The sequence below is a fragment of the Aulostomus chinensis genome, chromosome 18, assembly GCF_037954235.1.
Source record: "Aulostomus chinensis isolate RoL2024-O1b breed Wild chromosome 18, RoL_Achi_v1.0, whole genome shotgun sequence".
Classification (NCBI taxonomy): Eukaryota; Metazoa; Chordata; class Actinopteri; order Syngnathiformes; family Aulostomidae; genus Aulostomus; species Aulostomus chinensis.
This window is the reverse complement of record NC_141337.1, coordinates 16,279,084-16,517,823: the sequence shown is the minus strand read 5'-3', so window position 1 is coordinate 16,517,823 and position 238,740 is coordinate 16,279,084. Positions and strand designations below refer to the sequence as shown.

Below are 238,740 nucleotides of genomic sequence, written 5' to 3'. Positions count from 1 at the left end.
TTTCAGAGAGGGAAAAAATGTCCTCCAATCCATTAAATCACACTGTAATCCAATCCTTTGCTGCTGTGTTGTTGGGTTCCTGCAATTGACTTTGGAGTAATAACTTACCAGAGCTTGACAGAGAAAGAAAAGGAGAGTTGGTTTTGTGAGATCTGGAGACAAAAATGGAATCGGGCAACATTGTGGTCAACAAAGAAATGGAGCGGCTGGTGATGACAGGATGTTTAGAGAGAGGGCGAGGAGAAGATTGGCCTTTGGGTAAATGCACTCAAGGACGAAAGGATGGAGAAAAAAGAGCCGGGAAGAAAAAGATGGAAGGCTGAATGCAAGATTATGATATTGTGGAAACCCACTGAGCTGTCATGTGCCTTTCACAAACTTTACACACGGTCATGTATAGCGCTAGTGTGACTGAATACATGTGACCTAAAAGCACAAAACATGAGTGGTGTTGAATTGTGTGGGTTCTCTTTCTGGACGTGTTAGTGTCTCTTTGGTGAAAAAAATGTGCAGCTTTGAAATACCTTCTGGATATGGTTTGGAATAAAGGTACTGATCTCATATTACAGGTCGAGTCCCATTCATCACTGTAGAACCTGGGGGCCAGTGATAATACAGATGTGATGTATTTTCGGCGAACAAAGTCCCTCTTTGTATTCGGTGTCAGAGGTCTGGGTCGGCTGCAGTACTCTAGAGCTGACGAGGATTCTTTCTCTCAAGGTGAGGATTCAAGGACGAGCCACAGCAGAGCTAAAGCCCGGGACTTCTTGTCCCCCAGTTTAACAATGCTTTAAAAAAAAAAAAAATCTGATACGCCCTAAGGATGACTCTAATGTGTTGCTTTCCTCCTGCTGTGACACTCAGGCAAATCCATAATGTGTGAGTGTTGTACTCATGTTGACAATTTGTATCTCCAGCAAAAGTAATGTGAAGCCCGGGATAAAGGAACCGAGTTGTTTACTGTCAGAACAAGAGAAGACGCCTTAAACCATTCAGACACACAGTTCTCATCTCGTGTATCTTCATTTCAGGCGCTGAACTCTGGGAGGAAGTTTCCCAAGAAGTGTTTTCTTGTATAAAACAAGGCAGAAGCCGGGAGTAAATATAGGGGGGCATATCAGCCAGCTTGTACACCAAGAGCAGAATGATTATTATACCCAGAATCATTGACGCACTGCTTACACTACCGTACACACTTATGTTATCTTGTCCGCTCACAGCTGCCTCCCCCCGTGGTGAAAGCAGGCAAGTATATATCGAGCAAAGATCATACATAGAATTACATGTAATGTGCTTTTAAATATACATATCTATACATAATGCAAAACGTAATTATTAAAAGATTAAAAAGAAAGGATCAAAATAGAATTAAAACCATGTTTTCCATCCATCCATCCATTTTCTATACCGCTTATCCGTTTCAGGTCACGGGAGGGCTGGAGCCTATCCCAGCTGACATTGGGTGAGAGGCGGGGTTCACCCTGGACGGGTCGCCAGTTCATCGCAAGGCCATCAGGAGCAACTAGGGGTTCAGTGTCTTGCTCAAGGATACTTCAAAGTGGGCACTGGGGGAAGTGAGGATCGAACCAGCGACCCTTCGGTTGCTAGACAGCCTCTCTACCTCAGAGCCAAGCTGCCCCCAAAACCACAATTTGAAAAAAATAAATATCCAAAATAAAGAGCTAGTTCTATGGCTTCGTCACAGACACGGAGGGGACAGGGACACGGCACATCTAAGATCTTGTAACTACTGTAAATGTGAAGGTTAGAGATGGTTAATCAAATGCTTGATACACTTTACCAAGAAACCTTTTTTTTGTGTTTAATTTAGGCGCAGCACATATCATTAACTTTCCAAATAATCTAGCTGACGCCTACATCACATTTAACATCAACATTAGCGATATTTGGAGAGCTAAAAGATACCTGTTTTCTACCATTAGCTGTGAGCTACTAATGGATACCATTTATCAGTTCCTTTCACCTTGCTGAAAACATAAATATAGACAGTGACAACTACTGTTGTTATGAAAATGACATTAACATTATTTTAGGTTCCCTGTTTTCTAAATCACACAAGGACTCAAACACATTAGCTAGCCAGCGACATTTCCCCCTCTGTGACTTACTTCAATGAGCTTACAGAGATCAGAATGGGAGTTTTTTTTTTTAAGTAACTGTTAAATTTTGGGGATTTTGGTATAAAACATGGTTAAATATGACCACGGATTGTTGCTGGAAAATTCTTTTTGTTATGGTTCAGCCAGCATCATAGTGATTCGCTGTCACACTTCAAGCAGGGGTTGCTTATTCTTGCAGGCAGATAGCTGACAACTATATCTGCCCTCTAGATGCCCCTCAGGTCCCCTACTGCATCCAGATCAGGCTAGACAGCGAACAGCTGATAACTGGCTCAAAAACATAGTGACTGATGCAAAATAAAACAGATTGATATGAAAAATGTTAATTTATTTAAAGAAAAACTACTTTTTTATTGTCCATTTTCTTCCATCCATTTTCTACCACTTATCCTGTTAAGGGTCGTGGGGGGTGGAGCCTATCCCAGCAGCCTTCAGGCGAGAGGTGGGGTTCACCCTGGACGGGTCACCAGTCCATCACAGGACCAGCACATAGAGACAAACAACCATTCACACTCACAGTCACACCTACGGTCAATTTAGAGTATCAGTCAGCCTCGTCCTCTCTTGATGTCTTTGGACTGTGGGAGGAAGCTGGAGTACCAGAGAGAACCCACGCAGGAACAGGGAGGAACATGGAGACTCACACAGAAAGATCCAGTGATGGAGCCGGGACTCGAATTCGGAACCTTCTTGCTGTGAGCCGACAGCACTGACCACTGCACCACCGTGCAGCCCACTTTGTTATTACTTACATGAATTATCAGTAACAACTCATTTTACTCAGTTGATGGTGAACAGCTGTGTCAATGGCAAAACGCTGCCACTGCAAACTGAGAATAGATTTCCATTAGAAAGGGAGTCAGTGATCCAAGCTGCCATTTTCTTTACCGCTGAACCCTCGATCCAGAGACAGTGGAGAGTTTGACGCGGTAATCATTCACCACTTGGACAAACCACACGCAAAAGTGAAGTACAGTGAAAAACTGAGTGTAATGGCAATGGAACTATCTAGAGATTATAATAATTATGATGATGATTATGATTCCATCTCCTAAGATTATTTCACTGCGACAGGCTGGCAACCCGTCCAGGGTCAGGGTCAGCTGATATCAGCTCCAGCCCCCCGCCATCCTTAATGGATGAGCGGTGCAGGAAATGGATGGAGATTATTTCAGAGGTTGCTTGCCATGGGACAGATGTTTTTATATTTGTGGGGCATTTTGAGCCTATTTGGATCGCGGGGGGAGGAGACCCCATGAAGATTATACCTTTTTTGATTCTTTTGTTCGCGTAAGAAAAAAAAACTTAAGCACAATTTTAAAATGCGTTTTTTTTATGTTTTGAGCATTTCGGGTTTTATTTTATGTTTTATGCATGTGTGGTGTAACATAATTGATACATGTGGGGTTATCTAATCACGGTAGTTCCATGCATTTTTTGGAGGGGGGGGGGGGGCGGGTAGATTTACAAGCAAAACCTGGACAACAAAAAAAAGCCCACTTTCTTATTTCTTATTAGTAAAAGAGATAAACAGCAAGTGAGAGAGCAAGAAATACTGTTGCACCTCCAGCTTTGAGGGATTTCAGCATGCAAACCGCATTTCTGTCAACTCGAGCTGCTGCCTCGACTGCCCAGATCAGACTCTAGCTGCCAGGCCTGCACACGCACCACTGGCAGTAAAAGAGGATGTGAATTCTCCGAAGTAAAACCAGAGGAGTTATTGGAAATCATTGCTCGGACATCTAGACTTTCCTTAAAGCTATGAGAAGAGGAAGAGACGCGGGATTATTATTATCGCAGGCTGTTACGTGCTGTGTCGAATGAACGCGTGTGTGAGGGCACGTGTCACTTCAGTGACCACGGGCTCCACAACGAACGCGGTATCGTTTCCTCTCAATGTTATGGAGTAAAACTGAGCTGTGACTGTCCGTGTCAAGTGTGGGTTCCAAGCGATAGAGAGACTCAAAATGAATGAGACAGGATAAAGAGAGCGAGGCACGTGTGCTGCAACTGTTTATCGGCCCGGAGCACCCTGCAGGTTGCTCATATGAAACCACTTCATATTTACTATAAACTCTGTTCTTATTGGAAAACTGCCTTTCTTAATAAAATGTCCAATAATTGACTCTCTCTCAGTTTCTCCCGCCTCACCTCTCTCTCACTCGCAGTATTGATCCCATTAATTTAGATTACTTTTTCATTAACCCTTAAAGAGTGTTTCATTTAACCAGGCAGCAGTGAATGCAGCACTCACAGTCAACAACAGATTGATGGGTCAATCACAGCCTGCTGTAATAAAAGAAAAGAAAAAAAAAAGCTATTAATCTTGTGTTGAGTGTTTCCATTTGTCCTTTTTTGTCAAAGTTACAGGAATCTTACACAAAATATTTCAACAACTCAGCTGCTGTTTCATTTTACGACTTAAATTCCTGAAAATGTCCATTTCACCTTCAGGACACGTATAATTTATATACAATGTATTTTCCAAAAAATTCACATTGACGTAACAGTTAGACTTTTTTTTTTCTTTTCTTTTGTGTCTTTTGTTTTTGAAAGATTAAATATGCAGCTCCTATTTAGACAATTAGATATTTTTTTCCCGAATTCCATAAGTTTATTCATATTTTTGACAGTTCATTAACACTCAGTCAGGTACAGCAGTGTATTCATGTGTATCCTACAACATTATAGAAAAATGTTACCATAAATGCATGTTTTGTCATTTTACATGCTTTTTTGTTGATACGCAGGCATTTTGCTGTTACGAATCCCACTTATTTCATCTTCTAGTTCTCCCTCGAGCTACGCTCCGCGTTATTTCTTAGCTCTTGCGCTACAAACAATTGCTCAATATATTCAAAGTCATTCATACTCCTGTATAAAATGCAGCGTTGGTCAATTTGTGAGGTTGTAGCTGTTATCAAGAGATCAGCATGTAGATTGGTTTAGTTCCCCATTATTTCTGAGAACCAGAAGAAGGAGGGGTCTTTGTTGTTGTTGTTGTTTCTTTTTAAGTGCAAAGAGACGGACCAGGAATGACACCGACAGGCCCGGGGTGGCCGGTGTTAGATATCTGCTGTAATGGAGGGATTTCCATGGGGTTGGGCCTCCGTGAGATCCAAGAATAGGTTTTAGAGGAGCAGAGAATTTGTTGTGTCTTTTTAAATAGCAACTCTTCAAAAGTATGAACTTTAACAGTTGTACATCAAGGGAGCAGCTTTTACAATCACAATATAAAGGAGGAGTGCAAGTGTGAATGATCTCAGTAGATCAGTGACAGTTCAGCTGAAATGACGGATTGGTTGCAACATACTGTACCTTCGCTTCTCATCAGAGATGGTCAGACTGAGGCGTGAAAGATATTTGGTAACAGGAAGTCAGAGGGCCGTTGACTGTGTAGATTACTATAGAATGGTACAGAACCGTGTAGAGTGGCGCAACACTGCAGCTGACGAGGCCCCAGCATACCAACGCTGATCTCTCCGCTCTGTTTTCTTGATCTTAGACAAACTCTTCAGCGAGTGTACGGATACGATGATTTCTGACATCTGGTCATAAAATGCCGTCCGTGCATGTTTCAAGCTTTTCCTGTAGGGCCTTAAAACGTCCTTTACTTTTTTCCATTGGGCTCTTTGTCAGGTTGCTGCTTTTTCTTCGTGGTGACTCATGATCAACCACTGGAACTGTCCGACCACATGGACTGGAAGGATGAAGTTAACATCATATTGTTATGAAAAGTGCAACTATAACATAAATGTGATATAATAACATGCAGCAGGACTCTGGCAGGGCTGGGGAAGACACACGTCCTCCAGCATGGCACTGAGCCTGAGAGAGAACGTTTGTTGTTGGGAAATTGAAAATGATTTACTGTCACCGAGAGTATGTTTCGGTTAAAAAGGCACAAAAGAGAAACGACAGCGCAACAACCGCACAATACTCTTTGCATTTTATCAATTATCTACCTGTACTTGGTATGTGTGGGGTGTGTAGAAGTAACAGATTCAGTTCACTTCAGCCTATTTCTGTCATTTTCAAACAGCCTCCGAACACAATCAGGAATTAAATGATCGTGTGCTTTGTTCATTGTCGGTACAATTTTGTAATCAAGTGAACTGAGAAAAACAGAAAGTATACAAATGAGTAAAAATGCCTTGGTTACTTTAAAATAATCCGACTGATTTATATAATTTGTATAGCTACAGTATCTCCTGAATTCGTTTTATATGTGTTTCCTCATACAGAAGGTAATTTACGGAACCATGAGAGATCCGTACTGTATCTACAGAGTGAATTTTGATTCAGATTATCTTCAGTTTGGATTTGTACTGCAGTGGTTTTGGACATTATTAATGTGTGGTTTCCAACATAATTTGGGATGGATTATTACTCCAAGAAATTTGTTTTGATACTGTCTCTGAATTTCAACCTCATTTATGTTCAGTTACATAAAGTTTGTTCCTGTATGCTTGAATTCATTAGTAACTTGCTAATATCAAACCATTTCTGTAAGACTTTGTTTTCCCTTTCCACTGTGAGGCCACTCCAAAATTTGTCCTAGAGTAGTACAAAGTGGTCATCAGCATATAAAATATATATATATATATATATATATATATATATATATATATATATATATATATATATATATATATTAATGAATTACACACAAATAAAACTGATGTACTGTAGTAACAAATAGGGGCCTAAAACGGAACCTTGTTGGACCCCACATGTAACCCTCAACATGTCTGATTTGACTTCTTTTATTTGTACATCTTGATTCATTTTTAACTATGTGTGTGCTGTCACTCTGACACTATTACCGTACACTCTATGTTCCTAGCAAGCTAACCAACATCTGTTTAGTGGAGAACTAAATGGTAGCATATTGGCTGTAATATATTTCAATTTGTTTTTATAGTTGTGTGTTGCATTGTGAGGCAGTTTGAAGTCACAATGGTTGAAGGTTCAGGGTCATAACAGAGAGTTATGATGAACCCCTGATATGAGTATTTAGTCAGCATACCTTGATCAGACAGTGATGTGAAACCAAAATCCATGTGACACCAGACCAGCCTCAGTTCACCCTTAAAGAGGCCCTATTATTATTATTATTATTATTATTATTATTATTATTATTATTATGCTCATTTCAGGGGCTTTAATACGGTGTGGGACCCCAGTGGGGCGTGATCAAAAGATTCAATCAGTAAAAAAAATACCTCCATAAGTAGTGCATATCGCAGTCTGTGTACTCCTCTATTCTGCCTCTTCTGTTTCCCTCTGAAATGCTAGGATTCAGCACCCCCCCCCCCCACACACACACACACCTTCTCCACCCCGTCAACATATTGAGGGGCGTGCTCCCCCCCCCCCCCTGCATAGAAACACGCCTCCTCTCACATGCAAAGAAGTCATCTCACCCGATCACCTGCTTGTTTACAATTTTAGCATTTAAAAATGTTGACTTCATCGCTACAACCATAGTCTTGTTTTTACAGTGCGGCAAAAAAGTATTCAGTCAGCCACCAATTGTGAAAGTTCTCCCACTTAAAAAGATGAGAGAGGCCTGTTATTTTCATCATAGGTACGCTTCAACTATGAGAGACAGAATGAGAAAAAAAAATCCAGAAAATCACATTGTCTGATTTTCAACGAATTTGTAAATTATGGTGGACAATAAGTATTTGGTCAATGACAAAAGTTCATCTCAATCCCTTGTTATATACCCTTTGTTGGCAATGACAGAAGTCTAATGTTCTCTGGAAGTCTTCACACACTGTTGCTGGGATTTTGGCTTATTCCTCCACGCAGATCTCCTCTGGAGAGTGATGTTTTGGGGCTGTTGCTGGGCAACACCGACTTTAAACTCCCTCCAAAGATTTGCTATGGGGTTGAGATCTGGAGACTGGCTAGGCCCCTCCAGGACCTTGAAATGCTTCTTATGAGGCCGCTCCTTCGTTGCCCGGGCGGTGTGTTTGGGATCATTGTCATGCTGAAAGACCCAGCCACGTTTCATCTTCAATGCCCTTGCTGATGGAAGGAGGTTTTCATTCAAAATCTCACGATACACGGCCCCATTCATTCTGTCCGTTACACGGATCAGTCGTCCTGGTCCCTTTGCAGAAAAACAGCACCAAAGCCTGATGTTTCCGCCCCATGCTTCACAGTTGGTACTGTGTGGTGTTCTTTGGATGCAACTCAGAATTCTTTCTCCCAGATCGATGGAGATTATCAGCGGTCTTGTATGTCTTCCATTTTCTAATAATTGCTCCCACAGTTGATTTCTTCACACCAAACTGCTTACTTATTGCAGATTCAGTCTTCCCAGCCTGGTGCAGGTCTACAATTTTATTTCTGGTGTCCTTTGACAGCTCTTTGGTCTTGGCCAAAGTGGAGTTTGGAGTGTGATTGTTTGAGGTTGTGGACTGGTGTCTTTTATACTGATAACAAGTTCAAACAGGTGCCATTAATCCAGGTAACGAGTGGAGGACAGAGGAGCCTCTTCAAGAAGAAGTTACAAGTCGGTGAAAGCCAGAAATCTTGCTTGTTTGTAGGTGACTAAAAACTTATTTTACCAAAGAATTTACCAATTAATTCATTAAAAATCCTACAATGTGATTTCCTGGATTCTTTCCCCCCATTCTGTCTCTCATAGTTGAAGCGTACCTATGATGAAAATTACAGGCCTCTCTCATCTTGTTACGTGGGAGAACTGGCACAAGTGGTGGCTGACTGAATACTTTTTTGCCCCACTGTACACTGAGAGCAATTCTTTCACCGCAGTTCAGAGCTAAAAACAGACAAGTGATTTGTTATGGGTCCTCCTCATAACCACGTAAAGACGGGACAAATCCAGTGTCGAACTGAGGTTCGAAAGCAAAGGAGCGGCGAAGACGGAGAGTTACTTGCTCCCCAAAACCCAAAAAAAATCTTACCATTGCCGCCTTAATTTGTCCATAACACTCTCTATTAGCCATTTCAACGACAACACCGTAGCGCTGCAGTCTGCACTGCACCCTTCCGTGGCAGAGCGGGGTGGGCGGCAACACCACTGGGCACTGAGACCAGAGCCAGGTGAGTTGCCATATATGGAGCTTCCCCTGATGTTGTGATGTAACAAAATGAGACTTTTGAAAGAACTCACCAAATAAAAAGCGTTTTTCAGCAGTGCAGAGCTGCCTGAAACTGCACCCGGGGATTACCTTAATACCCGCCTACCTCACGATACGACACTTCCGCCTCCCCTAGAACAAACATGTTTGAAACTGAAACATATTTATAAGTCTGCAAAGCTGGAAAAGCACCATAGGTCACATACATTTAAATCAATATATTGTGATGAGCAAATATCTAAAATCTCCCCACCATTGGAGCCTGCGGGTGAATCCCAGGGTGATGGGAAGGGTGACAGACAGAGGAAGAGATGGGAAGTTCCTGTAGATTAAATCAACCAAAGGAAAAATCGCAGTTTTTAATTAAAGTTGAGCGTCTGAACTAGCGCCACTTCATTTATTGTCAACCTTTTCAAGAAAAACAGCTGATCAAGCATTTAAAAGAAACTCTCATTATGTGTCAACAATGACAAAAAGGGGAACTCCTCAAAGATGAAACTCCCTCTAAGTTCTTGGCAGTGTGTGATGAGACGGTGCAGTGGTGACAGACGCACAAACCAGCTTCTTGATGTACGGTAGGTGATCTCATTACATGATCCTGAAAAATAAAGCGGTAACTTGTACAATTTAAACAAGCTATCAAGTCGCATCAGGCAAATCTGAAACTCTCTACCGAGTATCTGAAGGGTACAAGTCAATGCGACTCATATCATCTCAGAAGTTTCAAAAGTAAAAATTTTCCTTACATATCCTTCCTATTTCGTATTTCTTTGAATATTTGTATATGCTATGTTTTGTGCTGCGTTTTTGTTGTCACTCAGCATTCATGTCCACATTATAACTCAAGAACTATACCAAATTCGGATATTGACACAGGAATGAGTCCTAAATCCCTTTTTTTTTTACAAAATTTAGTATTGTTGAACATCCTTTTCCTGTTCTACAAGTCAGTTGATATTTTTTGAATGTTTTTAGGTTAAAGTTTGTGGTCAACACTGGCTTCAGACTGTCTTTTTTTTTCTTCCACAGCAGGAAATATTTTAGAAAATACCACACTTGTGAATTTAGAAACATATTAGGAGTCATAAAAACAGCAGTTGCTAACAAGTCCGAGACCAGAGGCTGTTGTTGATAGTAAATGTAGTCACTGGAAAACAGAAGAAGAGCAAAGCTTGCCATTTCTAATTCTGACTTGGAGTTGGACTTCTCCCGTTCTCTACGTTCTGGTGGCTCTAACCGGGACAGCTACAAGGCGCCACAGCAAAGTGATACTTAGCAAGTCTTATTTTTGAGACATCCACGACCGTTCTATTACCTGCTTGTACGTTGGAGGTTGTTACAGTGGAATGTGCGGTAGTTTGTTCCCAGCATACAGTAACATTGGCTTTGTACTTCTAATAATCAAAAATTATTAAAAAAAAATCTTTTTTGGGGGAAGATTAACTTATGAAATCAAACAGTTCACATCTAGGTTTTCATGGTTTGTTTTCGACAATCAACAAAAATCCAACGTAAAAATCCAACTGACTTTTGGTCGAGGGAATCCATGGCAATGCTAACTTCTGAATTAGCCTTGATGTGTCTTGATGGATATTTTAGTCAATCTTTCAACAAAATAATGCGTTTCCTTTGAGAAATGTATGGTAAATCACCACTTCCTGAGGCGGTCATATTGTATCGTGGATTTTTAGGAAATCCTTCATATCTTTAACATGTCGTGATTGATTTGTTCGTACAATGTCACAGTTTCCTTGCTGAGCAGGGAGGAGTTGTCGAATGATGGCGTAAGGATGTTATTCGTCATTGATGAAAGGGTCTTACACACAAGTCTGTTCAACAACAAGAATGTTCTAGAGCTCAGTTTAGTCTTGCAGACTTGATCATCCCAGCCTGATGGCTGTATCTGCTTACTTGCCTCTGACATCCGTACATACAAGTAACTCCCGTGTCAATCAACCAGGCTGGGAAAGACTTTTACGTTCATACGTCACACAGTCATGATTAACAAGACTACATCAACAACAGGAAAAAGGAATAGAAAAGGGGCTGACATTAATGGAGGACCAATAGTAGGGGCCCCTAGAGGGTAACAAACATATGTCCCAACATTTGCATGAGGCTGATTCCCACTCCTCACTGGGGTTTCCCCGCCCTCTGACAGTAGTCAATAAATAGTCATTTGCTATGCCTGAACTGACTTTTCAGTTTTCCCCTCAAGTGTATGTTCCATGTCACTGCACGGAAATAATCACAACAATTTTAATGAGGAACTCATTGTTCGAAAATAAAGACCTCATCATGACCCGCATTTCCAAGATTCAATAAAAGCTTCGCAGATTTCATACCAAACTAGAAATAATTCATCAATCCATTTTAGTACAGATTGTAGTTGAGAGAAGCTCATTGACACGCAGGAAACGTTTCAATATTTGTAGTGTAAATTAAATCATCAATTTGCGTTACATGTATTGACCACTATGCTGACTTTTGGATGCTACAAAAGAACGTCTCTAAGTGACTTGTAACATCCTGAGGTTTTGCTTTTTATTTTAGTCAAGGTTATAGGGGCATTACACAAAAAGGCAATTACTATTGTTTGTGATGCATAAATTGGGTTTTTTTTCCAGGTCTGCGTCAACAATCTCATGACGTAGTTCGAGGATCGCATGATCTGCAAAAGACAAAAAAAAAAAAAAAATGGAATTTTCTCAGAAATGCTGCAGTTGTAACATTTTAAACAACAATGCATTTTAACAGTTATTAAACACTCATCTGTGTCAAGAGTTTTCGTTGCTTTATTTGAATGTGAATGGGAAGTCCTCTTTTACCAGAGCCGATCACATGTGTTAGAGAGAGATACCAGAGGTGAACGGATGTGTGGTTTCACACCACAACAAGCAGGGAAACAAAGCAGAAGAGAGGCCAGGCAGAGTGGTCATGACTCATGTTGACTTTCTTTCTTGTAAATGAACTCTTCCTCTGTTTCTCACACTTTTTTTACTCTCCTCTAATCGACAGTCTTCTTCGCAATATGAGTGCAGGCTACTTGAGAGTTTGAGATTTTCCTGAGAGCGAGTTAGAAAAAAGGGGGGGAGTGTCCGACTCCCCACCTCTCCGCAGGGATGATGCCTTGCTTCTGGGTGACGCTTTGGTCAATGCTCTTTCTGGTGGCACTCTCCTCTTGTCCAGATGATCGTGCGAAACCCAGCTCACAGGACGGTGAGTCGCTGCTGTATATCAACATGATTTGGAACGACATTGTTTTCATTGAATTTTGTAGAGTATTTACACTCTAGATGTTTTAAGATGTTAGGCAGATGTTAGATGTTAGGTGGTGCAGAGGTCAGCACTGTCCCCTCACAGCAAGAAGGTTCCAGGTTTGAGTCCCGGCTCCAGCACAGGATCTTTCTGTGTGGAACAAAACAGGAAGAAAAAAAAAGCACTGGTATTACGCTTGTCACATTATTACTTTAAACATCAGTGTTGATTTTGATTGTGTCCCTTTTACTGTCTGTGTACAGTCTGCCAACATACGTCAGACTCACTTGCTTGGAAGCTGCAAGCGTCCACTCATTGATGGGTCCAGTGTCATATGCTGCATGCACACATGGCATGCAATGATAATAATAATCATAAGAAATCTTTATTTCTGGTAGGAGAGACCTACCAGAGGATCTCAGGTTGTGTTGTGGTTCATAGGGGATCAGAAAGTCAGTGATGTAATCTGGCACTAACACGCTCCCCCCCCCCCCCCCCCCCCCACGAAACTAGCTAGAAAAGTGATCATTCGAAGTTTGAAATCCACTCTTAAACGAGAACGCCTGCACCATTTTGATCGGTTTGCTGAGGTTTGGAGCGAGACGTGAAAAACCGATCAACGAGCGACGGCATCCGAACGAGAATGAAATGAACACCGTCTTTAAAACAGAACATCTAAAAAAAAATCCCCAAAAAAATCATTGAAGTCAGTTACATTTCTGTCGTTTTTTATTGTTCCACGTGGTGAGCATGAATGCCGAATTAGTATTTCATCATTGTCAGCGAAAACAATCAAGTCAAAGGAGGCGCCGATGTGAAGGGTCCATCCACAAGCCACAGAATGATCGTAGCAAGTCTCAAAGACACAATATTTTCCATTTTTATAAGAAATATTCTTGGAACATTTTACCGATATGAAAGAAAATATGAATAAAGCACGTGTCCCTCTCCCACATAGCGTCTTCATTGCTGGAGTCCTTGCATTGCCACAATGACTATGAGTCGTACGTCCAGTGCGAGTGGAGGGAAGACCCACACCTGCACACACCGCTGCAGCTCTGGTTCCAGAGAGGAAAAAACAGGTAACGGACAATACAAGAGGAGAACAGGGGCGGAGCAAAAGTGAATTATGTTCCACAGCTCTGCATTCATGTTCTCGCAGAGAACCATGTGTGCCACACAGTGCTCCAGTCCAAGATGGAGATGAACTCAGGATCAGCCAGTGTCAATATAAAACAAATTCCTTCCGCATCAGCACAAAACACACCGTCCTCTTCCTTAAGAACCAAACAGTCAGCTCATCAAAGCTTCTGGATCTTTCTCAGCACTGTGAGTTTCTATCAACAGCCTAATGGTTCCACACATTCGAGGAAAACAACTTGTTAAAAAGTATGTGGTGTATTTGTGTCTTTACAGTGAGAGCGCGCCCACCAGTGGGTTTTTCCTCACACGCCACAGGTGATGAAGGTCGGCTGCTCACATGGTCCAGCCCGTATCCCTCCTCTTCCTCCCTGAACCTCATGTACAGCCTCAGCTACAGGGCAGAAAGACAGGACAACTGGACCGTAAGCATTATTCAGGTTTTCAGAGCCCTTAAGATGGACTACAGCCTCCATCTGTTGTGCAATGTAAAAAAAATGACTTTTTTTGGTTTTGTTTCCTTTTTGTCCAAGCTAACAGGAAGACAGTTGCATCTGAGCAGGCACTTGCTCAATATCAGTTCCGAGCACACACAATGAGTGATGTTTGAACAGCTTGTGATATTTCTTCTCACAGGAAACCTGTGCACGCTCAGGACTCATGGGATTTTCTATTTGCATGTTCGTTATATATAGTTCAAGACGCGTATTTGCCGACATTTAGCTTCCCTCTAATTCAGTTTAATGCACATACTTCATAAATTCCACACTGAAAGCAGAAGTGAAATTGTATTCTACGGAATATTCCTCTCCTGTTCTCCATGCAGATTAAAGAAGTCATAAGCACTGCCGTGAAACTAGAGAAGCGACTGTTGCTCCCGGGTGTCAGGTACGAAGCCAGGGTGAGGGGCCGCACCAGGGTGGGCCAGTGGAGCGACTGGAGTCCTGTGGTGACCTGGAGGACGGAAGAAGGTGAGTCCACAAAAAGACAAAACATAGTTTGCCTTTTAAATGTGATAAAATATGAAATTTTACCAAGTGTGCTATGATTGTATAGTATATGAACGAGTGGATAGCTTGCATTTTGAATCTGTTGGATCTTTGATTCTTTTCTTTGTCTTTGGAGTCGCGTGTGTCTGCAGACATGAAAGCTGTAGTGCTAGAGCCACAGTCCAAGGGCCACAATTCTAGGGACCTTGTCTTTGCGAAAGCGCCTCCTAAAACGCCAACAATTCAATTCAACTGAAACATAACATATTGTCCAAGGACTTTAAGGGACATTTTACTCAAAAATGAAAAGCCTGTTATTGACTGTATTTGTATGCACATCATATTCCTGTACTAATTGGAATAGTACAATACTATTGGATAATGAGTCTTCTGAACACCTGCCATGTGTATGAATGTTTGGATGAAAATTTGGAAACCAAAAAAACACTTCTGGAGTTTGTTAGTAAAAGGCATTGAGGTAAACCTCGTGGGCAGCACGGTGGTGCAGTGGTCAGCACTGTCCCCTCACAGCAAGAAGGTTCCGGGTTGTTGTCCCTGTTCCTGCGTGGGTTCTCTCTGGTACTCCAGCTTCCTCCCACAGTCCAAAGACATCAAGAGAGGACGAGGCTGATTGATACTCTAAATTGACTGTAGGTGTGACTGTGAGTGTGAATGGTTGTCTGTCGCTATGTCTTGGTCCTGTGATGGAAATGTGAACCCCGCCTCTCACCGGAAGGCTGCTTGGATAGGCTCCAACCCCGACAACATGGACGTCGTTGAGTCGAACGTCAGCGTTGTCCTTACGTGCATGGCAATGTTGTCTCTTTTGCAAAGCATACAAACTCGGCACGGATTGGAAAATGTCCGAGCGCTAATGCAGCGAAGGAGGATGGAGTTTTAGGCTCATCTGGAAGGGAGCTGAAGAAGCTACAGGTGAAGCCTGACAGGCGCACAGTGACAAATCAGGATGCGACAGGAAGGTCGCGTGAAACCTGAGACGACGCGGGTTGCCTTTTTCACACTGCAGGCGAGCCGAGCCGAGCTGAGCCGAGCCGCGAAATCTACCAATCGGGAACCCGAACGTGAACTGCGCAATCGGGACCGTGTTTATAAACAACTTGTACAGCGATCTTGCACATCTTGTTTTATCCATCGTGGCAGCGCCTTGGCAAGATCGTGAAGTCCGCGATCTGTTCGCCATCTGCGGTGAAGAGGAGATCCGGGGGCAGATTTCTGGAACCGTACGGTACACTGTGATTCATGAGAACATCACCGGCATTTTGAGACACAGCGCACTTCTATGTGCAGACATTAGAGGGTACAAAAACCTGCGTTGACACGCATTTTTCAGTGTAATAGGGCTATAATTGAGAAGTTGAAGAGGGCAAAACACAGGAAAGACTCAAGTCAGATTCTTCTTTGTTATTGATTGTGTATTGATTATTTTAGAGTGCAACATAGGATTAAGACAGCACAAATTTAATTTTACAACTGATATCCAACATTTTATCCTGTTTTCTCCAGTTACGTGTTCTGCAGTGAAAATATACATACTCAAGCAGTACAAAAAAGGTGGGATTATACTGTACCTTTATCATCCACTTCACTAGGAGGTATTGAAAAACTTGGGTCCCAGAACTTCAGGTCTGCACATCCAGAAAATTGCCTTTCTCTTTCTTTCTAACAGAGACTCTCCATCTTCTTCCGTCACATTTGTAATTTTCCCCTTGCATTCATATTTGTCGGCACCTAGGAAAGGTCTGGAGCTCCTCATCTGTTTATTTCATCTCTCACTCCCTCTTTCTCTGTGGGCCTAGACAGCAGGCAGGGTCCCAGTTTACACTGTGTTGTGGATGGAGAGAAGGAGGTGGTGTGTAGCTGGGAGGTGAGCAGAGAGCTAGATCACTTCATTACCTACCAGCTGGCCTGTCAACACTACCAGGCTGGACGGTGAGTCTTGTGATGCTGTGTGTGTGTTTGTGTATAGAGGTCATCCTTCTGGTGAGGAGCTGTTCTTGACAGCACCACCTGGTTGAGACTGACCTCACTCTATAATCATCATCACCATCATGTGATCATTCCCTCCTCGCCTTCCGCTTAATTCCCTCCTCTCCTCTTCTCCCAAATCTGGTATAATCCCTGCCTCCAGGTCTGAGAGATGCTGCGTGAACTACGTTGTCGATTCTGACCCCAGTGGGATGGTGATGAGGTACAGCTGCTCCCTGACTGCTTCAGACCCTGCACATCTGCTGCTGGAGCTCCTACCAACACACAGAACCAGGACGTTTATGGCCAGCAAACACAGTGAGTAGACATGAGACCAGGGGCACAACATTCTCACAGAGTGATTGGATCCGGGCTGAAAGGAACAGAGTTTACGGCATAACAGTGGTGTGAGTGAAGGTCTCCACCTAGTGTTTGAATGGCATAACTGCATGTAGGAAAACTGATTCCCTGCATGACTAATCTCTTATTTCTTGGTGTGTGCTGTAGTCCGTCCCAACCCTCCACATCAGGTGAAAGTGAGAAAGGAAGGCAACAGCTGGATTGTGGAATGGACTAAACCAAGCACAGCTGTCACATTATATTACCAGGTCTGCTACTGTAGGACAAAGGATCAGGTGAGGGACCCTTTACACCAACACTGAAATGTGAACTTTATTTTATCTGAATCAAAGTTCCATCCATCCATTTTCTACTGCTTACCCTGCTAAGGTTGCGTGGGGGGGGGGGGGGGGGGGGGCTGAAGCCTATCCCAGCAGCCTTTGGGCGAGAGGCGGGGTTCACCCTGGATGGGTCACCAGTCCATCACAGGACCAACACATAGAGACAAACAACCATTCACACTCACAGTCACACCTACGGTCAATTTAGAGTATCAGTCAGCCTCGTCCTCTCTTGATGTCTTTGGACTGTGGGAGGAAGCTGGAGTACCAGAGAGAACCCACACAGGAACAGGGAGAACATGGAGACTCCACACAGAAAGATCCTGTGCTGGAGCCGGGACTCGAATTCGGAACCTTCTTGCTGTGGGGGGACAGTGCTGACCACTGCACCACCGTGCCACCCCTGAATCAAAGTTATCACAGTTTACTCCTACATAATTAAGTTAAATAATAAATCCCATAAAATGTTGAATCATGACAATATTTTGAATAAAATTTACTAAATCTCTTCCCTAAAAACGCACATAAAGTGGCAAAGTTTGACACATTTACTCTTCTGTTAGGGGTCTTCTGTGCTGTTGAACATTCCTGAGGGCGTCATGTCTCTGTCCATTCCTAACACAAACCTGACCCCGTCCCAGTACCACCAGGTGAGAGTCAGGTCTCTGGTTGTCCCTGGAGAAGGTTCACTCTACGAAGGAACCCCCTCTGATTGGACCGTTCCTGTGTTCTGGAAATCAGATCCGGGTAAATTATCGAGCAATATTAGTTTCCCTGTTTACTGTGAGAATAATTCTTTTGTGCCCTTTTTATCTTCATGTTCTTTTTTTTTTTGTTTCAATGCAAAAATTGCTATTCCATCATTGTATTTTTTTCCACGTGTGTTCTGCCCTAAAATTCACACCTTCCATGAAATAAGAAAATCATCATCATTCATTCAATCACCTGTCCAATGACAGCCACGTGGTCCATCTCCGGCGTGAGCTATTTTGTGGTCAGTGCCTTCGTGACTTTCGTCTTCTTATTTACACTCTACTGCGCTATACCAGCTTGCCAAAGGTAATTTGCTCAATCTCAGATTGTTCATTTATACGTTCTTGATCTGTGAATTGACATCTGTATCCGTGACCTTTTTAACAGGAGAGTGGTGCTGTGGAAGGATTCTGTTCCTTCGCCAGGCAAAAGCAAAATCCTCTCCGATTTCAAGGTGAGACTGTTGAATTCTTTCCCCTCACTTCAGGTATAGCTGGTGTCTTTCTGACATAAAAACAATATGCTTCTCTATAATCCAGTATACTTCCAACCAGACCTCGATCCAGAGGGAGCAAACTTCCATCTGCAAAGTGCAGAAATTTGACAGCTTCTCTACATGGTAAAAGCTTTCCAAGACAGATGACAGTTACTTCTACCGCTCATCAAGAGAATGCTTTCATCACGGCTAAGTGGAGGAAGTCAAATTGACTCCTGATGATACTCTTGGTCTTTTTGCTTCCTGCAGCTCCTCAAGCACTCCACTGTGGCTGAATGAGGACACTGAAAAAAAAGCTTCGGAGCAGGACAAGAGCTGCTGGGATTGTAATAACCCTCCGTCCCCTGTTGAGAGGGTTAATGGCTCTGACCCTCCAGCGGACTTCAGCGGACCATATTTCTTCCTCCAGGTCGGTTATTCAGTTGCAACCACTGGTTTTTGTCAAGCATGCAGGTGCTGAGAGTTTCTAGGGCATAAATAAAATGATAGCAGTGAACGTGTTCAGTTTTCTGTCCGAGAGCCAATGCACATAAACTAACTTCATAGAAATTGAATAAATCTACTGTATATTGTGGCAGGGGCACTCGAATAAACTGGAGACAAGAAAAACCAGTCAAAGGAATTATTCTAATTGTATCAAACATTTCTATCCAACAGTCATCAAACCCAATCTTACAATCAGTGGACTACAAATGTGAAGAGAGCGACACAAAGGAAGAAGAAACCCCGGCGGATGTCTGTGCGTCTCCTTCCTCGGTCAAGTTTGTCCTGTACGGACAAGGTTATGTGTGTCTCCCCAACGGCAGCATCTTCAGGTCCACACGGGACACAAGCACACACAGTGCTGAGCAAGTCCAGCAGCATCAAGATAACACACTGTGCCCTGATAAGCCAGACCTCCAGCCAAGCCCCAGCGAGCCCACCAGGAGTCCCCACCCTTCAGCATACACCTCAGCACCTTCCACCCCCTGGCCTACCGTGAACCCTTCTGGGTATTATCTTCTCCCTACAGTCCTCACAGAAGCGGCAAACTGAGATATTTGGAATTCCTCACAAAATATAGTGACATATTTTCATCAGCGGGGTTGTAAGAAAGAGCTGTTTTTACTCTGACCTCATGCCTGGTTGATGTCTGGCCAGTAGAGGGCAGTAGTAAGCTAGTCTCACAAGGACAAGGAGAGGGGCACTGCACTTGTAACAGTCAATTCTGCAGTGAATTCCTGACTTGTACTAGGATTCAACAACAGAATCACTCAGTCTGGGAGGGTCATGTGTATTTTACCACGTAGGCTAAGGTGTGGTGGTGTTTTCTTGCTGCTCCCTCTCACAGCTGAGGTACAAGGCCAATGTTTGTGACTATATTTCATGGGAAAGCATGCACACTTGCTAACTGCCATGTTGGCTGTGGTCAGGTGTGCCTGTTTGCAGGAGGGTGTGTGAGTTTAGACCTTGTTGCCAATGTTGTAGACTAAGTGTTGCCGAATGTATTCATACTGTGCAATATGTTATCAACTTTGTGATGATACTCATACTGTCGTGTTAACAAACCCAGTGACTGAGACATTTTAGCTAAAAGTGAGGTCTTACTCCATGTTTGTTTTAGCTTGAAGAACAGACATTTGCATAAAACACGCAGAAATTTGCAGAGTTTTCTTCATGTAAACAATGCGCTACTTCATGAGAGACTGATGTCTATCAGGTCGTATGATGGACATCGCTTGTACTGATTAGATTGATTGGTGTTTCCCTTTTCCTTCCACAGCTACATGTAGCTAGCCGTCAAGCTTCCTGTGTTTTCTGCTCGCTACCTTTCAAACTTGTAGAGTTTGCCCTTTGATGAGCATTTTTACTCTGTCCAAGGTGTCGTTTGGATCTGGTAAGTTTCCATTTCGCATCGTAATTATGCAAGGACACAAAAACTGTATAACATACCCACTGTATGTGCTATGATCATCACCTGCATGGGCTGCATCTACCTGTCCTTGACAATGATTGGTTGATAGATAGGCCTGTGTGTTTTTAAACGGTTCAAAAATGTGAAGGACGGGTTCAATCATTCATTCATCTCTTACTCTGTCACCGTTGTTTTTCTTCTTCTGTTGTTCAATGGGTGACTATAGCCTTCCTCACTTTCCTGTAATTAGTCCAAATCATCCCAAAAAAGTGTTTTCACTGAGGAAGCCCATCAAGGATGTGTTCGAACCAGACCGAGACCGCCAACCTTTACGCTGGACCAATTTTTCATCCTTATGCCCCCTTATGATCTCCCTGCCTCCCCTTCCAGAAGCTTCCTTCTTCAGCTGTTATTAACATTTCCGTGTTTCCCACATTCTGTATTGTAAACTGTTTTCTTGTCTGTAACAACATCTACTGCACGTCTGTCCCTCCTGGGTGAGGGATCCCTCCTCTGTTGCTCACCCTGAGGTTTCTCAGATTTTTCCCTGTTAAAAGGGTTTTCTATGGAGTTTTTCCTCAGTTGATCTGAGGGTCTAAGGGCAGAGGATGTTGTTATGATGCCATGTGAAGCCCTTTGAGACAAACTGTTGGTGAAAACGGGCCATACAAATAAAATTGCCTTGCCTTGCCTTGCCTTGCGCCTCGTTAAATACCCCAGTTTTCACCACGTGTTCATGTAGACAGCTGGCTGTGTTGTGAGTGTTCTCGTTCATACACGTGCCGGTGTGTTCCGTGTTACTGGAGGATCCTGCCAGAGGGCGCGGTAGACTTTAAACATCAGGAATTGGATTTTTTCTCAACCCCTAAGTAGGAGAAAGACATGAAAATATGGAGATGCGTCTCAGCTAGGAGATGGTGGATTTGTTTCCATGTAGTTTTGGAGGTTTTCATGTCACCTTTTAAACTAATCCTTATCTCACACCAGTTATTCAGACAAGCGTATTTGTCACTGTGCAGCGGCATTATGGTCACACACACTGCCTCCACACTGCCTGTGTTTCAATTGAATGCAGGAGACATGAGGCAGCCGTCATGCCGACGCAAACACACATTTAAAAGCAAGTTTATCTACCACCATAGGCCTAGACTTGGCTGCTATGGTTGGGTCCCTCGGTTTTGCCCTCAAGGTAATTTTTCTCCTCAGTGTTTGTGTTCGTAAAGAAAGAAACCCGTTGCTGTTGCCAAGCTGGTTTTGTTTCGGAGCCAGTTCAGTGAGTGGTATCAGCTTAGCTCACAGATGAACAAACTGCGGAATGCAACGATGACACCAAGCTACCAGTGGAGCCTCTTGGGTTTCCTTTCACAAAATTGATTTGTATCCCTTGCAGAAAGCCACAATATGGAACTAACACTCTCATTTTTTTAATCCATCGTCATTCTGTCAAGATTTATTACACAAACTCATGATTTGCAAGCCAACAAGTGTAGATGGAGGCCCAGTCAAAGGTTGTTTTTTGTTTTTTTGGAGAGGGGGTGTTCTCCTACAGGGAGATAGACTTGTGTGTGCTGGGTGTGACATGTTTAGTCCTACGCATTCATGTTGACACATTTTTGTCTGTGTTTGTTAGCAGGTGCAAGATTACGTTAAACATTTACACACATTAATTTACAGCTCAGTGCCAGAATAACTCAGCTGTTGCAGAAGTATGTATATCTTTCTAATACACACACACACACACACACACACATACTAACAAGCATACATTCAGTTTTCTAATTTATTGCTCTGTTTATCTGCACATCTGTCTGGCATGACTGGACTGTAAAAGGTGTTTTTGTGTGTGTGTGTGTGTGTGTGTGTGTGTGTGTGTGTGTGTGTGTGTGTGTGTGTGTGCGTGCATGCATATCTGTATGAGGTTAGATCATAAGTATGTCACAGTGAAACAATATCTACTATAAGTCTCGTTTTTTGTGAAGAAAACACAAAGCTGGAATTCCAGGCATGCTGATATCAACTTCCTGTGTTTGCAGCCCATCGCTAGGTGCAACTTCCTGTCTGAGGAGGTTGAGGAGCAGTTTGACACACAACAACCGAGTCACGGTGCCCGATAAGACACAAACCCTCTCATTTCTTGGCCTTGACCATCGTGACAAAAGGGACAGACGGCGATTTGATGTGTTTTCTCAGCATACCAGACATTTTCAGATGTTCAGCCCCGAAATAAAGTCACATTCCTCAGTCACCGTCCTGCTATTGTTCCCTGGTAGAGGAGGCTGCTTCAGTGCAGTGACTGACTGAGTCCACACTCATCAATGAGGTTGAACTTTAGGGAATCAGGAAGGACAACGATGGGCGGTGATGGAAAGACCTGTGTTAGTGGGTGTTCGCTTGATGACGGTTGGTTGTCTGCGTACAGCACGTCCAGCATGTCCTTTGCCGTACATAAAAACAGGAAAATAAAAGCGCTGGAAGGTGTAGGGAGTGCGTGGCGCCGCACGGATGCTTGTGTAACCTCCTGTTCAAAGGCCTCCTGTTTCCTCAGGACTGTACCACGGAGAATCAGGGAAACCCACAAGCTTAGAGCCAAGGTGTCGTCTTCAGTGCAGATGAATTATGTGAAGGTGAAATAACAACATCTGGATGTTTGCTTTCTGCCCTTTTTGTTTTTTTGCATATATTTTGATGTAATTTCACACCTCTGATGATATGTACTCACAAGTTAGTCCACACGCACTTGGCTTGATAGGGTTAACTTTTGATGTCTTAACTTCCGATGCAGTACCAATCCAAAGTGTTAAGTGCGGCAGTCGTGTACCAGTACACACTATCACCACTTATACTTTACCATACTATCCTACCACTACAACGGCTGTTGTGAGATGGCTCAGCTGGAATCAGCGAGGAAAACAGGTTTGCATCGTTGAGGACACCCTCTTAACTCATGGAATAAACAATTGCTGGGTTTTTTTTTTTAGCTTTTTCCATGTGACAAAGTGATTTTCTGTGTCTCCAGTTTTCTTCACTTAAGAGGAAATTTGTAGGAGAACATCAGATCTGTCGGACACACTGGCGTTCAGAGATCTACAGTATCCGGTATCATAAAAGTATTCACCGTAGACCAGATGAGAAATTAAATGGGATCATACTCCTTATTGTCACGTAATGGTCATTTCAAATTGACATTGGACACATTTTAAACTCAATGATCAATTTGTAAAACTCTTTGGTAACACAGGGAGATGAAGCTGCTCCTCTTCTGATGCGCTTTCACACAACTCCTCCACGAATACCTGGTGGAGGTCTAAGAGTTCTGCTTCGTAGCTTCACGCACTAGACATCAACGAGAATTAATACAGCAGGTAGCTGGTTTGATAGACGATCACATAAGGACAGAAACGCACACTCACAGCGAGGAAACTGTATGCATGTTTTGGAGCAGGTGGACGTAACATCCACGTTCTACACAGAAGTTCTCGATGTTTGCGCAACTCACCATTTTGAAGACTTGAGTGTGGCATTTTAGCCATCGTCATTTTTACCATTTTCCTCTCATGCTGGTTGATTCATATGGCTATTTTTATAGATCTGCCAAGGGACCGCAGGATATTCAGAATGTCGCTGTATCCTGGTGCAATGCATCTTCTCTCATTTTTTTAAAAATGAGATTACTTTTCTTGTACATTGTAACTGAATGAATAAACTTAAGTGTGGAAGGCTGAGAACCTGTCGTATGAACTTGAGAAACAAAGTCATCCAGCAGCATACCCGTCTCGATCATCAATTTTACACGAAGGGACTATAATTTAAGAAAAAACAACATCATGCTGTGTTGAAAAAGGACTTCAAACTAGTGACTGAGGCCATAAACCCATTAGGAGATTGTTTACCGATGAAACTAGAGACCATCAAGTCCAACGACGTCGATTTTCAAACATTTCCTTCATCTTTATCATGACTATACACCCGTAAATTTCCGCTCTGTCTTGCACAGTTTTTGCACAATAATGGTGACAAAACCAAAATTAAAACACCTGCTAAAAACTATCTCAGGACCACACGCAGAAATTCTCAAGTTCAAAACAATATCAGCCCCGCACCGTTGAGGCAATAAATTAACTGAGACATGGTGTTTTCCTGCAGGCAGTTGAGTCGCCCCCTGCTGGACAAAGAATGCAAGTTTAAAGTACTTTACTGCCTTCAGATTTGCATCAAGAACCATTGTGCCATTACAAACGCCATGAAGACATGAACAAGCAATTAATGAGCTTTATACCTGTTCAGCAAACCAATCAAATATTGAGTTTTAATCAAATTTACAGTAGTCGATGCAGCATATTATTGGATTATGGTTCTCCATTGCTTTTTTCTCTTAATCTCTCATCAAGCCTTGTTCATGATTGGTCATTATATTTTTCCAGTGGTTGCTGGTTAGGTAATAGTGTTGTTGTGACCCAACAAACCATGTCATCCTTTAAGGTCAGTCAGTCAGCTTTGACTCATCTCACATCTTTAGTCACAGTCCCTCAGAGACACGCCCACGCTGTCATAGCGGTTGACCCCTGTGTGTGTGTCTGAATGAGCTTCTGCCTGACATGTGTGTGTTTCTCACAGTCAACAAGCCTCCACGCACATGTCTTTGTGTTCGGGGTGGGGGTTGGGGTGGTGGGGTTTGGGGGGGTGGAGCTACACGGACAACCAAGACAAGCTGACTTCCCACCTCAGTGATGAATTTGGAGATGGTCTACTGTTTAGAAGTCGTACATGTGTGTGAGATTGACAGTAGGGCAGTCGGGAAGTAATACTGCATGACCTGAATATACGTAGAGTTCAAGAAGTCACATACACGGGCGGGTGATGCAAAGACCAAGAACGAGGCAGGTATATTAAAGAAATTATGGTTTTAATTGACAAGCTTATAATTTAGAAGATGATGACCCCTTGGCTTAGTAATTAGCTCACATCGCCATGCAGCTGTATGCTGAGTCAGGCTTCTGGCAGCCAAGAGTCAAGTGAAGTGTGATTGTGAACCACAGAGAGAGTGTGTGCCAGAGTTCGCCTACAATACATCAACCCCTACCTTTTTGTCTTGTGACAGATTGAGCAAACCTCATCGTGCATCACTCAGAGCAAAACCTACTGCATTCATAAGAGCTTCAGAAGTCAAAGTGAAGGTCTCTGAAGATGCACTGTGGCTACATAAAATGCCAAAAAAGCTCTCTAAATAAATCAACCTGTGCTCAAGAGGGGGTGAAAAATTCCATGTTGTAATTTCTCATTTGCTGATTGTACGCATCTCAAAGCATCTTTGTCCCTGAAAGGCCCATTTGTTTGTCTAGTGGGATTTCTCCGTAAAACTGCCCAAGCCACGGTTTGCTTTCTTGTCCTTCAGCCCGGTACATTTGAACAGCATAAGGACAGAGGACAATCAAAGGGATCAATAGAAGTGGCACAATACTGTCATGAAGCCTAACTCAGGCTTCGGACGACCAGAGCACTGAGTAGCGCTAGCCTGCTAGCTGTTACTGACAGCTATACAGGGATACAGACTTGTCACCTTTTGGCCCAGCGTGAGTTATGCGCAGCTCAGTTATGATGTCACCACTCTCAGGGCAGGGCAGACCCTCGTGCAGGCCAGCAGGGGGGCGAAAACCATGTTTAAATATGGTAAAAGCACTCAGGTCGGGTATGAATGAACCCTAAGTTGCTGGACGCAGTCAAACCAGCCAATCATTGCTGGTCATGTTAATGTAAATTCCATATTTCAATTCAAAACTTTGGCATTTAAGATGAAAAAAATGTGCATATGGAAGGAAAATTTGTGGAATGAAATAAAAACAAGACAAAACAGTGCATTTTTAAGCACATCAGCTTCTTAAACCCATATGAAAATAGCATTAGACTTTTTTGCCATCATAACTCATAATAACACCAGACAAAATAAGTAACAGTTGTAAGTTGGCAAGAAGAATGTACATAGTTTTTCAATAACTTAAAATGTTTGACGGACTATGAATTATTGGACACAGAATAGAATCATCAGAGTTTCTGCTAAAATAAAAATAAAGGAGACAAAAATAATTAATTTCGTCAATTTACTCAGACCCTTTTCCCTTGCCTGTAAATGTCAGGAAGGTCAGAAATAAAAAGTTGTATATTAACAAAATCAACACAACACATAAATATAAAGTATAGATGTTTCTTTCTCTCTGGCGTTTGAAAGGAATGAAGGAATGTGATTTCTTCAACCACAAAGAGACATCTCTATCATACTAAATGCGTGACGAACAAACAAACACACACACTTTTTGAACGCAAAAATGTAACACTGCTTGATACTGAGACAACTAGCCACACGGAATCGCGGTTACATACCTACACCACATCTCGTTTTCAGTATTTGTGAAGAAGGTTAATCCACAGTAGAGATAAATAAATAGGTCACGGGTGTAATGCCTTCACATCTTATCCTGAACACTCCTATTTCTGCAGCACCTGTTTTCCACTTCTGCTTTAATTCCTTATCACATCTGTGTAATTCCAGTGTTTGCATTGAGTTAAATAGAATTAAATATGATTAAAGATTGTTTTAATTAGCTAAGAAATGATATCAAGCCTTGGAAATACTGCTCATTTTGGTCAATATTTCTCGCCGTCTCCTGTTGATTGTCTCTAAAATGATCCAATTACAACACATCGGATTCTTCAGAAGGGTGTCCATTTATCCCAACGTGTAATAGCTGTAATGAGTCCACGGTGTCTGAGCGCTTACACCCCATATTTAGACTTGGTTCTGTCGTCTTTTAAGTGCAATTCCTCTCTGTTGATATCAAAACAGGGTCCCAAGTAGAGTTCTGTAGTTGCACTATTTTCTCATGTCCGATAGTTCTGCAGGATCATTCCCCCTCACATGTAGCGCGCAGGTTGTCAGTCTTTGGGTGCCACTTGTTCATACCAGCAAATGTCATTGTAAAGACAAGTGTTCTCTTGGAAAGACCCACCTCTTATTGATATTCCATGCTCCTCTCATCCTCCCTCCTTGTTCCATCCAGGTGTAGTTACAGGTTCATCAGAGAGTCATTAGTAGTGTTACTGAGGAGGTCTCACAGGACGAGCAGGTTACTGACAAGTGCTTAAATACTTATATGAAGGGAGTCACTGCATCACTGCTGGATAATCCACACAAGTACTCCAAATCCGCTTTATGTCCCTGAGAATATAAGAATAGCATGCTTTAAACGTCATACACAGATAGAAACACTGGATTAGATTGAAACTGCATGAATACTTTGCAATACTTTTCCTTCATTTTCATTTTATTATCAAAATATTCTTTAAACGTACCTGGGTTTGGTTTAGTTCTACATCAGCATCGCTCTCATAGCTGCCTTGCTGATTCGTCTGCGATTCTTTCTCATCCTTCTTCTTGGACGGACAGGAGCCCTGGGACTTGCTGGAGCTGCTGGTTGCCGTGTGGTCATTGTGGATGTTGTCTCTGTAAGAACAGGCAGGACATGATTTATAGAAAATGAAACCAAAATCTTTTATTGAGAGTAATATCAAAGGAACACCCTTGCTTTTCAGGACCTGTTAATTTGCTGTGACCTCATAGCCAGACTACAACACCCTTCTCTGCATATGCGGGGACCCACAGAGAGCAGCTAAGTGCTAGTTAGCTTAGCACAGTGATTGGTAGTAATGTTAGTCTGGGTTTCCAGAAATCACACCCACATAGCCTGCATCTCCCCACCGGTGATCTAAAACTGAAGAAGGTTTTTTGCATTAGAGGCCAAACATCAAGGAAACTGCAACAGTCCAGTTGACTACGACACAGCACTTAAGAGCTACCATGACTTGGATAACTGAGGACAAGTCTTTACCTGCATTAATAACTTGGGTTGCACTTATCATTCGCTTGACTTAAGCTAACTAACAGCCAGCTGGTCTCTGGGGTCTCAGCTCCCAAAAGGAGATAAGGGTGTCTATCTTCTTGTCTCACTCTGGGGACACCAATAAATAAGTGAACTTCCCAAAAACTTGGTGTGTGCCTTTATGTAATTTCCATTACCTGGTTTCTGTGTTGTTACTGTTTGCAGATGATGATGATGTTTTCTGTGTGGATGGTGTAGACTTTCTGTCTCCTTTTCATTCTGCCACTCCGCCTCCTCTTCTCGCTTCTTTTGCTGCTGTCTCAGTGTCTCCTTCTCTTGGTCCAACCTCTTATGCAGGAGTAGCAGCTCTTTTCTTTCCTCCTCCAGTTTTTCCTCAGCAATCTGTAAAATCCTCTCCTCCGGAGTCTCATTCCCTCTCCGTCTCGCCTGTTCCCGAGGTTCTGGGTTTGGCTCTTTGGTGGGTCTGAACCTGATCCCAACCCTCTCAATGGTTGTGTCAATGGGACTAAGCTTGGCTTGGGGATTCTGTGTTACAGCCTTTGAAAGTTTGTCGTCTTGCCATGATGGGCGGTGTGTTTGCGTGCCTTCGTGCCTGCCCCTGTTCCCCTCAGTGATGTTGAGCAGCAGCCCTTCCCCACCTTCGACACCAACATTATCCACTGAGGATAGAGTCTTGTTGCCCTCTGAGATCCTGATATTCTTCTTCTCTATGTTCTCCTGTTTCTCAGTTTGGCCTTTAGCCCCAGTGAGCCCCGTGGAGTTATGAGCCCAGTGCGGCGCATACAGAACAGTATCCCCTGACCGAGATGGGTCCTCCCCAGCCAGGCTGTACCCTTCTCCATGCTGGGTGAAGGTGTCCCCTCTGGGGCTCCAGTGCTGCTCCAAGAGATCCTCCAGCTGAGACGCCTGATTCTGCTTCAGCTCATCCCACTGATGGAGCTCATCTTTGGAGTGCACCTTGACCTTGACAGTAAAAGGGAACAGCTGAGTCTTACTGAGTACTTTTTATTGCTGTTCATTTCATTATCACTCAATTGATGTTGCCTTCATTCAGTGTCCAAGTAAAAAAAAACAAAATAAAACCTGGAGATGATGATCAACAGGTGGATGAAATGTTTACTATAAATTCAAGTTTGAATTACTTTCATAGCTTTGGACATAGATTATTGTGCCATAGAGAACTACTTCTTATTGTAAACTGGTAGAAGAAAGAAAATCTTATATTTGACACAAAATGTGCCAATTTCAATTTTGACGTACAAAAAACAGAGATGTCATGACATCATTTTGTGTAGCAGATAATTTTCTCTTGTATTTATGGTTGAGAGGAGGGAGCAGAAATTGCACCTCATCATTTTAAAGCTTCAATAATATGAAGAGTAATGTGCTGATCAGTATTCCCACTGTACCTGTCCATGTCCTTGGCTGAGCGTCTGGTTGCGGTGCTGGTCCTTGTTGTGGCCGTGCTGTCTGCGAGATGCTTTTCTCTTCAGCACCGGGGGCCGCGGAGCAGGCTGGCATCGACATTCCACGTGATCCACCACTGACACCACTGCTTTAGCGTAGGTGGGCCTTTTATTGATGTACTCAATCTTCATGACCTGGAGAGGTAGAGATGACGATGGCATCGTGGCGAATGATATGATGACAGATGTGTGTGCTCCAGTCTGCGTGGTTGCTTACCTGCAAGTATCTGGTGTGTGTGACAACTGGGACACACTGCAGGCTTTTGGTGTTGCAGCAGCCAGAGCAGCGCTGCACCTCAACACAAGGTGGCCATAGCAGGAAGTTAGCATTGCTGCGGTCTAACATCGCCCTGGTGACCTCAACCACCTCAGTACGAACTTTACACAGAGCCTGCTGGGCTGGCTGAGCATCTGAAGGAGGAGATACGGCAGAGTGTCACTGCGCATTCAACTTATACTGCAGTCCAAAATGATTTTTTTAGCCCAATTTTTTTTGTACCTGCCTCTTCCATACCAAGCAGTTATCAGGAAATGAGGCCACTACTTTAAAACGATCGCATTTTCATATAAATGAACGCCTCTTGAGTTCAATTCACACAACGCTCATTAAGCTCATCTCTCCCGGTCACAGCATAGTTTGTTTATGTACCAACATTCTCATGCTACCAGGAAGACACACACAAGTCCTGCTCTATGGCATGCTACTTCGGGTTAGCACTCTGCAAATTTTAAAGTGGATAGTTTATGTAATAGCGCAACTCTTCTATATTTTATAAATGTTATCGTACAAAATGGATCAAATTCTGATATTGAAGCTACTTATTTTACAGGGGTCAAGTGCCAGCAAAAGCAATCTTCTGCTCTAAATCAGAGTCATGTAATGTGAATAAGTAATTTAGTATTAAGTTGTACCAAATTTCCAAATATTATCATGTGCAATGCAGCTACTTTTTATAGTAAAACCAGTCATTTGTGGGGGATTGTGATGCTCAGTGTTTAGCCACCATTTTACAGCTAACACGGTAACAAATGAGGAGGCTACAGTGCAGCCTATGATGCCACATTCCGTACTGTGGCTTTAAATCATATCTGGCCGTTTCATTCAGTGACAACGCATATTCCTGGAGGAGTAGGATCGTTTATTCTTCAAGGGCTTTAACACACACAGCTCACCTGACATCAACCAGCATTTATCATCCACTGTGGCAGCAAATATTATTGGATTGCACCGATCTGAATAATCTGAATGTAACTTTGCTTTCCAAATGTTTGTTTTTAGTTGGGATTCCAAAATGATCCAACATGGTTACACATAGATTAATAGTGAGGGAATCATTCGTGTGACCGACGCTGTTGTTGATTAATGCTTTGTGATGCCAACATCTGCTTTATCGTGATAGCGGGAAAGGCAGGTTAATGGGGTGGACTTTACCGTGTCACTAAAACCACATTGGTCACATTAATCAACTCCCCAGACAGCAGACTAATGAGGATGCTCATGAGGAAAATCAGGAATCTTTCATGCCAGCACTACCTTCTACTAGCATTATTCTGGAAGAATTTGTACATTTATCATGAGAAAGTAAAAATATATACATTGTCAGCCATGCCATAATTGAAAGGAGCTGCATTAGAGAAGGGACACTTTCATGACACACAATATATTCCAATGTTGACAGCTTAAGGGAAGGTAGGTGTGTGTGTGTGTGTTTGTGTGTGTGTGTTTGTGTGTGTTTGTGTGTGTGTGTTTGTGGGGGGGGGGGGGTGGCTCACCAAGGCTCCTTGGTAGTCTGTGACCTCCATTCGCTGCTAAATTTTCCTCATCATCATCTGAGACAAAACAATAAATACCATTTAACGATTGTAAATATGGCAGCTGGTTATACATTTGGTCTTCAAAGACATTCTCATGAAGCATGGCCGTCTAGCAACCAAAGGGTCGCTGGTTCGATCCCCACTTCCCTTGAGCAGGATACTGAACCCCTAATTGCTCCTGATGGCCCTGTAACGGACCGTCCAGGGTGAACCCCGCCTTTTGCCAAAGTCACCTGGGATAGACTTTTCATGACACATTTTTCTGGACCTGCTTGATAAATTTGGATAAAATTAGTCTATGATAAATGTTTGAAAGAAAAAAAATTCAGCTCCTGGATATCATCTGAAAAACATTTTGGCTTCCAGATAAATCTGAAAATGTTTGTTCTATTAATTATTGCTATCGGACATGCAGATCTATCTTTTTTATGACGTTCGTATTTGTGTTCTGGATCCCTTATCTTGAAGATATTATGTTCACGTTCCACAGCTTCTACACTCAAAAGATGCTATTGAGGATGAATCTTCCAGATTGTAACATTTACTGATAAAATCAATGTTTTAATGTTAAGCTTCGAATAGTTGTTAGGGTAGAATTTTACCCATGAACGGATGTATTCAAACGATCTTTTCTTTACCTACGGAGTCAGAGAGCAGCAGCAGCTGGAGGTCCTCGATGGAGGAGATGGGACTGTTTCTAACCAGCTCCACCAGGGCTGCAGGCAGAGGGTCCCCCTGAAACACATAACACATATACATATATTCTACAATTCTACAATTCTACAATTTCATTTAGCAGACGCTTTTGTCCAAAGCGACGTACAACACAAGCAAGAATTCAGACTTAAGGAAAAACCCATAGTAGCGTTAAAGTGCTTCAGTTGTGATTTGGTCACAGGTACTGCCATCTAGTGGCAGAAGAAGTGTCGCCCCCCCCCTTTTTTTTTTTTTTTTGGACAAACATATAACATCACACAACACAGTTGGTGCTACATAATCACTAAGTGCTGGGTCTTGGACCCTCTGACTTATTCTACCCCAAAGAGGAGAAGAGTCAGGTTCAGTGCCTCGGTGCTCTCTGAACAATTGAGTCTTCAATTGTCTCTTAAAAGTAGAAAGGGACTCAGCAGAACGCACAGAGTTCGGTAGTTCGTTCCACCATTTGGGAACAACAGAAGAGAAGAGTCTGGCTAGAGATTTGGAGCAGCGCTGGGCTGGAAGCACCAGGCGTCTTTGGCATGCAGAGCGTAGTGGGCGAGAAGGAGAGTAGACCTGGATCAGGGATTCCAGGTAGGCTGGAGCCGTTCTTGTGATTGTTTTGTGAGCCAAGAGAAGTGCCTTGAATTTGATTCTGGCTGCCACTGGAAGCCAGTGAAGAGAAACCAGCAGCGGGGTGACATGTGCCCTTTTGGGCTGGTTGAAGACCAGACGTGCTGCTGCATTCTGGATCATCTGCAGAGGCTTGAATGAGCCTGCAGGGAGGCCTGCCAGAAGAGAGTTGCAGTAGTCAATGCGTGAGATGAGAGCCTGAACCAGAATCTGTGTGGTCTGTTGGGTCATGTATGAAATATATATATATATATATATATATATATATAGATATAGATATATATATATATATATATATATATATATATATATAGATATAGATATAGATATAGATATATATAATATATATGTTAAATATGTATAAAATATACATATATATATAAATGTGTGTATACTGTTTTGATATATATATTTTACTGGATATGGTGCTAAGTGTTTGGACATTATTTCCTATGTTGATTTTAAAGTAATGCAAGAATATACGATGCAGCCATGATAAGTTGTAATATTTTATTTAAAAGGAATAAACACCAGATTCCATTTCACCACACCAAAAACCACGCAAAGCTCCATTCTGTCATCATATGAAGTGACTGTGGGTTTAACCCCCCTGGTCATTATGGCGGGGGGGGGGGGTGTATTAACCCAAGCAGACACACAATGGTCACTAAGAGCTGGCTGAATGACTATTGGTGTTGTGTCTTCTCATCTGCTAACATTTAGGGGTCAAAGGAGCCAGGAAGGAGTCAGGAAGTGGGGGAAGGAGTGATCTAGAGAGAAGAGGAGGGAGGTGCATCTGACAAAAAAAGAGAGGTATAATAGATGAATAAAAGACGGTTTGAGGCGGACAGGGATCAGACGTGGGTCGAGACACTCGCATCAGCTGAAATGCAGTGCTTTGTTCAAAGGAGCTAATGCAGTTTCATCTGTCCTGATTTAAAAACTTGTTTCAACTTGTTTAACTTTAATGAGAAATGTTGATCCTTTTTTCATTTTTGTCATTTGTGTCCATGTGATTCCCTCCACTATGAGGAGAGTTTAAAGGATCCCAGTAGGAGGCAGGTTTCCCCAAAGGAAACAGCCATCCATGCATGATTAGAGATTCTCACCACAGTTCACTACTGTACGCCATTGACTTTCCTCCATTGTTGGTTGGCTTTTCAGAGAGTCCAATAATACAGCAGGGAAATGCCTGCCGTATGACACTCACATCTCTGTTGCAGAGCTTCACAAGCCCCTGAGGAGTCATCATTATTTCCTCTCTTCACCAGCGGAGCAAAGCTGCCTGCTTGGTTAATTGTTTCTGATGTTAATTATAGGATGTGTGCTTTTGTTCAGAGTTGTGCCTGCTGCTGTCATGACGATTTTGAATAAACACGTAGGTTCTGATAAACAAACCCAATGTTTACGGTTCACTGACTGAATCTTTGAATACATGCTAATCTATGAGACACTTTTACAGATTCCATACATCAAATTACCAAATTCACTGAATGAGGTGACTGGCAGTGATCAAGAGCTATAAGCAGGATATTGCTGTGGTGGTGCTGAAGCAGCACGTCGAGAACGACTGTAGGGGATTTCACATGAAGAAGGATTGAAAGGCGGGACAGTAAGTTGGGAGAAATTTGATTGGAAAGTGGGCATCTACAGAGCGTATACAGAGCGTATACAGAGCGTATACAGAGCGTATAAAGAGCGTATACAGAGCGTATACAGAGCCTATACAGAGCCTATACAGAGCGTATACAGAGCCTATACAGAGCGTATAAAGAGCGTATACAGAGCGTATACAGAGCCTATACAGAGCCTATACAGAGCGTATACAGAGCGTATACAGAGCGTATACAGAGCGTATAAAGAGTGTATACAGAGCGTATACAGAGCGTATAAAGAGCGTATACAGAGTGTATACAGAGCGTATACAGAGCGTATAAAGAGCGTATACAGAGCGTATAAAGAGCGTATACAGAGCGTATAAAGAGTGTATACAGAGCGTATACAGAGCGTATACAGAGCGTATAAAGAGTGTATACAGAGCGTATAAAGAGCGTATACAGAGCGTATAAAGAGCGTATACAGAGCGTATACAGAGCGTATACAGAGCGTATAAAGAGCGTATACAGAGCGTATAAAGAGCGTATACAGAGCGTATACAGAGCGTATAAAGAGCGTATACAGAGCGTATAAAGAGCGTATACAGAGCGTATACAGAGCGTATACAGAGCGTATACAGAGCGTATAAAGAGCGTATACAGAGCGTATAAAGAGCGTATACAGAGCGTATACAGAGCGTATAAAGAGCGTATACAGAGCGTATAAAGAGCGTATACAGAGTGTATAAAGAGCGTATACAGAGTGTATACAGAGCGTATAAAGAGCGTATACAGAGCGTATACAGAGCGTATACAGAGCGTATATAGAGCGTATATAGAGCGTATACAGAGCGTATACAGAGCGTATACAGAGCATATATAGAGCGTATACAGAGCATATATAGAGCGTATACAGAGCATATATAGAGCGTATACAGAGCATATATAGAGCGTATACAGAGCGTATACAGGACGCGCCGTGATTCAACGTGAGGCCCGACAGTATACGACATAGTAGTATCAATCAGGAAGAGACAGGAAGGATCTTATGTACTGCGTATATGCAGTACATAAGGTTAAGGACTGGGCCACAACCCCAGTCATATTAATACAGTGTGCGTGGGAATTTAGTTACTTTTGACTCAGGTATGCTAACACTTCCCATCCACTACCATTCACTGTGCTAAGTTAATTAGCATCAACAATTCTGTGAGGGTCTCAGCTCCCCGGAGTAGCACAGAGACAGGGTTTCTAACTTCTTGTCTGACTCTGGAGATGAGGGACAATAAATTCCAAAATCTTGGCATGTTCCTTTAATTCTTATCTCCCAATGTTAATCTTGCTCTGCATGGCAACGCCTTGGATGGAAACAGAGGATACATTGCTCATAAGTTTATCCCTTGTCAAGGGGGATAAGTTGGTGAGACTAATATAAATATTCCCCACTGCACATCCAGCTGCATCTGGAGCATTTTCAAGCTGCGACTGGTGAATTAGGGACAACAGCAGCTGTTAGCCTGGGCGTTCCTCATCTACAGCTACACACAAGGATTTCTTTTTTTCCATACAGCGTCATATAAACTGCCCTCAAAAACAGGTGCAGTGACGTACAGTAACCCTCGCTCTTCTGACATCATGAGAAGAACCAAAAAGAACAGAAACCCCAAATGTGACATAATCCATCTCACATCCCACAACAGCCCCCCCCACCCCACCCCCCACCAGAAGGCCTGTTGGACATCTTGAGGAATGCCAGGTACAAGCAGCAGCTGTAGCAGCAGGGGAAGGAGACAAACATCTAATCGTATATAATTAGGGGGTCCGGTTTGCTGCCGGCACCGAGGCAGCGGCCCACATGTGAGGTTACACACCTCACTGAAGTATCCCTACACGTGCGCAACACAAGTGTGAATAAACGTGGCCCTAATTAATTCATTTCTCATCATTTATCTCGGAACTGGAGAAGGCAAAGAATGAAATTAAGAGAACGATGTTTGTGATTTAGCGATGATCCCGACTGGCGGTCGTTCATTGAATAATGTCCATACTCCTTCATACAAAGTGGCACTTCATATATTCAGAGTTGGTTAAATGATCGTTCAAAGGCTCTCTGACTCTCAAGGCTCTGCTTGGAGAAGTTTCAAATGAGACACGGGGAATTCCTGCTTGTATACCTCAAAGCCTTTTTTTTTAAATCTTTTTCCCTCTAAAACACTTAGCCTGTCAGATTGAAGTTTTCTCTTACATCTGCTGCCTGAGAAGCCATAAAAGTGAGTGATTAATAACAGGAATTCTAAACCATCCATCACGTGTCACTCCTAATTTACCTTTATAAGTGAAGTAGTCATGGTGATGGTCCACTAAAGATGACAATTTATGGCTAAAGTGAGAAAAAGGAAGAATGGGTCCATTGGTTCTGATGTTTTATAATTCAGAAGCTGTATTATTGTAGGTGTTAAGTTACCGGCTCAGCTGCAGCAAGTCCTTTTAGGCTGCTTTTAAAAATCTTTTTTACTGAAACTGAAGATGTGTAGATGAGACTGGAATCAAGCCGTACAGCCCCCCCCCCCCCCCCCCCCGATTTATGAGGCAGAGAGCTGCAACGGTTTGACTTGTTCAAGTTGTTTTTTCACCTCATTTACATTTACAGCTGAACTGATCGTGGAGATGCAGTGTTCAGAAAAACATGAGAGCCCTCAGAGAGTACATGGCTGTATCAGTGATTCTATGCGTAAAATACACTGAAATAAATTCTCTAAATCGATATCATGGTTTGACTTTTCTAAAATTTGCTCACAGAGATATCGTTGTATCAAAAATAGCTCTGGATCACAATTCAGCATATGTACCAAAACCTTCTTTCAAACAGTTCTCATGGAATTTGATAGAAATGTGTCCAGATGTCCAGAACAATAATGCGAACAGCTTTATCCTTCCAGTGGCCCACAACAGTCCTCAGGATCCAGGAACTACAATTTGATCAAGATCAGCTCCAAAGTTACAAACCTTCCTAATTTCCTTTCACCAAATTTCATCTAAATTTGTCAAGTAGTTTTTGGTTTTTTTTAGATGTCCTGCTAAGATACATGCTGCATGCTGGTGCAGGTCAAACTAAATGAGACCAGTAACATTCATAAAAGGAGATCCAGTTTGTATTTGTGTAGACCAGCACTGTCCCCCAATAGACTGCCACTATGGCGTGGGAGGCACATGTGCTAGCAAAAAGGCTAAAACCCATGGGTGCTAGAGTCAGTCGCCTCACTTCCCTTAAGGTTGTCACTGGTTGACGCAGCATTCGCAGCACAAAATTATTATATTTTTTTTTCTGAAATGAACATATCAGTAATATCTGACATCAGTTAGCCATGTCTGGATTCTCCGTTAACTTTTGTCCTCTTGTTTGTCCTTAGCAGAGGGTTTGTCCATAATCCATAATGCTTGCTTCATGTTTAAACTTTAAATTGATCAGTAGGATCGTACGATGACACGGCAGCGAGAAGTCCACGTCTAGAGGACAGAAACCACCAACAACAATGGCGGTCACCATGTCAAGGACAGCAAAATAATTATCCTAAACTCTTCATTTGCATTGTTTTTATCATATATTTCAAAACCACATATTTCAAACTGTCAGTGTCTGGTATCAAAGTTACTGTAAGAGAGGTGTCTCCGTGTGCCGCCTTTCAAACATGTGGCCTGCAAATCATGAGGCTGCAGCAGCACCACACTCCTTCTCAACATCTGGAACATGCAGCATCCTCTTAACCACGTGCAGCATCCAGCTGTAAAAAGAACCGTACCATGGCAGCTTGTGCTTCCTGCCTACCCCTGGGCATCCATTCATAAAGACAGTTAATGGAGGACTAACAGTTATTCTGTGAGAGGAACCCCCCCCCCCCCCCCAGGCCATGAAGGAAAACTTTCATTATGAGACTGAAGCAGGTGCAGTTAAAAAAAAAGAAGAAGAAGAAAGAATCCCTGCATTTAAGGATCACATCTGATGTTTGTGAGGTTGTGCGTAAAAATACAGACTGCAATATGATAGTCAAGTAGTCAGGATCGTTTAATGAAGGGTTCTTCAGAGTCCAAATGAAACTCGTGTAACTTTAATGTCTCTTGTACTAAAAACGTCTTGACTGAGTCAACAAAATTAGTGTTGAGAGTTCGTGTTCATCATTCCAACTCACCTCGGCGACGCCAAACCGCAGACACGCCGCCAGCAGCACGAGCAGCAGCTGTACCCACGAGCTCATCTTGCTGCCCAGCCTCGAGCCTCTTCGACGGACCGGGCATTTATGGAAGCGCGAGAGGCCCTCGCTCCTCAGCACTGCGCGCGTCGGGGACAGCGGCTCGCCCTGCGGTCGGTACTGCGCGCACAATCTTATCTCTCCACACAGTGGCACCCAAATGTTTAGTCCCTCACAAAATCCACAGCTTACATAAAAGCTTACACAAAAACTTCAAGATCTTCTCTATTTAGCGCACTGACGTCGCAGATGGAGCGTGACGGTTGTTAGTGGAAATTTAAATGACATTTCCAAGTCTCTGAGTTGCATCCACGCTGCGAAAAAAGTAAATTGAATTATCCAAAGTATAATTTGACGAAAGTACATCCACATCACCAGTCGTCCTCCTCTCTGTTTCTTTTAAATGCGTCCCAAATTCATGTGAAATGAAGTCCTCCTCTGTCCAGGGGTCTTATCAATCAGCAGGGCGCTGTGTGGCTCGGTGCGCCTCAGTCCTGGAGCGGCCTGATTACGCAGCGCTACTGCTGCTGCTGCTGCTCCTGCCGCTGGTGCTGGTCATGGTGTTGGTGGTGCTGCCGGGGGAGGTGGAGGTGGAGGTGGTGTGAGGGGAAGAGCAGATTTCCAAGAGTCCGCTGCTGTTGGTGAACTCAACAGTATCTCTCTCCCGCCCCCTGTCTGAAGAATGGTTGATAATCTGTGTACAAAGAGCCGACTCTTAGTCCACAAACAACCGCCTCACAGCAGCAACTCAGAGCAATAGTGCCTCTGTCCTGACGCTGGGCCAGGTCTGCTGGGGATTTTTTTCTTTACTGAAGATATAAAGGGAGTTGAATGATCTCAACACAAAAAAAAACAAAAAATATTCGTAGTATCGAGTTTGAGAGATCATAAAATATTATCAAACATGTTGAGAGCGAGAATTTCCACATTTATTTTAAACTTTTCCACTGGCAGTGAAGGACATCAGTAGCAAAAGCCATAACAGATATTTTCAAAGTGAAAAATAATCTCTCCAAAATATTTTAAATTATTTTCATGAATTATTTTTGTCGTGTTTTGCTTACGGTATATGGAGACAAGTGGGAGCTTTTAAAATCAAAAGTGTCACTTATAAGCTGTTCGCTCACTCCCCACGAGCTGTGCATTAAACGATGATGATCTTTTTAGTACAGTGGAACAACATATAGAGACTCCAGGATTTTATAGCCTCCATATTATAACTCTGACACAGGGGAATTCCTGGTTGTATACCTCAAAGCCTTTTTAACATCCTTACTCTTAAATATTTGACAGTCAAATGTGGGTTTTCTTTTACGTGTGGTGCCTACAGAAGCTATAAGATGATGAAAAGCGTTACTAATGACAGGAATTTTGAGTTATTCATTACGTTTCTCAAAATGTACCTTTATGTGAGGTCGTCCTGGTGTCGGTCGACTACACACATCGACGACAAAGTGTTCAGGTTCAGTGAATGACAGAGGGAGTGGAGAGAACGATACCCATGTTTTCATAATCAGATATTCACTTACAAGGATTAACATTTGCAGACACTCTTTTTTGATGTTTTTTTTTTTTTTTAATCGAAACCTACAACTACAAGTTACCAATAAACACTGAAGATACTCAGGCTTGGTGGCAAACCTCACAACTCCTATGGGGAAGCTGTTAGGGTCAGACAGACTGAATCCACATTGTTGAAACAAGCGTACAGTACATGAGTGAAGAGGTGGAACAATTCACACTCCAGAGCTGAGGGTGGCGCTGATAGGCTGGATGCTGACGTCACTTACGTTCTGTTGAGTCAAACAATGGAGGATGGGCTGATGGTAGCTTGTTCTAGTGTTTGTGCTGTCCAGCTGATGTGATTCACCACTACAGAGTCCTCCAAGTTAGCGGTAGATTTCAGGATGGCGTGGGTCCAACCTTGGCCACCCTGCCTTGGGGCCTGTCTACCGGGATTGTGAGTGTTGACTGTTCAGTGTGCAGGAGCTAGAAGTGGATGTAGCACGCTAGCAATCTCTGCTGGCTGGGAGGGTGAGTCTTGTTTCAGTCTCCACGTGGTGAATCATGTGCAGGTTTACCACCGGCTCCAGTGTCTCAACATCAGATGTTGTCAGAGATGTGAGCTCCAGTGAGCAGCTAAGCTAACTAGCTGGCCTCGGCACTCGCCTACAGCTGTGACCGTTCAGACCGCACTGTTGATGGACAACCGCTTCACGTAAACTTGGTAAACCGTAAGAGTCGTCAAGATAAAACTACCATAAATTACGTGTTAAAAGAAACAGAGCACAGCTGTTACTCACTTGCTGGAAGTAATGACGGCTTAATTAGACATCTTAACTCTTTAATCAATCCAGTCATTTTCGTCAACTGTATTCAGTTCCATTATGTTGTTATTCATACGAATGTTTTCTTTCAGAGGTTTCACACTGTCCCCATATTCCAGCCAGCACGTATCTGGTCCAGCTCTGTCTAGACTGACCTAGTCTGGGTTGTCTAATGATCTGAATGATGAACGATAAGAGACACCGCAAAAATCACCAGTATTATTAAAGTGATTGTTCTCTTAAGAAAATGCAATTTGCCTTGCAATGATTCTCCATTGGTTGTTGTGAACTCACAAAGATGACCCCCGGTGTGACTTCTCAGTCACTCCAGAATTCAGAAAATGCTTTCCACATACTTTTAGCTTGTAGCTAATGGAGCTAGACAGTGAGCAACAGCAAAACGGATGAAAACGACTCTCAAACGCGTCGTTCAGGATAGTCCTCGTTTTATTTATCCAGTCGTGCGCTCGATAATCCAAAAGCACTTTGATCTGAGCTAAAAACCAACAGGTCATGTGTTCAGTTGAACTTGTTTATGCTCAGTCGCAGTCGTGCTTTTGAAAACTGGAAGTGCTGTCGTTTGTAAACCGACAGTTTGAAAAGATCTGCTGTTAGTAGTTGGTCTCCATTAGCTTCAAGCTAATGATATATTACTGATGTTGTCTGTCTTCTGGAGTCAAAAGGTCACAAAAGGAGGAAGAAACATTGAAACACCTTTGTGAGTTACAGATTCCAAGCGATTAATCATTGAAAGAAAAATAACACTCTTTGGTTGAAATATCACTTTAAGTTTGAGGGGAGTTTTGAGTGCACACACACGATAACACCTCGTTTATCAGAAACTAATTCTGCTTGTGAGTACAGAAAAACTTTTGGGCTTTTAAAACTGAAGCTCGGCGACGCTTCTACGCGTGATCAACTTGAATTAACATTTACTCTCATTTTAGAGACGTGTTTTAAAGTTAAAAGGCTTTAAGGAAAGTCAGCACTCATGAATACCCATGAGCCTAAATCCAGCCTCTTGCATAATAGGCATTTATGCATCTTCTATTGCTGGTGAGGCCACACCAAGAGCCATGCCAAGGGACTATTCTTACTACCTCAGCATCACCGCTAGCGAGGCTATCAGGAAACTCAAGGTGTTTCTAAATGTCACAGCAGTTATTCTCAGAGTCCTGACCTTTGATGGCCTCTCACGTTTAGGGGACATTTTTTGAACAATGGCTGATTGGTGACTGTGCATGTTCAAATCAGTCGAGCCAGGCCTCAAAATAGAATGTCAGCCAGCCAAGCTCGTAAATGACTTACAATAACGAAAGAAAGTTTAAAAAAAGAAGGTTTTTTTTTTTTTTAAAGGAAAATATAGTTGAAAGATAACGCTCATAAAAGAACAAAAATGTAAAAAAAAAAAGAAAGAAAAAAAAGAAGGATCATCGACTCGATTACTGCTTCTGACCCTCTGAAACAGCACAATGCATATGAAGAATGTCAACGTCCTTAGAGTTCGACAAGTCTTTTCTTCCAGTTCAATCATGCCTGGGTGAATAATAGGATGCCATTGTTTGTCTAACAAGAGTCATTGGAGGAAACTGCATGAGCTATGGCGCTATATTTACACCGTGTTTCAAATTCACACGTTTGGCCAAGGCCACAGGCACTATGGGCTAACAATTGTGACGAATGGTACCAGAATAATGCTGCACAGGTTCAAACAAACTGATATATGATGCCATTTTTCCATTTGAGGTTCCAACAATTCTCCCTTTTCCGTGCTCTTACTTTTAAATTGTTAACTTTTACACTTTTTTTTTCTTAGAGTGAATCAAGTCCACCTTGTGTCAGCTGAGAAAATAAAAGACGCACAAGTATGAACTCTTCCCACCTGTACAGTGCGATTTATAAACTGTCTACATGGATTGATATGATGCACTTGTAGATTTGCGATCCATCCCCACCTTTTTGTTGTACATGCCCCTACATGGTTATGGATTTGTAATCTGTGACCACATTCTTGCACAATACATGTCCATGCATGTCCCTGTTCAAAGTTATAGTGCATCAAAATTTCACAAGTACGTAAATGAACGTCCTTAAATTACAACCCTGAGCAAATTTCTCTCATTGCTGGTTAAACTCATCACTGCCAGGTAAATCTGGATTTCAGTTTGGGAGACTGAGCCTACGGCGACGTTCCTGTGCTGTCAGGAGGGTGCATGCTGTGTGAACGAAGTCAGGAACTTCCACTTAGCCCTCTGCCAACATGAATTTTGAATAAATAATTTCTAATAAGGGGCGGCACGGTGGTGCACTGGTCAGCACTGTCGCCTCACAGCAAGAAGGTTCCGGGTTTGAATCCTGGTTTGGGCACGGGATCTTTCTGTGTGGAGTCTCCATGTTCTCCCTGTTCCTGTGTGGGTTCTCTCTGGTACTCCAGCTTCCTCCCACAGTCCAAAGACATCAAGAGGGGACGAGGCTGATTGATACTCTAAATTGACCGTAGGTGTGACTGTGAGTGTGAATGGTTGTCTGTCTCTATGTGCTGGTCCTGTGATGGACTGGTGACCTGTCCAGGGTGAACCCCACCTCTCGCCCAAAGGCTGCTGGGATAGGCTCCACCCCCCCAACAGGAATAAGCGGAAGAAAATGGATGGATGGAATTTGTAATCAGACTTTTCAAATGTTATCAGGCCAAATGGATCAAAACTTCTGATAGTGAAACCAGTCTTTTTACAGTGAAGGTCTGACCAATTAATTCAGATTTTACAGACACAAGAGAAACGCTGGGGCGGAACTTTAGAAGTCACTACTCTGTATAACGCACTATCACTTCAACAATCAAGGAATGATTTTTACGGTAGAACGGCAACTGTATCTGCTAAATTATTATTATTTTTTTTTAGATTTAAGTGTAGATTTAACGTGTTCCGGTGTTTTGCATCAGAGGTTTCATACAGTCGTTTTCTGTGTAAATTACAGAATGCAAAACGAGGTGCATGGTTTACAGTATGGAGGGCATAGGTGGCAAATTCCTGCCTCATCATGTTTGTGTTTGCTGCTCACACAGATTTGTATGTCCCTTTTTTTTAGTTCTGTTGGATCTTAATCACAGGTGAGTGTCACTTTCAGGTAGAAACTTCACTCTGGAAATGAAAAATGTGTGTCATTCTCTGTCTCTTGCTATCAGTGTTTTGTTTTGTTTTTTTAATTTTGCATGTTGAAACATATTTTATGTTATGCTCTGGTAGCAGCTTCTGGAACACGAGTGGGCGGTGTGTTTCAAAGAGAAAAGGAAAAGGAGGAGGAGGAGGAGGAGGAGGAAGGAGCAGGTTCTTGACTGAAGGTAGGGATTTTCCCACCAGGACCTGCATTCATATCACTCTATAGCTGACATTCTCTCTCTCACACACACCTGTGACACCTCACCACAATCCCCATATGAAAGAAGCACATCCATCATTCTCAACAGAGACGACAACTTAATAAGAAACACTCGTAAAAATGGATGTACCCATAGCTTACTGTACACGCAGTGCTTTCTACACACACACACACACACACACACACACACACACACACACACACACGTGATCACACAAAGACTCGATGAAAGTGCGCACGATGAGCTGTTGTGTGTAATAGTTCAACCCCACATAACACTCACACACACACTGTCCCAAGCTGACAACCACTTTTGCTGTGAGTGGAGGACAGAGGGCCTTCTATGCTTAACAACAGAGTGAGAAATGACAGCACTCGCTCAAATATTTAAGAGCTTTTCAGAAGATCCGGAGAAGGTCACAGCACCCTGAACGAATCTTCAATTGAACAATGATGCCATTTGATTTCATGCGTTTTTCCGTTGTTGGCTGAAAGGCTTCAGTGGTTAATTTGACACAGTAATCACATAGTTGAGCCCCCCCCCCCCCCCATGAAAAACAGGAATCTACTGTATTTGCATTGTACAGAGAACTCTGGGTTTGTGTATGTGGACACGTGTGTTTGTGTGTGTGTGTGTGTGTGTTCATAGGTGAACTTTTGCTGCCGTCGCATGCATGAGAGGGGAGATAGTTGACCCTTGATTAGTCGTAGGGATCAGCTGTCCTCAGCGCGTGTCTCAGACATAATTGGGGATCATGTAGTCCAAATGGACAAATGGGAAGTCATTAGTTGGCCCCTCCAGTACGACCACTCAGCCCCCCCCCCCCCCCCCCCCCCCGCCGCCCCGCATCTCAGGTTTCCCCATTCCACAAGTTGGAATGTGGCTGCATGGGATCAAAATACAAGACAAGGGTGGTTTCAAGGTATTTCTTTGTATTTTGGTCTATTTGTAACAACAACATGAGCACATAAATATATGTCACCCCTCCTTCATCAAAAAATGATGATGTTTGCTTCTATTGTGTCACATTCTGTGTCATGAACACGCTGGAATACAGGAGCAGACAGGTCGAATTTGTGGCCATCATAAGGACACCTATTGCAGGCCGAGAAAAAAAATGGGGGAGCTGTGCAGAGTTCCGGCGCTCATAGAGATTCTAATGGGAATTAATTTACGTCCGTCTGCCTTGCATACACACACAGAGCTACGAGGAAACAAGGCAGAACGGTCAATATAAATGTTTCAATGTAAAGTTAATTCTCTGCATTGAACAAATAAGTCACACAACAATTTGAATCATCAGTAGCTGAATTGCAGATGGACATCATTTGCAATTCTGAAAATGTAAATGTGAGTATTTTCCTGTGGGTGTCTGCTGACACTGCGGAACTCTTCAAGCAACCTTACTTATAACACGTACCAAACACGCACACATCAGTGTACCAGCTCCAAATACTTTCTCTTTACATTTCCATCAATCCAACAACAGTAAAAGTACAGCTGGTGTCTAACTGAACCTGATTCTTGAGCCTTTTTCTTTTCTTGTACTCTCGACCCAGCTGGAATGAGCTGAGTGAGGCTGTGACCTGTTGGACAGTCACGACAGCTCGAGGATCTGTCAACACACCTAACGAATGAGTCTGAGTGAGCGAGACTGACAGAGAAGAATTGCTGGAATGCGCACAATGGAGACATCAGCAGAGAAACTGCAAAATACAGACAAAACAGAGAGAAATATATATATATGTAGAGAGATATATAGATATAGATATAGATATAGATATATACTGTAAAAATAAATAAATAAAAACAACAAATCGTAGCAAAAAGATAGTGGAGTTCAAGTGCTCAAGCTTGAACTTAATACAGTCTGTGCCTCACAAGCATGGTGTTTTACAAAATACTTCTCTCTTCATTGTACTCGTACATTCAAGTACATGCAAGTGAAAGGAGGAAAAACTTTTTATGAATTACAAAGGGGACATCTAAACATTACTCCTTCAATTTAACCTGTGCTTTAAGTTAATGACACGCCAAAGGACCTCTATCTCTGTGGAGTTTAGTGTTGGACAGCGATTATTTCTTTTATAGCAAAATCCCATTATCAAATAGCAGCGTGTTCCAGAAAGCGTGCACCAACTTTATCAGGCGTCAAGACTTGGCTAAACATTAGCATTCACTGGGAGTTGTTTTCTGGCTTCGCTGATAAAGAAAAACCAATTTACATTTGTCAGTAGTGTGGCCTGAAGGGAAGGGTATTTTGGTTATTGCAAAAGAACTAGAGCCTCATTACTATTGCTGGTATATTAATGAGACGTCACCTGTGCTTTATGTGGGGATGTTTTAAACAACGTTGAGCAACGTATTTGCCCTTCAGCCACAAACCAATTGAAATTCAGTCTACGGCCTTGGTAGCTAGCTGCTCCCCCAGATGACACACAGAAGTCTTTGAGCTGAAGCCTGTTATCGTGTTAACAAGCTCACAGTGGTCGAGCTACAAGCAGATGAGCTTTCAGCATGAGCTCAGCATGTTAGCATGCTAACGTGTGACAATGAGCACTGCTCTCGAAGGGGAGGCCGCGGTAAATCTGATTCGTTGCTCATGTTTTCATTCACAAACAAAGCTATGATTAAAATGGGTCCTCATCGTGTTCACCTTGAGGAAAGTTGTGTCTGCAGGTCTTCGTCGTGAGCGTTATAACAATAGTTATAATATACGTTATAATAATAGTTTTTGAGGAATTTAGGTCACGTTAGCACTGGAGCAATGTCGGGACGACACGTTGTACAAGCGATAGTGACGTGATAATGGAGCAGCCACGGACTAGCCTGCTGAGACGGTCCATATTTCAAGACATCAGAAGTTTAGCCCTGCGACCACAATCCATCCAATCTAGAACCACTATGAGAAATTAGCTGCTCCTCTGGCACGCAACAGTTAGCTGTTACTTCCTGATTGAAACCAAACACGCAGAGAGGTTAACATTAGCAGAATTAACACTGCCGTAGGTGCAGATATTTAGACTCAATGACAGTAATTAAACAAAAACAGGGGGATGTGCTGATGGAGTTTCTTGGCAGAAAAGACATTTTCACCCGTCCTCTGGATTTGGCATACAATGGCTGCACATGTATTGTTATTCTTATTGGCTAATGAGCTCAATGCAAGAACTTCGCCCTTTGAAATGACAAAAAATTCATGTGAACCAAAATGTGTCTCTACAAACCATGTGGGAATATTCCCTTCTTTTATAGGTCAGACGTGCTTAAGAGAGGAGAAAGACAGGAAATGAAGAAGAAGAAGAAGAAGAAGAAGAAGAAGAAGAAGACTGTGCGTCCTGGACAAGGTCAACTTCAGACTGCTCTTTTTCTATCTACCTGGTTTATTTTCTACGACACAAACTGCTACACCATTTCAACAGCTCTCACTCCAGTTGTTTTGGTGCACACTTGCTGTGTTCACATCACTGCACAGTTTGATTCAAACAAAGTCAATATGTAAGTACCTTAAGTCACCACTTTTGCAGAAGTCATGGGGATTCATCTTCTGGGAACCGCAGGCTAATACAAATTGTTCTACACTACAATTGTTGATCAATTCTATCAACAATTGTAGTGTAGAACAATTGCTGATCAATTCTATCCAGCATACCAACATGGTGGACGGACCAGCATCGCCACCTCTAGAAACGAACTTAGAAAAGATAGGAAACAGTAAACAGAAATGCTGCCATTTGTGATCTTGCCTTTGTCATCGGAAAAAAGAATAATTCTTTAATCTTTGCAAAAAGTGGTTGCATGGAAGTCTATCTTTTCCACAAGTTTCACCACAAAGGGGAGAATTCCCTTCTCACCCTGTGCTTTTCTTTCTATATTCTCCGTTGGAGGAGCTGACAATGACATTTTGAAGTCACTAAGTGAACCAGCGAGGGTGGGCCACACCACACAGCAGATTATAAACACCTCCATGAGGAATGCCTGCTTTGGTTTGGTTCAGCTCTGGGAGGCTGCAGCATTCCTCTGCCAGCCTCCCCTCCCTATCCTGGCTCAAGGGGACTTCCCCACTCTCTACTGTACTAGGAGTACTCTAATGAATTCCATGTAGGCCTGTACTGCATGGATGATCATTATCACAGTGCACAAAGTGTTAATGAATTAGTATCGTGAATGGGGAATTTACATCATTCAAGTATGCACAAGTCTGAGCGTTTGTTGTATCAATCCAGTCACTCTCAGCCAAGCGAGCGGCTGTATCACACTTTTATCTACTTAAGCTAGTCACTTGTTATTCTTTCTAATTAAAAGATGAAATTCATGCTCTTATCTCTTCAGTTTCTCTAATTATTTAAAGGTATCAAGCGTTTTACACCACTTATCTCCTGGGGTTCTCTTTATATTTTCCCATAAGGACGCAGGCCGCCTCAAAGTCTCAGGCTAGTCTCACTTACAGTTGCAGGTATAATTTTAGCATTTGGTAGATTAGTTCAGTTGGAATTCCGCACACTGCCATTTTCAAAGTCCCTCTTGCTAAATGAAACAACACTCAGAGCTAGCAAGCTGGTAGAAACCTTCACACTAACAAATGACAACTTTGGACACACATATTGACTGTAAAATACAGCAGATCTGTTGGTTAGCTCAGTCATAGATGTATAGGTTTGCAACAAATAAGAACATTCAGAATTAAAGTTACCTGAATAGAACGTGATGTACCTTTGACATTATTTTACAAGGCCTTGGCTTAGCTCCCCCCATATTTCCTCTTACAGCAGATCAATAACACGTTGAACCGGATGTTTTTGTTCTGTTGGTTCAACATGACGGAGGACATGCAGCTTGTTGTAGCAGTTGGTACGCTAGCTGAGACGTGCAAACCCGCTGCAATTTAAGGAGGACAAACACACGCAGAGAACCCCAGCAAATTAAAAAAGCCACCGTGTGAGTTTTCCAAGACACTAGGGGCAGCGTTTAGCTGAAGTTTAAGAACCAAGACCAAGACCAGACTGGACGACAGAGTTGGATTTTGAAAGCAGAAAGACAAATATTAGCAAAGATGTAAATAAAGTCAAACAGAGAGACAGATGCATCTCTCTCACCTTGTGTGTTGCCTCTGTCTGGATTCATAAATTCCCGCTCAGCGCAATCGTGTATTTAGTTGTGCTGTACATATTTGCTGCGTGTTTCCTTTTTGCTGCACATGCATTTTAAAAACGATGAAACTGTTCTCTTCATTTGCTGGCGTTCTCTCTCCTAAAGTGCGCGTGTTGATGCTGTAAGTTGGTACCCTGAAAGCAACTGTCCTTTTGAGGGATTGTGAACCAAATACACAGTAAAGATGTGACCCGCATTTGAGTGAATGGCACTCGTGATGTAATTCCGGGGTCCAAATCATGACCAGACATCCTTGCTCTCAATTGGTGACTACAGAGGCTTATCCTATGACTATAGTTAGACGGGGGGGGGGGGGGGGGGGGGGGGGGTAGGACTTCAGGTGTATTTGTAGCCGTCATTCTAAAAATTCCTCCATGAACTACTGTTCCCTCTTTGTTTTCTCGCCTCCTCCCAGTCGTTCCTGTTTACAAGGCTGCTTCCTGATGACGTTGACCTGAGTGTGTCATCTGGTATTCCCGTACACATTTTGTGATTTTATGAGTCGAACCTCACTCCACTGAATCTATTCATGTACCGTTCACATACACACGTGGATTCAGTTTCCTTCTGGCTGTCAGATTTAGTGACAATCAAGCACAGCCAGAACAGAAATGCTCATGCTGGTGGGAAAGCGTATGTCTGTGAACACCAGAAGTCCAAACAAAACTCTAATGAAATTGGAACGAAGAAGCAAAATGAGCTGGTGAAGAACACATACAGTAAACACACAGCAGTACATCTCTGAGGACATCATGTGTGCAAGCTTACAAGCCTGCAAAGTAAACATCTTGTTGCTCTGTGCAAAGACTGTTTTCCCCTCAAGACAAATGAGAGTAAAAGGAAATGTTGTACTTGCGTGTGAGATAAATATGGGAACACTTCCACAACCTAGGTTACTACCAGCAAACTATGAGTTAAAGACAATAAACTGAAAGCCAAAAATGATATTGAACCATAGAGACATTTGCTGCAAAATGTATATTCTGTTACAGTTAAGTAGAATATGAATCTGATACCCTTTTCATTCTGAAAAACACGTGTGTCAACGCGGGTTTTTGGACCTGCGTTTGCTCAGCATTAGGACGCATTCAAGCTTCCAGAAGACCCGGGTCTGAACTCCCGCTGTGAGGCTGCATGCCTGTGTTTTTTTTCTCTCTCGTACATCATCACGCTGACGACATCATCATTTCACATAAATGTGCGCTGGAACACTGAGAGGTAAACAACCGACAACATGGACGTCGTCGAGTCGAACGTCAGCGTTGTCCTTACGTGCATGGCAATGTTGTCTCTTTTGCAAAGCATACAAACTCGGCACGGATTGGAAAATGTCCGAGCGCTAATGCAGCGAAGGAGGATGGAGTTTTTGGCTCATCTGGAAGGGAGCTGAAGAAGCTACAGGTGAAGCCTGACAGGCGCACAGTGACAAATCAGGATGCGACAGGAAGGTCGCGTGAAACCTGAGACGATGCGGGTTGCCTTTTTCACACTGCAGGCGAGCCGAGCCGAGCCGCAAAACACCGGAGTCGCTTGGCGAGTTGGGTGACACGGGTCGAAATGCAGAGTTCAGAGTGCCGAAAACCCGTGTTGACCCGCGATTTTGGTGCAGTGTGAAAGGGGCTTAATTCAGGGAGACAATCATAATTGACCTTTATATTTAATTCCTGGCAGGAATGTGGATCATTTTTGTTGTTGAGAGACTGGGTCAACTTGGATCGTAAATAAATCACTGGATTATTTTGTCATTTAATCTCTAACATATTTGCCTGACAACACCAATATTTCTATCTACTATAAACTTACATGTGACATAATCGCAGTCTATTAGCAGCCCTCGCCATAAGGGTAGTCACTGGTCAGTTTGCTTACTGGGCGGACACGCAGCAACACTGGTTTGGGGTGTGTAGTCTGGTTTACCAGAGCACCATTCCTGGTGTAAGGATGATACTGAGTGATTATTCAGTGGGTATTCTTCACTCCCTCCAGTCTGCATGCTGCCGTTAGTCCCTCCTGCTACATAAAATAACAATTAACTCAGAGCTTTATAGCAAAAATAGATTGACGAGGATTATGATCATAAAATATTGCCGGGCTCCTTATTTTTTGGTGAATAGTTAAGATATTAAACAGAGTCTTCTGAATAGAAGATGTTTTTTTGCCAATGTTATTTTTTTAAGGATACCCTTACTGCATCCGGGGCTTTGCCCCGCCCACGTTGATTATGATTGGCTTGCAATAAGTACAAACAAGACAAAGCAACTGTAGCAGACACGGTTACTAAATACCTCGAAATAATCAGCGAGCTGCACCATTATGTCTTGATTTCTATTTGGTTGGCAGTGCAGTGCTGTGATGAGCTGATACCCATTTCTTGCTGCCTTTACGGGTCCATGTATGTATTTGTTATTATCACACCTTCATGACGGCCTGAAAAACAGACTGTGGTGAGTGACGGTTTCTGTGTTTGTATTCAGTTTGAGTTTTTGAAACATGTTTAAATCACTAATTTGTTAAATTTGCAACGTATCAGAAGGTCAGGGAGCACTGCCCCTTTTCCATTAAACACCTGCTTCTTTAGAAGTTTGCACCCCGTCCCACAGATGTTCACCTCAGAGTGCCGTATGACTCCGTGTTAGGTCTATTAAGAATACAATCAAGATGTATACTTTTAAAGTCATAAAATCAGGAGTGAGTTATGTGGCACACCTGGGCTTTCCCTTTGTTGCATTGCCATGCAGCTGTTCAGAGAAAGTTGTGCGCTATAAATCACACAGATGTCGAATCCTCCTCAGGTTCTTGGAAGGATTTTATACATAGAGAGAGAGAGAGAGAGAGTTCACCTGCGTTTCCAGCGACACGTACACGCATGTCCTCCACAAACATGCATGTGCAGACGTACACATATACACTGTCAATGCACCTGTCTCACACCACGAGAAACGCACACATTTTTGCTATGGAGTATCTCACACATATGCAGTATGATGGCCGAGCTGAGGACCCTGTAATCAGAGTGATTAGGCAGGTCCAGGCAGCGCTCCTCTGGTGCAGAGGGGCTGGGGAAGAGTCTGTCAGTGTTACCCACTTAATACACGCTGAGATGCATGCGGGGATGGGGAAGGTCGAACCATTCAAAACTGAGATATGTGAGTGCAAGTTAAAGCGGCATCAGATAACAGCAACCACTCCACACTGGGTCCAACTTGTCACTCAATTTAGCGAATTTTGGAACCCATATTTTTCTCCAAAAACTGCACCCATCGGTAACCCATCCATTTTTTGGGAGTATGAAAGAAGTTAGGGGGATTTTGTATCGACAGCGATAATGCTGAGTGAATCCTGTAGCACTTTCCCTGCTAGGTAACCAGGGAAGGGCAGGTTATTAACATGGATCGGTAATGAAAACTGCAAGGCTCGTTGGGAATTACCAAAAGTGCATTAGTAAAAATAAATAAATAAATGAAAAAGTGCAAATTTCGTTGCTGCGTTATACCCTACTGTATTACATTTGCAACTGTGTGGCACAAAGATTCTACATGGATAAATTAGACTTCCTCATATTCTTTGCTTTATATGCTTAAGGACATACAAATGAAAGTAGTGAGGACCTTCTCTAATTATTTACAGAATTGGAGCAACTTTCATCATGGCTGGAACACTAATAATGGATCATTTCACAAGGTTAGGAAACTTCCTTAGCAAAAAGGAGTATTTGAACACAAGACGAATCTTAAATTTGTTGCAAGCGACAAATGACCGAATCACAGGTGGGCACATGGGAAAGGAGGAGGAGGGAGCTTGTTGAATAAAAGGACATAATGGTTTAACAGGAGAGGAGAGGAAATGAGAGGAGTGGCGCTAAATGACAGGGTGAGAGCGAGGCGTTAGCTGTTAAAGAGGTAGGGAGAGTGGAAACGGGGAAATCCAGGCTTTACCTCCCAGAAGACAGGGATGGGGGGGGGCAAGAAGACCGACTGCCTCTGAGTCGCTGCTTTTGAGGGTCGTGGAGTACAAGCTAGCTTGGCGACTGCTGCAGCAGTGATTTCCCCCTCCTTCTCTAGATACAATGAAAATTGTGTCTGAAAACAATGCCATCTGCAGAGACAGAGTGGGAAGAAACTTTGGAGTGGCCCAGTTCAGCTGCATGGCAGCCAGGGAACTGCGTCGAGGATGTGATGTCTGGACGACTACAACAGCTTCTATGTGCACAGCAGCTTTGTTTCTTAGGAGGGGCCAGTCTGGGTTACTCTGTGATTCCTTGTTTAAAAATCAGATAGTTTTATCAACAGTCAATCAATTGCTATTCATTTTCTCTTAGACTGAAACACTTTTTTTTCCTGTCTCAAAACAACTGGACGTAAAGGCATTCATCTGATACGACACAGTGCACCTCCATCTTAACTCACACTGGACAATTCTGCACCCTTGTCAACAGTCTGACAAGACCCCTGACTCAAATTACCATCCAAAGCAAACAGATTTTAGCCCAGACTCTCTAATATGACCCATAAGCGCATTTCCCTAGTGCACTCACCCATGGCGGCAGATATACATGATATTGCGGAATTCCACAACTCCAAAAACCAACAGCAGTCTCCCACTTCAACATCTGACAAAAACACACCCGTCAAAAATATTCTTGGTTCCCCCCTGTCAACGGGAACAGAACATCCATCTCATACTGAACGTCTAACATTTGTTTTATGCTTTCAGCTCCCAAACATATCTTTAAAGGAACATTTGCACTTTTTTCTTTTAAGATGTGCTTATTTTCCATCCTCCTCCGAGAAGAAGTTGGATAACCTGCATGTGTGTTAAGGAGCTGAGACCAACAGAGACCGGCTAGTAAGCTTGGCACAATGAATAGAAGTGCGTGGGACGTGTCAGCATATCTCCATCAAAAGTTGAAATAAAATAAACTGGGATCTTAGTTCACAAACCTTTCTTGACCCGATCTCACACACACACACACACACACACACACACACACACACACACACACACACACACACACACACACAAAAGTTTCATTTAGAGTTGAGACCAGAAACAAGGGAAGCCGTTAGCTCTGCAACGATATGTTGTGAACATTAAATCTACTTATTCATTCACAAACCAACAAACTCTTTGGTAGTTAAGTCACAATGATGCTACACCAATGTATAGACCGGAACTCTCTCTTCCCTGGACCTTCTTCCTGGACCCCACATGGATTCTTAAGCTGCTGGTTTCTCTCTCTCTCTCTCTCTCTGTTTAATTCCCCTCCTCATCCTGCCTCTCCTCTCCCTCTTCCTCCTCTTCCCTCCTCTGGGTTTGTTTGTTCTCCCTCAGCTCCCAGGTGTTTTCCGGCTAGGCGAACTTCTCTTCCGTTCTGACTCAGGTACAGAAGCGCTTGCTTCCCCTGGACACATCCCTCCACACGCTCATCAATATGCACACTGTGACACACTTAAACACAGACAAAACTCCACTCCACACACACACACACACACACACACACACACACACACACACACACACACACACACACACACACTGGCTTATTCCAGTTCTCTCACTCTTTCTCCTTCATCCAACAATAACACAACAAACCTTACTTCCTGAGTGTGGGGGAACAATGGTAGGATAGCTTTGATGGCCAGAGGTAGTTTGTTGTAGATACTCACTTATCAGTCCCAGCATCACCAGATCGGCAGTAGATCCGACTGGAAGGGAAAGCTTTTCCCTCGACCAGTGTCAGGATGTCAGCCTGAAACTGCCTGGGTGGGAAATCCACAGGAGAGGAATAAAAAGCGATATTGTTACAAATATGTCAGTTGCACTTTTAAATTCTGAGGCGACAGTCACACAGTCTGTGCGACTGTTGCCTTCTGACATTTACATTTCTAATCGAACTCTGGAAGTTTAGCGTGTGTGTGGGGGGTTTTCTTTTAAGAGCTTGCGATACACGTGTTGACCTTCTCATTTATGATCTCTTCACAACATAACCGGCCTGCGTTTGTGTTGATGCTGACTATTAGTACAGTTAAACTGTATCTTTCATCCTGAACTAGGAATTTTTGAAGGAGTTACCTTCAAATCAAGGTCTAAATTTGGTTCCAGGAGTCCAACCTTGGGAAGAAGTATTTTATGAAGTTCACAAGCCTTTCTCCTTCTCTGATTGGTTTAGTACTCATTGCATTCTGTTTCAGTGCCACATTTATAAAAGTGCAAGAAGCTGAATACCTCCTGGAGCAGAATAACATAATCCAGCAGGAATCAGACACAGTGACCCAGAGAAAATTCTTTTTCATTTCAGTGGAGTAATTTGCCTTAATGTACACAGAGGAAAAGCAGTGGGCAGAGGGAACCTTTTTAGTTCCAGGTCAAATAGTTCCTAGAGCAGGTCCCGAAAACGTTGTAACCTCCGAGGCTGGGAACTCACTGAGCGTCTGTGATAAAGTGATGTTGAGAGCTTAGAGCATTCAGTTTGACGTCACCTGACAAGGCAGCGTTTGCTGAGAGGGATTAGAAATGTCCTCAAGTCCTCAGGTCTGTTCCTTCGTGCAGGTGATTGTGACATCAAGCGATCACCACCATACAGCAGTAGGATGTAATACAAGCATAAAACAGCACGATCGAACTGTCACTGACCACCGAATACAGACCACTGGAGCTTCCTTTCATGACGTGGATGATGAAGATGTTTCAGACTTTTCTTACAGCAGAAATAAAGCTGATTATTTGTTCTTGTTAACACTTTCTTCTGGGAAGTGATTATCGAAATGGAAATTTTGCGTTCAACAGCTGCATAAACATTGTAACAACAGGAAAAACTGTACAAATTTTCTCTGCAAAGCAGTTTTAGCTTCTTTCTTTTTTTTTTTTGCTAGTTGGTTTGGATTTACACACTGGAGTGAACTCTTGAGTTGATATAGTTCACGGGCGCTTTTTGGACACAAACTAAATCTAGACTCCAACAGGTCAAAGGTTAATAGCAAACAACAGAAGGGTACCCTGGGAAAAATGCGGTAAATCCCTGTTATGATTCATTTAGTTCACTTCATCTCACATACACACACACACACACACACAAATTCTACAAACTTGTGTGCACACAGGATTAAAGAACATCTGCATATAACACCGAGTTTCAGCAGACTCATCAGTCACAAGTAGCAACAGTAAAACCGACTAACATTTGTACACACAGCTGTACACAAGGCACACAAACTCAGCATTCAATCCCACACAAACATACACACACACACACACACACACACACACACACACACACACAGTCCATCTCTTATTTCTTTCTGTTGTCTCACTCGCTCCATCTGTATCAATACTGCCATTGATTCAATAAGCCGCTGGCTTTACTGGGGTCAGAGCTGTGTTGGAATATCAGTTGCCCCCGGCAACATTTCCATCCGTCCACCCCCACATCCTACATGCAGCCCCTGTCCTTTTGGTCCATGTAGTGCACTGTAAACCCAATGATGTGTTTTTGTGTGTGTCTGTGCATCACTATGGAGCTCGGCCTGACAGCAGCTGCGCCAGGCTGTTTAATGTGCGTCAGTGTGTATGGATGCGTGTGTGTCCTGTGTGGGAGAAAGGAGGCGATGAGTCATAGCACACATACCACTAGGACACAACAGCTCCCCCTGTTGCCGGGGCAGGGGAAGCCCCGGTGGTGTGGGTGTATTGTCTGGAAGGCCAGAGCTAAGCATGACATCATAGGACATCTCTCTCCTACACCAGCGAGTGGAGGGGAGAGGGGCAACAGGTGGAGGGTGGTGGCTCACTCTCTGTCTTTGAGTTGTGCGTACAGATTAGTGTTGAATTGTGAAACACGACGACAAAAGGGGCTACCACTAGCTGTTAGCTTTTATGAATGAGAAGCCTGTAAGTTTTACATTTTAAAAGCAACATGCAATTCTACACCTTCTTGACGATGGTGAACTATGAGTGTTCCTGTGCAAGAAACATCTCATTTAATTACCTGACTAGAGAACCCTGAGCTAGCTTGTCAACAGGTAAACCTTTGGTCCATATACATGTGGGGACATGTATATGTATATGGACAACACAGGGGCTATCCAGTGTGTGTGTGTATGTGTGTGTGTGTGTGTGTGTGTGTGTGTGTGTGTGTGTGTGCGTGCGCGCGCATGTGTGTGAACCAGCATGTGTGAAAGTCTAAGCGTCCATACCTTTGTAGTACGCCCGGTTCACTAAAACACACACACACACACACACACACACACACAAGGACAGGACACACGCACATGTAACAACTCATACGCTCACTCTGGCACATGCACATGTGCACTCACACAGCAGGGAGAGGAAACTGCAACACAATGATAAGGTCTGAGAACACAATGGGCCCAGCAGTGCACAGACAGAAGCCAGGACCAGTTTAGCTCTGAAAGGTCAACAAGCCTCTCCAGGCTTTCATTCAGTTCCCCCAGTTATTATTGTTCAACATTATAATGATTACTCTGATGGCCTTTATTTTGCAAATGTAGGAGCCATCCGGAAATACCAGTGAAATATGAATATGCGGGCCAGACCGGAGAGGAGAGGGGAAAAAAGGTTACTTATTCTGGAGGGCGAACTTCGTTGACGTCAAGTTTCCCATGGCCAGGCCCATCCTTGGACTGAGGCTGCAGCTTCATCAGAGAACGCTTGTGAGGTGCCACTGGCACGGACACAGGTTCGTGTCCTCATGATGGGAAATGTGAAAATCATCTCCAGTTTGGAAATGCATGGTTATTTTCATGTTTAGTTTCACAATACAGAAGAAATCATGGTAAACTGATGAATGGATAGTACCAATGACCATCCTTACCACCCTAGTTTCCCCCAAAATCTGCTTTTTACTTTTTGTTGCTTCTTATTTTTACTTTTTCCCCCTTATGAGCGGGACATATCCAGACACTCTTATGAGCGGGACATATACAGACACTCTTATGAGCGGGACATATACAGGCACTCTTATGAGCGGGACATATACAGACACTCTTATGAGCGGGACATATCCAGACACTCTTATGAGCGGGACATATCCAGACACTCTTATGAGCGGGACATATCCAGACACTCTTATGAGCGGGACATATACAGACACTCTTATGAGCGGGACATATCCAGACACTCTTATGAGCGGGACATATCCAGACACTCTTATGAGCGGGACATATCCAGACACTCTTATGAGCGGGACATATCCAGACACTCTTATGAGCGGGACATATACGGGCACTCTTATGAGCGGGACATATCCAGACACTCTTATGAGCGGGACATATCCAGACACTCTTATGAGCGGGACATATACAGGCACTCTTATGAGCGGGACATATACAGGCACTCTTATGAGCGGGACATATCCAGACACTCTTATGAGCGGGACACATACAGACACTCTTTGGTTGTTAGGAGCTGTGCTGGAAGGTAAAATGAAAGCAGTATTTAACTTCATTAAAGAGTAACAGCTTTATCCTTTCCACGACTAAGGAAAAGGAACAAAGAGAAGAGATATTTTTGGGCCAAGCAACGGACATGAGACCAGTAGAAATCTGGGCTTTAGTCTGATGAGACCAAATTTGAGATCCTGGTTCCACCTGCCATGTTGTTGTGTGACACAGAAAAGGTGAAGGGATGGTCTCTACATGCATGGTTCCACTGTGAAGCATGAAGGAGGAGCTGTGATGGTGTGGGGGGACCATCATTGATTTTTCAACAGGACAATGACCCCAAACACACCTCCAGGCTGTGTACAGGCTACTTGACCAAGAAGGAGAGTGATGGAGTGCTGCACCACATGACCTGGCCTCTACAGTCACCTGACCTTAACCCAGTCGAGACGGTTCGGGTTGAGATGGACCGCAGAGTGAAGGCCAAAGGGCCAACGAGTGCTCAGCATCTCTGGGAACTCCTTCAAGACCGCTGGAAAACCATTTCAGGTGACGAAGCTCATCAAGAACCAGTAACCACCTCAATGACAGACATCCAAGACAGAGTGTCAAAGATGAAAAGCTGGACAACGGGTCCCAATATGATCCACACATACTGGCTGAAGAAGCGAAGTGCACTCCATGAACGCCATACAGCATAGATGAACAAGCTGCTAAGGTAGGGGACGAACCCCGAGTAGCTAACCCAGATCAGACAGTCATATATATGTGTGCATGTGTATATATACATACAGTATATACACATATATATATATGAGCAGTACCCAGTACACACACACACACACACACACACTAACCCAGAGCAGACAGTCATATATATGTGTGTGTATATGCATATATGTACATATACACATATGTATGTATGTGTGTGTGTGTGTGTGTGTGTGTGTGTATGTATCTTCTCCTTTTACACAGAATGTTAGCTGGTAGCATCTCATGAGCCTGGTTTCTATTCAATGTGTGTGAATGTTTCCCCCACAAAAGGAGAAATGTGAGAATGTGAAATGTGAAAATCAGTTGCGCTTCCATCAAGTGGTTTGAGCAGATAAACTAGTTTTGTTCGATGGTTGTGTAGGCTACATATGCTAACATGGCTGTAATACAATGTGGAAGAAGCAGTAGAGGTTACAAAATGGAAACAAAAATAATTGCAGTGGCAATGTACACATTATTATGCATGTTTTTTTCAGGGATGAGACCGAGGAACATTTCATTCCCGTCGGTTCATTTGTATCCGTTGTTGTAGTTACCAGCCATGTGGTTGGAGGTTATTGGGAAAGCAGGGAGACTCTGTCAGCAGAAAAGGCTGCAAGTAGGTTCAATGTTTGCTATGTCAGAACTTGTGCAGAAAATGTTTCCATCTCCCAGTTGGAGCATTGCTCTCGCCTATAGCTGCTGGGATAGGCTCCAGCCTCCCCGCGACCCTTAGCAGGAATAAGCGGAAGAAAATGGATGGATGGATGGAGTTTGAGCATTGGCTCTGTTTGCCAAAAGTCAAAAAACACCTCAAGCGAGTATAAACATTTTTTTTTGAATATTAAAGGATTTTAGTTTAAATTTTGCAGTTAATATCATCCCCCCTCTTCAGACGCAATACTTCAAGATGTGCTTAAACCAGGGGGATGGAAACCCAGACAGTGTTTTAGAGAGACAAACTCGTGCTTTTTACTCTTTCTGTTGGGTGCAATGTGGCCATCTTCTTTCTTTACTCTTCATCCAGGATGGTTATGAATGCATTTCCAATTTGCTACAGAAGGGATTATCTCACACTGAAGATATCTTGACCCCATGACAAGCCCTTCTACTGTAACTCCACTGATGCTGCTGATCAAGACATCAGCCCAGCCCAGGAGTGGCGCCGACCTCGGGGACCCGTCTGTCTGATCCTCGGGAGCAGAGCGGGTCACGGCTCGGCCCAAAAGGTCACAGCTCTTACATAATCCCTTGATGTATTTTCTGTCTCAGCAGCTATACCCTCTCCCTGTTCTGGAGTCCTCCCCATAAAGGTCAAGGCGGTGGAAATGACTAGAGCGTGGTCCGGGCTAGCATGCATTGCATCATGGGGTGCTAACCTTGAATTTTGGACAATCGGAGTCTGTCACACCGTGTGACTCACTGCCATAGCAAAGTGATGAATACGTCAACTGAGGCATTTCATACTGAGTCTATCATCATCAAAGGTTACACAAGACCGCGTATGTGAATTTGATCAGTGGAATCAAAAACTTGCTTTGAAAAGTCCATTTCATTTTATTTTGACTCTGTATTCCATGCCAATAAACCTGACCTCTGCTCAATTACTTCTTTTCCCTCTGAAAAATGTTTACCAAGGCTCCAAAGCAAACCTCTGGGGACCAACTAAACTGAAGAGTTTGTTGCCAACATCTAAAAGCAGCATGATTAAAAACAGAGAACATTTTCTATTTCGACCGCAGTTTCTCACCATCTCAAAAACGTCCAAAGGCCAAATATAGTTTTGTTGCAGAGGGTTACACGTGAATATGTCCTCCAAGCTGGATGAGAATCTATAATTGAAATGTTTTGATTGTGTTGCTATGGCAGCGATACTTTATACTGTAAGAAGGTGCATTTTCCATATGCTCAAAGGCAGTAATTTCACCAAAGACACACACACATGCACATCTCAAGCGTTAATGACTGTTTTCTGATTTTACAGGCAAAGCTGCAGTTAGGAGAAACAAAGAGATTCTTTACACTTTCTCACTTTGCCTCAGTGTGTGTATGCGTGTGTGTGTGTGAGTGAGTGTGTGTGTGTGTGTGTGTGTGTGTGTGTGTGTGTGAGTGTGTGTGTGTGTGTGTGTGTGTGTACTGGGTACTGCTCATGTTACAGGTATATAAAACCGTCACGCTGACATTGTGGCGGCCCACTGTGGTATAAATAATCTCATTTTAGAAGACGGACTTGGTTTATCCAACAGATGATGATGAGACGTGATTGTGGGTCAGAATGTCCTTGGAGTGATGTGGACAAGACGCCACTGAGGCATTTAAACACAATGAAAGTAGTTTATCAAAGGGCAACATGTATTTCACAATTTCACATCTTTTTTACTTTGTCTTGAACACTAGAGTCAAAACACACACACACACACATATATGTGTGTGTGTGTGTGTGTGTGTGTGTGTGTGTTGTGACATTGGCTAGGTTGAAACATATGGCAATTGTTCCCAACTGTTTCAAAACTAAATCCTGGATGAGCTCCCGTTGTGTTACAAACCTCCAACCCATCCCCTGGCAAACTAAATTCTTTCGGTGTATTAAAGGGCTTCATTAGTCCTTTGTGCTAGTTAAAGGAACATGCTGCAGATTTGCTGAGCAGCGGCACCCTCTGATGGCACGAGCAGCGACATAAAGGACACTGGAGCGTTTAAACGCGTTGAGGCATCTTTGAAGTGCTGCATGCTTCTAATTGATGTCGCATGACTCATCACAGTTCCTAATGGAACCCTTACGTTGACTAGCAGGGCGTAAGGACTTTATTTTTCTCCTTCAGCTTCTTCCATGAGCGTCTGTGGATGTCATTTCATCTGTTTTATGATTTCTTTATGGAGACTACCACAAGTGACCCGCAAGTCCAGACTGTTGTGCCAGAGGCTGAGTGAATGCAGGTGAATATTAGTTATGGTAGGTCAATGAAGCTAAATATTTGATTGCTGATTTGTATGCTGAACAGATACATTGGTCTGGGAGAAATCTGAACTCTTTTACCCACTCTTTAAGAGTCAAAACCGCTAAACAGATTGTTTTCATGTATTTCCCTTTTTTTATTTTTTTTTCATTTATTTCCCTTTAAGTACTGAGTGGCGATCCAATACCAGGGTGCCCTGAATGTGTTTCTCACCTCATCCTGGAACCTGGCTTCTATGTCAGCAGTGTGGTTCACACTCTGGTATCATTGCCACATCTGCAGATTAGAGCAGCCGGTGTTAGGCGCTGTGTTCTTCCTCATCGGGCTCCTCAGCTCTTGTCAGGTAAGGTTTACCAACTACTTGTCTATGATGGTCAGACTGTATTTGGCATGACATCTGCTTCCACCTGGGCTTCCTCGAGGTCAGCTGGCTCCATCTAACTCTGTGCGCACCACCAACCGACTTCAGTTTTATAAAATGTAAGGTTTTCTGTTTATTTTAAAAGAATTCCCAAGCTTGTGCAACTGTGTGAAACAGCTGAAATGATTGGTCGTCCCTTTGTTGTAGGCTATTGCTAATGCTAACCCACCTTCCTTCCAGTTTCTTATTAGCTGTCAGTGCTGTGTGATTTAGTGCAGGACCGTGCGCCTGGGGTTTGCCTGATACTCTTGAAGAACAAGAGTGAGAAGTGTGTACTAGTGTGTCAATAAGCATCCAGAGATTCGGCTGCAGTGCATAGACATGAAAGTGGCAGGGGAACCACGCTTCATCGTCCATGTGCTGCTCACTCGTTTCTTAAAAGCTCATTTCTCTCCCCGCCATCTCCAGTGCCCCCCCCCCATCACCACCTCCTCCTCCTTCCACCCCTCCTTCTTCCCCTGGCTTTCTTTCTTGTGCAATCAACAATAGTCTATTCTGTGCTGTCCCGTGCGAGTGGAGACACACCCTAAGCCAAGGCCATGATGCGAGGGGAGATTATTGGATGGTGGCCAACTGACAGGGACACTGGCTCGATTCTCGTCTGGGAACGTTGATGCCGCCTTGACAAGAGGGCAGAGGTGGTCTTTATCTTTTTGATTATCCTCTGCATGATTCAATGTAGTGGTATGGGTGAGCTCTCTTTTTAAATATACTTTCGTCTGGTTGTCGAAGCCCCCACGAAGTCCCCCTCCTTTACCAAAACACACATACGTACAAAGGCTTGACCACAATGCAGGCCCTGATTTCCAAAGGCTGAAGGTCATTCTATCAAGCCGTTATTCTCCATCATCTCTTCATAAGTACCACAGCTGGAGCCCCCCACACACTCTCCTGCCTCCTCTAAAAGGCCAGACTCCCTTCATTGTCTGATAACATAAATCTGACACACCAACACACAATCTGAGGGTCCCTGTCTGCACCAGCCGGCCTAATTATATAATTATCCCTTGTCTGATTGCGCCTGTGCAGCTGAGACGAGGGAGGGCCTTTGTGTGGATGGTGGAATGTGGTGCGCTTGGCATTTTTCTGCAAAAGGGCAGCTTTCTGGAAGGCATTGCCAATAGAGAGGAGGGGAAGATCACGGCTGCTAGTGCCCACTCTTCTTGTTCTCCTCCCTGACTCTATCACCCGCTCCATCATTCTGTCCAGTCCATCATTTTTCTGTGTCTGTTGGTCTCTCTATCGGTCTCGCCATCTAATGCTCTCACTTCTGGACAATCCAATCTGTCTTCCGTGGTGGTTGCACTGCCCCCCCCCCCCCCCCCGCCCCGCAAACCATTCTCCCCCAATTCCCCATCTTCTCTAAGCCTTCAATTTGGCAGAAAAGCTTGAAGATAAAGTGGCCTTTCTGGGTGGAATGCACAGGATTTGGCTCTCTGATGATAAGAGGTGGCAGGTTGCGGTGTTACAGTGAAGCCGAGTAGATGAGGGCTACCGCTCTGACGCCTGATAGGGGACTTGAAGGCGACGGCTTCGCTGCACGATACGAGAGCACTGCTTTTGTTTCTGGTGGAGAGCTTTGGAGGGGATACAAGAGACTTCAGCACGAGCAGGTGTTAGGAGAGATTACACCATAGGCATGGAAGGCATGTCTACTATTACCTCCTTTCTGAATCAAAGTCAAAAGCAACAAGGCAGGCGTCGCATGCTTGCCCACACTCTAATAGAGGATCCAGACCTTTTTCTGACATTTATATCAAGTGCCTCAAAGTCTTTTGACATTGCTAGCGGTGATTTTATGAGTTTTTATAACCTTATCAGAAGCCTTTTATACTCACTAATGAAAACAGCAGGGTAAGGAGTATTTGGGCGCCAAACGGCTCCCTCTGAATTCCTGTGTATCAGCTGCTGGACAATTCAAGAATGTTTGGTCATTTTAACAGACCTCGCTATTTCAGAATGATCTAAAATACAGCCACAATCTAAGAGGAAGTCTGGAATACTCCTGGCTAAACTTGCAAAGACGGGACAAACTGATTGAAACTTGACAACAAACTTGATTTAATCAAAGTGTAAGTAGAAAATCTGCATGCAGTTAGCAGCAGAACACTGGTAACTAACACAGAAATTCCCATAGAATTTGGAGCTGATCCCTGGGCCCGCTTGTCAAAGCCCCCCTTTAGAGATCACACAGCTTAGACTATGTGAAAGAATGCTGTCAGGACATAGCAAGACACTGGGGGCCTAGTCTTCCCATCTCAAGCTTCTCTCCGTGCCCCAAGTGATTTTTTAAATCAATACAAGATACAAACAAAAGTGAAAATTTAAATCACACAGTGCTTCTGGAGGCAGTGCCAGCAGACCCCGACATGATATGTTGAAATAAACAGAGAAAGGTTGGAGAGCCAAGAGTAGGACCTCTCCCACTATCAACTTGTAAGAGCTCCATTGTGTTGTCAGTCTTAAATAGGCCTGACAAATTGCTCTGAATGTAGAACCTCTGTTTAAATTAGAGGCATCTTCCAAAAACATGCTGGCACAGAACCAGAGCAGTTTTCCCATCATTGAAATGACCATCGGCTACGCTCCACAGCGCCCCTACTGGTCGGTCTGAGAGGTACAGATACATTGGGGTTTTTTTGTGATCTATTGTGAATTGTTCAAGAATATAATAGTGATAAGATTTAAATCTCAGTGATTGCATAAATTAATCTTCAAAAAAGTCTTTTTGGCTCTATTATGTAAGTTGAGAAGCAGTTCTCATTATGTCACACGGAAACATTTTTCCACTTCTTCTATTGTATTATGCAGCTGACAGGTGGTGTGAAGGGAGAACCAGACCAGACTTTTCCTGGTATTCACCGTCTATGCACTAATCACAAGCTCATGTCGCTTTGAACATACAAAGACTGTGTTAAAGAGAATAAAATGGGATGCTGAGAGAGGGATAAAGGGTTATATTTGGAAATATCAAAGGAAGAAATCCTTAAATGATGTCTGAAGTACGTCACATTAATCGTTGGAGCTGCAGGATCTAAAGGGCTGTCTTGATGGAATTCACCACACTGCAGCGTGAATGATGGTTAAACGGTGCCACCGTGTGTTTGTGTGCATTTATGCCCCATAAACTAAGGGCACAGATGGCAGTTTTTTTTTTCAATCAAAAACTGGAAAAACACTTTTTCGAAAAAATTTTAAACATTATCATTGGCTTCTTGAGGGCTGGCAAACATGAGGAATTAAATGGCATTGTCTTGGTTTTTTGTTAAATAGTGAGGATTATAATTCAGATCCTCCAAATATTTTGTAATGAGAATATAATCCTGTTATTTTCTTTATTCATTTGCAATAAATAAAAAACACTGTTCTTTATTCTCCTCTTACGTCCTACAAATACACAAAAGTACAGCACAATGTTCAAAAATGTCCATCCATCCATCCATTTTCAATGGTCACGGGGGGGCTGGAGCCTATCCCAGCAGCCTTCAGGTGAGAGGCGGGGTTCACCCTGGACAGGTCACCAGTCCATCATAGGACCAACACATAGAGACAGACAACCATTCACACTCACAGTCACACCTACAGTCAATTTAGAGTATCAATCAGCCTCGTCCCCTCTTGATGTCTTTGGACTGTGGGAGGAAGCTGGAGTACCCGTTCTGAAATGTTACATGTATTATTTCTGTTATTTGTTACAGAGCGTGAGTTCAAAGCTTTCACTCTAACCCGTTTTTATTTTATCCTTCAAAAAGGAAAACAAAAGAACCTGTATGATGGCATATATTATTTGATACCTGAGATTCTCATGTCACATTATAAACAGTGATAAGAGAAGCTGTTAGGCGACTTAAGGGTTTAACAAACGGTGGCCCTGATGCATGAAACCCAAGAGAGCACCACATCTTTGTGTTCTCTGAAATGTTGCGTTGTCTGGAATGTTGGGATTTGCCTTTCAGGGCCACCGTCAAGTAACTTTTCCGCATCGTTCAGTCAAAAAGCTACTATAATAAATGTTTCTAACAGTGATCTAAATCTGGACTTCCCTTTAAGACGATGGCGTTTATGCCCGTCAGTGGCATCACAACCCTTCAGTGGAGTTGAAAAAACATACGAACTCGTCTATGAACATCATTTCCACCTGATAATGACACTGTATTTCATGACACCATCAAACTACCTGCTAGGTGGCGTAGCGGTGCCCCGCTGGACTGCAGCTGCACTGAGCTTTTGATATCTTACAGGCAATAGTGCAATGTTATGTATCATCTTATCACTCTTTTTCTGACATTTTTTTTAAACCTATTTACTCCATCATACTTAAGCTATTATGGAATTACGGAACCTTTTGAATTAAATTTGTTATTGTTTGATTCACAATAGTCCGTCTCACTCTCGATAGATCGATTTATCTATCTTTTTTATCCATCTCTTTGGTGTTTATTTGATTAATTGGTGGCAGAAATTACACAATGAATAACACTAAGACAGCAATATGGTCTTCAGCTCTGAATCTACACAGATCTACATTTATGAATCCAGGGCGCATCTTTAAAGCTGCATTCATGCCAATATAGAGACGGTAGCTACATCCCAAGAGAGATGATCGTGAACCATGTGCACCTGCAGGAATTGTGTGTGTGTGTGTGTGTGTGTGTGTTCAGTTTAGTGTGTTTGCCACATGACCATTTATTTCTATAGTGGCGGGGCTGCAGTCATTCCTCAGAACGCGTGTCTGGACGATGAGGTGGTGACAGTCCACGTGTCGGAACTCAGCCGCAAAAAGTCCGAACAGGCAGAAGTACAACATGACCACGGCCCATTCACATGTTGCAGCCCCCGATGGATAGCCGATATTGTGGAGAATGGACACTGGAGAAGAAGCAAGCAGTCAAGGTGAAAAACACCAAAATGCACGATGGAAACAACCAAACAGTAGATGATGGATATACATTTTCTGTTCATAGCAAATGGAATCTTACAGTCTTTCAAGTCACGTGAGATATTTTACTCCAGTTGCATTGTTAACCACTTTGTCTGGCAGTTCCCTGTTGGTGTACTTGTGAGTCCAGATGTCAGTCACCCTAGATACTGCGTGTGTGAGGCTGTTGTGGTAGTGTCGTGCAATTCCTCAGAAGCAGAATCTGGATCATCACATTTAAGCAAAGGAAGCGACACCAGGTGTGAAATACGTCATTAATGTTTCAGAATGATTTCAATTGATCGGTGTGAATGTTTAAAAATCACATATTGTGTGAATTATTGCGTGACGTCACCAGTCAAATATGGCACGTTTGTCAGTTCAGTCAATGACATACGTCACACCAACACTCATAGAAGAAGGGATTCTCAACCAATTACTTGCTGTACTTAAGAAAAAAGTCAAAGTACCTATACTTTAATTGAGTATTTAAAATTAAGAGGACTTCGTACTTTTACTCAGTAAATATTGTTCCATCTGAACCCATCGGTTATTTCTTACTTTGAAGATTTTCCACAGTAATCCTGTCAAAACCTGAAGAAAGCCATCAAACTGAGGCCCGTCAACTTCAGCACTACTTTTCTCTATTTTTCCTGATGTAAAATTTGGAATGGAGACGCTTACTTTCACCTGAGTACTACTTTATCTGAGTATTTCTACTTTTAATTAAGTCAAGTAACCATGTGTGTCCTCTGTCATTGGCTTCACCACGTGTTCAAAACATAAAGAGTGAATTAACAACTGCAGAAGCAGATAGGGTGAAACAACGGCGAAGAGTATGAGGGCTAATTAGGGTTTTTATTTCATTTTGTGTATCCGATTCAATTTGGTGTGTTGAAACTTAAGTTGACATGTGAACGACTAAGTCAAAATACCACGGCAACATTGTTACAACAAGTTACATAAAAGTTATGGTGATGGAAGCTCCCAATGGACATTCCCAGCGTCAAGGTCAAATAGAGTATCAGTACACTCATTAATGTGGTTTGTGGCGCTGAACAACATCCAAACAGCTCAAATAAACACTTTTGAAAAACGAATGTTTGTGTGGATGAAGAGGGTTTTTTTTTTCTCTTCCATTTAATATTCTTGATATTTACCATTCACTTTTACCTACGCCATGGAAACGATGACTTCCTGGTCCATTTAACATAGTGTTATTTATTTATATATATAAATGTTGTTGTTTTTTTTTATTTAATTTTTTTTTTAACTTTTATTATTGTGTATGCCAGCTCTTGCTGCATACAGCTAGGAAGGATACTAATAATGACCAGGATGGTACAGAGGATGCAGCAGAGGGCTCTCGCCGGCCCCGCCCAACATCGGTCCTCAGACGGCTCTGCCCGATACGTTAGAAAGAGCTGAACCCAGAAGTAGCCCAGGCCGAGGAAAAACGCCAGGAACGCTCCCAAAAGGTGAACTCCCATCAAGATGGATTGCTACAGGGAACAGACAGATGAGATAATGAGGACAAAGAGGGTTTTAAAAAGAAAGTGAGTGAATAAACTCAAAGGGGACAACAGAATTCAAGAAATGGAACCGTGGCAACAAGGCTGACTTCAAAGCGCTATGTGTTAAATCGCTCGTCCCATTGATACCACATTCTAAGAAACCAGTGAGCCACTGCATGATAGTGACGCGGCGACTTCATAACAATTTCAGATTCTTTGCACCAGAACTGCTGACTTTTAAAACTAAAGTGCGTGAATTTTTTTTAAAAAAGCAAGTAACTGCTCACCCTGAAGAACCTGACTGATTTGGCATTAATTTATGCGATCGCAGGGTCGCAGTTTTCTGGGTGGACTTGAACTCTGCCGATCAATTTCAGTGACCCTCAGTCAGCTTGTACATGCAGGGGCGTGACCCCAGTGACCCTGCGTTTGCCCCTGTCCATTTTGTCCAACTCTCCAGAGCTATTAAAAGGAACAGCATATACATTGTTTTGAGAGAGAACTCTGCCGGTTAATGTCATTATTGGTAAGGAGCAAAGTAGCAAATAAGACTCAACTTCAAAAAAATCTGAATGATCCCTTTTTTATGGACGCAAAGATAGCATTTCCTAATGACAGCCAAGGACCCTCCTACTCTCTGGATTTACACAGATGATGTGTAGTAGTATTTTTGCAAATGGTATCTTTTATGTGAACTGTTACCTGGAAATTGCCAGTGACAGAGATTCCCACTGAGGAAATGAATCCTAAAACTATGCTTGCAATATTGGCCCTCCCATGATGGCCATAGTCCCTGACCTGCTGGAACCGGATCACCACAATCCACAGGGCTGAGAAACAGAGAGAGGAGACATGAAATAATAAGAAATAGCAAATATAAGTTTGGGACCAACTTGAACTTAGTTAGCAACTGGTTTTCGGATGGCGAAGCTGCGAGCACTTAAAGAATTACAGCTGAAGTGCAAATACAAAGGAAGACAGAAACGTCTAAAAACGTCTAACACTCCAATTACATAACGTTTCTCAATACAATCCCTTTGTGTGTATGACGGAGAAAATGAACTACACATTAATAAGAACTACATTCTTAAAAGACCTCAGTCCAAGGTGGGATAAATGGGGCGTGAATAATTACCTAAAACCGAGCAGATGTTGCAGATCTGGGAGAAGAGGCAGCTTTGAGGGTTGAACGTCCCACATTCACTGAAGGGCGCACGGGGCAACAGAAAGAAGGATTCTTTAGTTTAGCTGAAGTATTTTCAGGTTTTGTCTCGAATCAGCAGAGAAAGGAACTCACCTGATGTAAGGAACACCTTCCGTTAGGTTGACCGATCCATTTGTTACAGCGATAGCAAATCTAGTTTAGAGAGATTGACGGGATTGAACATTTAGTTGCATATCTGCATTTTTTTCACACGTGTATGGAAACACTGACGACTGTGTGATTAATAGCCAAGCAGACTTTTAGCGGAAGAGAACAGCCATTTGTCGAGTCCCCTTTATTATTTTCTTTGTTGTGTACTACAATATCAACTTTATCGTCACACATTTATTCCCAGCTGTATCATGTCAGACCATTAACAAACCAGTCTCTAGTAGCCGGGGGATCTTTCAGAAGAAATTTAATGCAATACTCATTTTTATGTGTATATAATTCCCTAAAAAAAAAAATTATCATACATGAAAAACTGACGTGAGGAGACGGGGGACGTGAGGGGCTGCCTGGCCCAAATTCATCTAACGCTTGTTGACAGTAAATCCTTCGCACTGCACCTTTAATTGGCTGGGTCTCCAGTAATTAGCACGATGCACTTGTTCCTTTTCCACTGTTTTTGCATCCTCATAACTCGCTAGATTATTCTGAAGCGAAGCATTCTCTCACCGTTTCTCTCACAATTTAATCACTCAGTAAAAAGACAGAAATGATAAAAGTTTAGATTTGTAGCATCATGTTATCCCCTGAAAACATCCCAATAGGAAATTTAAATTTTACATTTACAAGCCTCAATGTGGTGCGCAGCCGTCCCCAGCTGTGGAAATAACTTGATAAAAGTAGAAACATGTCATCATCTACATCAACAGCTGTTACTAAAACAGGCTGAGGTGTTAACGAGCAATAAACGGTGTGGGACTTCTTAACTATTTACAATGGTCTGTAATCAAGAATCTGCTCTTCTTTGTTTTGTTAATCACATGTCATTACTTATTTAAGGTATTCATTAAACTAATGTTCACGTGATGGAGGAAAATGTTCGAGGCCACTTTGTGCTGTTAGGGTTTCAGGTTAGTCTTAGACTTCAGGCTGTAAATGTTATTGTATTATGTATGTATCGCATTTTCAAAAGATTTTAAAAATATGTTTTATCGTCCAGAGTAGCTCTCGGGTAGCTTATCCGGCTGCCCCGTTTCACACACACGAAAGTGATCTGTCATTGTTCTTAAATTTAACAAACAAAAAAAACAATGCCAGGACTGTGTTTGAATAATTGTAATATGTTATCATGTAATTAATGGAACTACAGGGCGTGTGTGTGTGTGTCTGTGTGAGTGTGTTGACTTCAGACCACAGGTCCAGGGGAAAGTGTATTGCCATGGACACTATCAACATCTAAAGACAGACTCAGTTGCCATGCACCTGCTACTCCTGATAACGGTACATTATTCACGGTGCAGTGGGTCCCCCCCCCCCCCATTTTGGAGTACAGCAGGGGAATCTTAAGAAATGCGATCTCTGGCTTGTTGCGATATCACTATACCCCCCCCCCCCCCCCCGATACAATAACAAAATATGTAGGGATATCGTGATGCGTATCATACCAGTGTGTCCTGCTAGTACTCAGCCCTACTGGTTCATTTAGCAGTCAGTTATGTTTTACTAGTGTGTTGCTCCAACCCTGTAGGGTACCTCTACCCGGGTTCTAGTTAATCAATCTCCTCTCAGCACTGAGCACACTGGTGACAATGACTTGGGGGGGGGGGGGGGTTGCTCTAACCACACATCTGGAAGGACACACAGGAAAACCTTGCAGTTCATGACAAAAACCACCAAATGGTTGATGGGGGGATGATTTGTGTGTGTGTGTGTGTGTGTGTGTGTGTGTGTGTGTGTGTGTGTGTGTGTTGTGCTTAATCTGAATCTTCTTGCGTCCCTACACTGTTTCACATTAATGACAAAGAATACAACCACAAAAAAGAACAAGAAAAATTTACATTAAACATGAAATACAAATGGCTGTAGTGAGTCTGAGTTGAGACCAAACATTTTCAATATCTTACTTGCCATTAAAGTTAGATTTTAATTGTATTAATATACTTTTTATCTGTAGTTCCTTGTTCATTCCATCCTTCTTCTTTTTTTTTTTAGTTAAACTGTATTTATAAAACTATTGACGGCCAAACTGGGAACAAAAGCAACCATTTATGTAGCCTACACTGTAACACCAGAGTAATAATATTGTCAGTGCCTTCAGATAACAGGCAGCATTCCCTGCATTAACAGAATATGTGAGGGTAAACACTCACACAGTCCAAATCCCCACAGTGCCAAAGACAGCCAGGCAGACAGGAAGCAGAGCCCACATCCACATGTTCCAGTGCAGTCGCTTCATCCAGGGATAAGCGCGCAGCAGCGTTCCTGAGCAAACATACGGAGGAAGGAGAATTTAAACATATAATTTCCTCAGTAACGGTGAATCTGTAAAAAAAAAAAGAAGAAAAAAAAGACAATATTCTGAATTTAAAGATTCACTTACAAAAGCTTGAAAACACTGACGTCCTGGGAGTTTTAGAGCACGCTAATACTTACTGTCCTTATGAAAGGGAGCAGGTTTCGAGGTAATTCTCTACTTTATTCAAACTAGCCAACTTGAGCTTCACTTTTACCGTAATTACCCTACCGTAGTCTTATCGGATGGAGGAGGTGACCAAAGTAGAGCACTGAGATTTCCACATTTCTCACAATTAATGATGTGTGAGAAGGTGAGATTTTCAACTGCCTATCAAACTTCAAAGCTAAAAAGCAAATATCTTCTTTCTCTCCAGTTTTATAGGAAATGCGCAGCTATACTATAAAGTACGGTAGTTTCTATTTCTCGAGCCGGGGTGGACCTTGTGCCAGTGGTTTTAGAAGATTTACGACCACTTCAACTTGATCCTTGCAGCTCTAAAGTACAGTAAAGTACTCTATAGATTACAATTTCCTTTCCTTTAAACTAAAAACAAAACCTGTAAGTCTAAATTTTGGAGAGGCGCGGCAACATATGCCAGCTCAGTGTCCATACACAGGCTTTAGAATAATAAAGATTAAATGACGAATCAATAAAGTGACATCGTTAAAGGGAGAGTTAATGGTTGGCTTAACTTTTTATGACAAGCAAACATGTTTTTAAAACCCTTGAGGTGTATATGACCTTTGGCTCCTGTTAATAACAGATAGAAAGACAAATTATCACATCAGTATTAATCATCTTTGGTTAGTTTTGTTCCATTTCATGTAAAAAAAACCAGCACATCTTATGGTTTTGAATAGGAACTCTTCAGTTACACACTCCTCATTCTGATCTTACAGAGGTGGGCAGAAACGACGCTACTATAAAGAGGAATTCATTCAATCATTGTTTTTTATTGATACAACGTAGCATGACAGCTGCTCTCTACACAAGTCAGTGTGTGTGGGTGTGTGTGTGGGTGGGTGGGTGTGTATCCAGACGGCTGACAAATTAAAGGAAAACCAAGAAAAGGCGGGCCATCAGGCATTGGCTGTTTTTTTTGTGTTTTTTTTAACTGAGGTTTGTCCTTTAATTCATTATGCTTCTGTAAGTGTGTGTGTGAGAGACTATGTGTGAGTGTGTGTCAGAGCTCGAGCTCAATCTTGATGTCCATTTTAGCCTTGTAGGGCTCCAGTAGAGGGTGCACTTCCTCAGACAGGAATCTGGCCACCTGAGACAAACAAAAACAACAGAGGACGATGTCACACATCAGTTTGTCTAAAACTGAAGGCTTAAATCGACATTTTAGACGAGTCATCAAACACACAGCTAAAATGCGTGCTTCTGTGACTGAATGTCACATTCCACACGTCAACAGTACAAGTATAATCAAATATCTTTACATTTTATTAAAACAGACTTTGAAATGTTTCAAACATTTGCAGTTTAACACTTCCAGTTCAGTGTTCTTGCCTTCAAAATAAAAGCCGCCATTTTTTTTATTATAAAAGTTTTGTCAGAGCTGGCTTTAAGAGCCCTATTCTGAAAATTTCTGACATGAAGTCAAATCCCTGTTAGCTTCATTGCTCTGTGCTGTACACTTACACTACTTCACCCCCTTAAGATTTCAGTAAAGCTAGGTTAAGGTTTTTGGAATGCTAAGTTACACACACGCACGCTACAATCTAGCGTACCTGCTGTGGAGCACGTCCAATGAAGGTCTTGGGGTCTAGTAGAGCATCCAACTGCCCCAAGATGGGTGCAAAGTAGGGATCAGCCTGGACTCTGGCCAGCAGGTCATTATCACCACCTTCCTGTTTGACCACAGCCGCGGCCTCCTGGGATAAGACACGGATCTTCTCGTGGCAGTCCTGAAACAAGAGACCCATGTCGATCGGTTTAGGGTTTGTCACTCTTATTCGTTTATTTATAATCAGCCTAACTGAAATGACGTCTGCACCAACAGAAAACATTTCAAATGGGGTTCAGAAACCGCCTGAACTGTGGATCTTTCTGGATGGGACTAACATATACTATCTAAATTAAAGGTACTCTAGACTCCTCTTATTTGTCAGGCTGTTGCACCTGTCGGTTTCCTCCTGCCTTGACCATGGCCATGATGATGTTCTCCGTGGCCATGAAGGGTAGCTCATGACGGATGTGTCTCTCAATGACTTTGGGGTAGACCACCAGTCCCTCTGTGATGTTCTGCAGGGTGCTGAGGATGATGTCTGCAGTCAGGAAGGACTCAGGCAGGGAGATCCTCCTACATTAGGGAGAAGGACTTAAAGAGGAATGGAGGGACAGAACCACCTGAAGTACAATGGATATGTTGACTGAAACTAGCACTTCCGTGATGTGACTTCTATCTCTCGTGCGCCTGACCTGTTGGCGCTGTCATCCAGCGTCCTCTCCAGCCACTGAACTGAGGCCGTCTGCAGCGGGTCAGCCATTAGCGCCACCAGATGTCGGGCCAAACTACAGCAACGCTCTGACCGCATGGGGTTCCTCTTGTAGGGCATAGCGCTGGACCCTGAAGGGGGGAGGAGGACCTAATTGCTGAACTCTGTACTTTCAAGGTTACAAACACAGTGACATCAGTGCTGCAGTCACCTAAAATCAATCTGTGCTAAATTTGATGCCTGAGGGTTTGTTTGGGTGAGACGGTTACTAAGGCTTGCTCAGGTCACAATATGTCAGAACAACGGCTGGACAAAGCGCAGACAACACTCGCTGCAGGATTTGTGTGACTGAATGACAGCCTGAAAGCTAAGACCCTGTAGCAGCCACAGCTAACAATGGCAAACCAGGGTCAGCCAGAGTCAAAAAATTTGAACTTAACATGGTTAATGAAACTCTAAAAGGTAATTAATCAAATCATTGGGTAAGTGGTTGGTGGGGAGAACTGTGCTTTTTTCTGTCTTATTCCCCATTCTTATTAGCATTAGTAGCAAATTGTTTCAGTAGCGTTGGATAATGTTCCCAATGCTAAATAGAAGATATAAAGTAAATGGTACCCAGCACCGTTCTGCTACCATTAAATAATAATGTGCTTTTAAGTTGAAAATGCCCCTATTAAAGTAGCTATACAGAACAAGTAATATGATCATGCCTATCTGTTCTTTCTCGAAAGGCTCCTCGATCTCCTTCAGGTTGGCAAGCAGGCGGATGTCGGTACAGATCTACACCGGCAAGAAAAAGATACCGAAGAAGCATGTTAAACTGTAGTCAAAATGAGAGCTGGTTTCTACTCTGTGCTCTCAAATTACCCTGCATGTCCCTTTAACCACCACTAGGTGGTGACATGTCTCCATTTGTCCTCATCTCCAGCAGCTTACCTTGTGAACAGTAGCTCCCAAACTGGCCAGAGTGGACAGACAGTCGATGTCCACCTTACGGCTGTAGGTCTGTCCAGTCACCAGGTAGGCTCTGTGTACAACAGGGACAAACACGCCAGCGCTACAGAAGCATGTTTCTACAACAAATGACCTTCAACAGAATTCTACCACCATCCTTCCTTGTCTTAGATTATTGAGAGGCAGATAGTGATCCAGCGTACTTTTGGAAGCCAGACATCTCTGTCACCAGCCTGTCCAGCTCTTCCACCTGGTGGAAGGAAGATAATTCATTATAATTGACAGAATTCTTTTTTTTTTTTTAACTTTTATTTTCAGAATTAACAATGAACAACACAGTAACAGTGAGTGCCCTGAGACTGGGCACTCGCACTCACACAAATAATTACAATACCGAGACAGAGGGGGAAATAAGATGTAAAATAATAATAATAATAATAATAATAATGTGTATACATATCTATACACATATACACACACAAAAGCCCAGGCATTAGCATCCTCTCCGAAAAGGCACAAAACTGGTCTCCATCTTCTTTCAATGACGGGAGCCTTCAGCTGTTGTTGTGCTGTCAACTTTTCCATTAAATACACTTGTCTGATTTTTTTTTTTGTATCCACTGTGCAACTGTAGGTGGTTCAGGTTTCAACCAGCAAATTGTTATCATTAGAAGGAGATGTAGCAAAAATTCCTGATCGTGGGACGGACCATCAGGGAGTACGTCCAGTAAGAAAATGAAAGGGTCCAGGGAGAGGTTCCCTTCAAGTAGATTTTCTAATATGCCTTTAACATCAGTCACGATTGACAGAATTAACGCACCAGAATACAAAATGTCTATTTAATTCCTTTTACCTTGTCATGGTCTCCCTGAAACAGCTGCAAGAAACTGGCCTGAGTGCCAGTGGTCCCCTTCACCCCCCGAAAACGCAGGTCATCACGTGCTCGCTGAAGGTTGCGCATGTCCATGGTCAAGTCCTGCAGCCACAGACATGCTCGCTTCCCTACCGTGGTCAACTGGGCGGGTCTGGAGGAGGACAAAGAGAGAGAAAATACTGTATGTTCTTCATCAGAAGTATCAGGCAGAGATGGAGATCAACCACATGACAGCACGAAAACACTGGAGGGAAGGCTGCATCCCACTAGAGAGAAGCAGCTGACTCACTGGTAGTGCGTGAAGCCCAGCGTGGGGAGGTCGGAGTATTTCTCGGCAAACTTCGCCAGTCTGTCGATGACTCTGGCCAGCTGCAATCACCAGAGCGAAGACAGTCATATCGACACAGTGACACCGACACACACTCGCACAGAAGCCGAGGTGGCTGCTTCTTCATTGTCACCGAAGCGGCTGAGGCTCCAATCATCTTTCATTTCCACTGATTTCACAGACGCACCGCTGGCTGGATGTGCATGTTAGTGGCACACAGCTGAGCCTCACCTTAGGCAGCAGAATGTCAAATCCATCACGCAGCATAATCAGATCCTGAGGAAAGAAGAGGAAACAACTGAGAGGTCTTGGACACTTTAAGGACAGCCGAGAGCGCGCAAAGTCATAAGTCTTGACACGCTATGTTAAATTAGTCTTATTGTCAAGAACACACAGGGCTAGTGCTGAGTGGGAGGACCACTACTTTGTAATTACAGTTCCCCAATCAATGATTCTACTGCACGGTTTGCAATACCAAAATTATTGAAAAATTAATAAAAGGGTGGAATATTTACAAATATTTATAATTACATGCTTGGCCGCATAAAATGATTTAAAAAAAAAAGATATCCTCTTTTGAAAACTCGCGCTCATACTTTTATGGAACTTGTAATGTGACTGAAGAATACAGTATTGACAGATGTATTCATCTCAAAAGGGAGTAAGCAAAAGAAAATGAACTTTGTCATTTTAATCAGCCTCTCTGGCCCTCAGGGTTTGTACTTCTGAGTCTGAGAGGTGCAGCTGAATGCAGGGTGAAGTCTTGCTATATCCTAACATGGAGTTGTGTTCACAGACAGGTCATTTATACAATGGTAAGGATTACAGTGTTGTCTCCCACGTAGCAGGACGTGGCACCCAGGTGGATGATGGGGGCAGCAGTGGGGCAGTAGTGAGCAAAGGTGTGGACATGGGCCATGACGTCATGCCTGAGTTTACGCTCTTCTTCTGCTGCCATGGTGAAGTCGATGTCCTCCGCGTGACTCTCCATCTCCAGGATCTGCGCGTCTGTGATGGGCAGGCCCAACGCCTGAGGATGATGAGGAGAGACGCAGTGAGGAAGAGGAGGAGGAAGGCCGGACGTGGAATTGCTTACTTGTACGTGCATTTTTTTCCACAACTCTTACTCAAAGTTGTTTTCTTAAAAGAATCCCATATCACTATCGAGATGATTGAACAGAGAGCTCTCTTTCCGCCGATGCCTCGCTCATCTTTCCCTCCATCTCTTCAGCGACACGTGCTGGTCTTGTGAGGAGACATTACCCTGATTAGATTTGACAATTCTGTTGGACAGAGCAGCCATGTGATGGGACTCTAAACTGATTAAGAGAGGATCTGGACCCCACCTTTTAACTCTTCCTCCTTTGACAAGACAACACAGTTCAAGACATGACTGCATCAAAACCTGATTGGCTGTATTCAATAACAATGGGCCAAATTCGTGGGATGTTCTCACACATAAATGGGCTCCTACTCACTTTGGGACTTATGCAACTCCAACTTGGTCCTGCAGACAGGAGGCCAAGCCGGACGACTGATTTAGGAACATGCTTGATGCAGGGAAGCGATGAAAACCTTTATCTGTGAAAACCCTGTTGCTAGGTACAAAATGTTATCCAATCAATGACGTGTACTCCAGAATCCTGACTTATTGTTCGTGATAAACCTCCCTGTTGAATATACAAATGAAAAGTAGCCAACAAAATGAGGCTGACAGGTACAGAAAGGCAGAGGGGATCCGTTGAAAGAATCCCCTGCTTACCAAGTATTTTCTCAAGCAGAAACACTACTCTATATTCGCTAGGAACGATTCAATAGTTCTTTCAGGGCAGGAAAAATAAGCCAGTCTCGCGTGTGAGAGTTGACAAAGATAGACAATCTTTTTTTTTTTTTGTTTCCCTGTGGAACCAAGAAGTTGCACTTCATATGCGTATTGGACAGTTCAGTGTGGCATTCCTATTATTCACCGTTGAGAAATTAATCCAACTGCACCATAATGAGACGCTAACATTCATCCCAGCATGATGTGGTGAGTAGTGTCTCAGTGACACACTGACATTCAGCTCTAGGAGATTCTTATCCTGCTTCTTTGACCTTCCTCCATTTTCCTCTATGCTTAAGTAACACTTAAGCCTCTTAAAAACACCTCGTCCCCGAGACTTTTTCACATCGGCATGAAAGACTAAAATGAGGTAATGAATAACTCATCTTACCAAGATCTCATCTTAACGATAAGAGGAGATTCTGAGGAAAAAAATGTCATATTTTTATTTTATAAAAATGTCAACTCTCTGTAAAAGGAGGGAAGCTTTGTGAATCTGAAAGGTTAAAGGTCAGGTTGCAGCCCAAGTCATCATCACGCAAACAGCAATTAGTGTTTAGTGAACCCGGTGAGAGCGTTGCGCTGGTAGCATCATCATGCCGGGGAAAATGCTGCCTCTTAAAGGGCTGCACGTCTCCTGTTACTGGCACATTCTCTATATGCTATTTTGACACAGAGGTGGGGAGGTGGGGGTGGGGCACGAGACTCACCAGCTCTTAACCCGCCGAGGAACACGTCAAAAGTCGAACCCCTCGGCTGCGATGAGCGTGCGTGCAGCCGCTCATGTGAGACGGTCTCTCGCGACTGATACGCTTTCATGTGACAAACTGAAAAGTTATTCTGACCAATTCGATTTTCGGTGTCTCCACAGCTTTCTGAAGAAAAAAAAACATCACTTCTGCAGTCTGCTAAGGATTTCTAATCTTGAGTGTTTGGTGTCCATTTCCAGATGCGAGCACATTGGTTCATCACAATAAATCCTTGCGCAACCCTTTTTTTTTTCTTCAAAAGTTTCCTTAAATACAGTGGGATTTTTTTTATAATGCAAGACATGAACTTGAGAAGATGTTTTCAGTTAAAAACAAATTCCTGTATACTGTTGTTTAAAATGGAGACGCTATTTAAAACAAGTGTGTGCTGGCTCATTAGCAGATGAGTGTGCTCAACCTCAAGGAGGGGACCCCAGCAGATTGCTTTGGGCCTTCAATGTTAAATGTACTACCGTGTTACCAGGCGGTTTTTGTTTTTCTCATAACCAGTTAAGAAGTAGTGCTTTTATGCCATTTAAAAAAAAAATCCTGCTCCTCAAACCTCCTAAAAAAGGGAGAGCATTTATAACGTATATGACATGTGGCCTATTTCAGGGTGCTCGTGGTTCAGCCATGATCAAGAAAGAGGGGGGCTGCAGCTGCGATGGACTGAGAAACTCTCGGCCAGTTGGTAAAAAAAAAAAAAAATCTACAAAATGTTGACGCACTATTTCGAGTAAAAATGGTTTTAAAAATTCCCCTTGAACGTTTTCTGCAAGACGATAGTTTTCTGACAGAAGTAGGACACATTACTGATTAGTGACTTTGAGAGTGAGTGGTAAAATGACGTTTCATGAGGCAAATGTTTTCGGTTACGTTTAGCATTTTTTTTTTATCGAAGATGTTGCTTTCTTGTAATGAACAAATCTGACATTCAAATATTTAAAGGAATGTGTTGCGTGCGATTCATATATAAAAACAGATTTTTATTTTTTTTCTTCTTTTGGTTTTAAAATGTTGCACTCAGTCTGAGTCCCTGCTAGCCTCTCAATTATCTCTATGCTGTGCTGGACTGTGTCTCCAGGAGTCCTCAATGGCTGGTTCAGGACCTGCCCTCCCCAAAACTATATTTAGAGCAGGAAACTTGATATATGGCTCTATGAAGGTCGGAGACATTACTTCATGAGATTTATACGCCTTAACAAAAGCGTTAAAACAATAGCAACGGGCACAGTGCTACGATCTGGCTAACCTTCTCAGCCTTGGCAAGGTAGATCCACAGCTTTCTCCAGATGGTGAATTTCTTCCTGTCGCTAAAGTTGTAGGCCATTTCCTTGCTGGCATACCTCGACACCAGCGGGGAGCGATACTTCATGAACTCGTCCGCTCCTGCCATCATTGTCAGAGAAGTTGGTGTCCGCTAGAACACCGGGGTCTAACCTGCACCTTCACCCTCACCCTCACACATACACACACACACACACACTACTAGCTTGTCACCTAGCCACCACGCGCGCTGAGAGTTCATTGTCACGTGACAAGAGGGTTTTACGACACTGTCAGTCGACGTACGGTGTGAGGGGATTTCTACGACAGAGTGATTTAAACGTGCTTTATTACGCTAAGTGTTTATTTCAATCCGCTTGACTGCACTTTAATACATCGTAGTGCGTCTAAAAAAAACACACACATTATGTAATGCACCAACAACGCCTTCGTAAGAGCGCTTGTATACATTTGAACCTCTCTGTTTTACGGGATTTCCCGTTTGTCCCTGAATGTACCTCGCATCATAACGCAAATGTTTAACCTATCAAGGAGCTACGGATAAGCTAAGACATTTTCTGCTATAAATAATACAATTGTGATGCTTCCCTTACAAATTATTCACACTAAGGGGACGGCGCTTTGGATTCAGTCATTTGCTATTTATAGGACCTTTTCTGTGTTATGTAAGATGTGGCTGTATATGAATATTTGAATTTATTCATGCAGTATGTATCCCTTTCCTGCGTCACAATAGTCTGCGGGCATCATCTAAACAGTTGTGTTTGTGCATGATGCAGCAGCTGGGGAATAGCAGCTGTTAACAGAGCTCTCTCTCTTTTTCTGTCTCTCCATCTCTCCCTCTCTGTCTATCCTTCTTTCTATCTGTCCCCCTGACTGCAGTCTGCATACAGTGCTACACTGCTGCTGCCGCTGCTGCTGCCGAGGAGCACGTTTTCTCTGTTTTGCCTCAGAAAAAATGAGGAGACATCATCCTGAAACTGCTGCTGCAGGGGTGGATTTGGCTCCCAGTCTCCTGCATTGCACAATCTTTCCCCTCTGCTTGGACAGATAAACAAGACAGAAGAAGGAGCACTGGAGGACGAGAAGAAGGTACAGAGGAGAGGACCAAATAGAGAAATAGTGGGGTTGAAGGGGTGTGGAAGATAATAGATTGCAAAAAAGAGGGGGAGAGATTGAATGGCAGAAGAGGAGAGGAAGGGGTGGATACGGGGAGCAGACGTTAGAGTGAGTTACACTGCAGTAGAATGAGGGTCAGCGTGAAAGAGAGAGCCAAGAAGCATTCGAACTGCCAGACGTTCACACACCGCTCAGCATCCGTCACCGTTCGCTCCTCTTTCTGAGGAGGCAACGAGAGGAATTCACCGTGGAGACAAGAAGGAGAAGGAGGAGGGGGGCTGAGGAGGAGGAAGCCAGAGGTTCTACCCACAAGATGGCTGCTGTGTCCTCTGCCTCTGACTCTGGTAAGTGGATTTTCATCCTTTGCCGCACACCTCCAGTTCATTCAGTTGCAGCATCCGGGAGGAAACACTGCAGGTCATCCAGAATCCCTAGAAACTGTTGCTTGAGTCAACTTCCTGTGTTGAGAAGCTCACATGGATTGTAACAGCAGCAGTGAGTAACCTAAACCTTCCTCTCCTCTCCATATTCTCCCTTCCTGCCATCCTTGTAGGGCGGGCATGGGATGCCATCTACTGAATATTCATATTCCTCAGCAGTGCCATTTCATTAAAGGATTGATCCTCTCCTCTTAACTTTTTTCAAAGTAGAACATTCTGTCCACATGATGTTCTCCTGGGTTGGTGGCAAAGTTGACCAAAACATCTTTTACATCATAAGGGAGGGGAAGAGGAGGTTTCAGGTAGAAAAGTGCTTGGATAAAATGGGCCCACAGGAGAAAACTGAAAGTCAGGACTGAAGTTTTGGGACAAAATGTAAGAGAAAGAACGAGAGATATGACAGAATTAATTATCTCTGAGAGGTAGAATAAAGTGCCAAACACAACCTTTCTGTGTTCAATAGGGGACGCCAGGGCCCGGCACCCTCCAGAGCGCAGACTCTTGATCCTTGGAGGGCCAAAATCTGGCAAGACCTCCACCGCCAACAGCATTCTGGGGGATGAGGTCTTTGATGCTGGGACGGAGACTACTCACAGCAACGTGGGTCAGACAGAGATCTATGGCCGACGGGTGACTGTGGTTGACACACCGCCATGGAATATTCCCAGTGACCCGGACGACGACACGGACGCAGACAACAATGACAACACTGGTGCAGAGTCAGAAACCCCACCCCGGCCCCCGCCTAGCTTGGACAGCGAGGGGCCGTGCATGGGAGCAATTCTGTGCCCTCCTGGACCCCACGCAATCTTGCTGGTAGTGTCTGTCACCCAGCCTTTTACCGACATCCAGAGGAGGGCTGCAGAGGAGCAGCTGGGGGCCCTGGGTGGGGGGACCTGGAGGTACTCAATGGTACTCTTTACTGGGGTGGACAAGTTGCAGAAAGGTGTCTTCATTGAGGAGCATATCGCAAACACTGGAGAGGCGCTTCAGTGGCTGGTGGAGAGATGTGGAAGCAGGTATGTTTACGGAGAAGAATCAGAAATAACATGGTGGCAGCAGTTAAGTGGACTTCCCTTTCTACCTGCAGGTACCACGCTTTTGACAACAATCGGAAAGAAACAGAGGACAACACACAGGTACCCGAGCTGATGGAAAAGGTGGAGGAAATGATCACTGACAACCAAGGTTTGTTGATCGTTCCCGCACTAAATACAACCGTTGTGGCACCTGATTTGTTTTAGAGCCGGCTGTTTGCGTGGGTTGATCCTTGTTTCTCTACAGGCTGGTACTTTGAGGTGAATGAGTTGATCTTACTGGAGGAGGAGCAGGCTAGGAGAGCTCTGGAAGAAGAGAGGATGAGGATGGAGGAGCATGCTAGACAGAGGGAGCAGATGATCGGAGGACCTCCCAGAGGTATGAGGGAGCTGACTTGCGTTTGTGCTTACTATGTCATTAACGTTGCCTTTTTTCTTTTGCTATCTTTATTTTTCTGTGAACAGAGTTGAGGTTGCTGCTGTTGGGCTGGAAGGGCGTTGGGAAGAGCTCAGTAGGGAACTCCATCCTGGGCCGTCGGTACTTTGAGTCCGGCCAGGAGACCGAGCTGTGCCTTAGGAGGCAGGCACTCGTATCCGGCCGTCGTGTCACCATAGTTGACACCCCAGGGTGGGACTGGTTTTCAGTGAGGCGAACCCCAAAGCGAATCCGCCAGGAGTCACAACGTGGCGCAGCCCTCCTGCGACCTGGACCCCACACTCTGCTGCTGGTCCTTCCAGTTGTCTCATCCCTCACCGCCAGGAAGAGGCGAACACTTCTGGCTCACATAGAGACTCTGTTTGGCGACAGCGCGTGCCTCCACACTATGGTGCTGTTCAGCTGCGGCGACTGGCTGGGCCGCACACCCATTGAGGAGCACATTCTCAGAGGTGGGCGGGAGCTGCAGAGACTTCTCGAGTACTGTGGAAACTATTACCACGTCCTGGACAGTAAGACTCCAGGCAAGGACCGGAGCGTCTCGGTCCTACTGGATAAGATTGAGGAGATGATTAGGGATAACGGTGACAAGGCCTTCCTCCCCATACAGACCGAGTGGTGTAAGTCACAATATCTTAATTTCACATATAACACAGAAACAGATCCATTTAGCCCAGGCCTAATATGAATGTGTTGTATTTGACAGTGAGCGAGGAGAGCTCATACTCATCTGACAACACCGAACCCGAGGACGACTGTAGAGGATGCCAGCTGCAGTGATGGAGGCAACAGGAACGTGTTCTGGCTTTTATCCTTGTTGTGTGTCTTCAGTAGGGCCAAACGTAACCTCATGTAACCGAAACCTCATCTAGATGTCCCTCTCCACTCCTAGGAGTTTCAGGGAGAGAAATCAAAGGGTTCGTAACAGGAGTTCCCTGTGAGAAAGACCGAATTCACTGACCGGTGTGCAAAGCTCAATCTGGACTGAAGAATTCGCCATTAATTTAAGAGGATTCTGTTTCTGCACCAAGGGGCCAGAGCTTGACTGCTCTTCATGAGCGTGTTCATCAACAGAAATCAACGGCTGTTTGAAACCCTGTTTCATGACTGCAGAGTAAAGAGGTACTCAACAATAGAAAAACTGTATTCAGACTGCACTGATCGCCTTCATATACTGGCCCGAATGCGTGGGTACTGATGAGGCAGCAGAGTGCGTTTCATCACCAACCCATCAAAATCAATCGCTTGAGAAGAGGATATTATCAGGAGCACTCCAATCTTTCAGTAGCACCCGTTTCTGCCAACCCACAGTTCTGTCCTTGTTTGTTATGCACCGTTCATTGTGACTGGATGTTGCAGCACAGTCATCCCCATCTGAATTGCCTGCCTTCTGATTCAGTTGCATCAAAGGATTCAAAGGGAATGCTTTTGTGTGAAAGCAACTCATTGAACAGCAAATCTAAACATTAGCGGTGTGACGATAACGTGCACTGGAATGCGTGCACAGTGGTGTTTATGCAGCGCACCCTTACACAGGAAACAGGCCAGAGTGAGTGGTATTAAATTACCCTCCGGGATTCAGGGTTGAATTGATCCCTCCGGGGTAAAAGCTTGTACATTTGTTGTAAGGCTGAATGCTGATTCTAAAACTGCAGAGCGGTGATACAGAGGGGGGGGAAAAAATGCGGTCACAAGATTAAAAATTTCTCCTGCGACCAATTAATCAAATTCTGAAATAAGTTATGGCTCAAAGCTACAAATGAATTAAAAACAGCAGGAACGACAACCATTTTGGCAACAAATGAATCGATTTCTGAGAATGTTACATCTCGTGGCCACAAATTTATACCGTGGCTGAAAAATCTTGAATATTGCGGTCCAAAATTGTTGAAGCAAGTAACATCTAGTGGCTATGGATTATTGAAGTTGGGTGGGTGGTGGTGGTGGTGGGGGGGGGATATCTCATGGCCGCAAATCAATCAAAGTGTGGGATCAACTTACATTTTATCTTGGGTTCAGTAAACGGTGAATTGGATATGTTCGCTTTGGTTCCTGATTGTAATCATTTGCTTTGGTTCTCTTGTGCTAATGCAATAATTTTCACCCATTAAATGAGGTGAATCATCCGTAGCTCATCTCTGCTGGAGCGTTCAAATTTGGGAAGGCTGTATGGAGGAGCGTGTGCAGTCTCAGATCCCCGTGGAACAGCTTTGTGGTCATGCATCCGGTGCATTTATTGACAAAGTAGATTCAGCTATGTGCCTCAGCATCAAAGCGTGATACTCCAACATCAAGCTTTCGCATGCGACAGAAACCACATAACCTCATGAACCATTCTAGCTCACACAGGGCTACCTGTTAACTTTTTCTACATCACTGCAACATTTGCTCCTGACATTGATCGAGATGTTTTAAATTTTAAAAAAGATATCAATATATTCAGCTCTCTGAGGCATGTTAAGACACCGCATGCAGATAAACGAGTGCCTGAAGAGCAAAATGCACTTCTTATTTCTCTGACTCTTGCCTCAGCAAGTCTGTGTGAATTCCTGCTATGACTTCACATCCTACTACTTTTACAATTGCAAACATGTAATAAAAATAATGGGAAAAAAAATATTTTACACTCTGTAGGGTACGAAATGAGTACACATAAAGCATTTATAAAATGTGACCAATACCACTGCCATGCTTTTATTTTATACAGATGCTGCAGCCTCTAAAGACAACCGTCACCTGCTCTCCTATGCTCGACTGACTCTGTGCTTCATCTAGTGATGTAGGCGACCACGGCACTTAGTGTGGCAAGCATGACTTTACAACTAGATATACGAGGATGTTCCTGGCAGTTCCACTCCACATGTGAATATATTGTAAGCGCAGTGTATATTTACAGTGTAAAATATGTTACATTGTAGCTTTTAGTGAGGCATTTTTGCACTGTGTAACCACTTTACTGTAGCCAGTGACGTTACTTCCCGTGTGGTCCTTCCTAAATGGTGATTGCATCATCAGTACTTTGTTAATTCTCAAACAATAAAAGATATGGATATATTGTTGTGCATTTTTGGTGTGCATCTTATTATTCAAGTGACGTTTTAGTGCGGTTTTTAATAACATGGAGCGACTGCTTCTCTGCAGATGTCGTAGTACTCAGTAATCATCACTAGATGGTGCTGTTTTACAGACATTCCTCTGCTGTTGCACATACTACTTTTTGTGGATGTGCACAAATTATATTATCTTGATTGAATAAGGTTTATTTTAGTATTGTTTATTCCAGGAAGGTGTATTTTGAGTCCTAAGTTGCATGATAAGTTCAAAGGTTTTCAGAGGTTTAAGGCAATTTCATAACGCTATTACAGCTATAACAAGTTACCTTGTGATTTTTCTTACCTAATCCTATTGTCACGGGTACATTTAGTTAGTGCGCTTGCAACTGTTAAATAACATTGGTACTTCAAATCAAATTGTGGTCATAGTATTTTACTTTTGAAAGCAAATACTTCAGTTTGTGGCGTCACTTGTGGAAGGATTTTTTCTCATCTTGGCTGTTACACAATTCATTTTGCCTGTATATTTTCACCCAACAAAACACACTGACGTGTTGTTTTTTCTCTTCTAATACACCATGTATGCTTTTGTGAAATGAGAGCATTTACACACTGAGAGCAGGTCCAGAGGATATTTGTCCTTTTGTGTAAAACTCTGCGCCATCTTTACCTTGAGTGTCTCTAAATTCATCGTTCCTTTTTTTAAATTCGAGGAAGCCTTGGACCAAACATGGCGCACACATACACACACACGGCCAATGTGTCACACTGGAGGTCAACTTTCACCTTCAGCTGATAGAGAAATACTTTCTCCTTTAGTGTCTCCGTAGTTGAACAGGACATCTCAGGTACACTGAGATGCCCATGCGTCCACATCGAGGTGCTGCTCAGGCGTGTTCTATTTATTCTCTGGTAGTTTTTTTTAGGAAGCCTCCATTATCACTGTCACACATTCACACTTGGAGACGAAGCTACACTCCCTGCTATTAGGTTTAAGACTCTTTATTGAGTTATTCAGAATACAGATGATCTGGTTATACTTTCCACACACAGTAAAAATCTAAATATAAACAAATATGTAACTGTGGTCCACAGATATAAAGTTCATACGTTACAAGGAACACCAAGTAATATGCTGAATGGAAAACAATTTCCAGAACACTACTCTTTAACAGTTAATACCAGTGATACATAGTTTAAAACGGAGAGAGTTGTGCATTCCAGACATGCAGTGTGGACAAAACACTAAACTGGCTTTTGCTTGCATCCGTTGAGCCCTCAAACTTCCTGGAACACATGCAACCACATCCAGTTACTATTGGGTCTGACCGCTAGGGGTCAACACCAAGACCTTTTTTGATCATGGCCAGCTGGACCTCCTCCATCAGCTCTTTGAGGTACTTGATCTCCCTCGCAATGGACTCAGCCTTCTCCTTCAGCTCCATGTTCTTCCTCTCAAGCACAGCGTGCGTTGAACTAAGCACTTCCTGCTCCGCCCTCTTCTTCTGCCGGTACCGAGTGGCAGCTGTTTTATTCTGCTCCATTTTCTTGAGTTTCTTGTTCTTCGGTGCCTTCAAAGTAACCTTTTCCTCTCCACTAGCACCTGGGAGGGACCCAACTGTGTTGCTAGGTGAGGGGGTACTGGCTTTATAATTGGGCTCAGGGTAGGGCCTGCTTCTGGAGGACGTCGGCGGAGGAGAGGCGGGCGGAGAGGAGTGAACAACCTCGGGCACTGGGTTAACGTTGGCGATCCCAGCTTTGTCTTTGGGGGCCAGCACGAGCATGATGCGGGTTGGGGAGAGGGAGAATACAAGCCTCTGGACCTGAGGGACCACACTCACTACCACTGGCTTCACCTCACTCGCTGAGACATCAACTTCACTGCCCAGGTCCAGGGTGTCAGCTGGGGAACAGCTGGATTCAACATCAGGGGAGGTTGGCTCAGATTTAATTTCCAACTCCTCTTGCAGCTCAGGGACCTCCGGGGCAGGAGACGGAACCTCCTCGTGGTCAATGCGTACTTCAGGCTCAGGAGCAGAAATGGTAGAGGGGTCTGAACGGGCTGATGGGAGGTTGAGGTCAGGAGTAGTTATAGGAGAAGCAGAGGGGAGACTTGACAGGTCACATGTCGGAAAGGAGTCAAGCACCATGGGGCAATCCAGTGAGGCCAGGAGCTCTTCTGGAGAGCCTGGGGCCTCATCACTTGGACCACAGGAGCCAATCAGAGAATCCAGGTCTAACTTGCTCAGGTCCATCTTTTCAGCCATCCAGTCCAGGTCACTGAACACATCGTCTGTGGGGGACAAATGAGACACATATTGTTTAAGAGCTTTTCCACACCTGACAGACGGCTTCCTGATAGCTCATTTATTCACACCACCATTACCTTTGTTGCCATTTGAGACCATCTTGGCATCTCTCAGCTGACCAGAGTGGCCCATCCAGGGGAAAGAGTGCAGGTCTGACTCAGTCCCGGCTTTGTCCTCGTGGAGGAGGACGGTCAGCGGTGAATGAGGAGGAGAATAGAAGGAAGGAGCAGAGAATGATGAAGACGGAGATGAGGAGTTGAGGGGTGACACTGGTGATGCGGCGCCCTCTAATGAGGCCCGTCCTCCTTTGTATTCTTCTTGGTCATGGTGAAAAAGCAGGGAGCCCATGGGGTCAGCCATGGGAGAGGAAGGCTCCAAGAGAAGGGCCTCCATGTCGTCCAGGCCAAACTGTAAGTTTGTCATCATCATGGTCATAGTGGCTGTTGTTGGTCACAAATGGGGTGTGACACGATGTTAGAAAGGCGTCAAACTCTTTTATGCTGTCGAATGCAGCAGTGCTGAGGGTTTCTACGAAGGACCTGAAAGCACAAAGAGAGGACATTTCAGAAATATGCCATCATCAATATTATGAGTGTGACTACTATGAGTAATTAAATTAAGTTTTGTGGCAAAAAAGGGAAGGAAACATCTAGTATTTAAGGACATATATGATTAAGTGTCATGAAAATGACGGTTCTGGTGTCCAACATTTTGGCACAACACTGCCCCCATCACTGCAGTGCTCCAAATGTAGGTCACATGATTCAGGCAGCCTTGTGACTCTGACGTCACACTATTTCCAAAGGAGGTCACACGGTCCGCCATCCTCGGTCTCAAACAACCACCTTGTTGTAGGGTCTCGCTCGACCGCCATTTTGAAAAGAGACGAAACGAGTCAATTTCACTGCCACGTTGGCATCAAGGAAAACCCGAGAGGCAAACAATGGAGCTCAGAAATTTGGTTTGAAAACAGCTGGATTCCTATGAGCAAAATGGAACCTATTAAACGAGACGACTAGCACCATATTCTGCTGTAAAAGAAAAAAAACATTAATAAAATTCAACTGTATGTTACATAACGCCATCCGTAGTTTAACCTTTATTTCAAAACAAACTTAACAAGTACAGTCGTCTAATACAGAGATTATTATAATACATTTAATTGATCGTATATGATTAAACTGATTAAAAACTCGGTTAATCTTATTTCCCGTCGGCCTCACGTAGGCCCAACAGCTGTCACGTCATTGTCCGGACATTCACCACAAAATAAATAATACTTACGACATTTTGTTGAGTTAGAAGTAACTCAGTGCACTGGCTGGATGCACTGTTTTGTTGGCTGCTGCTGGGTCGCTGCACACTTTTACATTGCCATTTCGGCAAAAAGAGCAATTTCGGACAACTCTTATCAGGTCTGTGGCTTCGAAGAAAATGGCGCAGGTCGAGGCGTGGGGCGTGTATAGATTTCCTCAGAGACTGGAGGTATCCTTCCGCGTAGTGCCCGTATTATCACTCCGCTAGAGTTTGTGCAAGGCATTTCACGCTCACACACGTCCTAAAAGAAAACTACTACACTTGGGATGTGAATACAAGCTTTTTATTATTATTATTTATTATTGTTATTATTATTATTGTTATTACAAGATTGTATGACAAGAGTAATTCAAATTAGTTAAGTTTTTAAGTTTTTGGGTTTTTTTTAGCTGTAACCTTCGCTTAAGTACAGCTTTGACAAGTCAAACATTTCATTTTTTGGTGTTAAAATGATAAATGTTAGTTAAGTAGGCGGAGAAGTGAGCAAGACATTTCAAATATTCTTGAAATATTTGTAAACAAACAGTCTTTTAAAATGCTTTGTTAAATATTAACAGTTTGCATGATGTTCTTTTTGGATGTAGAAAAGATATGAAACAGTTTCAGGATGCTACACCTGAAGGCTACTGATCAAGTGAGGCTGGAGCATTACGAAACAAAAATCCCCATCTTTGTTGTTAAGAAGCAGAAAGATTATACATCTACACATACTGGACTTCACCCAAAAATTATTTTGTCTTTGAAACATTCATTATTATGCGTCTTGGGGTCAGAATTTTTTTTTTGTTTCACTGCTGCATCACTTTCTTTTATCCAAAACAAAGAAAGAGCCAGCCACATATGGTTAGCTTGAAGGTCATACTAACCGAAGCCAACCAACAAAACTGTTCAAAAAAACGTAAGTTGACAAACTCTAAATGTCGTCATTTTGTACTCAACCAAAGTGACTCTTACCCTTCCGGTTTGGTGCTGCCATGAATGAGAGTAAGCAAGTTAATTCAGTGGAGTACAAGTCGGTCAGGCATCGTAACGCCAACAAGGGCTGAACTGGAGTTGTTATAGTTTCAAAGTGTTAATGGAGGACTGGGCATATTGTTGGTTAAAGAATACGGTGGAACAGAATAAAACAAAATAGTACTATAGAGTTGTAGTTGGTGGCCATATCTGCCGTTAGCTTCAAACTAATTAGACGTGCTTTCGTTTGGGGGGGGGGGGGGTGCATTCTTGTGTCACTAAAAGTGGTGCAGCAGTGAAAAAAGTGCTTGAAAGGCAAAGTATACCCTTTTAATGCTATAAGATCTTAAACAGGGTGAGTTTTCCTGGGGGATACCAGAGGCTCTGAATTCCTTTCCTCCTGAGGGCCTCAGATTACTTCAATGATATTCAAATGCAGAGTTTTTTTCATTCAACAAAACATTTCCCACATATAATTCAGATAATCTAGTTCATCCTGTAGATTCTGAGCCAGCAGGTGTACTCTGCTTGAAAACCTGCTCTTCGTGGACTTCCTCAGCCTCTGTATATCTTTCTCTTTGAAATACTGATCCATTTCCTTGTCAAAGGCCCGAATCAGTCTTACTGATGACATCCCACCTGTGGGCACAGCAGAAGTCCTCCCACCATTGTTCATTTCACTCCTCAGCACTGACTGGGACAGATGAGCCACCCTCAGTGCATCCAAGTGGGCCCCTGCCCTCTGTAACCTGGCGAGGTCATGCCTTTGAAGCTCATTCATCCCGCAGAGGATGAAGACTAAACAGTGCTCTATATCAGCTACGTTTGTCTCATAATCTTTGAGTAGTTTCACAACTGTTGTCCGAGTCACAGTCTTCTTGCTGGGCTTGTTAGCGTGAGCGCCCATGCCTCCAGCAGCTGCCACCATGCCAACGCCAACAGCCGTAGCGATCAGTGAGGTGCCCATCGTCACGGGAGCCAGGGCGATGCCCACCACTGCAGTTGCCCCTCCTACAGCACCCGTGGTGCCTCCTGCAATGCCCATGTTTTTGACCCTCTTCTCAAACTTGTCCAGGTTGTTGGACATGGCCGTGATGTTTGCAATGGTGTCCCGCATGCTTTCATTGCGTTTCATCATGAGGAGGTTGTAGAGACGCAGGGCCTGCTTCACTTTTAGGGCTCGCTGATTAAACTCTCTGCAGAGTGACAGAAGAGGCTTTTTAAAAAACAAAAAAACAAACTTCTAAGTACATAGTAAAATGCAGTATTCAAACCAATTTACTTTGACAGTCTCATTATGTAAAAGCTCACGCTCGAACCACGCACCAGATGTGTCGTAATTATGTGCTTTTTTTTTAAAGAAATGTAACAACAAAATTAAGCGCATAAAGAATGCTGCCATTTCCCAAAAAGACTTTCATTCATTTCTCTGTTGTTACCTGATTTCCTGCTCTAGACTGAGGCCATACAGTGACAGAGACATGTGATGAGGTCCTGCAGGGAAAGCAGCACAGGCATTCACTGGACGATGCACATTTTGATCAAGAATTTCTTCGTTAATAAAAGATCAGGTTTTGGTTCTCAGGGTACAGCTTCAATAGCCATCCACCTCTCCTACATTTTCACTCCATCAGCTATGAGTATTCAGTGGATATCCAGGCCAGGGGTCTTGTCTGGCTGTCATAGGTTAGTGTCTAATTAGCAGTTTGAGATGGAACAGTGGAGAACTTATGGGATGGTTTCTATGACAGGGTTGTTACAGCAAACAAATCAGTACAGACAACATTAAAAATGTTTCATCCATCCATTTTCAAAGGTTGGAGCCTATCCCAGCAGCCTTCAGGCGAGAGGCGGGGTTCACCCTGGACGGGTCACCAGTCCATCACAGGACCAGCACATAGAGACAAACAACCATTCACACTCACAGTCACACCTACGGTCAATTTAGAGTATCAATCAGCCTCGTCCTCTCTTGATGTCTTTGGACTGTGGGAGGAAGCTGGAGTACCAGAGAGAACCCACACAGGAACAGGGAGAACATGGAGACTCACACAGAAAGATCCTGTGATGGAGCTGTGAGGTGACAGTGCTGACCACTGCACCACTGTGCCGCCCAAAAAAATGTTTAAATTTTTGCAAATGTATTCAACCTCTCTTCCTGACTGTTAGTCCTAAAGCTTGCTGAAATGTGATTGGTCAGTATTGCTACAATGTACCACAGTGCCTTCATTCACCAAACATCTTAAGGCTAAAACGTCGCTCTTAAATTGCTGATTTAAGGGAAAAAAGAACATCTCATTCCTTTTTTTAGGATTCCTAAATTTCCCATCTGAGAGAATTTAACAAGATTTTTTTCGAGCTAAGAGCAGCTCCTAAACGGAGGAAAGGACCTGGAAGCTAGTTCTCGTATTTCTGGATAAGGGTTGTAGATGGTCTGTTTGTTTTGCTACATTTTTGTGTTATGACCCCTTTTTTTCTCCCCTACTTGAAATAAGGCATGGTACCTCCTCCGATGACGTCTTTATTACTCCTTTGCACATGCTTCACTATGAAAACATTTGAAAGAAAGAATACGGTAACCCACTTAGCGCAGGATTTCTTGCCCTCAGCATTTTTGTGAGTCCTTTCAAAAACTCTTAGCGAGGACGTTATTGAGGAGAACTTCTTGTGATTAAAAACAAATATTTCAGAGGGCGGCATGGCTCAGAGGTCGAGTGGCCATCCAGCAGATGAAGGGTTGCTGGTTCGATCCTCACTTCCCCCAGTGACCATGTCAAAGTATCCTTGAGCAAGATGCTGAACCCCCACCCCCGCAACCCTTGGATGGACGGACAAATAGTTTATTGTTACAGTCCCTTATCTCTTCATATCTCAAAAGTGGGTCACTTGTCGACAGATTCTGCACCTCCATAATGTGTTTGGAGGACATCAGTACCGAACATACTTACTTGACTCTCTTTTCAACCATTTCAGCATCCCATTGATGTCCTGAGAAAAATGAGACAAGACTTCATTCATGCAGGTTTTGTAATGATTCTCTGATTTCAGACTTTCAGGAGTCAGAGAGGATAGACAGACATCTTCAAATGTACTCAATATAAAAGCGGATGAAGGAGTGTGTGAGGTTACCTCTGTGTCCTCTATGGCCGGCTGATGGCCACCTGGGCGGTTTAGTTGGGCCTGAGGAGGCATCATCCATGGTTGAGCAGAAATTAATGAATCCGCAAACACGGTTGCTTAAATCTACCAATTGACAACTTAATAATAAGAATAAGAAAAGAATACTTTATTCAACCCACACTGGGGGGACTTTAATAGTTTCTGCAGCATTTACAGAGATAGGATGAGAAGTTGAGAGAGGAGCTCTAAATCACTCTCCAAGTCTGGATGAATATGTTTGTGACTCTTTGATACACACACCCTGCTAATTAAATACCTTTTAACAACCTCTGTTGCGCCTAATGAAAAAAGTTATTGTGAAATTACATTATTTTGAATGTAAATGTGTGTGTGTGTGTGTGTGTGTGTGTGTGTGTGTGTGTGTGTGTTACCATGTTATGATCATCATTAGGCAGAACTGTAACGTAGTCAGGAATCTCAGTGTAAACTGGTTCTGTTGCTCCATTTATTGAAGGCGGGGCCGGAGGACTGAATGCAGGTGGTGATCTGACCTGTTATAGAAAAAAAGACACTTTTCTAAATACATCTGAATGATTCGATCAGCACGAAACCAAAAGATGTAATGTTGCCTTGCGTTATCAGTTTCCAGAAGTCTCCCTCCAATCAAAATTCTTACTCCAGTCGAACCGGAACTTGGAAGTTTGACCGAATGTTTTTAAATTAATCTGCAGGAGGGATAAATGTCTTCCAAACCAAGTTAAATCTCAATTTGCCTACAAGCACGATTTCTGACATCACATATAGTTTGGGAGCAATGTCAAAAAAATTGTACTTAATTGTGAGAATCTGCTGTTCATGCTGACTTGACAGTCCGACACTGGAAATGCAGGAAACGAGGGTCTTGATGTCAGTTGTTCCCAGAGGGCATGACCAACACCTTTTGTTACTATTGTTGCAGGTTCATCACCTGTCAGCTGTTGGCGGCTCTCATACCTGTAGGGGTGATCCTCCATACAGCGACGCTGAGTTGGTGATGGACGAACGCCTGTACGCAGACGAGCGAGACGGACCTGTAGGTCTGTAAATACCCGTGGGCTGAAAATCAATATTGTTAGCGTTAGAGAGTCATAAAAGATCGTCACAGGTTCCTGAGCATTTGTGCTGTTAATTGCTGGGTTGGACAAACAAAGGTGGAACTCTATAGAAGAATAAAATAGCTTTGAATAATAGGGGGAAAAATGAATATATGAAATAATCGTGTCATTTACCATTTCACCGGGTGTCCCAGAGATGTCAAGAAGCATGTTGGAGTCCACGGAGGAACTCCTCTGATACTGCGTCTCTTCTGTTCGTCTCTAGCCAGGTGACAAAAAAGAAATAAATTCAATATTTGACGCTTTTAAAGCTTTTTTTTTTTTTTTTTAGTGGTTTGGGATTCCGCTAGAAAGAAAATCCCTTTCAGATAAATCTCAAAGAGGGTGGATGATGCGTTCAGGAGTGTTGGCTGGATTTGGAAAAGTGAAACTGTCAGTTGTTACCTCAGGTATTTGTCGCGTGTTGGAAGTTTGCGTATCGTGACAGTTGGAGGGAGGGGGAGGTCGCGGAGGTGGAGGAGGAGGACGTCTTTGCTTGTCGCTATCAGTTTGAGGCTCCTGTGGAAAAATGACGTAAGAAATATTGTGTTGGAAGTATCAGCAAAAGACAAGCAGAGCTAAAACATGCAGTACTTCAAGTTCAACATGATGGTTGATAAGGAAACAATGACAGCAGCTGAGTAGCAGTAGTAAAAGAATGGGCGGAGCTTGGAATGATGACATTGACAATGCTTATGAGTTTGCACTTCGGCTGTTTTCCACAATACTGGAATGTTAAATGATCCTCTTTTATAATTTCATTGAGAATATTACCATTAAAGTGCCCCCCCCCACACACACACACACACACAAACACACCATTTTGATGCTTTGCATAAACACCACGACAATAATACTGCCTCCTAAGAGTGTTTTGTTGCACTCTGGCTGGTTCCGCAAGAGACGTGTGACCAAACACTATGTCCCTTTTGCACAGTCATGGTTAAAATCTCCACTGCCAGTTCAGAGGTGGAACAATCCGCCCCCTCACCCGTCCCTGTGTACCTTTATACAGACAGCAAGGCCCAACAGTGGCGTCATATTAACAGAATCAACAGAAATGCGTCTTTACTTTCACATGCTGGGGTCAACGTCACAACAACTAGGTGATTTTTACTGCTTAGGCACTGCTGAAGAGTGACTCATGACCCAAAAACCGTTGTCGAGCTTATCTTCCAGCTCTCCGTGAGAACGCAAACCAGGGGACTTCCCCAAACCTCAGACTGTTCCTTTCAGATGAGTCTTATTTGTTTTTTGTAATGTTTCACTTACGGTGTTCATTCATGGAGTAAAAATGCACTTATTTGATTGTGAAAAACTCTGATTTACCTTCGCACTTGTGTCAGTATTGGAGGTAAACTGATCATCTCCATTAGGTGAAGGGTTCAAGCAGGTCACATATGTCAGGTTCTGTGGTCGGGTAGGTGGACGAAGAGGGCAAGGGTCCTCAGTATTATGGCAACTCTGAGAAAAAGGCCGGACTATACATTACATCCACACTGGTAATTCCCACATAATGACTTTAGTGACAATATCCTAGTAACTCACCACCGTGCTGCCAGCTTTGTCAGCAGTGTTGTTGTTATTCTTCGACTTTAGAGGATATTTAGACCTGGGCCGAGGTACAGGCTTAACCTTGATGTCTGACTGGTTTCCATTTGTGAGCTCAGGCTGACAAAAAGAAGGCAAAAAAAAAAAAAAAACAGATAAGGGAACAAAGCAGAAAGTTACGGTAAATTTCTAGCGAGACTCTTTACTTCCTCTACAGATGCAAACATTATAATGCTGAACACACAGCTGTCAGGAATTCAGAGATCTACAGTAAACGGGAAAGCCTGCAATGTTTTGTTTGTTTTTTTACCATTGATTCAAGCGGGTCTTCAGACGGTGAACTCTCACAGGTGCTGGTGGCAGATGTCATTGTGTAGTTCGTGCTGGGGGCTGGGGGGGTGGGATCGTGACAGAAATTAGATATACGCGTTGATTTATCAGAGATACATCAGAAATATACTGTAACTTGCGTATGTCATCATTGTCTTCCTAAAATGTTACCATGATGTTTAAGAACCATTCCCCAAATCACAAAGAATCTTGCACGGTTGTTGTTTTGACACTGCGCCCTCCTGACCTTTGTGTCATAAAGACGTCCAGAGCTGCTCGCCCTCACAAACCCCCTAAAGCAAATATTAGATGTGGGGGGGGGGGTTGCTCCGAGTCCACAGTTGGGAATATGACACCCCTCTTACCCCTTTATGTAATACTTATAATAATGGCTAATATAATTAGCCAAGCTAACCTAATAAAGCTTTACATGATGTCAGAGCCACCAATTGCATAACAGCAGTCTCTCCTGAGTAATTCATCAGTTTCTGACTGCTAAAACTACTTGGTCCATATGCTCTCAAGCCTTTATTCCTATGATAACTGATACTGTTTCACCTTTATCCAATGTCTGACATAATAATTAGAATGATTGACAGCTGAATGCATTTAGCTGCTCGGGATCCCGTCCACACTGGTTTACTGTCGTGGTTACGGGGACGTTAATGGAGCATGTAGCTGTTCTTGTTCAGTTCTGAATCGGGTAGTGAAATGTACAATTTAATTAACTGTATAAGTGAGTCAATGTTTTAAAAGAATATTAAACATCCACACTCCTGTTTCGAACACACCGCTGCAAATCAAGACTGCACGACAACACAAGTTGCTTGCTGTTAGCTTCAGTTAGCACAGAAACCGACAAAGCCCCGTTCTTCGAGTGTGTAGAACCATAGGACCGTGTGCACTTGACCGCTCATAAATAACGAAACACCTCACAGCACTCACCAGCATATTTGATTCAACCCAAAGTGTGCATGTGTCTGTGTGCGTATGTTCCTCAGTCATGCCTGAACATAAAGCCTCAGGGATGAGATTTTTTGGAGTAGATACTTACATGACCTCCCCTCATACCAGAAACTCTGCAAGCTTCACCTCCATGGGTGTGATTTTGAAAAGGAAAAAAAAAATGCTTGTACAATAAGAATAGTCAGGATCTCCCCCAAAGTATTTAAAGGCAAAAAAAAGAGAAAGAAATTAAATTAAGTGTTGTTTCCCCCTCTTGCCAATCCCATGTATCCGTGACAGAGGGCATTTCTAGGCTAAAGGGGCAGAAATATTGGACATTTGTACGTTTGTTTTAGCAACCATTAATGCTGAATTCAATTCTCTCCTGGAAATTAGAAGAATACCTTAATACTTTGATCAAATGAAGGGACTTACTGTCATGCTCCGGTTTAAAAGAGGTCACTATAATCCAAAGTATATTCAGTTTTATCTTTTGTGGATCCAGCACAAGAAAGGTAACGCCATTTCTCACAGAGGTTTAAGGTGTTGTCTTGAAGAACCAGATATGCCAAAGATGCCAACTCCTCCCTCTGCTCTGTCTTTACGTCCCTTCATCCCCGTCATCGAGTGTAAGTCTGAAGGTGTTTGACACCCCGTCACAGTCAAAAAGAATGGGTGGATCCTTGTCTTAGTCGTTTAAAATGGAAAGAAGGCTAATATGTCAGCATGGGCGTTCAGAAAAACATGTACGTGTTAACGTTTGACCACACATGTCAGTGTATCCATCTTGATTCCTTCCGTGATCTGAACCTTCACCCAGATGCACTACCTGAACCCTTAACCCTGTCTAGGAGTCTTTAAGTTTGAACAGTTTGTAGGGAGTAGCAACTACTTGAAGTGGATCAGTGAGGGTGACTCTGTGTGTCTCACTTTCTTGAAGCATTTTTTTTTGTCCATGTGTAAATCAGTCAGAAGTATTTGTTGTGGATCTTGTAAGGGATTTCATCTCAAACTTGTTTGACAGGCTCGGTGAGTGCTGAGGGATTTTATCTGCAACTGCATCGAGTCAGAGGAAGAAGCAGTGTTGAACGTCAAGGGTGACCCACCTGGACTTTTTCTTTTCAAATTTGTGAAAGACTAATTCTTATCCAGTGCTGCGTAGAAGTTCTGGGTACTTGTGAAGTGATGCTTTCAATGATAACAGATTAACTTTATAAAAAAAAGTTCAGTTTGATGTGATCAGGTGTGGAGATAGAAGGGTGTCCAGGTTCAGGGGTCCCTGAAAACTGGTTTTGAGATCAGGACTCTGTGTGGTTTGGATAGTCTGCCGCAGGAGAATATCAGGATTATGAAAGGGTTGATGACTCATGGCAGAACACACACTGTTATGCACTGCACAAGTGAACCACTGAACTTGGCTTCCTCACAGCCCAGGGGCTTTCCCTTAAACCAGCTCTGATCAGACATGGTAGAAATATAGTTTCAGTTCACGGCAAACTTTAAAATACATGTAATTATATGTACACGACCAGTCAAACGTCTGGACACACCTTCTCTTTTCATGGTTTTTCTTCATTTTCATTACGTTTACATTGCAGACTCTCACTGAAGGCATCAAAACTATGAATGAACACATGTGGAATTATGAAGTAAACAAACGTGTGAATATTTTTGATTCTTCAAAATGGCCTCCCTTTGCTTTGATTACTGCTTTGCACACTCTTGATGAGCTTCGTCACCTGAAATGGTTTTCCAGCGGTCTTGAAGGAGTTCCCAGAGATGCTGAGCACTCGTTGGCCCTTTGGCCTTCACTCTGCGGTCCATCTCAACCCAAACCGTCTCGACTGGGTTAAGGTCAGGTGACTGTAGAGGCCAGGTCATGTGGTGCAGCACTCCATCACTCTCCTTCTTGGTCAAGTAGCCTGTACACAGCCTGGAGGTGTGTTTGGGGTCACTGTCCTTTTGAAAAATCAATGATGGTCCAACTAAACACAAACCAGGAGGAACCAAAGATCTCAAATTTGGACTCATCAGACCAAAGTCCACATTTCCACTGCTCTCATGTCATTTCTTGAGTTTCTTGGCCCAAACAAATCTCTTCTGCTTGTTCCTTTTCCTTAGTCGTGGTTTCTTAGCAGCTATTCGACCATGAAGGCCTGGTTGGCCCAGTCTCTCTGAACAGTTGATGTAGAGATGTGTCTGCTACTAGAGCTCTGGGTGGCTTTTATCTGGGCTCTGATCTGAGGTGCTGTTAGCTTGTGATTCTGAGGTTGGTGACTGGGATGAACTCATCCTCAGCAGCAGAGGAGACTCTCGTCTTCCTTTCCTGGGCCGGTCCTCATGTGGGCCAGTTTCATCGTAGCTCTTGATGGTTTTTGTGACTGCGCTCAGGGACACATTTAAAGATTTTGCAATTTCCAGACTGACTGACCTTCAGTTCTTAAAGTAACGATGCACCGTTGTTCCTCTTAGCCGACTGGTTCTTAATGTGAGTTCTAACAGTTGTCAAATAGAGCTGTCAGCTGAGTACCAACCTGACTTCTGTACAACACAACTGAGGGTCCCAACCCATCAAGAAGGCAAGACGTTCCTCAAATGAACCCTGACAAGGCAAACCTGAGGAGTGCAAACCATTTCAGGTGATGACATCGTGACGCTCATTGAGAGAAGGCCAAGGGTTTGCAGCGCTGTCAACAAAGTGAAGGGAGGCTACTTTGAGGAATGTAAAATATTAAACAAATTTAGCTCTCTAAGTTTTCTCTCTGCTACATGATTCCATATATCTTGCTTCATATATTTGATGTCTTCAGTATGTATCAACAATGTAGAAAGTAGTACAAATATAAAAATAAAGAAAAAACATTGAATACCATATATATACTGTAATATATATATATATATATATATATATATATATAGATATATAGATATATATATATATATATGTAATGGAAGTAGATAAGCACTAAACAAAAATCAGGGGCCAGTTTAATATTTCAATAATAGTCTGTGTGAATGAAATGAGAGCCATCAATGACCACGACGTCTGGTACATCCTGGCAGGCCTACTGGTATCTGATCTCAATATCCAGTGGAAACTTCCATTTGCAAAGGGGCATCAGCTTGATGCGTCTGTTTCTTGGTTTCTGCAGAGGGTTATAAACAGCACTCCTAAATGCTGAAGGCCTTGAAAGCACCTTGCTGCCATGCTCACCTGTGTGGGCATTTGACAGGTGACTTCCTCAGCAGCCTCATATGTTTGGTTTACGCCAACACCGCTGTTGCATTTTCACCTTGTGATTTTGAATGACAGTATAAATCACGCTGTTGCACTGGGCTACATGCCAGTACAACCCTCATTTAGTTTTACTGCAGAGGGATTTGTTACGATATCAAAAATAACTTTACAAATCTACTGCAAAGAGAATGGAAATACAGTTCCTTTCTCAAAATACATGCAACTCCTTTCATAATTTTTTTTTTTTTTTTTTTTTTGCTTTTGCCAGCTGTCCAAAGTCCAAAAATATTCATTTGGAGTTGAAGACTTTTTGAAACGAATCCAAGAGAAATAAGGTTTTAAAGACGTTAACGCTGACATGACAAAGCACTATGGGAAGTGTAGGCTCGGCGTATTACGTCTTTGTATTCTACAGTATAAGGCGTGTCAACATGTGAAATGTTTTCTCAGCTGTAATATCGAATATAGGGGTTCCGTATGTACTCAATAACTTCTCGTCACTTCACAACTCGTGACTTTTCGACGGTATGATTGACACTCGCCTCCACCAATGACAAATAGCGACGGACCGTTTTCGTCCAATCGGATGACACGCGCAGCGGATAAAACCGAGTAAATACGAGCATTGCCGATCATTTAGCCATCTGCGTCAGTTGTGCTCCGTGCGCCAGTTAGCATCCAGGAAGAAACTAGATTTGACTTCTGCGGAGACAGCAATGATACGGCCGATGATATTGTATTTAACCGGAGCGTTGCTGGTCGCACAAACCCTCGCCGTCGTCAGGTAAACAACATTTCCCAAGTGATGCGCGAATGTCCCACTGGTGGGGACTCAGCCGTGAATTGAATGTGTCGACTTCCTAATTATATCTCTCGCGATACCACGGGGTGTCTTCAATTAGTCTCATTTAATGTCGAGAACAACGTGAAAGTAAACAATGTCCATTCAAGTGTGAATCCCTGCTTCGTTCCATTTTCTGAAAGTCCCACATCAGAATCATCCCGTTAGTCCCCCTCACTGTGTAGAAAAGTTGTGAGAACTGAACAGCTGTGCTCCAGGTGCAATGTAGACGCTTTCTTTTTCTAAAAGGATGTAACCGCACTCTGTATTTTATATTTGTAACCCTTGGCTTTGTTTACTCAGTGTTTTTGTGTGTGTGTCTTGTGTAGACGGTACTGGAGTTAAGGGATAATTACCCACTGACAGCTTTTAGCTAAGACAATAGCGTCATGTCATGATGACAAAAGAACTATCAAATGTACAGACGGCCCTCTCATGGTGGGAATGTCGACATGCGTTCGTCACCCTCACAAAGCTGTTTAGTTACTCGGCGGTGTCCTGGCCATGGTCGGCAAAGCCTCTTTTGTTCACCTCCTGGTTTTACCTCTTTTGACAGTTTGTGTCGTAAAGCTCACTTTCGGTTCACACAACTTGCATTTGATCAACATATTGACTTTAGATAAAACGCTCGTTATGGGTTGTTGTTTTTATTTGCGCTCAAGTTCAGAAGAGCTCTGATTATTTATCTAGAAACTCCACTCATTTAGAAAACAGTATCTTTTTTTTTAATTCACTTTTGTTTGTTTTTTTTGTCATTTCAGAGTTCCTCTTCACAAGACCAGAAGCCTCCGCCGCCTCCTGAGCGACAATGGGATGTCTCTGGAACAAATTCGAGCTTTGGCCAAGTCTAGTGGAGCACCAGACAGCGCTCCCTCCCCCAGAGTCCCTGTAGAGAGACTGACCAACTTCATGGATGTACGCATTTATAAAACTTGATCAATTCACCATTCTTGGTGCTGATATCCGCACGGTGGGTTGGTTTTGAGTGGAATATCGGCGCAGGGAAGAGTTTTGAGGTCTCGCACGCCAGTTTCAAAACTTAGTGTTTCAGTGTTGGCGGTCAGGGAAGGAAGGATTAAATAGAAAGGATTTTCGTTGGAAGTCAGACAAGTTGTGATGTCTAAAAAGTAAACGTAGCTTTGGGTGATGCTGCTAGTCTGCGGTGAAACGGGCGGACGGGAATCCCTGACGCAGATGTGCGACAGATCTTTAATGTTATGAACTGTTTGGTTCTCCAGGCCCAGTACTACGGACTCATCAGTATAGGAACGCCTCCTCAGGACTTCACTGTGCTCTTCGACACCGGCTCGTCTAACCTCTGGGTCCCGTCCATTCACTGCTCCTTCTTTGACGTCGCCTGCTGTGAGTTTCCCTTTCGCTGCTGTACCGTCTGTGATTGTATCTGCTGTTTCCTGAAACTTCAGATTTTGATCTAGTTTGCACACGCTTCAAGAACTCGTGCAAAACTTCCGCTGTGGGTCAAGACGGCACATTCAGCATTCCTGTATCAGTGGAATTGTAGCACATTTTAAATCGGACAAATGATCCCAAAGTGCACTTGGGTAACATCGGTTTCGTGTGAATATTTCAAAGACATAAACCCAAACCAGACTGCAGTCTAAACTATCAACTGGCGTCAGGGCGACATGATGGGAAAGACAAATGCTGACGTTCTACATCTGTCAAACATATGACAGCTGCAGCAGGGCAATGGAACATGGACATCGTGTGGTTCAGGGATGTTCCCGACGGAACCGGCTGTCTTGACAGGAGTACAGAGTGACAAAGATGTTGCGGGCATGTAGAAGGACATGTATACTCTAGAAGGGTGGACTCGTGAGTGGCTAAAAGACGTGTGGGTGCTGGTACTCGTCCCACAGCAGCACCTTCCCGTGCTTCCTGTCGCTGGATCACACCGATCCTGCAGACAGAGGGTGACCTGACAGTCCTCTACAGCAGGTGAGACACTGACTGGACTGACCTGGCGTCATCATAACTGAACTATCCCTTTAGGAGGCGGAGACATCGGCAGCCATCATCAGCCTGCAGCAGACATAAAGGGCTTCACTGTTGTGTTCCTCAGTTAGGCTGAAGGACAAGTTTGTCTCTCCTGTGCCGTAGGCAGCAGCTGTGGGCCTTGTTGCTACAATACCAGCATTCAGCGCTGTACGTCTGGTCGTGCTTAATCTCAGGGAAACTTCTGGTTTCTGTTTGAGTAGCTTTGACCTAAAGCTTTAACTGTATATCTGCTAGCTACACCAGAACTTTGAAATAAGGCTCTTATTCCTAGAGGCTAAGTCATCAGTCATAGCTGATGGGAGACTGCTTCGTGCTAAACTAAACAAAGTTGCGGTCAAACTTGGAAGCATCGCATGTCTGTGCAACAATTTGTCCTGTTAACAACTGACTAGGATCTGTGTGTGCTCATGCCCTGATTGGCCTCTGGCCTCTGTGTGAAGCATGGCCCAGGGTCCGATAGCATGATGTCCACTGCACACCGGGCTTCCACTTAAGCAGGACGCTGCTCATACCTGCAGCAGCAAATGAAAAACTCGGATGCTGACGAGTGGCTCAGGTACGATCACTTGGGAGCTCTGATTGCTCAGCAGTAATCTCGTTTAGTGCTGCTCCTCTGGTCCAGCCAAAAAGTGCACTAAACCCACTTGTGAATCAGTCGAGATACCCCAGTCGATCTGTTCGTTTACTTGAAGCGGCGCTCTTTTCCTCCTTTTTTTTCAGGTATTTTTTCTATTGATAATCAGTCTGAAATATATGACGCAAGGACTTGTTCAGATCGCGTAAAAACCTGTAAAGGTGTGTTCTCATGTTGTCACCAGGGCTTCATCATCGTTACAACTCAAAGAAGTCCAGCACATACGTAAAGAACGGCACCGAGTTCTCCATCCAGTATGGCCGAGGCAGCTTGTCTGGCTTCATCAGTGGAGACACAGTCACTGTGAGTCTCATATTGTCCCCTTTGTTGAACTACATTCCACAGTTTCAGCGGTCACGCTGTTCCTATCATTTCATTAAACTCAACTTTTCTGTGTTTGTGTTGTGGTCTTGCAGATAGCAGGTCTGTCTGTGCCCAGCCAGAAGTTTGGTGAGGCGGTTAAACAGCCTGGCATCACATTTGCCGTTGCACGTTTTGATGGGGTCCTCGGCATGGCGTACCCCTCCATATCAGTGGCTAACGTCACCCCCGTGTTTGACACGGCCATGGCTGCCAAGCTACTGCCCCAAAATATCTTCTCCTTCTACATCAGCAGGTGAGGTTGTTACGGTAACGTTAAGTTCAGACGTCTGTAGGATCCCAGTCACAATGAGGTTCCTGTCCCCAGAGACACAACAGCAGCAGTAGGAGGAGAGCTGATGCTGGGTGGGACAGACCCTCAGTACTACACTGGAGACCTGCACTACGTCAATGTCACACGCAAGGCGTACTGGCAGATTAAGATGAACAGGTGAGAGGGAGCCTCGTGATCGTTATACAAACGAAGTGAACAACAGCGTCCTCGTTCACACACTTTCACATCCATTACTGACAGTTCTTACACTCACAAAGGATCTTATGTCTCGTTGTCCGGCGCTGCTGCTGCATCTCCCCTAACCTTCACCTACAGAGTTGATGTTGGCAACCAGCTGACTCTCTGCAAAGCCGGTTGCCAGGCAGTTGTTGACACGGGAACATCCCTGATGGTAGGCCCCGTGGAGGAAGTGCGAGCACTGCAGAGAGCCATCGGAGCTCTTCCCCTGCTGATGGGAGAGGTACAGTCACTACAAGTTGTATGCACGGGCAGCAAAGGTGCGTGTGGCATGGTAAAGTTGAGCCTCTCATCCTCGTCCTCCCCTAGTACCTGATTGACTGTAAGAAGATTCCAACTCTCCCCATCATCTCCTTCAACATCGGAGGGAAGATGTTCAACCTGACCGGAGACGATTATGTCATGAAGGTATTTGGTTACACTTCCTCACGTGGATGACTTGCATTCTTGAGTTTTGTCATTTCCAGTTTTGGTCCACCAGTTGAAAAGGGAGGCTTCCCATCAGGTTTCTCCAGTTACTTCGTCATTACTCTCAACCCTCCATCAGTACCTCCACTGATATTTAGACATTCTCTGCTTCTGCAGGAGACCCAGATGGGCACATCCATCTGTCTGTCAGGCTTCATGGCCATGGACATCCCTCCTCCTGCGGGGCCTCTGTGGATCTTGGGAGACATTTTCATTGGGAAGTACTACACCGTGTTTGACAGGAATGCTGACCGTGTGGGCTTTGCTCCGGCCAAGTAGTTCCATTCAAGGACTCTTGGCACCTCTGCACTTCTCCAATCACACCAAGCTAGCAACCAAATATTTATGTTGCACCATTTGATTTGCAACCGCCAGAAGCATTTCACAACTGTAGATTACTACATGGACTGGTCTGCCACTTAAATGTCGAATATTTTTATTGAGAGATCAGTGCATCCAGTTTCAAACGGCGATTCCATTGTGACAGGATTGCTGAACAAAGGGACACTTGCACTTCTAGGAATCTGCTGTTTTTGAGCTTTAACATCTTTGGTATTGCAGGATTCAGAACTCTGCGTTTTGTTTGCTGTTGGGGTTTTTTAGTGTTACGTTCAGAGGACGTAACTCTGACCCACGGGTTGTTTTCTAAGAATGAATAGGGAAGCACGATAATATCAGTTCATGTTTTTAATATGCAAATTGGTCCTACAGCTCATAATTGCATCGGCCCTGCAAATAAAGTTTAGTTCCCACATTTTTGCTTATTGTTCACTGTTCTGGAAATAAACTGAATCCTCTTTTCAGTATAAAATGTAAACAGTTTCTGTACAGCTTTCCATCGTATGTAAATAAAATGAGCCGTATCAGTTGTAAAATCTCTCAAAACTCCAGTATCATGAATTCCTTCTAACATCACTAGCATTGCATTTGTGCTCTCATGAAAATGTCAGTTTCCTTTAACATGGCAATGTGAATTTTATTATACCAGAATAAAACTTTGATTTAATTGTGAAATGGACAATTTATTGAGGTTGCTTTTATTGGATTTCTCAAACTGTACATTCCCTGAAAAAGAAATCAAAGATGAGCATACAAAGCCATTTGTAGCATTTAATGAAGTAGAAAGTGCTGCTCTGTTGAAACCAACGAAAAAAAAGAAGCTGAGGTGAAATGCACAGCATGCAACACAGCGTCTGGCTAGTATGAACTCCACAAGGTAGAGGTAGTGGTCTACTTTGGGTTTAGTTTGACATGAACATAAACGTGGCACGGTGACTCCCCTCACTTCAGCACAGTAGTAGGTAGAAGCTTAACTAGGTCTGAAGGGAGACCTGGTGTGCACGCTCACAGATTAAGAATGTAGCTATCGGTACATCCAGAACGAAAGCACTTACTGAAGCACAAGTTGTACTTAACACCTTGAATTATTTCAAATAAATAATCTTTTTGGTTACAAATGTACAATAAATACAAAAATATTCACTTTTCTCCATTATCTGGATCTATTTTTAACTGAACGCACAATGAATCTAAACACCATGAGTTGAGGGGGGACACTTGCTCCTTTTTTTTCTGCATTTTTCCATTCTAAGGCCTAAAGTGAAAGAAAAGCAGTTGTGATTGTTTTGGACAAAGAGAGAGATAAAGTCCATGTGATAGCGTGGCAGCTATTGTCGTCGTCACAGACTCTCACAATGTCGGTCAGCTGATAGGACTCCATGAATTGTGTTGCTAATCTCTGTTGTGTAATCATCAACCTCCATTAAATGGAAGTAAAATCAGCAGCCTGGCTAGCAACACCAGCTAGCGTCTGTTGCTCAGAAGTGGGCCAGAGCTGCTCCTCTTAGGTTAATCACTCTGGGTCATGGGCTGAACTTGTATAAATGAGCTTGAGGAAACTGGCTAGAAGCTGATCGGCAGCTTAATACGGAGTCACATTCAGCAAACCTGCTACTACAGAGTCACGTTTACAACGGGAGGCTGTTGGTAGTAAAGAACTGATGCACTTCTTGAGCTCAGCCGTTAGGACTCATACAACACACACCAAGACCCTCGGAGATTATAGCATGTTTGAGGATGAGGAAATAAGTGGATCTGAGTTGGAATTCAAAGCATTGTTGACAGTTTCCACTGTTATAATTTGGCATCGGAGTCACAAGGAGAAATTCAACAGAAAACGTATCATTTCTGACAAAATCCCATTCTGACAAATAAAATAGATGGAGATTATATGACACTGCCTGTGAAGGGGCCGATGAGGCAGACACGTGCAGGAGAACAGCACATGGGACAGGAGGAGAATCTTTTCTTAACAAAGAGCAGCTCTGTATTAGATTAACATCCAGTCACATGGAAATAGCTTCTGCTCAGTCCAAGATAACGATGATAAAAGACTTCTGTTATTGGTTAATGAATAAAACTGCATAGTTCTGCAAATGGGAGTACATTTTAATTGTGGATGTATGTTGAAATTCAGATTGGCGGCAGACTGGTGTATATTCACCTCACATTGACAGTAGCATGCAGAATGGTTGTTCGTCTGCCAGTGTGTTAAGGAAGATGGCTGATTTTTCCGTGGACAGTCAAAAAAATAGCAGTTTCCATGACGACAGCAAGAAAAGTTCTCTTTAACTAAGGAATGTTGACTCTTCAGATGGATCCATTTATTAATGAATTTATTAGGGTTTTGTGTTTGCTCACACACAAATATGACATTCTATTTCCACACAGTGGCAAAGATCCATCACTGTAACCACGGTAACACACTGGACAAGTTTCAGTTCAACCAGTTCAGAGGACATCAGATTCCACCTTTCAACCCTCCATATATTTGAGCCAACAGCATCCCAAGTGTTACCTTCATTAATACCACAGCTTGAGTGAGAGACGTGAACTTTGGTTTTCACTCTCATCCAAGAGTGAAAGAATATTTGGATAAACGCGCCTCGTATGGGTTGTAAAGAGCCAATCAGATAAGCGACTACACATTGTCTCATTCGTGAAGATGGCGTGTGTCAAGGAGAAATAATGATTCCATGCAACTTTCATCCTCCCCAGCATCTCATTCTGGTTAAAACACTGGCTGATATTCCAGGTGCCACAACTGCTGTAGAGTGACCTTCTTCAGGGAGGGGGAAGCTCTGCTACAGCAGTTCTCAGCAGCCCCTCAGGCTCTGACAGGGCACAGTAGAGCGTGTACCCAAGCTCATCCACCTCCTGTGCAGTCAGCTCACAGAATAAGTTGACCTTTGGGCTGAGGGCACAGGGCAGCCGCCCAGCCTCCAGGTGACCCACTAGCGCCCTTAGCAGCTGAAGGAAGTTGTCGGCGAGGGCTTCTTGGGTCCAGTCACGCTGTTTTTCACTCAGCAGCAAGATGGCATTAGTGAGCTGGCTGGCGTTGAGCCGATTAAGGGCAGGGTTGAGCTTGCACACAGCTTTAGCCACCTTGAGGCAGGCGCATCGGCAGCCTCCGTCGTCCTGATCCAGCGCCCTGAGCCGCGCCGTCTCCGCCACACGGAAGCTCTGCCGCCAAAGGTTTTCATGACGCTCTGCAGCAAGACGATGTGGTTTGGCAATAAGTGAGGTTCCATCTTCCATTACAAGTAATGGCAGGAAGTCCACGTATAGCCTCCGGTCCTTCTCATACTGCACCTCTAGGGTCAGTGTTTCCGAGGGGACCACGGGACGGATGATGTAGTCGAGGACACTCCCTATGGCTGGCCAATTGATAGAGCCTGCCACAAGCTTGTCAAAGACCTCCAGGACCGATTTAGGGGAAAGGTAACCACCAACCATGCACCGGTCCCAGTAGCTGCTGTTCCGTGGGAAATATTCCAAATTCTCCCTGCGGACTAGCCAGAAACCTGGGACATTCATGATTGTGTCCTCCCCGGGGATCGACGACCACAGGTTCTTCTCCAAGATTAGAGGCACCATCAGCTGGGCATGGTCTGCAGTCACCACCTAGGGGACGGAGGATCAGGAAAAACATGCATCAAGTAGAACTAAAACTCCTATCTTAAAAAGGTAGAAGCAGGTGTGACTGCAGGTGACTTCTGACCTGCAGGTCATCATACAGACTGCCACTCAAGTACATCTCTCTAAGTGGCATGTCAGGAAGTTTAGCATGAAGGAACACTCGGAGCTCAGCACAAATGTCCAGCGCCGCCCTCCTGGCTGTAGCCTGCTCATCAGTGGGAATGTTCACATTATTCTGGTAGAACTCCCAGAGGCGCTCCTGCAGGGACAGACGCATCCGGGCGCGTAGCAGATCTGACTGGGTGGGGCCGCTGCCTCCCACTGCAGCCCTACCCACAGCCCTCCGTAGACAGTCTGGAACAAAGTCAGTCAGCAGTTAAAAAACACAACTGAGTTATTTTAGTTTTGGGATGCTCTATCCTCAACCCTTTTAGAGGATTTATTTTGAAGGGGTCAAGTTGTACACACTAAAAAGAAGCGGGTGCTTTCTCAGTATATCCGCATCTAAAAACTGGGGTGTCCTACTGCATATGCGAGATGAGATTAAGTAACTAGATAAATGACATCAATCTAATAAAGAACAGCTAACTACAGTACTGAACACCCACTGTAAAGGAAGAGCAAGAGTCCTCCAATTAGGCTACCTGTCAACAAAACCAAAAAAATCTGTCAACCAAAGATCGGCCTGACAAAAACACGCAGTGACGTTGTAGAACGACACAGAGAACATTTATTCTATCGCTCTGTTTCCCCACCTGGTTCAAAAGAATGTGAGGAGGTGGGCAGTGACTGGAGAGACCTGCTCACTGTGGACTTCATGTCATGATTCAGAACCCGAGGTGACGAACCCATCCAGGTGGGCTCCTCCCAGCTCCTCTTTCCCCCCTGCTCCATCTTGGTGGGGCTGGTGGGAGCGCTAATGGCCCGGTCGTACATCTGCAAGAGCATTGTTTCCCTTATATCACAGGCGTCATGGATTTGTTGGGGATCCACAGATAAAATTCTTCTCACTTACTCTTTTGACTGCTAGCGTTGCAATGCCAAGCATAGCTGCTCCTCCCACTCCCAGCACAAGCTTGGCATTGGAAAGCATGAAGTCAATGGCCGTGCCGAGCCCATTGTCATCTTTCTTCCCTTTACGGTCTCCATTCACCCCTGCCATCCTGCAGCTGCAAACAGAAGGGATCAAGAATGACATTAAGAAGATTAAGTACTGTAGTTGTTTCTTCACTAAGAGACAACACCTTATCCTCTCAGCTCTGATTGTTTACCATGTGAACAGATGGAATATCTTTAATCAGCCAGAGCCCAGACAGTCTTACTCATGGCTTACTGTTTGCCCTGATGTTGACAGTGATATTCACAAAATTACTCTTCATGTATTAGGACCCACCTGGGAGTTACACCTCTTGATGACCTTTACTCCCTTTCAGAACACCCCCCTCCCCCCTACATAAGCCCACCCAGTCGGCTGCTGAGGAAGAACTGGCCCCTCTTCAGCGCCTCCTCCTTCTCCTCAGGTACTGTAAGGGACTGGCAGCGACGAAACTCGCGAGCCACAGCACGACGGTAGAAATCACGGTCAGTGTACTGAAGGTGACGCCCTGCACGGAGCAGCGCCCTGTACAGCTCCAGCACAGCACTGCTAGACCAGGCGCCCATGAGGGACCACACTTAGAGAGGGGGGATACCCTGGTACCTGGGCAGAGGAGAGAAGGCGTTATGTGAAGAACGAACTGAAGTGTATAGAGGGCACATTCACAGCGCTTTATTGACAAGATCAGAAAATTGAGACAACATGAAAACCAGAAGAGTTGGAAATGAGTGGTCAAAGGTCATGATTTGAATTCAGTGTATGCAGTATTGGGTGGGGGAGCAAAGTGACAACTCTAACAACAAAATGTTGAACCTTTTCCTAAATACGGTACTCGTGACGAACATTACCACCCAAATCTTGCTTCTGCAGAGCTACTAATTAGTACTCAAAAGCAGCCATTTTTACCAAGGATGACGTAATATAATATAACATGTGTTAATATCAATAAAAGGAGCCCCCAGCCTTCAAGCCACACAGCTATAAAGAGATCATGCAGTGGGTTCAGAGTCTTACACACATCGACTCACTGGCGGAGGTTCAACCTTTTGGGCTAACGACAGCAACAAGCTAACACGATTGGAGCGTCTATCTAATTTCCAACGACTTTAATGTTCAGGGCGACACCACAGAATGTTAAATATAGGAATGGTAAACTGCCGAGATTAGTTTGTGTCTAGAAAATGGCTGACTCAACGGAAAGTCACATCTCTTGACTTGCTTGTTAGCTCATCACGCTTACTAACGCTAGCCGTTTAGCTAGGCAACCGCTGACCTTACATTTCGCTCCCCGTGCTGGCCAAACGACCGACTGCCATGGCGCAGAGAACAACGTGAACGCATGGCCACAGACACAACAAATAAAACAGGATTACTCACGTTTCAAAAAAGACACCAAGGACTTTGACTCCAGTAGGAGACACAGCCCTCCTCAAGCCTGGGGTCAGAATCATCAACCGGAAACAAATGTTCCACTGCTCACATTCTACATCCGGGTAAATTTTTTTTTTTAATCTATAAAATTAAAAATTGCATTTTTGGTCTCCAATAGAATAGAGAATGCTTGGTGATACCCTAATAGATAAATTCTTTGTCCATAAATGTAAGTGTAGGAATTCTTCCGGATGATATGACAGAGACACTCTGCAATGAGTTTTTTTTTCACAATTTTAATGTTTTTTTTTTCTTCTGTAAAACAGACACTGATTCTTTCTCTCATTTATGCGGCCACTCTCAAAAATTCTGTTGAAGTTGCTTCATTGATTTTTTTTAATCCATTTTGAAAGATTGACATATTCTCCTGTCTTCTTCTGTCATAAATCTACAATTCTACAATTCTACAATTTCATTTAGCAGACGCTTTTGTCCAAAGCGACGTACAACACAGGCAAGAATTCAGACTTAAGGAAAAACCCATAGGAAGCGCAAAAGTGCTTCAGTTGTGATCTACATTGTAACTTGATCTCACACTATAAGTATTAGTGAAACAGGGAAAATATTAAATTATCTAATATCCCTATCAAATCATTTTCTCAGTTGAAACCTGCCTCTCGCTCTCGCCCGAAGGCAGCTGGGATAGTCTACAGCCCCCCCCCCCCCCCCCTGAAAATGGACGGATGGATGGATGGAATTTTTGGGATGATGCAGAGAATATATAAAGAAAAATCCCTCTCCCATTCGTTGGCTGATAGATTGCTTTTTAAAATTTGTTTATTCTTATTTTTTTTTTGGTAAATCTTGCCTCCTACGAAAAACAAACAAACAAAGAGCTCATTTCGAACTTCATGCAGATTAAGGCAGGGGTGCACGCCCCCGTTCAGGTCAACAGGGAGGAGGTTGAGCAAGTCACCAGCTCCTACGTCCACATCTCTGAGGACCTTAGCTGGACACTCAACACCTCATCACTGGTCAAGAAGGCCCACCAGCATCTCTTCTTCCTGAGGCCACTGAAGAAAGCACACCTGTCTCCTCAGATCCTGGTGAACTTTTACCGTTGTGTCATTGAAAGCATCCTTACCAACTGCATCAAACCTCTTTTCATTGTACTATACTTGTGCTGTATAATGACAATAAATTTGAATCTAATCTAATCATTGTCTGTCATGCCACCTTTTGGATTGTAACAGGCTCAGGCACAGTTACACCTCATTATAACCGAACCAATTCAAGAAAAAAGCATTCTCCTCATTGTAACATCAGATCTGCAGAGAAAAATCCTCCCCAGCACCTGAGGAAGGAAAATCTGCCTTTTCTTTTTGTGCTCCACAAGCTGGGAGGAGCTGCAAGATGTATTGAATATCAAATCTTTTCCCTGTTGTGACAATTTCAATAATATGATAAAAATCTGATTTTGACAATGTCTTTTAAAATATGGAGCCAAATCTTTGCACAAGCAAAATTTCTATAGCAGTGCCCATATCATGCACAAAGTTGGACACTTCAGTATGTGTTTACTCCTCACGAGACATTCTTAATATATATTCTTGATCTCTTGATGAAATAAATGCCACACGCCAGGATATTTTTAATGATGTAGGCTTTATAAAAACATCAAAATTGTCATATTTTAAGCTGTGTCAAAAGTCAAGACATATTCATAACTCGGGACATTAAAAATCAGTGACCACTTTGAGCAGGTTTTATTTGCCTTGCCAGCAACAATTCAAACAGCAACGTCCTCTCGTATAGTAAAGAAAACTGATTCATGCAACTTCAAATAAAGTTCGTCACATACCAAAAACATCATGATACAACTAGTTAAAAAAAACAAACACATTATATTATAGGAAAAATATGCTGGAATTACAGGATTAATATAATTTTATTATGAATTTTTACTTTGAATATAATATGAGAGGCCATGAAACAGTATAGGCTGTTTTTAGTCAGAATCACTATTTATATCCTGTAATAAACAAAAAACACATGAAGATACTGAATGAGTGCACATTCATTATACACTGTTTTTCTAGTTTCCCAAAGCAGTAACAAATACTGTAGCTTTGGCACCATCCAGGAAGTCAACTCTTGATGTTGACATTTCAACATTTCAAATGATCTAAAATTAAAATTGCTTCATGCAATGATGTCCAAGTTTGTGATGCACAGCCTAAAAACTTAGTCTTCAAGACATTTTACTTTGAGAGGTGTTGGGTTAAGGAATGATGACAGGTAGAACCATATCTTTATGGAGACATCGGTGATGATTATATGAAGCTAAAATCTGGAAGAAATTCTGAATAATGGAGGAAATGTTAGGATTTAAATCCATATTTCTATTTCTCTTTGGCTTTATGCAAAAATTGCAGCACTGATCAGGGCATGTACTTGATTCCTTTCATTCTAGGAATAATGTGTATATCTCTTATGTCCTCATGCTGAAGCAGCCAGCACAGAAATCTCTCTGACCCCATGCCCCAGCCACTAGTAAGGAGTGGTTTCACATGGCGCATGTTAATGTACCACTTGTAGGACTGCTCTGGCACTGCATGGTGTCTGAGGGCCTCCTGTACCATTGCAGGGGTGGAATGACGTTCACCAAGCCCAACAGTCTCACCCAACCCCAACAGAAGGTCAGCTGCTTTTGCTTTGCTCCGCCCAGTGCCCTCAACATACGCCTGGTAGAAGGGAACTCCTAGATGGTCCATCTCAGTCAGCCAAACAGCTCCACCATATTTCTCTATCAAGACCCGCTCCCCTTTGCGTGTTAGCTTCCTGCCAAACTGGGGCTGACCCTCCTGGACCCACTCCAAGCAATCAGCAGAGGGCATCATGGGAATGGCCTGGTCTAAAGGGACTCTTGGTAGTGGGGTTTTCCCATCCAGCTTACTCAGCATGTCTGTCACATGTGTAAGGGTCCCAGCACTGTTGAGAATAATATCAGAGTGATTCTTCAACATAGACTTGGTAAGATGAGCCACGAATCCCTCTGCTATGGAAATGGCATTGTCCATATCACCCAACAATTCACACTCGATGTGGTAGAATTGATTCAAGTGAGTGGAATCAGGATCTTCTCCTCTAAAGCTGGGGGAAATGTAGTAGGTCCCTGGCAGGTTCTCTTGGAAGCGAAGAAAGTATTCCAGGACAAACTGCATTGAATCAGCCAGGTAGATGTCCTGGCCCAACAGATTAACAGAAACTGGCTCTGAGTCAGATCCCAGACCCATTGGTGAGGAGATGGTGTCTGTGGTCAGAGGGGTCAAAGCATATGAGTATTGGTGGGACTTGTGAAAATATTCCACTGTGCTGTGGAAAAGAGTATTCTGAATCTGGAAGAGGTTGCGGTACCACTGGCTTTTGATGGCAAGTGTGGAGTGGGACTGAGGGTCTTCCCATGAACGTGGTGGTCTGCACTGGGTGATTTTGGAGTGAATCTTTTTCAGGGCTTCAGGGTCGGCAGTTGGGCCATCCAGAGACGACACATACCCAGGATAGCTTTGGAAGTACTCTGGTTGAGGTTCAGTGGGTTTACTGCCATCGGGTGAAGGCAACAGAGGAATCAGCTTGACATGTGCATAGTCAATCTCAAAGCCCTCGAAAATCAGTGCAACACCTTGAGCTTTCATTTCCTGTTCCAGTAGTTGGGCAACTTTGTAAGTGGCCAAGATCAGTCCTTTATAGTCATCTTCCTCTAGTTTGAATATGTCACTAGACAGTGGTTTGCGTGGCACCACAACAGTTATTCCAGGAGTGTTTGGGTAAGGTGTCAGGAATGCAACGTGCTGACTGTCTTCCCAAACTCTCCAGTGTGGCTCCTCTCCACGTACAATACGACCGAACAGGTTTTCATTGGAGAGATCCCCAAAAAAGTCAAAACATGAAGGTGCATTTGGTGTTGGTAGTCCATTTCTAATCTTTGCTTGAACTTCGCCAAGTGATTCATCACTCCAACGTGGACCGCTTTTGGAGGTGCAGTAGCCAGGATGGTAAATGTTGAATTCCTCTTGTTGGGCAAGATGGGGCTGCCACTTTTGTTCTAGGTCATGGAGTGGCAGCAGTCTGATTTGTGCTGGCTGATCAGGGTTTGGACTGCAAACCAAGGCACATCGCTGCACTCCCAATCGTTCACATAAATGTGTTGACACGACTTTTGCTCCTTGCAGCAGCTCTACAAAATCTGGTGCAGCCAAATGGAAGATGCTGCTTGCCCCACTGAGAGTTTTTCGCGTCAGAATAGTTGACCCTGGAGTCCAAGGTTTAGAGTGTAGGTAGGCAACCAGCTCATCTGTTTCCCAGATCACGTCAGAGAAGTTATTTAGGGGCCGTAGGACTTCTACTCTTGATATTCCATTTATCACTGAAGCAACGAACATCACACCCGCATTGGTTTCAATAATGGCATCACCTTTAGCATCCACAGCAATGATTCCTGCTAAAACCCCTTTCAGATCTTCAGTTATTACTTCTCTACATGCCTGTCTGAGGCTGTAACCTTTGTAATGGTAGAGGCTGGCTATTTTCTGTGCAACTGTGTGCCTCAAACACACATCTCCATCTCCAGAGCAGGTAACAGCTAATATGTTGTCTGCATATATTCCTGCCCCAATGACTGCTGTATCACCAACTCGGCCTTTGAGCTTTCCTACTAACCCTCCAGTGGATGATGCGGCAGCCAGCCCATGCCAACGATCCAGTGCCACAGCTCCAACAGTCTGAGGATGATTATTTTTTGAATCTTTGCTCTCACCAAGCTTTGTAGTGAACTCTCTGTGACGTATATCAGTGAAGAAATAATCTGGCCCAACAGATTTCCCCTTCTCCATCCCTTGCAGAAACTCCTCAGCACCGTCTCCCACAATCATCGAGTGTGAGCTTTTCTCCATGACACATCTGGCTGCTTTTATCGGGTTCTTTATGCTTTGAACACAAGCAACAGATCCAGACTTCTTTGTGTTACCATCAACAATTGTTGCCTCCATTTCATTTTTTCCTTCTTTGTTGAATACTGAGCCTTTACCCGCATTGAAGAGGAAGCAGTCCTCCAGAGCTTCCACTGACCTCTGAACTGCATCTACACTCCGGCCACCATGCTGAAGCACTTCAGATCCCAGGGTCAGAGCTGTGTTCAGAGCAAACTCAATAACCCCAATCACAAAGGGATTCAGCATCATTTGCTCTCCAGCACCGCCATGAATCACCAGATTATAGTCTGTATTCATACCTGTGGCTGAGTCAACAGTAGTTTGGGGGTTGTTTCTGCTCTTTGGACAATGATTCAGCTCTACATTTGTTTTCTCTGTTTGATTTTGTTTGAGTAGACACTCCAGGGCTCCCATTTGGCATGCGATAGCATATCTAAGAGCTAGAAGCATAACTAGCTTGAGGTTTACCTTCAAGTTATCTTTAAGCTTTTCCAGAGTCTGAGCAAAGCTCCCTTTGCCGTTAAGCACAATGCGCACCTTGTCTCTTTTTCCAAGGTATGTTACTGCAAGCTGATCTTGGGCGTAAACATTTCCGACTCCACACTCCACACCTTCCATCAGATCTGAACCAGTGAGGTACACAGATGGACATCCGAAGAGGTTCAGAAATTTCTTTAATGGATTATCAAATGGCAAGGCGCGACGCAGGGCTGCTAGGTGGGGACCAACACCACAACCAGTTTTTGTGTTTCTGATGAGGCCTTTGTGTTCCATAAATGCAACATGGAACAAGCGTAGGAGGTCATGAGTGTATTTGATTGTGTTAGTTGGGCCAATACTGGACGCTAATGCACCTACTAATTTACGAGACTGCATCGTGAGTGAGTATGTTGGATCGCAACGGCCATGCTTGTAGTGACGCATATGGGTAGGTGTGACAAACATGTGATTGGCAGCCGATTCCCCAAGGGTCTGCATCAGGGAAAGCTGCAGGGAGAAGTTGATCCAAGCATCATACAGGCCTCTTTGCTCTCTGAGAGTCAAAAAGACATCAGGAAAGGAGGGCACATCAAAAGTGAGAACTGGATTTTTTGCTTTTAAATCAGGGCTTGGCTTGGGGTTATTCCCCCCTTGCGCGGTGAATTTTAGGGAAGTTGGGTGAACAGAGCTAATATTGTTAACTGTGACTGACCCATTCACATTTTCAGTATCAGTATGGACCAGATTTAAGTCAACTGTCTCAGACAAAAGGTACACACGCTCAGTTACGAGCCCGGCCACCATCCCATCCACAGCACAGTGCTCAAACACCATGCCAGCAGTGCTGTCCTTGAACACCACCAAGTTCATCACCTGGTAAAGAGAAAGTAAAACAGATCAGTGTTGTTTTTTTTAAGCCACTGAACATGAACACAGTGTCCTCTAATCACCTTGAATGACAGGGACAACTAAATGACGCGTCACAATTTTGAGCTTCTCAAAATCAAAAGGTTTCACTCGCTGAGCTTATGAGACCGTATGTCCCAAGTGACAGGTGTGCTACTCAAGTTTCTTTCATGATGGACCACAACAAACATGTAATTCAAGCTGTGATAGCGTAAATCTAATGAACTGAGATTTGCGAGGACAGTATAACTGAATTATCTTGTAAAATGGCAAGGCCGTTGAATATTTTCAGCATTTGTGATTTGACCATGGAATATTCTGCTATTGCAGGGTGGGACAGATGTTAAAAAACATCTAAACACATAATACAAATAAAAGAACAAACAAAAGAAATAAAAATCAATCCGATGTCTAATATCCTGTGTGATCTTCATGTATGAAGAAATTGCGTGTGAGAAATTGACATGACTAAATGACCAACGATTTCTGCTCAGTCCTATGAAATATTTAACGATTATTTTACAATTTCAAATGACACAAATGAAATAAAATCACTTCAGTAATACAACTGATTTTTGGTACAATGATGTATGTCATGATTGGTACGCTTTAGGAGAGACTTTTCTAAATAGTAAGAAGGGAGAAAGGTCTGAAAATTACAATCCAGTACTGTCTGAGGGTAGAGAGATCTTCATCCCCCATTCCCTCTATCATCAACCGAGAACAACTGCACATAAAGACCCTGGCCAGCTGGTAGATTCAAACCCAGAACAACATCAGCACTTACCACCCCACCACCTAGCCAAAAATTGAAAATGTCCTGTATGCAGGTTTTGTTCTGTACAATGTACATGTAGTCATACCTTGTCATAGTATCTCAGAAATGGAGAGTCCCCTCCTCCTCCCAGCCTCACTGCATTGAGAGTATCAGCCAGGTCAGAAGGTGCTTTACAGTCTTCAAGACATAACGTTAGCACTGCGCTCTCCACCAGCCCCAGGGACGCTGCTGCAGCCTCCCCACTCCCCAGCATCTCTTCCCTGATAGCAGCCCAGGACCTGCGGTCCAGAGCTGTGAGGCTGCAAATGGCAGAGGGATCATTCTGTTTCCCTGCACTGGTCTGGTCCACCACCTTAGTCAGCTGACTGTAGATGTCAGTGAATGATCGAGCAGAAATCGGCCCACCATTGCCAGAACACTGCAGTATGTCAACAGCAAACACTCCTCCTACGCAAGTGATGATGGCGTGGAGGCTGTCAGGGTAGACCTGGAGATGACATAGCCAGACAAATTAGAATGTTGCTCTCACAATTTTATTTGAATTTGCTAAGATATAGGTGAAGAATAATCCATCCATCCATTCATTTTCTACCTCTTATCCTTTTAAGGGTCGTGGGGGGCTGGAGCCTATCCCAGCAGCTTTCAGGTGAGAGGTGGGGTTCACCCTGGACAGGTCACCAGTCCATCGCAGGGCCAACACATAGAGACAGACAACCATTCACACTCACAGTCACACCTACAGTCAATTTAGAGTATCAATCAGCCTCGTCCTCTCTTGATGTCTTTGGACTGTGGGAGGAAGCTGGAGTACCAGAGAGAACCCACACAGGAACAGGGAGAACATGGAGACTCCACACAGAAAGATCCTGTGCTGGAGCCGGGGCTCGAACCCAGAACCTTCTTGCTGTGAGGCGACAGTGCAGACCACTGCACCACCGTGCAGCCCACTGCTAAAGTCTTGAGCCCCGGCTCCAGCACAGGATCTTTCTGTGTGGAGTCTCCATGTTCTCCCTGTTCCTGTGTGGGTTCTCTCTGGTACTCCAGCTTCCTCCCACAGTCCAAAGACATCAAGAGAGGACGAGGCTGATTGATACTCTAAATTGACTGTAGGTGTGACTGTAAGTGTGAATGGTTGTTTGTCTCTATGTGTTGGTCCTGTGATGGACTGGTGACCTGTCCAGGGCGAACCCCGCCCCTCGCCCAAAGGCTGCTGGGATAGGATCCAGGCCCACCCCCCCCAGCCACCTCCCCCGCAACCCTTAACAGGAATAAGCAGTAGAAAATGGATGGATGGATAATATAATATAATTAAAGATTCACCCATGAACAGTCAATTTTTTTTCATTAATATTGTAACCTATTTGCAGTTGTGTCCAACCATTTTACCTTGATTTCATCATGAGTCCTGCCAGGAATTCGGCTGGCGGCGAATACTTCAGATTGCTGTGTGCGTTCCATTGGTGCATCACCCTCCAGCAACATTGGCTCACTGTACAACTTTGCCACTGCCCAAAGCAGAGCGGCTGCTCTCCCCACCTGGGTACATTTCTTTGCTTTGGATGGAAGAAGAACAACTGGGAGGGCTGTGGAGGTTGGTAAAGGGTCAGGACAAGACAGCAGGCTTCTCTTAAACTGCTCTGTCACCCAATTCTCTTGGCCTACAGCGCTGGAGGCTAATTTCTGCTGGCCCTGTAGAAGGAGCTCCCTCTGCTGTTGCAGTGTACTTTTGAACTCAGAATAAAGATCAGGACTTAAGGTGAGCTGTAGGACACGGCTCACCTCCTGCAAGGTGATATCCAAATCCGGAACCGGGAAGTCGAGAAGAGTCATCTTGTTAAACTGAAGGAAGCCTGAGAGAGAGGGGAGGAGGGGCGGTATCAGGAGGGATGTTAGGTACTGTGTGTACTTTGTCGCTTGTTGAGACTGCACTGAAAGCGCAACAGCATATTGAGAACAAACTAAAACAAATTTGTATATCCACAGCTATCGTGCTTGTCAGTCAAGGCAGATTTCAAAGACATCACACCGTCTGCACGTCGTCAAGGCCGAGATGTGTGGATGTTGGCTAATTAGCAGCCTCCTTCACTGATTCAATTGTTTTATTTTCCAATTAATGCATTTTGTGTGTAGCACTGATGAGCACTGTTGATGTGCGAACACGTGAAAGTAAGACGGTGATGAACAAGGTAAACACAGATGAGCATATTAGCATGCAGACTGGAATTTATCTTCTCTCCTCAGGTTTCCAATGGCATCAGTGGGGCCCCTTTGCTATTCTAGTTACGGAAGTGGCTGCTGACTCTCACACAAGTCACGTTGTATACGAATGACATGAAAATGAATGGAATGCATCCTTGTGTGAGACAATGTCCCCTGAACTCCGCAATCTGGAGGAATCCGGTAATGACTGGTAATGAGGCCCGCCTGCCCACATGTGAAAGCAGTTACTCCCCCCCCCCCCCGGCAGTTTTTATTGCTAGTTGTCGAGGGACCGAGTCCCGTGCTGTTTGAGTTGTTGGAAAATCAGATTTCACCTGATTGGTTGCACCAGTTCAAATCCTTCACACAATGCTGGCTGTCTGTATTCTGTCTGAGCACGCACAGCTGGTCTTGTGATTTCAACGGCTCAATTACTGTAGGAGCTGATGCAGTAATACTATTAATATTTATTCTGTAACATAGGCCCTCTGTTTGCAGTGATTGTGTCTCCCCGGTCTGAATGACCAGATTATATAACAGTTCTGATGTTTTCATTCTGAATACTTGTCTTAACTTAAAGGAACAGTTCACCCAATCCAAAAACAATACACATATGTAATTATTTGTACGTCTTATCCAAGAGGATTTTCGCTGGATGTCATATTTTCTTCTGCCTCCAATGGATGCAAGTTCAATTGTATTTGCGCTTTCAAACATTCAGAAAATTAGTGAAGTATAAACACTGGAAAAAGTCAAAAACAACATTTGTTTTACATAACGGAATACGTCCCGTTTTATACTGACACAATCATGTTTTTAATCATTCCCAATTCGGTTCAGAAGTATTCCAATTGTTTCTTCCAGTTGAGGTCGATGATTAAATAACCTAAGAACCCATTCAACTGTAACGCAATATTGTACAATCACACAAGCTGTTCGGTCAGAACAACACGTGACGACAACATGACAGCGAGATTGTGACTCTGGATGATAATGGCAAACAATTTAGGGCCAATAACAGTAAACACATTAGGTGAACTAGATGGAAATTAAATTCATTCATTCACTCATTCACTCCTCTCATCCTGCACAGGAGCCCGGCTGACATCTGGAGAGAGGAGGGTGGATCCTGGACTGATCACCCGTCAACCATTCACATTCACGTTGAATAAAAATTCGGCACCTTTGGGCAAATAAAAGCCCACGTGTGACAGATGCGGGACTCCCAGGCACCCCTGAGACATCAGAGGCTCGTGCAACAAGAGCACGTCAAGGGCGAGAAGCGTGCCAAGCGTTAACATAAACATTGTTGCTTAGGCCACGGTGGATTTCATGCTAATTTGGGAATTCCTGTACGGTTACTCTGATCTGATGCGCCCATCCACATTTGTTTGTTTGTTTGTTTTAACCACCTGAGCTCTTCAGTGATAATTTGGTGGAAAAAACAACACGGATTTCCACAAAGAACATCCAGAATTCAGCTATTTTCATTGTACTTAGTTGCCTCTCGCGTGTCAGAGCGATTGCAATGACAACGGATTAACACAAAGCAGCTGCCAAAATGATTCCTTTTATTAACACAATCCAACAAGCATTTAGACCTTTTCAACTTTTCCATGTTTGTTTCATCCAACGAAAATAAAAAAAAAAAACTCACCTCAATGTCGAAACTTCTCCCACGCCTGGCCGCTTGGTAGGATGGAAGAGCAGGCACTGGGAGAAAACTTGGTCGGGCCACAAAAACAAGTATTTGTCAGTAATGTAGAGGCAGTGACTCCAATTAAGCAATTAAATTCTCTCTCTCTCTCTCTGTCTTACACACACACACACATACACACACTCACACACACGTTCTTCCTCTGTCTCCTCTCCTTTTAGTCAGTTTCATTTGCAAGGTCACAGTCTGTCTAACTACCTGAAATGACTCACCGTCATCCCTCTCTTGGAGAAGCAACGTTGTTATCATTTTCGGGGGTGAGGCGATACCTTCGCACATGTGACCTGAGACATTTAGGAAGTCCAGTTCATTCGGTACTGTGCTGATTCCAAATCTGTCCACGGGGATACATGGCATTCAAAAAGAGTCTAGGGGTGGGGCTGGGGGTCACGCTAAAGGTACCGATCCGATAAGGGGACTCGGATACAATGAATATGCTTGTAGATGAGGCCCTGAGCTGTATATGATACAGATGTTGATATCACCACACACACACACACGCACACACACACACACACACACTCTCCATGTAGTCTCATAATCTGATAATCAGCTTCTCACCTATTCTCCCTTCTTGTAGGGCCTCAGTAAAGAAGAGTCAGATAATGATGATGATGATGATGATGATGATTGTTATTATAAAAATAGTAGTAGCAATATAACGACAACAATAATTATAATAACAATAGTATAATGTATACCAATGTTATAAATGTTATAATGTAATAATACAATCGCAGTTTTATTTGTATAGCATCTTTCATACAAAAAGTACAGCTTTACAACCAAGAGAGATGATGATCAAAATGCATGAAATTGATGAACTTACAGAGTGCATTCAAAAAGTGCGACGGAGAAAGTGAAAATGGAGGTTAAGGCTTAAGTTCAAAGACACGTTTTAATGGGATCTGCAAATTAATTTAAAAAAAAATTAAAAATTGCATTTCTTTTCTTCTGCTGTTTCCTCAATAAAGCCAATGCACATGAAAGGACATGCAAAGGTTTTATTTTGAGCCGATGTCTTTGGAAATGTTGAATATGTGCAAAGTCTGACGTTCAGAGAAATAACAGGAGTGTGTAAAAGTGTTAACCTCAGATAGACCCTTGATAACGAACGAATGTCCGGTCAGAGTTTTGATCTTGTCAGTCCTCCTCTGAGTCGGTGGCCGGCGCTCTCCCGGGAAGAGAGACGCCAGAAGCTAAATACTGGTCTGGACGAACCAACGCCAAATATTCAAACAAAAGCAGTTGGTCAGAAAGTGCATAAATTATAATTTTCTTGGAAAAATCATCTGAAAATTCAGCCAAACTAACTACTGACACTCCGGCTTGCTCTACACTTTGAATATACTGCTATTTCTGTCTTGAAGTCTTTGTCGGTACGATAATGGATTCCTTTTTGTTTCGCGCCCGTCGACCTGAGTGGCACTCAGATGGCTCAACAACTCACACACTGGTGGTGGAGGCTGCCATGCAGGGGGCCAACTGACTCATCAGGAGCAATTGGGGGTTCAGTTTCTTGCTCAAGGTCACTGGAGGAAGTCAGGATCAAACTGGTGACTCTTCTGTGTGCATTAGTGACCTTGACACCCTCTGAGAACTCCTGACTTGTGAGTTAGCTTAGCACAAAGAATGGCAGCGGATGGGAAGTGCCAGCAGATCTCCTTCTTACCTTTTTCACTTCCATAGCTTGCTCTCCCTCCCGTGTGTGTTCTGGTTCAAATTGATCGGAGTCAGGATGGTGGTTTGTTCTGTAGGAATCCTTCGCATCCTCTCTTAAAAAGTCGGCAAAGATTTGCAGCTCAAGACGCACTTCTGTTCATTCACAAATGTTTTGTTGCTAAAGTTTTGAGGTGCTGTGACAAATCATGGCGCCTCGTCAGGAAAGTCTTCTAAAATATAATATCTCACGGGGGATTTCATAGTGGATGTTTGACACAACCGCTCTCTGAGGTCGACCTTCGGTTGGTCTTTCTCACGTCATCATGCCACTGAAGTACTTAAAAGTTGAAAAGCTGACCACCGCACCTTCTCAGTCCAGCCCAGGATGACTACGTCCTTTCGTAAACTTCATAGTCCAGCCTGGAGCTTAATTTCCTTCTCCAGTGTCAGTCCATATTCATATTCTAGACCAATACGTATTTCATTTTTCATTTTTTTAACCCATTTTTGTGGTGAAAAAGGCTCGCTCTCCGTTCTGTTAGCTGTTGACGCCACCATTCTGTAAATCGGCCATGTGACAGGAAGACCTTAGCCTGAGCAGGGAGACTTAGGTAAGGTAGTTAGGGCACTAATACACATTTTCACCATAAAATGTACTTGATCGAGCACATACATGTTCTCAAAACATGAATGGGCACGCAGACATACAAACAGCAGATATGTAGGTGCGTGTACACACAGGGGAAAGAGGGACAGAGGAATTATGTGCAGAAATGTACATTGAATTATTGTCTACGTTTTTATGGCCTTACGCAGTGCACAGTGGTTATGAAGTCATCACAACTATAAAATAGTGTATATTTGTATATGGATTGGATTTTCATTCATGCAGTTGGATATAGATTGTAGCATATTGTCAACAGTTTTTACTGCATGTTCCTTGGAATGTTGTGGTGCTGTGGTTCCTTGCAGAAAAAACTTCCAATTTCATGTTTCTGTGTGTTCTGAATAACGCTGCTTGGAATTGAATTTTTGCAGGATTTTTCCTGTATTCTTAATGATCAAACAATTATGTAATATATTATTTGGGGAGTTTTCTTTTTTAGTTTATCTTGGATGTGATAAGATTTTTTTTTTTTTTTTAAAAAAGGAAACTTAAGTTGATTTATTTGATTTCCACAAATAATTTCCCTCTAAATGTGATGGACAAAGTGAGTAGAGACGCCTTAAACCATTACAAAAGGAAATACTTTGTCATTCACAGTTTAACTTGAGGATCTAGGATCAAACCACAAGAAAACAAATACTGGTTTATAGGTTGTAGTGGGCTGAGGAGGCCGCTATCAGGTTTCCATAGAAACACAAATGGAGTCAGGTCCACAGTGGATGTCATCCTGTGTTGTAAATGTACAGCAAACATCACAACATAGTTTAGCAGTGGGGAGACGGGTGCTTGTGCTCCCATATATGGAGAGCCGGTCTGCCCTTTTTAATCCTGTCAGCCAACGATGAAAATGCTGCACAGACTTGGCTTTGCTGACATCTAGTGGTTGACCTCAGAACACTGCGGTAAAACCCTTGGTCATAGAATTTCATGCCAACTATAACCATTGAAACTGGTCGGTGCAGCGACAGCTAGGAATCCTACAGCACAATAGAAACATCCAGCTCTTTTGTATTTGCTGATTTTTACTCATCAAGCAACAAAAGGCAAAGATGGAATTAGTGACAGATCTCAGGTTTCTTGGGATAAAGACATTAGACACTGCTAAACCTGATTAATGCTTGACGATACAGAAGTGAGAGGATTGTTGAAACCAACCAGTATATCAGCCTGAGATGCAATGCAATAACAATATCTGAAAAGAACTGAAACATTAATAAAAGTACTACATTTTATTTATGAGCACAAGACAAAGGGTGGGTCGCAGCACCACATTGTTCAGGATGCTCGCTCCCCACACCGAGTGTGACCTCAGAGGAATAGGATGTCATCCAATGCTGCTGCAATTCAAGCTGTCAGCGTCCACCTTCAACAGCCCTCAAAGTGGTCCGAGCCGGGGCTGCAGACCCCACAATGTCCACAGCTTTCCTGCTGCAAACAATAGGCTGAGTCTGTAGTTCAGCCACCTCAGCTGTTGGTTAGTCATCCAGCTGGCAGAGGCACGCCACCCCGCGGTTGATCCAGTGTTTCTGGGGCTTGTCAGAGGGCAGCTCGATGGACAGGACGTAGTTGGTAGAGTGACCAGTGGTGGACAGGGTCCCTCGGCGGGCACTGGTTTTGTAGACTGGACACACATAAATGTTCTCGTGTTTAAACTTGTCCATTTCTCCAGGTCTGAGCTTGATAATGGGCAGAGAGTCAAAGAGGATCTTGGGGAGGGACTCTCCGATGACCATGTTCTCCCTGTCCCAGCGCGCCCCCTCCATGAAAAGACCCCTGACGTAAGCACCGTCCTCTGGCTTCTCATCCATGTGACTTTCTTCTTTGGTTACCTATAAAGCAGCATGATAGGACGATTATTTCTAATCTTACAATCACATGAAATTCTACCACACTGAGGACAGTTTAGAATGACGTGCCTCAAATTCAAAGCCGATGAAGTCGATGGGGATGGTGTACTTCCTGGCGTAATTTTGGGAGACTCCAGTAAGAAATGACTGGGTGAAGAAAAAGCCAGAGAGCCAGAAGACTGTTGGTGGGCCGCTGTCTATCCAGTCCTATCAAAACACATGCAACGTTTAGTGACTTCATGATGAAAATTATGTTCACTTTCAATCTTGACTCTTAAAATGTCTCTCTTCAATTTTCTCAGGGTCTGCGTCAGTCTTACTTGGAGGAACTGGAGCCTGGCTAGCAGATCTGTCACGTAGCCCCCCATCGGTTTGAGGGAAGGATAAGACTTGGCTGCCCACATGGCTGGAACCCTACCCACCAGCATACTGTTGAAGACGTCTTCAAGTTCAGAAGACATCACTATCTCACCCTTCAAAGCTTTACGGACGTTGACCAGGCTGATACGCACCACATGCGAAAGTCTGACAAGAGAGGAAATGAGTGTGATACAATATTCAGTAAAAACAGACATGGGGTGTGATGTGACAGGAATACGGGCAATTACCTGTTAAAGCGAATGATTTCCTGCCGTAGAACTGTGTTCATGGACTCTTCATACATTACTGGGTACTGTTCCATCACCATCTTTATGTCAAAGTCTGGTGGCAGCTTGGAGAGGATGCCTTCTGCAAGTTCATCCACCACCTCCTAAAAGCAAACAGAATCACAAGAGACATCGTGTAATAGTCTGACGGAGAAAAACACACAAGTGGAAATTGTAAAATGCTAATCTGTTTCAGAATGCAGACCTGAGGAGATTTAGCCCCGCCTCCTGTCTGTCTGGGCAGAGTCAGCAGCACTCCGTCCAGCAACTGATTGGTCTCTTGATTATCCTTTGTGATGTCAGCGTTGCTGTGAAGTCCGAACACACAAGGATCGGCACAAACTGGCAGACTGCGAATGTAGCTCACGTATGACTGAGAGACACCAGAACAGAGAGAACAGTTCATGTTGAATGTGGCAGTCTAACAACATGTAGTATTAATTAGTTACAGACCAGAGCCTCATCAGTACCTCATGGGGTCCATGAGCAGGGACATAGTACTGGTCTCCTTCACACAAATGATAGCCTTCCTGGTCTAGGAGCTCCCGACTGTAGAAGATGGACAGGAGGGACAGCAGTAGACGCCTGTCTTTGTCATCTGTCACTCTACCACCATAGTTGCACTCACCTTAGAAGAGAGATCAAAAATCATGGAATGAATTTTGGTGCTGGACTGAAAATAGAACCTTTGCTGAATGCGCCATTTTGTGCTAGTACGACTATGTGTGTAAGCACCGGCGTGCTCTCTACTGGACACATTTCATTAAACCATGTTTAAATCGCCACAGGCATTGTTTTATATCAGTGTGTATCAGAAAACATACACAGCCAATAAAATCTGTCTGTGAGAGGCCTGTGGAATGCTGATAAATCAGTCAGGCCCTACCTGTAAGATAAGTGAGTGCCTCCAGTGGAATTTCTTCATATTCCTCCAGGAACATATGGATCTGTCTCATACAGATCCTTAAATCTGACTCATTGAACTCATAGGGGATATTCCATCCTGAAGAAGAAAGGAGAAACCAAAAATATTCACCACGATCTGTCTCCAGTGTTTGAATGACACAAAAATGATAGCGTCTTATATTTCTCACCAAGAGGTCCAAAGTTTCTCCTCTCCTGCACAAGTGCATGAAAGAATGTGAGGCCAAACAAGAACTTCTGCCAAATCTCCTGTTTTGAGGAGCTTTCAAAGAAGGTGGGATCAGAGATAGGGTGACTCAAGTAGGAGCGCAACAGGTTGGCTCGTATTCCTTTGGGAGGCTCATTGGTCATCTTCAGGCCATTCTGCAAGATGCTGACTGGAAACTGGTTGGATGGATAGCTGGTCACCCACAACCTGGGGGAGAAGAGTACAGATACTTGTCTTCATCCTGCTGCGTGTGTCGTCACCTTCTTAAACTAATCGCCTAAGTTATTTGAAGTTTTTTCAAATGAAAAGAAACACTGGAGACAAAACATCATAAGGAGTTGATTCAGGAGAAAAAAATGTAAAAAATTTACTGAAGCAATTTGTTTAAGAAGGTGATGAAGTGATGATGAATGATCACATGATCAATGATTGGGTGTTAATTTTTTTACCGAAAGCTGGGGTGGGTCTCGTCCGGCACAATTGTTTCCTCGCATATCCTCTCCAAAGTGGGCATCCAGCTGGTAGCCAGGTGACAGTTCTGCAGAACCACCCAGGTGCCCTCTTTGATGGCACTGTTTATCATTTCAGCTGCTATGGGTCCCTGGCCCTGTCCAAGGGAAATGGTTTGGGTCTTATTGCCCCCCATTCCCAGGTCATCAGCAAACTTCAGTAAATCTGCAAGAACAAAAAGAAAATGAGAAATGTGCCTTCAAGTGTAGCCGAGGTACATGCCTTTGATTAATTACCTGCAGTGGGATCTGATCCTGCTGATAACAGGAAGATGAGAGGGGAGCAGCAGTTGGAGTCTTTGTAACTGCCTGCCAGGTCAAATGGGGGTGGCTCAATATAAGTCTGGCCCATGTTATCCACAATGAAGTCCTGCACTGCTGGAACCAGTTTATCAGGCCGGAAGCATCTGATCACTACCAGTCGGTCCATCCCTGTTAGCTCATTCCATGGCTCAGGCAACCGTTCCTCATGGGGTCTTCCTGAGTCATAGATGCTCTTCCATTTGGAGATGTTGTCTCGGACGTGCTCATAGAAACGTTTCAAGTGTGCAAGGTCGGACGCTCTGACAATCTCAGACCAAGATTTGTCAGACAGCCACTCTGGAGCGGGATTTGTGTGAGGATTATCCAGAGCAATGCCTCCTGTTAAGAGGAAGCGCCAGACCTGGTCATCAACCTGGCCCTTACCCTGCATGATGCCCACTGTAAGCAGCAGGGAAAAGAGAAGCTTATCTTTCTCAAATAGTGAGCGGCACACGTTATTGAAAATGCTGAGGGTGAAGTGGTCAACAATATTGTTGATTCTTTCCAGGACATCGTCACTTGGCTCACTCTGGTCAATGGAACCCAGGTAGAGGTTGATGAACCAGGTCAGGGAGTACTGGTACATTGGGTCAATGTTTGCTAGTTCTGAGATGCAGAAAAACAAGATGGAGGAATGCTCAGCCACAGGGCGGTAGCCCATGCGGGTGTTATCAATCTCCTTCTCTGTAACACTGGCGACTTCCTGCTTCTCTGAAATCTCTTCACAGAGGACTTTTGAGGATGACAAGATCTGAATAGCTGTTTCATTCTCCAGGATGTTCCCCTCAGCAGTGGAGAGGACTTGTAAGATCTTTCCCTCAATTTCCTTCAGCTGCTTGTTATTGTCAGCCGTCTCCAAAATGAGCTGATTCTTCTTCTCTTCTAGCTCAGGTTTCTCTGTAGCAGCAACAAGCCCTAAAAGCTGGTCCTCTAGGCCCTGTGGCGTGATCATGAAGGAGGAGGATGAGGAGTGCCTGCTGCCACCAGCCGTCTGCCATCTTGGCTCTTTCTATAGCAGGTGATTTCCGACTGCAGCCTATCACAGGCCAGGGCATGAAACGAACCCACCAATGATCTCCCAGCTCTGGTACACACATATTTGCATATGGGTTTGAAGCAGGAAACAAAGGGCACACACACAGCAGACGGACTAATAAAAATGAGTGCAGTCATAACACTATGATGTGGGAAGTCATTCTATCAAAGTTAAGATCCTACCAGAGCCTTTAGGATCAGGTTTTTGCTCAGGTTTGATGCCCTTCATGATGCAGATGGACTCCATCACTAATTTGACTGGACCTGGTGGGTTCTGCATAGACTTGACCACAGTAATGTCTGAAGGTTTCAAAATATCTAAGGCCGATTTGGCCTCTTCCAATGCAGGCAATGCTTCTGCCAGGTCTTTCGTACACTCATCCTGAAAGACAACAAATGAGCAAATGTATACAAACGGAAATGCACAAACAACCTACAGCATGAAAAATTATACATCAACAATTTTGGAATGCAAAAATGTTACAGCCATACTTTGATGGCTTGGGCTGCAGCTGCTGCTTCATTTGCAACTTTCTCATCAGCAGACACAAGTTCTTTCTTTGCGTCCACCTGTACAGTTTCCTTCTCTATCTTTGCCACCATCTCATCGGTCTCAGCAGTGGCCTTTATGAGCTCTGGCTGATAAGCTGTCAGCTCCTGCTGCATTACTGATACCTGCAAACAGGGTTAGAAATTAGTTGCACAAGTGGCTACGTCATTCATTTTGTTAGACAGAAAAAAAACAAAAAAACATGCAGTGTGAGGTGTTGATAGTCAGGATACTCGCCTGAGAAGCAGCAAACTCCAGTTTCTCGAGACCAACAATGTATCGACTCTTTGCAGTATTCACTTCATTCCTCTTGACATTGAGCAGAGTCTTAAAGGTGAGGATGAGTTCCAGGTAGGATGTGGGCGTAACGTAGTTGTGTCTCCTGAGTCTGGAGTAGTATCTTTCAGACATGTTCTTGACACTTGTGTGGAAGGTCTTGCACATCTCAACCACCCTGTCGTCAGAGTGCATGAGGAAAATATTGGTAGGTTAAGCAATCCTATTCCTATACAATACAGCTAGAACAGTAACAGATTGTCACATCCTATTTGTCTTTTACCTCAGTCTGACATCATCCTCCATTTCCACATCTTCTAAGAACTTGTGGGCCACCATCTCGAAGGCATCATTTGGCCACACATGGAACCAGTCAATGGTGCAACAGTTGATGAGGGAGGGGAACATCCGTAGACGGTTTCTAAATGCATCACCAATGGGACTCATGGCTGTTGAATCAAAAGTTCTCAATCAGTTACAAAGTCACACAATGCATCACACACAGTCATACAGAACACAAGTAAAAACAATTGAGAGTGCCCACCAAGAGCAATATGAAGGTTGGCCTTCACACGGTCAATGAAGAAGTTGTACATTGAGAGTGGAGTGGTGTCAATCTTTTTGCCTTCCATTCGGGCGATAGCCTGCATTTTGTCAATGATGTCAGCACGTTCGTCTGCAGCAAAGATGTTTGGTACATCTCCGGTGTTGAGCAACATGTTCACATCTTCCAACATGGCTTCATCCTTAATCTGGCTATCACTGAACAAAAACACCAGGCTTTTGCCCTCAACCCCCGCTTTCAGCATCATGGTCTTCACATCTTCACGCCAGTCTGAAATGCTGTAGGTCTTGGTGAGCTCAATCTGGAACAGGACGTAATCATTGATGAAGGTTGCTAGCTTAGTGGCACTCTGACGCCCTGAGCCACCAATGCCGACCAGTAGAAGGTGGCCATTGTCTTGTTTCAGCACACGACAGATGCGAGAGATATGCTCAATGGCGAACATGAACATTACAAGGGCCATGGGTGCCTTGCTGTAGCTGTTGTACTCATCTAAGTAGAACTCATGGACTTCTTGTAAAGCCTTCAGATCTGTTATCTCATCATAGGCCCTTGTGTCAGCATCAGGGAAGGCATAGTCACAGAAGAGCAAGCTCCAGATGACCCAAAAGCTGCACAAAAAAAGAAAATGTTGGAGTGTGACACTGTTGCTGCAGTCTTACATGTAGACAACAATGTACCACACTCAGCTGCTGATGCTCAGCATGTTGTGTTCCTCTACTGTTTGTGTTATGGTTTTGAATTCCTGAAGGAAGAAGCATGTGACTGAGATGCTGTTTTGCACCTAAGTAGTTCTTCTATTAACTATTAGCACGCAGCTATTGAATAACAATGATCTAATGTCAGACACGATTAAATCTGATCAACATCTACTACAGATATCTTTTTGTGGAGGGCTTCACATGATATACACACAGAGGTTGTGCGCATCTAACTGTATCTGCCATCGTGTCTAAGTACCTTTTCAATACTCTGCTGAAACAAAGATGAAGTTCTTTCTTTGATGATATGAAAGAATGTCTCCTTGTCCTCACTGTCAATGAGCCGATCATAGAAAACACGGTAGACCTCGTGGATCCACAGGCGGATAAGTTTGCCCCCTTCCTGACATAAATAGTGAACAGACATGGCAAAGAGATACACAATTCACTTAAATATTCCACAACACGAGAGGTTATTTTGAGACCCTGAATTGTCGGTAACGTACCTGTAAGTGTGTGTGTGGAGCTTGAAGAACACCACGTATCACACGCGAAAAGTCTCGTAGGTTGAAAACGTAGTGAGATTTGGATGGAGTGGGGAGGAAACTGTCAATCGCATCCTTATAGACTGCCATGGTGGCCTGAACCAAGATCTTACCAAGCCTTGTTGAGGACAATCGTACAGTATGTTAAATAATGTATAACCCTTTCCTTCAAAATTACATTAAAAGATATTTAGGCAGTTACCTTGAGAACGAAGATTCAAACCCCTTGCTGAAGTGCCAATCAGTGATGGAGCTGAATATTTTTGTCAAAGTTTCACCATCGAAGGAATCAATGGTGATGATGTTCAGATGACGACTGAAACGGCCTTGTATTGGAAACATTTCTTAGCTACAGTCAAGCTTGTATATTTATTGCTTACATCAATGATGTCACTAATATTAACATAAATGACAAAAATACCTGTAATATCATTTTTCCCACCACCAGGAGGGCCCATTGCAGACATAAACAGCACGTCCACTATGTTGAGTCTGGATGTGTCCTTAGCGTACCAGTGGTGGTGGTCAATCCACTGTCGGAGCAGCTCAATTGGGGGCTGTGCACCATAGACTTCTTTAGCTGGCATGTTCAGGTCATCTATGCAGGGGAGACATCAAACACACACAAACAAATCTGAAAAAGGCTATATGTATAATTTGACACATAGATAAATAAATAAAATACAAATTCAACTCAAACCTAGAACATAAAGTCTTCAGTTTGCTCATCTGGTCAATAACCAACTAGTTGTAGAAGCAGACAGTAAAGTTTTAAATAAACTATCTACTCGAAACTCAAAACACACTGTCCTTACCAACATAGACGATGCATTTCTTCCCTACTGGTGGTCCAAACACACCTTTTCTTCTTCGATCCAGCTTTGACATGATGATATCATGGGTGTGATTTGCTGATGTGCGGGCTGAGAAGTTGATACAGTTTGGCATGTACTTCTCCTGAGGCAGCTGAACCAAGAAGCTTTTGTTGATGACAGATTTGCCTGTGCCAGTTGGCCCCACAAACAGCATGGGTACTTCATGTTCCAGGTAGGTCCGTAGGAAGAAAAGCTGACGGGCCGTCTCCATGGTGGGAATGATGACATCTGTGACCTGGTGGTGAAAAACAGAGTTCCTGAGTCCATGCAAATTCACAGTTGCATCTCTAGCGACCTCAGCATCCGTGGCATGACTCACGTTGGCATCAGCTGGGATGGTGTTCTCTTCTTTTGTGATTAAATCAGTCCACACATTCCACTGTCCTGGACCATTCCTCTCAAAGTAGTAGTCATAGACAGTACCTGTAAGAGCAAAGTCATTATAATGGATTGGAAATGTACAAGATTTTATAATGAATGCCAAAAAAATGTACTGTTAAATTATATAACCTCTCTCAGGGAACACGTTGTTCTTTTTGAGGGTGATACACTTAGGCCGAGGATAATTTTTGTCAAGGCCCATGATCAGCTGGCGGTAAAAGACGTCAAACTTTTTACGGCTGTCACCACTTATGGAGCTACTAAGAGCCCATACCGATGCAAACAGGAAAAGGCCCTGCAACCACATGGTTTTATTCTGGCTGAAGGATTTGTCTTCATCACTGGTTCCTGATTGAACCATTTCATCTGAGTGTGAGAGGAAAGTTAGTTAGCACATTCGGTATAACAAAGATAAACACTATGACTCATTAAATGTCATTCTTATTGACCTATGAGGCATTTGTAAAGTTTCATGAGACTGTTGGCAAAGTGGATGTGAGATGTTTGAATCACGAAGCGACACTCTGCATCCACAAAGGCCAGACAGGCCGTAACGAGCCAATCAAAAAGCACCGTGATCTATGGGGAGAAAAGATCAGTAGATAAGAGACATGAAACAAAACCTCCAACATTTAACTAATGCAACAGAAATGTGACCCCACCAGCTCTCTATCTTCCTCGTTCAGTCTTTCAGGTAAAGTCTTCAAGTAGGAGTCTCTAAGAGGCTTCCAGCCCAGTTGCTGAGGCTCCATATAGATCATACCACACCTTTGAAGTGAAGGTAATATAGTCAAAGACAGACCAAAAAAAAAAAAAAAATAATAATAATAATTCAGCTCTCAAAATGAATGCTCTCTGTTCTATAATATAACACAGAAGCTGGTTTAGCTTCTGTCCTGGATACTAACCTACTGACAGTAGCTGGAGAGGCTTGCTCCAGGTCAGCAGGCTCAAATATCAGACTCATCTTAGGGCTCATCTGGATGATTTCACCACTCATCAGACAGAGCTGAGAGAGAACAGAGAGACACAGTGAGAACTGAGAATTCTTTTTTGACTCTAAAAAGACAGTAAAGTCTTGAAAACAGCCAGTGCCTTCTTGTTGTCATCAAGCACAGTATTCATGTTTTCAATCCAGACAGCATCAATGGGCCCATCAAAGATGATCCACTGGCGTTCATCTGCTGTGGAGAGAGCTTGGCTCCTGAAGGAGGTAGCCAGGACCCCATCAGACCACTCATGGCTGACTGGATCAAAGCAGCCATACAGCTGGCCCATGGTGATGGCTTTGGGGTTGATGATGCAGTAGTTTACAGCAAATTCCTCCATCAAGTTTTCTGAATAATATAAAGAAAGAAATTAACAACACTGTTTGCTAATGGCCTACTGGAGGTTAATACATCAAAAAAATATGAGGCAAATGATTGAAAAAAAACACACACAAAAAAAAACTAGAAACACACACCTTTGTAAAGGTCTCCCAGTGCAGCAGCCAAAACTTTATAGGCAGATGTTTTTCCTCCTAAAGTGTCTCCTACTATCATGAAACCATGGCGCACCAGCATCATCTCGTACACCTATTGAGTACATTTATGAGGATAACTTCTATAAATAGAAGCTCAAATGTTTTCCATCTCAAATAAAATAGACTCATCTTTCATACCTGAATGATTTTGCCAATGAACCATTCTACAGACTGAAGGTTGAGCTTAGCAATGTTGTTATGAATGGCCTCAAGGAGGAGCCCATAATCTGGTTTTGGACGCTCCACTCCAGGGAATAAATCTGTGATAATACCCTTTAGGCAGCAGCAGTTTAAGACAAATGAATGATTAGAGAATTTTTCATGAAAAGAAAGTCACACAAACATGAAATATAAAAAAAAGATCAATTACGTCAAAAAGTGGGACATCCTGTGCAAGAAACTTGGCCATGTTGACATCCAGCAGTGCTCTCAGCAACAGCTTGCTTTCATCCTCCTCAGGGTACCTGAGTTTCAGATTCCCTGCTGCAGTCAACACAGACTTCACGGCACGCATACCATAGTCATAGTGGGCCTGGGAGGACAGCTGCTCAGAGCACAGACGGTAAGTAGCTACAATCTTCTGGGCCAGACTGTCAGAACAGGAATGTGTGACCGTCATGAGTGGTATTTCAGAAAAGTTTACTTGCTAGAATGTGTTTATGGAGATCTTTAAAACAGTACCTGCGAGATTCAATGAAGCCTGTGGAGTAAAGTGAGATTTCGCCAATGAGACAATAGTCTGGCACCATCATAGCAACTGTCCGAAAGAGAGCCTGTAAGATAGGATGAATGGATATGAGTATGCAGTAATTAGTACATATAGTCACAAGTGACAAAAAAAAAGAAGTTTAATCTATTCACTGAACACATTTCATGAAGAAAGCAACACATATGCAAATCATACAGGCATGCATGGATGCCTGGGTAATTTAAGTGCATATAGCTCAGTTAAAGCAGATGAATACTATACATATGCACCTTTAAATTGTCAGGCAGTTCAGCCCTGCCAGCATAACCAGGGTTCATGGTGATGAAGACAGAGCAGGTTGGGTTGAGTGTCAGTTCTGTCCCCTCAAACAGGAAAGTTGTCTTGTTGCATGCAATGGCCCGTTGAATGCATAGAATCTGCTGAGCCACCACAGAGAGTACCTCCACCTTCATCAAACAAATACAACAGTCAAATTTGTGGATGATTAAACTGCAATAGATCGAGCAGGTTGGTAAAGAAACGATACGATGACTTAAAATATTTTCAATGTTCGGATGATAATAAGCACATGTATATCCAACTATCCACTGTGTTTAAAGTGTGAAATAATCCAGCTGAACTGGACATGAAAAATGAATCAGCATCTCTGCTGAGTTACAAGTTATCTAAATTTGACTAGAATCCTAATCTCAGTCAATCTCTTTCTCCCAAAATGTGCACCTTAATTTTCAAGTACTCATTTATAGATGTCTTAAGCTCACAGAAAGGCTTTTTTACTATTTCTTTGGGACTCCAGAAGTTAGCAGCCACGTATATTCAGCTTGACACTAATAGCTAACAACAGCTACAGAAACCAAACAATAGCAAAACTGCCTGAAAAAAGTCAGTTTACTGAGCATACAGCTTGACAAACAATACCACAGTAACAGGAACGCACTAAAAAACTAACGCAGTTTGTAAATGGACATCTTTGGGTGGTTCTGCACTTGTTTTGTTGGTGTTCAGGAGTTAGCCATCAGCCACCAGAAGCATGAAGTTAAATATAGATGTTTGTCAGAGGACGTAACACAAACATCACTGACCTCAATACGGTTAAACTCATCAAAGCAGGCCCATGCGCCAGACTGAGCAAGTCCTTTAAAGAATTTACTCATGGCTTTGTAATCCAGACCATCAGAGCAGTTGAACACCACACACTGGGGAAAAAAATAGTTCCATTTAACACACTCAAATATTCAAAGGACTGGCATTTTTTGTCATCAGTTTGTCTGTACCTGTTTAGCCAGAGCTTTAGCCAGATCTTTTGTGGTCTCAGTCTTGCCAGTGCCTGCAGGACCTTCAGGAGCTCCTCCCAAGTTCAACTTCAAAGCTCCCATTAAAGTCCTGTTAAAGAGTGGTTACATCAAATGTTAAATGTCGGCTTCCGTAGTGCAAAAGAAAGGTGACATCTCATTAATATTAACACTTTATGCATTTACAGACCTTACATTGATAGCTAAAACTGTCATTTACCTGTAGCAGCGGTCAGTAAGGGGTGTGATGACCAGACGGGGAGAATTGCCCAGGTACTCATAACCGTACTTCAAGCAGGTGGTGATCATACGCAGCATAACTTCATCCTCCTCCCAGAAGTAACGCAGCTGAGAAATCCATGCAAAGTCATTCAGCGAGGAGATGCCATCCTCTGCCAACTTTGCCACAACATCTCGAGCTACAAGAGGAAAATTAACATCAGATTATCAGCAAGATATTGTTAAGGTCAAGTACTACACACCTTTACCATATCAAACACTTTAGCATAGTACCATGAACATCTATAACAGTAAGAGCCCCAAGGGTCATTCTTGCCCCTGCTGACAGCTTCCCTCGAACCAACGCCACAATGTCAGCAATCTGATCGTTACACTGCTCCACGTAGTACTGTTAGAGGAAGGGAAGAGCAGGTTAGAATACACAATATTGATGATGAAAATTGTGAGTGTAAATACTGGCGAATCTAGACTGACAGGCAGGGTGTTGGTCTGGATGGCTTCAGACACTTCACTTGTCCAAAAGATGGAGGAAGCACAAATGACAACTTGGCCCGGCCACTTCAGAACCCACTCATTTCTTGGCAACTGCAAGAAAAACATTCAGAAATGTAATGAATGAAAAGTATTTCTCGATTTTGAAAAGTTGCCTGAACTATTAACAAGTAGCCTAAATACAAAGTTTGTACATTCAAAATACATCTAATATGACATAGCTTTGTGTTTTTCGACATAATAAAACGACAGATCATGGTTGATCTATAGACAGTGTTGAAATTGTACGTATTCAACGAAACATCAACTTAGAATACAGATGTGTTGAGAAGGATGTGATATTTTCAAATGTGTGCGGAGTGTACATCCTTTGCAATAGAAAGGTGTTGTCATGTGTGGGTTATGATGCAATTGCCCCTGTGTTCAAATTAAGCTGGAAGTGACAGTTAATTGAAACTCCACGAGTAGAACAATGTAAGTCTTCACATTAAATTGATGTCTGCTTTAGATAAACAGCTTTCACATATTAATTCCTGATAATGCCTTGATGAAAAAATGGCAGATTTGATTAATATCCTCAAAATAAAAATCAAATCTTCCAAGTTGCCACAGTCATGACCTAAACATGCCTAGGTATGAAGTTGGTCAACCCCAGTCCAGATAAAACAACAAACAGAGGCAATTTTCAGCCATTAACCTCAGCGTATTGATTCACTCCTTCATGAATGACATGTCGAACACTCTTCAGCATGATGCTCTCCAGCTGGAGCAGCCACTTCTCCACCATGCCCTGAAAAATCACATGGTTACAAAAAAAACATGGTCTAAATGACCAAATATGACAGTGATATCAAGATACACAGATACATTACACATATGACATCTATTCACTGGTGCATCACTACATCATGTTTTAGCCCCGACCCAGCTGCTTTCCAGTTAGCTCAGTTATCACTGATTTATCTTACCAACAGGAAATCCGTTCCTCTTTGCTGCTGTAAACCAGCAGCCTACTTAGGATGTTGTACTGCGCTTCCATTGCCAGTGACTGTTTTATAAATGCCAAGAGGAATTTCCCATATGCCACATATACAGTCTCTGAAATCATTCAATACTCACCATACAGTCATACATATAATCAGCTGGCCAATTTGTTGAGATTTCCGATTATACTGAGAGAACTACGATACATTATATAGTTGACTTTTACTATCCCACAATGCTAGTATTAGATCCATCCTCAGTTTGGTTCCATATGCAAGTAGGGGGACCAGTATTGGGAACAGGAATGAGAAAATCGTCTCAGTGTCCCTAAAGCGACAGTCTGCTCTCTACCTTAGCTGCTGCTGGATTGATGTGATCTGTGAAGGGAACTGTCTCCCCCTCAGAGCTGATCATGCCAGTGATCTCCAAGTCTTTTGTGAACTCCAGTTTGGCGATACCCTCAAAGCACTTCTTTAGATGGGGCTGCACGGACAGGGGGTTCTTGGTCTGTGACAGGATCTCTAGCAGCTCGTCATTAGACAAGAAGAAGAATCTGGAATGTAATGGAGATGAGGTAATTAAACGGTGAATCCAAAATACGATCATTGCAGATGGATATAAAGAGGTACATATAGTCCAAAATATTCCAATCTATTAGAGCTGATCGTAATTCAAACCTGGGAAAATAGAGCCTCTTCTTTTCCAGGTATGAGTTTAAGCCCTTCTGGATGTCGTCCAAGAACTCATTGGACTCCTTTAGCTTTTGCAGCAAGTTGGGCTGGTCTGTGGCCACCAGCACACGTGTGTCCTTCACCTGAAACAATATGAACAAAGAAGACAAGTCAAAACACAATGAATATGTCGTGAGATCGATTTACCACAGCGGGCATCTGTGTGGCATGTAGTCCATACCGCTGTGGCAATGATCTTTTTCCAGCACCGGTCCACAGAGTTAAACTTGCGTCCTTCCTCTGGCATTTGGGCAACAATATCCTCTGAACTGAAGATGGGTTCTAGGTAGAGCCATGTAGCCTGGCATTTCAGCATAGAGTCCAGGATGTCCTGCATACTCAGCAGCTTTTCCTCCCATTGCTGGAAAGAGAAATAAAGGAGACAGTTGAAAACAGCAATACTAAAAATAGCACCAACATTGAAATTATTCAGCTTTCAAACTGAGCACTTCTTTCTGGAAGTAGGATTAAGATCCTTGTTCCATTCCTTCACCAGAAGGTCACTTTTGGTTATCTCTCACAGCAAAGTTGACATGTATTGATCTGTGCTGTCCTACCTTACATTCTGTCTCCATTGGCTTAACAAATGGGGAACTTCTCATGGTCTGTGCTTTAATGATGTTGTCATCCAGAAGCAGTTGGATGTCATCCACAGCTGATACAATCTTAAAATCCTATGATATACGATAAAGCCTACAAGTTTATGTTGATCTTAGAAATCAAGTTTCATAATCTGGATTATGTTAAAATTTTGATGATCTTTTTGTAGGTTTATTGCTTTAAGTACAGTGTGTTACTGTATATGTGTGTTTATCTTACTGTATCCCTATACTGCGTGAAGGAGAACCGGAGATCGGCCCATTCCTTTTTCATCTTCTCCAGGGCTCTCTCTAGAGTGAACTCCTTACTGGCTGCTAATCCAATGTCCTCCAACCTGTTTGTAAAGATAAAATAAAGGTTTTTTTATGTTCTAGTTAGGTTGAATAATTCCAAAAATAAATGAGAGATCATTTGAAAGTTTAGGTTGAGTTTTTGTTACAGATGTTTCACACTTACTTATCACCGAACTTGGAGAGACCCAGTTTCAAGATGCTTGACAGTGACTTGTTCACCTCTGGCTGGACATCAAAGCCTACAGTGCTGCTGATCTGTGGATAACAACATAATTTTTTAATCAGTAGGCGGCCGGGGCTTTTAAAAAGTGAAGCTGACTCCTGGCAGCTTATATGAGGAAGATAACATCATGGATGCAGCTAACCATCTCCCAGTGGCGCTGTTTCATGCCAGGGTTACAGATGGTTCTCAGTATAGGTAGATGTTCTTTGAATTGGTCAACACTGCTCTTGAAACTTTTGGCCATGCTACAAGGCTCAGGAAGATTTGAGAAAGCCTTGGCCAGTTTATGCATTGTCCTCCACATGTTGTCCAGCTCTTCTGAGATTTTCTCAGCATCCAGCTCTGAGAAAGGTCCTAAATAACAAAGGAGGAGCATGAATCCAAGAAAGAGTTAAATGCATGTATTCTGCATATAAAATAGAGAATAGCCATGATCAAATAGAAACAGAGTCCTTGATGAATGTGACCTACCATTCATCCAAACGTCTGACATGGTGTGAAAGTTAAGTGCTGTGGTCCAGAGCAGCTCGTACGGTTGTTTGTCTGCTAACAGAGATTGTAGCATTGGGAACTGGCTCTCGTCCTTCTCCAGGAATGTCTCCTCTCTATTGATATCCTGTAGAACATGGAGGAAAAAAAAGAGCACAATCAGAACCTGATCTATATCAATTGGAAAATATATGTATCAACTGATTCTCAACCTCTATTTGATCATCCAACAAAATGTCATCAAAATCCAACTCAAAGCAATACTCACATGAGTAACCCAAAACTCTACTGTAGTCTCTCTTACCTCAAGTTCATTGAAAGCTTTCTCCAAAGTGGCAGTGATCTGATTGAGGACTGACACATTTTCCTTCAAGTCCTCCGTGCTTGTCATTTTTTTCGTCTTGAAGGACTGTACCTCAATGTCCACATCATATAGCTTTCTCTCAAAGTTTGATACCCTGAGGTGGTTAAATTGAAATAACATTTATCGCGTCATTGTTACTGATCAACAGGTGTTAGAATCAATGTGGTGGGTCAGGGAATACTGATGGCATGCACATTTGCTGATGGAAATGCAGGAAGTAACGCAAAACTTGCCAATAATAAGATACATTTACAATAAAACATACAGACCTGACATAGATTACATGGCACAATTCCAAAAGTTTTATAAGTGAAAATTCAAATTGGGGAAACTGGATGATTAGTTGAGAGCAGGAGTGTAAAGATGTTGTTTTTTTATGTAACCTTTGATCAATAAACTCCTTGGCCTGCTCTGTCATGGTCTCCATGCGTTTGCTGCTGTTTTCAAGCTCCACCACGATTTTCTTGGGCCACTGGAAAGCCTCAGAGTTCAGCTTCAAATCTTCAGCTGGGGTAGAAGAAGATTAAAAAAATGAAATGGTGATGGCTGTCTTTTAGAGTGGGAGTGATGTCACACACTCTAATGTGACTTCCTTCCTGAAACAATGGGGTCTGTCACATACGGGACAGAGTGGCGTAGTCCAGGAGGAGGCTAAGGCAATGTGCTGACTCAGCCACCTCTTTCAACAGCTTCTGAGTGGTCCCTGCAGTGGTTTGTTTAATGCACATGATGAGGGTCACCAACTCCTCCGTGTTTTTTGGGGTACTTCTGATTGTCTCAGTGAACTCTTCATACTGCTGACAGATCCTGTGGAGATAACATGGACACTCATTTGTCCGTGTTTTAAGTACTAAAACAAAATTACACAAAGATATTTTTTTGTTCCTGAGTAAAGAAAGTTGAGGCAGATTTTCCTCCCACCTCTAATTGAGTGTTCGATAATCCTCCAGTGCAAACAAGATAATTGCATCCTTCAACCTATCAGTGTGCTCACACAAGTCCTTGTTAAGCTCGCCAGCAAACACACAAAACATGCATAGGGGCACCATAACACTCAGTGAGGCAATCTCCTTCCACTGGTGGTTCAAAGCCTCAATTTTCTGTGCGTTCAATGAAAGAAAAAAAAAAGGCAGAGATTTCAGTTAGCAATGAAATAATATTTGACAGCAGCTTCAAACAGCAGAAACTGTCTGCTAATTCACCTTGCGTAATTCCCCCAGTGGCTGTTTCTCTTTGAGGAAGGCTGCTATGTCCTGATTCGTTGTGTCATCCAGTAGATGGACATGTTTCTCGTATACACTTATATACCTGAAAAATAAAATGCAATTTTATTGTTTCTAGCCATGTCTTAAATGGAAGGAAATGTGAAAAAAGTTGAGTTGAACTAACTTTTCAGGCCCCAGAGTGTTCTTGTTGAAAATGTTTTCAGCTTTGCCGATTACATCTCTAACCAGAAAATCATCAGGTTTGACTGTGCATAGGTACACGTTGGTGGTATCAGGAAAGAGATTGCATTCAACCTGGTGAAAAACAACAAGTAACCAGTCAAATCTATGCAAAATGATGAAGGACACACTGAATTCTATTAGACATGTTAGATGACAGGAGGGTTATTAATATATGACGGTAAACATTACCCGTGGAAGGTTTTCAGCGCTCTTGATAATTTCCATGAAGGCTCTGTGGATAAGCTGCCAAACCTCCTGGAGGCTCGGACTAAAATCGATGTGAGTCTTGTTCACTTGTAGTTTAATCAGCAGTAACTGAGGCAGAGTGTACTTCATCTCATCATGTGTCTCACTGAAGTCATTGCCTTCCTGAAGGACAAAGAACAGAAACAGACACTTGACACTCCAAGTGTAAAAAAAGAGAGATTGCTGATGTTTGCTGGTCACATAATAAAAACAATGATCCAACTAAAAAATGTCGTCAAAACCTCATATCCAGTGAGGAAAAGTAACAGGTCCTCTAATGAGTCTGTGACCAGGCCTCGCAGCTGCCGTGACATGAGAGCAGCTGCACAGCTGAAGAACTCTTGGACACGAGCAGGAGCCTCCTGTGCAGGCTTGGAGTTGAATGGCAACCACAGGTCCTTCGCGGAGTCGAAGAGAGACACACAGTGAGGCAGCCACCTGCAAATGGATGGTGGTAATCACGCCATGCGGAAGTATGACAAGGGACAAAAAACAAACAAAAGAAGTTGGATTAATCAGTAAACATGAAGTAAATAAAAAGAGTTAATTGTAGATTAAAATAGTAAAACAATTGGAAAGCAATCAGGAAAAAATAGACATACAAGAGAAAAAGAACCAGCCTTATAAATTCTTAAAGCAATCAAACTTTACTGTATTATCTTCAGTTTTTTATCTTGACTTATTCTTTTGTGTGTATTGACAACACCCTAGAGACAAACAGTAGAATGCCCTCTGAATGGAATGTGGCTGTCAGAATAACGGCATCTAACTGAGACAACAGATGGTGCAGATTGTGAACATAAAAATAAACAAACCACTTCCAATTCCTACGAATGGCAAAGGCTCATGTGTCAACCTTGCAGTCTTGTACAACCTGTTAGCACCTCAAGAAAGGATTGCAATGGAAACCTAAAGTGAGGCAGTTGAGGGCAGTTTGTCAGGTCCGACAAAGTGGACAAGGAGGAAACATGAGCCTGCCCCTACAACAGGATTACTCAACAGCAGCACGTGACATCAAGAGCACCAGCTGAATGACTCACTGACAAACCCACACTGGCATCACTCACTTGTGGAGCAGTTCATCTCTGGTGGTTTGGCAGTGTTTCTGGACCAACTCCTCAAACTCAAATGGCCAGACAGGGAGGCTGAGGGAGGTAAGTGCCTCTAATCTGACAAATCTCAAGGGTGAAAAGCTGAAACAAAATAAAAATATACCTCACATTCTCATTTTTTTCTATTAAATTTGCAGTTAGTTTACTTAAAATTCAAGCAGGTACACAAAGTGACTCATCTTTTGTGTCATTATTTAACTTTTCTGTGTTACCTTTTTAACCAGACATCCTCCAGTTGCAGCATAATGGGATTGGTGGTAAAGAGATGTTTGCTTTGCCATTCGTGAGCCTGCCTGTACTCACTGGCCCAGGGCACTGGTGCACGGATCACCCTCCTGGGAAAAGGCTGGGGAATGTTGTTTATGGACAGTCGCTGACGCTCCTCCGGGTCCATCAGGATGTAGTCCACTGATGAGTGGAGACAGAACACAATTTATGTGAATTTAGGCAATACATGTGAAATTTCTTTGCTCATCGCAAGCACCAACTACAGTGAGTAGATTACAACTCCCTTAAGTCATATTAAGAACCAAACTGTTCTGTTCAATGATGAAACAAATGTAAAAACACTGAATTAGAGTATATCTTTAGTTAGATTGTCAATCAGCACATTGTTAACATGATACTTACCAATGCTCTTCTTGACACCGAATTTTAAGTCTGAGTGGATCTCCTTTTCCAGCTCAGCAATCATTTTCTGGAGGCCCTTATCCTTAGGCTGGGGAAATCGACGGCGTATAACTTCCATCATCTGTTGATGTGGCTCAGGGTGAACCACGGAGTCAGGAACACCAGTTTCGATGTAGTATGCATATCTCTGAATGGTAAAGAGGGATGTCACACAAAAGAAAGCAGAAACTCCAAAGTTATAAGTCACGATTAGTACAGCATTCATCAATACTTGCCTCCAGGTCTTTCTTAGTAGGTGGTGTCTGATTGGCTCTCATTTGGTCCTCTTGGCTGCAAATGATGTCCAGCTGCTCTTGAGGACTCAGTGGCCTGCTGCTAGATTCAGACTTGGGCTGAAATAATGCTGGAATATGCCTGGGTAAACATTAAAGAATTGCATCAAGCTCAGAACATGACCAAAGATGCATGAAGCTACTGATGTTACTTTTAGGGTAGTTTACCTCGTACTTGATGCAGCTGTCTGTTCTTTTTCACCTGGGATGGATGCTCTTGCATTTCTACTGCGCTTGAGATCATCGATCTTAAGGTCTTTTGCCTGGGGTCTGTAGTTGTTAGCTATAGACTCACTGGGAGTGTGACACTGACCTATCTCTTTATGAGGAACTGCCCTGGTCCGTGAATCAGGCTGGAGGATGGGCGGGTAGAGAGTGCGGCTGGCTATCAGCTGAGGTAGATATGGGATAGTTGCATGTGTTGTTACATGTATTTGACTGGGTCAATGAATTAACAAGAACCACTAGAGTCGTTGTAGTGCTTCATATTCCTACTTTATACAGAGCTGAGGGTCCTGCACGGCCTCTCTCAGGGAAGGGTGGGGGGAAAGTCTTTCCTTCGTCGTCTGAATGGTCCTCCTCCATCTGCAGTTTCGAAGATGAAGAGCACAGAAAGACAAAGTTTAATTGATTAAGAAATCTGAACTAATTTATGTGAAACAAATATGAATATAATGAAGGCCTCTGGGCCCAATTTGATTCAGTGATGATTTCATGTGTTGGTGTGGCCACAAACAAAAGGCTCCAGGTGGTTGGCACAGCATTTGAGGTCAGGTTAAGTGCATTTTTAATGGAGCTGAACGTGTTCATATATTCATAAGTTTCTCTACGTTGATGGGTGTGTGCTGTGACGGCCCTCTGATCCATCCATCGTCAACCAATTCTCCTGGATAAGGTACACCATTCACACCTTTAACAGATTTCTAGTCCACCACAGGATGTGTGTCATACCGCCTTCAGCTGTCTGATGACTGGGTTCATTGAAACTGACAAGTCAAGAGGTTGTGCGGCATCACAAAATGTGGGGGTTCTTCACTAAAGCAACATCTGGGTGGTTGTCACCAGCACAGACCATCATCGCAGGTCATCTTTTGACCATTGTAGCATTGTAATTAGAAACGATCACAACCTGATATCACCTCGGGTGCATGGAATAAGAAAGAAAATACAATAAAATAATTTTCAAAAAGATATTTATATTGTATTCATGCACAAACTTAAACTAAATAAAAGCTGAATTTACCTCACTGAATGTAAAAAAAAAAACATATCGCTAGCTTCACAGTATAATTGTGAACAGTCCCTTTATGTCGCCATACAGATTGGAAAAGCTTCTTATGCATTTTCAGTGTGGGGATGGCCTCAGAACCATTGCCACCTATATGGTTATTCTATCTGTGTCTACGCTGTAATGGTTACATTTTTATATTTCATTAAATTAGCGCGAGGTTCGGCTGATGATTGTACCACCTGCCAACTGCCCTCTCCTGGCCGTCTTTTTTACTGACGATGTTAAATTTCAAGTAAACGTATTAAAATGTTGCCCTTTCATCAGGCTAACTGAATAGGACCAAAAGGTACCAAGATAGAGTGAAATTTCTTAAACACATGTCAGTCTTTAACCGAATAGGACCAAAAGGTACCAAGAAATACTGAAATTTAACGTCACTTACCGTCGTTTTTAGATTTGATAGAGAGTTAGCAAAAAGTGGACAGGAAGACACTGGAAGTCGTTGACGTTGAATTCGAAATCTCGCGACAGGAAAGATGCTTGCGCGGTTTTAACGATAGGCACCGCAGTGGCTGTCGACCAACACCTCTTCTTTTTTTAAGTTTTAAAATGCAAATTACTATTACAAAAAGCATATTCAATCACTATTACAAATGTTATTCCTTTCAGAACTGAGCTTAATGTTTCATGTATAAGGTACATTCCAAAAATAAATAAAAGCAGAACAACAATCAGGGAAGTAAAATGTTTTTAAAAATTGTTTCATAGTCTTTCAGGGGATCGATCAAAGAAAAAGCTGCTAAAGATTCACATATCGATAGGGCTTTCTTCATTTTCATTAATTTTAATGAATCAAAATATTAGCTGTAACTCCTTCAAAATGATGATGAAGTGTGGGGTAGTTTGAGAAATTGCATTTGTGCAGAAAATATTTAGCAAGTATAACTAAGTTATTTGTTAAATTCTAGTTTTCTATCCCCCATTATGTAACTAAATCTAACACGACTGTAAGTCTGGGGTAGCACATCCACATAATGATAGGATACTCAATTTTTGAAGTCCACTGCAAGAAAACAGTACGTGTTTAAATGCTTCAACTTCTGTTTTATAAAATGCATTCATTACTGTCTAAGTTTAATTTAAGTCCGAAAAATTCACCCCAAGGATAAATGACATTGTTTTAAAATGTACCTCTTTTGTTTTAGGGGAGAAGGAAAGCTCAAGACTCTACAGCTAATTCTCCTGGCAGCCAAGGTGGAGTATTCCTTTAAAATATGTGGCTCGACCAACTTGCTAACCATCTGCCATTCATTGTGCTAAGCTAAGTAGCTTTCAGAGGAGAGAATGGTATCTATCTTGTCTATCTCTGGTGAGGTGAGAAAATAATCACATTTAACCAAAAGTTGGTGTGTTCCTCATTGATAAAAAGAGTTTGTAGTGCTCTTGCATCTCACTGGTATCTTTTGAGCTACTTTTCTCTGATTGATATAAATTGAAGTTGTGTGTGTGGGTGGGGGGGAGTGACTTTGGTATCTATTGGAGGCAATTCTGGTATAAACACTAACCTTATCAGGGGCACCAAGACACCAGTGGTTCCTGCCTGTTTGCCTCAAGAAAGGCATTAATGATATTGTTATCAATACTACTAACAAGTGTAAGAGATAATAGAACTGGTGCTTTTACCCTAACTCTATAAAAACTAAATGGCTTCGGTCACAAGATACATAGATTTGTTTCATGATTGTATAAGGATGAAGCCAGAAAAACAGTGAGTCTTTAACGTGAATGACAGGCCAACAACTTGTAATTTACGATTTAATATAAAAAGTACAAGTTGCACAATAATAAAATTCAGGTCGCACGGTCAAAAACTGCTTCTAGGCTGGCTTCATCTCGCTAAATGCCAACTCGAGCTGCACTCCACAACCAAAGCTGGCATCCAAAAACATGTAAATAGCCTTGTATGAACATAGGAATTATCAATAGCAGGTCCGATATGAAATAGCCCCAAAAATGGGCCCCTAAAATTTTGTTGAAAATCTGGCAAAGAATTACTGATATTTCAGATTTTGAAGAAAAATGCAACATACTTTATTTGTCGAATGGACTGACACAAGGGCAGCACGGTGGTGCAGTGGTCAGCACTGTCCCCTCACAGCAAGAAGGTTCCGGGTTTGAGTCCCGGCTTGGGCACGGAATCTTTCTGTGTGGAGTCTCCATGTTCTTCCTGTGCCTGCATGGGTTCTCTGGTACTCCAGCTTTCTCCCACCGTCCAAAGACACGCAATGGGGGACAAGGCTGATTGATACTCTAAATCAGTGGTTCTTAACCTGAGTTCGATCGAACCCTAGGGGTTCGGTGAGTCGGTCACAGGGGTTCGGCGGAGCCTCCGCCGCGGAGGTCAAGACGCACCCGACTCATTGTGTCAATTCGTGATGACATGCCCCGTTTGGCTATCACTTGCTGCAGATGATCAGTTACATTGCTTGGCCAATCAGTGCTGCGGGGAATTTAGCGCGCTCAGTAGTCAACGTGTGACTGACGTAGTAGTATGTCGTCTGATTTCTTCCTTAATATTTTAATCCATACTAACTATGACGAGCAAAAAAAGAAAGTGGTTGGATGAATATGTACAACATGGATTCACATGTATCACGGAACGTGATGGGAGTGAGCGTCCTATCTGCATGATTTGCAACGCCAAGTTAAGCAACTCTAGTCTCACACCGGCAAAACTAAAGGAACACTTCTTGAAGCTGCATGGCGACGGGGAATACAAGAACAAAACACCTGCTGAATTCAAGGTGAAGAGAGCCAGATTCGATGAAAGGGCCACTCTGCCTGCTCTTGGATTTGTACCCGTTAGCAAACCGATCCTCACAGCATCGTATGAAGTTGCGTACCTGATGGCAAAGCAGGGCAACCCACACACCATTGGTGAAACACTTGTAAAACCAGCTGCGTTAAAGATGGCGAATCTGATGCTCAGAACAGCGGCTGAAGGTACATTTTCCCAAATTCCTCTTTCAAATGACACCGTCAGCGACAGAATAGAAGACATGAGCAAAGACATCTTGGCTTAAGTAGTCGCGGATCTGATTTCAAGCCCGGCAAAGTTCAGCCTTCAACGCGACGAGACCACAGACGTTTCTAATCTAAGCCAGCTTGCTGTTTTTGTGCGCTATGTGAAAGATGACATAATAAAAGAAGATTTTTTTATTTTGTAAGCCTCTTACAACAACAACTAAGGCAGTCGATGTGAAGAAGCTTGTGGATGACTTCTTCAGAGACAACAATCTTTCATGGGATATGGTTTCTGCAGTTTGTACGGACGGAGCTCCAATCATGCTGGGAAGAAAGTCTGTTTTTTTGCACGAGTAAAAGCCAATGCACCACACATCATTGTTACGCATTGTATTCTGCACAGGCATGCGTTGGCAACAAAAACCTTGCCTCCAAAAATGGCAGAAGTATTAAAAAATATGGTGGAATGTGTGAACTATGTGCCAAATAGTGCTCTGAGGCACCGCATCTTCAGTGAGCTGTGTAAAGAAATGGGCTCTGAATTCGAGGTACTTCTGTACCATTCTAATGTTCGGTGGTTATCCCGGGGACAGGTGCTGAATCGTGTTTTTGCCATGCGTGTGGAATTAGCCCTGTTTTTGCAAGAGCACCAACACTGTCATGCAGATTGCTTCAAAAATCCTGAGTTCATTCTCATTTTAGCGTACATGGCTGATATATTCGCAGCTCTCAATCATCTCAATCAGCAGATGCAGGGTGGTGGAGTCAATGTCATGGAAGCGGAAGAACACCTGAAGGCTTTTAAAAAAAAACTACCGTTACGGAAACGACGAACAGAGAACAATAACTTCGCAAACTTCCCCCTTCTGGACGACTGTGTAAGTAAGATTGAAGATGTGTCTGGAATCGGAGATATTTCTGTATCCACGGAACTGAAGCAAACAATTGCCAAGTCTCTCGACGGATATTTCCCTACAAGAGAATCATATCCAGCATGGGTGAGACAGCCGTTCATGTTTGCTGTTGAGACAGCAGATGTCAATGATGAATACCTCGACGAAATCATTGAAATTCAGCAGAGCCAGGTTCAACAGCAACTCTTCAGAACAACAACGCTCTCAACGTTTTGGTGTTGACAAATGGACAAGTATCCAGTTATTGCAAAGAAAGCCCTGGATTTTTTATACCATTTGTTACAACATATCTTTGCGAGCAATCCTTTTCCAGGATGCTGGACATAAAAACAAAGAAAAGGAACAGACTTTGCTGTGAAAATGACATGAGAGTGGCACTTGCCAAGGTGAAGCCACGCATATCTGAGCTGGTCTCTCAAAGGCAACAGCAGAAGTCACACTGATTTGCATTTATGTAATTTGTTGTGAGTTCATGCATTGTGTTGGTTTTGTTCTTTGAACAAGGTGATGTTCATGCATGGCTCATTTTGTGCACCAGTAAAAAACATATCTATGTCTTGTATTTGATAAAAATCATATTTTATTTTTCACTAAAGAGGGGTTCGGTGAATGCGCTTATGAAACTGGTGGGGTTCGGTACCTCCAACAAGGTTAAGAACCACTGCTCTAAATTGACCGTAGGTGTGACTGTGAGTGTGAATGGTTGTCTGTCTCTATGTGTTGGCCTTGTGATGGACTGGTGACCTGTCGAGGGGGAACCCTATTGCCCGAAAGCTGCTGGGAAAGGTTCCACACCCCTCCCAAAACTTTAACAAGAATAAGCAGAAAAATGGATGGATGGATGGATGAACTGACATAAATCAAGCTGAATATATTTTTGATGTAAATTTTACTTTCTTTAAACAAAAATATTAAAAAAAAAATTATAAGAACAGGAAAATAAAACAAGAACAGGTAAAGTCTGGGTTGGGACTTGGCGAGAGCGGTTGCACTCCTCTTCTTTCTGCCTGTCTCTGGCCATGTAGGGAGAAAATATTATTTAGTTGGGCACAACATGTGTTTGAAGGTCAACCTCTGAGTCTTTAAAGACAGATGTAGGTGAGCCTACCTGTGCTGATCTGCAGCAACAACAGTCGTGATCCCTTCGGGGCGAGGGGGTACACTCATGCCATCCTCAGAGCGTGGACTGTTTGTCCCCCTGATGTCACTCAAGTAGCCTCTGCTGAGAGGAGAGTCCCATATGCTCCTCGTAGGTGGTGGAGGAGCAAACTGATGGAATCGGCTGTCAAAGTAGGAAAGAAATATTATTTAGTTGGGCACAAGATGTGTTCGACTTTACTGAAAAAAGGTCAACCTCTGAGTCTTTAAAGACTGATGAAGGTGAGCCTACCTGTGCTGATCTCCAGCAACAACAATCCCGATCCCTTCGGGGTGAGGGGGTACACTCATGCCATCCTCAGAGCATGGTCTGATTGTCCCCCTGATGTCACCTAACTGGCCTCTGCTGAGAGAAGCAGTCCCATACGCTCCCCGTAGGTGGTGGAGGAGAAAACTGATGGAATCGCCTGGCAATGTAGGAAGGAAATATTATTTAGTTGGGCACAAGATGTGTTTAACTTTAGGGAAAAAGGTCAACCTCTGAGTCTTTAAAGACTGATGTAGGTGAGCCTACCTGTGCTGATCTTCAGCAACAACAGTCCTGATTCCTTCGGGGTGAGGGGGTACGCTCATGCCATCCTCAGAGCGTGGTCCGATTGTCCTCCTGACCTCACCCAAGTGGCCTCTGCTTAGAGGAGAGTCCCATATGCTCCTCGTAGGTGGTGGAGGAGCAAACTGATGGAATTGGCTGGCAATGTAGGAAGGAAATATTATTTAGTTGGGCACAAGATGTGTTTGACTTTACAGACAAAGGTCAACCTCTGAGTCTTTAAAGACTGATGTAGGTGAGCCTACCTGTGCTGATCTTCAGCAACAACAGTCCTGATTCCTTTGGGGTGAGGGAGTACGCTCATGCCATCTTCAGAGCGTGGTCTCTTTGTCCCCATGATGTCACCCAAGTGGCCTCTGCTTACAGGAGAGTCCCATATGCTCCTCGTAGGTGGTGGAGGAGCAAACTGATGGAATTGGCTGGCAATGTAGGAAGGAAATATTATTTAGTTGGGCACAAGATGTGTTTGACTTTACCGAAAAAGGTCACTGTCTGAGTCTTTAAAGACTGATGTGGGTGAGCCTAGCTGTGCTGATCTTGAGTCAAGGGTGACACGGTGGTGCAGTGGTCAGCACTGTCCCCTCACAGCAAGAAGGTTCTGGGTTTGAGACCCGGCTCGGGCTCAGGGTCTTCCTGTGTGGAGTCTCCATGTTCTCCCTGTTCCTGTGTGGGTTCTCTCTGGTACTCCAGCTTCCTCCACAATCCAAAGACATCAAGAGGGGACAAGGCTGACTGATACTCTAAATTGACCGTAGGTGTGACTGTGAGTGTGAATGGTTGTCTGTCTCTATGTGTTGGCCCTGTGATGGACTGGTGACCTGTCCAGGGTGAACCCTATTGCCTGAAAGTCCCTGGGATAGGCTCCACCCCCACCGCCCCCCACTACCCTTAAGAGAAATAAGCAGAATAATGGATGGATGAACTGACACAAAACAAACTGAGTATATTTTTGATGTCAATTTTATTTTCTTTAAACAAACATATTAAAAAAAATCAAAAGAACAGGAAAATAAAACTAGAACTGGTCCATCTGAGCTGCTGTTCTCTGTCTCCTTCTCATGCCAGGTTTTCTCCAGCAACTCCAGCATGAGCTTTCCAGCTTCAGCCACCATTCTTTCTTCTTCCCGAACAGACAGCCAAAACAGGCCACTGCTGCAGGTGTGGCCCAATCTAAGCTTCCTCCTGGAAGAAAATAAGGTTAGAAGTTTAATGGCTCAAGATATATTTCTAGTTTACTGAAATGTATTATCTCTGAGTGTTTAAAGACTGATGAAGGTGAGCCTACCTGTGCTGATCTCCACCATCAACAATCCTGGCTCTTTTGGGGTGAGGGGGTGCGCTCAGGCAATCTTCTGAGTGTTGTCTCTTCACTCCCCTGATTTCACCCCAGTGGCCTCTGCTGAGAGGAGGATCTCGTTTGCTCCTCTTAGCAGGGGGAGGAGCCATCTGATGGAATCTGCTGGCCATGGAGGAAGGAAATATTATTTAGTTGGGCGCAAGATGTGTTTGACTTTACTGAATAAGGTCAACCTCTGAGTCTTTAAAGACTGATGAAGGTGAGCCTACCTGTGCTGATCTCTTTCAGGGTGAGGGGGTGCGCTCATGCCGTCTTCTGAGCGGTGTCTCTTCACTCCCCTGATGTCACCCCAGTGGCCTCTGCTGAGAGGAGGATCTCGTTTCCTCCTTTTAGCAGGGGGAGGAGCCATCTGATGGAATCTGCTGGCAATGTAGGAGGGAAATATTATTTAGTTGGGTGCAAGATGTGTTTGACTTTGCTGAAAAAGGTCAACCTCTGAGTGTTTAAAGACTGATGAAGGTGAGCCTACCTGTGCTGATCTCTTTCAGGGCGAGGGGGTGCGCTCATGCCGTCTTCTGCGCGTTTTCTCTTCACTCCCCTGATGTCACCCCAGTGGCCTCTGCTGAGAGGAGGATCTTGTTTGCTCCTCTTAGCAGGGGGAGGAGCCATCTGATGAAATCGGCTGGCCATGTAGGAGGGACATATTATTTAGTTGGGTGCAACATGTGTTTGACTTCCTGAAAGAGGTCAACCTCTGAGTCTTTAAAGACTGATGAAGGTGAGCCTACCTGTGCTGATCTCTTTCGGGGCAAGGGGGTGCGCTCATGCCGTCTTCTGAGCGTTGTCTCTTCACTCCCCTGATTTCACCCCAGTGGCCTCTGCTGAGAGGAGGATCTCGTTTGCTCCTCTTAGCAGGGGGAGGAGCCATTTGATGGAATCGGCTGGCCATGTAGGAAAGAAATATTATTTAGTTGGGTGCAAGATGTGTTTGACTTCCTGAAAAAGGTCAACCTCTGCGTCTTTGAAGACTGATGAAGGTGAGCCTACCTGTGCTGATCTCTTTCAGGGTGAGGGGGTGCGCTCATGCCGTCTTCTGAGCGTTTTCTCTTCACTCCCCTGATGTCACCCCAGTGGCCTCTGCTGTGGGGAGCATCCCGTTTGCTCCTCTTAGCAGGGGGAGGAGCAAACCAATGGAATCCACTGGCCATGCAGGAGGGAAATATTATTTAGTTGGGTGCAAGATTGTTTGACTTTGCTGAAAAAGGTCAACCTCTGAGTGTTTAAAGACTGATGAAGGTGAGCCTACCTGTGCTGATCTCTTTCGGGGCAAGGGGGTGCGCTCATGCCGTCTTCTGAGTGTTGTCTCTTCCCTCCCCTGATTTCACCCCAGTGGCCTCTGCTGAGAGGATCTCGTTTCCTCCTTTTAGCAGGGGGAGGAGCCATCTGATAGAATCCACTGGCCATGTAGGAAAGAAATATTATTTAGTTGGGTGCAACATGTGTTTGACTTTACTGAAAAAGGTCAACCTCTGAGTCTTTAAAGACTGATGAAGGTGAGCCTACCTGTGCTGATCTCTTTCGGGGCAAGGGGGTGCGCTCATGCCATCTTCTGAGCGTTGTCTCTTCACTCCCCTGATGTCACCCCAGTGGCCTCTACTGAGAGGAGGATCTTGTTTGCTCCTCTTAGCAGGGGGAGGAGCCATCTGATGGAATCGGCTGGCCATGTAGGAGGGACATATTATTTAGTTGGGTGCAAGATGTGTTTGACTTTGCTGAAAAAGGTCAACCTCTGAGTCTTTAAAGACTGATGAAGGTGAGCCTACCTGTGCTGATCTCTTTCAGGGCGAGGGGGTGCGCTCATGCCGTCTTCTGAGCGTTTTCTCTTCACTCCCCTGATGTCACCCCAGTGGCCTCTGCTGAGAGGATCTTGTTTGCTCCTCTTAGCAGGGGGAGGAGCCATCTGATGGAATCGTCTAGCCATGTAGGAAAGAAATATTATTTAGTTGGGTGCAAGATGTGTTTGACTTCTTGAAAAAGGTCAACCTCTGAGTGTTTAAAGACTGATGAAGGTGAGCCTACCTGTGCTGATCTCCACCATCAACAATCCTGGCTCTTTTGGGGTGAGGGGGTGCGCTCAGGCAATCTTCTGAGTGTTGTCTCTTCACTCCCCTGATTTCACCCCAGTGGCCTCTGCTGAGAGGAGGATCTCGTTTGCTCCTCTTAGCAGGGGGAGGAGCCATCTGATGGAATCGGCTGGCCATGTCGTAAAGAAATATTATTTAGTTGGGTGCAAGATGTGTTTGACTTCCTGAAAAAGGTCAACCTCTGAGTGTTTAAAGACTGATGAAGGTGAGCCTACCTGTGCTGATCTCTTTCGGGGTGAGGGGGTGCGCTCATGCCGTCTTCTGAGCGTTGTCTCTTCACTCCCCTGATGTCACCCCAGTGGCCTCTGCTGAGAGGATCTTGTTTGCTCCTCTTAGCAGGGGGAGGAGCCATCTGATGGAATTGTCTAGCCATGTAGGAAAGAAATATTATTTAGTTGGGTGCAAGATGTGTTTGACTTTACTGAAAAAGGTCATCCTCTGAGTGTTTAAAGACTGATGAAGGTGAGCCTACCTGTGCTGATCTTCATCATCTGTAGTCCTGAAGGGATCGGGATCAGGATTGTGCTTCCTCTTCTTCTCCTTGATGCCACTCTTCTGTCCACTCTTGTGGGGAAGGTGGTCCAGACGGCTTCTTTTAGCCAGAGAACGACAGAAGGCCTCACGGACCGGGATGGCAGTCCTGGGAGGCAACTGATGTGGAGCTGGCTGTGTCCTGATCTTCGCCATGGACATGATCTTGAAGCAGGACTTTGCACTGAAAGAAAAATCAAGTCATCAATTAGCCTTGAAAATATAACACATACTGAATGAATCATGTTCAGATGAAGCAAATGGATCAGTTCTCTTTACTACATGGCCTGTATGGCCTGCACCCGTCATCAACTCAGTGCAAATGTAAAACTTATTAAAAATAACTTGCAGGATAAAATGTAGCAAGAGCTCATTCATAAATGTCCCAGACATTACACATAAATCCACAATCACAGAGAGAAGGGAGGAATAGTTCATCAAATTCAGAGTTTGGACTTACTAGGAGCTGCTTGAGTGAACCCCCGTCAAGTGGCTCATGCTCATAAAGGGGTGCTCCTGAGCCTGGCACGGTGTCATCCGCTGGGACGGATCAAGCTGCAGCAGTCCTTTCATCATGTCCACGAACATGAACGTATCTGCTGCCCTTGTAGCCTGATCTTCATCCCGGATGAAAACTTGTTTGTTGCACTGAAAAATCAAAAGAGAGTTCAGATGGATCACTCAGCTCTCAGAGTAAATAGAAACATCATTGGGATTTTTTGAGTGAGTAACACCTTTCATTTCTACTGAGGTCACTTACATGCAGGAGATCATCCAGGCTGCTCAACCAGATTGCCCTGGTCTCCTGGGACACAATCCCAGCATCTATTTGGATCTGCTCTTTTGACTGAGGAGACAAAAGGGTTCCAGTTTATGCTCTCTGTCATTGTTGGGTTGATTGTGTTTTTGCTCTCAGTGACTGAAACCTTTTCCTGCGTGCACTAAAGTCTGTGCATGCAGTAAATATCCTGGGATATTTATTCTACAAATCAAATCAATGATGAAACTCCAAAGGGGAGGAGGAGTTCAAAGTTATGTCAAGAGATACGCCTCAAAACATTTATTTAATCCTCTCAAAATCCTCAATCAAAACTAAACCAATGCTTTATGTGTGTCAGTGTAGAGCCTCCTTCTCTTCCTCTGATTGGATCTTAACTCCACATGTCTAAACTCGGCACCAAGTACAGGCCAATTGGAGGTTGATTCTTCAGAAAAACCTATCAGTCAATGAAAACAACCCTCATCTATGACCTCAGGAAAAATGATGAGTAAGTGATGTTGTTGGTTAAAATATGGAGCACTGGAAAAAGTGTGTGGATTAGTAACATTCAAGCGTTACTGGAGAGCTCCATACCTTTAATGTCCACGTGGTGGTGTGAAGGTCAGAGCATTTCTGGAAGAACCTTTCTGTCTTGCTTCCAGAAGCCAGAAGGTTCTCTGGGAGCTGACCCTGAGTCCACATGATGTACCTCAACTAAAGATACAACACAAAGAAAGGCTGTTTTAAACAATTCGTTCATTTACAGAAATAATTAAGTATAAATGTTTCAATGAAACAAGGTTGTTTTTTTTTAATATACACTTTGACAGGTTCAATAAAATCTTGATCTGAGTTCAAAACAGAACAGACCTGATGTGCTACTCACCATGTCATATTCATTCCTTGCGCAGTAGAGAAAGACGCCAAGGTAAAGACCTGCAGCGGTGCAGCCGAGAGACCACATGTCTATGGCCTCATTGAACGGAGCTCCCAGCAGGATCTCTGGAGACCTGAGAGAGCATCAACAGTTAAGCTTCAGCCACCAAGACAAAACTCGGAGATCAAATAGGGTTGCAGTTACTCACCGGTATGGCCGGGTCTGAATATATGAGCCCACCTCGGCATCAGACACCTCAAAGGCCAGGCCAAAATCAATGACCTTGAGTCTGTAGGGCTCATGCCGACCGACCAACATGATGTTGTCTAATTTGAGGTCTGCATGGATGATTCCAATAGACCTCAGGTGATGGAGAGCATTTGCTATCTGAAAAGTTATTTAAAGAACAAGGTCAAAAATATTTCATCACAAATCTTTTTCTGAACTCTATGACTTGCAGAACTTGACATGATAGAAGATACCTGAGAGACGAGAGGCCGAATCTCTTCCAGTGGGAGAGGTGTGTTCTGTCTCTCATGCATGACCTGCTGGAGACTCTGATAAAGATGCTCAAATTCGAGGCAGATGTGTCCATCGATGTTGAAATGGCCATACCATTTTACAAGATTGCTCCTGTCTGGGTGCAAGCTGCTTATTTTCTTCAAGGCTGCAATCTGAAAATTTGTGAAAATAAGATTTTGAAATGTCATAAAGGAGGTGGTACACTGGTGCAGTGGTCAGCCCTATTGCCTCACAGCAAGAAGGTGATGGGTTCAAGCCCTGGCTCGGGCACAGGATCTTTCTGTGTGAGTCTGCATGTTCTCCCTGTTCCTTTGTGGGTTCTCTCTGGTACTCCAACTTCCTCCCACAGTCCAAAGACATCAAGAGGGGACGAGGCTGATTGATACTCTAAATTGACCGTAGGTGTGACTGTGAGTGTGAATGGTTGTTTGTCTCTATGTGTTGGCCCTGTGATGGACTGGTAACCCATCCAGGGTGAACCCCGCCTCTCGCCCAAAGGCTGCTGGGATAGGCTCCACCCCCCCACCCCCGTGACCCTTTACAGGATAATCAGTAGACGATGGATGGATGGGTTGACAAAAGAGATTGTAGAGTTCCTCGACATGTCACCAAGTACTATCACAAGTGTGGATACTGAGAATCCTCAGGTTGCCTTCTTACCTCTTCAAGGGCCATTCCAGCAAAATGTCCCTCATTCTTAATCATTTTGATGGCCACTGTCTTCTGTCTTCTGTCACTGTTTTCATCCGTCTTGATGCATTTGGTGACGAGACCAAAGGTGCCTTGTCCAAGGTAGGACACCACCTGGTAGGTGGAAGTTTCGGAGCGCAGCCAGCGAGTCATGGGCTGACGGTGGTGAACCCAGGAAGACATGTTTTTACACCTGAGATAAGACTTTCTGTGTGACAGCTGATTCTGGAGAACAACTGTTGATGTGAACAGGGTGAAATGTTTTTACTGATGAAGCTGATTTCTTTCATATCCGTGTTTTATATGTGCTGGTGATGTCACTGACACGTGTCTAAATTCCATGATCTGTGATCTCTAAAAAACAAGAAAGAAACAACAGATCACAGACTAAATTCGACTGTCTGTGATCTGTTGTCTCTGACTTGGTTTCTTAGGTCTTACTTGGATCTGAATCCCATCACTCTCACAGAGACGTTGTCTAGCTGGCTGACATCACCAGTTACTGAGTTTAAAGGAAATGTCTGCCTTTGACACATTTTTCCAGCACACTTGCAATTACAGGACTGACCAGTACTCTGATGTGTTTCCTCTTCAACTTCTCTATTTGTGTAATTGTGATCAGGCCACCTGGTGTTCAGTTTAGATGTCCTACAAATTTCTTCATACAAACAAATTAAATGCAACATGACATTAAACTGTACTGACAAACCTAACTAGAGGACATCCTAGCCTCACATCTGCATGTTTTATCTGAGTGTAACCGTCCTCTAACATAGAACAACTCTGTGAATGAAAGGAAAGGTGTGTCTGATATGTTTCTTCTTCAAAAAAGTTATCAGCTCCATATCTGACTTTCATCAGGTGTAACATTCCAGTTAGTTCAGTCCACCATTTTTTAAAGTGAGGTACAGTAAAAGTGACAGTACGGGTGAAGTATTGCATAGCAAAGCTCAGTGCTAAGAACACAGTCTACTACAGGGGGTGGGAGGTGTTGTCCATGATAGACGCCAGCTTGGCCAACATTCTTCTGTCCCCTACTTCCTCCAGAGTCCAGAGGATAGTCCAGAACAGAGCTGGCCTTCCTCCCTGTTCCTGTGTGGGTTCTCTCTGGTACTCCAGCTTCCTCCACAGTCCAAAGACATCAAGAGAGGACGAGGCTGATTGATACTCTAAATTGACTGTAGGTGTGACTGTGAGTGTGAATGGTTGTCTGTCTCTATGTGTTGGTCCTGTGATGGACTGGTGACCTGTCCAGGGTGAACCCCACCTCTCGCCCAAAGGCTGCTGGGATAGGCTCCACCCACCGTGACCCTTAACAGGATAAGAGGTAGAAAATTAATGGCAACAATGAAATCTTATTATTCACGCTTATCATTTCGGTTTAAAATCCCCAAACTTGAACAAAGCACGCCACACTTTTGCAAGGGTTCTCTCTTTTTGCCACCCAGCAGATGGTTTTATTCATTCTGGTACCAGCAAGCAGCACCCAGCAGTCCACAGAGAGCTGTGTAGCAGCGTGAACGAGAGCGTTTGGTCCTCGTACTGCAAATGCTAACAGTGATGGGCAGCTGGTGTCTGAATCACGCCTCTAGAACAATCTGACACATGCAAGAATCTGAAACCATTCTAATAAATTCACTTTTAATCAGAAGAACATCGTCATCCAACGTGACAGGAGATAAACATCCTGGAGCTTCACTACCACAACAATACATGGACGACCTTGACCTTGGAGACACCTGACCTCTACAGACACATTAGCAATGTGTCTCGCGTGTGTGTGTGTGTGTGTGTGTGTGTGTGTGTGTGCGTGTGTGTCCTTGGCTCACAACATATCCAGTTCAGATGGTGCAGCTTGTATCCATGAAGCCTTCCGCGACCCTCCAGTTGATCAGTGAGAAATGAGGCTCCTCCAGAGGGTCAGAATCCTTCTTCCTTCTGTATTCGTCCTGTCTTTTTTTTACTCATCTCAGTGGATCCTACTGATATCATCAACTGTTCAGTAACTGCAGACTCTCACCATGTCTCAACCCAAGCATGAAGGCTCCATACTCCAATGATCCTTCTCTGCACCACTTACCTGTTCAACCGTGAGCTTCCCGTTATCACAGTATAGATGACCATGTTGTGACATGAGTGTCACATTCTAGTCTGATGTGTTTACTTCACATTTACTGGAAGAAGAAATCACCACATTGTCACGTGATGGTTCACCTTTTTATAACATGAATGTTACAACAGTAAAAGTTCACATAACATGATCAGTTTATATGTTGAGGCAACAAAAATATATAGCATGAAAATATCAAATTCTGATATGAAACTTTGTTTTTCCTTTAACGCCTCTATTCCAGATTAATTGGTGACCACATTCGCTCACATCCTCTCTTTTCCCAGGTTGTCCTGAAAAAAAGACACATCCAGCTTGGTTGTTCATGACAGGGTTGAAGTTGGACCAGCATCCTAACACAAGGAGACCAGCTGAGACAAAACCCAGGAAAAGAGTCTTAGACCTCTGAGGTTGATGCAGGCAAAGACTGTTGAGAACAAAAGTGTACTTGAGAACTTACCAGAGGTATGCTAACACTTCCCATCCACTACCACTCATTGTGCTAAGCTAACTAGCAGTCAGCAAGACTGTGGGTCTCAGCTGCCTGGACCTCCCAGGAGACGAGGAGTCCTCTTGCTTTCATACCTGAACAGTTGTGTCCATTACTGAGGATTTTAACAGCAGGTTGTCCAACATCTGGCTCAGTCCCAGTCAGGCTGCCCTCCTTGGTTTTTCTGAACACAAATAATTGAGGTTAATTTGTAATGTCAGAGTAGAATATTTTTTCCCTGAAACTGATTTATTAGATTTCCACAATAATAATTATCCTGTAAAGATGATTGACAGAGTAGAGACTCTAAAACCCTTGAAAGTTCGTAGTTCAGTTTCATTTGAGGAATCTAAGATCAAACCAGAACAAAACTCATTGGTTTCTTTCACAGTGTGAAGCCTCCTTGAATCTCATCCACCTCTAGTTGAGCTAACAAGACCTTCATGCTACCATGAACACCCCATATTCCAGACTCGAACGTTGCTGAACACAAAGCAAACATTTGTGGAAAGCACAAATGATCCATCTCTCAAACAAACAATGTTGATATTCCTGTGAGGGCTGACCACCATGTCAACCTCCCTTCTTACCCCCCAATCTGACCTCTCATGTAAAAGTCAATCAGCAAGACACTGCAGGGAATCGAACCCCGTCCCAGTAAACCAGGAGTACCGTTACCAGCGTCTTTTACTTTTTGATGCTACATGAAAGGAAGCAAAACCTGCATTCCACCAGCATGAGAGAGAGATTTATCCAAATGTTTCAGATCATAAATGAACTCAGCAACGCTTCAAGTGACCAGAGTTCAGGTAACACCACTCTTACTGGAACCACCACCAGTACTACTGGTCATACTGGTCCTGTGGTATACAGCTCAAGACTGCAGGTCTGATTTTTGGAGCCAATTTAGCTTCTGCTTCTAAATGCTGTTGGAATGCAGGAAAAAGAAACCTTGCACCCCCCCCCCCCCCCATGCCCCCACCCTTCCAACTTCCCCCCACAAAGTCAAATGGATCATTCTGAGACTGAGGAGACATGGCCAAGGTCCCAGTCCTGCCCTACCTGTCCTGTAGAAGATCAGCACAGTGGCCACACAGCACCTTTTCAAGTCGTCATGGAAACATCAGTCCCCAAAAGGTGACACCACCACTGCTGCAGCCCCATCAATGTCTTCCTGTTGAAGACAGGAAAGAATATTTCTTGCCAGGTGGATTTTTACCAAGGAGAACTGATTCATGGCTGCCTGTACAACACATGAGGGGCAGAGTTTTACTCTGTGTGTGTGTGTGTGTGTGTGTGTGTGTGTGTGTGTGTGTGTGTGTTATATCTTGCACCTGATGTGTGTATCCTGTGTCTTCCTGTCCATCTTGGGTTCACACACGTTCCACCAGTTTCTGCATCCAACAGAGATTCTCGGGATTCTCCTTTGGCTCTGAACTCTCCAGCAAGGAGAAGAACCTCCAAGTTTGTGATGGGTTTGGTTCTCCTCCTCCTGCCTCGCTCCAAAAACACACCTTCCCTCCAAACTACACACACACACACCAACAACAGGCCCAGGCAGGAGAGCAGAGTGAGGGTACACAGCACAGAGGCTGATGAGTCTGAGGTCAAGAGATAATGAATCACATCATTGCCCTCCAGTAAACATTGAGAACTGGTCCCAGAGCAACGTCCTCGTCCTCTGACGGATTCACCTGGTGCTTCAGATGAGCTGAGAGCGGAGGATGAGGCTGCAGAGATTCATCAGCTGAGCAGGAGAGAAGAGCAAAAGAGGGAGGGATCATTGTTGGCTCCAGTACCAGGAGCCACCCTGACATTGAACCATGTACTTCATTGTGGTGTATTTTTGTTGTTGATTTGAAGAGAAACTTCAGCTGAAAACCACTGGCTGATGGATTCAGGTCCCAGTCTTGATTGTTTTTTTAATGAAATACATTTGAACTCCACATTTGTGTAATAAATAAGTGTAGTTACTGCTCTACTGGCTGAAATTCCACCACAAAATTCACAGATTAAGTTGATCTCAGACTGGGTTTAATTCAACCCCCAGGGCCTCTATAGACAGAAGAATCTTTTCTTTGTTTTTATTAATATTAACAATTCTTTACCGAGAGGTCTTTTCTGAAAAAATATATAAATAAATTAAATAAAATTGAATTTCAGCTTTGCTGCACGGTGGTGCAGTGGTCAGCACTGTCGCCTCACAGCAAGAAGGTTCCGGGTTCGAGTCCCGGCTCCAACACAGGATCTTTCTGTGTGAGTCTCCATGTTCTCTCTGTGTCTGCGTGGGTTCTCTCTGGTACTCCGGCTTCCTCCCACAGTCCAAAAACATGCAATTGGGGACGAGGCTGATTGATACTCTAAATTGACTGTAGGTGTGACTGTGAGTGTGAATGGTTGTTCGTCTCTCTATGTTGGCCCTGCGATGGACTGGCGACCTGTCCAGGGTGAACCCCGCCTCTCCCCCGTTGACACTGGGATAGGCTCCAGCCCCCCCGCGACCCTTAATGTGTCGGAATAAGCGGAAGACGATGGATGAATTTCAGCTTCAGCCTTTTTAAGTGTATTAAGATCTGAATGAAAAAATGACTTCCATCAAACCCACACCGTTTAACCTCCTTGACGAGCATCACAAAAACATGATTTCCCACCAATTAAACTGGTTTCCATGATCAAACAGGTTAAATGCTGTTAAAGATCCACCAGATGGCGCCATTTTCCCATTGCTTTCAATGAGAGCCTGGTTGGTACCAAGGGTCAGTGACTCAACACGCTGCTGCTGACCAGATGAAACTATGATTTCAAGTAAAATGATCTTAGTGATGTCAGAGTGTGTTGCCATGTGAACTGGCATACATTTATGAGTGTGTGTGTTTGTGTGTGTTTTCTGCCATGACCTGCAAGACCCCTACCTGCAGGATGAAATCATTCATTATAAAATGTTCAATACTCATCTTCTAGTTCCCTCACCACATTTCTACATCTGACCATCTTCCAGTGGTTTGATCCATTTTAACCTGTTTTCCCTGAGGACCAAACACCCCCAGTGGACATCAGTGAAATTGCGTTTTGAACATTGAAACTCCCTCCCTAGTGACTGGTGCCTGTGTGGTCCCTGTGTGTCCAAATACACCGACATTCCTGAGCTGTAGCCAGGACACCTGTTCATCACCTCTGTCTCTCTCTCTCCACACGTGGGTGAATCTCAAGCAGGTTTACCGCTGGCTTCAGTGTCTCTGTAAGAGTTCAACATCAGCTGTTGTCAGAGGTGTTCACCTGAACAATAACCTGGACTGAACTCCCAACACACAGGCACTGGAACAGAGAGGCCAGAGCAAGCTTCCTCTGCTGGGGACACTGAGGTCTTCTGGAGTGCAGCGGCGCTTCTTCAGACCTTCTACTTCCTCGTGCTGCCATCAGCCTTTTTCTATGCAGCAGCATTTCAGCTGCAGACAGGAGGAAAGTTAACATACTGATCAAGAGGGCCAGTTCTGTGCTGGGGCCCTCTGGGGCCAGGAGAGGTGGTGGGAGACCCCACACACACACACACACACACACACACACACACACACACACACACACACACACACACACAAACACACACACAATGTGCAATGAACTTTTTTCTCTGCCTGTAAACGGCTTAGGAATGCTCAGATTTTATTAGATTCTGGACTTGAATGTTCAATCTTGCGTCCAAAACTGGATAATAAATTAATTCTTATCTAAAAACCACCAGATAGAAAAGCCTTTTGGAATTTGATTTTTTTTTTAAGAAAAGAAGCATTAGATCATAAAACAAGAAACCTGACAATCAAATTTCTGTTCAAAATTGTCCAATTGTGGAGTGAGGATTTGCCGTATGGATTTCTTCGTGACCCGGTGACAGACTGTTTGATGGCTATGTCAGCGCTCCACAGAGGCCTGTTTCCAGTGAATAATCCCAATAATTACACTGGGCAGCACACGAGGGGAAATTCTTCAAAATAAGAAGAAATTAAGTCATCACGTGTGGGACAGCTCGAGTCGTTCTTGTCCCCTGACCTTTACCTGCAGCCTCCAGGCCACCCTGCCCCTGCTCGCTGTTCTCTGCCCTTCCAAGCTTATTGCAAAATTGCATTGGATTCCGTTTCTCTCTTCTCTTGAAACAAACGCTTACTTTAGCGCTTCGAAGCCTCATTTGAATCTGGTGGAGATGATGTTGCCCACCGAACAGAAGAAACTCTTGATGCCACTGCGCTTCTTAGACGGGGGCATGAGATGTTCCTCCAGAGAAGCAGCAATTAATTCATCAACTGCTAACTCCTCCAAGGACATGTAGGCCCATATGTTGTCAGCACGACCAAGCCTGCTGCACAGGGTTTTGAATATGGCCTTGTCAGCATTTCTGAAAGTTTCTGGGGTGACTTCAAACTCCAGTCCCTCAACTTTGGCCCATACACTGTGGAACAGATGTTCGGTAAGGACCTTGAACACTTTCAACTCAGTGCTGACCTTTGCCCTTTTAAAAGCCCGAGTGACAAGTTTCTGTATTAAGACCTTGACTGCTGCTTTCCTCACTCCTGCCGTCTTTGTCACATCCGTCTGTGGTTTTCCCGTCAAAGCAGGTTGGGGTGGAGTCTCTGGCTGGTCTTGTATCTGGAAATGCAAGAAATCTCTGTCTGTCCGTCTGTTTGTGACATCACATCTCATCACATCGATCAACGTCAAACTTGGCGTGTGCGTTGCTAAAGGCTCAAGCAAATGTAGAGCTGAGATGTCACACATGCCGTGATCCCAACAACAGGTATTATGGTTACATGGATGCATAAATACACATAAAAATCCTGCAACGATTCATTGGCAGTTTCTTTTTAGCAGGGTGTTCACACAGCAGCTGAGGAACAAGGCCCATTTTCATCATGGATTAAGGTCTTACTCACCTTACAGACCGGCGTGATTTTGTGTCTTCGACGCCAAATACACTGAAGCAGTGGCTTGACCTTCTTTACACATGTAGAAGGAGCTTCAACAGCACCAGCTATGAATGGATGTTGCAGGAGTTTGGGGAATGTCAACTGCCTCTTGGGGTCCTTAGTCAGGAGACCTCTCAGGAAACTCTGTTAGGGAGACATCACGTATTCACCGTGAATCGGACAGAATAGCTTTGCTTGTCTTGAGGTCCTTCATGGTGAATATCTGCTGGCTTAAGGCAACTTGTTTTTGGTAACGCACACGAGCGCATTATAGTGCAGAAATCTGCAGAGGACAAAGTATGAGAACCTAGCAGTCGTGTACCTTGCAGATGTTGCTCATGGTGCCTGGGATCTTGACTGGATCTCTCTCATCGCCATCATCAACACGGGATGCTTGGGGGGTTCTCTCAAAGTGCTCCAGCTCCGACATTAATTCCTGGTATTCAGGACATTTCCCAGTGATGAGCAGATTAAGGAGGAAGCCCAGGTTTGTTAAATCCTCGCGTGGGTCAAATGGCTGCCTCTTCTTTTTCTTAGGGGATTTGTGGAAAAATCCCCTCATCGGTGGGTCATTTTTTACCACCTCGGCACACCTAAGACAGAATCCCATTTAATTAATCCTGGTATATAACGATTCACACAGCAATGGACTCCTTCAAAACCTCCTTACCCAAAGTCATACAGTGTAACCAGCCCATTTTCTCCCAACATGATGTTTCGTGGGTACAGGTCTTGATGACTTATGTGTCTCAAATGTAAATAATATAATGCCGATGCAAGCTGGCAGGCGATGTCAGCAACCTTGGTGAAAGGAGAAGGAACAAAGTGATGATTGTGGAAAATCACATATTCTGGCATGACTGTGAGCTATGAATGAGTACCTGTTTTTCTGGGAGGGTGTTTGCCTCGTCGATAACCTTAAGGAGATCTCGGCCCTCGACAAACTCCATCACAATGACGGTCTGTCAAAACATGGAACAATTAAGGGACGTCATAAGATGATGTGATTCATCAAGAGCTTCGACAGAGACTTCACCTCATCTTACCTGTTGTTTGGTCTCAAAACTGTCAATAAATCTCACTATGTTGGGATGTTTAAGAGATTTGGTGATGCTGATTTCCCTCTTTTGACGTCTAAACTCGTAGGCACCGCAAAACTTAGGCATAAACTTCAGAGCCACAACCTGACGGAAATTCAAGAGGGGACACGTTGAAGCTAAGTAGACAAGTCTGGAAATCCAAGTTGTAACCAAAGTTACTTACTCTGCCAGTGGCTTTCTCTATTCCCTTGTGAACCTCACCAAAAAAGCCCATTCCTAACTGTTCACAAACTTCATAGCAATCCATGTTAACAACAGGTGGCATGAGGTACCAGCTGAGGAGAACTGGAATTCCTCTTTATGTTGCAACAAAATATGTAATTGTTCTTTCTGGGAAGAGATGCCTCTGCAAAATTTTAACTCTAAAAAGGGATGTTAATATTAATTATTTCACAAACCAAATCTTATAAAGCAACGAACAGCTGGCGTCCCATAGATGTGCAGGACCAGTATCAGACTGGTGGCAGTCATCATCACTGACATGACAGTCCTGAGAGGTGTCTGTCATCATCACTGACATGACAGTCCTGAGAGGTGTCTGTCATCATCACTGACATGACAGTCCTGAGAGGTGTCTGTCATCATCACTGACATGACAGTCCTGAGAGGTGGCAGTCATCATCACTGACATGACAGTCCTGAGAGGTGTCTGTCATCATCACTGACATGACAGTCCTGAGAGGTGGCAGTCATCATCACTGACATGACAGTCCTGAGAGGTGGCAGTCATCATCCGTGACATCACAATCCTTAAAGGTGTCTGTCATCATCACTGACATGACAGTCCTGAGAGGTGTCTGTCATCATCACTGACATGACAGTCCTGAGAGGTGGCAGTCATCATCACTGACATGACAGTCCTGAGAGGTGTCTGTCATCATCACTGACATGACAGTCCTGAGAGGTGGCAGTCATCATCACTGACATGACAGTCCTGAGAGGTGTCTGTCATCATCCGTGACATCACAATCCTTAAAGGTGTCTGTCAATCATCACACCCTCATGATGTGTTCAATTGCAATTCTAGAAAAAGGAATTGCAAGCTACACAAAATAATCCAGGCTAGCTGTGTATGTGACCATTGGTTCTAAAATTAAAGCAAATACTTCAAGTGACACCAAAGGTTTTTTTTTCCAGTAATTATCACTTTGCCATGCAGTAAATGATACAGTAATTCAACAACTTTAGTGAAGTACCAAGTTTCCATGAGTTTGTTGTATTTTAAAAATGTGATCAACCTGATTAATCAGAGTAAAACTGTGATTAATCAAATTAAATTTTATAATTGATTAGCAGCACTGTTGTTTTCATGAACAGCAGTTCTTTTTATTGTGAACGGGTTAGAAAAGTTAAAGTATAGAAGTATAGCTCGTTCTGTCTTGAAATGCAATGATTTTGGAATAAAATCCGGACATTTTTTTCTGGAAACATTGGAAACGTTTCTTTAGTAGCTTTGAAAACCGAGGTGAGAACCGACCCCTGATTCCAAAACACAGGTTTGAACCAAATCTGCATCTTTTAGCTAAAGGTGGAGGGAAGCGCGTCACCACTGAAGGCCACAAGGAAAACACAGAGGTGAAGGAGATTTTCAGGAGAAAATATTTTGACATTTGACTCCACAGTCTGTGGCTCTGAAATGAGATTTTTGGATTCAGTTTGTATTCAAGTTCCCTCAAGTGTACTAAATGTGCCTTGCTGCACACTGAGCAGTGTTCTATTGTCTCCAGCAGGAAACCCCGCATTCGGGGGTGCGCGAGTGTCTTTCATCTCTCAAACTACAGCGTCTATCAGGCTAAAATATTACGCGCACACTCATGGCTGAATGTCCCAAAACTCTGCTGTGTTGTTTTTATGATGTGCAGCATTCATCACTGTCTCCTCTTGGAAGTGGTCGTGCCGCGGCCGGCCTTGGTCCCCCTTTCAGGATTGATTCCGCCGAATCGCCTGAAAAACACAGGAGTCCAAGATCAGGGGCTGGACATAAATAAAGTCTGCTATCCAGAGCACGGCTGGGTGGTTTGGAACAACATCAAATGTCAGCCTGTGTTTGAGCAAATACACTGATAGACGTTGTTGTGACATTGTAGGGACGGCTGTTGCTGCATTCAAAACCTGGACAAACAGGATTTTTGATAAACAGTCACTCGTTTTTTGGATAATGACCAACCAGCCAGAGACAAATATGAAACTGGCCAGTGTGAGGACAAGATGATGATTGTTTATTCAGGTCACCCTTGTGGGCGGCACGGTGCTGCAGTGGTTCGCACTGTCGCCTCACAGCAAGAAGGTACAGGGAGAACATGGAGACTCCACTCAGAAAGACCTCCTGCCCAAGTTGGGACTCCAACCTGGAACCTTCTTACTGGGAGGCCACAGTGCAAACCACTGCACCACCGTGCTGCCCAGTGAACACGATCCTTTACATTTTATTTTGGATGAAAATAGTCCCATGTAATTTCACCAATGTACCATTCTTTATTCCTATAAATAAAACAAATCTGAATCAAATTTGAATAAAACATAAACAGAAGTAAATCTATAGAACATGTAACATGTTTTTAGTGGTGTGAAACAACAAGCAACAACAAATATTCTTTGGAATGTAACAATCAGTGCACAATCAGCCCTTATATGTGTTGTTGGCCACTGCTTGAAGTCATTTGTTTTCTCTTTCCCACTCATTCCTGTAGCCTACTTTAGTTTGCACACTGGCGAACTGGAGTCTGACCGGGTAGCGAGGCAAGGCAATTTTATTTGTATGGCCCGTTTTCACCAACAGTTTGTCTCAAAGGGCTTCACATGGCATCATAACAACATCCTCTGCCCTTAGACCCTCAGATCGACTGAGGAAAAACTCCATAGAAAACCTTTAACAGGGAAAAATCTGAGAAACCTCAGGGTGAGCAACAGAGGAGGGATCCCTCACCCAGGAGGACAGACGTGCAGTAGATGTTGTTACAGACAAGAAAACAGTTTACAATACAAAATGTGGGAAACATGGAAATGTTAATAACAGCTGAAGAAGGAAACATCTGGAAGGGGAGGCAGGGAGAGCAAGCCAGCTTGATGGGGCACTGGATGGCAGACTGGTTCATGGAAGGGGAGCGCAGGCCGGTGTAACAGTAGGGAATAAAAGGGGGGGGGGGGGCGATGCAGGCGGCGGCTGGAGCTCTGGTGGATCTGTGGAAACACAGAGAGACTGCGAGAAACCAAGGCCAAACTGCAAAGTGCAACAAGTAGTGGTAATGACAGTTCCAAAAATGTGCAGGGAGGAGAGGAGGAGGGAGTGGGAGAGAGGAGAGGAGAGGAGAGGAGAGGAGAGGAGAGGAGAGGAGGGAAGGGCTCCATGTAACCTGATGTGTCCCCCAGCAGTCTAAGCCTGTAGCAGCATAGCTATCAATGGTTCAGAGCTACCTGAACCAATCCTAACTGAAGGCTCTGTCATAGAGGAAGGTCTTAAGCCTGGACTTAAACGTAGTTAAAGTGTCTGCCTCTCTGACCCATGGAGAGATGCTGGTTCCACAGTAGAGGAGCCCGGTAACTAAAGGCGCTACCTCCCAGTCTGTTTTTATTGATACTGGGAATCACTAAAAGACCTGCATTCTGGGAGCGGAGTGCTCTGGTGGGACAGTAGGGACTAATGAGCTCTTTCAAATAGGATGGAGCTTTATCATTGAGAGCCTTATAAGTCAGCAGAAGGACTTTGAAGTCGATTCTAGATCCTACAGGAAGCCAGTGGAGAGAAGCTAAAGTGGGAGAGATGTGTTCTCTCTTCTTAACTCCCGTCAAAACCCTCGCTGCAGCGTTCTGGACCAGCTGGAGACTCTTTAGGGAGTATTTAGGACATCCTGACAGGAGAGAGTTGCAGTAGTCCAGCCGAGAAGTGATAAATGCATGCACCAGTTTCTCAGCATCACCCTGGGAAAGGATATTCCTAATCTTAGCGATACTTCACAGATGGAAGAAGGCGGTCCTGGTCACATGCTTTATGTGGGAGCTGAAGGAAAGGTCCTGGTCAAAAATGACCCCAAGGTTCCTTGCAGTTGTACTCGGGGTCAAGGTGATGACATCTAGAGTAGAGATCCGATTAGAGAGCGTGTCCCTGAGGTGTTTAGGTCCAAACACAATGACCTCAGTTTTATCTGAATTTAGCATTAAGAAGTTAGAAGACATCCAGGATTTAATGTTTTTTAGGCAGTCTTGCAGATGAGTAAGTTGGCTTGTGTCGTCTGGCTCCATCGACAAGTAGAGTTGTGTGTCGTCCTCCTAACAGTGGAAGTTGATTGAGTGCTTCTGGATTATGTCACCTAATGGGAGCATGTAAAGAGTGAAGAGAATCGGTCCTAAAACTGAACCCTGTGGTACACCATATGTAACTAGTGCTGACATATTTTCAGAAATAAGGGACAAAGTTCTTCTCTTATCGGTTCAAAAAGGGACATGTCTTTTACTTCCCAAATTAGGGAGGATTCCAGTTTTGAAGGGACAGTTGTCAACCCTAATCACCACCTTTCTTTCACGGTAGTCATCTTTCATCTGGGAGATTCCCCAAATCAAAATCAGTTTGTTTGCTCATTTTTTTTCTCTTGTGTAAATTACTTTAGTTTGTTGCTTTGAGTCATTAATTAATTTGAACTTAGTATTTCATCCTGGTCCACTAAAATGTCTCCACTGTATTTGTCTCTTCTACATTTAACCCCTTAAGAATGAACTCCTGCAGGTTGTCTTGAGCATGACAGGTGCCTTTCCTAAACCTCACCTGTCTAAACATTGTGTGTATGTATATGTATGTGTGTATGTGTAAACTGTATACACACACACACACACACACACACACACACACACACACACACACACACACACAAGCTATGCTTCTTCCCACTCCTTTTTGAATGTCATTTCTTTTCTGTTTTTCTGTCTCACTGTTATTTTGCTTCCTCAGTTTCATGACTATGTTGTGTTTTGTCAATAATTTCTTCCGTAGCAACCAGGAAGCCTTGTACTGTTCGCCTATTTGGAATAAATAAATCCACTGAGGATCCTTCACTAACAGAGAGTGAAGTGCTTCTTGTTTGTTCAGTAGTCTGAGGCTAAAGGGGCTTTGTACAGCTGCACTGTTGTAGTGACAATGTCCCAGTGGTCCTCAAGTGCTGCACACGGCCACTCACTGCTCCGTAGAGGATGGTTTGAGCACAGAAGACATTTCACCGCACCAGGTTCATGTGACAGTGAGGGATTTCATCTTCTTCTGATATTCCAGCTGAACTGTTGGACAAACAGCTGTATTCTGTCCATCTAGTCTCACTGGTTCAGACACACCTGCAGCTGATGGGTCATGTTCATATGATCTCCAACAAATGGAACAACTCATCTCTTCCTATCTTTGTTTGGACTTTTCTCTCATAAGCTGGTTTAGTCAATAAGATTCCTGCAATTTCGTTGTCACGACCGTGTGCAGGCTTGGCTTGATGAGTCATGTCAGACATGGCAGGAGAAAAACTTCTCATGTGCCTTGGATAACACACTTCTCTCACTGTAATTATAGAATGCATTAGATATTCATGCTTCTCCTCATTGTCTTAGTTAGGAGGGTGACCAGTCCCCAACCACATCAGAGAGACGGTGATGACACCAGCACCAGAGACATTCACCTTGAAGTGCTCAAAGTGGCTGCACTCAACAGACGACAGGTCTGAAAGAAGATGATTGCTGCAGCACTTTTCAATAGAGAGTGGCAGAAAACTCCCACTCCTCTTTGGAAGCAACTGGGAAAACACACTTGTGGTCAAGAAAGAACAACACAGTGGAATTCAATCAGTTCAAAGAGACCTAACAATTTCCCATGAGCTTTGAAAGGTGTTTTGCAGAACATTGGGTCACACTGGAGAAGTCTTTCATTGCTTCCTGCTAGCAGTCATTTATGTAAAAAAGACTTTCCCAGAAAAGTGCAAATTATTGAGTGGTGGAAAAACGTCTCTGAAGAACTTTGAGTCCAAGTGAACGGATGTGACAGAATTCCCTCAAAGCCTCACGGATACATGATGGACAGGAGAACGGGACACATGGACGGGTGGAAGGACGCCCTGAAAAAAACCACACCTACGACCCCGACTGTCTCCAGCGGGGAGGCCTGATCAGATCAGAGCTGGACTCTGACCTGAGTGTTTCCAGGTGACAGTGTGGATCCTCCAGTCCAGCAGACAGCAGCTTCACTCCTGAATCCTGCAGCAGGTTCCAACTCAGGTCCAGTAGTTTCAGGCTAGAGGACTGAGAGCTGAGAACTGAAGACAGAACTGAACAACTTTTCTCTGAGAGGTGACAGTGCTCCAGCCTGAAGAGGAGATGGAACATTTAAAAACATGTCGTTCAATACTCAACGACTCCATGATGAAATCTGGTCTAATTTTATGCTTTTATATGTGAATTGGATTGTTTTATTACTGGGTTTCACCAGCAATGTCAGTAAATGACTTGTTTTAATTGCTTTTTATTCAGCTTTAAAGCGATACTTCACCCACTAAACTGTATTTTGCTTCACCAATATTGAGCTCACAAAGACACCTTTTTCCCTCCTGCTCCACTTCTTTGTTACTCCAGAATGCAGAAAAAGCCAGCAACATCAAAGTTACTTGAAGCTGATGGACGCGACAGCCAAAAACAGCAAAACTGTCCAAAACCATCTGCATGCTAACAACCTTTCAGTGCGTCATGTGGTGTAATCTCCATCATGTTTATCCAGACACAAATTTTGAAGTACTTGAAAGATGATATACAGAAGAGAGTTGTACATTCACATGCCACTAAAATGGCGGCAAAGTTGGAGATATTGTTCTTCTCTTTCTGTTGACTTTTCCATCTGCTGGATTCTACAAACTGAAATACCACAGAGTTAATCTGACTCCAGAAGATGATCAGCCGTGTGCTCATCTTTCTGAGGGGTGGATGACATTCAAGACTTTTACTGTTCATGGGGGTGAGGGCAGAAAGGTTGAGGAGCTGTTTCCAGAGTCACAAGGGGAGAGCTGTTTTATCCTGGAGGTGATGAGGTGGGTAAGTAAGGCAAGGCAATTTTATTTGTAGAGCCCGTTTTCACAAACAGTTTGTCTCAAAGGGCTTCACATGGCATCATAACAACATCCTCTGCCCTTAGACCCTCACATCGACTGAGGAAAAACTCCATAGAAAACCTTTAACAGGGAAAAATCTGAGAAACCTCAGGGTGAGCAACAGAGGAGGGATCCCTCACCCAGGACGGACAGACGTGCAGTAGATGTTGTTACAGACAAGAAAATAGTTTACAATACAAAATGTGGGAAACACGGAAATGTTAATAACAGCTGAAGAAGGAAGCTTCTGGTAGGGGAGGCAGGGAGAGCAAGCCAGCTTGATGGGGGACTGGATGACAGACTGGTTCATGGGAGGGGAGCGCAGGCCGGTGTAACAGTAGGGAATAAGGGGGGGGGGGGGGACGATGCAGGCGGCGGTTGGGGCTCTGGTGGATCTGTGGAAACACAGAGAGACTGCGAGACACCAAGGCCAAACTACAAAGTGCAACAAGTAATGGTAATGACAGTTCCAAAAATGTGCAGGGAGGAGAGGAGGAGAGAGGGGGAGAGGAGAGGAGAGGAGGGAAGGGCTCCATGTAACCTGATGTGTCCCCCAGCAGTCTAAGCCTGTAGCAGCATAGCTATCAATGGTTCAGAGCTACCTGAACCAGTCCTAACTGAAGGCTCTGTCATAGAGGAAGGTCTTAAGCCTGGACTTAAACGTAGTTAAAGTGTCTGCCTCTCTGACCCATGGAGAGAGCTGGTTCCACAGTAGAGGAGCCCGGTAACTAAAGGCTCTACCTCCCAGTCTGTTGTCGGAGGTGAGCCGGTTGCCGTCGCTTCCTGGTTCAGACCAACAGGCTCGGCTCACTGCTGTACACTAAGAAGATGTTGTGTCATTCAGCAGTTTTGCTGGAACAGCTCCGACACTGACACCCATAATGCTCTGTAATGTAATCTGCATACACATGAAGACACACACACACACACACACACACTACACTGCTGTGAAGAAAGAAGAAAGGACATGTCCCATAATTACAAATAGAGACACTGTCCAGCAGCAGTAGGGTCAAAGGTCAAAGCAGAGGATTTCCTCTTAATCACCTGGTATTTCTTCCATTCCCGCTATCTTTTAAGAAACATTAAAGCTTGATACATTTCTGAAGATTACCCTGTTGGTGTATGAGCAGCAGCTTCCTCTGCTGGATTGAGGCAGTTAATACATTTTCCTGTCTTCCACTGCCTTGTAGCATGCATGATCTTTTCAGGAGGAAGTTACATCTTTCTTCTGATCCATCCTGGGTGAAGTCAGCCTCCTCCACCTGGATGGAATTCAGATTTTTGCTCCACGCTGAAGCAAGACACGTGCTTGCTGGATGAGGGCTGAGGAGGATCACTTCTGTTGCATGTTTTTCATGTTTCACAACCTCATACAATCACCAAACCTAGCAGGGTTTGTCGAGGCTCAGGGAACAAACAAGATAACATGAGATTGGAGGTTTTATTCAAGATTAAACACATCTTCTCCTGTTTTGATAGCCACTCTGAGACGTTCCCCCTTCAGTGAGAATATCACAAACATCACCAGCACACACGGAGGCATCAACGATGTAAACCATCGTTGAAACACTACTCTACACTTCTGAGCTGATGAAACTGTTAGTGGGAAATATGAAACTCAGACCAATGCCAGCTAACGTGTTGGTCATGTGGGGTCCTTTTAGTAGCCTACTATTCAGGGTCTGTTCTTGAAAAGAGGCTGCACAATGGAAGACCACTCTCATCTTTTTCTTTTTGGGGTGATACACACCGTGGTGGGAAATGTAGGACACCCTGGCGTCGTGGTCAGCTCCAACTCCAACTCCAGGCTGAAAATGAGTCCCACTCTGGCCCTGGTGCAGGATGCCTGGGTGTTAAAGTACACGTTCCATGCTCTCTGTCCTTTTTCTTGCAGAACTTCACAAGATGGCTTGAACTCAGGCATGAAAAGCAGACACCTTTGGACTTCAAAAACTCCACCTGCTCCTTGTGAGGCTGATTTGGTGCAAAGCTCCCATGTTTCTCTTTCTTTGCTGGAGGCCTTTTCTTGTCGCTCTTTCCAGCAGTGGTTGGTGGCTGTCAAGATATCGTGGAGGAGAGGATCTGTTGTTATTTTGGTTTGATGTTCTCTGTAGTTCACCCAGTGGGTAAATTCTCGCTCTTCACTCGTTTCTCTCTTTATGGTGTATGCTTCAGCACGCCAACGCTCGTTCAGGTTGTAACTTGGATACCACTTTCTGTAGGTTGGTGGGGTTATCCATCTCCTCCAGGGCCTCAATGTCCTCCATTGTGTTGCACCTGACTAGGAACATGGTGTAGGCGTTGAGTGCCTTTACGTCTTCAGACTTTAACTGCGGCCACTGTGGTGCCGTGTCAAATTAGGTGCTGGCAATCCGTAGTTGGTCTCCGTAGTGCTTCTTAAGCAGCTGCTTAGCTTCCTTGTAGCCTCTGCTAGGTTGTGGTCCATCATTTCTTTACACATTTAAATTCCTCTACTGTCTGAACAAAGTCATCTTCCATACCATCTTGGTCGCATTGCTCAAGATGAACTTCTTTCATCAATACTTGCATCACATTCTTTCTGTTAGCCTACGTGACCTGTCCTGCACCTTCAATGTACGATTTTCCACATCTGTATGCTCCTTTTCCACATCCATCTTATCACTTCCAGTGTGGACGTTAGCTTTCATTTATTTTCAGCTGGAAGCTCCTATCTTTACCACATTCACTGTTACAGGCAGACAATATGAAAAGTTTTTTTCACCTTGCCTCCTAGAGTCAAAGGGAAACCTGTTTTCCTACTTCAGATTGTCTTCTGGTTCTTTGCATCCAACGAGTCTTCATCAGGATCCATCCAATTCCATGCCACTTGTTCTCCGTCCGTTCGGTGTTATTTAGCTCCGTCGCTAGTTTTTGACAAATGTAGGTGTATTCTCCAAAAACCTTTTCTGCAAAAGGAACACCCTTGAAGCCAGAATAACAGCGAGTCTTGAACGTGAACGACAGGACAACAACTTGTAGTTTACAATTTAATGTAAATAATAAAAGTTGCACAATAATAAAATTCAGGTCACACGCTCAAAAACTGCTTCTAGGCTGGCTTCATCTCGCCAAGGCTGGCATCCAGGTAAGTCACGTGACTGTCGTGTTCTCGTGCACATTTATGAATAAAAATGCTTTGATCACACATCTGTGTTTATTTAAAATGAATAAAGTCTAAATGTAACTGGTGAGTATGAAATAATCATGAGTCTCTTTTTAACTAATTATCAATCGTGACATGTATCCAAATATGAAATATATCAAAACTGTATAGAAACATGTAAACAGCCTTGTATGAACAGGAATTATCAACAGCAGGTCCGATATGAAACAGCCAACTCCTAAATTGGCCCCTACAATTTTCATGAATTGAATGTATGTTCATATAAAACTGCACTTTCTTAAATCACCACAGTTTTTGACATTTACTTATCTTTGACACAATGGACCAAAAAACAAACAAACCATGTCATGTCAACCACCCACGTTTTGTGCAGGACCTTTTGTTGCCGGACCTGATGACGGTGCTCAGCCTTGAGTCTGTCTGCTCCATTCCTATCTCAATGTCTCGTGGTGCACTTTACTTTGTTAGTTTTCTTTAAAAAATAAAAACGACTGAAGTCAAACTATTTGCTTTCAGTTTCATTGTACGAGGAACAAACACCTCCAGAAGTCACCAGCTGACGCCTGCTTAAGAGTTAAGTGACGCTGCATTGTTGTTGAGAAAATGTGACAGCCTGGTGAGTGGAAAGTAAGTCTCCACCATCTGCACCATTTCAAGAACCTCACTGGGACTTGGAGGAAAGATTATAATAAATAATTAATAGGAATTATCAATAGCAGGTCCGATATGAAATAGCCCCAAAAATGGGCCCCTAAAATTTTCTTGAAAATCTGGCAAAGAATTACTGATATTTCAGATTTTGAAGAAAAATGCAACATACTTTATTTGTCAAATGGACTGAGCCAAGGGTGGCATGGTGGTGCAGTGGTCAGCACTGTCGCCTCACAGCAAGAAGGTTCTGGGTTTGAGACCCGGCTCGGGCACAGGGTCTTCTTGTGTGGAGTCTCCATGTTCTCCCTGTTCCTGTGTGGGTTCTCTCTGGTACTCCAGCTTCCTCCACAGTCCAAAGACATCAAGAGGGGACGAGGCTGATTGATACTCTAAATTGACCGAAGGTGTGACTGTGAGTGTGAATGGTTGTCTGTCTCTATGTGTTGGTCCTGTGATGGACTGGTGACCTGTCCAGGGCGAACCCTATTGCCCGATACACCCCCACCGCCTCCCACTACCCTTAAGAGGAATAAGCAGAATAACGGATGGATGAACTGACACAAAACAAACTGAGTATATTTTTGATGTCAATTTTATTTTCTTTAAACAAACATATTAAAAAAAATCAAAAGAACAGGAAAATAAAACTAGAACTGGTCCATCTGAGCTGCTGTTCTCTGTCTCCTTCTCATGCCAGGTTTTCTCCAGCAACTCCAGCATGAGCTTTCCAGCTTCAGCCACCATTCTTTCTTCTTCCCGAACAGACAGCCAAAACAGGCCACTGCTGCGGGTGTGGCCCAATCTAAGCTTCCTCCTGAAAGAAAATAAGGTTAGAAGTTTAATGGCTCAAGATGCATTTCTAGTTTACTGAAATGTATCATCTCTGAGTCTTAAAAGACTGATGAAGGTGAGCCTACCTGTGCTGATCTCCACCATCAACAATCCTGGCTCTTTTGGGGTGAGGGGGTGCGCTCAGGCAATCTTCTGAGTGTTGTCTCTTCACTCCCCTGATGTCACCCCAGTGGCCTCTGCTGAGAGGAGGATCTCGTTTGCTCCTCTTAGCAGGGGGAGGAGCCATCTGATGGAATCTGCTGGCCATGGAGGAAGGAAATATTATTTAGTTGGGTGCAAGATTGTTTGACTTTACTGAAAAAGGTCAACCTCTGAGTCTTTAAAGACTGATGAAGGTGAGCCTACCTGTGCTGATCTCTTTCAGGGTGAGGGGGTGCGCTCATGACGTCTTCTGAGCGTTTTCTCTTCACTCCCCTGATGTCACCCCAGTGGCCACTGCTGTGGGGAGCATCCCGTTTGCTCCTCTTAGCAGGGGGAGGAGCAAACCAATGGAATCCACTGGCCATATAGGAGGGAAATATTATTTAGTTGGGTGCAAGATTGTTTGACTTTGCTGAAAAAGGTCAACCTCTGAGTCTTTAAAGACTGATGAAGGTGAGCCTACCTGTGCTGATCTCTTTCAGGGTGAGGGGGTGCGCTCATGCCGTCTTCTGAGCGTTTTCTCTTCACTCCCCTGATGTCACCCCAGTGGCCACTGCTGTGGGGAGCATCCCGTTTGCTCCTCTTAGCAGGGGGAGGAGCCTTCTGATGGAATCGGCTGGCCATGTAGGAAAGAAATATTATTTAGTTTTGTGAAAGATGTGTTTGACTTTGCTGAAAAAGGTCAACCTCTGAGTCTTTAAAGACTGATGAAGGTGAGCCTACCTGTGCTGATCTCTTTCAGGGTGAGGGGGTGCGCTCATGCCGTCTTCTGAGCGTTTTCTCTTCACTCCCCTGATGTCACCCCAGTGGCCACTGCTGTGGGGAGCATCCCGTTTGCTCCTCTTAGCAGGGGGAGGAGCAAACCAATGGAATCCACTGGCCATGCAGGAGGGAAATATTATTTAGTTGGGTGCAAGATTGTTTGACTTTACTGAAAAAGGTCAACCTCTGAGTGTTTAAAGACTGATGAAGGTGAGCCTACCTGTGCTGATCTCTTTCGGGGTGAGGGGGTGCGCTCATGCCGTCTTCTGAGCGTTGTCTCTTCACTCCCCTGATGTCACCCCAGTGGCCTCTATTGAGAGGAGGATCTTGTTTGCTCCTCTTAGCAGGGGGAGGAGCCATCTGATGGAATTGTCTAGCCATGTAGGAAAGAAATATTATTTAGTTGGGTGCAAGATGTGTTTGACTTCCTGAAAAAGGTCAACCTCTGAGTGTTTAAAGACTGATGAAGGTGAGCCTACCTGTGCTGATCTCTTTCAGGGTGAGGGGGTGCGCTCATGCCGTCTTCTGAACGTTGTCTCTTCACTCCCCTGATGTCACCCCAGTGGCCTCTATTGAGAGGAGGATCTTGTTTGCTCCTCTTAGCAGGGGGAGGAGCCATCTGATGGAATTGTCTAGCCATGTAGGAAAGAAATATTATTTAGTTGGGTGCAAGATGTGTTTGACTTCCTGAAAAAGGTCAACCTCTGAGTGTTTAAAGACTGATGAAGGTGAGCCTACCTGTGCTGATCTCTTTCGGGGCAAGGGGGTGCGCTCATGCCGTCTTCTGAGCGTTTTCTCTTCACTCCCCTGATGTCACCCCAGTGGCCACTGCTGAGAGGAGGATCTTGTTTGCTCCTCTTAGCAGGGGGAGGAGCCATCTGATGAAATCTGCTGGCCATGTAGGAGGGACATATAATTTAGTTGGGAGCACGATGCATTTGACTTCCTGAAAAAGGTCAACCTCTGAGTCTTTAAAGACTGATGAAGGTGAGCCTACCTGTGCTGATCTCTTTCGGGGCAAGGGGATGCGCTCATGCCGTCTTCTGAGCGTTTTCTCTTCACTCCCCTGATTTCATTCCAGTGGCCTCTGCTGAGAGGAGGATCTCGTTTGCTCCTCTTAGCAGGGGGAGGAGCCATCTGATGGAATCGGCTGGCCATGTAGGAAAGAAATATTATTTAGTTTTGGAAAGATGTGTTTGACTTTGCTGAAAAAGGTCAACCTCTGAGTCTTTAAAGACTGATGAAGGTGAGCCTACCTGTGCTGATCTCTTTCAGGGTGAGGGGCTGCGCTTATGCCGTCTTCTGAGCGTTTTCTCTTCACTCCCCTGATGTCACCCCAGTGGCCTCTGCTGAGAGTATCTCGTTTGCTCCTCTTAGCAGGGGGAGGAGCCATCTGATGGAATCCACTGGCCATGTCGGAGGGAAATATTATTTAGTTGGGTGCAACATGTGTTTGACTTTACTGAAAAAGGTTAACCTCTGAGTGTTTAAAGACTGATGAAGGTGAGCCTACCTGTGCTGATCTCTTTCAGGGCGAGGGGGTGCGCTCATGCCATCTTCTGAGCGTTTTCTCTTCACTCCCCTGATGTCACCCCAGTGGCCTCTGCTGAGAGGAGGATCTTGTTTGCTCCTCTTAGCAGGGGGAGGAGCCATCTGATGAAATCTGCTGGCCATGTAGGAGGGACATATTATTTAGTTGGGTGCAAGATGTATTTGACTTCCTGAAAAAGGTCAACCTCTGAGTGTTTAAAGACTGATGAAGGTGAGCCTACCTGTGCTGATCTCTTTCAGGGTGAGGGGCTGCGCTCATGCCGTCTTCTGAGCGTTGTCTCTTCACTCCCCTGATTTCATCCCAGTGGCCTCTGCTGAGAGTATCTCGTTTGCTCCTCTTAGCAGGGGGAGGAGCCATCTGATGGAATCGGCTGGCCATGTAGGAAAGAAATATTATTTAGTTTTGTGAAAGATGTGTTTGACTTCCTGAAAAAGGTCAACCTCTGAGTCTTTAAAGACTGATGAAGGTGAGCCTACCTGTGCTGATCTCTTTCAGGGTGAGGGGGTGCGCTCATGCCGTCTTCTGAGTGTTGTCTCTTCACTCCCCTGATGTCACCCCAGTGGCCACTGCTGTGGGGAGCATCCCGTTTTCTCCTCTTAGCAGGGGGAGGAGCAAACCAATGGAATCCACTGGCCATGTAGGAGGGAAATATTATTTAGTTGGGTGCAAGATTGTTTGACTTTACTGAAAAAGGTCAACCTCTGAGTGTTTAAAGACTGATGAAGGTGAGCCTACCTGTGCTGATCTCTTTCGGGGTGAGGGGGTGCGCTCATGCCGTCTTCTAAGCGTTGTCTCTTCACTCCCCTGATGTCACCCCAATGGCCACTGCTGAGAGGATCTCGTTTGCTCCTCTTAGCAGGGGGAGGAGCCATCTGATGGAATTGTCTAGCCGTGTAGGAAAGAAATATTTTTTAGTTGGGTGCAAGATGTGTTTGACTTTACTGAAAAAGGTCAACCTCTGAGTGTTTAAAGACTGATGAAGGTGAGCCTACCTGTGCTGATCTTCATCATCTGTAGTCCTGAAGGGATCGGGATCAGGATTGTGCTTCCTCTTCTTTTCCTTGATTCCACTCTTCTGTCCACTCTTGTGGGGAAGGTGGTCCAGACGGCTTCTTTTAGCCAGAGAACGACAGAAGGCCTCACGGACCGGGATGGCAGTCCTGGGAGGCAACTGATGTGGAGCTGGCTGTGTCCTGATCTTCGCCATGGACATGATCTTGAAGCAGGACTTTGCACTGAAAGAAAAATCAAGTCATCCATTAGCCTTGAAAATATAACACATAATGAATGAATCATGTTCAGATGAAGCAAATGGATCAGTTCTCTTTACTACATGGCCTGTATGGCCTGCATCCGTCATCAACTCAGTGCAAATGTAAAACTTATTAAAAATATTTTGCAGGATAAAATGTAGCAAAAGCTCATTCATAAATGTCCCAGACATCACACATAAATCCACAATCACAGAGAGAAGGGAGGAATAGTTCATCAAATTCAGAGTTTGGACTTACTAGGAGCTGCTCGAGTGAACCCCCGTCAAGTGGCTCATGCTCATAAAGGGGTGCTCCTGAGCCTGGCAGGGTGTCATCCGCTGGGACGGATCGAGCTGCAGCAGTCCTTTCATCATGTCCACGAACATGAACGTATCTGCTGCCCTTGTAGCCTGATTTTCATCATTGTTGAACAGTTGTTTGTTGCACTGAAAAATCAAAAGAGAGTTCAGATGGATCACTCAGCTCTCAGAGTAAATAGAAACATCATTGGGATTTTTTGAGTGAGTAACACCTTGATTCATTTCTACTGAGGTCACTTACATGCAGGAGATCATCCAGGCTGCTCAACCAGATTGCCCTGGTCTCCTGGGACACAATCCCAGCATCACTTTGGATCTGCTCTTTTGACTGGGGGGCAGAGTTCAAAGTTATGTCAAGAGATACGCCTCAAAACATTTGTTTAATCCTCTCACAATCCTCAATCAAAACTAAACCAATGCTTTCTGTGTGTCAGTGTAGAGCCTCCTTCTCTTCCTCTGATTGGATCTTAACTCCACATGTCTAAACTAGGCACCAAGTACAGGCCAATTGGAGGTTGATTCTTTAGAAAAACCGATCAGTCAATGAAAACAACCCTCATCTATGACCTCTCAGGAAAAATGATGAGTAAGTGATGTTGTTTGTTAAAATATGGAGCACTGGAGGAAGTGTGTGGATTAGTAAGATTCAAGCGTTACTGGAGAGCTCCATACCTTTAATGTCCAGGTGGTGGTGTGAAGGTCAGAGGATTTCTGGAAGAACCTTTCTGTCTTGCTTCCAGAAGCCAGAAGGTTCTCTGGGAGCTGACCCTGAGTCCACATGATGTACCTCAACTAAAGATACAACACAAAGAAAGGCTGTTTTAAACAATTCGTTCATTGACATAAATAATTCAGTATAAAAGTTTCAATGAAACAAGGTTGTTGTTTTTTTTAATATACACTTTGACAGGTTCAATAAAATCTTGATCTGAGTTCAAAACAGAACAGACCTGATGTGCTACTCACCATGTCATATTCATTCCTTGCGCAGTAGAGAAAGACACCAAGGTAAAGCCCTGCAGCGGTGCAGCCGAGAGACCACATGTCTATGGCCTCATTGAACGGAGCTCCCAGCAGGATCTCTGGAGACCTGAGAGAGCATCAACAGTTAAGCTTCAGCCACCAAGACAAAACTCAGAGATCAAATAGGGTTGCAGTTACTCACCGGTATGGCCGGGTCTGAATATATGAGCCCACCTCGGCATCAGACACCTCAAAGGCCAGGCCAAAATCAATGACCTTGAGTCTGTAGGGCTCATGCCGACCGACCAACATGATGTTGTCTAATTTGAGGTCTGCATGGATGATTCCAATAGACCTCAGGTGATGGAGAGCATTTGCTATCTGAAAAGTTATTTAAAGAACAAGGTCAAAAATATTTCATCACAAATCTTTTTCTGAACTCTATTACTTGCAGAACTTGACATGATAGAAGATACCTGAGAGACGAGAGGCCGAATCTCTTCCAGTGGGAGAGGTGTGTTCTGTCTCTCATGCATGACCTGCTGGAGACTCTGATAAAGATGCTCAAATTCGAGGCAGATGTGTCCATCGATGTTGAAATGGCCATACCATTTTACAAGATTGCTCCTGTCTGGGTGCAGGCTGCTTATTTTCTTCAAGGCTGCAATCTGAAAATTTGTGAAAAGATTTTGAAATGTCATAAAGGAGGGGGCAAAGTGGTGCAGTGGTCAGCCCTATTGCCTCACAGCAAGAAGGTTATGGGTTCAAGCCCTGGCTCCAGCACAGGATCTTTCTGTGTGAGTCTGCATGTTCTCCCTGTTCCTTTGTGGGTTCTCTCTGGTACTCTGACTTCCTCCCACAGTCCGCAGACATCAAGAGAGGACGAGGCTGATTGATACTCTAAATTGACTGTAGGTGTGACTGTGAGTGTGAATGGTTGTTTGTCTCTATGTGTTGGCCCTGTGATGGACTGGTAACCCATCCAGGGTGAACCCCGCCTCTCGCCCAAAGGCTGCTGGGATAGGCTCCACCCCCCCACCCCCGTGACCCTTTACAGGATAATCAGTAGACGATGGATGGATGGGTTGACAAAAGAGATTGTAGAGTTCCTCGACATGTCACCAAGTACTATCACAAGTGTGGATACTGAGAATCCTCAGGTTGCCTTCTTACCTCTTCAAGGGCCATTCCAGCAAAATGTCCCTCATTCTTAATCATTTTGATGGCCACTGTCTTCTGTCTTCTGTCACTGTTTTCATCCGTCTTGATGCATTTGGTGACGAGACCAAAGGTGCCTTGTCCAAGGTAGGACACCACCTGGTAGGTGGAAGTTTCGGAGCGCAGCCAGCGAGTCATGGGCTGACGGTGGTGAACCCAGGAAGACATGTTTTTACGCCTGAGATAAGACTTTCTGTGTGACAGCTGATTCTGGAGAACAACTGTTGATGTGAACAGGGTGAAATGTTTTTACTGATGAAGCTGATTTCTTTCATATCCGTGTTTTATATGTGCTGGTGATGTCACTGACACGTGTCTAAATTCCATGATCTGTGATCTCTAAGAAACAAGAAAGAAACAACAGATCACAGACTAAATTCGGCTGTCTGTGATCTGTTGTCTCTGACTTGGTTTCTTAGGTCTTACTTGGATCTGAATCCCATCACTCTCACAGAGACGTTGTCTAGCTGGCTGACATCACCAGTTACTGAGTTTAAAGGAAATGTCTGCCTTTGACACATTTTTCCAGCACACTTGCAATTACAGGACTGACCAGTACTCTGATGTGTTTCCTCTTCAACTTCTCTATTTGTGTAATTGTGATCAGGCCACCTGGTGTTCAGTTTAGATGTCCTGCAAATTTCTTCATACAAACAAATTAAATGCAACATGACATTAAACTGTACTGACAAACCTAACTAGACGACATCCTAGCCTCACATCTGCATGTTTTGTCTGAGTGTAACCGTCCTCTAACATAGAACAACACTGTGAATGAAAGGAAAGGTGTGTCTGATATGTTTCTTCTTCAAAAAAGTTATCAGCTCCATATCTGACTTTCATCAGGTGTAACATTCCAGTTAGTTCAGTCCACCATTTCTTAAAGTGAGGTACAGTAAAAGTGACAGTACGGGTGAAGTATTTCATGGCAAAGCTCAGTGCTAAGAACACAGTCTACTACAGGGGGTGGGAGGTGTTGTCCATGATAGACGTCAGCTTGGCCAACATTCTTCTGTCCCCTACTTCCTCCAGAGTCCAGAGGATAGTCCAGAACAGAGCTGGCCTTCCTCCGTGTTCCTGTGTGGGTTCTCTCTGGTACTCCAGCTTCCTCCACAGTCCAAAGACATCAAGAGAGGACGAGGCTGATTGATACTCTAAATTGACCGTAGGTGGGACTGTGAGTGTGAATGGTTGTCTGTCTCTATGTGTTGGTCCTGTGATGGACTGGTGACCTGTCCAGGGTGAACCCCACCTCTCGCCCAAAGGCTGCTGGGATAGGCTCCACCCACCGTGACCCTTAACAGGATAAGAGGTAGAAAATTAATGGCAACAATGAAATCTTATTATTCACGCTTATTATTTCGGTTTAAAATCCCCAAACTTTAACAAAGCACGCCACACTTTTGCAAGGGTTCTCTGTTTTTGCCACCCAGCAGATGGTTTTATTCATTCTGGTACCAGCAAGCAGCACCCAGCAGTCCACAGAGAGCTGTGTAGCAGCGTGAACGAGAGCGTTTGGTCCTCGTACTGCAAATGCTAACAGTGATGGGCAGCTGGTGTCTGAATCACGCCTCTAGAACAATCTGACACATGCAAGAATCTGAAACCATTCTAATAAATTCACTTTTAATCAGAAGAACATCGTCATCCAACGTGACAGGAGATAAACATCCTGGAGCTTCACTACCACAACAATACATGGACAACCTTGACCTTGGAGACACCTGACCTCTACAGACACATTAGCAATGTGTCTCGTGTGTGTGTGTGTGTGTCCTTGGCTCACAACATACCCAGTTCAGATGGTGCAGCTTATATCCATGAAGCCTTCCGCGACCCTCAAGTTGATCAGTGAGAAATGAGGCTCCTCCAGAGGGTCAGAATCCTTCTTCCTTCTGTATTCGTCCTGTCTTTTTTTTTACTCATCTCAGTGGATCCTACTGATATCATCAACTGTTCAGTAACTGCAGACTCTCACCATGTCTCAACCCAAGCATGAAGGCTCCATACTCCAATGATCCTTCTCTCCACCACTTACCTGTTCAACCGTGAGCTTCCCGTTATCACAGTATAGATGACCATGTTGTGACATGAGTGTCACATTCTAGTCTGATGTGTTTACTTCACATTTACTGGAAGAAGAAATCACCACATTGTCACGTGATGGTTCACCTTTTTATAACATGAATGTTACAACAGTAAAAGTTCACATAACATGATCAGTTTATATGTTGAGGCAACAAAAATATATAGCATGAAAATATCAAATTCTGATATGAAACTTTGTTTTTCCTTTAACGCCTCTATTCTAGTTTGTAGTTCAGTTTCATTTGAGGAATCTAAGATCAAACCAGAACAAAACTCATTGGTTTCTTTCACAGTGTGAAGCCTCCTTGAATCTCATCCACCTCTAGTTGAGCTAACAAGACCTTCATGCTACCATGAACACCCCATATTCCAGACTCGAACGTTGCTGAACACAAAGCAAACATTTGTGGAAAGCACAAATGATCCATCTCTCAAACAAACAATGTTGATATTCCTGTGAGGGCTGACCACCATGTCAACCTCCCTTCTTACCCCCCAATCTGACCTCTCATGTAAAAGTCAATCAGCACGACACTGCAGGGAATCGAACCCCGTCCCAGTAAACCAGGAGTACCGTTACCAGCGTCTTTTACTTTTTGATGCTACATGAAAGGAAGCAAAACCTGCATTCCACCAGCATGAGAGGGAGATTTATCCAAATGTTTCAGATCATAAATGAACTCAGCAACGCTTCAAGTGACCAGAGTTCAGGTAAGACCACTCTTACTGGAACCACCAGCAGTACTACTGGTCATACTGGTCCTGTGGTATACAGCTCAAGACTGCAGGTCTGATTATTGGAGCCAATTTAGCTTCTGCTTCTAAATGCTGTTGGAATGCAGGAAAAAGAAACCTTGCACCCCCCCCCCCCCATGCCCCCACCCTTCCAACTTCCCCCCACAAAGTCAAATGGATCATTCTGAGACTGAGGAGACATGGCCAAGGTCCCAGTCCTGCCCTACCTGTCCTGTAGAAGATCAGCACAGTGGCCACACAGCACCTTTTCAAGTCGTCATGGAAACGTCAGTCCCCAAAAGGTGACACCACCACTGCTGCACCCCATCAATGTCTTCCTGTTGAAGACAGGAAAGAATATTTCTTGCCAGGTGGATTTTTACCAAGGAGAACTGATTCATGGCTGCCTGTACAACACATGAGGGGCAGAGTTTTACTCTGTGTGTGTGTGTGTGTGTGTGTGTGTGTGTGTGTGTGTGTGTTATATCTTGCACCTGATGTGTGTATCCTGTGTCTTCCTGTCCATCTTGGGTTCACACACGTTCCACCAGTTTCTGCATCCCACAGAGATTCTCGGGATTCTCCTTTGGCTCTGAACTTTGACTCTCCAGCAAGGAGAAGAACCTCCAAGTTTGTGATGGGTTTGGTTCTCCTCCTCCTGCCTCGCTCCAAAAACACACCTTCCCTCCAAACTACACACACACACACCAACAACAGGCCCAGGCAGGAGAGCAGAGTGAGGGTACACAGCACAGAGGCTGATGAGTCTGAGGTCAAGAGATAATGAATCACATCATTGCCCTCCAGTAAACATTGAGAACTGGTCCCAGAGCAACGTCCTCGTCCTCTGACGGATTCACCTGGTGCTTCAGATGAGCTGAGAGCGGAGGATGAGGCTGCAGAGATTCATCAGCTGAGCAGGAGAGAAGAGCAAAAGAGGGAGGGATCATTGTTGGCTCCAGTACCAGGAGCCACCCTGACATTGAACCATGTACTTCATTGTGGTGTATTTTTGTTGCTGATTTGAAGAGAAACTTCAGCTGAAAACCACTGGCTGATGGATTCAGGTCCCAGTCTTGATTGTTTTTTGAATGAAATACATTTGAACTCCACATTTGTGTAATAAATAAGTGTAGTTACTGCTCTACTGGCTGAAATTCCACCACAAAATTCACAGATGAAGTTGATCTCAGACTGGGTTTAATTCAACCCCCAGGGCCTCGATAGACAGAAGAATCTTTTCTTTGTTTTTATTAATATTAACAATTCTTTACCGAGAGGTCTTTTCTGAAAAATAAAAAAATAAATTAAATAAAATTTTGAAATTTTATTTTTTCATTCAATTCAAAAATGGAATTTCAGCTTGGCTGCATGGTGGTGCAGTGGTCAGCACTGTCGCCTCACAGCAAGAAGGTTTCGGGTTTGAGTCCCAGCTCCAACACAGGATCTTTCTGTGTGAGTCTCCATGTTCTCCCTGTTCCTGTGTGGGCTCTCTCTGGTACTCCAGCTTCCTCCCACAGTCCAAAAACATGCAATTGGGGACGAGGCTGATTGATACTCTAAATTGACCGTAGGTGTGACTGTGAGTGTGAATTGTTGTCTGTCTCTCTATGTTGGCCCTGCGATGGACTGGCGGCCTGTCCAGGGTGAACCCTGCCTCTCCCCCGTTGACACTGGGATAGGCTCCAGCCCCCCTGTGACCCTTAATGTGTCGGAATAAGCGGAAGACGATGGATGAATTTCAGCTTCAGCCTTTTTAAGTGTATTAAGATCTGAATGAAAAAAATGACTTCCATCAAACCCACACCGTTTAACCTCCTTGACGAGCATCACCAAAACATGATTTCCCACCAATTAAACTGGTTTCCATGATCAAACAGGTTAAATGCTGTTAAAGATCCACCAGATGGCGCCATTTTCCCATTGCTTTCAATGAGAGCCTGGTTGGTACCAAGGGTCAGTGACTCAACACGCTGCTGCTGACCAGATGAAACTATGATTTCAAGTGAAATGATCTTAGTGATGTCAGAGTGTGTTGCCATGTGAACTGGCATACATTTATGTGTGTGTGTTTTTATTTTATTTGAACCTGTTTTCCCTGAGGACCAAACACCCCCAGTGGACATCAGTGAAATTGCGTTTTGAACATTGAAACTCCCTCCCTCGTGACTGGTGCCTGTGTGGTCCCTGTGTGTCCAAATACACCGACATTCCTGAGCTGAAGCCAGGACACCTGTTCATCACCTCTGTCTCTCTCTCTCCCATTTCAGCTGCAGACAGGAGGAAAGTTAACATACTGATCAAGAGGGCCAGTTCTGTGCTGGGGGCCCTCTGGGGCCAGGAGAGGTGATGGGAGACTACACACGCACGCACGCACGCACACACACACACGCACGCACGCACACACACACACAAACTTTGTCTTACAGAAGCTTCATAATCCAGCCTGGAACTTCAGGGTCTTCTACGAGTCCACGTCCATGTTCCAGAGCAATAACTGTAGTTTCTTTCCTCAGATTTAATCTTTTTATTTTTTTGCTGAAATGGCTTGTTGACCACTCTGTTCACTACACAGCGGCGTATTTTATAACTTGATGCTGTCAACCAATCAGAGCTGTTGCAGGAAGTTCCTAGCTTGAGCAAAGTAGTTTGCTTCCAAGTTTGTAAGTTTCACAAGCAGAAATACTTTATCAACCCATAAATCTTATCACCACATGTATAAATACATAAACGTTAATAAAAGACGTTTTAACATAAATTTACTGATATAATGATGAAAGTTTCATGGTCTAAGGTGGTATTTTACTAAATAACAGGATTTTTCACATTATGTCAAGATATAAACTTGTCTCATTCCTCCATGGGATTTTCATTGCCAAAATATTTATATAAAACCTTGGTGCAAAATATTGGAATGCCACATCCTAAGTGTTATAAATGTGTAGTGACTGTCCTCTACTGGACGAAAGTCACCAAAAGGGATGTTTTCTGCTTCAAATTGTGGACTGAATTGAACCCAGACTGGGGTTTGATTTAAGGGAAAATATTTTCATATTTTTTACCATCATCACTGTGCTGAGCTAAGTAGCATCAAGTTGGTCTCTGAGGATCTCAGCTCCCTGACACGCTCAGGAGAGAAGGGTCTCCGTCTTCTTGTCTGGCTCCGGGGAGGACAGCAGATCAACGGATTTCCTCAAAATGTCAGCGTGTTCCTTTAATATGAAACTGACGTGTCAAACTGACAACTGCAGTTTGTCCTGTTGATGGTGGATGTGAATGCAAGTCTGTCTGTTGAAGAGCTTTGAGACTGCAGAGGTGTTGTGCTCACAATCATCTGATTAGTATCACATCACTGGAAAACTGTACAAAAAAGCAAATGTCAAAACATCTCTGAAAATGCAAAAAGAAAAATATATCACAAAGAGTTTATCAGGGGCATCTGAGAAAGCTTGAAGCAGCCTGGGGAGCTGAGCCTGGGTGAATCAGCCTCCACCAGAGTGGCTTAGATCTTCCTGGTGAAACAACACTCCTTTTATGGGCAGGGAAGTCCAGCCAGTAAGCACTCAAGTCCATCGTCCTTCAAGCGATGACCTCGACACCCTGAGTCCCGTTCAAGCATCTCCCAGTGGGAAAACTCTGGAGGGAAAAATCACAAAGTCGTTGTTGAGGAGGTTTAGAGTCTACACACGAGCAAACGCTCACCACAGCGTGACAGTTGAAAGACACAGGAGGTCTGACGGAGGCGTCAGGTCAGAAAACACCTGTGTGACCTTCTGGAGTTCAGCAACCAACCAGGATCTTGTTCTTCAAATGGGACAACTTGTTGGATTTGGACGTAAAATTGGAGGTTGTGTTCAAAATGAGAGAAAGTTGTTGTAACTGACCAAAAATCATGCCACAAGAATCCAAAGTTACCTCTTATTATTTTAAGTGCTGTCTAACCCTGAACCAGGCTTAACGGAGCCTAGACGTGATGATTCACCATGGCAACCGCTACCAAAAACCTCTGCGTATTTGATCCCTCCAGAATTAGAAATCCTCAAGAGTACATAGAACGAGTGTGAACATAATTTTAAGGGGAAAAGTGAAAAGGCTGCAGCGGTAAAGGATCGCGAGACAATTGGTGCGGTTGAAAATGGCTGTTAAATCTGTAACTGGGAATGTTTCGATTCATTTACTGCTGCATCACACCTCTAAACTACAGGGGAAAACCAATGGAATGCAACTGGAGCGAAAATTCATTTTCCTTTAGGGTGCAATCCTGCAGGGGGAAGCAGCTTAGAATGAAATAGAAGGATCGTATTTGATATCTTACAGTAAATATCATTCAGTGGCTATTTCAGATAAGATGATGTCATAAATATATACTATAAAAGACCAATTAATAGCCCGGTGTCAAACTGCCGCCGGGTCTCATATAATGGCCGAGGGTCCGACCTCATTTTGTAAAATAGACGCCTGTCTCAAATAAACGCCAGGTTCTTTTAAACGCCTGAGGGCCATTTTTTTTAGATTAGTTTGATCTTAACTTGGTTTCATGGAAGATTTTGTAATTAATTTTAACTTATCAGTAATTTATGTCGCATGACGTTAGTGCACCGCTAACAGCAAATCTTCAAGCTCCCGGTTCCATGCAAAAAAAGAAATAAAAACGATCTCCAAGGTGATAACACGTCGGCCGTCAACGTGTTGGGAATGTGTAGATCTGCTATTTTGGCTGCATGAGACTGTCGTGGGGCTGCACGGTGGTGCAGTGGTCAGCACTGTGGCCTCACAACAAGAAGGTTCCGGGTTCGAGTCCCGGCTCGGGCACGGGATCTTTCTGTGTGGAGTCTGCATGTTCTCCCTGTTCCTGTGTGGGTTCTCTCTGGTACTCCAGCTTCCTCCCACAGTCCAAAGACATCAAGAGGGGACGAGGCTGATTGAGACTCTAAATTGACCGTAGGTGTGACTGTGAGTGTGAATGGTTGTCTGTCTCTATGTTGGCCCTGCGATGGACTGGTGACCTGTCCAGGGTGAACCCCGCCTCTCGCCCGTTGACGCTGGGATAGGCTCCAGCCCCCCCGCGACCCTTCATGTGTAGGAATAAGCGGAAGATGACGATGGATGGATGGATGGAGACTGTCGTGGAAGTCGAAGTATACGGGCCTCAGGTTGTCACACCCTTTTTCTTACTAATAAAGTGTTCTTGTGTAAAGTGTTCTCTGGACAATCTTGATATTTGCACTACTGTTCTTTAAAGTACTACAGTATATTGTTCTACCTTGTATACCTATTGCTAAAAAAAAATAAATCATGGCCCGGTGCTGGCCAGTGCCAAAATAAATAAAAGCCTGTTACCAATAGAAGCCTGGTCTCTTTTAAACGCCCGGGGTCCACATCGATTTTGCAACATAAACGCCAACTAATCGGTCATTTACGGTAGTAGGTTGAAGAAAAACGGCACAAATCATCACACAAAATGTTCACATGGATCCAACTGGGACTCTCTCCCCCCTGTAACTCCCTGTGGACCGTGTGGAGATGAGCAGCTACTTCTCTCAGATCGTACACAAACCTACGTGCCTAAAAAAAACACAAAAATGTGTGCTGATACAGTTCACCTAACAGACATGAGAGACGTTCTCAGATTTTTATTCAGGTGGAAGGTAAAACTCTGCTAAAATCCTGTAACTCAGACTGAATGAGGAAATGAAACAGCCTTTCTGGCTCTAGGAAGGAGGAGACGGATGAACTCCAGGCTCCCGACCAGGTTAGCTTTTACAGACTCAGTTATCATAGTAACGGACTCAAAGCTCACGTTTGCTGTCTTTCTGGCAGGGGCTAAGTTACTCCTCTGTTTCAGGTTTGCATTCACTTCCTTTCTGAAACAGAAAATCCAGAACTGCCCTCATTTCAGGGTGAACAGACTCAGGGTTTTTACTAAACCTGCTTCCTGAAACGGCCCCTGGTTCTATGTTCATACCTGAGAGTGCTCAGCCTCCACTGAGGATCCTTCATCCCAGCAGACAGCAGTTTCTCTCCTGAACCTCCTGGATGATTGTAGCTCAGGTCCAGCTCTCTCAGATGGGAAGGGTTGGAGCTCAGAGCGAAGGCCAGAGAGGTGAAGCCTTCCCCTCTGACCTCACATCCTCTCAGCCTGCAGTTAAGAAAATACAGTTAACGTTACAAAATCTGATTGGTCGTGTTCATTTTGTCTCACGCCAGAAAAATGGAACAACTCATCCCTTCCTATCTTTGTTTCGACTTTTCTCCTGTAAACCGGTCTGGTGAATGAGATTCCTCCAATTTCATGGCCACGACCGTGTGTGTCATCACCTCATGTTACTAGACACTGATGTGAAACTAAATTTGCCAGAAGATGGCCTGATCAGATCAGAGCTGGACTCTGACCTGAGTGTTTCCAGGTGACAGTGTGGATCCTCCAGTCCAGCAGACAGCAGCTTCACTCCTGAATCCTGCAGCAGGTTCCAACTCAGGTCCAGTAGTTTCAGGCTAGAGGACTGAGAGCTGAGAACTGAAGACAGAACTGAACAACTTCTCTCTGAGAGGCCGCTGTACTCCAGCCTGAAGAGGAGATGCAACCATTTGAAAACTTGCTGTCAATCCCCAACCAGTCAATGATGGAATCTGTGCTAATTTAATGGTTCATGATTGATTTGACATCTTTACATTTTTTGTCATTCAACATAGTCAATAAAAATCCGAAGGGCTTTAAAAGAATGTTTAAAGTTCCATTTTGGTAAAATGAAGTCAGCATTGATCCCTGAAGGTGTTACTGAGATGGCCTGAATTCATGGGTAATGATGTCAAATTGAGTTTAGGAGAAAAAGTCTATTTAGTTCATCATGAGAATTTGTGCCACACGTGAAGGAATTCCCTCAAAACTTAATTAACGATGCATTCTGGTTGAAGCAGTGGAAGCTGGAATTTCCAATCTGAAGCCACAAGAGAGGTGGTCCAGGTCTGGAACTGGTCACTGGTCACTGGGGACCATTACGACCAACGATGAAACATTGCTGCTGTTAATGTTTATCTGTGACTGCACTTTTCAATGTGTTCTATTTAGATAGTCGGCCATTTAGAGCCAGGTTTGATGTGAAGCTACTGATGCTTCCAGCCACGTAGCAGCATGAATGTAGCCAATGTGACTGTGAGGTGCCTGAGCACTGCTGCTCATTAATGACAGCTTTTGAAAAAGATGGAAAATACTAGCATGGAAGTACAGAGTACAGATGGGTCAAGGACACAATGGAGAGAGAGAGAGGGAGGGAGAGAGAGAGAGAGAGACAGAGAGAGAGAGAGAGAGAGAGAGAGAGATCAGCTGATGGTCAAGAGACTTCAGCAATTTAATAAGAGGACAAGCCACACATCTGGTGAGACCTTTTTTGTGTTGATAAGTTGGAGATTAAAAGCAGGAGAGACAGAGATAAACAATGACTTTTCCTGGTAAATCAGGCCAACCAGAATCTTTGTTGCAGCCACGATGATAACCTCTCCGTGTCAGCTCTTATATTCATAGACATTTTAATAATACGCTGTCATTCACCTGCTCAGCGATGAGTATTGTGTTTCTCCTCTGGAGTTGGAACGTGTCAGCCACTGAAAGAGCAACACGCTGAGTCCTGGTGCACCCTGGGCTTTAAAAGAGTGACACGAGGCACTCAGATTTCTTTGAGTGATGTCACTCCTGAAACCCACCAATGGGTAATGAGGTGTCTAATGACTGCCGTGGTTTGCTCTCTGATTACGAGCCCCCTAAATACCAAAATGAGGCTGAACGCACGGCGCACACATCGCTCCATCTGCAAAGTACCTGCCGCCATCAGCTGATTAATTAAAGTCATTGCACATTGAAACAATGGGCTTATTGACATAGGAGGAGTGACTGACCACAGGAGACACACGTGGAGACGCTTTTGAAAAACAAGTGTGAACACCATCAGCAGAGGTGATCACTTGTGATCAGATCACATCTGGATGGATCTTAATACCAAGTGTGTTCAGGGCCTCAGACGTGATGTAGAGGAGAACGGGACACATGGACGGGTGGAAGGACGACCTGAAAGCACAACCCCCCCAGCCCCGACTGTCTCCAGCGGGGAGGCCTGATCAGATCAGAGCTGGACTCTGACCTGAGTGTTTCCAGGTGACAGTGTGGATCCTCCAGTCCAGCAGACAGCAGCTTCACTCCTGAATCCTGCAGCAGGTTACTACTCAGGTCCAGTAGTTTCAGTCTGGAGGACTGAGAGCTGAGAACTGAAGACAGAACTGAACAACTTCTCTCTGAGAGGTGACAGTTCACCAACCTGAAGGAAACATTTGAAAACAAGTCTGTCAATACCCAATTACTCAGTAATGGAATCTGTTCATGGTTAATGGTTGGTTTGAATTGTTTGTTATTTGGCAATGAAGTGATACCTCACTCAAAAAGTTCATTTTACCTCACAAATTGGTGCCTTTGGCTCAAAAAAAATGTTTTTTTCCTCCTGTAGGTAGGACTTCCTAGTCCAGACAGAGTCAGCCACGTACATTTAGCTTGAAGCTCATGGAGATTAAAAGCTAACAATGGCAAAATTCACTTAAACGCCTGTTCACAAATTCTCAAGCGCATCGTCCAGGATAATCCACATCATCTGGATCCAGACACGTATTTGTGAGTGGAGGCCTGATCAGACAAGAGCTGGACTCTGACCTGAGTGTTTCCAGGTGACAGTGTGGATCCTCCAGTCCAGCAGACAGCAGCTTCACTCCTGAATCCTGCAGCAGGTTCCAACTCAGGTCCAGTTCTCTCAGACTGGAGGACTGAGAGCTGAGAACTGAAGACAGAACTGAACAACTTCTCTCTGAGAGGTGACAGCGCTCCAGCCTGAAGAAGAAATGGAACATTTGAAAACAAGTCTGTCAATACTCAACTAGTCAGTGAAGAAATCTTTTCTAACGTTAGGGTTAAAAAGCTTTTATATGTGATTTCTGATTTTTTTTTTTGGGGGGGGGGGGGTGTTATGACTGGGTATAATGAAAAGATGAGATGATAAAGAACCAAAACAAAATGCATTTGTCTTGTATGAGGTGAAACTTGTAAAAGATATCCAGTCTTCATCCACTTACAGAGTTTTAGTTGAAGCTTTGACCACTGGCAGCAGCCTCAGAAGAGCCTCCTCTGAGGGTGAATATTTCCTCAGGTCAAACTCGTCCAGATCTTCCTCTGAGGACAGGAAGATGAGGGCCAGAGCCGACCACTGAGCAGGAGACAGTTGAACTCTGGAGAGACGTCCATGTCTCAGGTGATGTTGGATCTCCTCCACCAGAGATCCATCATTCAGTTCATTCAGACAGTGGAAGAGGTTGATGCTTCTCTCTGGAGACAGATCCTCACTGAGCTTCTCCCTGATGAACTCAACTACTTCCTGGTTGGTGTCTGAGCTACTTCCTGTCTGTGACAACAAACCTTGTAGGAGAGTCTGATTGGTCTGCAGTGAAAGACCCAGGAGGAAGCGGAGGAACAAGTCCAGTTGTCCAGTTGGACACTTCAAGGCCTCGTCCACAGCTCTCTGGTGGAGGTGTACCAGTTGAGGTTTATCTCTGAGGACTTTAGACAGCTGGCAGGTTTGTTTCTCTGCCATCAGGTTGACACCAGAGGTGATGAAGGTCAGATGGACATGAAGAGCAGCCAGAAACTCCTGAACACTCAGATGGACGAAGAAGAACACCTGGTCCTGGTACAGTCCCCTTTCCTCTTTAAAGATCTGAGTGAACACTCCCGAGTACACCGAGGCTGCTCTGATGTCGATGCCACACTCTGCCAGGTCGGATTCATAGAAGATCAGGTTGCCTTTCTGCAGCTGATCAAAGGCCAGTTCTCCCAGAGACTCAATCATCCTCCAGATCTCGGGAGTCAAGAGCGGATCTGTCTCTGCTCCACCATCATACTTGGTGTTCTTCAGTTTATCCTGAACCACCAGGAAGCAGATGTACATCTTAGTCAGGGTCTTGGGCAGCCCTCCTCTCTTTCTGGAGGTCAACAAGTCCTCCAGAACGGCAGCGGTGATCCAGCAGAAGACCGGGATGTGACACATGATGTGGAGGCTTGGGGACATCTCGATGTGGGACATGATTGTCCTGACCTGCTCCTCATCTCCGAATCTCTTCCTGAAGTACTCCTCTATTTGGAGGTCGGTGAACCCTCTGACCTCTGTCACCATGCCAACATCCTCAGGAGGGATCTGATTGGCTCCTGCAGGTCGTGTGGTTATCCAGAGGTGAGCGGAGGGAAGCAGTTTCCCTCTGATGAGGTTTGTCAGCAGGGCATCCACTGAAGTGGACTCAGTAGCATCAGTCAGGGTCTCCTTGTTGTGGAAGTCCAGAGGGACTTGACACTCATCCAGACCGTCAAAGATGAACAAAACCTGGAACTCTTCAAACCTGCTGATTCCTGCTTCTTTGGTTTCAGAGAAGAAGTGATGAACAAGTTCCACCAAGCTGAACTTTTTCTGCTTCAGCACATTCAGCTCTCTGAAGGTGAATGGGAATATGAAGTCTATGTCCTGGTTGGCTTTGTCTTCAGCCCAATCCAGTGTGAACTTCTGGGTTAAGACTGTCTTCCCGATGCCAGCCACTCCCTTTGTCAGCACAGTTCTGACTGCTGTCTCTCTTCCAGCTGAGGCTTTAAAGAGGTCTTCTTGTCTGATGCTTGTTTCTGGTGCAGCTTCATTTCCCTCTGCAGTCCCTCCCTGTGTGAGGTAGAGCTCTGTGTTGATCTGATTCAGAAGGGCTGGGTTTCCTGCTTGAGCGACCCCCTTAAACACACACTCAAACTTCTTCTGCAGGTTGGACTTCAGTTGACATCGGCAGACTGAAGCAATTATTCCTGAATACACAAAGAACAAATGGAGTCATGGGCCAGTCTTTGATTCATCCTGCTCACGATGTATCTGGGTGCTCAACTGTTGTTCTTCAGACCTGATGAACTGCTAGTGGCTGGTATAAATGTCTATGATGGACTGAGCATGCTCAGTATGGAATGCCTACACATAAAGAACATCTACATACTGTGACATGCAGCGATTTACCTGCCGGCAGTGAGCTTGGTGAACAGTGTTACAACTCGTTTGGCGAAGGCCTGAATGTTAGGAATGTTCATTTCATTAAAAATATGATTCACTCGAGCTTTAAAGTTGTTAAAATCATATTACTGCTCTGCAGACAGTCAGCCATGGAGTCCAGATGTGCTGGATGTTGCTGGATGGACTCACCACCGAGATCATCTGAGTTCTGCAGATTAACTCTGTGAAGAAAAGATGAAGTCAAAGAATAAATCCATCCATCCATTTTCTACCTCTTATCCTGTCAAGGGTCGGGGGGGTGGAGCCTATCCCAGCAGCCTTTGGGTGAGAGGCAAGATTCACCTTGGACGGCTCACCAGTCCATCGCAGGGCCAAAATATATAGAAAGACAACCATTCACACTCACAGTCACACCCACGGTCAATTTAGAGTATCAATCAGCCTCGTCCCCTCTTGATGCCTTTGGACTGTGGGAGGAAGCTGGAGTACCAGAGAGAACCCACGCAGGAACAGGGAGACTCTACACAACTCTATGCCAGGACTCGAACCCGGAACCTTCTTGCTGTGAGGCGACAGTGCTAACCACTGCACCACCGTACCACCCCAAAGAATAAATGGTAAAAATGATATGAGACAGAGACCTGGACCCTGTGCTTCTTGGGGATGGTGGGTCTGTGGCTGGTCCCAGACCTGCTCAGAGCCCTGTAGCAGGCTGAAGATGCAATCCTCTTGTCCAGTCCTGAGACGTCCCCTTACTGTCTGAAGGCTGACAAGGTGAGACCGCGTGTCCTGGAGCTCCCAGCAACAATGGTCTGGACCAATGGTTCAGACCAATGGTTTGCCAAGCACCTCCTTCGATATCCCAACCGGGTTAACACACCCCCAATGCCCTACAACTTCAGGAAAAATTAAACAACAATTCTGCTTTTGGGGGTGTTGGGTACACTGGAGTCAAATGCAGAGAGCCTCAAGAGAGTGGAACAAAGGGTATTTATTTCAAAAGCAATGTAAAACACAAAACGGGTGTCCAAAGCCCAAAGGAAGGAAAACACAAAGTAAAGCAGGAACTAAACACAGACCAAGACTAAAGGAAGCACACAGGAGGACAGAAGACTAACCACAAAATGAAAACAGGAAATCAAGACACAGAGCTTGACAACCTCAAACAGTGCGTAGAAGATAACTTCCTCTACACTTCATCTTCAGATGAGGTGCATTTTGAAAACCCTGCATTTATTATTTAATATGTCAGTGTCTGATTTTAAATATTACAAAGGAAATGCTTATTTACACGTCTTTGTGTGGGGAAAATCCCACTTAAGAAACACTCCAAACTACCATCACATTTGTTATCCCTCACACCCCCTAGTGGCAGCTTGCACAACCAACCACACTTTGGGAATACCTGGTCTGGAATATTCAGAACGAACAAACCCTCCTCCTACAGACCCAGCTGGACCCAGTACCTGGTGCTGAATCTCAAAGGGGTCTAGCAGAGAACATGCTGGGTTTTATACTACCAAGCAGGATCTGCATGTCCCAAGTATCTTCAAGTTGAGGGCTGACAAAGACAAACAACCACAATCAGGGATCAGCGGAGCCCCGGTGGCGATCATCAACTCAGTAAATCAACCCAGCATGTCTTCACCTGTTTGTGAGTGAAAGAAGGACATGAAAGGGGCGGAGCCAGCACAAGATGACCGTTCAGTACCACGGAGAGGAGGAGAGCTGCATGTTTCACTCAAGAGGAACAAACTATCATATAAAGAAATATAAAAACGTGCAATCCTTCACAAACATGAGGAACATAAATCAGGAAGGAGAGCCGCAACAACACCAGTGGATGTGTGAACTAACATTTTATGTTATGTCACCTCACTAACCCTCTAATCCTTCTTCCTGGTTCAGGCTCCTGCTCTTGAGTGAGAGAGATCCTTCCAGAACAGACAGTTTACATTCTTACCTCTGATCAGACGACTGGTGACCATCTTTGAAATCAATCATCTGATCCTGCGAGTCGTTGGTTTTGAAGGACCCACAGCTGGGTTCAGGGTGGTCTGGTCTCGGAGCGTCAGGTCTGGTGTTAGAGGAAGGGGCTCCCTCCTCTCTGTCCTCACACGGATTCATAGATTTCTATCACCGTTTGATGGCAAAAAGAATCTACATGAAGTCAGAATGAAAGAGAAAGGAATCAGCAGCTTTGAACTTTGGAGTCCAACGTTAAGCCTCTAAATGCTGCTCAGAGCACCGTGGAACTCTGATGGTACAGATCAGAGTCCATGTTCCTGTCGAACACTCCTACAAAGAGCAGCAGACACAGATGAGACTCACCGATGGTGGATGACTTAGTCACACTTTTCTGAGTACTGCAATGCACTTTACAATACTGCATTGTTCACACACACACACACACACACACACACACACACACACACACACACACACACACACACTTGTCCATCCTTCAACACACCATGCAAGGTGCCAACCTACTCATTCAAATCCTCGATTTGGGATTCAGTATCTTGCTCAAAGACTCCACGTCAGGACGTTTAGCATGTTGAAATGGTTCGTCGTCGAAGAGTTATTCTGAATGGAGGTTGTTGGAGGTGACGGCCTGGTGACGTTCAGGACGTCAGCACAACTTGAACTCTCTTTAAACCACGACGGAACGTCTGTGGACGGTTAAACGCCTCAATGTTCATTTGTGTTTCTAGTCGCTCTTTACTAACAACATTAAAAACAGCCACTTACCGAGGATTCTCACGGAGAAAAGAACTTCGTCACAACGGAGGAGAGAAAGTGAAACTTTTCTGAGTGAAGATGACGGACGCAAATACCAGTACAGACCCTCAGTGACGCCATCTAGGGACGCCAATGACATCAACTTTATCAGGAACGTGGTTTTATTAAAACGCAGTACAACCTCACTGTCACTTACACCTCCACCAGTGCATCAGTGATGTTTTATCATTTCATATCTTGAATGGATGTACAGTGTTGAAGTCTTCTGTAAATCAAGTCTTCCTCTGCAGAGAAAACGCCCCCCCCCCCCTTCTCCCCTCTCATTGGAGGGAACAGGACTGGTTTTGTGGATAACGACCTTGGTTCTGGAGCTGCCCTCACCTGCCTAGAGGGGACGGCCTTCATCCTCCTGGAGCAGGTGCTGCAGTAGGAACAGGTGTTTTAAGCAGGTTTGACATGAGCCATGTTTCACTCAGAAGGTCCTAGGTGAGGAGAGAAGCTGCTAGGTTCAGGTGTCCTGCAGGTTTGGACTCACAGGTCCAGTGAAGACATTCAGTCAGGGAATCAGCACAGCTACGGATGCTGGTTGCTTCTGCTACATTGAGACTTTTTCCTTCCCCTGTCGCTCAAATTAGGAATCATAGTCCTCCAAACGTTCCACACGCTCATCTAATTACTGTCTCCACCTCAAAGCACCTGCACAGGTCAGCTGAAGTCCTCACTGTGTCCCCCCAGCATCCACACTTGCGGAAACATCAACCCTTCGCTAGTAAAAGAAGGCATCTGGTTCTCATCAGCACATCAGCTACTGACAGCTGTCCTTCTGAGCCTCGTAGAGAAAACTACAGCCTCAGCAAGACTCTCACATTTGGGATTTGGAATATTAGATCCCTGTCATCCAAAACCTTCTTCATAAATGATCTGATTCTTGAGTTTAATCTGGATGTGATAGATTCATGTGACAAGTGGCTGAAAACCAGTGATTTATTCAGTGTTCATCAAGCCTCCCCATCTAACCTGACTGATGCTCACGCCACACAGATCAGAAAATCAGGCTCTGATTGAACGCATAAAAGGGTGCAAGCCACGTTTTCGTGCGTGAACGCAGTCTGTACCTGACCTTGAGCCTGCAGACCGCTAGTTAGCTTAACACAAAGAATGGTAGCGGAAGACAAGTTTTAGCAGACCTCTTTCTTGCCTTCTCTCCTTCCAAAACCTGCACTTCCTCTTCTGTGTGCTCTGGTTCAAAAGATCAAGTTCAGGATCTTGGTTACTTCAGAAGTAAAACTTCTCATCCTCTAAATGTTGACTGTGACGACAAGCATCAGGAGTTCCCTGGAAACTGAACTCTGCTCTGTTCTCAGTCCGGCCCTGGGTGAATACGTCCCTCCCAGAAACTTTTTTAATCCAGCCTGGAACATCAGTGTCTTGTAAGAATCAGTATCCATGTTCCATATGGACACTGATACCATCTTTTGTGTGTTTTAATCCATTTTTTGTGTTGATAGAGCCGTTCGACAATGACGCTTCCATAAGGGACCACCTGACAGTGTCAACCAATCAGAGCTGTTACAGGAAGCTCATGGCTTGTGCAAGGAGTTATGTGTAAATCAATCTCCATACAAACAGAATATATGTCAGCACATATACACACAGTGTATAAATGTGCAGTCTATAACTGTCTTCTTTCTATGCACCAACACTCTGCACAGCAGCTGTGAAGGGTCACAACAAGAACAGAACCGTGTGTGATCAAGAGACCGTGTATGTGTCCAGCTGATGTGATGTCCACAAGGCTGTCAGCCTCTCTGGTTGGAAGCATGGAACAGGTCTGCTGGATGTGTTCTTTGTCTCCAAATGATTTCTGATCCATTCATGGCCAGCGTCTAACTCTGGAAAATACCTTCCCACCTACTCCGTGTGAAGGCCTTGTCGATGCTCCTTGAAGGTTACTACAGTGTTGCCTTCCAGCTCCTCCTCAGTGGTGAAAAGAGACTCTGCAAGTGTTGGAAAACAATCCTACTCCTTGCTATACAGGCGCGCACGACACTTTCATCTTGAGGTGCGCAGCTTTGATTTTGTCTTGAACGTTGCAGATTGTGAGCGTTCTTCCTGGCAGCGCAAGGTTCAAAGGATTGAGGGTGCTGAAAATATCAGCTAGGTAGGCTCACTTTGCCAGCCATTGGAAATCATGCACCTCGTTTTACATGTCATCACTCTCATGGAGGATTAAGGTTCCCAGTTCAAATAAAAGGGTGAGTGCCTTCCCTCGCGACAGCCAGTGCACATCAGTATGACACAGAAGTTTTGTGTCCTCACTTCCCACCTCTTCACATATCACCTTAAAAAAGTGGTGTGTTCAGTGCTCTGCTTTTGATCATATTCACTCATTTTTCACACTGGTCCAGTGCTTTTGGAAGACTTGGGGGCATCTTTTTGACAGCCAGTTGTTCTCCATGAATGCAACAGTGTGGTGCTACAGCTCGGACACACGCAACTCGTCCCCTCTGTCTTCCAGTCATCGCAGCTACACCATCTGTCTTAAATAATAGTAATAATAATATCAATAATAATAATAGGACTATTTGCAATTGCACTTCACATCGAGTGACTGGCTTTGGCGTATAAACGTCAACAGCTGTTCTTCAGCATTTTGATTCATAGATACCATCCGCCGCTTCACTGTGTCGTTGGAGAGTGGTACTTTCTCAAGCTCATCACTTGCTTTCTTTCCTAACAATGTTTCAGTCATGGCCAGTGCAGCTGGTTTCCCTGTCTTGGCGATCATCAGGGACACCTTGTATGTGGCTTCTTCTCTCAAAAACTGCAATAGGTTTCCCCAAATATTCCCTGTGTTTTCTCTCAAAGTGCCTTTGAAGGTTTGATGGTTTCATAGACTCACTTAGGGTTCTCTTCATCACCAGTCCAAAAAAAGCCCAATTTTAAGTCGTCCTTGTTGTATTTTCGTTTCACTTTGCGTTCAGGTCGACTTTCACAGGGTTGGTCACTGCTTGTCAAAGGCAAGCAAACGTTAGCACTGGCGGCTTCAGAGTCCCCGTCTTAAGCCACCAAATCATTCTTCCTGTAGCTAATGCTAGATTGGTTTCTCTGGCAGCTCATTCTCTGCTCAGTTGTAACTCTAGCATTATGTTACTTAGCAACCAATCAACAGAAACATAAACTGGAGATGGCTGTACGACAACGATCAGCCGCCAGTCACTGTTAGTTTTCTTCTACTGTTTCTACTGCGTTTATTTCTTATATTCTTTACACAATCGATTTTTTTGTTAAAAAGGGGGCTTCAAGGAAACTTCTGCGAGTCTAAATAAAATCAGATTAAATTTTTTTAATTGATTAACAGCACTATTTTATGTATGAACAGAAGTTATTTTTTATTGTAAAGTGTTAAGAAAACATGATAGTAATATACATGTTCTTTATTCAAGTTCAACAATTTGTCAATAAAATCCAGATATTTTTTCTCGAAATATTCCAAACACTTCTTTAGTAGCTTTGAAAACTGCCGCATGCCATGAGTGCCACCACTGAAGACCACAGACAGACACAGAGGACAAGAATACAAACTCGGGATGGTGGTGGGGGTCTGGAGGAAGGACAGGGCAGGACAACAGAAGAACCACAAAACAAACTAGACAAGAAAATACAAAACAGAAGGGCGGCCCCGGGGCTGAGCAGAGAGGCACGGACACTCAGGAGGATGGCCCGGAGCTGAAAAGAGGGGCGGGGAAACTCAGGGAGGTGGCCCAGGGTCGAGCAGAGGGGCACAGAGAGTGGCCCTGTGGCCAGACAGGAGTGCACGGAGTGTCTGGGGGTGAGCCCCGAGTGTCTGGGGGACGGCCCTGTGGCCGGGCCGGAGAGCAAAGAGTGTCTTGGGTACAGCCCAGAGTGTCTGGGGGATAGCTGGGAGTGTCTGAGGGGTGGCTCAAAGGCTGAGTTGGAGGGCACAGAGTGTCTGGGGGAAAGCATGGAGTGTCTGGTGGAGAGCCTGGAGGCACAGCTGAAGAGCATGGAGAGCCTGGGGGCGGCACCATTTGTGGGACAGGAGACCAGGAGGAGGGCTGACCACACACTGATGACCAAGGGAGAAGTGGACAGGCCCTCGAAGACCCAGAGGGCAGCTGTTCGCCAACTGGAGTCATGGGGCAGAGGACAGCTGGACAGTCAGCTGGATGCTGGAGACGGGGGCTATGCAGGCCTCCGGCTGGACACAGGGATCAGGAGCTTTACTTTTGCATTTCAAAGCATCATTTGAATCTGGTGGAGATGATGTTGCCCACCAAACAGAAGAAACTCTTGATGCCACTGCGCTTCTTAGACGGGGGCATGAGATGTTCCTCCAGAGAAGCAGCAGTTAATTCATCAACTGCTAACTCCTCCAAGGACATGTAGGCCCATACGTTGTCAGCATGACCAAGCCTGCTGCACAGGGTTTTGAACATGGCCTTGTCAGCATTTCTGAAAGTTTCTGGGGTGACTTCAAACTCCAGTCCCTCAACTTTGGCCCATACACTGTGGAACAGATGTTCAGTAAGGACCTTGAACACTTTCAACTCAGTGCTGACCTTTGCCCTTTTAAAAGCCCGAGTGACAAGTTTCTGTATTAAGACCTTGACAGCTGCTTTCCTCACTCCTGCCGTCTTTGTCACATCCGTCTGTGGTTTTCCCTTCAAAGCAGGTTGGGGTGGAGTCTCTGGCTGGTCTTGTATCTGGAAATGCAAGAAATCTCTGTCTGTCCGTCTGTTTGTGACATCACATCTCATCACATCGATCAACGTCAAACTTGGCGTGTGAACATCCCACCAAACTACATCTTCCATTTTCTGGGGGTTGCCCTGTTGAGGGACGACCCTGACCTAATAATGCAGGCAGAGGGCATTCAAGAGAAAAGTGTATCAGATGACTTTTGAGGCCGATTTCTCTACTGCCTCACTACTTGTTGCTAAGCTAACAAGCAGTTAGCCATCTGGCGGCAATCTGGATCTCTGTAATACATTCAGAGTGAAGAGAAAGGTACCAATCTACTCGTTTAATACAACAAAAATATGGCCTGTTTCTCTACAGGCTGGCATTCCTTTTATGATCAACCTCTAACTCACTCTGTTGTAATCCAACCTAGAAAAAGATTCTCACAACCGGCATTGACTGAGTTATCAAAGGACGATTCCTAACCTTCTAGTGGAGTTTATGGGAGTCACGGGGGGGTTGATGGTGTGTTAGAGCGACAGGGAGCAGATGAGATGTGCTGTGACAGCTCGGCTCCTCAGTAGCCAGACAGCATGTGTACAGACGAGAGAGACTGAGGAGCCCGGGCGGTCTTCATGAGGTCAGGAGTGTATCTCAGTCCGTCTTCTGTCTCCAGCTTTGACAGACAAGTTAAAAATCACTGTGGCAAAAACGAAACGAAAGTGACGTTGTTGTTTTTTTTTTTTAATGAGCTCTGGCATTTACCTGAAAACGTGGACCGTGGAAGTCTCTGAAAAAGAGGTTCAGATCCTCTAAGCCTGAGAGGCTAAAACTAGGAATCCTGATTGGATTCTCAGCACTTGGACTCTGACGCTTCATGGTCTTGAGCTCTTAGACCGTCATCCTCAAAAGGAATCAAGCCAACGGAGCTTCACATCCTGGAGGAAAATGAGCGACCGAAACCAGAGGCAGCTGGAATAGAAGAGAGGCTTGGAAGAAAAGAAGTAAAGAGACTGGCCAGGATAATCAGAGCCAGTTGGAGCAACAAGGAACAAAAACTGAACAATTAACTGAAAAATATTTACATCAAGTATGAAAAAGACTGTCTCTACCTGTAAAGTGTGAGATAACTTTTGTGTGATTTGGCGCTTTAAGATTCAAATTGGCTTGACATGTACAAACACTTCTGATTCCAAGTTTAGATTTGAACAAACATTTGACATCACTTCAAGATGGAAACAATCGACTCTGATTTACAATGGGAACAATTTTTGTTTGGTAATTATATCTCAGAAACAAAACAAATACATTTCAGTCAGATGGGTCATGTTTGAAGTATTTAATACAAAAATTGTTTGGTGCTTTGATGTAAGATATCTTAACCACCCCACCCCTACACACCCCCACCCCTACACACCCCCACACCACTCCCACCCTGTCACAAGTGGAAAAGCGAGCAACTCCAGTCAGTGGTCAGATGGGTGTGACCTTGCCTTTGTTTCTAAAGGGCCTGCTGATGGTTTGGGCCAGTGCAGAAAAGAACCTCTTCACTGCAGCGCACTTGGACTTTTTACAGATGTTGTTCTGGAATGAGGAGACGATGCAGCATTTAAAAGCTGCACAGTCAGTCTCCATTATTTCTACCACAGCCTGTGCACTGCCCCATTGGTCTAGCAGGTCTTCAAAAATGGCCTTGTCCAGATTTTTAAAGGACTTCTGAGTCACTTTGAAGTCCACTTCCTTGAGATCGGCCCAGACCATCTTATTGAGGCTCCTGGTCAGATCCTGCAGCTTCTGCGCAGGCAATGTGATCTTTACCTTTTGAATGATTCTTGAGACAAGCTTGAGAAGTAAGACGTCTATGGACGCCCTCCTCACGTCCTTCCAATGTATGTACTTTTTGGGTTCTTCTCCCTTTAAGGGTGATGATGGCGTGTTCTGTGTGAGAGGAACCTCCTCCATTGTTGGGCCCACTGCATGATTACGTTGGGCCGACAGTTCCTCTTGAATTGCTGTAACCATTTGCATAATCTGGTGCTGAGCCCTGAATTTCATCCACCACTTTATCAGCTGTTGGTAGATTGATACCCCACGCCAGACAGCAGTATACATGTCAGCGTGTGACGAGGGGACAATGCTTCTGTCACTGACGATGCTTCTGTAAACCGTGGTGGTCAGTTCATTGGTCCCTTCCTCATCTTCAAATTCCTCCGACCTGGAGAAACCGCGCCGCTGGTTTAAATCGGGCTGATGATCATCCAGGCTTCCTCTGAGGATGTGGGAGTCCAGGCTATCCATGACGGACTTCTCTGACACCTGGCCGTCTTCCTTGTCCTCCTGGTTGACTCCACTCTTGAACCTTTTCACCAGGCGATGAATTGCTGCTCGAGCAATGCATTTGCCAAAGAAGGTTTTAAGGGTGTGGCCCAGTCTCTCTCCCAACCGCTTATTCTTCCTCTTGGAAGCAGCGCTCCCCACACGCGTCTTCTCACAGCTCTCTTTCTCTTCGTCTGAAAAGACTTGAGCAACTTCCTCCACCACAGTCTCCATCTCTTCTGTAGTGTGAGACTCCAGCCCATCATCCATCATGTCTTTGATGTAAGACTGGGAGAATTCACGAAGCTGCTTCCTGATGATCTCTCGATCTGTGGAAGCTACATGGCTGCCTTGTGGGGTCAACGCCTCCCCGTCGGGTTCCAACAAAGATTCTGCGTTTGCTGGCTCCCCCTCTTGCTGCAGATCCTCTCTCATGGTGTGTCGAGAGACTGACTGCGACTTTTTCCGTCTTGGTGCGGAGACGAACGTGTTTTTGGCCTTAGCCATGAACACTTTCAGCATGGCAATAGCTTGACTGAGCATACGGTTCAGTCTGCTGGTGGATGGGATCCATTGGCCTGGCTCCTCGGAGGCAGCAGCACTCACACTCTCTGTGACCTCCTGACTAACCAGCCTGGCCAACCTCTCTGAGCTCTTACACTCTTGTTTTTCTGCACCCAGAACCTGAGCAAAGCTCTCAGGCAGCGTGTCACGCAGGCTAGCCTCCAACTGCTCCTCCGTGATTGTGGCGGGCATTTCCTGGATGGTCACTGACACCGATGAAACTACGTTCATCAGAAGCTCCGCCACCAAAAATTTTGTGCCATCATCTGGTTTCCCAGATGCCAACAACAACTTTTGCTGCCCTGACATTCTCCCAAAGAAGAACTTGAACAGTGAATGAAAGTTATGACTGATGGTGTTTGAAAAATCCTCCATCATCTCTGTTGGTTGAACTTTGTTCTGGACTCTGGTTGAACTGTCAGAAAAGGATAGTTGATCCGAGCAGCTGGTTGTTGTCTGTTCACCTTCTGAATGAGCGCTTGCTTATATATGTTCTTGTTTCCAGTGAAGATCACTGAACTTAGGAACTTCACTGACAGGATGACTGACAGGATGATTGACAGGATGACTGGATGACTGACTGGGTGATTGACAGGATGACTGGATGACTGGGAGAACATGCAAACTCCACACAGAAAGATCCCGTTGTCGAGCTGGCTGACATCACCAGTTACTGAGTTTCAAGGAAATGTCTGCCTTTGACACATTTTTTCAGCACTCTTGCAATTACAGGACTGACCAGTACTCTGATATGTTTCCTCTTCAACTTCTTCCTCACATCTGCATGTTTTGTCTGAGTGTAACCGTCCTCTAACATAGAACAACACTGTGAATGAAAGGAAAGGTGTGTCTGATATGTTTCTTCTTCAAAAAAGTTATCAGCTCCATATCTGACTTTCATCAGGTGTAACATTCCAGTTATTCAGTCCACCATTTCTTAAAGTGAGGTACCCGTCCAGGGTGAACCCCACCTCTCGCCCAAAGGCTGCTGGGATAGGCTCCACCCACCGTGACCTTTAACAGGATAAGAGGTCGAAAATGAATGACAACAATGAAATCTTATTATTAGCGCTTATTATTTCGGTTTAAAATCCCCAAACTTTAACAAAGCACGCCACACTTTTTCAAGGGTTCTCTCTTTTTCCACCCAGCAGATGGATTTATTCATTCTGGTACCAGCAAGCAGCACCCAGCAGTCCACAGAGAGCTGTGTAGCAGCGTGAACGAGAGCGTTTGGTCCTCGTACTGCAAATGCTAACAGTGATGGGCAGCTGGTGTCTGAATCACGCCTCTAGAACAATCTGACACATGCAAGAATCTGAAACCATTCTAATAAATTCACTTTTAATCAGAAGAACATCGTCATCCAACGTGACAGGAGATAAACATCCTGGAGCTTCACTACCACAACAATACATGGACGACCTTGACCTTGGAGACACCTGACCTCTACAGACACATTAAGACAGTATAAACTTCCTCCTCAACCTTCCAGGAATCTTTAACAAGGACTGATTCCTTCACACCTCCATCACACCAAGTCTCCACCATCCTAACACAGGAGGTTGGCTGGAGTTTATTTCACTGTTAGCGTTCCTACTCATGTCCTCAACTGTTGAATAGAAATTTGCTGTTTTACAGATCTCTCACTTATTGATCTTTAACACTGATAATTTTTTTCCAAATGAAATAAAACTAGTCAATAAATCATATTAATATTGTTAAAGATCCACCAGATGGCGCCATTTGTCTTTTCCCTTTGGTTTCAATGTGAGCCTGTTTGGTACCAAGGGTCACTGACTCAACACGCTGCTGCTGACCAGATGAAACTATTATTTCAAGTCAAATGGTCTTCGTGATGTCAGAGTGTGTTGCCATGTGAACTGGCATACATTTATGTGTGTGTGTGTGTGCGTGTGTGTGTGTCCTTGGCTCACAACATACCCAGTTCAGATGGTGCAGCTTGTATCCATGAAGCCTTCCGCGACCCTCCAGCTGATCAGTGAGAAATGAGGCTCCTCCAGAGGGTCAGAATCCTTCTTCCGTCTGTATTCGTCCTGTCTTTTTTTTACTCATCTCAGTGGATCCTACTGATATCATCAACTGTTCAGTAACTGCAGACTCTCACCATGTCTCAACCCAAGCATGAAGGCTCCATACTCCAATGATCCTTCTCTCCACCACTTACCTGTTCAACCGTGAGCTTCCCGTTATCACAGTATAGATGACCATGTTGTGACGTGAGTGTCACATTCTAGCCTGATGTGTTTACTTCACATTTACTGGAAGAAGAAATCACCACATTGTCACGTGATGGTTCACCTTTTTATAACATGAATGTTACAACAGTAAAAGTTCACATAACATGATCAGTTTATATGTTGAGGCAACAAAAATATATAGCATGAAAATATCAAATTCTGATATGAAACTTTGTTTTTTCCTTTAACGCCTCTATTCTAGTTTGTAGTTCAGTTTCATTTGAGGAATCTAAGATCAAACCAGAACAAAACTCATTGGTTTCTTTCACAGTGTGAAGCCTCCTTGAATCTCATCCACCTCTAGTTGAGCTAACAAGACCTTCATGCTACCATGAACACCCCATATTCCAGACTCGAACGTTGCTGAACACAAAGCAAACATTTGTGGAAAGCACAAATGATCCATCTCTCAAACAAACAATGTTGATATTCCTGTGAGGGCTGACCACCATGTCAACCTCCCTTCTTACCCCCCAATCTGACCTCTCATGTAAAAGTCAATCAGCACGACACCGCAGGGAATCGAACCCCGTCCCAGTAAACCAGGAGTACCGTTACCAGCGTCTTTTACTTTTTGATGCTACATGAAAGGAAGCAAAACCTGCATTCCACCAGCATGAGAGGGAGATTTATCCAGATTTATCAGATCATAAATGAACTCAGCAACGCTTCAAGTGACCAGAGTTCAGGTAAGACCACTCTTACTGGAACCACCAGCAGTACTACTGGTCATACTGGTCCTGTGGTATACAGCTCAAGACTGCAGGTCTGATTATTGGAGCCAATTTAGCTTCTGCTTCTAAATGCTGTTGGAATGCAGGAAAAAGAAACCTTGTACCCCCCCCCCCCATGCCCCCACCCTTCCAACTTCCTCCCTGACCTGATACTGCCTAGTCTACCCCCCCCCCCCCCCCATCCCTCACCAAGACTCCTGACTGTCTAAAAACAGTTATAAATTAACCCGGCAGCCCTGAAACACCGCCTCACTGGTCAGAGGCTCCAGGTTGTGAGCGTCTCCTTCCCCTTGGCGTTCACACACCTGGAGGAGGGACAAAGAAAGAGGACAAAGTCAAATGGATCATTCTGAGACAGAAGAGACATGGCCAGGGTTCCAGTCCATCCCTACCTGTCCTGTAGAAGATCAGCACAGTGGCCACAAAGCACCTTTTCAAGTTGTCATGGAAACGTCAGTCCCCAAAAGGTGACACCACCACTGCTGCAGCCCCATCAATGTCTTCCTGTTGAAGACAGGAAAGAATATTTCTTGCCAGGTGGATTTTTACCAAGGAGAACTGATTCATGGCTGCCTGTACAACACATGAGGGGCAGAGTTTTACTGTGTGTGTGTGTGTGTGTGTGTGTGTGTGTGTGTGTGTGTATGTGTGTGTGTGTTATATCTTGCACCTGATGTGTGTATCCTGTGTCTTCCTGTCCATCTTGGGTTCACACACGTTCCACCAGTTTCTGCATCCAACAGAGATTCTCGGGATTCTCCTTTGGCTCTGAACTCTCCAGCAAGGAGAAGAACCTCCAAGTTTGTGATGGGTTTGGTTCTCCTCCTCCTGCCTCGCTCCAAAAACACACCTTCCCTCCAAATTACACACACACACACCAACAACAGGCCCAGGCAGGAGAGCAGAGTGAGGGTACACAGCACAGAGGCTGATGAGTCTGAGGTCAAGAGATAATGAATCACATCATTGCCCTCCAGTAAACATTGAGAACTGGTCCCAGAGCAACGTCCTCGTCCTCTGACGGATTCACCTGGTGCTTCAGATGAGCTGAGAGCGGAGGATGAGGCTGCAGAGATTCATCAGCTGAGCAGGAGAGAAGAGCAAAAGAGGGAGGGATCATTGTTGGCTCCAGTACCAGGAGCCACCCTGACATTGAACCATGTACTTCATTGTGGTGTATTTTTGTTGCTGATTTGAAGAGAAACTTCAGCTGAAAACCACTGGCTGATGGATTCAGGTCCCAGTCTTGATTGTTTTTTGAATGAAATACATTTGAACTCCACATTTGTGTAATAAATAAGTGTAGTTACTGCTCTACTGGCTGAAATTCCACCACAAAATTCACAGATTAAGTTGATCTCAGACTGGGTTTAATTCAACCCCCAGGGCCTCGATAGACAGAAGAATCTTTTCTTTGTTTTTATTAATATTAACAATTCTTTACCGAGAGGTCTTTTCTGAAAAATAAAAAAATAAATAAAATAAAATTTTGAAATTTTATTTTTTCATTCAATTCAAAAATTGAATTTCAGCTTGGCTGCACGGTGGTGCAGTGGTCAGCACTGTCGCCTCACAGCAAGAAGTTTCCGGGTTCGAGTCCCGGCTCCAGCACAGGATCTTTCTGTGTGAGTCTGCATGTTCTCCCTGTTCCTGTGTGGGTTCTCTCTGGTACTCCAGCTTCCTCCACAGTCCAAAGACATCAAGAGAGGACAAGGCTGATTGATACTCTAAATTGACTGTAGGTGTGACTGTGAGTGTGAATGGTTGTTCGTCTCTCTGTGTTGGCCCTGCGATGGACTGGCGGCCTGTCCAGGGTGAACCCTGCCTCTCCCCCGTTGACACTGGGATAGGCTCCAGCCCCCCTGTGACCCTTAATGTGTCGGAATAAGCGGAAGACGATGGATGAATTTCAGCTTCAGCCTTTTTAAGTGTATTAAGATCTGAATGAAAAAAATGACTTCCATCAAACCCACACCGTTTAACCTCCTTGATGAGCATCACCAAAACATGATTTCCCACCAATTAAACTGGTTTCCATGATCAAACAGGTTAAATGCTGTTAAAGATCCACCAGATGGCGCCATTTTCCCATTGCTTTCAATGAGAGCCTGGTTGGTACCAAGGGTCAGTGACTCAACACGCTGCTGCTGACCAGATGAAACTATGATTTCAAGTAAAATGATCTTAGTGATGTCAGAGTGTGTTGCCATGTGAACTGGCATACATTTATGAGTGTGTGTGTTTGTGTGTGTTTTCTACCATGACCTGCAAGACCCCTACCTGCAGGATGAAATCATTCATTATAAAATATTCAATACTCATCTTCTAGTTCCCTCACCACATTTCTACATCTGACCATCTTCCAGTGGTTTGATGCATTTTAACCTGTTTTCCCTGAGGACCAAACACCCCCAGTGGACATCAGTGAAATTGCGTTTTGAACATTGAAACTCCCTCCCTAGTGACTGGTGCCTGTGTGGTCCCTGTGTGTCCAAATACACCAACATTCCTGAGCTGTAGCCAGGACACCTGTTCATCACCTCTGTCTCTCTCTCTCCCCACGTGGGTGAATCTCAAGCAGGTTTACCGCTGGCTTCAGTGTCTCTGTAAGAGTTCAACATCAGCTGTTGTCAGAGGTGTTCACCTGAACAATGACCTGGACTGAACTCCCAACACACAGGCACTGGAACAGAGAGGCCAGAGCAAGAATCCTCTGCTGGGGACACTGAGGTCTTCTGGAGTGCAGCGGCGCTTCTTCAGACCTTCTACTTCCTCGTGCTGCCATCAGCCTTTTTCTATGCAGCAGCATTTCAGCTGCAGACAGGAGGAAAGTTAACATACTGATCAAGAGGGCCAGTTCTGTGCTGGGGCCCTCTGGGGCCAGGAGAGGTGGTGGGAGACCACACACACACACACACACACACACACACACACACACACACACACACACACACACACACACAATGTGCAATGAACTTTTTTCTCTGCCTGTAAACGGCTTAGGAATGCTCAGATTTTATTAGATTCTGGACTGGAATGTTCAATCTTGCGTCCAAAACTGGATAATAAATTAATTCTTATCTAAAAACCACCAGATAGAAAAGCCTTTTGGAATTTGATTTTTTTTAAAGAAAAGAAGCATTAGATCATAAAACAAGAAACCTGACAATCAAATTTCTGTTCAAAATTGTCCAATTGTGGAGTGAGGATTTGCCGTATGGATTTCTTCGTGACCCGGTGACAGACTGTTTGATGGCTATGTCAGCGCTCCACAGAGGCCTGTTTCCAGTGAATAATCCCAATAATTACACTGGGCAGCACACGAGGGGAAATTCTTCAAAATAAGAAGAAATTAAGTCATCACGTGTGGGACAGCTCGAGTCGTTCTTGTCCCCAGACCTTTACCTGCAGCCTCCAGGCCACCCTGCCCCTGCTCGCTGTTCTCTGCCCTTCCAAGCTTATTGCAAAATTGCATTGGATTCCGTTTCTCTCTTCTCTTGAAACAAACGCTTACTTTAGCGCTTCGAAGCCTCATTTGAATCTGGTGGAGATGATGTTGCCCACCGAACAGAAGAAACTCTTGATGCCACTGCGCTTCTTAGACGGGGGCATGAGATGTTCCTCCAGAGAAGCAGCAGTTAATTGATCAACTGCTAACTCCTCCAAGGACATGTAGGCCCATATGTTGTCAGCACGACCAAGCCTGCTGCACAGGGTTTTGAATATGGCCTTGTCAGCATTTCTGAAAGTTTCTGGGGTGACTTCAAACTGCAGTCCCTCAACTTTGGCCCATACACTGTGGAACAGATGTTCGGTAAGGACCTTGAACACTTTCAACTCAGTGCTGACCTTTGCCCTTTTAAAAGCCCGAGTGACAAGTTTCTGTATTAAGACCTTGACAGCTGCTTTCCTCACTCCTGCCGTCTTTGTCACATCCGTCTGTGGTTTTCCCTTCAAAGCAGGTTGGGGTTGAGTCTCTGGCTGGTCTTGTATCTGGAAATGCAAGAAATCTCTGTCTGTCCGTCTGTTTGTGACATCACATCTCATCACATCGATCAACGTCAAACTTGGCGTGTGCGTTGCTAAAGGCTCAAGCAAATGTAGAGCTGAGATGTCACACATGCCGTGATCCCAACAACAGGTATTATGGTTACATGGATGCATGAATACACATAAAAATCCTGCAACGATTCATTGGCAGTTTCTTTTTAGCAGGGTGTTCACACAGCAGCTGAGGAACAAGGCCCATTTTCATCATGGATTAAGGTCTGACTCACCTTACAGACCGGCGTGATTTTGTGTCTTCGACGCCAAATACACTGAAGCAGTGGCTTGACCTTCTTTACACATGTAGAAGGAGCTTCAACAGCACCAGCTATGAATGGATGTTGCAGGAGTTTGGGGAATGTCAACTGCCTCTTGGGGTCCTTAGTCAGGAGACCTCTCAGGAAACTCTGTTAGGGAGACATCACGTATTCACCGTGAATCGGACAGAATAGTTTTGCTTGTCTTGAGGTCCTTCATGGTGAATATCTACTGGCTTAAGGCAACTTGTTTTTGGTAACGCACACGAGCGCATTATAGTGCAGAAATCTGCAGAGGACAAAGTATGAGAACCTAGCAGTCGTGTACCTTGCAGATGTTGCTCATGGTGCCTGGGATCTTGACTGGATCTCTCTCATCGCCATCATCAACACGGGATGCTTGGGGGGTTCTCTCAAAGTGCTCCAGCTCCGACATTAATTCCTGGTGTTCAGGACATTTCCCAGTGATGAGCAGATTAAGGAGGAAGCCCAGGTTTGTTAAATCCTCGCGTGGGTCAAATGGCTGCCTCTTCTTTTTCTTAGGGGATTTGTGGAAAAATCCCCTCATCGGTGGGTCATTTTTTACCACCTCGGCACACCTAAGACAGAATCCCATTTAATTAATCCTGGTATATAACGATTCACACAGCAATGGACTCCTTCAAAACCTCCTTACCCAAAGTCATACAGTGTAACCAGCCCATTTTCTCCCAACATGATGTTTCGTGGGTACAGGTCTTGATGACTTATGTGTCTCAAATGTAAATAATATAATGCCGATGCAAGCTGGCAGGCGATGTCAGCAACCTTGGTGAAAGGAGAAGGAACAAAGTGATGATTGTGGAAAATCACATATTCTGGCATGACTGTGAGCTATGAATGAGTACCTGTTTTTCTGGGAGGGTGTTTGCCTCGTCGATAACCTTAAGGAGATCTCGGCCCTCGACAAACTCCATCACAATGACGGTCTTTCAAAACATGGAACAATTAAGGGACGTCATAAGATGATGTGATTCATCAAGAGCTTCAACAGGGACTTCACCTCATCTTACCTGTTGTTTGGTCTCAAAACTGTCAATAAATCTCACTATGTTGGGATGTTTAAGAGATTTGGTGATGCTGATTTCCCTCTTTTGACGTCTAAACTCGTAGGCACCGCAAAACTTAGGCATAAACTTCAGAGCCACAACCTGAAGGAAATTCAAGAGGGGACACGTTGAAGCTAAGTTGACAAGTCTGGAAATCCAAGTTGTAACCAAAGTTACTTACTCTGCCAGTGGCTTTCTCTATTCCCTTGTGAACCTCACCAAAAAAGCCCATTCCTAACTGTTCACAAACTTCATAGCAATCCATGTTAACAACAGGTGGCATGAGGTACCAGCTGAGGAGAACTGGAATTCCTCTTTATGTTGCAACAAAATATGTAATTGTTCTTTCTGGGAAGAGATGCCTCTGCAAAATTTTAACTCTAAAAAGGGATGTTAATATTAATTATTTCACAAACCAAATCTTATAAAGCAACGAACAGCTGGCGTCCCATAGATGTGCAGGACCAGTATCAGACTGGTGGCAGTCATCATCACTGACATGACAGTCCTGAGAGGTGTCTGTCATCATCACTGACATGACAGTCCTGAGAGGTGTCTGTCATCATCACTGACATGACAGTCCTGAGAGGTGTCTGTCATCATCACTGACATGACAGTCCTGAGAGGTGTCTGTCAATCATCACTGACATGACAGTCCTGAGAGGTGTCTGTCATCATCACTGACATGACAGTCCTGAGAGGTGTCTGTCATCATCACTGACATGACAGTCCTGAGAGGTGTCTGTCAATCATCACTGACATGACAGTCCTGAGAGGTGTCTGTCATCATCCGTGACATCACAATCCTTAAAGGTGTCTGTCAATCATCACGCCCTCATGATGTGTTCAATTGCAATTCTAGAAAAAGGAATTGCAAGCTACACAAAATAATCCAGGCTAGCTGTGTATGTGACCATTGGTTCTAAAATTAAAGCAAATACTTCAAGTGACACCAAAGGGTTTTTTTCCAGTAATTATCACTTTGCCATGCAGTAAATGATACAGTAATTCAACAACTTTAGTGAAGTACCAAGTTTCCATGAGTTTGTTGTATTTTAAAAATGTGATCAACCTGATTAATCAGAGTAAAACTGTGATTAATCAAATTAAATTTTATAATTGATTAGCAGCACTGTTGTTTTCATGAACAGCAGTTCTTTTTATTGTGAACGGGTTAGAAAAGTTAAAGTATAGAAGTATAGCTCGTTCTGTCTTGAAATGCAATGATTTTGGAATAAAATCCGGACATTTTTTTCTGGAAACATTGGAAACGTTTCTTTAGTAGCTTTGAAAACCGAGGTGAGAACCGACCCCTGATTCCAAAACAGAGGTTTGAACCAAATCTGCATCTTTTAGCTAAAGGTGGAGGGAAGCGCGTCACCACTGAAGGCCACAAGGAAAACACAGAGGTGAAGGAGATTTTCAGGAGAAAATATTTTGACATTTGACTCCACAGTCTGTGGCTCTGAAATGAGATTTTTGGATTCAGTTTGTATTCAAGTTCCCTCAAGTGTACTAAATGTGCCTTGCTGCACACTGAGCAGTGTTCTATTGTCTCCAGCAGGGAACCCCGCATTCGGGGGTGCGCGAGTGTCTTTCATCTCTCAAACTACAGCGTCTATCAGGCTAAAATATTACGCGCACACTCATGGCTGAATGTCCCAAAACTCTGCTGTGTTGTTTTTATGATGTGCAGCATTCATCACTGTTTCCTCTTGGAAGTGGTCGTGCCGCGGCCGGCCTTGGTCCCCCTTTCAGGATTGATTCCGCCGAATCGCCTGAAAAACACAGGAGTCCAAGATCAGGGGCTGGACATAAATAAAGTCTGCTATCCAGAGCACGGCTGGGTGGTTTGGAACAACATCAAATGTCAGCCTGTGTTTGAGCAAATACACTGATAGACGTTGTTGTGACATTGTAGGGACGGCTGTTGCTGCATTCAAAACCTGGACAAACAGGATTTTTGATAAACAGTCACTCGTTTTTTGGATAATGACCAACCAGCCAGAGACAAATATGAAACTGGCCAGTGTGAGGACAAGATGATGATTGTTTATTCAGGTCACCCTTGTGGGCGGCACGGTGCTGCAGTGGTTCGCACTGTCGCCTCACAGCAAGAAGGTACAGGGAGAACATGGAGACTCCACTCAGAAAGACCTCCTGCCCAAGTTGGGACTCCAACCTGGAACCTTCTTACTGGGAGGCCACAGTGCAAACCACTGCACCACCGTGCTGCCCAGTGAACACGATCCTTTACATTTTATTTTGGATGAAAATAGTCCCATGTAATTTCACCAATGTACCATTCTTTATTCCTATAAATAAAACAAATCTGAATCAAATTTGAATAAAACATAAACAGAAGTAAATCTATAGAACATGTAACATGTTTTTAGTGGTGTGAAACAACAAGCAACAACAAATATTCTTTGGAATGTAACAATCAGTGCACAATCAGCCCTTATATGTGTTGTTGGCCACTGCTTGAAGTCATTTGTTTTCTCTTTCCCACTCATTCCTGTAGCCTACTTTAGTTTGCACACTGGCGAACTGGAGTCTGACCGGGTAGCGAGGCAAGGCAATTTTATTTGTATGGCCCGTTTTCACAAACAGTTTGTCTCAAAGGGCTTCACATGGCATCATAACAACATCCTCTGCCCTTAGACCCTCAGATCGACTGAGGAAAAACTCCATAGAAAACCTTTAACAGGGAAAAATCTGAGAAACCTCAGGGTGAGCAACAGAGGAGGGATCCCTCACCCAGGAGGACAGACGTGCAGTCGATGTTGTTACAGACAAGAAAATAGTTTACAATGCAGAATGTGGGAAACATGGAAATGTTAATAACAGCTGAAGAAGGAAACATCTGGAAGGGGAGGCAGGGAGAGCAAGCCAGCTTGATGGGGGACTGGATGGCAGACTGGTTCATGGGAGGGGAGCGCAGGCCGGTGTAACAGTAGGGAATAAAAGGGGGGGGGGGGGCGATGCAGGCGGCGGCTGGAGCTCTGGTGGATCTGTGGAAACACAGAGAGACTGCGAGAAACCAAGGCCAAACTGCAAAGTGCAACAAGTAGTGGTAATGACAGTTCCAAAAATGTGCAGGGAGGAGAGGAGGAGGGAGTGGGAGAGAGGAGAGGAGAGGAGAGGAGAGGAGAGGAGAGGAGAGGAGGGAAGGGCTCCATGTAACCCGATGTGTCCCCCAGCAGTCTAAGCCTGTAGCAGCATAGCTATCAATGGTTCAGAGCTACCTGAACCAGTCCTAACTGAAGGCTCTGTCATAGAGGAAGGTCTTAAGCCTGGACTTAAACGTAGTTAAAGTGTCTGCCTCTCTGACCCATGGAGAGATGCTGGTTCCACAGTAGAGGAGCCCGGTAACTAAAGGCGCTACCTCCCAGTCTGTTTTTATTGATACTGGGAATCACTAAAAGACCTGCATTCTGGGAGCGGAGTGCTCTGGTGGGACAGTAGGGACTAATGAGCTCTTTCAAATAGGATGGAGCTTTATCATTGAGAGCCTTATAAGTCAGTAGAAGGACTTTGAAGTCGATTCTAGATCCTACAGGAAGCCAGTGGAGAGAAGCTAAAGTGGGAGAGATGTGTTCTCTCTTCTTAACTCCCGTCAAAACCCTCGCTGCAGCGTTCTGGACCAGCTGGAGACTCTTTAGGGAGTATTTAGGACATCCTGACAGGAGAGAGTTGCAGTAGTCCAGCCGAGAAGTGATAAATGCATGCACCAGTTTCTCAGCATCACCCTGGGAAAGGATATTCCTAATCTTAGCGATACTTCACAGATGGAAGAAGGCGGTCCTGGTCACATGCTTTATGTGGGAGCTGAAGGAAAGGTCCTGGTCAAAAATGACCCCAAGGTTCCTTGCAGTTGTACTCGGGGTCAAGGTGATGACATCTAGAGTAGAGATCCGATTAGAGAGCGTGTCCCTGAGGTGTTTAGGTCCAAACACAATGACCTCAGTTTTATCTGAATTTAGCATTAAGAAGTTAGAAGACATCCAGGATTTAATGTTTTTTAGGCAGTCTTGCAGATGAGTAAGTTGGCTTGTGTCGTCTGGCTCCATCGACAAGTAGAGTTGTGTGTCGTCCTCCTAACAGTGGAAGTTGATTGAGTGCTTCTGGATTATGTCACCTAATGGGAGCATGTAAAGAGTGAAGAGAATCGGTCCTAAAACTGAACCCTGTGGTACACCATATGTAACTAGTGCTGACATATTTTCAGAAATAAGGGACAAAGTTCTTCTCTTAACGGTTCAAAAAGGGACATGTCTTTTACTTCCCAAATTAGGGAGGATTCCAGTTTTGAAGGGACAGTTGTCAACCCTAATCACCACCTTTCTTTCACGGTAGTCATCTTTCATCTGGGAGATTCCCCAAATCAAAATCAGTTTGTTTGCTCATTTTTTTTCTCTTGTGTAAATTACTTTAGTTTGTTGCTTTGAGTCATTAATTAATTTGAACTTAGTATTTCATCCTGGTCCACTAAAATGTCTCCACTGTATTTGTCTCTTCTACATTTAACCCCTTAAGAATGAACTCCTGCAGGTTGTCTTGAGCATGACAGGTGCCTTTCCTAAACCTCACCTGTCTAAACATTGTGTGTATGTATATGTATGTGTGTATGTGTAAACTGTATACACACACACACACACACACACACACACACACAAGCTATGCTTCTTCCCACTCCTTTTTGAATGTCATTTCTTTTCTGTTTTTCTGTCTCACTGTTATTTTGCTTCCTCAGTCTCATGACTATGTTGTGTTTTGTCAATAATTTCTTCCGTAGCAACCAGGAAGCCTTGTACTGTTCGCCTATTTGGAATAAATAAATCCACTGAGGATCCTTCACTAACAAAGAGTGAAGTGCTTCTTGTTTGTTCAGTAGTCTGAGGCTAAAGGGGCTTTGTACAGCTGCACTGTTGTAGTGACAATGTCCCAGTGGTCCTCAAGTGCTGCACACGGCCGCTCACTGCTCCGTAGAGGATGGTTTGAGCACAGAAGACATTTCACCGCACCAGGTTCATGTGACAGTGAGGGATTTCATCTTCTTCTGATATTCCAGCTGAACTGTTGGACAAACAGCTGTATTCTGTCCATCTAGTCTCACTGGTTCAGACACACCTGCAGCTGATGGGTCATGTTCATATGATCTCCAACAAATGGAACAACTCATCTCTTCCTATCTTTGTTTGGACTTTTCTCTCATAAGCTGGTTTAGTCAATAAGATTCCTGCAATTTCGTTGTCACGACCGTGTGCAGGCTTGGCTTGATGAGTCATGTCAGACATGGCAGGAGAAAAACTTCTCATGTGCCTTGGATAACACACTTCTCTCACTGTAATTATAGAATGCATTAGATATTCATGCTTCTCCTCATTGTCTTAGTTAGGAGGGTGACCAGTCCCCAACCACATCAGAGAGACGGTGATGACACCAGCACCAGAGACATTCACCTTGAAGTGCTCAAAGTGGCTGCACTCAACAGACGACAGGTCTGAAAGAAGATGATTGCTGCAGCACTTTTCAATAGAGAGTGGCAGAAAACTCCCACTCCTCTTTGGAAGCAACTGGGAAAACACACTTGTGGTCAAGAAAGAACAACACAGTGGAATTCAATCAGTTCAAAGAGACCTAACAATTTCCCATGAGCTTTGAAAGGTGTTTTGCAGAACATTGGGTCACACTGGAGAAGTCTTTCATTGCTTCCTGCTAGCAGTCATTTATGTAAAAAAGACTTTCCCAGAAAAGTGCAAATTATTGAGTGGTGGAAAAACGTCTCTGAAGAACTTTGAGTCCAAGTGAACGGATGTGACAGAATTCCCTCAAAGCCTCACGGATACATGATGGACAGGAGAACGGGACACATGGACGGGTGGAAGGACGCCCTGAAAAAAACCACACCTACGACCCCGACTGTCTCCAGCGGGAAGGCCTGATCAGATCAGAGCTGGACTCTGACCTGAGTGTTTCCAGGTGACAGTGTGGATCCTCCAGTCCAGCAGACAGCAGCTTCACTCCTGAATCCTGCAGCAGGTTCCAACTCAGGTCCAGTAGTTTCAGGCTAGAGGACTGAGAGCTGAGAACTGAAGACAGAACTGAACAACTTTTCTCTGAGAGGTGACAGCGCTCCAGCCTGAAGAGGAGATGGAACATTTAAAAACATGTCGTTCAATACTCAACGACTCCATGATGAAATCTGGTCTAATTTAATGCTTTTATATGTGAATTGGATTGTTTTATTACTGGGTTTCACCAGCAATGTCAGTAAATGACTTGTTTTAATTGCTTTTTATTCAGCTTTAAAGCGATACTTCACCCACTAAACTGTATTTTGCTTCACCAATATTGAGCTCACAAAGACACCTTTTTCCCTCCTGCTCCACTTCTTTGTTACTCCAGAATGCAGAAAAAGCCAGCAACATCAAAGTTACTTGAAGCTGATGGACGCGACAGCCAAAAACAGCAAAACTGTCCAAAACCATCTGCATGCTAACAACCTTTCAGTGCGTCATGTGGTGTAATCTCCATCATGTTTATCCAGACACAAATTTTGAAGTACTTGAAAGATGATATACAGAAGAGAGTTGTACATTCACATGCCACTAAAATGGCGGCAAAGTTGGAGATATTGTTCTTCTCTTTCTATTGACTTTTCCATCTGCTGGATTCTACAAACTGAAATACCACAGAGTTAATCTGACTCCAGAAGATGATCAGCCGTGTGCTCATCTTTCTGAGGGGTGGATGACATTCAAGACTTTTACTGTTCATGGGGGTGAGGGCAGAAAGGTTGAGGAGCTGTTTCCAGAGTCACAAGGGGAGAGCTGTTTTATCCTGGAGGTGATGAGGTGGGTAAGTAAGGCAAGGCAATTTTATTTGTAGAGCCCGTTTTCACAAACAGTTTGTCTCAAAGGGCTTCACATGGCATCATAACAACATCCTCTGCCCTTAGACCCTCACATCGACTGAGGAAAAACTCCATAGAAAACCTTTAACAGGGAAAAATCTGAGAAACCTCAGGGTGAGCAACAGAGGAGGGATCCCTCACCCAGGACGGACAGACGTGCAGTCGATGTTGTTACAGACAAGAAAATAGTTTACAATACAAAATGTGGGAAACACGGAAATGTTAATAACAGCTGAAGAAGGAAGCTTCTGGTAGGGGAGGCAGGGAGAGCAAGCCAGCTTGATGGGGGACTGGATGACAGACTGGTTCATGGGAGGGGAGCGCAGGCCGGTGTAACAGTAGGGAATAAGGGGGGGGGGGGGACGATGCAGGCGGCGGTTGGGGCTCTGGTGGATCTGTGGAAACACAGAGAGACTGCGAGACACCAAGGCCAAACTACAAAGTGCAACAAGTAGTGGTAATGACAGTTCCAAAAATGTGCAGGGAGGAGAGGAGGAGAGAGGGGGAGAGGAGAGGAGAGGAGGGAAGGGCTCCATGTAACCTGATGTGTCCCCCAGCAGTCTAAGCCTGTAGCAGCATAGCTATCAATGGTTCAGAGCTACCTGAACCAGTCCTAACTGAAGGCTATGTCATAGAGGAAGGTCTTAAGCCTGGACTTAAACGTAGTTAAAGTGTCTGCCTCTCTGACCCATGGAGAGAGCTGGTTCCACAGTAGAGGAGCCCGGTAACTAAAGGCTCTACCTCCCAGTCTGTTGTCGGAGGTGAGCCGGTTGCCGTCGCTTCCTGGTTCAGACCAACAGGCTCGGCTCACTGCTGTACACTAAGAAGATGTTGTGTCATTCAGCAGTTTTGCTGGAACAGCTCCGACACTGACACCCATAATGCTCTGTAATGTAATCTGCATACACATGAAGACACACACACACACACACACACACTACACTGCTGTGAAGAAAGAAGAAAGGACATGTCCCATAATTACAAATAGAGACACTGTCCAGCAGCAGTAGGGTCAAAGGTCAAAGCAGAGGATTTCCTCTTAATCACCTGGTATTTCTTCCATTCCCGCTATCTTTTAATAAACATTAAAGCTTGATAAATTTCTGAAGATTACCCTGTTGGTGTATGAGCAGCAGCTTCCTCTGCTGGATTGAGGCAGTTAATACATTTTCCTGTCTTCCACTGCCTTGTAGCATGCATGATCTTTTCAGGAGGAAGTTACATCTTTCTTCTGATCCATCCTGGGTGAAGTCAGCCTCCTCCACCTGGATGGAATTCAGATTTTTGCTCCACGCTGAAGCAAGACACGTGCTTGCTGGATGAGGGCTGAGGAGGATCACTTCTGTTGCATGTTTTTCATGTTTCACAACCTCATACAATCACCAAACCTAGCAGGGTTTGTCGAGGCTCAGGGAACAAACAAGATAACATGAGATTGGAGGTTTTATTCAAGATTAAACACATCTTCTCCTGTTTTGATAGCCACTCTGAGACATTCCCCCTTCAGTGAGAATATCACAAACATCACCAGCGCACACGGAGGCATCAACGATGTAAACCATCGTTGAAACACTACTCTACACTTCTGAGCTGATGAAACTGTTAGTGGGACATATGAAACTCAGACCAATGCCAGCTAACGTGTTGGTCATGTGGGGTCCTTTTAGTAGCCTACTATTCAGGGTCTGTTCTTGAAAAGAGGCTGCACAATGGAAGACCACTCTCATCTTTTTCTTTTTGGGGTGATACACACCGTGGTGGGAAATGTAGGACACCCTGGCGTCGTGGTCAGCTCCAACTCCAACTCCAGGCTGAAAATGAGTCCCACTCTGGCCCTGGTGCAGGATGCCTGGGTGTTAAAGTACACGTTCCATGCTCTCTGTCCTTTTTCTTGCAGAACTTCACAAGATGGCTTGAACTCAGGCATGAAAAGCAGACACCTTTGGACTTCAAAAACTCCACCTGCTCCTTGTGAGGCTGATTTGGTGCAAAGCTCCCATGTTTCTCTTTCTTTGCTGGAGGCCTTTTCTTGTCGCTCTTTCCAGCAGTGGTTGGTGGCTGTCAAGATATCGTGGAGGAGAGGATCTGTTGTTATTTTGGTTTGATGTTCTCTGTAGTTCACCCAGTGGGTAAATTCTCGCTCTTCACTCGTTTCTCTCTTTATGGTGTATGCTTCAGCACGCCAACGCTCGTTCAGGTTGTAACTTGGATACCACTTTCTGTAGGTTGGTGGGGTTATCCATCTCCTCCAGGGCCTCAATGTCCTCCATTGTGTTGCACCTGACTAGGAACATGGTGTAGGCGTTGAGTGCCTTTACGTCTTCAGACTTTAACTGCGGCCACTGTGGTGCCGTGTCAAATTAGGTGCTGGCAATCCGTAGTTGGTCTCCGTAGTGCTTCTTAAGCAGCTGCTTAGCTTCCTTGTAGCCTCTGCTAGGTTGTGGTCCATCATTTCTTTACACATTTAAATTCCTCTACTGTCTGAACAAAGTCATCTTCCATACCATCTTGGTCGCATTGCTCAAGATGAACTTCTTTCATCAATACTTGCATCACATTCTTTCTGTTAGCCTACGTGACCTGTCCTGCACCTTCAATGTACGATTTTCCACATCTGTATGCTCCTTTTCCACATCCATCTTATCACTTCCAGTGTGGACGTTAGCTTTCATTTATTTTCAGCTGGAAGCTCCTATCTTTACCACATTCACTGTTACAGGCAGACAATATGAAAAGTTTTTTTCACCTTGCCTCCTAGAGTCAAAGGGAAACCTGTTTTCCTACTTCAGATTGTCTTCTGGTTCTTTGCATCCAACGAGTCTTCATCAGGATCCATCCAATTCCATGCCACTTGTTCTCCGTCCGTTCGGTGTTATTTAGCTCCGTCGCTAGTTTTTGACAAATGTAGGTGTATTCTCCAAAAACCTTTTCTGCAAAAGGAACACCCTTGAAGCCAGAATAACAGCGAGTCTTGAACGTGAACGACAGGACAACAACTTGTAGTTTACAATTTAATGTAAATAATAAAAGTTGCACAATAATAAAATTCAGGTCACACGCTCAAAAACTGCTTCTAGGCTGGCTTCATCTCGCCAAGGCTGGCATCCAGGTAAGTCACGTGACTGTCGTGTTCTCGTGCACATTTATGAATAAAAATGCTTTGATCACACATCTGTGTTTATTTAAAATGAATAAAGTCTAAATGTAACTGGTGAGTATGAAATAATCATGAGTCTCTTTTTAACTAATTATCAATCGTGACATGTATCCAAATATGAAATATATCAAAACTGTATAGAAACATGTAAACAGCCTTGTATGAACAGGAATTATCAACAGCAGGTCCGATATGAAACAGCCAACTCCTAAATTGGCCCCTACAATTTTCATGAATTGAATGTATGTTCATATAAAACTGCACTTTCTTAAATCACCACAGTTTTTGACATTTACTTATCTTTGACACAATGGACCAAAAAACAAACAAACCATGTCATGTCAACCACCCACGTTTTGTGCAGGACCTTTTGTTGCCGGACCTGATGACGGTGCTCAGCCTTGAGTCTGTCTGCTCCATTCCTATCTCAATGTCTCGTGGTGCACTTTACTTTGTTAGTTTTCTTTAAAAAATAAAAACGACTGAAGTCAAACTATTTGCTTTCAGTTTCATTGTACGAGGAACAAACACCTCCAGAAGTCACCAGCTGACGCCTGCTTAAGAGTTAAGTGACACTGCATTGTTGTTGAGAAAATGTGACAGCCTGGTGAGTGGAAAGTAAGTCTCCACCATCTGCACCATTTCAAGAACCTCACTGGGACTTGGAGGAAAGATTATAATAAATAATTAATAGGAATTATCAATAGCAGGTCCGATATGAAATAGCCCCAAAAATGGGCCCCTAAAATTTTCTTGAAAATCTGGCAAAGAATTACTGATATTTCAGATTTTGAAGAAAAATGCAACATACTTTATTTGTCAAATGGACTGAGCCAAGGGTGGCATGGTGGTGCAGTGGTCAGCACTGTCGCCTCACAGCAAGAAGGTTCTGGGTTTGAGACCCGGCTCGGGCACAGGGTCTTCTTGTGTGGAGTCTCCATGTTCTCCCTGTTCCTGTGTGGGTTCTCTCTGGTACTCCAGCTTCCTCCACAGTCCAAAGACATCAAGAGGGGACGAGGCTGATTGATACTCTAAATTGACCGAAGGTGTGACTGTGAGTGTGAATGGTTGTCTGTCTCTATGTGTTGGTCCTGTGATGGACTGGTGACCTGTCCAGGGCGAACCCTATTGCCCGATACACCCCCACCGCCTCCCACTACCCTTAAGAGGAATAAGCAGAATAACGGATGGATGAACTGACACAAAACAAACTGAGTATATTTTTGATGTCAATTTTATTTTCTTTAAACAAACATATTAAAAAAAATCAAAAGAACAGGAAAATAAAACTAGAACTGGTCCATCTGAGCTGCTGTTCTCTGTCTCCTTCTCATGCCAGGTTTTCTCCAGCAACTCCAGCATGAGCTTTCCAGCTTCAGCCACCATTCTTTCTTCTTCCCGAACAGACAGCCAAAACAGGCCACTGCTGCGGGTGTGGCCCAATCTAAGCTTCCTCCTGGAAGAAAATAAGGTGAGAAGTTTAATGGCTCAAGATGCATTTCTAGTTTACTGAAATGTATCATCTCTGAGTCTTTAAAGACTGATGAAGGTGAGCCTACCTGTGCTGATCTCCACCATCAACAATCCTGGCTCTTTTGGGGTGAGGGGGTGCGCTCAGGCAATCTTCTGAGCGTTGTCTCTTCACTCCCCTGATGTCACCCCAGTGGCCTCTGCTGAGAGGAGGATCTCGTTTGCTCCTCTTAGCAGGGGGAGGAGCCATCTGATGGAATCTGCTGGCCATGGAGGAAGGAAATATTATTTAGTTTGGTGCAAGATTGTTTGACTTTACTGAAAAAGGTCAACCTCTGAGTCTTTAAAGACTGATGAAGGTGAGCCTACCTGTGCTGATCTCTTTCAGGGTGAGGGGGTGCGCTCATGACGTCTTCTGAGCGTTTTCTCTTCACTCCCCTGATGTCACCCCAGTGGCCACTGCTGTGGGGAGCATCCCGTTTGCTCCTCTTAGCAGGGGGAGGAGCAAACCAATGGAATCCACTGGCCATATAGGAGGGAAATATTATTTAGTTGGGTGCAAGATTGTTTGACTTTGCTGAAAAAGGTCAACCTCTGAGTCTTTAAAGACTGATGAAGGTGAGCCTACCTGTGCTGATCTCTTTCAGGGTGAGGGGGTGCGCTCATGCCGTCTTCTGAGCGTTTTCTCTTCACTCCCCTGATGTCACCCCAGTGGCCACTGCTGTGGGGAGCATCCCGTTTGCTCCTCTTAGCAGGGGGAGGAGCCATCTGATGGAATCGGCTGGCCATGTAGGAAAGAAATATTATTTAGTTTTGTGAAAGATGTGTTTGACTTTGCTGAAAAAGGTCAACCTCTGAGTCTTTAAAGACTGATGAAGGTGAGCCTACCTGTGCTGATCTCTTTCAGGGTGAGGGGGTGCGCTCATGCCGTCTTCTGAGCGTTTTCTCTTCACTCCCCTGATGTCACCCCAGTGGCCACTGCTGTGGGGAGCATCCCGTTTGCTCCTCTTAGCAGGGGGAGGAGCAAACCAATGGAATCCACTGGCCATGCAGGAGGGAAATATTATTTAGTTGGGTGCAAGATTGTTTGACTTTACTGAAAAAGGTCAACCTCTGAGTGTTTAAAGACTGATGAAGGTGAGCCTACCTGTGCTGATCTCTTTCGGGGTGAGGGGGTGCGCTCATGCCGTCTTCTGAGCGTTGTCTCTTCACTCCCCTGATGTCACCCCAGTGGCCTCTATTGAGAGGAGGATCTTGTTTGCTCCTCTTAGCAGGGGGAGGAGCCATCTGATGGAATTGTCTAGCCATGTAGGAAAGAAATATTATTTAGTTGGGTGCAAGATGTGTTTGACTTCCTGAAAAAGGTCAACCTCTGAGTGTTTAAAGACTGATGAAGGTGAGCCTACCTGTGCTGATCTCTTTCGGGGCAAGGGGGTGCGCTCATGCCGTCTTCTGAGCGTTTTCTCTTCACTCCCCTGATGTCACCCCAGTGGCCACTGCTGAGAGGAGGATCTTGTTTGCTCCTCTTAGCAGGGGGAGGAGCCATCTGATGAAATCTGCTGGCCATGTAGGAGGGACATATAATTTAGTTGGGAGCACGATGCATTTGACTTCCTGAAAAAGGTCAACCTCTGAGTCTTTAAAGACTGATGAAGGTGAGCCTACCTGTGCTGATCTCTTTCGGGGCAAGGGGATGCGCTCATGCCGTCTTCTGAGCGTTTTCTCCTCACTCCCCTGATTTCATTCCAGTGGCCTCTGCTGAGAGGAGGATCTCGTTTGCTCCTCTTAGCAGGGGGAGGAGCCATCTGATGGAATCGGCTGGCCATGTAGGAAAGAAATATTATTTAGTTTTGGAAAGATGTGTTTGACTTTGCTGAAAAAGGTCAACCTCTGAGTCTTTAAAGACTGATGAAGGTGAGCCTACCTGTGCTGATCTCTTTCAGGGTGAGGGGCTGCGCTCATGCCGTCTTCTGAGCGTTTTCTCTTCACTCCCCTGATGTCACCCCAGTGGCCTCTGCTGAGAGTATCTCGTTTGCTCCTCTTAGCAGGGGGAGGAGCCATCTGATGGAATCCACTGGCCATGTCGGAGGGAAATATTATTTAGTTGGGTGCAACATGTGTTTGACTTTACTGAAAAAGGTTAACCTCTGAGTGTTTAAAGACTGATGAAGGTGAGCCTACCTGTGCTGATCTCTTTCAGGGCGAGGGGGTGCGCTCATGCCATCTTCTGAGCGTTTTCTCTTCACTCCCCTGATGTCACCCCAGTGGCCTCTGCTGAGAGGAGGATCTTGTTTGCTCCTCTTAGCAGGGGGAGGAGCCATCTGATGAAATCTGCTGGCCATGTAGGAGGGACATATTATTTAGTTGGGTGCAAGATGTATTTGACTTCCTGAAAAAGGTCAACCTCTGAGTGTTTAAAGACTGATGAAGGTGAGCCTACCTGTGCTGATCTCTTTCGGGGCAAGGGGGTGCGCTCATGCCGTCTTCTGAGCGTTGTCTCTTCACTCCCCTGATTTCATCCCAGTGGCCTCTGCTGAGAGTATCTCGTTTGCTCCTCTTAGCAGGGGGAGGAGCCATCTGATGGAATCGGCTGGCCATGTAGGAAAGAAATATTATTTAGTTTTGTGAAAGATGTGTTTGACTTCCTGAAAAAGGTCAACCTCTGAGTCTTTAAAGACTGATGAAGGTGAGCCTACCTGTGCTGATCTCTTTCAGGGTGAGGGGGTGCGCTCATGCCGTCTTCTGAGTGTTGTCTCTTCACTCCCCTGATGTCACCCCAGTGGCCACTGCTGTGGGGAGCATCCCGTTTTCTCCTCTTAGCAGGGGGAGGAGCAAACCAATGGAATCCACTGGCCATGTAGGAGGGAAATATTATTTAGTTGGGTGCAAGATTGTTTGACTTTGCTGAAAAAGGTCAACCTCTGAGTGTTTAAAGACTGATGAAGGTGAGCCTACCTGTGCTGATCTCTTTCAGGGTGAGGGGGTGCGCTCATGCCGTCTTCTAAGCGTTGTCTCTTCACTCCCCTGATGTCACCCCAATGGCCACTGCTGAGAGGATCTCGTTTGCTCCTCTTAGCAGGGGGAGGAGCCATCTGATGGAATTGTCTAGCCGTGTAGGAAAGAAATATTTTTTAGTTGGGTGCAAGATGTGTTTGACTTTACTGAAAAAGGTCAACCTCTGAGTGTTTAAAGACTGATGAAGGTGAGCCTACCTGTGCTGATCTTCATCATCTGTAGTCCTGAAGGGATCGGGATCAGGATTGTGCTTCCTCTTCTTTTCCTTGATTCCACTCTTCTGTCCACTCTTGTGGGGAAGGTGGTCCAGACGGCTTCTTTTAGCCAGAGAACGACAGAAGGCCTCACGGACCGGGATGGCAGTCCTGGGAGGCAACTGATGTGGAGCTGGCTGTGTCCTGATCTTCGCCATGGACATGATCTTGAAGCAGGACTTTGCACTGAAAGAAAAATCAAGTCATCCATTAGCCTTGAAAATATAACACATAATGAATGAATCATGTTCAGATGAAGCAAATGGATCAGTTCTCTTTACTACATGGCCTGTATGGCCTGCATCCGTCATCAACTCAGTGCAAATGTAAAACTTATTAAAAATATTTTGCAGGATAAAATGTAGCAAAAGCTCATTCATAAATGTCCCAGACATCACACATAAATCCACAATCACAGAGAGAAGGGAGGAATAGTTCATCAAATTCAGAGTTTGGACTTACTAGGAGCTGCTCGAGTGAACCCCCGTCAAGTGGCTCATGCTCATAAAGGGGTGCTCCTGAGCCTGGCAGGGTGTCATCCGCTGGGACGGATCGAGCTGCAGCAGTCCTTTCATCATGTCCACGAACATGAACGTATCTGCTGCCCTTGTAGCCTGATCTTCATCATTGTTGAACAGTTGTTTGTTGCACTGAAAAATCAAAAGAGAGTTCAGATGGATCACTCAGCTCTCAGAGTAAATAGAAACATCATTGGGATTTTTTGAGTGAGTAGCACCTTGATTCATTTCTACTGAGGTCACTTACATGCAGGAGATCATCCAGGCTGCTCAACCAGATTGCCCTGGTCTCCTGGGACACAATCCCAGCATCACTTTGGATCTGCTCTTTTGACTGGGGGGCAGAGTTCAAAGTTATGTCAAGAGATACGCCTCAAAACATTTGTTTAATCCTCTCACAATCCTCAATCAAAACTAAACCAATGCTTTCTGTGTGTCAGTGTAGAGCCTCCTTCTCTTCCTCTGATTGGATCTTAACTCCACATGTCTAAACTAGGCACCAAGTACAGGCCAATTGGAGGTTGATTCTTTAGAAAAACCGATCAGTCAATGAAAACAACCCTCATCTATGACCTCTCAGGAAAAATGATGAGTAAGTGATGTTGTTTGTTAAAATATGGAGCACTGGAAGAAGTGTGTGGATTAGTAAGATTCAAGCGTTACTGGAGAGCTCCATACCTTTAATGTCCAGGTGGTGGTGTGAAGGTCAGAGGATTTCTGGAAGAACCTTTCTGTCTTGCTTCCAGAAGCCAGAAGGTTCTCTGGGAGCTGACCCTGAGTCCACATGATGTACCTCAACTAAAGATACAACACAAAGAAAGGCTGTTTTAAACAATTCGTTCATTGACATAAATAATTCAGTATAAAAGTTTCAATGAAACAAGGTTGTTGTTTTTTTTAATATACACTTTGACAGGTTCAATAAAATCTTGATCTGAGTTCAAAACAGAACAGACCTGATGTGCTACTCACCATGTCATATTCATTCCTTGCGCAGTAGAGAAAGACACCAAGGTAAAGCCCTGCAGCGGTGCAGCCGAGAGACCACATGTCTATGGCCTCATTGAACGGAGCTCCCAGCAGGATCTCTGGAGACCTGAGAGAGCATCAACAGTTAAGCTTCAGCCACCAAGACAAAACTCAGAGATCAAATAGGGTTGCAGTTACTCACCGGTATGGCCGGGTCTGAATATATGAGCCCACCTCGGCATCAGACACCTCAAAGGCCAGGCCAAAATCAATGACCTTGAGTCTGTAGGGCTCATGCCGACCGACCAACATGATGTTGTCTAATTTGAGGTCTGCATGGATGATTCCAATAGACCTCAGGTGATGGAGAGCATTTGCTATCTGAAAAGTTATTTAAAGAACAAGGTCAAAAATATTGAATCACAAATCTTTTTCTGAACTCTATTACTTGCAGAACTTGACATGATAGAAGATACCTGAGAGACGAGAGGCCGAATCTCTTCCAATGGGAGAGGTGTGTTCTGTCTCTCATGCATGACCTGCTGGAGACTCTGATAAAGATGCTCAAATTCGAGGCAGATGTGTCCATCGATGTTGAAATGGCCATACCATTTTACAAGATTGCTCCTGTCTGGGTGCAAGCTGCTTATTTTCTTCAAGGCTGCAATCTGAAAATTTGTGAAAAGATTTTGAAATGTCATAAAGGAGGTGGTACGGTGGTGCAGTGGTCAGCCCTATTGCCTCACAGCAAGAAGGTTATGGGTTCAAGCCCTGGCTCCAGCACAGGATCTTTCTGTGTGAGTCTGCATGTTCTCCCTGTTCCTTTGTGGGTTCTCTCTGGTACTCTGACTTCCTCCCACAGTCCGCAGACATCAAGAGAGGACGAGGCTGATTGATACTCTAAATTGACTGTAGGTGTGACTGTGAGTGTGAATGGTTGTTTGTCTCTATGTGTTGGCCCTGTGATGGACTGGTAACCCATCCAGGGTGAACCCCGCCTCTCGCCCAAAGGCT

The 238,740-nt window shown here is 44.1% G+C and overlaps 20 protein-coding genes and 3 long non-coding RNA genes across 33 annotated transcripts in view; 3 read left to right on the top strand and 20 right to left on the bottom strand.

Annotated features, from left to right (window-relative positions):
* Positions 1–9,781: 9,781 nt before the first annotated feature.
* On the top strand, positions 9,782–21,383 carry csf2rb (colony stimulating factor 2 receptor subunit beta). The gene is made up of 15 exons (XM_086185747.1): positions 9,782–9,834; positions 12,278–12,478; positions 13,476–13,599; positions 13,680–13,846; positions 13,934–14,082; positions 14,484–14,628; positions 16,464–16,596; positions 16,796–16,950; positions 17,140–17,267; positions 17,876–18,059; positions 18,272–18,371; positions 18,453–18,519; positions 18,605–18,684; positions 18,811–18,970; positions 19,219–21,383. Exons 2-15 carry the CDS (start codon positions 12,382–12,384, stop codon positions 19,594–19,596), a joined length of 2,067 nt encoding a protein of 688 aa, XP_086041873.1. The 5' UTR covers positions 9,782–9,834; positions 12,278–12,381; the 3' UTR covers positions 19,597–21,383.
* Positions 21,384–25,372: 3,989 nt separating this feature from the next.
* pdgfbb (platelet derived growth factor subunit Bb) lies at positions 25,373–39,534 on the bottom strand. The gene is made up of 8 exons (XM_086184440.1): positions 38,740–39,534; positions 32,267–32,363; positions 31,587–31,643; positions 30,031–30,224; positions 29,757–29,948; positions 28,524–29,310; positions 27,800–27,950; positions 25,373–27,665 (listed from the first exon to the last, which is right to left on the bottom strand). Exons 1-7 carry the CDS (start codon positions 38,803–38,805, stop codon positions 27,817–27,819), a joined length of 1,527 nt encoding a protein of 508 aa, XP_086040566.1. The 5' UTR covers positions 38,806–39,534; the 3' UTR covers positions 25,373–27,665; positions 27,800–27,816.
* A 27,023-nt stretch (positions 39,535–66,557) lies between these two features.
* On the bottom strand, positions 66,558–74,153 carry tmem150b (transmembrane protein 150B). The gene is made up of 7 exons (XM_086184356.1): positions 73,373–74,153; positions 73,143–73,254; positions 70,918–70,977; positions 70,756–70,823; positions 70,323–70,450; positions 69,431–69,608; positions 66,558–68,057 (listed from the first exon to the last, which is right to left on the bottom strand). Exons 2-7 carry the CDS (start codon positions 73,226–73,228, stop codon positions 67,846–67,848), a joined length of 732 nt encoding a protein of 243 aa, XP_086040482.1. The 5' UTR covers positions 73,229–73,254; positions 73,373–74,153; the 3' UTR covers positions 66,558–67,845.
* A 68-nt stretch (positions 74,154–74,221) lies between these two features.
* adsl (adenylosuccinate lyase) lies at positions 74,222–81,984 on the bottom strand. Its single transcript, XM_086184355.1, has 12 exons — positions 81,709–81,984; positions 78,712–78,915; positions 78,117–78,161; positions 77,847–77,926; positions 77,537–77,708; positions 76,887–76,933; positions 76,666–76,756; positions 76,440–76,509; positions 75,713–75,860; positions 75,413–75,593; positions 75,022–75,198; positions 74,222–74,558 (listed from the first exon to the last, which is right to left on the bottom strand). The coding sequence occupies exons 1-12, from the start codon at positions 81,853–81,855 to the stop codon at positions 74,472–74,474; spliced, it is 1,449 nt and encodes a 482-aa protein (XP_086040481.1). The 5' UTR covers positions 81,856–81,984; the 3' UTR covers positions 74,222–74,471.
* A 37-nt stretch (positions 81,985–82,021) lies between these two features.
* On the top strand, positions 82,022–87,832 carry LOC147245421 (GTPase IMAP family member 8). Of its 2 annotated transcripts, none has more exons than XM_086184354.1 (7): positions 82,022–82,173; positions 82,626–83,206; positions 83,766–84,321; positions 84,393–84,490; positions 84,587–84,718; positions 84,805–85,395; positions 85,482–87,832. In XM_086184354.1, exons 2-7 carry the CDS (start codon positions 83,176–83,178, stop codon positions 85,553–85,555), a joined length of 1,482 nt encoding a protein of 493 aa, XP_086040480.1. In that variant the 5' UTR covers positions 82,022–82,173; positions 82,626–83,175; the 3' UTR covers positions 85,556–87,832. The 2 variants fall into 2 exon arrangements, with proteins under 2 accessions (XP_086040480.1, XP_086040479.1); XM_086184353.1 differs by lacking the exon at positions 82,022–82,173 and adding an exon at positions 82,246–82,408.
* A 982-nt stretch (positions 87,833–88,814) lies between these two features.
* Positions 88,815–91,588, bottom strand: atf4b (activating transcription factor 4b). The gene is made up of 3 exons (XM_086185133.1): positions 91,422–91,588; positions 90,215–90,676; positions 88,815–90,121 (listed from the first exon to the last, which is right to left on the bottom strand). The coding sequence occupies exons 2-3, from the start codon at positions 90,570–90,572 to the stop codon at positions 89,160–89,162; spliced, it is 1,320 nt and encodes a 439-aa protein (XP_086041259.1). The 5' UTR covers positions 90,573–90,676; positions 91,422–91,588; the 3' UTR covers positions 88,815–89,159.
* Positions 91,589–91,713: 125 nt separating this feature from the next.
* LOC147245419 (uncharacterized) lies at positions 91,714–100,165 on the bottom strand. Its single transcript, XM_086185132.1, has 12 exons — positions 99,923–100,165; positions 98,523–98,602; positions 98,210–98,332; positions 97,991–98,125; positions 97,067–97,180; positions 96,797–96,883; positions 96,522–96,623; positions 95,960–96,079; positions 95,538–95,588; positions 95,357–95,396; positions 93,848–93,902; positions 91,714–93,604 (listed from the first exon to the last, which is right to left on the bottom strand). The coding sequence occupies exons 2-12, from the start codon at positions 98,580–98,582 to the stop codon at positions 92,860–92,862; spliced, it is 1,632 nt and encodes a 543-aa protein (XP_086041258.1). The 5' UTR covers positions 98,583–98,602; positions 99,923–100,165; the 3' UTR covers positions 91,714–92,859.
* Positions 100,166–103,365: 3,200 nt separating this feature from the next.
* napsa (napsin A aspartic peptidase) lies at positions 103,366–108,592 on the top strand. The gene is made up of 9 exons (XM_086186281.1): positions 103,366–103,509; positions 104,328–104,481; positions 104,805–104,928; positions 106,404–106,522; positions 106,636–106,835; positions 106,908–107,030; positions 107,190–107,334; positions 107,421–107,519; positions 107,697–108,592. Exons 1-9 carry the CDS (start codon positions 103,442–103,444, stop codon positions 107,856–107,858), a joined length of 1,194 nt encoding a protein of 397 aa, XP_086042407.1. The 5' UTR covers positions 103,366–103,441; the 3' UTR covers positions 107,859–108,592.
* On the bottom strand, positions 108,543–112,719 carry mief1 (mitochondrial elongation factor 1). 2 transcript variants are annotated; one of them, XM_086186279.1, is made up of 5 exons: positions 112,573–112,719; positions 112,313–112,493; positions 112,166–112,201; positions 111,640–111,911; positions 108,543–111,542 (listed from the first exon to the last, which is right to left on the bottom strand). In XM_086186279.1, exons 1-5 carry the CDS (start codon positions 112,717–112,719, stop codon positions 110,703–110,705), a joined length of 1,476 nt encoding a protein of 491 aa, XP_086042405.1. In that variant the 3' UTR covers positions 108,543–110,702. The 2 variants fall into 2 exon arrangements, with proteins under 2 accessions (XP_086042405.1, XP_086042406.1); XM_086186280.1 differs by lacking the exon at positions 112,166–112,201 and having other exon boundaries at positions 108,548–111,542.
* Positions 112,720–113,006: 287 nt separating this feature from the next.
* LOC147245416 (mitochondrial ribosome and complex I assembly factor AltMIEF1-like) lies at positions 113,007–114,126 on the bottom strand. The gene is made up of 2 exons (XM_086186282.1): positions 114,031–114,126; positions 113,007–113,256 (listed from the first exon to the last, which is right to left on the bottom strand). Exon 2 carries the CDS (start codon positions 113,217–113,219, stop codon positions 113,007–113,009), a length of 213 nt encoding a protein of 70 aa, XP_086042408.1. The 5' UTR covers positions 113,220–113,256; positions 114,031–114,126.
* A 1,743-nt stretch (positions 114,127–115,869) lies between these two features.
* Positions 115,870–123,012, bottom strand: LOC147245415 (uncharacterized). Its single transcript, XM_086186283.1, has 3 exons — positions 122,566–123,012; positions 121,265–121,666; positions 115,870–120,368 (listed from the first exon to the last, which is right to left on the bottom strand). The coding sequence occupies exons 1-3, from the start codon at positions 123,007–123,009 to the stop codon at positions 116,466–116,468; spliced, it is 4,749 nt and encodes a 1,582-aa protein (XP_086042409.1). The 5' UTR covers positions 123,010–123,012; the 3' UTR covers positions 115,870–116,465.
* A 5,628-nt stretch (positions 123,013–128,640) lies between these two features.
* LOC147245414 (dynein axonemal heavy chain 3-like) lies at positions 128,641–145,782 on the bottom strand. Its single transcript, XM_086185249.1, is given in 51 exon segments — positions 128,641–129,253; positions 129,341–129,478; positions 129,592–129,796; positions 129,880–130,022; positions 130,124–130,291; positions 130,389–130,546; positions 130,805–130,921; positions 131,013–131,257; positions 131,500–131,725; positions 131,797–132,757; positions 132,759–132,946; positions 133,081–133,279; positions 133,390–133,572; positions 133,685–133,901; positions 134,007–134,172; positions 134,268–134,899; positions 135,073–135,092; positions 135,249–135,392; positions 135,496–135,652; positions 135,737–135,860; positions 135,956–136,132; positions 136,350–136,644; positions 136,729–136,832; positions 136,920–137,156; positions 137,240–137,369; positions 137,453–137,558; positions 137,699–137,799; positions 137,886–138,127; positions 138,256–138,367; positions 138,454–138,588; positions 138,686–138,905; positions 138,997–139,088; positions 139,294–139,470; positions 140,107–140,220; positions 140,299–140,407; positions 140,537–140,735; positions 140,830–140,944; positions 141,031–141,141; positions 141,746–141,838; positions 142,384–142,585; positions 142,710–142,846; positions 142,945–143,124; positions 143,321–143,437; positions 143,583–143,697; positions 143,820–143,911; positions 144,022–144,233; positions 144,351–144,495; positions 144,673–144,826; positions 145,116–145,239; positions 145,355–145,539; positions 145,654–145,782. Coding segments are annotated over 50 exon segments (9,198 nt in total). The 5' UTR covers positions 145,461–145,539; positions 145,654–145,782; the 3' UTR covers positions 128,641–128,899.
* A 2,891-nt stretch (positions 145,783–148,673) lies between these two features.
* Positions 148,674–150,280, bottom strand: LOC147245413 (uncharacterized). Its single transcript, XR_015109968.1, has 3 exons — positions 150,174–150,280; positions 148,996–149,085; positions 148,674–148,892 (listed from the first exon to the last, which is right to left on the bottom strand). It is a non-coding gene; the product is annotated as an uncharacterized LOC147245413 (long non-coding RNA).
* A 6,048-nt stretch (positions 150,281–156,328) lies between these two features.
* LOC147245412 (uncharacterized) lies at positions 156,329–157,679 on the bottom strand. 3 transcript variants are annotated; one of them, XM_086184935.1, is made up of 5 exons: positions 157,463–157,679; positions 157,204–157,356; positions 156,944–157,096; positions 156,663–156,833; positions 156,329–156,559 (listed from the first exon to the last, which is right to left on the bottom strand). In XM_086184935.1, the coding sequence occupies exons 1-5, from the start codon at positions 157,621–157,623 to the stop codon at positions 156,361–156,363; spliced, it is 837 nt and encodes a 278-aa protein (XP_086041061.1). In that variant the 5' UTR covers positions 157,624–157,679; the 3' UTR covers positions 156,329–156,360. The 3 variants fall into 3 exon arrangements, with proteins under 3 accessions (XP_086041061.1, XP_086041062.1, XP_086041063.1); XM_086184936.1 differs by having other exon boundaries at positions 156,944–157,093; XM_086184937.1 differs by lacking the exon at positions 156,944–157,096.
* Positions 157,680–157,782: 103 nt separating this feature from the next.
* Positions 157,783–162,458, bottom strand: LOC147245411 (uncharacterized). Its single transcript, XM_086185247.1, has 14 exons — positions 162,169–162,458; positions 161,469–161,660; positions 161,195–161,373; positions 160,996–161,119; positions 160,704–160,823; positions 160,110–160,196; positions 159,810–159,997; positions 159,291–159,533; positions 159,034–159,183; positions 158,754–158,927; positions 158,498–158,647; positions 158,238–158,390; positions 157,981–158,130; positions 157,783–157,840 (listed from the first exon to the last, which is right to left on the bottom strand). Exons 1-14 carry the CDS (start codon positions 162,379–162,381, stop codon positions 157,783–157,785), a joined length of 2,181 nt encoding a protein of 726 aa, XP_086041373.1. The 5' UTR covers positions 162,382–162,458.
* Positions 162,459–168,554: 6,096 nt separating this feature from the next.
* On the bottom strand, positions 168,555–171,243 carry LOC147245410 (serine/threonine-protein kinase 36-like). The gene is made up of 7 exons (XM_086184789.1): positions 171,017–171,243; positions 170,800–170,937; positions 170,635–170,715; positions 170,424–170,554; positions 170,076–170,346; positions 169,721–169,897; positions 168,555–169,436 (listed from the first exon to the last, which is right to left on the bottom strand). Exons 1-7 carry the CDS (start codon positions 171,116–171,118, stop codon positions 168,975–168,977), a joined length of 1,362 nt encoding a protein of 453 aa, XP_086040915.1. The 5' UTR covers positions 171,119–171,243; the 3' UTR covers positions 168,555–168,974.
* An 11,100-nt stretch (positions 171,244–182,343) lies between these two features.
* Positions 182,344–183,339, bottom strand: LOC147245409 (uncharacterized). The gene is made up of 3 exons (XR_015110077.1): positions 182,956–183,339; positions 182,676–182,846; positions 182,344–182,572 (listed from the first exon to the last, which is right to left on the bottom strand). It is a non-coding gene; the product is annotated as an uncharacterized LOC147245409 (long non-coding RNA).
* A 649-nt stretch (positions 183,340–183,988) lies between these two features.
* On the bottom strand, positions 183,989–189,680 carry LOC147245408 (uncharacterized). The gene is made up of 14 exons (XM_086185223.1): positions 188,775–189,680; positions 188,078–188,269; positions 187,804–187,982; positions 187,605–187,728; positions 187,311–187,430; positions 186,880–186,966; positions 186,577–186,764; positions 186,058–186,300; positions 185,801–185,950; positions 185,542–185,694; positions 185,286–185,435; positions 184,511–184,663; positions 184,252–184,401; positions 183,989–184,145 (listed from the first exon to the last, which is right to left on the bottom strand). The coding sequence occupies exons 1-14, from the start codon at positions 188,985–188,987 to the stop codon at positions 183,989–183,991; spliced, it is 2,259 nt and encodes a 752-aa protein (XP_086041349.1). The 5' UTR covers positions 188,988–189,680.
* A 4,491-nt stretch (positions 189,681–194,171) lies between these two features.
* Positions 194,172–205,757, bottom strand: LOC147245407 (protein NLRC3-like). Of its 5 annotated transcripts, none has more exons than XM_086183958.1 (10): positions 205,463–205,757; positions 205,202–205,383; positions 204,672–204,868; positions 202,898–202,929; positions 200,754–202,512; positions 200,338–200,511; positions 199,778–199,951; positions 198,036–198,209; positions 197,608–197,781; positions 194,172–195,278 (listed from the first exon to the last, which is right to left on the bottom strand). In XM_086183958.1, the coding sequence occupies exons 3-10, from the start codon at positions 204,833–204,835 to the stop codon at positions 195,254–195,256; spliced, it is 2,676 nt and encodes an 891-aa protein (XP_086040084.1). In that variant the 5' UTR covers positions 204,836–204,868; positions 205,202–205,383; positions 205,463–205,757; the 3' UTR covers positions 194,172–195,253. The 5 variants fall into 5 exon arrangements, with proteins under 5 accessions (XP_086040084.1, XP_086040082.1, XP_086040083.1 ...); XM_086183956.1 differs by having other exon boundaries at positions 202,838–202,929; positions 205,463–205,756; XM_086183957.1 differs by lacking the exon at positions 205,202–205,383 and having other exon boundaries at positions 202,838–202,929; positions 205,463–205,756.
* Positions 205,758–208,685: 2,928 nt separating this feature from the next.
* Positions 208,686–221,832, bottom strand: LOC147245406 (serine/threonine-protein kinase 36-like). Of its 2 annotated transcripts, XR_015109937.1 has the most exons (8): positions 221,606–221,832; positions 221,389–221,526; positions 221,224–221,304; positions 221,013–221,143; positions 220,665–220,935; positions 220,310–220,486; positions 219,009–220,025; positions 208,686–209,728 (listed from the first exon to the last, which is right to left on the bottom strand). XR_015109937.1 is itself a non-coding variant. In XM_086183966.1 (7 exons), the coding sequence occupies exons 1-7, from the start codon at positions 221,705–221,707 to the stop codon at positions 209,719–209,721; spliced, it is 1,362 nt and encodes a 453-aa protein (XP_086040092.1). In that variant the 5' UTR covers positions 221,708–221,832; the 3' UTR covers positions 208,687–209,718. The 2 variants fall into 2 exon arrangements, 1 of the variants encoding a protein (XP_086040092.1); XM_086183966.1 differs by lacking the exon at positions 219,009–220,025 and having other exon boundaries at positions 208,687–210,180.
* Positions 221,833–232,718: 10,886 nt separating this feature from the next.
* LOC147245405 (uncharacterized) lies at positions 232,719–233,489 on the bottom strand. Of its 2 annotated transcripts, XR_015109939.1 has the most exons (3): positions 233,340–233,489; positions 233,060–233,230; positions 232,719–232,956 (listed from the first exon to the last, which is right to left on the bottom strand). It is a non-coding gene; the product is annotated as an uncharacterized LOC147245405 (long non-coding RNA). The 2 variants fall into 2 exon arrangements; XR_015109938.1 differs by lacking the exon at positions 233,340–233,489 and having other exon boundaries at positions 233,060–233,255.
* A 365-nt stretch (positions 233,490–233,854) lies between these two features.
* Positions 233,855–235,827, bottom strand: LOC147245404 (uncharacterized). The gene is made up of 8 exons (XM_086185221.1): positions 235,667–235,827; positions 235,411–235,560; positions 235,152–235,301; positions 234,895–235,044; positions 234,636–234,788; positions 234,377–234,526; positions 234,118–234,270; positions 233,855–234,011 (listed from the first exon to the last, which is right to left on the bottom strand). Exons 1-8 carry the CDS (start codon positions 235,825–235,827, stop codon positions 233,855–233,857), a joined length of 1,224 nt encoding a protein of 407 aa, XP_086041347.1.
* A 79-nt stretch (positions 235,828–235,906) lies between these two features.
* The window catches only part of LOC147245403 (homeodomain-interacting protein kinase 2-like), a 3,673-nt gene continuing 839 nt past the window's right edge, over positions 235,907–238,740 (bottom strand). The window contains exons 2-9 of the mRNA XM_086183965.1: positions 238,203–238,394; positions 237,929–238,107; positions 237,730–237,853; positions 237,436–237,555; positions 237,005–237,091; positions 236,702–236,889; positions 236,183–236,425; positions 235,907–236,075 (exon numbers count right to left, since the gene is read on the bottom strand). Of these exons, the coding sequence (XP_086040091.1) occupies positions 235,922–236,075; positions 236,183–236,425; positions 236,702–236,889; positions 237,005–237,091; positions 237,436–237,555; positions 237,730–237,853; positions 237,929–238,107; positions 238,203–238,394 (1,287 nt within the window). The 3' untranslated portion in view covers positions 235,907–235,921. The remainder of the gene's footprint in view (positions 236,076–236,182; positions 236,426–236,701; positions 236,890–237,004; positions 237,092–237,435; positions 237,556–237,729; positions 237,854–237,928; positions 238,108–238,202; positions 238,395–238,740) is intronic.

Excerpts from the sequence above, each read along its gene's own strand:
- tmem150b (XM_086184356.1), bottom strand. The coding sequence starts at position 73,228 with ATGAAGCGACTGCACTGGAACATGTGGATGTGGGCTCTGCTTCCTGTC. Across the intron at positions 70,978-73,142 it reads ACTGTGGGGATTTGGACTGT|ATTTGCTATCGCTGTAACAA; the intron begins GTGAGTGTTTAC and ends TCTCTAAACTAG. Across the intron at positions 70,824-70,917 it reads GAAGGTGTTCCTTACATCAG|TGAATGTGGGACGTTCAACC; the intron begins GTGAGTTCCTTT and ends TGCGCCCTTCAG.
- LOC147245408 (XM_086185223.1), bottom strand. The coding sequence starts at position 188,987 with ATGTCTTCCTGGGTTCACCACCGTCAGCCCATGACTCGCTGGCTGCGC. Across the intron at positions 188,270-188,774 it reads CTGGAATGGCCCTTGAAGAG|ATTGCAGCCTTGAAGAAAAT; the intron begins GTAAGAAGGCAA and ends ACAAATTTTCAG. Across the intron at positions 184,664-185,285 it reads CCTGAAAGAGATCAGCACAG|CCGATTCCATCAGATGGCTC; the intron begins GTAGGCTCACCT and ends CTACATGGCCAG.
- LOC147245416 (XM_086186282.1), bottom strand. The coding sequence starts at position 113,219 with ATGGGCGCCTGGTCTAGCAGTGCTGTGCTGGAGCTGTACAGGGCGCTG.
- LOC147245412 (XM_086184935.1), bottom strand. The coding sequence starts at position 157,623 with ATGGCCAGCCGATTCCATCAAATGGCTCCTCCCCCTGCTAAGAGGAGC. Across the intron at positions 157,097-157,203 it reads CCTGAAAGAGATCAGCACAG|CAGATTCCATCAGATGGCTC; the intron begins GTAGGCTCACCT and ends CTACATTGCCAG. Across the intron at positions 156,834-156,943 it reads CCTGAAAGAGATCAGCACAG|ATTCCATCAGATGGCTCCTC; the intron begins GTAGGCTCACCT and ends CATGGCCAGCAG.
- LOC147245407 (XM_086183956.1), bottom strand. The coding sequence starts at position 204,835 with ATGAATCCGTGTGAGGACAGAGAGGAGGGAGCCCCTTCCTCTAACACC. Across the intron at positions 202,513-202,837 it reads GGCTGACTGTCTGCAGAGCA|GAATAATTGCTTCAGTCTGC; the intron begins GTAATATGATTT and ends TTGTGTATTCAG. Across the intron at positions 200,512-200,753 it reads AAAGCTTCAACTAAAACTCT|GCTGGAGCGCTGTCACCTCT; the intron begins GTAAGTGGATGA and ends TTTCTTCTTCAG.
- LOC147245421 (XM_086184354.1), top strand. The coding sequence starts at position 83,176 with ATGGCTGCTGTGTCCTCTGCCTCTGACTCTG. Across the intron at positions 84,491-84,586 it reads AATGATCACTGACAACCAAG|GCTGGTACTTTGAGGTGAAT; the intron begins GTTTGTTGATCG and ends GTTTCTCTACAG. Across the intron at positions 85,396-85,481 it reads CCCCATACAGACCGAGTGGT|TGAGCGAGGAGAGCTCATAC; the intron begins GTAAGTCACAAT and ends TGTATTTGACAG.
- pdgfbb (XM_086184440.1), bottom strand. The coding sequence starts at position 38,805 with ATGAGCTCGTGGGTACAGCTGCTGCTCGTGCTGCTGGCGGCGTGTCTG. Across the intron at positions 32,364-38,739 it reads TGCGGTTTGGCGTCGCCGAG|GGGGACCCTCTGCCTGCAGC; the intron begins GTGAGTTGGAAT and ends TATGTGTTTCAG. Across the intron at positions 27,951-28,523 it reads AGTAACAACACAGAAACCAG|AGACAACATCCACAATGACC; the intron begins GTAATGGAAATT and ends CTGTTCTTACAG.
- LOC147245406 (XM_086183966.1), bottom strand. The coding sequence starts at position 221,707 with ATGCCACCTGTTGTTAACATGGATTGCTATGAAGTTTGTGAACAGTTA. Across the intron at positions 221,527-221,605 it reads TAGAGAAAGCCACTGGCAGA|GTTGTGGCTCTGAAGTTTAT; the intron begins GTAAGTAACTTT and ends AATTTCCTTCAG. Across the intron at positions 221,144-221,223 it reads ACACCCTCCCAGAAAAACAG|GTTGCTGACATCGCCTGCCA; the intron begins GTACTCATTCAT and ends CCTTTCACCAAG.
- adsl (XM_086184355.1), bottom strand. The coding sequence starts at position 81,855 with ATGATGGCAGGAGCGGACGAGTTCATGAAGTATCGCTCCCCGCTGGTG. Across the intron at positions 78,916-81,708 it reads ACCTTGCCAAGGCTGAGAAG|GCGTTGGGCCTGCCCATCAC; the intron begins GTTAGCCAGATC and ends CATCATCCTCAG. Across the intron at positions 76,934-77,536 it reads TTCAGGGAGACCATGACAAG|GTGGAAGAGCTGGACAGGCT; the intron begins GTAAAAGGAATT and ends TCCTTCCACCAG.
- LOC147245419 (XM_086185132.1), bottom strand. The coding sequence starts at position 98,582 with ATGACATCTGCCACCAGCACCTGTGAGAGTTCACCGTCTGAAGACCCG. Across the intron at positions 95,589-95,959 it reads CTAATGATGATCATAACATG|GCCCAACTAAACCGCCCAGG; the intron begins GTAACACACACA and ends ATGCCTCCTCAG. Across the intron at positions 93,605-93,847 it reads AGTCTAGAGCAGGAAATCAG|AGAGTTTAATCAGCGAGCCC; the intron begins GTAACAACAGAG and ends GTCACTCTGCAG.
- atf4b (XM_086185133.1), bottom strand. The coding sequence starts at position 90,572 with ATGACCATGATGATGACAAACTTACAGTTTGGCCTGGACGACATGGAG. Across the intron at positions 90,122-90,214 it reads GGTCTCAAATGGCAACAAAG|ACGATGTGTTCAGTGACCTG; the intron begins GTAATGGTGGTG and ends TGTCCCCCACAG.
- LOC147245404 (XM_086185221.1), bottom strand. The coding sequence starts at position 235,827 with ATGGCCAGTGGATTCCATTGGTTTGCTCCTCCCCCTGCTAAGAGGAGA. Across the intron at positions 235,302-235,410 it reads CCCGAAAGAGATCAGCACAG|ATTTCATCAGATGGCTCCTC; the intron begins GTAGGCTCACCT and ends CATGGCCAGCAG. Across the intron at positions 234,789-234,894 it reads CCTGAAAGAGATCAGCACAG|CCGATTCCATCAGATGGCTC; the intron begins GTAGGCTCACCT and ends CTACATGGCCAG.
- LOC147245410 (XM_086184789.1), bottom strand. The coding sequence starts at position 171,118 with ATGCCACCTGTTGTTAACATGGATTGCTATGAAGTTTGTGAACAGTTA. Across the intron at positions 170,938-171,016 it reads TAGAGAAAGCCACTGGCAGA|GTTGTGGCTCTGAAGTTTAT; the intron begins GTAAGTAACTTT and ends AATTTCCGTCAG. Across the intron at positions 170,347-170,423 it reads GTTACACTGTATGACTTTGG|GTGTGCCGAGGTGGTAAAAA; the intron begins GTAAGGAGGTTT and ends ATTCTGTCTTAG.
- mief1 (XM_086186279.1), bottom strand. The coding sequence starts at position 112,719 with ATGGCAGGGGTGAATGGAGACCGTAAAGGGAAGAAAGATGACAATGGG. Across the intron at positions 112,202-112,312 it reads CTCACATTCTTTTGAACCAG|GTAGCCTAATTGGAGGACTC; the intron begins GTGGGGAAACAG and ends TTTTGTTGACAG. Across the intron at positions 111,912-112,165 it reads ACTCTTGCTCTTCCTTTACA|ACTGTCTACGGAGGGCTGTG; the intron begins GTGGGTGTTCAG and ends ACTTTGTTCCAG.
- napsa (XM_086186281.1), top strand. The coding sequence starts at position 103,442 with ATGATACGGCCGATGATATTGTATTTAACCGGAGCGTTGCTGGTCGCA. Across the intron at positions 106,836-106,907 it reads TTCTCCTTCTACATCAGCAG|AGACACAACAGCAGCAGTAG; the intron begins GTGAGGTTGTTA and ends TCCTGTCCCCAG. Across the intron at positions 107,031-107,189 it reads TGGCAGATTAAGATGAACAG|AGTTGATGTTGGCAACCAGC; the intron begins GTGAGAGGGAGC and ends CTTCACCTACAG.
- csf2rb (XM_086185747.1), top strand. The coding sequence starts at position 12,382 with ATGATGCCTTGCTTCTGGGTGACGCTTTGGTCAATGCTCTTTCTGGTG. Across the intron at positions 18,060-18,271 it reads GTTCTGGAAATCAGATCCGG|CCACGTGGTCCATCTCCGGC; the intron begins GTAAATTATCGA and ends GTCCAATGACAG. Across the intron at positions 18,685-18,810 it reads TTTGACAGCTTCTCTACATG|CTCCTCAAGCACTCCACTGT; the intron begins GTAAAAGCTTTC and ends TGCTTCCTGCAG.
- LOC147245411 (XM_086185247.1), bottom strand. The coding sequence starts at position 162,381 with ATGTCTTCCTGGGTTCACCACCGTCAGCCCATGACTCGCTGGCTGCGC. Across the intron at positions 158,648-158,753 it reads GATGGTGGAGATCAGCACAG|ACGATTCCATCAGATGGCTC; the intron begins GTAGGCTCACCT and ends CTACATGGCTAG. Across the intron at positions 158,131-158,237 it reads CCCGAAAGAGATCAGCACAG|TGGATTCTATCAGATGGCTC; the intron begins GTAGGCTCACCT and ends CTACATGGCCAG.
- LOC147245415 (XM_086186283.1), bottom strand. The coding sequence starts at position 123,009 with ATGACTCTTCTCGACTTCCCGGTTCCGGATTTGGATATCACCTTGCAG. Across the intron at positions 121,667-122,565 it reads GGACTCATGATGAAATCAAG|GTCTACCCTGACAGCCTCCA; the intron begins GTAAAATGGTTG and ends TGTCATCTCCAG. Across the intron at positions 120,369-121,264 it reads TTCTGAGATACTATGACAAG|GTGATGAACTTGGTGGTGTT; the intron begins GTATGACTACAT and ends TCTCTTTACCAG.